This window comes from Melozone crissalis, unplaced genomic scaffold (genome assembly GCF_028551555.1).
Source record: "Melozone crissalis strain CALT ecotype California unplaced genomic scaffold, PUWL_Pcris_2 ptg000045l_1, whole genome shotgun sequence".
NCBI classification, from domain to species: domain Eukaryota; kingdom Metazoa; phylum Chordata; class Aves; order Passeriformes; family Passerellidae; genus Melozone; species Melozone crissalis.
Genome location: NW_026535823.1, coordinates 3,467,886 through 3,709,300, shown reverse-complemented (window position 1 = coordinate 3,709,300; position 241,415 = coordinate 3,467,886). Strand labels below are relative to the sequence as shown.

General features: G+C 43.3%; 3 protein-coding genes across 5 annotated transcripts; 2 read left to right on the top strand and 1 right to left on the bottom strand.

Annotated features, from left to right (window-relative positions):
• Positions 1-9,264: 9,264 nt before the first annotated feature.
• Positions 9,265-177,272, top strand: DNM3 (dynamin 3). 3 transcript variants are annotated; one of them, XM_054286142.1, is made up of 21 exons: positions 9,265-9,428; positions 25,539-25,612; positions 34,139-34,288; positions 35,614-35,817; positions 36,765-36,863; positions 37,708-37,868; positions 39,521-39,663; positions 41,404-41,539; positions 42,454-42,521; positions 43,340-43,478; positions 44,441-44,527; positions 46,389-46,459; positions 49,853-49,901; positions 52,795-52,812; positions 58,169-58,282; positions 112,806-112,915; positions 124,581-124,692; positions 154,948-155,112; positions 159,773-159,999; positions 162,047-162,280; positions 176,459-177,272. In XM_054286142.1, exons 1-21 carry the CDS (start codon positions 9,283-9,285, stop codon positions 176,526-176,528), a joined length of 2,577 nt encoding a protein of 858 aa, XP_054142117.1. In that variant the 5' UTR covers positions 9,265-9,282; the 3' UTR covers positions 176,529-177,272. The 3 variants fall into 3 exon arrangements, with proteins under 3 accessions (XP_054142117.1, XP_054142116.1, XP_054142118.1); XM_054286141.1 differs by lacking the exon at positions 52,795-52,812 and adding an exon at positions 51,574-51,603; XM_054286143.1 differs by lacking the exon at positions 52,795-52,812.
• A 9,924-nt stretch (positions 177,273-187,196) lies between these two features.
• Positions 187,197-188,206, bottom strand: PIGC (phosphatidylinositol glycan anchor biosynthesis class C). The gene has a single exon (XM_054286150.1). It carries the CDS (start codon positions 188,156-188,158, stop codon positions 187,280-187,282), a length of 879 nt encoding a protein of 292 aa, XP_054142125.1. The 5' UTR covers positions 188,159-188,206; the 3' UTR covers positions 187,197-187,279.
• Positions 188,207-197,227: 9,021 nt separating this feature from the next.
• SUCO (SUN domain containing ossification factor) lies at positions 197,228-235,935 on the top strand. The gene is made up of 24 exons (XM_054286157.1): positions 197,228-197,387; positions 208,583-208,691; positions 211,280-211,375; positions 212,696-212,841; positions 216,458-216,598; positions 216,771-216,921; positions 217,880-218,000; positions 218,224-218,348; positions 218,806-218,873; positions 219,490-219,597; positions 219,966-220,071; positions 221,965-221,985; positions 222,218-222,273; positions 223,201-223,292; positions 223,752-223,817; positions 226,021-226,095; positions 226,594-226,690; positions 227,615-228,769; positions 230,175-230,262; positions 231,438-231,542; positions 232,413-232,567; positions 232,904-232,995; positions 234,090-234,145; positions 234,673-235,935. The coding sequence occupies exons 1-24, from the start codon at positions 197,323-197,325 to the stop codon at positions 235,117-235,119; spliced, it is 3,741 nt and encodes a 1,246-aa protein (XP_054142132.1). The 5' UTR covers positions 197,228-197,322; the 3' UTR covers positions 235,120-235,935.
• The last annotated feature ends 5,480 nt before the right edge of the window (positions 235,936-241,415 follow it).

Here is a 241,415-nt window from a genome sequence, read left to right as displayed (position 1 = left end):
GGGCTGTGGGTTTGGGTCTGTCCTTGTTGTTTTCCCTCCTTGCTCTTCAGCACAGCTCCTCTTGTTCTGAGGGTGCCTCTCCCTGCGTCTCCAGCGTTCCTGGTGTCTCTGCGGAGCCCTGGGCCTGCTCCAATGCTGCTTGTGGGTGTGTGTGAGTGGGCTGCAAGCTGTGAGAATAAAGTGCTCAGGGGTGCTCTGAGGCCTGCAGTGTTTTGCTATTTCAGGCTTATTTCTGAAGCACACACACCCCTGGGAAAACTACGGTCATCACTGCACTTCAGAGGTGTGTCCTGGGAGCAGGCAGCTGCCCCTTGAACCCCACTGCCCCCTCACCACTCAGCCTCCCAGTACATTTCCCCTTCTGAATCTCCAGCCATCAGCACTGGACTGAAACCCCTGAGCTCAGAACCCTTCTGCCCCAGGGCCAGCAGGGACCCGGGCCTGGGCCACTCTCACCCAGCTGGTGCAGGTCAGCCTTCCTGCAGGATGAAATGACAGCCAGAAAACACCATTGGGGTGTTCCCACAGCACCCCAATCCTGCCAAGGCAGCTCAGTCAGGAGCTGGGCTGTATGATGCCTTGTGAGGGCTGAATAGAACAGAGACTAGACAGAGATAAAGAATAAAGTAGGGATTTATTAGGAGGCCTACATGGATCCACCTTGGGCAGCACAAGAGCCCAGCCAGGGCTACACCCAAAATGAACCAAAATGGTCACAAAATGCACGACTGCTCACAGGATCTCTCACTTTTATAGGTTCTGCTCCATTTGCATATTGGAGTTAATTGTCCAATTACAGCTCCAGCCCATGCAGTCCCATCCTGCTTGTTTTTCTCTCTCCAGCCCATGGTGTTTGTGCTCTTGGGCTGAGATTTGGATCATTTGTCCTTGGTGCCCAGCTGGAGCAGGAATTGTTTTGTCTCCCTGCTCTGTGCACAGAGCTCACCATGCCCTAATATGAAGCCCAGACCCACACACTAAAGCAGCACAGAACCTGAAAAATAGAAAAGCTCAGACCTGAGGCATCATGTGTGTCCTGGCTGGGTATGGACCTGCAGGTTCTCATTCATTCATCAGAAGCCATTTTGGGGTGGGGGCTTGTCTTTCTCCCCTGCAACAGCTGGTGCCAAAATGAGCCTGAGACAATGTACCAAAGTGACCAGCTTGCAGACAGCAAGGTGACAAACTGCTGCTCTGCCACTGATGCTGCACCTTCACTCCATGCTCCCTTCTGCCACTGGCAGCCTGAGAGAGGACACCTGTGAAGCTTCCTTTCTGAGAGCTGCTTCCCAAAGCAAACCCTCCCCAGCCACCTCTCCACAGCCCAGGGAGCCAACAGCACACCAGAATAGCTCCAGGAGGGATCTGTGTCTCAGCATCCCTGCTGGGGCCATCTCCCAGCCCTGCAGCTCACACCCCCGTCCCAGCAGGGCTTGGGCTGCCCCTTCCTTGCTTGGAAGGAGCCAGCTCTCCTCCATCTGTGGGAAAACCTCTGCCACTTCCAAAGCAGAGTAGGAGGCTGTGGGAGCTGAGAGTTTGCAGTTCCCCAGCTCATGGGGCCATGGAAAGCACACCCCAAAAGGCTCTTGTCAGATTTTACCCTTTTCTGACCCAGGGATGGGGTAACTGAGAGTTTAAAAAACTTTTATTCCATTTTCAGTCTCAAGTGAAGGGTGAGACAATACAGATGTTACAATTCATGCCATCACAATCAGAAACCAATTAATTCTTAATTACAATGCATTATAAGCATTTCTTGGCCTATCAGCTTTTCCCACACCATGCTGTCAATACCTTAAAGCCAATAATGTAAAATTACCCCTTGTGGGTCCTACTACAATGCATCTTTCATAGTTCTATGTTCATAGTTTCATAGTTTCTCCAAAGTATCCAATCTTTTTTGCAAGGCCATCTTTTGAAACTTGTTTCTCGTTTCATTCCTCTCTCAACAATATGTTTTATTCCATGGCATTTCTAAGTCAGCATTTCTTATCTCAAGGTTTGCATACAGATGCACACTATGTGAGCCTTGTGCCAGGCTTTGAGAATTCTCTCCAAATCCATTTCCCACAGGTTCTCACCCCCTGCAGCAGTGGGGACCATTTGGGCACTGCCCCAGAGCAGGCGATGGGGCTGTTGGTGCCCAGGCTCCCCATGGCAGCTGTGCTGCCAACAAGCAGCTCCCTCTGATCAGCACCTGGGGGTGTGTTTTCATTTCAATTTGCCAGCAGCTTCTGCTTTGAGAGCTGCTCTGCTCAGATCCCTTCTCTGATGCTCCCTCCCTTGTTCCCCTTCCCACAGAGGGACAGACGGGTGCCCTACTTTCTCCCTGGGCTAACCTGCAAGTACACAAAGGAGTAGATGCTGTTTTTAATAAGAGCTTTTGATGGTTCCCAGGCCCAGGAGAGCAGGGCTGGCCTGTTCCCTGCCTCAGATAAAGGCTGGCAGCCTGGCTGGGTGCCCTGTGTCACCACCCAGTCACTCCTCCAGTGATTCTCCTCCTTCTGTGCTGAGTTCAGCACAGCACGGGGGAGAAACAAGGCTGGAGCTGGAGTGTGCCTGCCCCCATGCAGCTTCTAAAGCTGCTCTGTGATGAGCACTGCTCTGAAAGATATCTATTATCCACCTACCTTAGCAATGGCAAATTTCTCAACTAGATCAGCAGTGCTGCCTTTACTCTATTTTTAACTTAGTTTGCAATTCTCCACATAATCTTAACCACGTAGGTTTGTGTGTGTGTGTGCCCTTTTTCTGTACCGAAACCATCTCCTTTCCTCCCCAGGAGCTCATACAAAGGCTGCCTTCATCCCTCCCTTGTCCAGTCCTGCCTTTCTGTTGTGCTTCCCAAATGCTGCATAACGCCACATCCTGGTGGAAAAACAAAAGCCATCTATTAGAAACAATGTAAGGATGAAATCTCCGTTCATTGCAGCTGTTCTTGCAGCTACTAGCAGCCTGGCAACTTTGGTCTGAAAATTAATTTCAGCTAGAAAATGGCAAATTCATGAGTGCTGCAAATCCTCCTCTGCAGGTAAAACGCTCCAAGGCTGGAGTAATTGACACATAGTAAATATTTCTCTGCTGGCAGCCAAAACACGCAGCTAATGTATATGTTTGGCAAGGGTGATTCTGTGAGAGTTTTGGCAATGTGCTCGTGTTTACATCCCTGACTCCTCACTTCCTTCCCTTGCAGCGTAGGCACGCTGTCAGTGCCGGGATAGAAACAAGCTCTGCCGTCACTTAGCAACCCCCACGGCATGGAGATGTTGACTTTTTCCTCTCTGGCTTTCCCAGCACAGAAAGAGCCAGGTGTGGAACTCACCCCACGGCTCAGGGGTGAGGCTGGAGCCAGCTGGGGATGCTTTGGGCTGGCCTGGTCCCTTCTCAGAGCATCACATCCATGTCCTGCTGCTCCAGGGGATGAGACACTGGGGGTTGGTGGGGCAGCCTGAGCTTCCTGAGCTTGGGTAGAAGGATGCAGAGAGGAATTTTGGCCCAGGGTGGCCGTGGGGACGGTGACACTTTGAGGCAGGCACTGATGGGGTGCCACATGTTCACCCCATATGGTGTCACAGCCCAGGTCCCTGTTCTGGAGAAGAGAGTGACACTCCAATTCTCTCAGGTGGATGAGGGCCGTGCTGTCATCAGCTCAAAGTACAGCAAGCAGCTGGGAGAGATTTTGCAGCAGCAAAAGCTGCAGGGGCTGAGCCCTGGGCTGATCCCCTTCAGGTGGGCAGAGCCTTGGCCCCACTGCTTGGGGATGCTGCATGGCATGGGCCAGCACAACAAGGGCTGCAGCAGCCACTCCCAGAGGCTGGAAGCACGTGGGAAGTGTTGTGTCCATGCAATCCTCCCTTGGGGAAGCGCTTGGCTTGTCTGGCTTTGTGGCCAAGGAAGCAGGCGTGCTGCCAGGCTGCAGGGAGGGAGTGCAGCTCTTCCCTAGGGTGCGGAGGGCTGCAGGGAAGCATCTCTGCAGGCTGCAATGCAGCACTGTGCCCTTTTCTACCCTGCAACGGGATGCACACGACTGAAGAATGCAGCTGGAGGTCACAGGGCAGCAGAGAGGAGAGATGGGCCGGGGACTGAGCTGTCCTGCCATCAGTGAGTCAGCATCACCCCGGGCTGTGGGGGAAGGCAGAAAGCACGTCCTCTTTACACGGAGAAATGCTGCAGCCACTACTCTAATCACAGCCCTGCAGCCACTCTGGCTTTCTTTCACGGGCTGGAGTTCCATTTTTGCAGGTTCAGGGGCTGAGCTCTGCTCCTGGCAGATGCACAGGGACGATGCTGACTGGCACCGCTGCAGAGCCGAGCGCTGCCCAGAACCTGGAGCTGCCCCCTGCCCACAGCTCCTCCTGCTCTGTGCCCATCCTCTGCCTGAAAAGCTCTGCCAAAACTCTTGTCTGAGGCAAGAAGGAGGTGAGGAAGGTTCCTGGAGAGATGAGGAGGTGGGCAGGAACTGTCTGTTCCTAGGGAGAGGAGCAGCCTGTGCTGTGCCCTGCTGCCCTGGGCAGGGCAGCGTGCCTGGCTCTTCACTGCAGCCATCTGCAAGTCCCCACACGGCTGCTTTTTACAGAACTCATTTCTCCTGGGGGGAATTGCACTGCTGTGTGCTTGGGAAGCAGCCTGGGGACCTGGTCCAAATGTCCTCAGTGCTAATGTCACTGCCTGGTTAGGGAGAGTGTCTGTGTGTGAGTTTGTGGGTTCAGCTGCACCCTGAAGCCAGGCTATTTTTGCCATATATTCCTCTGAACATCGTGGCAGGACAAGCTTGCTGTCTGGAGCCTTGATCTGAAATGCACTGGAGGCTGTGACTGAGGGCCCCAGGCAGGCTGTGCTGGAGCTGGTGACATGTGACATCAGACCACACTGTTGGAGTCACCTTGGGGATCAGGGCACCCACCCTTCCTGCTGTGCCAGGAAAGGTGCTTGGCAGAGGTTTTCTCTCCTTGCTGAGCCTGGCACACAGCAAAAAGAAATTATAAAGATTGTATTTTATTGTATTGTATTATTAGAGGCACAAGTGAGCACAGCAGGGTAAAACCAGATCGTGTTTAGCTGGTTAACCAGTGAGCAGCACAGCTCTCTGCTCCTGGGGGTTACCCCTACTGCTCCCCCAGAGAACAATTTCTTGCATGGCCCTCTGACACTGATTTGGGTCTTGTATTTCAGGGTTATTTGTTACAAGAAGGTTTGCAGTGGTCTAGTAGCACCCCTGTTTCCCTTAATTTAGCCACTCTGAATCTTGGCAAATTCAGAAAGCCAGGCTGGGCTCTGCACGGGGGTTTGGAACAAGCTGCCCAGAGAAGTCAGTCAGGAAAAGCAGAGACCTGAAGATATGCTCAGGTGCCTCTCCTCTCTCCTTGCCTGCTCTCTTGGAGGTGTTGGAAAAATGAGAAAAACCTCTCATGCTAACACAAGCATCCATCATGAAATTGTTTGTGCTTTTTCCAGAAGGTGGGGAATCTATACTTGGCTGCTTGTGGCTTTTTTTTTGGAGAGGGGAAAGTGGATTTTTGCAAGGGATAGAGTTGCAGGATGAATGTGGGCACTTAATGGCTTTAACTCTGCTTCAGCAGACAAAAAAATTGGTTTGGAAACTTCCCATACTTGGGGGAATAACTAAAATTTTTCCTAATCTTAGTTGTTTTCCTAATTTATTTTATTTTAATCGTGGAAGCAGACAAAGCTGTTATTTACAGCCCTCACAGAAAGGACATTTCCCTGGATGATCAGTTTGAGGGTGTGCATGGTGCTGCTCCCCAGTCATCGTGCCTTTCTCAATCTTCATTTGTCTCCTGTGGAGATGCAATCCTAGGGCCAGGCTGCTCTTCTGTGGATCTTAATTATTTCATGGGGGCAGCACAAAGTGCTCTGGACACTCATAATGCTCTTCCCAACTTGCAGCCTCCATAGAAACCCACGAGCTGGAGGAAGGCCAGGCAGCTACTCCAGTGCCTCCTGGCACAGCTCGCTCACCCAGGAGTGGGAAAGAAATAATCATGCTGCTAATTGGCATAATTATGTCAATAACTCCCAGGCTCCCAAGCAGACAGAAATGATGGCAAGGCTTTTCCCAGAGGCTGTGATCTGACTGCAGCAGTGAGGAGAAGCCGTCTCTGCCTCGTGCCGATTCAAATCCATCTGTGCTGATTCAAACCCCTCACTTGTTTCCAGAGTTACAGGTTTCTCCGCTGTAGAGTAATTTTTCACACTTATTGAGAGCTCTGGCCAAGAAGTTTTGATAATCCTCCAGATCGTTAGTCCCCGTCAGCCTGTGGGATGTTCCCAGCTCCCTTTGTTTTGCTTGTCCCGCTGAGCGGGGCCAGTGTCTGCTCCAATAGAGAGGGGAACTTTTATCCCTGCACGGCTCCAAAGCCTGCATTTGGATATTTTCATGATGTGCCTGCTGCCAGTAATCGCAGCTAAATCTCATCTCTGTTGTGTGCCTGAGCTTTTAGCTCAGCCTCAGCGTGCGCTGTGAATTGAACCCGCTGCAGTGACAGGCTGGCACCTCGATGTCCCTCCCCAAATGCCCCTGAGCATCACCTGCTGCCTGCCCTGCCGGCTCCAGCTCCTCCTCCCGAGCCTGGCAGAGCTCCTGCCTGTGCCTGGGCATGGCTCAGCCCTTCCCAGTGCTCAGCTGGGGCTCCCAGGGGAGTGGTGCTCTCATGGCCAGCACATAACTCGGGGTTTAGCTGCTCAGAGTGACCCCAAGATGTGTTAAATTCTCTTTTCCCAGCCTGGCAGTTGAAGAAGGAGTCAGAGCTCTTCATTTCTCAGTTTCAAGGTTGTTTATTGTTTCTTATCTATAAAATTCTTATCTATAAAATTCTTATCTACAAAATTCTTTCTCCTGTCCAGCCGAGGTCCACTCACCAAGACAGTCCAGGCACTCTGCCTCCCCCTGGGGTGGTGTTATATTTTTATACTAAAAACCACGTGTGCAATATCTACCATAACTTCCCAATACCTATCACCTATGTCAGACAGTGAGCTGCTACTCTAAACCAATCCAAAAGTGCCAACATCACAGCAGAAGATGGAGGCCAAGAAGAAGAAGGAGAAAGGCTGGACATGCCCAGATTGCTCCATGTTGCCTCCTGAACCCCCATTCTAAAAACCCCAAAAATGTATTTTTCACCTCGTGACACACTAATTATTATTCTACTTAGACTTTTGTGGCTTGCAGATCCTCATATAAAGTTGGTAATTTGCTCCATGGGTCATAATCAAAGGCACAGGGGTCTTGGGCTCTGTGCCAGGGTCTCTGAGCCCCCTGGCAGGGTCCTGGCAATCCAGGACAGCCAGAGGGATGTCCTGAGTTCCAACACACACAGACCTGGCTGAACCGTGCTCCTGGTGTCCAAGTGTCCCAGCACTGGGGTGGCCTTGTCCTCAGGCAGGAACATGTGATAAATGTTATACAATAATTTGTGCTAAAGGAAATTACAACCACAGCACCTTGTGCTGGACAAATAAAGAAGGGAGATTCAAACACCAGGAGGGCACTGTCTCCTGGGATGTATATTTCAGGGGATTTCTTTCCATCTCACAAGATCCCAGCAGGAGGCCTTTGATAGCCATCATCAGAAGTTTATGCCAGGAAGTTTTCACCTGACAGAGTTGTCACAGACATATTTTATGAAAAATCCTTTTGCTAGGATTTTTCTCCTGAGAAGCTGAGAAGCCTCAGAGGAAAAGAATAACAATGATTTTCTGCTGCTGTGGAATGCAACAGGTGCATCTTTGATTGGTCCATATTGGTTGTTTTTAATTAATGGCCAATCACAGCCCAGCTGGCTTGGACTCTCTGGTCAGTCACAAGATTTTATTATCATTCCATTCCTTTTCTATTCCTTTCAAGCCTTCTGATGAAATCCTTTCTTTTAGTATAGTTTTAATATAATATATATAATAAAATAATAAACCAGCCTTCTGAAACATGGAGTCAAGATTCTTGTCTCTTCCCTCATCCTGGGACCCCTGCAAACACAACCACACAGGATTTCAGGAATTATCCACTGGTTCCAGGAAACACAGCAGCAAGAGAGAAAAACTATGATAATAGGCTAAAATATGCTAAAGAAGGGCCCCCTTCCAGAGCCCAAAGAACTGTATAAAACAGACCCCTTAGAAATTACATTTTGGAGACCCACAGGGACTTTGGTGCAATAGAGACCAAATCCTGAATCTCCCCAACACTGAGTCGACACGCTTGTGGCTTTTCGTAAATTTATACTTTGATAATTTAATAAATTTCCTTCATTATGAAATTGGAGTATTCATTTATAACAAACAGAATCCCAGAATGGGTCAGGTTGTCAGGGAACACATCTGGTCCAATGTTCCAGCTCAAGCAGGGTCATCCCAGAGCACAGGCACAGGATTGTGTCCAGCTGGCTCTGGGATATCTCCAGTGAGAGAGACTCCACAGCCTCTCTGGGCAATCTGTGAGAAAGCAATCCCTAACAAGCAAGCTCTAAGTGATGTCCAGATGGTAGAAAGACAAATTAGATTGTAGAATTGCCTTGTTAAGGTTTAGGGCTTGACATGTTTCAGTGATCTCAGACCTAGGGGGAGGTTACCAAAGGGAAGAAGGGTGTACCACTCTTAGCTGACATAAAGAATGCAGAATTTAGGGGTACAGGCTGTTTGGCAGAACACCCAGGATAAGGAAGAAACTAATGAAAACAGCTGAGCAACTGTGCTGAAATCTGGCTGGGTAAGAGGTAATTCTGGCAGGGGCAAATTGTCACCACTGACTCACAGACCAAAACCCCACTAATTTAAGAGAAAGACTGAGCATGCAGACTAATTAGCACTGGAAGCAAGAGGATCATTAACCAACAGAAGACAGAACACTAAGTAATAAGCGAACTAGATAACTTGTAGCCAATAAACACCAACGCCTCGGTTTGTTAAAATCCACAAAAAGGGAAAACTTCTGCCAGTTGTCGCGCTGCCTTTGTGGAATTGCCACCCAGCCATTTTTCTTCGCAGAACTACAAACAAATCCAACCCCTTGACTCTGAGCGCGGATGGGCCTTTGGCACAACGGGGGGGAAGCAGATTTTGGGAGAATCGCGGGACAATCGTGGGACAATCGGGGACAATCCCGGGACAATCGCGGGACCGGCACCGGGACCCGCACCGGAGGGGGCGTGGCCGCCCCGCGGAGGCCCCGCCCCCGAGCCCGCGGAGGGAGTGGCGCATGCGCAGTGCGCCGGCCGTTACCTGTCAGCGGCGGCGGGCGGTGGAGGAGGCGGTGGCGGCGGCGGGATGGAGGGGCTCATCCCGCTCGTTAACCGGCTGCAGGATGCCTTCGCGGCGCTGGGCCAGAACTGCCTGCTCGACCTGCCGCAGATCGCGGTGGTGGGCGGGCAGAGCGCCGGCAAGAGCTCCGTGCTGGAGAACTGCGTCTCCAGGTGAGGGGCGGCGGGCACGACACCCCCGCGCTCTCCCCCCGCTCCCCCCGCACGGCCCGCGGCGCGCGCTGCTCCCAACGGCCGCGGCGCGCGCCCCCCTCAGAGCGGCCAGGGCGGGGGGGGCGATGTCGGGCGGGGATGGAGCAGGAGGCGTTTGGGGGACAGTTCGCGGCTCCGAGCCCACCGTGGGTGCTCGGTCCCCACCGAGGATGCTCGGTGTCCCTCCCCCCGCGGTGCCTCGGGGGTGGCGAGGCGGGCCCTGGCCCGGCAGAGCCCGTGATGCGATGTGCGCGATGCGGGGAAGCCGCCGCGGCTCCGCTGCGAGCGCGTTCGTGTGCCCGCTCCGTGTGTGCGTGTGTGTGTGTGGGGGTGACCGCTGCCTGAGAGGAACGAGGTGTTTAAAGCCCCAAATCCTAATTTCGGGGCGATGCTGCCTCTGGGCGCCTCATTCCTCCCATCCCACCGCGTATAAATTCGCCCCGTCCCGACGCGCCTGTGGGTATCCGAATCGCGCCGTCATTAAGGTTGGAAGAGCCCTCCAAGATCGTCAAGTGCAACATGCGCATCGTTTCTACCAAATCACTGACGGGAAAAGGGGGAGCCTGGCGATTCAGGCGGTGCTTTCTGACGGCCAGGCTGTGCCTCTGGAGCCATCCCGAGGTAAACATGGGCTTCACGTGCTGCTTGATGAAGTTCCTGCTGCGTTCGCCTCAAATAGCTGCGGGCTCCTGCAGGGAGGTGGTGCTCCCGCAGCCGAGCTGCGATCCTAGCCCGGATTATGGGGTCGAAATGCTGTTGTGTGTCGGTGATTGGGGGACTTCGATGCGTGGAGATCTTCACCGAAGGTAATATTAAATGCTGTGATACTCCACAACCTGGCCGTGTGCCAGGCTGCAATAGCTCTTGATACGCGATATAAAAATACTGTATAGTGGTTCTTCATCTCTCCTTCAGAACTGTGTTAAATGTCAGTTCTTCCTCTTCGTTCTCCTTGAAGACTGTAGTTAGCTATTGGTGTTGACAGTACTGGCAAGTCTCTCGAGTCCGGAAAACATAAATGAGATCCACAGAAAGCACAATTGCCTATCAAATTATTACTGTTTTCTTCAAACAAGTCCTTAAAAAGTATTTTGGTAACCTTTTGAGCTATGTGCCCACAAAGCTGTGCGAAGCACATGTGCTGAGGGGAAAAAGCACCTTCATTTTTCAATGGTCAATGAGGCTATTTTGGTGGCTGAGTGAGGTGGGCTGATGTCGGTCTCTGGATCCAGCTGTGCCGATGGAAGATCATGCTGCTCCCAGATGCTCGTCGCTGCTGGGCTGCCCGAGGGATGTGCTCCATCTGATCCGCAGGTGGAGCTGTTCTTTTGAGCCGCCTGTATGTGCCCGGTGGAGCAAAAGGTGAAAAGGAGCAGTTTGTGCTGCTCTGGTCTGTTTGGCCAGGAGGCTGCAATCAGCTGCACGAGTGAGCTGTGGGCACTTCTAGCAGGACTTAGGAAGGAGAGCTAAGGGCAGGAACTTTTTTACTCGTGTAGTTATTCACTGTGCAGCCTGCAGACACTTCAGTCTCTTCAGAGAAGAGATTACAGGCTGCTATGAAACACCTGAATGTCTCTGTCACATGGGATTTGGAATTGGGATTCTTTCAGCCTGGTTTCAGAGTTCCACATCATTGTTTTATGCAGTAACTTCTTGAGATTCAGCATGAACTGATCTGTAGTACCTCCCTACTTGCACCTTAGAGCCTGTTGCAAAAATGACATTAAACTGCATTGTTTTAAACCTATTCCACAGGACTTGAGTGAGGATATTTTGCTTGTGCCTTTCCTTCAGGCTAAGTACGTGTGGTCAGCAGATGTGCCCTGGCTAAGCTGTGAAAACTTGGTTTTGAACCCTCAGAACCAGATTAATAAATATCCATGAGCTCAGAAGAGGATTTTGCTTGTTAGATCAGCAGACAAATGGCCTGTGTCTCTTTTTAGTAAGCCATAGGATATTCCTGTTTTTATGGGATAATGCAGCTGCTCTCTGCACACAAGTTTGTTTCATCCACATCTGTCTTAATATGGCTTGTAGAGGCAGAAAATCTCCCTGTAGAGCCATGCTGCCCTCATTTCTCTTTGTTACTGTTATATTGCATGACCTGTGGCAACCACAGAGCCAACTTTAACTAATGGTAACACAGCTTTGAAATTGACATGAAAATAAAACAATCCTTGCAAACTTGCTCTGAAGTTTGACCATTAGGTTCTCATGCCTTTTGTTTAGTTTTTTTTTTTGATTTGGGTTGTTTTGTGGTTGTGGGGTTTTATTTGTTGTTTTTTTCTTTTTTCTTTTTTTTTTACCACATGAATCATTATCATGAGTAGATTTTGAACTCAGCCTTCAGAGAGATATTGAAGAGCTCTTTTCTTCAGGAGTAGCTGTAATTGGTGTGAGGAAGGCACAATATCCTCCATGGGTGTTGCTAGGTGGTTGTATTGTCAGTGGAGCTGTGGTGAGGTTGGCAAGGCAGTTTAAACTCTAGGATCAGGTTGTTATTCCCTGCTCTCTGTAGCCCTACAGCACTGTGGGGGTTTCAGATTCCACAAAACCCCTGGTTGTGCAAAGATGACTTTTTTTTTTTGCACTTGGACAGTAGAAACTATTTTCTGACTTGCAGGTGGTATCATGAGTTAGAGCTTCTTTAAGGCTCCTTGGGCTGTGCAGGGTTATCCTCTGCCTCGTTTATGCACTGCCAGCACTTTTCCAGAAGGGTTGTGAGGAATCTGGTGTGGCACAGGGGTGTGGGCTGGGTGCTGCAGAATGAATGACACACATCCATCGCTGCCTCAGGGCCTGCTCAGGTGCACACAGGATCCTTAATGACCAGCAGCAGGCAGGGAATGTGCTGGGATCAGCTCACATGTGTTCTGCATAGATGGTGGTGTCGAGTGAGGATGGATTCTGCAGGAATTGTGGGACACCCAGAACTACTTGTCTCCTTGTAGCCAAGCTGGAATCAATGTGTCAGATCTCCCCAAGTGTGCATTGTTGTTTGGATTAGCATCCCCTGAGGAATGTGGAGAGTTTCCTCTTTGAGTACTGCTCCTCTGTGTGTAGGGAGACAGTTTCCTGTGGTAGGCAGGGACTGTGTGTGAAGGTTTTTCTCCCAGGATTCTGGCTACATTTAGATGCAGAGATTCTGGAGAGCACCTGAGGACAGCAGTCATTTCCATTTATGGGTAAGCCCTTCATGTGTTCATAACTGGAGCTCATGGTGTGTGTTTGAGGAAATGAAGTTGTCTGAAGAGCAAATGTTCTTCCCACCTCCTTCTGCTTCTCTTTGTAACAGGAGTAAATGTGCCCAGGAAATGTTGAGGCAGCATTGAAGCAAAGGATCTAATGCAGCCTTGTGGAAGGGGATGGTTGGAGGGTGATTCAAAAGCACAAAGGAGAGTGAAACAACGAATGCCAGAGAATTGCCAGTGGGAAAAGGTACTCAGCCTCTCAGTGCTGTGCTCCTGAGCAGTGCAGGGCCAGGAGCCTGGATGCTGTTTGTGCTTTTCAAACAGGCTTTTGATAATAATTAGGTTATTTAAAAGAAAACTACTGGCAGGAAGCAATCCCTGTAAACTGTGTTTGGAGAGAAAGCACTTTCTATTATTTCATCTGTAGCCAAATGGGTTTTTCAGATAACTGAAGGCACAAACAGCAAGCTGCCTTGTCAGAGCCTCCTTCTTCAGAAATCAGAACCTTGTTTTACCCTTAAAAATAGCAAGGAATTAATAATTAGGTTTCCAGCTTGAAGGCTCTTCACTTCCCTTCCTGCCTAATATAATCCAAACTGCATGAGGCCAAATAATTGTTTTATAAGAGATGTGAACCCTTGATTGTAAGCCTGTCAGTCACCATCAAACAGGCACTTTCGTTTTAAGAGCCCCAGGTCTGATTGTGTAATTCAGCTTTACAGCTTTTTGATCTGAGATGCTTTTGACAATCTTAAGGCCACTGCATGTAAGTAGAGCTATTTATTATGACATATGTAGTGATTATTTCTTTTTGAAATTACTGTTCCTCGTGTGCTCAGCTCATTCTGTTCTGCTTGAGATGGAGGTTGTGAAAAGACTGTGTTGAGTCATTAGGAGAAGAGAAGGGACTTTAACTCTGGCTGCTAGAGCAGAAAATTTCTCTGAAGAATGTAGACACATATTTAGATTGATGCTTCCTGGGGGAGATGTATTAAGATTGGTGCAGGTATTTTATTCTTTTAGTTACTAGGCATTGACAGAAAAACTTTTTGACAGAAAATCTCCTCTTTTGTGAAGCAGGCAGGAAAAAGCTAAGCAGTCAAGCTGAATACAAACTGAGATGTGGTGCTGTGTACTCTTTTTTAATCTTAAGGATCTTCTGGAAATGAGAGTCAGCCACTCCTTTTCCTGACTAATTAAGACATAGTACAGCTTGGAGTACACTATTGAGTATATTAGCCTAGTTATCAAAATGGTGTGGTGCAATGAAAGCAGGGATGTTCTGGGTATTTAATTTATTAGAAACAGCAGCAAATGAGACAGTTCATTTGGGTTTCTTCTTGCATTTATACATTGAAAAACAAACTGGCTCTTTAGATGGGATACAGATGCCTTAAATGTAACTCCATGGTCGACTTAAAGTTCTTCTTTTTTTCCTTCAAGTCTTGAGAATTGATATATAGAAAGTAAAGGAAATGTGTATTAAAAAACAGACATGCAAAAAATATGCTGTTTTTTCAGCACCACCCCACATGTAATTTTTTTCCTCTAAAATTACTTTGAGGATTTGTCTCTTATTTTTTGGCATGTAAATTTTGCCAGTTAAGAAAAGCTGTACTCTGTCATGAGGCAGGCATAGTGTAGGGAGCTCTGCCCTTTACTGTGGCATTGAAGTTCAGCATATCAGGCAGTTCAGAGATGCTAAATCAATAAATAACGCTTCACTTTTGTAAAGTGCACCTGAGAGAATATCTTACTATAACTTCAGCATGCTGTGTACAACCAGGCTATTGTAGCATTTAGTGAACACAAGTGTAGTATTTGAAGTCTGTGCTCTAGACTTCAGAAAAACTTCAAAACCCTGCGAAAAGCAATGTTCAAAAACCCCAGTCTGGTCTCAAGTGCCTTGTGAGGAATCAGTGCTGCAGATTCAGTGGCAGTTGTTAGTGGGAGTTCAATCCGTCAAGGTACTGGAGGTGGCTGCACTCCTGTGATGGTTTTTAGAGGAGAGCAGACATCTCAGGAGAGGTGTGTGGGTTGGGCTTTTTCTTTTTTTCACACCATAGGTGTCACTGCAGGCTCCCAGCCAGGTAATAATTAGCATTGACTCCATGATTGCTGAAGGCTGATCAGTTGCTTTATTCTCTGTATCATATATTATAGTATACTTATTAAGAAGCCACTAACCCTTACAGTCTGATACAGCTCTGACCTAATTGATCAATCCATCCAAACACCATCCAGTGTCCAATTAAGAAATCACCCTTTGGTGAACAAATCTCCATAACACATTCCACGTGTGCACAACAACAGGTGCAGCAAGTGGAGATGAGAATTGTTTCTCTTTCTTTTCTCTGAGCTTCTCACTGCCTTTCCCAGGAAAATGTCTGGGAAAGTTTGTTCTTGCTCTCTGTGGCCAGAGAGCTGCTCCACACAGAGGAATCTACTTCACTTGATCCAGACTTCCCTAATTTTTAATACAGAGGCACTTGTGAAAGTTTCACAGATTGTCTGACTCTCTAGACTCTCGTATAATATTCTAAATCCTGTTACTCACTGCCTTCAGGAAGGAGCCCACACTTGGGATCTTGTAGTGTTGAAATCAACAAATAACCCACACCTTTGTTGTCTTGCTGTTTCTTGATGGGCATTGCTGCTGATGTTCCAAGCTTCTGTCACTTTCCTGTGTAGATGAAATAGCAGACAAGAATTTCCAGTTTAGATAAACAGATGTTAGCAATGGGATTGTTTGGACATTCACCAGTAAACACTGGGAGTGATGCTGCTGTGGATTGCAGCACAGACATGGAGGTGTGCACGCTGCTCTCTGCCACTCTTTGCTGTGTGACCTCAAGCAGCTTTTTAAATATTACCTGTATGTGTATCCACGCATGCCTTACCTGGATGTAAAATATAGATTTTTATTCCTTTATTTTTGCCTTGCTTCTAAAGGAAGATGGTAGCATATAATCTTAAAATCAGTGTGGGATAACTGTGATTGTTGTTATGCATTTCTCTTGTTTGAGTGATGGCTGGTTTGGATTTCTGTGTGGAACCAAAAGTGAGCTTTGGATTCTGCTTTGCACAGCTGAGATGTGCCAGTGTTTGCTCATCCCAAAAAGGCACCAGCAATAGCTTAGTCATTGAGAGAGAGATCGTGTTTGTGGTTTGCCTTCCCTCAGTTGATCACTGAGCAAATTGATGATGCTCCTCCAAGTATTTATGGGTTTCTCAACAGTGCCTAGATTGCAGGCTTGAGGGGAGAGACTTTTTGCTTTTTCTGGTTTGGTTTTCTCACTGTTTTAGAGGAGGGGTTAAATGTAATAAAGCCTTCCAGTAAATACAGAAATCTGTGAATTCCCCATTTGCTGTGCTCATATGTAGCAGGCTACTGAGAATCCCTTTAATGCTGTGTGTGTGCAGTGTAAACCTGCAGTGTAAATGTGCTGAGAACAGGAAATGAGCATTATTTAACTGTGACCTTGCATCCTTTTCTTTAGCAAGTTGCATGGAGATGAACAAGGCAGCATTATTGAACTAGAGAGGAGCAAAATCCCGTTTAACTGGGTGCTGGGCTTTGATGTGCTGCCAAGCACTGTTGGCTGTGATAGCCTCTGGGGTGTAAAGGAGACTGTAGCTGGAGATAAGAGAGGTTTTCAACCCAAGTGGCTGCTGATAATGTCAGCTTTTATCATTTGTGCGTGCAAGTTAGGCTTTTAATTCAGTGCCTGATTTCTTTGTTCAGGTGTGCAGGAGATGCACTCTGTGCTGTAATACAGATTTCAGCCCTCACAGATGAGATCACCAAAGCCAGAGAAACCTGGGCACCTGCTCCCTGGTTTACCCTGTGCACATGCACTCAGTGGTGCCCAGCTCTGGAGGATGCTCTGGAGCTGCCTGTGTGTAACTCACCTGCAGACAGCACACAGGGCTCTGCATGGCCAGGAGGAGAAACACTGGGACACATCTCTGCTCTCTGCATGTCAGGGGGAAGTGGGCTCTGTTCCAGCCCTGCTCATCAGCCAAGCCAGAAGCTGCTGAAGAAATTTTGGCATGATCCATCAGAGGCAGTGTTGTGCCCTTGTGTGCTCACCTGTTTATTTGTTCAGGTGCTAAACAAATGTTGGCAGAAGATCCTCGATGTCTGTCACATCTGGGAGAGAGGCTGAGAAGCTCAGCAATCTGCAGCCTAATGACTTTGGTAGTGTTCTGGGAAGTAACAGCACAAAACACTCTTTGAGTCAGGCTTCTAATATAAATCTTTCTTGGGGTAATAATTCAGCAGAGAGATGGGAGATGATGGCTGATATTAAATTGCACTGTTGAACTAAACAGACTTTACATTGTCCTGAACAATATATTAATTTGTACATACCACAGGTTCAGAGAAGGATAAATGGGCAGGTAGAAAAGGATAAAATGGCTGGAGAAGAGAAGCTGTTCGAGAAGCTTGGCTCACTTGTTTTGGAAACAATCTCCTTTCCCCCTTCCTTCTGTAGTTGTCTTCCTGTCCATAAATTGATGCTCTTTGTACTGCAGTTCTCACTGTGTATATATTCCAGAGGGAGTACAGAAATTGAATCCAGTTACATTCCAGCTCTGCAAAATGATCTGAAATGGCTTGTACTGTACCCAAAAATATATCAAAAATGTATCAAAAGCAGTAATTGTACAGTTTGACACCTTGTCTGCTACAAAAGAGAAATATATTTTCACAATGCTTCTGAAAAGTCCTTGAATTTTGTGTCACAGCTGACTCTGCACTGTGCTACTGTTTAAAAAGTCTGTATTGATGGATCCCAGCTCAGGACAGTGGGATTTGGGAGGAAGAGCAGCAGATTGTCAATTCCAAAAACCCAGAAAAAACAATATCTAAAAGATTTGTCCTGACAGAGTATCAAGAGGTGAATTATTTGCCAAATGCAATTATTTCTGTAGTAATTAGCTTCGTGTTGCTGATATCCCTGGTTTGTTGGGACATGTTGTTTTCTTTCTAATCCTTGCAGTCATATTTTTATCTCTGATTATATTATGGAGGAAAACTTCTTACTCAAATCTTTCTGAAGAAACATTGTTAATTGCATTTGGCAGGTGGAAGTGATTGAAAAAAACCCCAAACAGCCAAGGTCTATTTGGAGCAGTGACAACAATTTAAAGTGAGTGAAGAATTTTTGTTGTTTGTTTCTTGTGTTGAGATACAGCATCTTGCTGCATTAGTATTCATCCTGAGAATGGATGGGCTTTTATGCACCAACATCCTATGCAAATGAGTCCTTTCCTAAAAGCAAACATATCTGATTAGGGAGAATAAGTTGTTCTGCAAAGTCCCCTTTATTCTTTTTGACACCAAAATTCTGGGGATTGTTGGGCTTTCTTTGTGTTTTGTGCTTCCTTTCTCCCCCTTCCAGCGCCGCTTGGAATTGACAGAGAGCACCGTTGGGCAGGAAATAGCAGAAGCTTTTGTGAAATCTTAAAAGGGCCAGAGGAAAAAGGGCATTTTCACCCATGGAAGGAGGATGATGCAGCAGAGGGCTGGCTGCCTGCCAGGGAGGACAGATGCACTGTGCATGCCGTGCCTTGCCCACGAGCCTGCACATTGGCAGCTCCCCCTCTGCTCAGCCAGCACAGCTCAGCACAGCACAGAGCACTCTTCATCTCACACCCTGCCCTTTGCAAGTCTGCAGTCCTGTAAGCATTGATGAGATTTAAAAACTTTCTGTCATGTGAAAGACATTTTCTTGTGAGTGCATTTTCTTTCCTTGAGCCAGTGAACAGTCTTGCCTTTTTCTGTGTGGGGTACTGGCACTGCTGTCAAAATGCAGCCTTAGATTGCTCTGTGCCTTCCTAGGCTTGAGTTCAAATGTCCCCTACTTTGGAGAACCTGTTGATCCCAGTTTTGTTTAATGGAAAACTTCACCATTGGGACCAGAGTAATTTTTGGCACTGATTTTCTCATAGCCCTGATGTCTAATGGGGGATCTCCCCCATGATGTCTAATGGGGGAGATGTGATAACTTCTGTCATCTTGTTGGGCAGAAATGCTGCTGTACTTACAGGAAGCATCTTCCAGATCCAAGAGAATTACAATGGCAGGGATTTCTGAGCCTGCTCTCTCCCCAGTCTTCAGTATGAAGAGGAATCTCAAGCTTTGCTTTCTCACCTGAGTGCTGCCTATTGAGCATACTTGTTACGGAGCTCCCCAGTTAGTGTGACTGGAATCCCCTGCCAGTTTTTCAAGGACTTTTCAAAAATACCTTTTTTGTCACATTTAGAATCAACGCTCTCATATTCCCACAGCTGGGTCTTTTTGAGTAGACTTTTGTGTTTAACATTGCCTTCTGGGATTTTTATAGTTGGTCTCAATTCCAATAAAGGAGTGGAGGGAAAAGGGACCCAAAGAGACCTTTTAGGCTGCTAGCTGCAGTGCTGTGTAAGATTTTCAACACTTTATTTTTTATTTTTCTTTAATTCAACCTGTGTTCTTACTTGAAAGTGGTGGATAGGATAACTGGGGTGTCTCTGCTTTGCTGTTGAGGTCCAGTAGTTCAGCAGTGGTGGTGAAGGACATTGATGGGTTGGAAAATGGCTTCTCAAAACCAAGTTTATGTACCCTGCTTGAGAGGAGGAGGAGGAGCTGACAGCCCTAAGGTATCTGGATACTCTGTTTATTTGCCCCTAAAGCCCTGCACATACTGCATGGGCTGAAAGTGTGGTTACTGTGCTTGATTGAGCAGGTTAATTAAAATGATCCATCAGTAGAAGGAAGATTTACCTTGAAAGAATGGCTGCTGCAAACTGAGACCAAACATGAACTAAACACCAGCCATCTATGCTGTGTGGTTTCAAAAAAAACACTGGAAAGATCAGCACAGGGCTTCAGGAGCTGATACATCTGAGATCACTAAAAATCCACAGCCTCTAAAATGCATTTAGCATGCCTGGGAGGCCTAATTAAGATCAGTATCATGGTCTTCAATAAAGCAGATTAATTGTCTTGTACACCTTCCTGTTAGGCCATTGAACAAAGCTCTGGGAGACCCCTGACTGACAGACATTGTGCCGAACAAAAACCCATTTACTCTTCTGGAATTAATGAAAGGAGGTGAGGAATCAAGTGGTGACTGACAGTGAGAGCTGGTCCCTGCACTTGGAGCTGAGGAGGAACAGCCTACATGGCCAAATCTCAGTGTCCTGTGGAAACACTTCTGTGTTACTGAATTAAAAAGGCACGTGGTTGAGAACATCAAACACAACTGAGGCAGTGCCTTTGAGCCTTCTTGAGAACTTTGTACTGGCACTTGAAGGGGGATGTGTCTTGTGCTGGTGACGACAAATCTCATGGACTTAATTCCTAAGAAAGCCTCTGTGTAAATGCAAAGTACACTTCCCATCTCTTGGACATACCTTGCTTTGTAATGAATGGGAACTGAGTGAAGGATCTGCTGCTGGATCCTGGTGGGGCTGGTGAGCACAGGAGCAGGTGAGATAGAGTGAGCACATCTGCAGATGTAAATTTTTACCATTAAGACTTCTCCTGTTGCAGGTTACCTGGGTGGGGTTTATGGGGTTTAAAAACCCATAAAACCCCTGGGTGGGGTTTATGGGGTTTTTTAAAACCTGATGAAAGAAGTTAGAAATGTTTCATGCCTCCCATCCTCAGGCTTACACTGGACCGTGGTTTTTCCTGTTTGTGGAGCTTTTCAGCACTTTGCTCTGAGGCTGACTATGAGAAATGGAAGCAAAATGAAAGCTTTTTGAGTACCTCTGTGTGTTTTGCACAGCGCTTGGAGATGCTGTATGGACATGTGTCAGTGTTCTGTGAAACTGTGTGGTCTCTTGCACAAGGCATGGTCATTCAGCTGCTAATGTGGGCCACAAGTGCTCCTGGTGTGCCAGGCTGGAGTTGAGTAAAACAATAAACACTGCTGGAAAAAGGCCCAGGAAAACTTTTGACTTTGGACGCAATTGCTTCCTATTGCAATTAAAGCTGTGTTGCATTCCTTGGCAAAACTTGGGCATAAAAGCCTGTAGGGAGTGCTACCAATGCACTGTTGTTTTATTAGCTGCTGCTGGATCAGGGCCTTTCTGCATTTGGGGGTGGTCTGGGGCCTTGGGATGGACTTTGTGTTAGTGGCAGAGCTCTTGTGCCATTGCTGGTGTTGTCTGAAAGAGATGGGTCATTTCTGCTTCTTGTGAGGAACTCTGGTTTTTGTCCTGAGCCTGGCACCTTTCTGTGCTTTGTGAGAAATGTGGAGCCTTTTTCTTTGGAGACAATTCTGATTTTTTTAAACAATTCATCACTATCAATTAAATTGTTCATAGCTCTTTAATTAATGCAGTTACTGTGTAAACATTGACTTTTTTCTTGGTTATTTGATTTGCTGGATTCCCCCTATGTTTTGTAAGAATTAATTATGTTGGTATTGATGTAAATTAGTTTATCCTGTGTGATACTGGCCATGTAACTGATCTAAGCACTGAACATTTCTCAGCCCTATACTGGCAAAGAAAAGCAAATGTAAGTTATTCTTTTGAAACTACAATAAGTTTTAAACAGTGATGCATCATCACTTTTCACACAAACTGGGGATTTTTCTGTTTCATTTCATCTTTTCTTTTTTTTTAAACATAATAAATACTGTTAGTGTGCTGAAGATCTAAATGGAGACTCTCCATGGAAATCCCCTGAAACAAGTTATGTTTATTTGATATTTGAAACAAGTTGTGTTTTCCTGTGGAAGCTGCAGTCCTGCATTATGCTGAGACCACCTCTCCGAGGAGCCCCTGTCTAGTTTGCTTTTCAGCATTTCCCTACAGTTTCTGCCCTTCCTGAAATTTCCATCTCTTCCACGAGGCTCTTCAATGAATGAGTATTTAAATTACTTTTTCACCTTAAAGCCCAAACTGGCTTGTTGTTATAAACTGCTGAAGTGTTGCTGTGACCAACTTGTTTCACCATCCTGTGGCATAAGTTTGAGACCTGGCTTTTAGCAAGCCAAATTCAAGCCACTGTATGTTCCTTTATGCATTAAACAAACAATAGTCACCAAATTTAGTAGATACACTTGTCCACATCTCTGACACTGAAAATATGCAGTGCTAAAGAAGACAACACAGCTTATGTTATGCAGTAATATATAATATTAAATTAAATAAAGAATAAATAAAATTAAATTAATAAATATGAAGACATGAGTAATTTTATAGGATAAAAATTTTTTAGCCCTGCTCTTGAAAATATTTAGCAATATTCTAACAGCTGAGTGCAGTCTAAGATTGACAAGTTCCTGAAGTTCCTGGCAGATCTGGCTGTTTGCCTCCTCTCTGCATTTGAGAAGTTCAGCCCTGGCCAGGCCTTGCTGATGGGCTGTGCTGTCACTGCTGAGCTGCTACAGCTGCTGTCAGCTCAGTGCTTTGTGTGACAATGCTCTGAGGGTGAGGATGGAAAGGTAGCTGCAATCTTAATTCAGGATGAATGTCTCTTAAAGGAGCAGGGCTTTCATTCCCAATGAGTTTATTCTTTCCTGCACTCCTCATTGCTAGCTGGCCCTGCAGTTGTGCACAGAGCTGCTCTCAGGCTCACTGCCCCACCACAGACAACAGCCTTTTCTCCCCTTGTTGGTGCCTTTGAGCACCAATTCTCAGGCATGAATGTTTTCCTAGATGGATTTCTCTGCAGCTGCCTCAACTCTGATGTGAATTTTTTATCCCACCTTTCACTGAACAGATGTGTACATGCTAACCAAAAGGTGTGATAGCAGCTGTCTCAAATCTTAGAAGAATGTTAGGGTGTGCCATCAGGGCCTGGAGAGGCATTGTCCTTCTGGTCAGAAGGAGCCTCTGAGACTTGGCTCTGTTCATTCCTGTTGCATTTCTTGCTGCTGTTACTTGTACGAGTTGTGGGACCGTTTCTGATCCAGAGCTGTTTCCTTCAGCACCTCTTACAAACCCTTTAGAGAGCTGCCTCCTGTCCTGTGGATGTCAGAGTAGGCATTTCTGCAGGAGTTGTGCAGCATTTAACCTGATTTCCTGCTGTGTGCTACTAGGTTGTTTTTCCTAAAACATGCAAGCTGTGTTTCAGATTTGGCTTACATTTCTGTGCGTGTTTAAAAAATTGCCTTTTTTTCCTGTAAGTAGAGTTTATGTATTTATTTGTAACATCTGATTTGAGCTGTACAGAGAATGTACAGAACCTGCAGAGAACTGTACCGAACCTGTACACAGGTGCTGAAATTTCAAATGTTAAAAGAAATTCCCTATCCCTGTGGGCATATTGACGTCAGTGTCTCTTTCATAGAGGTAAAACACCCATTCAGTGGTTAAATGGTGGGGGAGAATTTTCTCCTGAGCTCTCCCTGTGAAGCCCATTACCCTCATTCTTTGACTTCTTCCCTTTTAAAATGTGCATTTGTAGCAGAAGTTTTATGTCCTGTTGTGTTGGTTATGTGATCAACACAGCTCTGCCTCTCACCAAGCAGGAACCTCTCTCTGCTGATGTTTGCTTGAACAGAAAACAGTTCAGCTCCCTGGACAGGGGCGGAGGATGCCATCACTTTTGGGCATATTAAGAGCATGTTCTGAAGGAGAATTGTTGTCTTAACCTTTCTTTGTAATTTTGCTGTTGGGGAAAGGTGAGCATTGTGTACACAGGGAGCTGCATTAACGCAGTGTTCTTTACTGCTGAATGTGCTTACTCTGAAGCACAAAATCAATAAATCTTTTCAGCCTTTGACTCCCCAAAGGATTTTCTTCTCTCTTGTGGTGCTGTAGAGGACGCTGGTTTAGGTGACCACTTTGTCCTGAGTGGCAATTCATTTTAGTTTCCTGATGGGAAAAAAAGAAAATATATATAAAAAAGATATTAAATGCTTGAAAACCAATGTATGAAACTGTAATCTTAATCTTAATTTGGTACCTCCTGGCTGCATTCATTTCAGTGCACACAGAAGTACGACCATGTTCCCATTACTATTTTCTGTTTCCCCATGAGAAAACAGCAGTAGGTGTTCATTGAGGGGCAGCTTTCTCTCCATTAGCAGATACTGAAATTATGACAGAGACCTATCTGAAGGCTTTTGGCATCTCTTTAAGCTAATTCCTCTCTGCTGTTGCTGTCTCAAATGTCATAAAGCATCACAGCAGATTGAAATCAGTACACCTGATGTTTTTGCAGTATTTTTGCTTTAGAGATTACTTGAATTCCTAATTAATTGTTCTTCTGCCTGCAGGTCTGAGTTTGGATAGGGAAGTTAATGAGTGAGTTTGTGTTTGAACAGCCTCCCTTTTATGGTGTGCTTTGGTTTGCAGAGTAATCCCACAGTAATCCCACATTAACAGGTACTGGGAAAGGGAAACACAATTTAGCTACAAATTAACACTGTTTCATTCAAAATGCTGGGGAGTTCTAAAGTGGTGTGGGGCACAGGACAGCTGGCCTTACCCCTCAGAGCCTCAGAACTGCTTGCTATGTTATTTTTATTTTTTTTATGTCTAGATGTTAGGAAGGAAACCTTCAGTACTCCTGTCACAAGTAGAGTTGCTGTGTTTCTTCTCTGCTGAAGCTTTGTCACTTTTTGGTGCTTTTGTGTTCCTGGGCCTGTCCTTGCCTGGGACTGCTCAGACCTGACATCCTCTGCTTTGCACAAATAATATCCTGGATGTTTGTGTGGTTTGTTTTTCATAGATGTACCCTCAAGCCCTGTTATAACCACCCAGGTTTGAGTGCAGCCTTTAAAGCAGCTGTGAAAGTCAGGCTTCCATTAAGCAGTGCAAGGTGAGTGTGGAGATCCTCAGTGGCTGTTCCAGGCAGGAGGTGATTGCCCAAGAGGCTGGGGCAGACCTGTGTGAGCAGCTGTGTCTAAAGGGCTGCCAGGGCTGTGCTTTGATCCTTTGGCTCTTTTCCCTCTCCCCATCCCTCCCAAAGACCCTGCACATTCCTGACCTCTGTACAGGCACTCAGGTGTAGAACAGCAGTCACCCACATCAGCTCTGCCCTTGGACTGAAAACTCCTGCCCTAAGCCTTCACTGCACTGCTTTTCTCCTGAGCCAGAGAGGTGAGCTAGCAGTGCTGCTAGGGCAGGCAGGAAAGGATACAGCATCCCTTGTGAGGCAGGAAAAATGAGGAGATTCTGATGAGCTTACACTGATTGTGAAACTGTTTACCCCTGGATTTTGTTCTTCTGAAGATGCTATTTGAAGGGAACACTTTTCAAAGCCTCTCACTGACCCTCATCTCATAGTTTTTAAATGTTTAATAGGTTTGGCAGCTGGGGAAGACACTGAGAAAAATGTGTTATGTTGCTTTGGGTTTCTTTCTTTCCAGTTGCACAAGGAGTCTCCCTGTCTTTAGAGGCATGGAAAGGCCCATGGGGATGCACAATGATATGGCAGAGCTGCTGGGTTTGTTTTCTTGCTTCCTTTCTGGTCCAAGGACACTCTTCCCTCTGTCCCACAGGACTTCTGGTGTTCTGCTTTCACTGAGAAACTTCTGGGCTGATGTGTTGGTGGAAAAGTTATTTGGAGATTTGAACTGGCAGAAATTGAGTGTGTGAAGGAGTAGTGCAGAGTGCTGCCAGTTTGGTTTGTCCAGAGCTCTGGTGTGTGTGTGTGTATTCCTACATCCAGATCCTCTTCAGATTAAATGTGCAGTGATGCCAGAATCATTTGGGTAAATTCAGCTTTAATACACATTTGTCTCCTATGTAATGACTGACTATTATCTTCAACCAAAATTAACAGCCCCACTTTATAGGAGTATTAGCTATAAATCTATGCACACCACCTTTCCATTTCCATGCAGAGGAGGTTCCAAATGAGTCCAACATTTTATGTAACTGCACATTACTTCTGGCTAGTAACTATTTTTTTTAATGTTTCTAGGGATTTTCTTCCACGAGGTTCTGGAATTGTGACAAGACGGCCATTGGTCCTGCAGCTCATCACTGCCAAAACAGGTAATCTCTTCCTCTTTTTGGGTCAATGCCTGGACAAAGGGCTGATGTACTTCAGCAGCAGAAAAACTTCTCTAAGAAGACATGGGCAATGTGAAGGGAGATGCCACCAGACTGTCTGGAACAAAGGGCTGCTGCTCCAAAATTGTATGTTCAGGACCAACTCATCCCATTTCCCATTGTGGGAAAGTGATAATATCTAAATCCTGGAGCACATGGTGAATTGAACCACATCATTACATGCAATATGCTTTGGAAATTAGCTTTGATTTATTCATTTCTTGGTGAGCTTTGCAGTTGTATTAGTTAACACACCAAAATTGCTGCACTTCTGCCTTTAGCTCTTGCTCCAGGGCCCACAGATTTGATTCCACTCAGGCTGTTTTCAGAACTTGTCTTTTTTGGTTGGGCTCACTGCACTAAGTAGAGCAGAAGGTGGATTGGGGGAAAACAAGGGTTCTGTGTATTTGTCTGGTCAAGATTAGAAATATTTTTGGTTGTACCACTAAGCTATGGGACATATTGAGGTCTTTCATGAGAATTCAGCACTCTGTACTCTTCCACAGGGCACTTGATCTGCTGGGGTGTAGCTCAGCTCCCTGGCATAGCTAAAAGCAGTTATGGTTCACCATCATTCCAGTTTCTGGTGTTGTTACTTCTAAACCAATGTAAGCAACAAAATTCTCTGGTTTGCTATTTACTTCTGCTCAAAACAGTAAAAGAAGAAACAAAATAACATCCAAACCAGCACTGAAACAAAAAAGTAGTCTTTGAATTATGTACCATGATGAAACTGGGGAAAAAACCAAAATTATAGCTGCCTGTAAAAGTTCAGTCTGTCCCTGTGTGTGAGATGTAATGAAGTTTTTGTGTGTGTTTCTTTCCTGAAGCTCTTCACAGTGTTCAACAGGGAGGTAGACTGCAGTCTGCTTGGGCTTCAGGGTGTTTTCTGAATTATTGCTTTTAAAATGCCATCATCATTTCGGTGCCCCTATAAAATTTTCCATGCTGTTTACATCGTGGAAGAGAAAGGAAAAACAGGGGAATTCAGGATTTCTGCTTGCTCAGCTTAGAAACTTTGCAATTGTCAAGTGTGTCATAGACTTATAGTGCTTTATATATGGTATATATTAACATTTGCATATATATCTATATTTATGTATATATAACATTTATATATATATATGTTAATATGTTGGAGGAATGAACTCTTGCCATTTCTGCAGCTCTGGCTTTTGGCCTCTGACAGATGATGCAGAAATGCCTGAATGAGGCTTAGCTGTGGAGAGTCTTCCTCTGACTTTTCCAGCACCATGCAAGAGCAGAAGAAACAAAAACTTTGAGCTTTTTGAATCCTTTCAAAAAGACTGAACTGAAGGGACCTGTCATATATTTGACCTCAAATGGTTAAATACTCATTCATTGACACCCATCCTAAACTTACCCTGACTGCTCTGTGTTGACCTTTTTATAAAATTCAGGAGAGCTGAGTTTCAGCCTAATTTTATGTTTCCTGGATGTCAAGGTTTATTTCTCCCTTTGGGAAATGCTGTGAAGTTCTTGTTAGGGATTAAATGCCAAGACCTTTAAAATGCAAGCTTTAATTATTTTGTTACTTTCTTTAAACTTTGTTCCACTGTTGTTGTTTTTGATGGTGAAATTCCAAGTAACTTTATCTTTTAAGTCACCTTTATCTTTGTGAACTAATTTTAAGAAAAGAAAATAAAGAAAACTGCTTAGAGAAGCACAGTGTTCTTTTACAGGAAGCAGATGCTGGGCTGATTTCTGTGAAGCCCATAATTATCCAAAATGTTACAGAATAATTAGAGGGCTGGATCAGCTTTTTGTTACTGTAGTAAACAAAACGAATTTTTAATCCTAGGTTTTTTCTTGAGGTTTAAAAGAAACTGGTTTTAATTTTGGAGTGTTCCTTGGGAGAGAGGGGGCACTTTCTATGCAGGCATGCACAGATGACTACAAGATACTTCAGCAACATTTTGGAAGTGGCTGATATTAATTTTGGAATGTGAATTTGATTGACAAAGGAGGTTAAAGCTTCATTTGAGCCACTGCACTAAGAGATGAAATCAAAGTCAGAGAAAGCTTTGCCCATCCATTATTGGGTCAGGCATGGCATGGAAGGGGGCAGCAGGAATTGGCTGGGAGGGGTTCCCAGGGATCCTCCAGCATCTGAGAGGTCTGGGTAAAGAGCTGGTACCCCTGCAGGGGTAACACTGAACAATTCCATAGTCAGAAATGCAGCTCATGAGAGATGTGGAATATATATATATATATATATATATTTTTTTTTTTTTTTTTTAAATTTTGTTGACCCATTTTAAAAGTTCTGTGTAGTTTATACAAAGCTATTTCTCAGTGACCTGTTGGCCTCCTTTAGTCACTGCCATGTTTTGGTGGTACCAGTACAATTCCTAAATGGCTTTATGGCATTTGCACTCCACCTTCATGCAAATTTGTACTCTGCTGAAATACTGAAGGCAAATGGCAAATACAAAGTTTTGAATTAAATATTGCAAGTAACAGGCCGGTCTTTAATAGTTTTGAGTATTTTTCTCTGAGTTTGATGTGAGAAATTGTCTTTAAGATGCAAGTGTTGGTGCACAGATGACCTGGGATGAGAATTTCAAGTGTGCTTCTGAGCTGGTGGGTTTTTCTTCCTTTGAGTTGGTGTTCCTTAATTTTTACATTAAAATTTATTTCTTCAACGTTCTAAGTTTTTGTTTCACCTTTGAGTATAGTTCTTAGCTTGGTGGTTTTTTATCTAACACAGCAGTAAGATAAAATAGTTTTTGTTGGAATTAAAGATATTTTAAGTGGTGCTGCTGAGTAAGCTTTAGAAGGTAATGACTTGGAATTTCTGAGATCTTGAGAGATGAGTTGGTGTTTTTGTTGGTTTTTTGTTTGTTGTGGGTTTTGTTTGTGGTTTATTTTTTTCTTTGTGCTGCCACACATTCTGTGTAACCTTAGGCAATCTGTTCTTCTTGCTGTGCTTTCTTCTGCCTCTGCAGGTGAGATCATGACTAGATTCTGAGAGATTAGCTAGTACATTGTTTTTGAACAGCAGTGCCAACAAAAAATATGTGAAACCTTTGTAGTAGGTCTTCTCTTTGTTAAAAACCCATTGCCTGCTGTATAAATCCTGGTATTTATTTACATCTGAAATATCCTGGCTCTAGGAGAGTTATTTTCCTTATTTTGATAACTGGTTTTGGAGCAATTTCAGATTTTCTTCTTGCTTCAGCAGATTAACAGATTTTGAAATTCTTTGCTGAGGTGGACATTTGTTAGAGAAATGAATCATATTTACAATACCCACATTTGAGTTCTGTTAATTAGAATACCAAGTGGAAATTAAATCATACATTTCAAAAGACATTCTGATTTTTTCTGAAGTCTTGCAGATGCTCTTTTCTGTTGAGGTTGTAGAGCTTTAATCCAAATTTCGTGTATTGCAAGATTACTCCTCACACATAACCATCTTCTGTTGCCATCTGGTGGCCAAACCAGTCCTTGAACAGAAAAAGAAAAATAAAAAGAATTTAGGCTGGTTATTTCAGCTAACACAAATGATCTTAGAGACTTCATCAGATGGCAGGCATTTGGAGGTCTTCTTCCTAAAACTGGGAAATGCCACAGTGCCAAGAGCAGGAAAGGAACAGACACTTTACAGGGAGGACAGGCAGACATTCCTGCATCCCACTCTCATTCAGATGATGAACAAGGATGCTGGGGAGATCAGTAAAATTACTGAGCTGTGTACCCCAAAAGCTAAAAAGTGCCACCAGCAGGAGGAAAAGATGGTAATGATGGGTGACCCCTTTTTGAGCTAAGGAAAGGCTCATCCCCCAAACAATAGTGACATCCTGGAAGAGAGACAGTGCTGCCGCTCTGAAATCTGAATTTAGGCTTGTGTAAGGTCAGAGAGACTGCAGATGTTCCTTGCACCTGCAAATCTCCCAGTTGTTGTTGTCTGTAGGGGAGATCTGAGATCTGAGGTCAGCCACTTTTCTATCAGGACCATGAAAATGGGATTTGAGCTTCAGCTCATGTTGAGACAAATTAATGGTACCCACAAATACTTGGTGGGTTTGCCTTGAAGCTTTTTTTTCCTTGATCCCAGCTTGGTGCTCAATGACATTAGGAAAGATGGAATCCCCTCATTAAGATTGAAAAATGGCTCTATATATGCCCATCTTCATAAAGATAATACAGGAAAGTAACAGAAGAATCAAAGATCACCCTTAAGAGAAAGAAATCTGTAAGTAGCTATTAATGAACAATCTGAAAGGTATTTGAGATGAACAGCAGCCAACACAAACTCATCAAGGGAAGGAACCTTGTCATATCAGTGCAATAAATGTTTTTTATTACAAGGTAGCAGGCTTGTAAATTGAGGTGAGGTGGTATCTTACCTTGGCTACAGTAAAGGTTTTGAAATTATCTTCCTTTTTTTGAAAATATCTTGGAAAACATGATTTAGCAAGGACTCCTGTGAGATGGATGCACAGCTGTTCAGAGTGGGACACCCCTCCAGGTCATGTTCAGTATTTTGTATTGCTGGTGGGATGACAGAATGGAGTGAGTTTATTAAGTTGGTGTTTGGCAAATAGAAGCAAGAATATGAAAGGTACTGCTGGGGAGACTTGGAATTCAAATTGCTTGCAAAAGAAGAGAAATATCCCCAAAGTAAGAAGCAATTCAGCTGGGATGTGGTTTTTTTCTGTACTGAAAGGCTGGTATTTGAGAAAAAGGTTGGGTTTCAGAAAAGGACCTGGTGCTCACAGTGAATCTCTGACAGAGCAAAACTCACTGATGTCATGCTGTTGTGAAATACAGAAGTAAACTTTGTACAAGATACCCCACAGAAATGCAGTCCTACAAGATTCTGCTTTTGCTCAGTCCTGGGAAGGAGAGAGCTCTGGTGGGAGCTCTACCTCTGTAAAATTAGGAAAAAATGCCTGGAGGAAGGCTGTGTGAGGGCTTGGAACTACAGAAAGCATCATCCATAGGAAATGGTTGAAAGAACAGAGGGAAATTCCTTCTACAAACAAAAACTTCCAAGGTTGTGGAAGATTATTTCATCCAAAAGAATGCTTTTCCTCCTCTGGTACAAGTGTCTGCCCTTCTAATGAACCATTTCACTGCCCCTAAGAGTGTGACCTGCTATCTTTGGTAGTTACTTTATCAAATATGCACTGTTTTCTATGTTTAATATCTTCTGCTATGATATTCTTGTCATTCTCTGCATTGCCAGGATTTTTTGTTTTAGCTTCAGGAAATGCCAGGGTACTTCTGTTTCTTAGGGCCTTTCTGCTTGAAGGTTAGCTGTGGAATAACTCAGTTTTGAGTATTTCATCTTCATCTTGTTAGAAAAGCTCCAGAAATGGCAAAGCAGAAGGGGGATTGTAGATTGGATAGGACAAGGGCTTTTGATACTTCCTCTCTTTTCAAGGAAGCACCATTGAATAAGATTTGCCATGGTCTAGATTCACTTAACTGCATTTACTTTGTTCAGAAAAAGCTGTCCATCATCAAAGAAAAGGTGAAGTACTTTGGCTGCTGATGTTTATTTGCAGGTTTTTAAAACACCCTCTTGAAATCACTCTTTTGGAAAGAGTTCTGAGGCTTTGGGAGATGCTTTATTGAAGGTAAAAAGTGTTGTTGCTTGAGTGATACCTCCCCAAGGGGCAGTAATAGCAGATACTCCTCCTGTGCTGCCTACATTTAAAATGCTTGCTACAGGCCTACAATTTAATGAACCACTTTTTGGAACACTTTCAGTCCCTTTTGAATACTCTGCACTGGATACTGCCACCAACTTGGAGCAGCTCTGCTTGAAATCAGTCTGGGAGCAGTTCTGAATCCAGGGCTCTGATCCTGGTGAATTCCTGACCTCTAATAACAGATTATTCTGTACAGAGTAAAATCTTTGGGCTTTGTAAGCTCTTGGGCTCAGCCTGATGTGGATCAAGGATGTTTTCCAAAACATCCCTGATGTACTCCTAAGGGCTGATCCTTGCCATTGGCTCTCTTTAGCTTAGAGACAAATTTATGAAATATCTCAAGTGTTTATAGAATTTAAATAGTTTGAGAATAGCAATGGCTGTTTAGTGCTCATAACAGTATATTATTGTGCTAGATTGAATCATAAAAGCTAACAGAGATATAACTGAGAAGAAAAAAGATTTTAAAAGATGAAATCACATTTTAAAGATATGATACCATACCACTAGTTTGGATGATTTGTCTAATTTAATCATAACTGAAGAAATAATTAATAACTTGTGGATGCACTGAAGGAACTATGCTCTGGTAGCCTTTTAATTTTATGTTATCCAAGGTGCTTTTAATGAGTCTGGGGAAAAAAAAAAGACTTATTTTGCATGCAAGGACTGTTTTAATTTTGTATCTAATTGTTCTTAATGTAACTTCAGTTTTATACCAAAAATCCATGTCTGAAACTAGATGTCAGTCAGGATCACTTTTTCTTGCCTAGCTTTATGTCCATTCCCACAAAACCATAAATAAACCATTTTCCCAGTGTTCTTCTGAGCACGAAAGCTGGAAAGTGAAGATTGCATTAAAGCATGTGCTTCTGCAGCCTGGCTGAAGGCATCACTGCCAAGGGCAGGCTGAGGGCTGAAAGGAGCAGAACAAAGCTCTGCTTGTCCCTTGGAATTCTTATTCCAGGTTAGGAACCACCCTGGAGTTCATTCCTTCAGCCCTGCTGGCACCACAGATGGCACCAGGGGCAAGGAGATTTGATGAACATGAACCCAGAAGAATATGTATGTTTTATGCTAGGAGCTGTGCATGAAGAGGTGGGATAAAATATGTACCACTTGCCAGCTCTTTTTTTTTCATTAGGTATCTATTTGCCAGCCTTGAGATGACAAATTTTACAAATGTAAATTCTCAACTGAGATATTTTCTTTTGTGCATCATGTTATTTTTATTTTTGAAATATTTGAATATTCCCTGCTTTGTTTCTTTAATAAATGGTGGATAATGAAACAAAACTACCATTCATTATAATTTTGCTGCTGGAGCTGAAAAAAGGATATAAAATAAGGTGCTTATTTTTAGGTACTGTCTTGTTTTTAAAAGAAATAATGTATTTTTACATTAGGGTGAGTTTCCCTGTTGCTCACACACTGAATCTGGAGGGATTATGATATTTTAGGACAGACAGGTGGGTATTTGATGTTTTCCCCTTCACTCTGTCCTTTTTTTCTGTCAGTTTGCTTTAACTATTTATTGTAGTTTTGACTATTGTTACTTTTTTAACAGCTCTGTCATTAATAATAACAAAGTGACTTCTGGGGAGCCAGCTTCAGTACTGACACATAAGATCCTCTTTTAATGCATATTCTCACATTTGGTGTTCTCAGCTGCTGTTCTTTGGGTACCAAGCAAGCTCTTTGCACTGGGTATCTGGGCTTGTTACCAAGGAACATTTTCTGGGGAAGAAACTTCTGAAGGGAGCTTTGGGATCAGGCCTCCATTGCAGGATGAAATGAACTGGAATGTGCACAAATCTTTTCAGCCTTTCCCCAGGCCTACAGCTCTGACTTGCTGGGGGCAGGACTTGAGCTGCCGTCTGGAATTGCTGTTTCTGTCATCATTTCTGATGGCAGCCTCACTATGTAGATAAACCTTTGTGTTCTGCTTTAAAGGAAGAAACTCCAGTTTTAAAATCCTGGGATGTGCTTTTGGTTATGCAGGCAACCAAAAAGGTTGCAATGATTTGTATCAGTATTTGGATTCAAAAGTCAAAACAGGGACTAAGTGTCAAGTGTGAATTTAACAAATTATCTGTCTCTGATTCCTGGTCAATGCTTTTCTAAGGTAAAACAGCAGCTTGTATAAAATTAAAGGCTTAGGAATTATTTGTGTTGTCCCACTTCAGCAAAATCACAGCTATTTCTATGGACATTTTTGCAAACTTGTAAACATGATTCATATTTAGACTACAGGACACTTTTAGGAAATTAGAAGCTGTGTTAAAAACATTACAGTATTTTTAAGTGATCTTATTTTCATTTGGAACTTGTAAAAATTTACAGAATTCCTTTACTAAATTCATATGTAAAATGGAATCAAAGTTTTTGAAGCAAATGCTAAAAATCTTTCCTGTTACAGAATTTGAATTACTTTTCCATTTAGGATGTATTACAGGCAAATGAGATCAGATGAAAACTCAGAATCTCATTCTTAATCTGTTCCCTATTCTATTACTGTAAATGGCAGCTAATTGAAAGATTCAGTTGTTCCAGAAGATGATGTGCTGAAGATGGGAGCAATAAATCATATCCAGTCAACTTGACTTTTAACTGAGCCTTTCTTGTTGAGGGCTGGTTTTCATCTGTGCAGTCATAATAATCTTCTCTGATAGCCATGATGACCAACTTTTGTGCCCACACATCTGAAGAACACTGGGGGCTTGAAAGTGGGTGTGCAAGTCAATGAGCCTGTGAAATACAGAGTTGTTGTTGGTATTCTTGACAGAGTATGCTGAATTTCTACACTGCAAAGGGAAGAAATTTACTGATTTTGATGAAGTTCGTCAGGAAATTGAAGTTGAAACAGATAGAGTAACAGGAATGAACAAAGGCATTTCTTCAGTTCCTATTAATTTAAGAATATATTCTCCACATGGTAGGTAAAATTATTCTACTTTACATTTATGTCATAAAAACATATTATGTAGCTCATCACCTTTTGTATCTGCTCTTATTGCCTGATCTGGGCTGGAAAAGGTTTGAGGCTGAGTTAGTAAAGACCAGTAATGGGACTTGTAATAAAACTTCTTTTTGGCACTCTCCAGAGGAATTCCCTGATCTAGAAAGTCTCTGTGTCTCCCTGCCTTACTGAAAATTTATTGTTTGCTGTCACTAAAAATATATTGAGACAATAACAGTGTTTGAAGTTGCTTTCTGGTGAAGACCCCCTGTATATATCAAAGTGGGTTCCTCTGGCTGCCATCTGCCCAGCTTAATGAAGACAATCTAGAGAAAATGTTTTCCATTGAAATTGTCTTTGATATAGGACAGAAGTGGTGTGTTTGACTGAAGCATGATTTTTCTAGCTGCAGAGAAGCCCAACTAAATCCCCTGCCTCAAAGCTTGTTTGTTGAACATGCTGACTCCAGGAGAAAGTGAAAATTTACTACCTCTTGCTTTGCTTTATTAGGATGAATCTTTTAGTTCAGCCATGGTTGTCTATATTAACCAGACTCCAACTACACTTCTGGTATTTCCTTCCTAGGAATTGCATTTTTGTCATTTAGCTAAAGGATGCCTGCTTACCCCAAGCCAGGATGCCCCTTGTTTGCACTGTGGCCCTTACTAGGGAAATCATATCAAAGCAAACCAGGTTTTCTTAATAGATCAATTTTTTAATCTTTCTGACTTTTCTGAAGATGTTACAGATTAAAAAAAAAACAACAAAAAAACCTCCCAAACCAGCAATATATCCCCAAGCCCCTTAATAACAGTTTTGCTGTCTAAGTTAGGCTAACTATTGATTGTTTTTTGGGAATTTCTTAATTAGAGACATGATTGAAAACATGGTCAGAGACACACTATATTTTAATAAATAATCCAAACAATAGTTTTGGTTTATTTGGAGGATGCAATGAGAGTGATCTGTTGCCTGTGCTCCTGTTGTTGGACTAAGCTCAGAAAACCATGTTAATTTGTCTTAGAGCCCTCAAGGATATTTGATATAAGTATCAATTTATACCAGTTGCAGTATTTTAAATATTAATATTAAATAGTACTAATAAATCCAGAAATGTAAGACCAGTGGGGAAACAAGTTTTTGCAGATTGTCAGGCATGTTGTCTGAACTGTTGACAACTGTTGACCTAGGTAGTTCTGTGGGGTTTTATGTGACCAAAACTTGTGTGCAGCCATGGCTGTGTTGTCCCCTTTGCCATGTGTGGTGTTCTAACCAGTTTATGATCCATCTTGTCCATGTAGTCTTAAGCCTGACCCTTATTGATTTGCCGGGAATCACTAAAGTGCCAGTGGGGGATCAGCCTCCAGACATTGAGCAGCAGATCAGAGACATGATAATGCAGTTCATCTCCAGAGAGAACTGCCTGATCCTGGCTGTGACTCCAGCTAACACTGACCTGGCCAACTCAGATGCTCTGAAGCTGGCAAAGGAGGTGGACCCTCAGGGTAAGCAGGATTGAATGTCATCACTTTTTGTTCTCAAGTGTAACAACATAGTTGAAAACAACAGACCAACTCTTGTAGGAAATTCTGTAATTTATAATATGTAATATAGATATCTGTTTACATTTTCACAATCTTCAGCATCACAATATCACAGTTAGCTCAGTATTGTTTAGGTAATGTTGCTGTAAATGAGTTTTAAAATATTGTCACTATCACTTATAAGCTAGTGGAGCAGTGCCTATCTGTGACTGTAATCACAGGGGTCTTAGGATGAGGGAAGAGACAGAGATCTGACTCCATATTTCAGAAGGCTTGATTTATTATTTTCTGATATATATTACATTAGAACTATACTAAAAGAATAGAAGAAAAGGTTTCATCTCGGAAGGCTAGCTAAGAATAGAATAGAATCAGAATGAATGATAACAAAGGTAGCTGTCCCAGACTCTCTGAGCCAGCTGACTGTGATTGGCCATTAATTACAAACATCCAAGATGGGCCAATCACAGATGCACCTGTTGCATTCCACAGCAGCAGATAATCAATGTTTACATTTTGTTCCTGAGACCTCTCAGCTTCTCAGGAGGAAAAATCCTAAGGAAAGGATTTTCCATAAAAGATGTCTGTGACACTTATCTATGAATTTTTGTAGTACTGGGCAAAATAGGGGATGGTGCTGATGGGATTTCTGGATACTGACAGCATAAATTTTGTACAGGCATATTGTAGGGATGCTGAGCCTTGTTAAAGAGTTTTGAGGAACACATTTCAGCACTGGCAATTATGTTCCCTGCTTTTCCAGACATATAACTTGGGTTGGAGCTGTTATTGTGTGATAGCTTTGAGAAGGGCACAGATATGTTGTAACATAATTGTAAGGTGTAATTGTTCTTCTGACTCTAAATAATTCTTCAATAACTTTTTCCTCCTGCTTCCACTCTGGTCAGGCCTTAGAACCATTGGTGTGATCACAAAATTGGATCTGATGGATGAAGGAACAGATGCAAGAGAAGTTCTAGAAAACAAACTCCTCCCTCTTCGTAGAGGTGAGAATGTTCACTTGCCTTTACTCTTTGCAGTCCAGAAAGTGCTTTGGAGAAGGATGGTGTTTGGGAGTCCTGGAGATAAATCAAAGGTTATGCTGGACTTGATGTGTTCCTTGTTTTGCAGTTATCTAGTCAGCAAACATAAAGGTGGCTGTGCTAAAAATGTCCTTTCTGGACCTGGAAAATCCTTGCTTCCTCTGGAATATGCAGTGTAATACCAGCACATCTCACTAGCCAATATTTTTCTTTTCTGCCAGGTTCCTTGTAACAAAAAAATGTTTTTTTTCTTTGTATATGACAGAAGAAAGCACCAGAGCTTGGTAATCTCACTGGAAACCAGTTTTGATCCTTGCCAGGAATTTTCCATGTTCTAGCAGCTACTGCCACATTTGCTCATTCTGTTAATAATATCAATAATTTTGATTCTAGTTATCATTTATTGATTATTTACTGTCTCCTCCCATGGAACAAGTTGGTCCAGCAAATGAGAAGAATTTTTTTTTTGTATTTTGTTAATGTCATATCATTTATCTGCATAGACCTCTGTGTGTATTTCAGTTTTATTTTGGATTTTTGTTTGTTTATTTTGGTTTCTTTAGGCTTCACCAGAATTTCAGATATTCTCTGTTTGAATTGGTGATCTAAAGGAAGTCTATCTGCTATAGGTAAACAGAATGAACAATTTAGGCAGTGTTAAGGTTACTATTTTACTTGTAGACATGATCTGAAATGCCTGAATTGGAAAGTTTTGTTTGAGCTGAGACAGTCTGGTTCTATTTAAGATGAATTCACTGGTTCAGGCAATAGCTGCATTGATTTACCTATTGGTTTTGTCTTGTTTTAGGTTATATTGGTGTTGTAAACAGAAGCCAGAAGGACATTGATGGGAAGAAGGACATAAAAGCAGCTCTTCTAGCAGAAAGGAAATTCTTTCTTTCCCACCCATCCTACAGGCACATGGCAGATCGGATGGGAACACCCTATCTCCAGAAAGTTCTAAACCAGGTAAGACCTGAAACCTTTGTTTCAGCTTTGAATGATAGGGCCAATATTAAAACTGTATTAAAATGAAGTTGGTCTCTCAACCTCACTCATACTTTCCTGCTTTCAGTGTTTTTAATTTGCACAAGATAAAAACAAAGCTGCATATTGCATGTAGATACAAAAGCTTGCTGTGAGTTGTAGTTTCTGACTTTTGCTGGCAGTTCTGCACTTCCCTGTTCTTTAGAATACTGAATATGAACATCAAAATCAAGATTTGCTTCCCTCCCTGGAAGTATACCATCCTATTCTTCAATTGTTACATTTAACTTGTCAGCTGCCCAGTATTTTTGGTATTCCTGCAAGTCAAACTTGATACTGTTTTTTGCAGCTCACTGTCAAATTGCAGCTTTTCCTCTGGAATAGACAAAGACCAGGTCAGCCTGGCTTTGTCCATATTGGACAGCAGCTGGAAACAGCTGGAATGTTCCTGGTTAAAGTAGAAAACTAAATGGCTGCTCTGATTAATTTTTTGCTGCAGTGACTTTGCAGCTGTAACTGCAAAACCAGGCTACGAAATGCTCTGAGCTTGCTCAAAAAGACTACAAATGCCATTTATTTGTGCTTCAGAGCCAAAATCTTCATCTTGATGCAAGAAATTCCTTGTACCATGAATTTCTTTCTGTGTTTAGAATTTTTGCCTTGTTTTACGTCTTGAAAGTTTAATCCATATGTCTCAGTTTTGAGACTGAAACACAAGCTGCACATACCTTTCAACTGTCTTGTGTGTCCTGACTCTTTCTATGCTGTTAACTTTTTTGAGAGCTGTTTTCAATATTTACCTACTTCAGTAGGAACTGTTGATCTTCTGTTGCTTTCACTGTGTGTAGAATGTTATATATGGGAAAATCTACATAAGTTCTGTCCTCAAGATATTGGGGAACTTTTGTGTTTCAGGTAATATTTCAGTTTCTTTGTATCCACAAGGTGGTGCTCCAGGGAAACTCCAGCTTTTGATTTTGTGCTTTGTCTGCTCAGCAAGTTCAAACATGAGTTTATATCTTTTGGTGTATGAAAGTTTAAATGTATAACTTGTCTGGCTGGGGTTGGGAGGGAGTTTGGGGAATAGTGGAAGAAGTCTGGTTTGCTTTTAATTGAGGAATGTGTACAATACCTGAGAAAATTACAGCACAGGTAAGTCATAGTGCTGTCCTAACATATTAAAACATATATATATGTGTGTAAAAACATGCTGTGAGTGCTCAGATTATCTTTCTTTCCCACTTTTCCTTGTGGCTGTAGCAGTTGTTGTGCTGAATAAATATGTAGGGAATTGTGAAACACCCTTAAGAAAAGCAGCAAAATGGGAGTGTGGCATCAGCACAGAGAGATGAGAGGTAATTTAAATTACCCATGTAGTATGTGTAACTTTTTCAGGTGTCAGTAAACAGGTGTGTAGTAACAGGGCTTAGTGAGTTAGAAGATGAAGGAATTTTGTGTGCACCAGGAATATTGAATTGTTCTTTAAAAGTCTCCATTGCATCAGAGATCAAAAGGAACAGCACTGGTAAACTGGCACAGGTCATGGCTGATATGGTTGGCAGTCAGAAGGAAATGATTGTGCTCCTGCTTTCATCTTTTTGACAGTATTAAAAAGATTTTTATTTGCTTTTTAGCAACTTACCAATCATATCCGGGATACCCTGCCAGCCTTCAGAAGCAAACTCCAGAGCCAGCTGCTTTCTATAGAACATGAAGTAGAGGTGTACAAAAACTTCAGACCAGAAGATCCCACCAGAAAAACAAAAGCCCTGTTGCAGTGAGTGTCTTTTGTCTGCTTTTCCACTTCAAATGGGTTTGTTTTGCCTTTTTGCCCCTTCTGTCTGATTGGTTTAAATTTAAACATTAGGATATTGTTAAAGATTCTTTAAACAAGATCCAAAGGTTTCTGTGTTTGATGCTCCAGAACACTTACACTTTATTTATTCTACAATTTCAACAGAATTTTTCCTAAATTAATTTTAGTAATCCTAGAAAAGGGAGAAAACAGAACAAGAAAAAAGCATGAAGATGGGCAACAGAGATGATCAAAGGTAAAAAACTGCTTCTGATTGTGTAGACATATTTTTCTGTCTGCCAAAAAGATGACCTCAACAGGAGAGAGACATTGTATTGGAAGTCTGTAAGATAAGGAGGCTGGAAGAAGAATAAAGAATGTTTCTTTTTCTAGTATAAAAGCCTGGCTGTCCAAAAGAACCTAGAGATGGCAAGATCAAAATTAATCAAAGATGGTCGTCCTTCATCTTTTGTGCACCCAAGACCCAGAGATCTTTGCTGCAGGAGTTGTCAGTAAAAGTTTCTTGTGCTTTCAGAAAACAGCAAGGCACATTCTTGGGGATTATCATCACCAATTCTGAACTGATTTTTCACTGTTGAAGTCACCGTCTGGTTTGGGTCTCATCCACAAAATAAGTCAGTCTGATGAGACTTTGATATCAGCCATGGAACAGAGATCTTTGTTCATCTGACTTGGAATCAAGTGCAGGTGGAATCCCAGCCCTGTCTTGATTGTGGATTTAGCACCAGGGAGAAAGGACAATGCTGATGTTATGGACTGAGCACCAGTTAGCAGCTGCTGCTTTGCTGCATCTGCTTCCTTCCTTCCTTGGCCTGTTTCCAGGGTGCTGCATACTCAGTACTGCCTATCTTTTCACCTGGAAGAGCTGCCATTTTGGCTCTCCTTTTTTTTTTTTTCTTCAGTTGCAGCCCTCTGTGTTTATATGCAAATAAAATTTACCTATTAGAGAGGGAGCATGTGAAGGAAGAAGTGTAAAATGTACTTAGCTCTTCTCTCTTATATGCTTGTTGTCACATTCCTGCTTTGACTGATTTCTGTGCTTTTCAGCATTTGAATTTCTCTGGGATAGATGGTAAGAACAGTGGATTGTGCTATGTGTATGTTTGGGGCTGGATTCATTCTCCAACTAAAACTTTGGAATTTGGAGGGAAAAGTAATCAGCTGAACTAGAGAGGCTTTCTTGAGCCAGATGAAGACTCTGATTTACTCCTTATTTTTGTAACAACTGTGCCCAAAAGAGTAGACAGTTCCTTGAGACTTTACTCCAGATGCAAAAACAGAGGGACATCACCTTTGACTTTTCCATGACTGGGAGAACTCTCCTGTGGGTTTCTCTGAATGCTGCAGAAGTCAAAGCAGAGCCAAGTAAGCTGGAGCTTGTGGTACTTGCACATCACCATGTTAGTACTGGTTCTTGGGCTTGCCTTTTGGCATGGGGAAAAGAAGTTCCTTCCCAATCTCTTCTGAATTTTGCAGCAGTGGATTCACATCATGCTATTAGACAAGGGATGCAGGGGGATGTGGGTAGATAGGGATTCTATGGATTGGCAACTTGGCTCAATCACTTGTACAGATACTTTTAGCAATTGTTAAATATGTTTGAATAGGCAGTACTGAAATAAGAGTTGGTAGTTAATATGCTTAAATTGTTCCAGGTTTTGTTTGTTCTTTTTTCCTTTCCTCCCCTCCTTTGCCATTTAGGATGGTACAGCAGTTTTCAGTGGACTTTGAAAAAAGAATTGAAGGATCAGGAGATCAAGTTGATACGCTGGAGCTTTCAGGAGGTGCCAAAATCAATCGTATTTTCCATGAACGTTTTCCCTTTGAACTTGTGAAGGTATTTATCCATCTTGCTGATGTGCTTTATTTTATTTATGTTTCTTTATGTTCATACTGATAGTAGTGTAGCCAAGCAAAGATCTGATTGAAAGAATATGCTTTTAACTGTGGAAGAAATTACATGAAGTTATAATTGAGACATTTGGCTTAATTTCTAGGATTGGACACTGAGACATGCTAAGAATTCTAAAATACAAGAAAGAGAAAATAATTATAATCCTATTTCATAGTATTTTCTGTGCTCTCCTATTGTTTTATCACAGATGGCATCTTTCTTTGGTTAAATTGGGCAGGCAGGCAGTTACAGTTGGTCAATTTGACTTGTGTTCAAGTAGCTGGTATCTATTAAAATGAGAGTAATGGAAAATAGCGCTTTAGGTCCCTTCCAACCTAAATCATTCTATGATGGTTTGACCTAGGTAATGACCCTTTGATTTGTGACAACACTGACTTCTCTTTCAGCCAGCTGCCTTCCAAGAAACTTGAAGAAAAGCTTTATAACTTCATAACTGGGACAACTCCTCTCTTAAATTTAGTTGAAAACTGTAGAATGGGAAGGGAAGGATAAACAGATCATAATCACAGAAGTTACACCACTTTGAGAAACCAGCTTAAAAAAAAAAGAGTAGAGTCTTCCAAATCCTGTTTCTGGCTTATTCTGTCAACTCTTCAAAATCATTCCAGCTGTTGATATATCTGGAATGGAAGAGTATGTGATTTTCAACAATATTTACTGCTGCCTGTTGCCTTAGTTCTAAAACATTTTAATGTTTATGCATTGTTTGGTGTAATTAGAAATTACTATTTTAACAGCTAAACTTGTTTGTGTTATGGTTGTAGAGGGAGAGGGGATATTTTCTGTTTTGTTGAAACCTTCCCCTGATGTGCTCTTGTGTGCTGCTGTTCCTCTAGATGGAATTCAATGAGAAGGAGCTGAGGAGAGAGATAAGTTATGCCATCAAGAACATACATGGCATCAGGCAAGTGCTCCCATGTTTTTTTGCCTGGTCTCATGGTACAGATGGAATATCTTCCCAAAGGATTGCTTACAAGCTTTGTTGTTCTCAGTTTTGGGAAATGTTTCTTGTGTTACTTGATGGGTAAATTCTCAGATGGTTGACAATGGTAGCTGTGGTGCAGGATTTGAACTTTCCTTGCTTGATTGCTGGAGAGGTCTTGCTTTATCAAAGTGAAATGATAATTTTGGATGTGCTTTTATAGTTTTGTTTTTTATATAATTTATCTGGCAAGGTAGACCTTGGAAAAGAGTGTTTAAAGATAAGCAAGGCCCATTTGTTTAGGGCTGGTTCTCTGGAGTAGCTGTTTATAGATTCATTTACTCTGCAGTGACCAACTGGAAATTCTCCACGTTGGACTCTTGAGTAACAAATCCTCGTTTTCTGGTGTGAGTGGAAAGTGCAGCCATAGGATTCTGATGGATTTGCTGTGCAAGGGATTGTGCATGGAGCGCTTGCAGCTGCCACTCATCCCTAAGGTTTGATGGCGCTTCTGCTGAGGCTTTACTGCACTATAGCAATACTCCTTAGTGTTCTTGCAGTCCTCTTGAAGGAGTTTCATCTTTCAAGCATGTTTCTACTTTTAGTCTTATATTCTGAGTATATTCTTACTCAGAATGATACTTCCTTTGAGAAAGAAGCAAATTTAGCTCTGTGGAAGCCTGTTTTTGTAGGGATTATTACTCAGCTCTGAAAGTGAAGATTTGAGTGATTTAGTAAAAAAAAAATCTTCCTTGCCTGATGTTTTTATTACTGTCTTACATATTCTTTTATGTCCACAGAACAGGTTTGTTCACTCCAGATATGGCGTTTGAAGCCATTGTTAAAAAACAGATCGTTAAGCTGAAAGGACCTTGCTTAAAAAGTGTGGATCTGGTGATGCAAGAGTTAATCAACACTGTCAAGAAGTGCACTAAAAAGGTAACTTGCACATAGATCTGGTAATGTAAGTAAAATGCAATGGAATAGTACATAATATAAAGGCAGAGTAGGACTTCCTCAGGTAATTAATTACAACTTCTGCAAAGTGCTCAGAATAACGTAATGATGGAAAAGTTAATTTTTTTGATTCCTTTGTTTTTATTCTTATGGTGAGAGGTGTTTTTGAGTCAAGAGGTGCCCTCAGTTTCCTCCTTAAAACCGTGTTTTCACTTCTTAGCTGACTGGCTGCTTTTGCACTCTCACCTGTCCATCTGCCTGTCCCACCATCCCAGTGCAGGGTGCCCCATAATAGCAAGCACAGGAGTGATTCTGGGATGTGAGCTCAGCTATGATGAGCTTGTTGAGAAATATCCTCTGGCATTTTTTCTGAAAAAAATCCCAATTTTTTATTTCAAAGGAAATATTTCTTAAAACCTGAAAGACAAAAAACATAGAGAAGCAGATTCTCTGGTATCTTTTCAGCAGAGTTTCCAGGTTTTTTTCACTTTTGTCAAAGTCTGGAATACATGTCACCTAAATTAACGGTGCAGATGCTCTTCCCAGTGGTATTTGCCAAATTTAGCACTGTATCTTGCTTTTTTCAATATTGTTATGTAAAGATGTTGCCACAAGGTGGAGCCTTTAAAAACAAGAAGTTTGGAAATCATTTAGAGCACCACTCTGGAATTGGGCCCAGTAGAAGAGAGAGAAACCTCACCCCAGATAGACTGTGTTTCATATGTCCAAAGTGTATTTTTCTCAGTATTCCCTGGAGGAAAGGAACAGCAACAATCCAAGGGTTTAGGTCTCTGCAGTCCCTGAACAACAGCAAGTAAGGCTTGCTTTGTTTGTAGTGTGCTTAACTTTGAGTCCCAAGCATTTATAATATTTGCTTTCTTCCCTGTTTGTATTCCACTGAAGCCTCTCTGCAGGTGTAAATTTCTATTAATTTTGTGTTTCAGTTGGCAACATATCCAAGGTTGTGTGAGGAAACAGAAAGAATTGTTGCTGGCTACATTCGTGAAAGAGAAGAGAAAACCAAGGACCAGGTGAGAATAAATAGGAGATGTGACAGTTTGGGGAAGAAGTGCTCTTACATCCAAAGTGCAGTAGGACAGTAAAGATTTCATTTTTTAAAAATAGGTTGCACATTTTAGAGAAGAAAAAATTTGCTTCTTTACCACTGAGCTTTGATAGGGACTAGAATTGTTACAGAAAGGTTAAATAGTGTTGGCTTGTTCCTGTGCCAGTGTGTCAACTTGTTAGCTGGGACACTAGAGCTGTTTGTGGGAAATCAATATTGATTAAACAGATGCACACTGGAATAGCTTATTTCTGCTTTGTTTCCAGGTGTTTTTAACATACCCATCCCATGCACCCACACCCTAATTACAGTGAGGCTCACAAGCAATTGTACTGGGACCCATGAGAGAGTGAGAAGCTTTCCTTCAAGTACAAAAAAAGCTAAAAACCAAATTAAAATTCAGAGAAATTTGGTTAAAGCATTCATCACTTAGCCAAACATTCCAAATCCAGGAAACTGCAAATCTGAGATTACATGTGAGAAAATCCAGTGGAAAGGATTTGGAATTATTGTCTGGAGAGTGCAGAGTGTGACAATAGAAATATTTTGGGAAGATGAGCTCAGCAGAATTCCTAAGCTGTTCTGGACTCCTGGCTCCCTAGGCCTGTCCCTGTGCAAGTTAGGGAGCTGTGCAGCACCTCCTGCTGCTTTAATCTGTGCTGCAAATGTAGTCATAAAATAATTCAACAAAAAATTATTAGCTGAGCTTGTACTTGCAGGGAGTTGTAGTCAGAACACTGTTATCTCAAGATTTTGGAGAAAATACAAGTTGTTTAAAATAATTGAGTTTTATTTTCCTGTTCTTCATTGTATGCACATATCTGATTATTTCTCAGAACAAAGAGCAAAATATGGGCTTTCTGTAAATGCCAAAAATTGACCAAATAGGTTATTGTCACATTCACATCATTATTTATGATGTTAGCAGTTATCCTTCAGAGGTAAGAGATGGAGCAAAAATATAGTGGGGATTAGAGTCTAAGTGGGGCATTTAATATCTTCTGGGAATTGTGAGGAATTTGGGAGTGATGCTGCATTTGAGGAACTGTGCAGAAATAAGGTTGAAGGGATGAAATGCCACCATTTGGTAACAATAGGTTCCTTCCTTGCTCCCTCTGGTAAATGGAAGTCTGAAAAGACAGGGGTGAAGTGCAGTCTCCTGCATATTCCAGAGCCTCTTGGAGGGTGGGAGGGAATTTTTTGCAGATATCTTAGCAAGTTCTTTGCTGAGTTAGATTGTCAGGGCAAATCAAATTCTCTGTGGGTTGCTGAAAGACTGACAAATGATAAGTACCCAAATCATTGTGTTGATAGCCCATCTCTTAATCCAGATATGCACATAGAATGGCTGGGCTGGACATTTTCTGGATCAGGACTGGATTATTTATCACTTCTTTGTGTGGCAAATAAAGTGGAAGTATATGGATTTTAGGTTTAAGGTTTAGGTTCCTTGCTGCTTGGCTGGAATGCTCCAGATAGGCAGAATTTGCTTAACTTGCAAAATGCAGAGCTTGAATCTATGTGTTCTCTCTGCCTGTGTATGATTGATCTTAATGGAATGGACAAGGGCCAAGAAGGTGAAAAATGAGGTCTGTTAGGAAAAAAGTAGGAAGAAGGAATAGAACTTCTGTAGTCTAACTTATTAAATAAGCACAGAAACAGAAGCAGTGGAATTTAGAAAATATTGCTTTTGGCTTGAACAATTATGAAAACAATATTCAGTAATGCAGAGACTCAAGAGTTCTGTTTTTTTTCTTCCTTCCTTTTCTTCAATCTCTTTCTTCCACCTTACCCATCCTGTTTTGCTCTCCTGTCTCCCATAATAGATGCTGCTGCTCATTGATATCCAGGTTTCTTATATCAACACCAACCATGAAGACTTCATTGGCTTTGCAAAGTAAGTACATGGAAAATTTGTTGTAAAAACACTGCCAGGCTTTTTTGTTTATTTGCTTGGCTTTTTTTTATGCTCAGAACACAATTCCTGAAGTATGTCAGTGAAGATCCAGGCTGCAGAGTCCCAGACATGCAGGACCATGCTCTTTCTCAATAGCCACAATGTTGAAGTCTGTCCCAGTTGCAGGGGAGTCTTCACCCAGTTCACAAGCCTGGTTTCACTGAAGCTGGAGCTTTATGTCTTAGTCTGGAGTTACACACGTTTCAGGACACAGAAATGGATATTGGTGGTCTTTCCACATTGTTATTGATGCATACTTTGGGAGCTGTGATTCTGTGTGAAACAGTTTTGCTCAGAATAATGGATGTCACTGAATTCTAAGTGTGCCTGCTGTTTGGCTGCAGAGAATAATAGTAGCAGAATGCCCTGCAGGGCCTGGTTTGACGTTCTCCTCGCTTAATTGAAAGGCTGTGAGAATATTTTCCAGAATGTTCCCCCTCAGTTTCCAGCAATTTGTGCCTCAGGGACTTCATACTAACATTTTGACACTAGTAAAAACATAGAAGATGTCTTCACTCTTTGAAGAATAAATGTTCCTTCAGACACATTCATGCTGTATTTGCCATAACAGTGATTGGAATCACAACAGGTTTGGACTGTGTGAGATGCTGGCAGCAAATTTGGGCACCACAGTAGTATTTGACTGTGGCCAATTGTAGTTAGCACTGTGAAGGAAGGTGCACATCTTTGGCAGTGTGCCTTGAAGGTTTAAAACATGGAGTTCAGTGAGCTGAAAGGGGAGAAAGCAAAGGCAGGCACTGTTTATGTGTTTGGTTTGAGCAACTTTCTCTAGAGTTGTTTGTGGGTCCTAGATATTGTTATCAGTTCTCTTGACAAATAACAGGATGTTGTAGGAATGGTGGCCTTCTAGAGGTCAAGATAACAACCTGCCTGCTATTTACTACTCTTCATCCTTTTCTGACAGGAAAAAGGCTGCTAAAAACACTCTATGTATATTCATGGTGTGTGTTGTGACCTTGGGAAGTCACATAGTCCCACCTCCTGCTCAGAGGAGGGTCCTGCTGAGTTCAGACCAGGTTTCTCAGGATTTTGTCCAATCAGATCTGGAGGATTCCCAAAATTGGACATTCTCCAGCCTTTCTATGCTAGCCTGTTCCAATGCTTGCCTCACCTCACTATGAAAAGACTTTTCCTTGTGTCGAGTTGAAACTTTCCATATTTTATAGTACTGGATTTTGGAGTTCCAGGTGTATCTGTACTTATTGCATGATGTTTCTCCCCTGGAAAAATTCCCCTCATGGTTGTTGCTCCTGCAGCCTCCATGGTCCTTGCTGCTGTGTCTTTACAATTCCCAAGTTCAATTTCTTGGGAAAGCTGCTTCCTCTTTTGCCAGCTGAGATCTGGAAATCCCAAGTGCTGTGTATGGGGCATAAGCAGATAACAAGTGACTCTTGGCTTGAGTTCACTGGTAAGTTTAAGCAAGGGTTTCTCTAGGTTGGAACAGATGGGAAGGAAAGTAACCTTGTTGACTTCTGCTCAATTAAAAGAGAAAGTTTGGATAGCAAAGAAGAATTTAAAATATATTCACTAATGAGACAAATGGAGGAAAATACTAATTTGAAACTATAAGTGTATTATTGTTACAGCAGTTGTGTTAGAACTGGGAAATGAAACAAGTTGTGTAGAACAGGGGCTTCTGCAGTATCCAAACATCCGGGACTACAGATTCCCCAGATTCCCTGGTGTTTCCTTTCCTCTGCTGAGCCTTCTAGCCCCTTGTCTCATGCAGCTGCAGTAACAGTGTAAGTCCTGTGAACCATAAGAATGAGAGCACAAAATATGACAAACTACTCTGCAGCACTGCAGGACCTGAGGCAGGTACAGTGCAATGTAAATTGTCTTGAGAGGAATTTAACAAGGCCAGTGTTTAGAACAAATTTGCATAGTTGTAAAATGGCGAAATCTTAGAATATTAATGTTTGTCTTGTTTGGCTGAACAAATGGCAAAATTCTGGGCTTGAGTTTGTTTGCAGTTGGTGTAATTCAAGAACAGCTACATGCATCAATCTGCATGAAGAGTAATTTGTGTTAGAACATTAAATAGAAGACCAATTGCTGGGCTATTTCTAAAAGGCATGGGTTTCTTAGTATGATGTTAATGGTATAATTAACTTTTCTAAGGTGATAAAATTAAGAAAAACAGAAAACTTAGATGTTGCACCAGGGACATGCAGTGTTGTTTGGTCAAAAGGATCAGGATTATCAAGCTAAACACAGTGAGCAGGCACAAGGAATAAATATCCTTGTGGATCTCCCAGACAGCATCTGGACTGGTGGTTTGATGGTGTGGTCCAAAGGGTAGGGTCAGAATTTGGACTAGGGCTGAGTTGGGTGTTTCATCCATTCTTTGGAGCAGCAGCTGGGCAGCAAACAGCAGGATTGGCCACAGGCTCTGATCCAAGCACACCTCTGTCTTTCTCTTTCACAGCAGCCTTTGGAGCTGCTGCCATATGGATGCTTCTGTCCTCAGTGAATCAGTGCCTGGTGAAATGGTATAATCTAATCCAAACAAAACTTCCTGTCACCAGTGAAGGGCTGGTGGCTGAGTAGCCAAAGCCTGCTCTTGGAATGCTTTTCTCCTTCTTTCCAGCAATATTTTAATTTTGTGGCCTAACACAAACTGCCACATAATGCAAATGCTTTTAGAATTAATGGCAACTTGTTTGGTTTTGAGACAGGAGTGTGTTTTGTTTCAGGAACTGGGATTACCAAAGTTCAAGAATTGAGCAAAATATTTTAAATATGGTTTAGTTTCAAATGTGCTCTATTCTTACAAGATTTCAACTTTGAACCAGCTTTATGAAGGCTTCATCCATTGGTTATATTTACACCCTCAAAGTGCATATAAATATTAGAATAATATCCAAAACAAACTGTCAAGACAAAGCTATTAAGGAGCCTCCAGCAGGGGAGGATTTTGTTGTACTGCTCTAAATAACAGAAATGGCTTGCTTTTTGTCTCTTCTGAATATTTATAGAGGCTAATGTTTCCAAAGTTACCCACATGAGCCATAATTTCTCTGTGCTTTTAGTAACCTTTACCAATGCAAGAAGGATGTTGTTGTGAAAGGGATGATTGGTAGGAGCTGTCTGCTGTGCATGTCCCTTCTGTCCCTAGCAGGCCAATATCATCAGGTAGAAAAGCAGTTGAAATATGCACATATATGCAATGATTTTCCTGTGTTTCTTTTGCTGTGTTAATCTAGCTTTCTCTGCTGGGATCAAAAGTAACTATTACTGCTAAAATTATTGCTCAGGAACTGGCTTAGTTCAAGTTTCCTCAGCATAACTCTTTTCCTCTGCTTCCCTCAGTGCCCAACAAAGAAGCAGTCAGGTTAACAAAAGTGCAGTGGGAAATCAGGTAGGCACCTAACAGAGAATGGATAATGGCATGTGCAAGTTAATCCAAGCTGTTTGGTTTTCTTGGCTGCATTTTCTGTTTTAAGTGTATCATTTACCTTTGTTTGCTTCAAACATACATAAATGTGTCCTCATTGCCTTGTTTTGCTGAACTTTTCAAAGCCACCTGACTTCCATTGTTATCATCATTTGCTGTTTAGCATTTCTGCTGCTGCTTGCACTGCTGGTGAGTGTCTTCCCTCCCATGCTGTTCAGTGCCTTGAATCCTCATGTTACACATCGGTGTTTTGTCATTAACTGCAAACTTGTGAATTTCAGAATCCCAAATGCTGGTGAGTACTTGCCTGTGTGTGCTTTGTGTGTTTTGCTACTCCTGATGTGTTCACAGCTCAACTGCAGTGAAAGGCAAGTCAGCAACCAACTGTGGATTTGCCTTTACCTCTTCTGAAACCTTTCAGCTGACACCACACAGTTGCTGACTATGTACCCTAGGCCTTTCTCAAAATAAACAAAGAATAAGTGGTTGATGCTCTCAGGTTAATTAGTATCTTCACTGAGATTCATTAATGAAATTGTTTGTTTCTTTTTGTCATGTAAGAATATGGGATTGATTCTGCAAGGTGCTTGGTGCTCCTGAGCCTGCCTTCCCTCTCTGCTTTTGTGTGGCTGAGGGATTCTCAGTACTTGGCAGGATCAGTCCTCTGCTTAACACGAGATGAAAAGAAGCAAAATGTTACAATTTGGAGAGTTTCTGCTCACTTTGAGGTTTTTGCAAAGTCTTAAACAGAAAAACAATTGTTATGGAACTAGTATATACTTGAGAATGAAATAAAAAATTTTCATAATAAAAATTACTAAAAATAAGACAATGAAATTTTCTTCAATTACCAGTATTGTATATCTTCCTGATGCTTTCACATGCAATTTGGTCAAACAATGCTCAGGAGGTTTCACCACCTGGTCAAAGATTTCAAATGTGGCAACTGAGTTTAGATCCAAGCGATAAACCTGAAATTTCACAAAGTCTCCTATTCTGCTGCTGCTGTAGACAAGAGTTCTTGGCAAGAGTTATAGTCATCTTTTTGGAGCTAGAAATTCAATCTCTTCCTCTCACCAAGAAATTGCTAGTTATTTTCAGGATATTTCTTAAAATAATCCAGCAACTTCTTGGATTTGATGGTTCCCCACAGCCTGACCAACATGAGTGGCATTTTTGATATAATATATGGTTTGGATTAAAATGAAAAAAAAAACAAAACACAAGCCCTGGAAGGTCCAAACACTGCAATAGCTTCAAAGAGCAGCCTCTCCCCTCTGAGGAGAGATTTCCTTCTTATCTAGCTGTGCTGGAACATGTGTCAAACACAAGGACTGTCATCACTTTGGAGTGTCCCATAAAAGGAAAAGCAACCAATTATCTGGCTCTTCAAAAATACACAAATAAAATGAATGATTTTTTAATTGAGTGAATGTTTTCTCTCTAAAGAAGTGAAGAAAAAGCTTGGCGTTTTAAATTCAATGTTGAAACTTGGTTACTTGTGGTATAAAGGACTTTGCTGAACCTTTTATTGTAGAGATAATAAACAGATGTTTGTAAGTTGATTGTTTGGAGTTGAAAAGAATGAGAGAATGTTTCTGAAATAAAACTTCATTTTTGCAATTTGCTATTTCAGGGAACCAATCTACCGCCTTCAAGGCAAATTGTACGAGCTAAGTTCTGTAAGCTTTATTGTTGCTTTTTCATTTAGCTTCTCAGAGGGCAAAATTTGTCTCTAACTCATTGGTTTGTCAAATACTTGCTGCTGAACTATTTAATGTTAAGCTGTCTTGTCTGTAACACTACCTCAACAAAGTGTAATTGCAGTTCATCACTTAACTGCTACTAACCTGCTGTTACCAGTCTGAACTAGTAGAACTTAAAATGTTGTAGAAGACTTTGCATCAAATTAATATTTTTGTAGTTTAACAAGTTTCTCAAACTAAAATGACTAATTGGTGTTTATTTTATTATATAACTGGAAAGCAGTTTTTATCTGATGTGAGTGCCTCTATTCATAGTAAACCTCTCTTTGTAAGGTGGGCAAATGAGTTTTGGTAACCAAAAGGAAACATTAGCTCTGGTGTAAATGAACATGCTGTTTATGGATACAGGTACTGTTCTTGGTGGTTTGCTTATGTCAAGGAATTACTTTGCATAGAAAAATGAGTTTTATGATTGAAAATATTTAAAGCCTTTTTAACATTCTCTTCATAGCACCAGGAGGATCAATATATCACGGACAGACTCTTTTCTAACCCTTCCACTTCATGAGTAAATAAATATGTGAATGTCTTTAATATTACTAATTAGAATTAATTGTCTAAACTGCAGTTAATTTTATAACATGTTACAATTGGTTCAGTGATGGTAAGGTGTAAGAAATAAATTTGTATTGTGTGTATTCTTTGGCAATATCTGTGATAAAAATGTACATTTTTTCAGTTTGTTGCCATAATCAAATTCTATTAGTTGTTGTTTTAAAGTAAATTTATGTTCAGTTATGGAAAAAGGCATCACTGACTTTAGCAGCAGTTGAATGGCACCCTGTGGGGAAATTAAGGTCACTGAATTTTCCCAAAATAGTGGGATGCTCATTTGCAATAATTTGCTTTTCTTTTTTAGTAGCTTGCTTTAGGCTGGAATGATGCAGATAACTATTAACTATTTCTGTCTATCTTGGAAATAAGACGAGCACAGCAACACCTTATTTTTGGACAATAATGGAAATTCCTCTTAGCATGTTTTTCTCCTTTTTCCTCTACTACTAATTTATCCTCTCACACTTAATCTTTGGCCTTTTTTTTGTTTGTCTTTTCTTTGCTACCGCCTGAGGTTTTGACCTGACTCCACAAAGTTTCTTTTTAAGCCACAGGTTAGTCTGTCTTCTCATTTGCTTGGAGTGCTCTGTGCAGTGCTTGGTTTTACACAGCACACTAGCAAGGCTTGGCTCCTAAAAGCTGACCCACTCTTAATTGTGTGTGCTGTGTGCTCAGATTTGTTTTGGTGGCTAAAATTCAATGTTTTAAACTCCCCTTCATGATAAAACTTAAGAGATGAAAGTGTCATTGCTCCATGAGCCCAATTGCTGTGTGTGAGAATGCAAGACACTGAAATTATAGAGGATTACATATCATTTATAGGAGATTCTGTCCTGTGGCAAAATCTGCTGCTGTGCTTGAAGTAGCCCTGTAACTGCAGAAGGGGCTTGATGTGAACTGTGAGTTTCAAGGCACTGTCCATGTGATGTGGAGGTTTAGGTCTGAGGGGTTTGTTTGACCTGCCTCTCCTGAGTGTTACACCAACAATCCGATTAATTTTCTGATTAATTTCCTGATTAATTTCTTCTGGACAAGTAGCATTCAGACCCTATCAGCTGGCTTGAGCTATAGTCCTAATAAGTAACTTTTCCCCTTGTAACCCCCTTTTAAAAAATTTTCTTTTAATCCTGCTTTGTAGCATACTTTGCTGTTTCTTTTCTTCAGATATACTTAAATCCTATCATCTTGCATGACCCAGGAAATAAATGCTTGTAGAATTTTTTTAATCAACCAGATGGAAATGGAGACTTGTGCCATGGTCAGTGAGGTGGTTATGAAAAATCATGGCAAAGCTGTTCTGTTAAGAAATGTCAATATTTCTATGAAAGAGGTGATGCCCATGAGCTAACACATTCAAAAAAATTTAAAATTCAGCAGCATGAAACCTGCTGGTTTTGAGTTTTCACTTTATCAAGTCTAGAGGAGTATTGCTGTTCTAAATGGCCTTTATTTATTTTTTAGGTTAATATCCTTTCATGTTTGACGTACCTCAATCTTTGTTTAACTATATTTGGAAGTATATTTCAGTTTTTTACCCCTGAGAGCTTTGCTCCATTAAAGACTAAATTTTTCTTTAAAGCAGACATTTTTTTGGGACTTCAGCCTCTGTCACAAGTTTTAAGTTATGTAATTCATTGTGCAGTGATTTGTAGGGAAGCAATGTCACAAGATCTTGTTGTGTTCAGTATCAGAGCAGATCTGATCAGTTTATGCTGGGACATTTGGCAAATTACATTGAAATACTGTAGTAGGTTTCCCCTCTAATATGTTCCAGCTTCTGTAGTGTGAGGATCTTCATGACTGAATCCAAAGAACCAACAGCTTCCAAGGATGCCACCCTGAGTAGTTTTTGTAATTTTTATTCTCTCAATGTGCTTACTGTTCAGTAGCACATGTTGTAATGGCAGTGGTTGGAAGATGGAGGGGTACTGGGAGTTGTGTTCTGTGCTCAAAATTATTTCAGTGGAGTTACACAACACAACTTTAATGGTGTTACATTTGCAATTACTGCTGCTTGTGTTCTTGTGGGAGTGTCCAGTCTCATGATTCTCACTCTTGTGTTTCTCTCTGCCCAATTTAATGTATTTCACCTATTTTGAAGTCATCCCTCAAATACTTCTTTAGAGAATCAGAAAGTGTCCCATTTCTTTCAATATATTTCTTTTACAAATGCCTTATTTGGTTTAATGCAATTAAAGTCATGCAGCAACACATAAATTGTGCTTATTGTGTCAAATCCTGCTTTCCTGTTTATCCATGAAGTGGTGAAGGGTAAGAACAACAAATATGATTTGGGTTTTGTGCAGCTGAACTATGAGAGTGATTTCCTTCTGGCTTGTTCGTGTGCATTCAGGGGCTCTGAGTTTCATTTTTCAGTCACCCAGATTAGGTATCAGGATCCTGAAGGAAGGAACTGTGTCATCTCTTGTTCATCCTGTGCATGGAGTCCAGCTGCCTCTCAGAATATTGTCTGCAGTAGCTTCTGGCTGTGCCCCTGTTTTTCACCTTCCTGAGGTTCATAACTTGTCACTAACATCCGCTCTGCCCAGAATGACATTTAGAAATAGGATAGGAAAGAGTGAAATGGATCTCTCTGATACAACCCAATGAGAAAAAGAACTATAATGAAACACAGTGCTTTCATTTTTCAAGCTGAAGTGCTATAAAAAATAGCTAACACAACAGTTTAGAAAACTCCAGAATAATAATTCTCCTTCAGAGTTTTTTGAACTTCAAAAATGTCTTTGAAAATCTTACCATGTTATTGCCTGTGGAAGAACACTTCTAAAATATGACTGTTTGTTTTTTTTGTTTGAGAATTTAGCCAGAGTCTAAGGTGTCATTCAACTTCTCTGGAAAGTGAAACTATGTTCCTTAATCTCACTTTTTCTTGCATTACACCTTGATCCAACATCTCCCTCCCCTTTATGTCCAACACTGATGCTGAGTCTTGTGTAAGTGTAGCTTTTTGGAGTTAACAGAATGTGCCTGGGAAATGGGCAAATTCAATGAAAAGGACATGAGGCTTAGCACACTAAGCTCATCTTCTCCCTCTTGGTGGCCCCTGGAACAGCTTCCTAGTATTTTAGATTGTTGTGACCTGTTGTAGAGTCCAGGATATTTTAGAGAACACAAAACTCTGTTTCCCCAGAGAGGTATAGATAAACAGGTCTAGAAATTTCACATGAAAAGCACACACCCAAATATTGCTGTAAGTTGGTGTCCTGCTCTTCTGCAGGGTTGTGGGGGAATGACAGCTGGATCTAATCCTCAGCACACAGGATTTTGGAGGAAACTACTGGCCAATTCCTTCCTTTATGAACCAGTGACCAGAGGTTGTCCTAGCAAGTCAGCTTGCTTCTGTCCACACCCCATGATGGTTGCACATTTGTAGGGAGATGTGTTGGATTGGAGCATGACACAATTCCTACCTTAGAAGTATTGAAACCTTCAGTTCTTCTTAAGTGCTTTGTATAGTTTAGTATTTAAAATGTTGGCTTGGTCTGTTCTGAGACCTCTACCACAAATGCCTTCTTGTGGAACTGAGAAAATGGGACTCTTATGAAGTTGTTACAGAGCCTGTGGTAATGGTGAGGGAGAGGATGGAATAAGCAGAGAGTGCTCCTCCCCTTCCCTTTGAAGTGCTCATCACCTGTAAGGTTCTTGAACCTGCTGCTTAGGTGTCCTGCCTGGTGTGCGTCTGGAAACCACCTCCTTATCTTCACTGCAATCTGTGTTCGAATCTTTTACCTTCCCTGAGATATTTCTCCAAAACATTTTTCTCCAAACCAGGTGCTGGTCAGTCTGCCTGGGCTTCCTGTGTGTGGATATGAGCTTTGCATGGAGCAACATGGTATTTTCAATTGCAGACAATGTGGTTCAACAGCATCCTCTTTCCCAGCCTTTTTATAGCATGGGAACATGTGCTGTGAAGGGTTTAGTCTGCTGCACAAATACAGCTCCCCTTGCTGCAGAACTCAGTTCGAGTGAATGCAGAACCTTAATTTTGTTGATTTTTCTCTAATATTTTTTCCTTATAGTTCAGCGCAGAAAGAAAAAATAGAATTAGTTGGGTTCCACAACTTGGCCTGTGGCAGCTGCCTGAAGGCCAGTACACTGGCTGTATATCCATGTTACTTGTTTCCTGTTAAAAACTTACTTCAATAAACATCACAAATAAAATGAGGATTTGATGGGTAACCAAGTTCTTATCAATGTTTCCCTTGCACTTAGGCAAGCATTCCATGTGTGTCTGCACTCACTGATGCCCCTCTCCACTTAGGTTCCCCCTTCAAAAACCACAAATATTAAAAGTCCTGACCCACTTTTGTAGAAACCTTTGTGGAACAGGTTATTCCATCTAATCTACTTGTGCCATACCCTTGAGTCTGTTTACAGGAATCATGTCCTGTTCTCTCATCCCTTACTGTGGCTTCAGAACCAAACCAATGCTCTCTTAAGTTTTGAGCCTGTAAGAAAATCTTTATATTTTGCATTGTCAGGACTTTTCTTACACTGCTGGCCTGGTTGGTAGTAAATGGGAAAACACATTTATCTTCCTTGAAATGAAACTGATACTCTTGGATTATGTGCATTTCCATACCATTTCCTGCTTTTCAGGTGCAACTTCTTTGGTTTAGTTATCAAATAGAATTCAGTCCCTCACCCTGTGCAGAATCAAAGCTGGTTTTTTTTAGGAGCTTGCATGAACATCCAGGCTAAATAGGAGTGAATTCTGGTTCTGAAACTTCTTTAGATGGGAAATAGATAGTGAGCCATGTTCTTCTTTGGTGAGTTGTTGGTATTGGAGTTACTGGTCTTGTGAAGCCCTGTGAGAGGAACGTTGGTCTCATAGATTTCTTTAAATACAGGAGGAAACTCATGTTTGATCACACAAGTAAATGCCTGTGGAGATTGTTGAGAGGATTCTGAAGGGCTTCTCTGAGCCCTTTTTTGTCTCAGTATTCCATTGGCAACTGAAGGGTGTTGCTGTGGGGAGAAAGAGAAGAGCTGAGGTTCCTTCATCTGTGATTAGGAGAGTTCTGTGGTCTTGTTCAGAGCATGATAGGAAGGAATGTTTGCTCTCTCATTTATATTGGAAAACAGTGGCTGTTCCAATAAAATGGAAAGTTTCCATCTCATCTGTAAATGAATTTTCATGGTTATTCTCTTCTGCTGGGGAGTTGTCTAATTTCTCTTTCTCTGTACATGCTGTAGCCTCCTGATCTTAGTATTTATAGGTATGTTCACATCTGTTCTTTCATCTTTGGCGTGTATCTATTTTCTAAAATTTTTCTTTACCTTTTCTACCTCCCAATTTTTGTTGTTGCTTAAGGTTTTTTCCCTTCTTTTCTTTTTCTCTTTTATCCTATGAGAAGAAAATGGCTCTCGCATGACTCTCCTTACAGCTTCCTGCCTTAAATTTAACTTGACTTTAGAACACCTCTCCCCTTTGTCACTCCATGCAACCACTTCTGAAAATCCCCAGTGTGTCAGAAGCCACTCACTTTACCAGAATTTAGGTGCTTTTCCTGGTATCCACCTTTAGGGATGACCTTAACAATTAGACCAGAACAGTGTAGTCAGAGATTAATTGTGTAGGCTTTCAGAATATGTTCATATACAGCAAATAAATATCTTCAAGCTTACCTGATCCTTATCACACTCGCTGAAGTACAACATTCTCATAGTTTGACTTCTCTCTTTCTCCAACCTTCAGACTGAAAATGTAGTACTCACTTCATTACTATTGTTGGAATGCTGCAAAAACTCTTGACTTTCTCAGAGACTGAAAAAATGCACCTGTTTGTGTTTCATTTAGCAAATCTTGATTTAAAAGAATGAATGCAGCAGCAGAACTCTGTCAAGTGAGAAATGAACTAAACTTGTACCTGACTGCACCTTGCATAGGTCATCCGGAAAGGCTGGCTCACCATCAACAACATTGGCATCATGAAAGGAGGCTCCAAGGAATACTGGTTTGTCCTGACTGCAGAGAGCTTGTCCTGGTATAAAGATGATGAGGTAAGGAATGAAGAACTTTTTTTTCTATTGGGGAAAACCCCAGTATTAATACAGTATTCTGATATCAACTTGAAAAATTTAATCAGTTTGTGTAAACTTGAATGGAGAGATTGTTTTAAGGTTTTAGTTGTGTTCTTTAAATTTCTGGTTTGATTCATAGAGAATGCTGACTGCCTAAGACTTCTGTTGAAATGCTGACAACAAACACAGGGTGTGGTGTGGAGTATTTTTGTTTGTTTTACTTTTTTCTTCTCTTCCTGTGATTTCCACACATTTTTTTAAAAAAGGAAAAAAAAAATCTCAGGATGTTTTGAAATACTCTGCTTATTGTCCTATCCTTGCTTTGGTTATTCTTGAACATCTACTGCAAGTTGATCATAAATTGTCTGGGTAAATTTACTTCTGAAAGTAACTACAGCAATTGATTTAATGAAAACAGCTGTTCTCTGGTCTTGTGTTCTGAGAGGATGCAAAGCCCATCTGCAGAGTTCTCTAGCTGGTTGGTGTGGACTTTCAAATTTGACAAAAAATGCACCTTCTTGGGTGATCAGTAAATCTGAGGTGAGTGATATGGAAATGAAGAAAAGGACATCCTCATTGCTCACTTTGCATATATATTGTTAGGCAGCTTGTCTGTTCTGTTTGATGACTTTTTCAACTGTGTGTGTAATGATACATTTTATCCAAGTCTCCAGCAGTATTTTGAAGGTTAAAACAGGAATATGTGTGCCATCAGATTTATGGTAAAGCCTTTGTGACTTTTTTAAGGTTTGTTTTGGTTTTTGTAGAAAAATGGGGCTACATTTTAAAAAACCTATTATTTCCTATTTGGGTTGTGCCCCAAAACAATTTGAAATGTTTTTAGTAAGAAATTATTGATTTTTAGGGTGAACCAGTTCAATGGATGGAAGAAGCACAGGTAAAGAGAAAGCTTTAAATGAGCTCCAAAGCATCACTCAATATTTTCATCTTATTCTAAGTAATAATCAAAACACTGGCTGATCCCAACAAAGCAGGTTGATGGGGACTGTGCACATTCATATTCTCTTTAAGCTACCATGGTATTTTACTGCAGTGGATTCTCTGGAAGCCCTGGGAAGAGGGCCTGCAGTGCATAAGGGAGAGTGCTGCAAATCCAGGATGTGGAACTCCATCAGTAATGCTGCTGGGGGTGGGAACTGTGCTCAGAAATAAATTTTTCCCCCATTCTGTAGCCATTTCAGGGTACACCTTAAGGCAGAGGGACAATTTAGGTTAATCTTGAGGATTTTGCCCCTTGCCCTTTTATTTAAGTTTTAAAGGGATTCAAATTTAGTGTAACAGGAAAACCAGTGCATGTCAGGCAGAGGGGAGGAGCCAAGGGACAGGTGTCAAGAGAGGAAATTTTACTCTCAGATTGCTGAAACAGAATTTGAAAAAACATGCAAAAGTGGCTTTATGATTTTGATAATTTGAAACTGTTGGTTTTTGTGATCTGCCTTGAAGTTACTCAAACCAGCTTTCTTAGGTAAGATACAAACAACTGTAACTAAAACAAGCAATGTGGCAAAATTAACACACTTGCTGTGTTTTGTCTCAGGCAGTTGGAGGTGCATCCAAGATGAGGTGGTTTTGGTGTTGTTTTTTTAAATCTGATTTTTGTTTAGTGGAAATATAAAAACTCCTGAAAATCCCAACAGTACATCTTGTGCTGTGCAACTTTAAAAATAAATAGTTTTGACAATCTGCTGGGGAGAGTCACCTGGGAAGCTCATGAAAGTACTCAGAAAGAAGTGGCCACTGTGTGATTTCCATATGCATATTTTAAGATAATGTCTCTTAATTGCCAAACAATTATGTTTTGAGAGTCATGGAAATGTCAGTAGTTAATTCAGGCCATGGGAGATCACTTAGGGATTTCTTAGAGTGGTAAGAAAATAATTGCATAGCATAATAGCAGAGTACTCTTCCATGCTCTGCTGGTGAAAGAAGTTGCTCCTTAAATGCAGCTTAGCTGTATAATTTCATTATTCTCTCTTGGAAAAGAGTTTATAAAGTTATGATTTTTTTTGTGTTTGTTTGTTTGCTTGGTTGGTTTTGTTTTGGTTTTTGGGGTTTTTTGTTGTTGTTTATTTTTTTTTTTGTATTGGATCTTCTCAGTAAGACTGAAAAATCAGTAAGGCTCCTCAGCTGCTGCCTGCAGTGGCTGTGTGGGGGTGTTTCCCCCAGTGAGATGTGCAGTCTGGTGATGTGAGAAGTGATCCTTGTGTTTGTGTGTCTGGCTGTGCCCTGCGAGGTCGTGGGGAGTTCAGAGCCCCAGCCCTGCTCAGGCTGCCTTTCCCTGGTTCAGAGCCCCAGCCCTGCTCAGGCTGCCTTTCCCTGGTTCAGAGCCCCCAGCCCTGGTTCAGGCTGCCTTTCCCTGGTTCAGAGCCCCCAGCCCTGGTTCAGGCTGCCTTTCCCTGGTTCAGGCTGCCTTTCCCTGGTTCAGAGCCCCCAGCCCTGGTTCAGGCTGCCTTTCCCTGGTTCAGGCTGCCTTTCCCTGGTTCAGAGCCCCAGTCCCTGCTCAGGCTGCCTTTCCCTGGTTCAGGCTGCCTTTCCCTGGTTCAGAGCCCCCAACCCCTGTTCAGGCTGCCTTTCCCTGGTTCAGGCTGCCTTTCCCTGGTTCAGAGCCCCAGTCCCTGCTCAGGCTGCCTTTCCCTGGTTCAGAGCCCCCAGCCCTGGTTCAGGCTGCCTTTCCCTGGTTCAGAGCCCCCAACCCCTGTTCAGGCTGCCTTTCCCTGGCCTGGAGCCTTTCCCTGGCAGCTGGGGAAGGTGCAGGGTCAGCTCTCACCTGGCCTCCCTTGCCATGCTCAGGAGTTTGTGCCCTCAGTGCCTGTAGCCAGTGCTGCAGCAGCTGTGTACCAGAGAGCTCTGACAATGTGCTTTACAAAGCTCCAGTGCCTGCTGGGGCCTCCAGGGCTGTGTACCCCCTCTAGTGTAAGCTGAGCCTGGTTTTTAGTCTGGAATTTGCTCTGAGAGCAAAATCACTAGTGGTGGCTTGCTAGTGCCGTTAGAAGGATGTAAATTCCTTTGTGAGGTGCAGCTTTATAAGTGATAAATCCACAGTACAATGTATTTAGAAGCGAGTTGCTATGGCAAAATATTTCAGATTTTCCTGTATGATATCAATATTAGAAAAGAAACTATTGGTTTATTCACACAGTTTTATTTGTCAAACATACACCAGGATTTTATTCCTGATGAGAGGGATTCCGTGCCTAAGAATGCATTTTTAGACTTGCAGTTCTGGAAATGCCAGGTTGGTGTTGATCAGTGTGCTTAGAGAAGTTACAGTATTGGTTCTGGGAGAACTGACATGGATTAGTTTCTGATCCTGCATGCAGTTGCTTCTGTTTGTAACTTTGCTGTGTGAGCAATACCCTGACTTTGAGCTTTTGTACTTAAAAACCAAGCAAGGAAAGTGCTGTGTACTGGCTTTGAGGCTGCTGTAAACAAGTGCAAGATCAGCACACTCTGTGACCTCACAAATACAGATTTATTTTGTAGCATATTCCATGTAATCCCAGTTGAAGCATTGTAAGGTATACCTATACACACAAATTATTAAATCTGAGCATTTTAGCTCTCTGTTGTTGCTGTATTGTTAAGTAGCAGTTACTAAGGTTCATTTGAGAGTCTACCTGCAAATCTGAAGTTTGTGAATTAGCCACTTCTGCATTAGGATGAAATGGACTTTGGGAATGTGGAATGTCATTCTAGCTTGTGAATAAAAAACCTCATCACTGTAAAGATATGGATGCCATTTGTGAAGTGGTGTAACATTGTTACAGTGCACGGTCATAGAATGTGATTTTATTATTCTTTCTAAAGCATCCAGAGATTTCACTGGCATTATCGCTGTGCAAAGGATGCCAAACTGGACAGTAGAATTAGAATTCCTAAAAATGTGAAATTTACATTGATGGGGAAAAAAATCTCCTGTAGTCTTACTTCCAAAGAAAATATTTCCATTCTGTTTCAATAGTAAATTATATTATTGTCAACATCCAGTGATGGATGCAGTTTGTATTATAATTTCACCGTTTGTTCCCAATTGTAAAATGATGTGAGATTCGAGAGCGAATTTATAAAAATCAGGGAGGAGGTGAGAGAGTGCAAAGGGGAGAAGTTCCTCTAAGGTCTGACATTGTGTGTGTTTACAGAATGAGCTTGCCACACAACAAGCTGCTCTTGGCCTCTGTCAGGGAGTTTTATCCAGCAGGAATCGAGCGATGCCTGGGAAGCAAACAGGAGGACAGAACATCTGGAGGTGCCGCAGGGCCGCGGGTAAATCCAACTTACTGTTAGAGAGCTCCTGAACACAGCTAGGAAAAGAGTACTATAGGAAGCACAGTAAGAATTTCAGCAGTGGGTTTTATTGTACTTGACAGGCAGTGCTGCTGTGACTCTGGGCTTGGTGACTGAGCGGCCGTGTGAGGTCCAGAGGACTCCTGGCTGGAGCTGGTGCTGCAGACGCTCTGGGCTCTCAGAGCAGGGTCCCACTGGTGGCTGTCCCTCAGGCTGGGTTGTCATGCGACTGCCTGTCTGTGCCTGCTGTACAGGTGAGAGGATGTTCTGCACAGCAAGTGTAGACAGGCAGACACATGACAACTCCGTCCAGCCAGTCCCTTGGAGCCATCGCCGCTGCTGTGCAACGCTTTGTGCCAGTCCACTTTGGGGGGCGTTTGGTGGGGGGAACACACATAACAGAATTCAACTTTAAAACATTGGCAGCTGCAGAACAAGAAGAGAACTCGATTTTATTCAGAAAAGAAGCTTGGTACATGAGTTATCATTGTGCTGACACATATCAGGGATGTGATTTCAACAGACTGCTCACGCTGAACATTTGGAAAAGCAGAAAGAACCGAAGCCGTGGTTTATTTTATATGCGATTTGTGCAGGGTTTTGCCTGCACACTGTACTCACACATAGTAATTTAACCAGATGTTTTTACTCTTCATGGAAGCACAGAAATACTGAAGTTCAAGATAAAGGATGTGTTTATACAGTGCATATTTTCTAGGAGCAGATAAGTACAATAATCTGAGATGTTAAAAATAAAAATCCTTCTGTATAAATGGTGGCTGCAACTTGCACATTAACCCCATTGTAAGGAATGTGCTGGAAAGAAAACTGATTGCATTTTTTTACTAATATGTGATAGCTGTACATGTATTATATTCCTTTTAGTATTTTGGTTTGCATGTTATCTAAATTTTGCTTTATCTCAAAACCTGTACTTTCTGACAAAATAAATTAACCTCATAAAACTTCAGCAAGTTTTTTTCAGTCAAATACAGACTATACTAGAGATCAAAAACATGCAAATAGCATCATTTCACATCACAAGATGTGCTGCTCTGCTGAATTTTCTCTATACCCTGTCCCTACACACAGTGACTGTAATCCAACTTTGCAGTGACATTTGCAACATTTCTGGCATATTGTTTCAGAAGGTATAAAACCCACTGGAACCTTAAAGGGGGAAAAGAATAATTGTATTAATTTTCTCTACAGATTAAATGTTTCTGATTTGTAATAGTGTTCTTGAATCTCTGTTGCTCGCTAGTGCCACCATAGGTAAGCAACAAAGCTGTGCTTTCAAACCCTTCTCAAACATACCCCATTCAGAATACAATTTTAAATCCAGCCTGAAAACTGATTATAAATTACCAGAGATTAAAGGTGGGGATAGTGCTGAAGTTTTATATTAAACTAATAATAAGTCAATATGTAATTATTCAGGTGTTCTGCCTCTAATAATTTTGCTGTAAAAAATAATACGCATTTCTGTTAATATACAAATTGACTATACAAGTTAAGTTTATCAATTACATGAATGAAATTTTCCTTGAACTTAACAAGGTGGAATAAGGTGTCTTAAATAAATGAATCAACCACAAAAATGGCTAACTAATTCAGAGATGAAAATTTAATTTCAATACATTAAATACTTTGTCTTTATAAAATGCTTACTTAAATTTTTATAGCTAAAAGTAAAATTGTAAGGGTATGCTTTAACTTGCCATTTCTTCCTACCTGCTTTACATTTTGAAGAAAAACAGAAGTGGAAAATTAGAAGTATTTTTAAAATAGATATAATACACTGATTGTTTCATAGATTTAATCAGATTTAATTACTGCATTTAGTTGCTAAAGAAGTGAAAAATCTTTCGTCTGGAAGAAAATTAGGTCTGACTTTCTGTTTTAGGGATGCTTCTTGAAATAACAGAATTGTACAGTCAAAATTGTTGGCAACCTATAGTACAGAACATTGGAACAGCAGAAGTATGGATTTTCTAAAATAGGTTTTCAGTTAACAACTGTCTGGGAGGTTGTGCTGGGAGGAAAATCGTAAGTGGAAACTTTGTGCCGTCTTTCTAATAACTGTACTCAAGGAGAATTCATCAAAGAATCAGCAAAAAACTTTACATCTCGACAGAGGCACGTTTGTTTTCCCTTCAGTTAATTCACTGGGTGCTGCTAGACATGACTAGATTAATATCTCCACTTGATTTTTAGTTAAAAACTGAAATTCCTTGAAATTGTAGTTAACTTGCTTAAAGGGCTTAACATTTTTGTGTGCTGTGTCTGGTTGACATACTACGTCAGTAAAAGACTATTTTAGAATATTCATAACAAAAAAGAATATTTTAGAATATTCATAACAAAAAAATAATCTCATGATTGCCAATATTATATTTACAAAAACTTATGTTAAAGACCTGACTTTAAATATTGGCACATTGGAAACTGAATTGAGAGATGAATTCCCTCCAGTAGTAATCAGGACTCTTTATTTAAGGGAAGGCTGTTATTTTTAGATACTGCTTTGCAATGCTGTGTAAAATGCAGTACAGAACTACAGTAGAATAATTCAGGAAAGTTTCATTCTTAACTCTGGCATTTCCTGTCTTTTTGTAGGTTTAAACCTGACCCTTAGTAGTATTTCAATTAAGATTATTTTTTCCCCCTAAATAAAGTACAGTTCAGGAAACAAAGCCTTTTACAAGTAAAAGTAAAGTTATGCTCTTGATTAAAATGTCTTATTTTAAAAACCCAATGCATTAAAGTTTAGGGCTTTTCATTTTCCAATCTGCTTAACAGATTTTGATTGAAAGTTTATAATGAGCATTCTATGTAGAAGCCTGGAATTTTTATGCAGGTATTTTGCTATTTTGGTTATAATATTTTCCATCTAGAAATGATACTTGGGTGGTCTGGAGGCACAGTGATAGTACAGGAAGGGGGGCAAGGAGCGTGGGGCGGGTGGCAGTGTCTTCATGCTCTGAAAATACAGATGCACTAAATAGCACTGGCAATGCTCATGCAGGAGGCAGCATGCAGCTTAATGACAAGGCAGAAAGATGGCAAATGACATGGGTTTTTAAAAAAGTAACTAGTTTTTTTCACATTTGGATGCTTATTTGATCTATATTTATTTCTGTAAAGTTAGCTGACTTTCCCCCACCCTTCTCTCTCTTTTCCTTTGATTTTTAACATAAAAGGAATAGTTAGAAAAGTCTGAAATATTTTCTTCCTCTTCCCTCTTTAATTTTTTTTTTTGAGTGCACTTAAATAAGATACACTCCCTAAAGATGAAAAAAAGATCTATTGTATTGAAACACTCACCTATTTTAAATGTTCCTACTGGCTTCAATGTGCATTTTATGGTAATATGTATCAGTTCATACAACAGGCTTAAGCATTGGTATTGTCCTGGCTTTAGAGAACTCTCACCACGATTAGTATGCATTGGGTCCTGCTAATTTCTTTTTTTATTCATTACAAAAAGTAATATTTGATGGTATTTTGTTTTTTTTTTTCTTTTGAAATATTTATATGCAGCCTGTTTGTGTTAGTTGGCATGCCTGTTTAAAGAATCTTGTTTTATAACTATTGAAATATCTTCTCTGTGACTATGATCAACTAGAAATTGTTTAAACTAAACCAGCAGTGTTTTAAGAACCACAGAATCATTTAATTCACTTTGAAAATGTTTTGATTACTGGGCTGAGGTCGATATACTTCCTTATTCATTGCTAACAATACAGCCTTTCTTTCCATATCTGCTGCTTTGCACTCTGCATTTCCCCCCCGCCTCCTTTCCAAGCCCCATGCCAAGGGGGCCTCCTCGATCTCAGCCTTACAGTCTAAAAATGTAACTTTGAAGAGTCATGGGTGTATGGGAGGGGAATCACTTCCTAAACCCAGAAAGGTCATTTAAAATAAAGATTAATGCAAATAGTGGACTAGAGATAAGAGAAACACTCGTTCCATATGTTTCCATCGTCCTTGCTTATTTAGCAAAAGTTAACACAGGCTATCTGCAACGCTATTTTCATGGAGAGCCTATTATTCCCTGGATAACAGTATTTCCTTCCTTAATTTCTAGATCAGAATTTTTAAAAAAAGTATCTTTGCAAGTAAGCATTAGAGAGAAAAAAAAAATTGCAAATGATCATATTCCCCTTGAAAGCAAAACTGAGCGAGTTTCTTAACAAGATTTGGAAACATTTTTCTACCGCTTAAGCAAAATCTTAGTCAGAAAAGGTTTTCCGGTTTGGTGATGCCTAAGACAGCAATCATATGTAAAGATTGAGAAATATTAATGCCAGTTTGACTCTAGTTCCATTCCTTTAATTTCTTCCTATTGCTTCAGATTTTCTCTTAATAACCACAACTATACGTGTGTTGTAACTCCACTTTAAAGCAGAATGAGAACAAAAATTCCCTCTACTCATACTATAATGGATTAAACCCCACTAAATTAATTCTAAAAATAATCTTCTGCAAAATAAATAGAAGAAAGGCTGAATAACTTAAAACTGTGTATATACATTTAAAAAAGAGGTTTTTGGTCAAAAGAAAAGTTTTGCTGGGAGGCAGAGGGAAATGACAGTGCTAGTCCTTCCTTTGTAAGCTTTAAGGCAGCCAGTCCAGGCACCATCACACTAACACTACACGACTAGTCCTCCCCAAAACCTCCTCTATTGATTATCAAAGGAGCAATGGAAAAGGTCAGCATAATATACAGATTTTTTTATTAAAGAAATCATAGCATGAAGGCTGTCTAAAATACAGCACACCTTCTGCAAAACCGGCTGGTTGCAATGCTAATGACTGCATATTTATGCTAATTCTTTTTACAGTACAGCTATTCCAAGCCTTCCTGGCAATAATGAGCACCATATAGGTGGGATTTTTTCCCGGTTGCAGTAGTTTGTTACTACTGTTAACTTTAGGGGAGCTGACTCTGGAGTTCGGCTGGTATCAAATTGCAGCCCAGACTTTTTGTATTATTTTGTCCGTGGGGATTTCATTCAGCCTCAGGGTTTTTTTCCCCTACCAGGACAGCTGGAAATTCACCAAAGCAAACTTCTGCATTGGTTTACAAATTCCATTTTTATCAGTGGGATTCAGGACAAAGTAACTTATCATTTGGAATGGTAGAAGAATTATCAGCGATTCAAAGTGCACATGAGAGCGGCAACAATCGATCGGTCCTGATCATTCCCATGCAATATCCAGCCAGGTATCGGGTTGGAAAGCTCTTTCTTCCCTTTTATTTATTGAGTGATTTATTTTCCATCACATCCTGAACTTTAAAGGGTAATTTTTCCTGACAATCAAAGATTTTATATTCTACAGGGCAGAAGTCTAGTATGGAGTAGTCAGTTTTTCTATGATTTCCCTCCCAGTTTTCATTAGCACATCTAGCATAAGTTACTTGCAAAGAAGTTTCAACTGCATATAAAAAGCTAAGTACAGTTTTCCCAGAGGTGATATAATATATTTTACAATAATATAAAATATTATTCATGCATTCTTTTCTAATATTTTATTACTTTAAGCAAAAATAATTTTTAAAAAATTGATCTTCAGATCATAGATCACAGGAGCTATTCAGAATACATACTTCTAGCAAGCCTAAGAAAAAAAATTATATACTTCTTAAATATTTATACTGAAAGCTTCAAATAAAAAAAAAATTAAATTTACCTTTTTAGTTTGTTGGGGAATAAAGCTTTATTTTAAATTAAAAAAAAATTAGTAAAAAAGAAATGACCGACTTTAGCTTTACTGCTGTACACTTCTCTAGGCAGTGTACCTCTAGGCAATATACCTCTCTCATTTCTTGCATGGCTTTTAGTGCACCATCAGAGCTCCATCTTTCTTGCAGTGATGACTGGAGGAAGGGGGGAGGGGAGTCACCTAGGTTCGCCAGGTCATAGGCCAGGTGTTCTTCCAAAGCAGGCCTTACCAGAATGTCTTCCCCGCTTTATTCTGCAGTCCTCCTTTTTCACAGTGTCCCTTAGCGTTTCTTATTCCCTAGTGTGCAAAACCTGTGAAGAAAAATACTGGATATGAGATCTGAAAGGAGCAATGAGTGTCTTCTCCTTGGCAAGAGCAACTTGCGTCCCCAATAGTCCACGCCGCCGCTTTGCCTTGCCCAGTCTAACCAATGTGCAGACTACTGTACAACAGCATTGTCCTGAACAGGTAGTCTGAACACTGGGGCGACGGAGCAGGATCTCCGGACGCGTCTATTTATTTATTTTAAATCCTCTTTTAGTCTCGGGGAAAAACTGCCTTCCTGCATCACGGGTTGTGCTCGGCTCTCGCTCACACTCTGCAGCACTCACTGAAACACACTGAAGTGCTGTGATTTCCAGTCTTGACGTGGCACATTTGCAGCAGACTGGGGATCTGGCAATGAATTTAGGACCAGGAAAAGGGGGAGGGCTGGGCCTGAGAGTCCATATATGGGATGATGTCACCCTGGGGAGGTTTGGGTATGCACTGTGCCGCTGGTGAGACCGCTAGAATTGCCTGCTCTCAGACATGGGTCTGTGTATAAAATGGTACCAGATGTTTTAGTGTAATGTTAAGCAGTCATTTCATCTTCAGGCCAGATTTTTTTCTTCAACTGGGCAGGAAGTGGGCCCCAGTATGGAAAAGCTGTAAAAAGTCAAGATGTACAGTTTCACTGCAGCCAACAGAGAGCGAGTTAATGTAGATGCAGAATTTGCTCTTTTGTGAAGGCTGAAAAACAGAATTTATAAAAAGGATTCTGCTCAGGAAGCTAGTGTAATAACCCCGTGCTTATTTTCTTTCTTTTTAATGACTCTAGTTGCGCTTTTCTATTTTGGCATTTCAGACCAAGAAAAGGGCAAATAGGTTCATTTTTTCTTGGAACTGTCAGCGGCATGCAGGCTGCCGAGACTTGAACAGTAATTAGAGTTACTTCCTGAAAGTGAAGCCCCCATGAAAAGTCTGGAGAAATGTTCTTTGTCATAGCCTCTACATGAGTAATTAGTTCCACATGTGGCCTTCCTATTTCCCTTCAGCTATTTTGGCTGGCTGGTTGAATACTTTGCTATAGCTCAAGACTTAAAGAAGCTTTAAAGTTTTCATTTCAAGCATCCACTGTGAAAATAGCTATTTCTGGTGTCATAATAAATTGCTTCTGGTAGATCAGTACTATTAGGCCTGGCATTGTTTTTCACTGGTAACCCTGCTGGTCCCATTTTTCTTTTAATGGTGCTTGGTGGAATTATTCTGCTGAATTTTATCTTTGATGTTTACCAGATCTATTGAATTTTGCCAACTATGACTTTACCGTAGATTTTAAGATATTCTCCCCACGGGCAACCAGCCTTGTTCTCCGGTAAATTTTTTTTCTTTGTTACTCATTCTGCTGAATCGAAGTGTTGTACTTAGATTGGTTTTGTTGTGTGGCTTTTTTTCTTTTTTTAATTTGCCTTAGCCCTTGGTCTAACACAACAGCTGACAGAACAAGTTAACTCTTCTCAAGTCAAACCTGAAGGTGATTGTATCTGGGTCTGGGTATGCACTGGATGCAGGTGGTGCCAGCAGTTCTTTTTCTGCCTGGAATCCTGAGACAAATATCAGTGTCCTGAGAGGTAGATCTCCACCAGCTTCCTGGACAAGAATGTGTGTAAATCTAAATGTGTTCTGTGAGCTCTAATGTCCTAAATAACTTCTGCAGGATTTGGTTCTTCCTAGGTGCTGGCAGATTATGAGAGCTGTAGCTCCTAGAGGTGTACACGGGGCAGGTTGCAGAGCTCTCACTTCAGGGAGAATGGAGGCAACAAATTTGGATTCTGAGGAATTGGAATTGGAGTCCAGTGAAAAGGAAAAATGACCTTCAGGCTGCTTTGTGGTGATGGCAGGCCAGGCACTGAGTGGCTGTTTCAGAAGGTGCATCCTCCAGCTCTCCTGTTTGGGTCACAGGGGGCTAACATGTGTCCAAGCAGTGCTGGGGTTTCTGTTTAATTAGCAGAGGTAAAGGTTTGGAGAGGTTTAATGTGATGTGTGCTTTGCTTTCTTATAACCAGCAACAAGTGTGTCAGAGAGAATGAGTTGGTGGGCAAGGGCTTTTGAAGATAAAACTGTAATAAGGGAGAAAGTAGAGCTACACACCATGGATAAACCAGAGGGCTCCTTGTCTGTTCATCAATTCATGTGTAGGGACTGGCTTTTTTATGGTATTCCCACTTGGCACTTGCCTTGTGGAAGAAGAATACAAGAATACATTTTGGGAAGACTGAGGAGTGATTTTTGTGAGTGGGACCCTCAGTAGAGCAGTCAGATTTTCCCCTGTGAGGAACTGTCAGAGATTAATTACTGCATGTGTCACCAAGAGCAAGAAATTACGTTGTCAAGGAAAGACAAGCATTCCAGGGGTCTTCTTTCCATACCAGCAGAAAGGGACGTAGGTTGAATAACACAGAAGGCAAAACACTAATGAACCAAGTAGGTTTAGGGCTGAGGGAAGTGAAGTTTGGAATCTTGCTGCCAAGTGCAGCAGCTTTAGTCTGTGAGTTTTTTCCGAGATGGTTAAATAGTACCAGAATAGCTGCCCACACGGCCTGGAAATTTGTTCCCTCTAAGTTTTGTTTCGTGGCAAAAGCAAAGCTTCAGAGGAATGAAGGAGAACAGGGGATTTGGGTTGTTCTGGGAGCCCAGGAAGATGCTAAAGCCTTGTTGGGGAGAACCTCTAATACAGTGCAAAGCCATTCAGACCTCTAATGCACTTTTCCCTCGCTTCCTAAGGGCTGCTCAGCTGCTTACCCGCATCTGTCTTAGGTGTTTAGACCAAATCCCTCCTTTTCCACTTGATTTCTGTTTGGAAAGGAATAGGCCCAAAAAGCAATTGACATTTCCATTCCTTCTGATACCAAGTTGAGACTAGACTTGAAATATTTGAAATCTTTCACTGAATAGCTCCCCATCTCTACAGTGGGATTTGAACTGCTTCCAGCCAGCTTCCGAGGCTGTCCTGTGCTTTCAGCCATCAGGGCAGCAGCGTGGCAGGCTCCACTCAGACAGTCAGTATCAATAATAAACTGTTTCCCATAGTTTATACTAAGTGCCTTCGAAAGATAGTGATAAACTTTCATTTTTCATGAGTTTATCATCATGCTGATGTTCTACTGTGCCTATGAACTCAGCCCCATGATTAAATTATTTTCCACAAGCTGACAATATTATTTGATTTTTAACTTGGAGGAAACTAAGGATTTTGAGAAGTCTGATTTCTTCATTAATGCTAATTTGGAAGACCACTATGAAAAAGAAAATAGCTATATTTCTGCTGGATTGTTTTCTTCTCCTGGCAGACAGCAATGTAGTGCCAGGCCTTTCTTCACACTGAATGGGATGGACATCTTAGAAATGCTCATGAAGTGTGTGGGTAGCACAGGAGCTGTGTGCTCCTTGTTTGTAAAACATCCCAGACTCCATTTCATGGTGAAGTGGCTGAACTGCCATTAGTGTGCGTTTTTTGCATTAAAGTTGCTGTAGAAAGTGTCTGGAGAATTGTAAATTTTGTATCTCTGCTTTGTAAAAGCACTAGATATGATCCAGGGAACTCCAGAAGAGTAAGTGGGTGTCTGCAGCTGATAAATGAGTTGAAATAATAGCAGGCAATTGTACATAGCTATTTTGGAAATTCTCAAAGAGAAAGTCGTCTGCCATGATTTGCTGTAGCTTTTTTTGCACATACAGCAGCAAAGGTTAACCCTTTTTGGTGCTCAATAAGCTAAATCATTATTTAAAAGGATTAAAAAGAGGTAGGCAACAATATGAGCAGGCTGTCATTGCCATCAGAGCACAAAACCCCTGCAAAATTACCTCCAGGGTCTGTTTTGGAGCTGAGTGAACAAAGTGAGTAGAGAATTAAATGCCAGTGAGAGTGAACAAATGCAACGAGTCCCAATTGTGTTCACTTTTATGCAGAGTGCTTGGGGTATGGATAAAAGAAGGAAGATGGGGATAAAGCAGGGACGGAAGAGGTGAGGGTGGAGGAAGCAGCAGCACATAAGGCAAGAGTATCAGATTTTTGTTTCTGTGGAGGTTGTGACCCTTCTGCTATTGAATATCACTTATGATTGGGCAAGGCCTAATGCAGTCCTGCAATCCTGTTGCTCTTGGTCTTCCACTGTAATCAGACTAATTTTTTTAATTTTAAATTTACAAAAAAGAAAAGTTGTCCCTAAGCAATATTGTTCCTTCTGGCCAATGCATGTAGGCATGACTGGTGCTTTTAAGTAGCTGTGCCCATTGTTATGAGAACATGCTATTGAAGTGTGGTGCTCATTTTCAGCTTGTCCCATCGTCCTCATGTGTTGTTCTTAGCATTATTTGTGGTGTCTGGAAAGATTGTGAGGCTGGCAGGAGTTTAACAGTGCTAACTGAAGCCCCCTTTGGTTGGGACTCCTCTGTGAAGGTTGTAGGACTGCCCAGAGCCACATCTATGTGCTGCACAGTTTTCCAGGCAGTCTGGTCTCAGTATTGCAGTCAGTGATTTGATCTTTTATAAATTAGTTTAGTACAGCTCTGGACAATGTTCCAGCCTAATGCCCCTCTGTTGTGTAGTTCCTGTAACACATAATGGACTGGTGAAAACCACAGTCTCTAAACACTGTGTTCCCTGTTCCCAGTCCTTTTTCCTTGCTCTATCCCTTGTCACTTGTCCCCCTGTCCTCTCCCTTCTCACCAGACATGTAGTTTGGATGCTTTAGGATATTTACTCTTTCACCTTTTCTCTGCTCAGTTCCACATTTCTGCTCTATGTGCTTTGTCTCAAACTTTGTTCAGGTTTATGGGAGAGGCACAAATGGGGAGAAGGCAGAGCTGGAAGGGCTCAGTCCAGCTATTTTGGATATCTGAGATGAAATTCATAACAACCACGTTCAGGAGCCTGTGTTTCCTTTACCTTTGGTGTGCAGGGGACAATTCAGCACCTCTGAGGTGGACACAGATGGAGAGCCACTGCTGATTTCTGTCCTCCCAGCTGTGAGGAACCCAACTGCAGGTTCAATATTGATGCCACTTCTTTTTGCCTTTTCAGCAGCCTGGTTATGTTCACCCTGGTTGTAATATGTGCATCACCTTCTAGTCTGTATTGTTCAATATTTTTTCTGCTTTTCTAGCCAGTGGTCAAAGTTTATCAATGAATAACCTGAAACACTGCAAAAGAACCTGTGTAGTACAGAGCAGGTATTTTCATGTACAGCTGACTTTGTGCTCACTGTGCATTTTTCAGCTTAAATTGTGGATATGCACTCATACTCATATCTAATATAGTATACATAAAAATCCATTATTATATATATTTTAATATCTAAACTGATATTTGGATAGTAAATTGATTTGAGGGAGCCGTGTGTGCTCAGCACAGTGGTAACAAGTGATCATAATGACTGGCAATGTTTAGATTCCATATAGGTTATTTCATTCCTGCTGAAAAAAAAAAGAATCTGCCTTGTTGAATTGTTGTGGCCTTAATGGGAGGTATTCTCTCTGCCCGTCATGTTTTTCTTCAGGAAAAGAACAGGATATGGAATAGCTTTGACATTTCCTTAGTCATTGCTTACTCATACACAACACACAATTTGTGGGGATGCAAAATTAGCTGAGCTAAGTTAATTTTCAGAGCAGTGAAGAGCACGATATGCCCTGGATTAACACTGTCCTCTTTCTTGACTGCTGCTGTGATCTCCTCAACTGTGTTTTAGCCCTGCAGCCTGTTAGTGTTAAGCTTTTGGACCCTTTATAAAACCCAGATGTGCAGCTGAATCGAGTGTTCCTTTTCCCCACTCAGGCTGAAAGGTTTCAGTCAGGTTACCACATCAGTGGAATAGCATTGCCTCTCTCACAGGAGATGTCACTTCTGCTGCAAGGTGATTGTAGCATTCAGTAAAGCAAAATAACTGCACAGTAAGGGGGTGCATTTGAGGGAATGTAGGAGCCTGTTGTTTACTGCTTAACCAAAGCCAGGATATATAATGGATAAACTTGTAGTGGTTTATGTTTCTTTTTCCATTCTGTTCTAGAAAAAAAATTTTCTTTGAAAAGAGAACTGCCTGGGTGACTGAAAAAAGTGTATACTTCTAGAAGTTTCTAGTTAAAAATCCTGTGTCTTGTTGGTTTAAACTGCTGGTTTTGTCTAATTAGACTTTGGGGTTTGATTTACCCCTCAGAAATATTTTTATGAACATTCTTTCTTCTGCCCAACTGAGAGACAGTTTGTTGTTACTTTTGTGGGTTTTTTTTTCTGGCAAAACTTTGTGTTGCAGCTATTTCTATGTTTCAGTAACATAATACACTCTGGGGGCAGATCTTGGAGATCTTTAACTCTAATGAATACCAGTCACGTGAGAGCAAATACATGATTTATTACATGAGTATATTTTCGATAGTAATGCCTGGAGATTTTTTTTAGTGGGGGGAAGGGAGATCACAAAAGAGAAGGATGCAGTGGAAAGAAATTAGTGGCAAAGTGATGTTAACTCTCACCTCAGTTCAAGCCTGTGGTTTGCAATTCCAACATTGTGAATGATCCCAAAACAAAAACATCCATCCTTTTCACATTTAGGAACAATCTTAAGGGAATTGTGTTGTAGAAGCAGATCTTAAAATGAACACCAGCAATATTGCTCAGGGCCTCTAAAACTGAAAGCCATTTTTTCTAGTATTTATTGTCTTTGGCAGAACTATTATCCTCTCTTTATATTAACTGCTGCATGAAGTGTCGTCTTTGTCTTGCCAAAACTTCTGTTCATAACATAATTTATTCATAGGTTTCTTGCTTTTGATAAAGACTTAACAATATGGAGCCAGGTTGTGGAATGTCAAACTGTGAGTTCCTTTCCTGAGGCTGGATGCAGCAATCTGTCATTTGTGCTGTGCAGAGGTGCAAACTCTGAGGAGAGGTGACTGTCAAAGCTGCATTGCTGCAGCTCCATGAAATCCATAACACAAGAACTCACTCTCTTTTATGAGATCTAATCTGGTTCCCAAAGATTATTAAGTGATATCCAAGGAGTAGTTATGTCTGATTTTTTCTATAGGTATGAAGATTTAATCACCTACTCTTGCTGTCTGAGTTAATTATGGAGCCATAAGCATTTAAATTAGAATTAAGGGCCAACTTAAAAGCTTTTTGATTGCTCAAAGATTTTGAGATCTGATTTCTGCAAAATTTTCATGTGAACTGGTGAATTATAGTGCTCTCAAGCATAGCTTACAACCTCCTTGAAACATTAAATATGTTTCCTGAAGATGTGGGAAACAAAGAGTTAACAGATCAACAAAATGTTACACTTTTTTGTTACATTGTCCCTAGTATTTATAGTTGATTTTTTAATCAATGTCCCCTCACAAGAGAGGTTTCCAACTTCCTCATTACCACTCTATGTACCTCTCAATTAAAAGAAACAGAAATTTTTGTCACTTTATCTCCTGGAGCCAAAACAGAGGTTGTGTCCTGCCTTCCTGGCAGTATGTGTTGGTTGTTAGCTAAGCAAAGGATGATTTATCAGTTTAAAATTCTGATAAAGCTAAGCTACTAACAGACTTTCTCTGTTATTTACTTCACCTGTCTGCTTTACAAATAAAGTTTTTGTGCTTAGCCTTAGCTGTAGCTTTACATGCAGTGCAGGAAGATGTGTGTTTATTGTGGCTTTACTAATGTTCTCTCAGTTGAGGCAAGATGTATTCTAAAAACCAGTGAGCCATCGCATTGGCCTGGTAGATATTTCCTACTGTTGACAATATCCAACTGCCTAAACTCACTGTAGCTACTAACCAGTAGTTTAGTAAAACAGAAGTTCAGTCTTGTTATGTTCATAGTCATTTCCTTTTCTCAAATTACTAAGCATGTTCAAATGCTTGTGTAAGTTCCAGAAAAATTAAGCAATTTACTGAAAGTTTGAGAGATGTGAGAGAGACTATGGAGAACTTTTGAAGAGTTGATTGAAGATCCTTTCCTTGTGGATCATGTTAGACACAGGGGATGCTTTAAAAGTGTTAGTCATGACCAACACCTCCATTGATGCCTCCAGAGTCACACTCTTCAGAGATCAGAAAGTTCTTCCCTCTCCCTATAATTGTTTGAAATCACAGCAATAACTTCACCTTTGCAGCACAGAACCCCAAAAGGAACAGTGTTCATTCTTTGAAGTCCCTGTTACTGCTTCAGTTTTTCTGGGAGATGGTTCATGAGTCTTCTCTCCTTTCATGTTGTTGCCATGCTGATCTGTGCTCTGTGCTCTCTCACTGACAGCAGCCATCTCTCCATATTGATCTGTTCCTTTCATGTCAGTCTCCACAGCTTCATCCCAGGCCTTCCTTTTGCTGATGGGATGGATTTTCCTTGGATGTACAGAATTACCCCCTCTGCTGTCCAACTGGGTACTTCAACCCAAGATAGCAAATATCCAAGTTTACCCAAGTCTTTTATGTGTAACACTTAACCTCCTGAGGATCTGGTGTGGATTGAAAAGCAGAACCTCCCAAACAGCCAACAACCCACCCAGAACCCTTTCTGGCACCTCCCATGGGTAACATCCAAGGTCAACTTGTCCCATCACTGCTCACATCTCACATCTCTGCGGTGGTTCCCTTTGTGATATGTCCATCTCAGTGTATTCTGAAGACTGCATAAAGTTTAGGGATGAAGTGGACAGCTCTGTTCTTGATTCCCTAAGGGATTTCTGTCATCTTTTACTCCAGCTGCAAGGGGTGTTTATTAAATGTGTCTTTTCCTAAAGCCTTACAAAAGGATTTTTTGGTTGAGCACTGCACCAAAACATTGCCTTGTGTTGGGTATCATGTGGGAAATGTGGAAAATACAAGAAGGAGCAGCAATTTTATGCATTTTAATGTTGCTTGGCAAATCATTCACAAGCACTGTCATGTAGAGTGAGACCTGAAAATGCAGTTAAAAGGGTAAAATCAAGAGAGAGCCAGGAAAATGATGGTTATATGCCTGAGATGCCTGAGTATGCCTCTGAAAGTCTGCAACCAAGCACGTTTCACAAGCCTGATGAAACTGAGCTTCTCTACAGCTAAAAGTTTACATATCTGGTGTATGTATTAAAAAAACCCAGAAGACTTTGTAGTACAATATTATTTCCCAGTACCTCTCTATGCTTTTTCTGGACTACTTCAACAAGTGTTCTAGTTGTTACTAGATATGTTAGTCTCTAATGCACAGAGGAGGAAGATTTCCAGATTTCATACCTTGTAGACCAGGACTGGCAGAAAACACCAGGGAGATGTCCTGGGTTATCCCACAGCTCCTCTCCACAGGTGGATCTGTATGGTTTTTAGCATTTAACAAAGAAAATATTTTACTGTAGACTTCATAGTAAAAATTAGTAAACTGAGAAGGGTTGCCAGGTACCTGAGAATCTTCTGAAAGTTATTTCAGAGTTTGGAATGGCGAAAACTTAGTAATGCTGGGAAAAAGTAATTAGAAATAACTGTATGGAAATGGGAAAAACCAACAGAAAGGTTTGTTCATGCAAGTTTGGCTTTGTTTGGACATGAATTTAATGGGAAGACTCTGGGATTAGAAGGTGTTGTTGTAAACCTTGAATACTCAGGTTTTTTCAACACCCTGACCTGGTTTTAGGGTCAGCACTCAAGGATGTGAAGGTCTGAAGTGCCAGGTGGAACTGAGCTAATGTGGGGATGCCAGTTCTGCTGCATGACTTTAGAACACATAGTGCTGTACAGATAGTTTTCCATGTTAATAGGTGTTAAAAAAAAGTATTTTCTTCTATATTCATATTTTTCATTTTTGTGTTAGTTTTCTACTGACTGTTTCTTTCCCTGGGTAACATTTTTCATTTTCATATGTGCAAATTTAAGGAGGCATAGAATCAGCAAAACTCCCTTTTCTTCTTTTAACATGTTAAAGAATTCTCAGCCCACAGTTCTCCATCAGAAACAGACCTACAAACCAGGTAACCTCTGTGCTCTGGATTTTTCTGAGCAGGCACATCATGTCTGTCAGGCAGGATGTGTTCATCCCATACTGCTGCACATTTTCTCCAAGGCAAGATACTGTCAGATATAATTTTGTTAAGTTTTACCAAGCTTGGTCTTTGCTTCCGTCTTGCAGCTAAGCAGAACTTTAGTGTCTTGTCTTTCCAGGGAGCAGTGCTGTGTGCTTCTGATGTGCTCACCAACTCATGCATTTGGGAACATTTTTCTACACAAACATCCCCTCCTACCTGGACTTTTACCTTAAGAAGGTACAAGAGAAGATGTTCCAGACTTTCTGTTTCATTTTTGCATCCCACTCATGCCCCACTTAACGCCAATCTTTAAAAGGGGTGAAATCCAAACAGTTGTTAACTCATAGAAACAACAAAGGCATCTGAGAAGCAGCAGCTCATCTTTCATTCTCATTCCCTGACATGGAAACCCCCAGAGAGTGGGAAAGAAGGAGCCTCCTGCTTTGTAAACCTCCTTTGGTGTCTGATAGAAACATGGCACGCTTGCCTTGGTGTTTGGATGTCACCACGAACTGCTGAGAATGCAAGAAGAAAAAAATAGTTCAGGCTATGAGGAATAAAAGGAAAAGATGAGTTTTATGTAAACAAAGTCAGAAAAACTTTGGAAATAATTACTTAAATCAGCTAGGAAAGCTGATGGAATGTCATAGTTATGGAGGCTTTTTGGCAGAAGTGGTATTTATTGGCTGGGTTTGGTTTAGCATGGAGAATGTCAACTAAGTATAAAGTTGTTAGTGCTGGAAAACCCTGCTGCAAAGAGGTGTAAAATGCAGCAAGCTGTGTGCTGCACACCAAACCTGGTATGCCTGAAACCAGCAGGTTCACACACACACAGCCACCATCTTTTGGGTGTGCATATTTTCTAAACACTGATTTATTACCTAGATCCAGTGGTACTTTCTAGGAATGATTTACCCTAACAAAATAGAGCACAGGCAGCTTGCAGCATTTTCATGCACAGAGTTGTCTCCTAACTCCTGTGCTGACAAGATACTGAAAGTGGACTTCAGATCTGGATTTGTGGGAGGGATTTCTTCGTTGACTCTCTATGAAACATTGCATGGAGGAAAATGGAAACCATATGCAATTCACTACACAGATCTGTTTTTCATTTAAATCTTTTCCTGTATTATATTTTCTGCTAGTAGAGGAGAGAGAAACAAACTGCTAGATGAATAGTATGGAGCTTAAAATGAAAGGAGTGTGGTTTCCTTTTTTTTTTTAAGTGAAGAAAAAATTTGATCAGCAGTATAATTTCATGTAGGATTCATATAGAAAGAAGATAATTTGTATAGAATATGTTGGAACATCTGTTAATTTAAGTCTTAGTGAATTGAATTGATATCAGAGATCTGTGAAGCTGCTGTGTTGATAGAGCTGTAGCACAGGAGAGGCACCACAATGTAAAAAGGTCTTGATGAACACTGCACACAGAACTGAAGTCTGCACTAGTGTCTGATACTGTTCAAAATAGTAAAAAATCTTTAAGGTGCTGTGGAGCTGTGGAAAATTTCACCATCTCTGAAAACAGTGCAGTAGATTTCCTCAGTCTCAGGGTTTAGATTTTTTCGCCTGGTTTTGAACAGGAGTTCAGTTTTTAAAAGTTCCCTGAGACTCCTCAGTGCTCAGGTAGTCCCTTGGTTTTTGCACAGAGTCTGGGAAAAGGAGCACCACAGGACAAATAAAACAGAGTACACTTTGAGCAGAGCTCAGCTTTTTCATGTATTGGATATGTTGTACTTCAACTTCAGGCCTGTGAGTGAAGGGCTTAACTTGCTTGAAAGGGAAATTTTGAAGATCTTCTCCCTCTTGGACTTTTTGGAAGCTGTAGAGAATGGAACTCTTCAGTGGTAATTACCAGGAGCTCAGCAATATGTGTATGCATGTGGGAAACACCCAGATTTGGCCAGTAATTTCAGACTGTGATATCCATCAGTGCAAACAGCATGGTAAGGAATTTTATTTGGTCAGGGAAGTAGTGAAAATTAACCAAAAGACATGAATACCTAGGTCCAGTTTTCTTAGATTTCCAAGGAGAATATCTTAATCTGAAATCTTGAAAAATAACACCACTATGTTAAAGGAGCATTGCAGACAGTCAGGAGTGTTTCTGCAGTTTCACCTTCACAGATTAACCAAGGCTGAAAGGACCAATTTCAGTTTCTAGATCTCTTTAAAGAGACTTGCAGTGTCTTCATCTAACTGTAACAAGAATGCTAAAGTTGCTTCTGAGCAGTAGAAGTGCCCAGATCAAGTGACAGTACACACTTGAAACAGTGAAGAACTGCACAAAGAGGCTCTGAGCTCACAAAAGCCATGGAGGCCCTTGGAGAGCTGACGATGCTGCTCTTGTGCAGTTGGCTGAAATCTGTCTTGATTCAATTAACAGCCAGGACCTGAAGGCACATAAGGGCCTAACCAAAAAGTCAGAAAAGCCAGGGAATGTTTCTGCTGTTCTGTCAGTGTCGCACAACTCAAACGTTCTTTCAGAGTATTTGAATTCTGAGCAGGAAAAAAAATGGAAATGTGATTCAGGGGAATGTAACTCTGAATTCCTACCTTCTGAACATCAAATACAGCAGAGAATTGTTTCTCCTCTCCTTCCTCTCAAAAAGGTGTTAATTATATATACCTGATTCCTGTATTGGCTCTTTTTTTAGAATGCACTTAGATTCCTGTCCTCTGAGAGAAACTACAGAGTGATTTGGGGTTGGTGTGGTATGAAAGGGGGGAAAAAAGGATACTTTAATTTGTGTAATAGTGAAGTGCTGAGTAGACAGGAGATATAATCATTGTATCCTTGTATCTTATTGACAAAGCATTTAAGATCTTATTTTGATTACTACAGTATAATATGTAAACATATCTCACTCATCAAAATCCCAAACGCTAACAAAATGATGTTAATTCTTATAAAATATGTTTACCTGGTATAGTTCATTCCCATTTAATATTTTCTGCTTGTGTCTTTAAACTGTAAGCACTTAAAAATATTGATTGCCTCTGTGTGCATCCAAATCTCCATATAAAAATGTGACCCTAAGTTACAGCATTTAGATATTGCTATAACAAAAATATTTACCATTGATGTTTGGCTTGCACATTGCTTCACAGAATCTCATTTTGTATTTAGTTTCTGTTGAGTCCCTTAATTTTGGAGGGATGGGAAATATTTTGTTTTTCAGGTTGGATAAATCAAAATCCTGTCTTTAGTCTGAAGTTTTCCAGTTAGCTAGGGAGAATCATATTTTTGTGTGGAAAATGTTGCTGTTTGAATGTATTTGTATTATCTGAAATTTTATTTATATGCTTTCCACCTGTTGAGAAATATTTGTGGTGTTTTTTTTAGCTTTCGTTCATAATTCAAGCTCCTGTTTAGAAACTTTGTTTTTGGCATACTCTGAGGTATTGACAGACTGTTGCCTTGACTAGGAAAAACAATCATGAGCACTTAAAAAAAATAATGTTGGTGCTGTCCTTCCCTTCTTGACTTTGAAGATCCACAAAGCATTATGTAAAGTCAATATGCTGCTCTTTTGGAGTCTCAGTTATGTTTAAATATACTGTGCATTCAATTCCAGAGCTGCTAGTGTTTTGTTCATTCTTAGAAGGGCTGATAGAAAATTTCCTGTACAAGAGGGCAAGTTTGCAAAAATCTCCATATAATGAGACTATTTCTCTTCATGGCCACAGTTCATTGTCTGTCTATTACACCAGCAGCTTTCTTTTTCTAAAAACTGCACAACTCTTGCATTTGGAATAGAATCATAACAAAGGAGTTGAAATGAGGTGATCAGTGACAGGAGACAGAGAGATAGTAGAGCATAAAGGCAATATTGAATTCCTTGAGAAGGGATTCACACAGCAGCCATGGATGGGATGGGTTACTCAGTCTGCTCATTAACTCCAGTGCCACTCAAACCAACCTGTTCCTATAGCAAGCTGCAGAATTAGTGAAGAACTTGCAGATACTCCATAGAGAGGCCTGTGTGAGGTCTGCACAAGTCCCTGCTCCTGAGCTGAGACTGCACCTGTGGATGTGCACAGTGCTTTGTACAATGAGCAAACAACTGGGGATTTGGTTTGGTTGTTTTTAACAAGAGGGTAATTTTTCATGACAGAATTGGAGACTTAGAGGCACAATGATGATGATTCCATCCACAGGAGGGGATGCTGAGAAAGCATTAACTCAGGGAAGAGAAGGCGGCAAGGGAGCTCCATAGTACATCAGTGCTGGAAACATTCTGAAGAATTAAATGTATTTATTGATAACATGGTGAGAATAAGCAGTATGATTGGAGTAAAGACTGAATTAAGATTTTTGCTCTTGTCTTTTCATATACCTCTATGACCTTGAGCAAATTATTTCTACTTTGGGTTCTTTCTCTTTTCTGTAAAGCCTTCAGAAGAAATTGTTGAAATGCAATTGAAAGTGTTTGTTTGGGGCTGTGATAAAATAGTAGCAAAAAACCAGGTAGTAGAGAATGTTTGAAGTTAGGCAAGACTCACTAGGGAATTATGCAAGGGAGGTGGTTTATGTGTAAAGATATGTTATGTAGGCTGTAAGATTGAATTCTGTCCCACAGAATCAGCCACAGTGTTCCCCTTTATGATAACTCTCAGAAATCCTGCATTTGAACAGCTACAGGGGAAAAAACTTTTTATGGAATGTATTGCCTCCATCTCAGGACAACAGGTTTACAGAGATCATGTTTGGATCCTGCCTGAGTAGAATATCATCTGCCAGCTTCTGGATCCTTAACACCTGTAAAATTTGCCTAAGCCTACATTGAACTTTAATGCACTGGATCAAGTTTGGACCTTGAGTGGAGTCTCCTTTGCCTTGTGGCCTGAAGGCTGTATTTTCCCATCTGTGTTTTCAAAACCACATCTCCTGTGTCCTCTTTCAGTTTCTTGAACTGGTGCTATCACCATTTATCAATCTCTGACTTAGGGGACCTTCAATTCCTTCCTCCAGTGACTTTCTCTCTTTCACAATTGTATCTACAAGCCATGATCTCCAAAAAATTGCCTCTGAAAGATTTAATATTGCAATTCTTTCTGCACCCAGTCCCTTTGCTCCCCAGAACCAGTCTAGTCCCAATTAATCCATTAATACTCTGATGGACAGCTGATTTTTATTTTTCCTTTTATTCTTCTGTTCTTTTGTTGCTTTGCACTCATTTGGTCATATAGAAGGAAAAACTGTTAGATTGTGACCAATCTTTCATAACCTGTGATCTTTCTATGCCACATGGAGTTGAGTTTGGAAAGAACATCCTCTGGAGAGGACCCTGTGGAAATCATGCCTGTGTTATTCACCTGCTGCAGTCTAAATCTCCCACAGAATTTTGCATAAAGGTTATATTTATCTTTACTACTGATCATAAATGTCAACATTTTAAAGTAATTACTAAATATGTCTATTAAATACCAAAAAACTAATTGTAAATTCCTTTTACATAGGGTATGTGCATATAATTAAAGAAAAACATCCTCTAGAGCTAGGAAGTCAGAAACGAGGCCTTACTTTACAGTATCAGAAAGTAACATCAGGTTAATAAATGTGAACCCAATTCAGTCTTCTGTGTAGAATCTGATATTTTACACCATGCTCCACTCCTGCTATTTATCCAAGTGTTGGTGATTCATTCTTTCAATGTAGCTCTGCTACTGTCAATGAATTTTGTTCTCTTGTGTTGTATATGAGAACATGCTTATCTGACTGAGTCTGTGTTAAATATTTTTGGTGAGATTGATCTTAATTCTTTTGCATAGGTGAATCATAACTCTTTTTCATTTGTTTACCCCTAATTAGCCTCTCCAAAATAATCTCTTACTTGGTTTGCAAAGATAGTGTTGTAGCTGATCTGAGGCAATTAAATTGTTCAGTATGTGTTGTGGGAGTAAATGTTACAGAAGTAGCCTCATCTTGTTAAGATTTGCTAAATCTTCAAGTTCTTATTTCTGTGAACCTTGGGATGTGTTTATGGAGAAAGTGGAGCCTATGTCAGTAAAGGAAAAATAGCAGGAAAGATGCTGAGCAAATGCTATCAGATGGAAGGATGGAGATGTGGGGAGGACAGCATAGGAAGGGAGAGCTGGGGAGGGAGCAGGCTCTGGGGTGGAGATTGTCTCCTGAACAGGTGGCACTACAAACCTTGTTAGAAAATCCATCAGGAGCCTCAATAATATTGGCAGCCTCCCAGCAATCTTCATGTGATGGTTGTAAGTTTAATGATAAGAATTCAACTTGGCAATAGCAGCTACATACTCCAAGGGTTTGTGGTGCAAGTGCAGGTGTCAGATGCCAAAAGAGCATTCAAAGGTGGGAGTAGGTGTGCTTGAAGACTTTGTACACTAGTTCAAAAATGAAGGTGTTGGTGTCTAGTTAACCCTTCAGTCACAGCTGGGTGGCTGCTCAGGAAGGAATGTTAGTTCTGTCTTCTGTTGTGTGGAAACACAGATCATTAAATTTGGCACTTTGTGTCTGTTGTACCTGAATATGTTCACCTTGAGCTGGTTTGAGCAGGTGAAGGACATTGAACACTCCCACATGGCAGTTAAGGCTTAGTCTTAGAGACTCTTTCTGTATATTCATTACTTGCTGTTCACAGAGCCTTGCTAATACTATTCTGAACAATATTAATTTTGAAACAAAGTTGTTTTTTCTCTAGTGTACACGTGGGGAAAAATACTGCTTTGCTGTCCTGTAATTATCTCTTATAACTTCTAAAAATGAATGACCCTGTTTGTACCTTGGTTTGTGCCATAATATCTACCCTGTGTAGACATAATGTATTGAGGGCATTGCTAGAGCATGGTTATGTGCATTAACAGGAACCTCTCCTTGCTTCCATGCAGCTTTTGTAATAAAGCCACATTTCACTGGAAAAGGCTGCAATCTGCTTTCCATCTCCATTAAGACTCACTGTAAGCCATGCTATGAAAATTCCTGAATGAATGGCAGAATTGGAGACCTTCCTACCTGTTTCCAGTAGAAATGAGAAACCCAATTTAGCTGAAGTATTTATTCCATCTAGTGAAAATCTTGAATTTGCTAAGGATATTGCCTTCAGACCTTTGTGCCAGTTTCTTCCCAATGCCAAAGGGAAAGTTTAAGAATTCTTTCAAGCCTTGGGCAGCATGGAAAGAAACCAGAAAAGGAGATGGATACTCAGGGAGATATCACACCTCTACTTGTAATCTTCTTAGTGATGAATATTTGGGGGCTAGATTTTAATTTTACTGCCTTGTGCTTTACACAGCTGTGAGAGAGTAAAGCACAAACAGTAGTTTGCAAAGTTCTGTTTGCTTCTCCTCAGTAAAAAATACCCCAGAGGTTAAAGGAGGTGAGTGAGCCAGATTTAGCCAAGTACCAGGAACTGCAGGATGTATGTGACTTTAGGAGGTGTGGCACAGAGCCCTGGCTGAGTTGGCGAGAAGTTTTCCTCCATGAGCTCTCAAAGTAAAACCAATGAGACCTGATTATATGGGACCCTTCAATAGTATTTTTATGGGTGTTTTTATTTAAACAGAACCAGCTTAATAAGCAGTGCTTTTGGACATCTGTCTAGGAGCTATGGAGTAAAAGTATCATGTGTGTATTTATCCAGTGCCACCTGCTGAGGCAGCAACTGCAGTGTGCACTGGGTCTCTTCCATCATAGCAGTTGATGCTCTGATAGTCTAACTCAGGTACAAAGGCTACTTTATACTGCCTTGGAAGACATGATTCCAGAAATTTGTATGAGCTACTTTCTGTTTTTCTTTCAACTTGTGCTGGGTAAGATTTGTGCCCTCGCCTGCAGCTCAGAGCTTCTGCTTTACTAAAACAGCTCCAAGGGCTTTAAAGGGAAAATGGGGCTTATTTTATGTGTTACTATTTTCCTTGTATTTTTTGCAAGAGTGCAATTAAAATGCTATTTACTATAGGTTGCCCTGCAACCCCCACCCCCACCCTTCTTAATTGTTTACTTGGAGCTCAGAGAGCACAGTTCATTGTTAAGAAGAAAGAGAATAATTCAGACAACTTGGTCAATCAGTCTGCAGCTTGTTTTAATTTTTACACTGCCTCTATTGTGTGGAAAATATGACTTTTATAAGCTTGATAGTGCAACCATGAAATGAGAGTTTTTGCAAATGTTACATCCATAAAAAGGATAGGTTTCAAAAATTGATTCTGTACTCTTAGACAAGACTGTCAATCAGGTTGCTGCAATGTTTTTAGGTGTAGGCTGTACAAGTATTACAACCAGAAATCTACATGAAAGGAACATTGTTTGCAAAGTCAAGTACTCAGAAGCTAGGAAATGGTAGATTTATGGTTGTTTGTACAAATGTAATTCTCTCCTCTTGTATGTGCTTTCTGCACAGTGAATGAGGCAGGAGTCCTGCAGAAATGCAGGGCACAATCACGGAATCAGAGAGTTAATCACAATGCCTGCACACACAGGGCAGAACAGGGCTCCTGTGTGCAGCCATAAATCTGACCTGCCCTGACTCTCAGGTGCTTGATGTTGAAAGAATTTCATTCAACATTGGTTGGTTTGGGGTATGATTTCCTAACTTTAAGAAGGAAGGAAGACTAAAAGAGTTTATTCAGATCTTGAGGTTGGATACAATTCTGTGGAGGGAGGTTTGGGGTGAGGGGCTGAGCTTCACAGCTGGTGCAGTTCTCAAGTGTCACAGTGTGAGCTGTGGGAGCACTGCAGTGCTGGGGAGATCAGCTCCGTTTGCCCCAGTAATAAACTTACTGCAACCACTCTCTCTGCCTTTTAGACCTTCACCCTCCTGCATTCCCAGAGGAGTTGTAGGGATTAGCAGTGGTAGCTGGCAGGACAAGAAAATTGTCTCAGTGCAGTGGCAATTCAGTGTCAGGTTCAGGTAATGTGGTCATGACAAATGCCCAGTGCAAGATGATTTCCTTCTGCATGAAGAAAAGTGAAGCAGAATTTCATGGGTTGGAGAAAAAATACTTGAAGAGTTGTTTTGGTTTTGTTTTTTGTCTTTCTTTCCTCTGCTGTGTCTTATCAAGAGCTCCAGATTTGAGAGATCTTCAAGGATTAATCCACAAGATGGATTAGCAATGAGAAACGTGAGGGAGTTAATTTTAGATTAGTATCATCTGCTGAATTTGAAATGGTGTTATACCCAGACTGACTCTTGCACAGTTCATCAAGATTTTTGGAAAAGACTAGATGGCTGTAAGAAGGTTCAGTTTATCTTCTGTAAAAATCCCATCAAATCTGATGGATAATTGTTCAAAAATACAACAACCATCTTGCACAAAACCAGCCAAACCAAAACAACCTATGGCTGTCCAGCTATTCCTAAGCTTCAGGAGCTGGGCACAGTTGGTGTCCCTTGTCACCCTGCCCTGGCTCCTACATCACAGCCTGGGATTGCCTGTGCTCTTGGACCCCAAATGGGATTTGTGCATCCAGCCCTGTATTTGGGTCACAAAGCTTGCAGTCAAGGGAGCAGATTCTTGGTCTTCAAGCCCTGGCTTTTTAATACCTCACCTCAGTTGTGTAGCTCTCATGCGGAACTGCACTGATCAGAAGTGTAACGTGAAACTGATTTTGCAAAACAATAAATTGCAGAGAACTTGAGGAAACAGCTGGTTTTGGTTAGTAAATTGCACATAAAATACAAAACATCAGTAAATGGAAGGCTTGGCCCCAGGAGAGGAGAAGCAGGGCTTAGCCCCCTTGCTTTCCCTGTGCTGGTGATTGGTTTGAGCTCAGTTGCTTTTGGCCCCAAAGGGGGCTGTTCCAGCAGCCTGGAATAGCCAGAGCATTGCAGAAGCTCGCTCACAACCTTTGTGTCTGCCTTTGCTGGAGATTGTAAATAGCAAGTTACAGCAGCAAGGACTGGGAGCTTCCCACAGGAAAGCCTCTGACAGGGGCATTTCCCAGGTTTCTGGATTTGCCAGCTCTGTAGACCCTGGTGGTGGCCAGAGTGGCAAAATCCTCTGGGTTAGCTGGAGCCCAGGTTTAAAATGCTTCTGTCCTTGCAATGGCTTGTGATTCACAAAGGCAAATGAAATCACACCAAGAAAAACTAAAAACTATAAAAAAAAATCCCCAACCAAACAAATCCTAAAAAAATAAATTAAAAAAATTCCTTCTTTTGCAGTTAACGCTGAGTAATTAAGTATTCATGAGGTTCACACTAACTATGGTAATAAAATGTAGTTGATATTGAATTAATCTTACCAATTTGATGCATGTGGTAAGGATGATGGCTGCTTCATTCCTTACTGTACCAGAGATGTATAAATGTAAATTGTGTTTTCTGAACTGGAGCTCTCTTTAATGTTGACTTCTAGCTGTGTTGCAGCTCAACCCGTGCCCAGATCCAAGACTGCAGACGCTCACACACAATTAATCTCACAAATTTATGAATGCCAGAGCATGGAGCAAAATGAAAACAACTGGAGGAATGTATAAGGGGAATAATTGGACTGTATCCAGATGTGCATGTGTAAAACATCACTGATTGACTCCTCCCCCATATCCTGCCTGAAGAAAGGAATTTTTTTCAAAAATAAACTGGGGTTATTTGAAAGAAGTTGTGGTGTCTGAATGAAATCTAATAGGCAGGATTAGTAGTAATTAGGTACATTCTTTGCTCATTGGTTTTTTGGTTTTGTTTTGGTTTTGTTTTGATTTTTTCCAACTCTTTAAGTATCACTGAATTTAGCAGATTCTTTGCAGTTTCAGTGTTACAGCTGGAGCTTTTGCCTCGCCGATTTGAGCTGCAGGATAGTAGACAATCACAAGGATTGCATGTGTGTTTGTGTGTTATGCATTGAAAATTTTATGAGTACTACCTGGCATTTTTAAATTCCGTATCAGGAGATTTTTGTGGTGAAGGTTGGTTCAGGGGCAGAAGGACATTTGAAAGTTTTTATACAGAGAGAATTTACTAAACAGAAAGGAGGAAAAAAAAAAGAAGTGGCCCTTCCTTGTGTTGTATCCGCAGATTGGAGTGGAAAGGAAGGTGGCAAACGTGCTGTTACCAGAACTGGTTAAATGTCAGGCTCAGGCAGGGCCAGCCTTGCTCCTCTGCCACCGCTGCTTGCTCTTACAACAGGCACGGGAAGGCAAGAAAAGGAAAGGAAAGAAAGGAAAAAAGCCTAGACTGGAGAAAAATCAACTTTTGCTTTGCTGTTTTGTTGATTTAAAAAGGAATAGATAAATATGGCATTTCCATAATTATTTTGCTGCCCTTTTTCTATTCTTCCTCTTCAACAAATCGCATTGCCTGCTTTTAAACTCTAGTGTGCTTTCTCAGCACAAGCTTTTCCTAGACATTTTGTAACACTTATTTTTCTCCCCAAACTAAAGTAGCAGAAACTTTGGCTGAGTTTCACAAAACACCCTCACCAGCTTGCTCTACTGTCTTATGTTTACTTTGGTTCTGTACCCAAGTAGGCTGAGAAAAAAAGAAAGAAATAGCACTGAATCTTCTTAAAAGCTGCAATCGATACTTACTGCGGGGAAGGCTCGTAATGTTCTGATTCTTTTTCTAGTCCTTGCTCACACACCACTGTCCCTGAAGCCAAGGACATGAAAATAAAAAAATTCTTTGGGGTTTGGACCACGAGACTGTAGCCACCTCCCTCCACTAAAGGCTTTATCACAGAAGGACTCTGTGCTGATTTCTTTGCACAGAATCTTGGACTCTTTTGGACTTCACCCTTTATTTTAGCTCTGCTTAAAATGGCGTTGAAGCAATATTACAGTTTGGCTCCTGTTGAAGGGATGGGTTAGAACTTAGGCTTTCTGTGCTTCAAGAAATTCAACTTTGTTCCCTCCTCTAATGGAAAAGGACATGCTAAACTGTCCAGGCAGGCTTGTGGTATTGCCAGGGATGTAAAATTCTTGCACTTAAACTGAACAAGCACAGAGGCACAATACTCTTTCTACACCGGGTATAAAAGTGCCTGGCACAAATCTGATTTAATAGAATATGTGAATATGCTTTTGAACTTAGTGTCACAGCGTTTCCACTAGAATACTGTGATGTATATTTTTGAAAAATAGTCATAGTCCTTGGATAAAGAGCTCCAGAAGTTCATCTGAAAATGCTTTATAGTTGGAAAGACTCTTTAGAAAAATGTAAATTTCAGAGTTGCCACAGCTTGTTGTGTTGCTTCGCTGAAATTGCAGCAGCTGTCGAGGTGAGATGGAGTTGCCTTGGCAACAGCACATATTGTATAACAGTACCACACCACCATCAAACCAGTGAGGTGAGAAGTAGTTTAAAAGCATTACTAAATTTTTATGGTACGTCTGCTACATTTTCAACCTTGTGGTTGGCTGAGTTTACTCAGTGTAGCCTTCCTGGAGCCCAGAAAGCTCAACTGCTGAATTCTGTTCAGTGAAGAAAAGGGAGGGGGGAATCCCCAATTTGTGTTAATTTTTTTTTTCTTAAAATGTTGAAGTTAAGCTCTCTCTATATAACTTTTTTTTTAAATTATGCTTATGCTCATAAGGCAGTTAATGTTTTACCTAAACTCACTTTTCTCTCCTTTTTATATCTTCTATTCCAAGCTTTTTTCTATGTTTTGAGTAATAAAAGCAGGAAATATTTAGAAGAATTATTAAAACTTAGCAGAGAAAGTCCCCAAAGATGAAATTGGCCTGGTTTTATGGTTGCATTACAAATACAGGCATTCAAATGGTGATGTCTTTTGTGATGACACACAGGTACTGTGCTTTCTTTCCAGTTTGTTGTTTTCCAGTCCTTCATGCTTCCCACAGCTGTTTAATTTAATAAAATATAAAATCACTTCCCACCTCACTATTCACAAGGAATATCTGTTGCATGCCCCTCCCTCTGTATTATGGATTCAACCTGAGAAAATTTATTATTTTATGAGACCAGTGGCCTACAAAAGAACTTTAAGCTCTTTCCTGAATTATTTACTAACGAAATATATCTTGGTGGAGAGATTGATCATGTAAATTTTTCACCTACCTTCACAATTATTGCACTTCTTGGTCAATTTTGACAAAGATTCAAATCTCCTTGTGTCTTTCTTGGGTGGTGGTATTTAATGGCATTAATTAGAAACCAGTCAAAAAATGGGGTATGTTATTTCATGCTTTTAAACTTAAATCTGAAAAGAAAACAAAAGACTCCTTTAAAAAACCATGGTATGAACCTTAAGCTGAGGGGAAAAAAGCAGCAAGAGGAGCAAGTGTTGTGAAAACCCTGCAAATCACAACCACCTGGTTAGAGTAGTGAGTCCCGTGTAAATTAAAGAAGAACTGATTTCGGTTGCAAGGTTCAAAAAACAAACCTACGAGACGCTGCCCAAAGCTCCAGTTAATAATTATTGCAAACAGCTTGGAGCCAGCCCAAATTTTTCCAGGACTGTTGGATCCTCTCAGGGGTTCATGCATACCACAGTGATTATTGCATGCTTTTCCAAGCTCCATTGTGTGCTCTTGCTCGTGGGATGTGGTGCCTCTAGTGCTGAGCTGAGGAACTCTGTGACTGAGCTGTCTCAGAGGGTGTGGTCACATTTCTGCTCCTTGTGATCTCTCAGTCCATGGCAGCTGGTTTGGAGTGTGCTGGACAGACCTGAGAAATGGTTTCTTGTGCCTGGGAGCTGATGGAGCTGTAGAATATATTGTACAAGTTACTCATAGTGTACCTAAGTGCTGTTGAATTTTCTGCTTCTGAGTTCTTCAGGATCAGAGGATATTCCAAAGCATCTCTCCTGCTCAGCTGTATTTCAGGCACCTGTGCTGATAACCTGATTAAAATTTAGAGCTCACTAAGCTGGGTGTAGCCCTTTGGAACCAGATTTGTCCTACTTCCAGTTCTTCATTCAGTTCAGAGTTGCCATGTGTAGAATGATACCCTGGTGACAAAGAGCAGTGTAGCAGGGCAGACTCAATTCCTGCCGAGTTCTCTGTCCTTAGCACAGGTGGGGCGGCTGTATCCACTCTGCCACTGTTGGTTGAAAAATGTCTAGCAAAGGATCTTTGAAATTTGTGGATTTTGATATTTTGTCCTTAGCACAGATGATGCTGGATTCACTCTGTCTGTGTTGGTCAGTCTAGCAAAGGATCTTTGATATTGGTGGATTTTGAAGACAAAGGAGAAGAATCTGGAGTAACAGTGATGAGGGGTGGAATCTGTCCTTTCAACAGCCTTTAAATCCTACTGAACTATCTAGTCTGAGCACTCCTTTGTTACTAGCCCATGCAGTTTGTTGTGCAGTTGCACAGCTTTACACTTCATATTTATTTTGAGTGAGGTTGTGTGGAGGCAAATCTTACCAAGTAGTTGTCAGTTTGTAAATAATTCTCATTTTCCTACCATGACATGGTTTTGCAGCCTTTGAAACAGGGTCTAGCTCCAACATCAGAGGAGAGTGTATGCTATTGGGACACTGCCAGATGGCCTCCAGACTTTTGCTCATGGTGACAAGGCTTGTCAGCCCTTGGGGCAGGAAATGTTACAAGTATTTTTACAGTGCCAGTCTGGAATATTCCTTAGATGTTCCCACAGTGCAGGTGATGGTACCAGTCCTGAGTTTAGCAGTAGGTTGACAGAATCTGCATTTCTCAGACCTGTCCACCTTTTTCTGCTCCCATTGCGTCATAGACCACACATTTGAATGTTTATTTATACCAGTAATCAGAATATGACTGGAGTTCTGCTGAGCCATCTCTCTTCATTAACCACAAGTAACCATAATAACTATAGCACGTTTTTGGCTGAAACATTTTGTTAATTGCTTATGTTAGTAGCTTGGATGAGTGAGCTGGCCTATTAAATATTCCAGTGGTTTTAAATAATGGTTTAATTTTCAAAAGGTATTTTCTGTTAGCTGAGGAAACCAAATTATTGTCTTGGCAGTACAACATATGTACTGGAGCAAAAACTAGGAGGAAAGGGATCACAAAACTGGGTAGTATGTCAGACTGGTAGTTGTCATGATCATTTCTGTGTCCTGTTCCAAAGATTTGGGGTTTTCTCCTGCACATATTTGAAGGTATTTAAAAAAAGGTATCACTATTTTTGATTTGCTGATAACATCCCACTGGGGAATTGTATGGTAGATGTGCTCTGTTTATTTTCTTCTTGAATCATTTGGGGGCTGTGTTGCTCATAGATCAGATCCTTAAGGGAATGGTATTTGAATTCATTCTGTGTCTCTTTAGAATGGCAAATGAGAGAGGCTGATATTTGAACACACTCACTTTGGAAGAGTTCCCATAGTCCTTTCTTTTACCTTAATGTCCTTTCTGTGCTAGTACTGTGGGGACAGACCAGCATCTGCTCATGCCATGGGTAGAGTTGTTGAATTTTGTCCTGAATTGTTGTTTGTATTTCAAGTCCTGCTGTCTGTCTGTGCCCATGGTTGCCATCACCACTGAAGGTGAAAAACATCCCCTGTTCCTGTGCAATATTACACTGAACAGCTCAGTGGAGTGTCCTGATGGTCACCTTGGTGTATCCAACTGGAGAGGAATGAGAATAGTCCTGTAGCCTCATGTCTCTGCAACTTGATGCCATTTGCAGCAGGAATAGCAAAAACCTCTGAATGTCCTCACTGAAGCTCCCAAAGGTGCCAGGCAGGTCATGAATGCCCAGTGGGTAACTCTGGTCCAACACTGAGCTCAGAGCACACGTGGGCTTGAAGCACTCTGTGCCCTGGGCATGGAGACTGCTGCAGCTGTGTCTGCAGAGAATTTCACTTGCCTACCTGCCTTCTGGGAATCTTGAGTAAGTGACCAAAGTCCTTCTTTTCTACTTAGGAAAGGTGGCCATGGGGTAAACAACTCTTTCAGGCAGTGTTGGCATTCACTGGAACACATCTATTCTACTGACTGCTGCAGTGTGGGGCCTCAGCAAAAGCAACACACTGAAACAGGCATAGGAAGAAATCATTTGAGTATCAGTTGATGTACCTTTGTGTTCTGTTAAAGTGAAATTTGTTATTTTTCCCATTCATTGAGTCACTTAAAAATGGGAGGGACTGGAGATGGTAAAAAAACATCAGTGTAAAAGATGGCAGTGACTCCAGTCTGAAAATAAGGAATGTTCTATTTAATTATGTGGAATTAATCACTGCAGATGGGACTGGCTACAGGACTGGGTACAGTATCTCTTCTGTTATTTTTTTGTAACTTCTAGTCAGTCTTAGGCTATTGATAAAGGCCATGAAAATGGACTGTAACTTTCATTGGTGTGTGTATCTTTTATGTGATCCATCATCTGTTACCAGAGACATCCCATGTGCTAATGCATATTTCTAAGCATATCTAATGTGCTATCTGTTTATCTAAGGTTTTTTTTTTTCATTTCCCACTTTTGCAATGCCCTTTTATTTTTATTGCCTGGCTAACAAGTGAGAAGTAAACTCAGGGTAGTGGTTTAAACATTTTGCAAGAAAGAATAGTCTTGTAACTAAAACATAAGTTGAAAAGTTAAAAGCTATGATTGGGTTTCTGATTCTACTGTTTATCTTGTTGTTATACTCACTGTAAAGAGATATTGTCAACATAAAATGAGACTTCAGTCTGCAATTTTCTTATCTCTTAGATGTAAACAAAACTTTACCATAATGAAAAAGCTAAGGAAAGAAAAAACTCCAGTTTTGACAGTGTATATGATAGCATTTTGAAAAGTAGCAATTCCTGTCCTGAATCAGATCAGTGTGTTTGTCAAAGCAGCAAATGCCAGATGCTCAAGAGGAGCCAAATCTAATAGAGTGCTGCAGCCCGCAGAGCAGGCAGCTGGGCAGCATTTGCCTCCCTCCCTGGCTTTGTGGAACTTTATTTTCCTTGCATGGGTTCCTTCTTCCTTTTCTAATGCAGCTGGGAACATCCATAGGAAAGGATTCCTTGAGTCACACTGAATTCTCAGTCTCAAGGATGCTTGGCAGAAGTGCAGATCATAGCTTAAGTATGTGCTTTGTTTAAAGAAACTTCTGTTTATCAGCTTTCACAGAGGAAATGCAACAGTCAGTGACTTGTTAGATTTCATCTTCTGTTTATATTGGAGAAAACAATATTCACAAACACAGAAAATTAATGTTCAAGCCACAGAATGGTAGGTGGGTGCTTAGAGGAACAGGTAGAACCTTACACTACTGAATACAGTATTGGGTTTTTTTGTTTTAGATTAAAACATCAAATAAATATCTCTTTGATTGCAAACTCACTGATAAAAATTTGTGCATCTTCCCTGTAAGACTTCCATTTAATAATTAATCTTTATAGAGAGTGCATAGCTGCATTACAAAATGCATAGAGTCAAAAACCAAATACTTCCTGAGCATTTAAATGCCAGTGGCCAACAGTGGGTTAAAAATCCTGCACATTTTTGGAAACCTTAGAAGCCCTGATGGGTGGAGTAGGCAATGGGCGTTGTAGTGTGGATGCTTTGCTAACCCTTTGCTGTGCAGCTGCAGGACAAACACACTGAAACCATGGCCAGCAGCAAAGTGAATTCTCAGGGAGCTCTCTTTCTAAAACCCTTTCTGAGCAGGAGAGATGGAGTGGTTTCTGCTGCAGGAAGAGCAAGGATTCGAACTGTTTTCTAATCACTGGCTTTTTCTGGTAAATACTGTAGAAAAAGCATTGCAAGAACAGCTTTAAAGAGTTAGGAAAGCTCGTTAGCAACCAGTTGCCAAAATATCTGTTTCTACATACTCTACACAAGTTAGAATAATCAAATTAAATGAAAGGTGGTTTTTGCATCTGGTTTTGGATCTGGAAATAAGTTGATACAGACATTCACTGGACAGTTTAATTGCTATAATAAATTTGCAGTAAACCTCGTGAAAATAATATTTTCCTTTTTCACTGTGAAGACAGATACATCTCTACATAAAGAGAAGTTTGCTTCCTCCTTTGTCTTATTGTCGACAACTGTAAATTTTCAGTTAGATTTTTGTAATGGACAACTAGACAGAAGAAATCCCATCTGTATGAAATACTATGGAAAGTGTAGGCATTCAGAGAGGTGTGCTGCCAACAGCAGAAAGTCTAGCAAGAAATGTCTTTTTATTGTGCTTTGGGAAAATAGCCTCTGAAGATTCCACACGGGTGCTTTGTGGGAGGGCATTCCACACTGTGGGAGCAGAACAAGTGCCTTTAGGCATCTGAGGTCAAAATGTGGACAAGGACTTCAGACATTTATAGTTACGTTTCTCCCTGCTTATAAAAAAAAAAACAACTCGACAGTTTAGGGACAGTTTGTATAGCAAGCTAAATTTGGGGATAAGCAACACTTTTTGGCACAAGTTATGTGAAACAAGGAATTCTAAGTTCTTCATTATTTCCATCATGATCTTCTTTGCTGTGTACAATGCACAAGTTCCTGTGGCCTTCATGTGAGATGTGAATTGGTGCTTTACTGTAAATTATTTGCCACTGAGGTGATGGACCAACACCCTACTCTACCAAATGGAAAAGATGAGTAGCTACTCCTGGGCTAGGCTGGTACCCAGCCAGGAGGGGATAAATTAAGGTGTGGTGCTTTATTTCCCAGGGCCTTGAGCCCTTTGCTTTTGGAGCAGACCCAGGTGTGGACCTCCTCAATGGAAGATGAAGGTGCCGCTATGGATGGAGTCTCCTGCCCAGCTGGATTCGTGCCTCCTCCCTGGGTTTGCTTTGAACTCCCAGTTTATTCCTCAGACTGGGGGTGAGCACAGGGTGCTGGTGCCTTTCAGCTCCACACAAACAAAAAGTTGCATCATTCCTGATAAATTGAGTTTGTTTAGTTCTATTGTTAGAGCCCATGTCTCATGTCCTGTCTCAGGCACCTCTGCCAAGCTGTGTCTAACACACACCCTGAGCACCTTCCTGAGGAGCATGGGATGGGAGCTGGGACTTGGAGAAGTTCTGGACAGAAGGAACTGGTGGATCCAGGCCTAGAGCATGGAAAATTGTCTGCAACAGGATGGAGCAGAGGGAAAAAGAGAATGTGCTTGAAATATAAAAGCATTTGAGACTCAGGCTTTCTTTTGGTGAAGTCTATGTGTGATCTTGAACAGCAGAGATGCTGCTTGCAGTGTAAATAGCAGAGTAAGAGCAGGGTGTAATTAAGGAGCTCTTGGGCATTTTAAGTCAGGTTTGCTGCTTTTTTCTCTCTCTGTAATTTAGATAAGAGGTTTATACATATCAGTTGCAGAGTTCTCTTATTACTTCAGGCTGTTAATTTAAAACTGGGCACTAGAGAGAGCGGAAGGAATGGGATGGGGGCTTAACTGAGCTTTGCAGTTTATAGTAGTGCTTCATTTTCTTTAACTTAATTTAATTTTCCTAATATCTAGCCATAATAATTTTTACTGCTTTATAGGCTTTTTAGTGAGGAGTAATGTAAAAGAAGGATTGAACACTGGAGCTTTCTCAATATTGGCTATTAATGGGTTTCCCCCTCTACCAAGCAGTAGGTCAGCTTTTTCCGTGGCGTGTCTGTTTTAGTTAAAATACCTCATTGAGATCTGTAGGGTGATCACTGAAAGTCCTGGTGATGGTGAAGCACATGTCCTTTGTTGTTTTATTGCCTTTGGGAATGTTCTCTGTTGTGCCACACCAATCTGTGTGCTTTTGATGTGGAAGATGATGCTTTTCCAATGATTTTCTGTTCAGCTCTCTAAACAAGAATATAAAGATATGTTGTCTTTCCAGATTAATTATTCCACTGGATCTCTGCTAGATCAGTTAAGTAGAAATTTTGGTTCTGTATTAAAAATTTCTAGCTTTTCCTGTTTGTGTGCCATTACTAAGTCAGTCTACAGATATTTTAAATAACTGTGCCGCAGATTCTTCCATAACCCGTTCCTAACCTTTTTCCCACCTCTTCAGCCACTTCTCCAGGTCACCATGTGTTGTAGCTATCAACAGGTCTTTTTACCTTCTCATTTTCATCTTTGAGGTACTCTGAACTGCTTTTTTTAGCTCCTTTCTAGCTTCTGCTCCTTTCCAGCCCCACCTCCCCTTTAGGACATGAACAGCAGAGAAAGGAGTGTGTGATTCTGTAGTTAACAATTCTTTTTGAACAAGTGCAGAGGAGGCCATTGAGATGCTCAGGAGGCTGGAGAACCTTTCCCATGAGGGCAGGCTGAGGGAGTTAGGGCTCTTCAGCCTGGAGAAGAGAAGGCTCCAGGGGACCTTAGAGCAGCTAAAGTGTAACTTAAAGGAACTCCAGGAGAGCTGGAGAGAGACTTTTGACAAGGGCTTGGAGTGGTAGGACAAGGGGTGATGGCTTTAAATTGATTTAGAGTGGGTTTGGATCAATTATCAGAAAGAAATCCTCCTCTGAGGGAGTGGTGAGGCCCTGGCACAGGGTGCCCAGAGGAGCTGTGGCTGCTCCATCGCTGGAAGTGTCAAGGCTGGGCTGGACAGGGCTTGGAGCAGTCTGGGATAGTGGAAGGTGTCCCTGCCCATGGAAGGGGGTGGGATGAGATGAGCTTTCACTCCCTTCCATCCCAAACCATTCTATGGTAGGATTTTTTCCTTTTGAAGCAGTGCTGTGTCTGTGTGGATGTTTGTGTGAGGGCAGTGAGGACTTTTTAAACTGCAGAGTAAGCTGAGAATTTGCAGCCTCTAATTCAAATCAATCAGCAATGTTTTCTTACGGAACTCAGCGCCTGACACCAGTCAACTTCTGCACTAAATGATCCAAATCATGAAATCATGAAGATTTTTTGGCTGCGTTGTTTATGCTGAGAGAACTTGGTATCCAATGGTAATTAGAGTATAATTATTTTAGATTGAGGGGCATGCATCTGTTATGGTATATAAAATTTTCCTCCTTTTCAGTGGGCAGAAGAAAGACTCCATAATGTGCTTTTCATCAAAGTGACCTTGTGTCTTAGTGTTCTGAAAAGGTCTGGGATTTTGTTTATGCCTGCAGAAAATATCAGAGGTCACTGATACCAGAGTTTCCCATTTTCACTTCCCTTTTAGGAGTAGGTATTGTCAGTTTTGTAAGAGTGCAGTGTACAGTTCCAGTGGCTTTACAAACAGTGCCCTTCTCTGCAGAAAGCACCTACAAGTGGTGGTCTTTGTCCACACACAAACTGGCCAGGGTTGTCTTTGCATTTCTGTACTTCCTAACTTGAAAACCATTTCTTGCACAACGTCTTTTGCAGGAGATGTGGGAGGTGAATGGAAAAAGGAAGTGAGTGCTAGAAAAACAAAGGGACTCAGGAGTCACCTGTTAAGGCTCTGTGCAGCCGCCAAGTGAATTTGGTTTTAAAGTTTTGTCTTCTTAGACTAAACTGTATTTTTCCCCTTCTGAATTAAGTTTTTCCCATCTGCATTTCCAAAGTGTAATTTCAGGGCAGATTGAAATGTATTTTGAGGTCTTCTGTTTTCATTAGGGAATGTGATTTTCTTTTAAATGTAAATTTTCAAGGCTTATAACACTTGGTTTGGGGAAGATTTTTTTTTTTTTTGAGTAATGGTAATTAGTTCTGTAATGCATTTATGTAAATATACATGCATTTAGCCTTGTCTGTTGTCATGTATTTTTTCCTGGGAATTACTAGTAATTATGTTTTGGTAATGTATTAGTATAAACCCCTCATTATTTCAAGCTATTTCAGTATAATGTATTATTAGACATTTAAAACAAATCTAAACTGCTAGACAATCTAGTTTTGTAAGCTTGGGAATATCCTTAAAAGAGCACAGAATGTTATTTCAGCAAAAGTAAAGAATTGAGACAATAATTAAAATATACATTTAGTTTGAGTAATATAAATTCAGAGAATGGATCACAGAAAATCAAATTGCTGAATAGGATGTTAAAATAGCACTTGGGCAGACATAGAACACTTTTAATGAACTTTTCATTTCAGTACTTTATTTCAATACTTTTGAGGCTTTTGAAGGCCAGAGGGGAACTAGCTGAATTGTTTTATTTGTTTCATATTGTATTTTTAAAATTTCATTGCATGGACAAGTTTGCAATAAGCTGTCCTTCCTTCTTTGTATCTTTTAGTGTCCTGAAAACAAAATGCTTGTTCTAAATGTTCTTTACTGCTTTAGAACATGTTTAAGGATGATCTCTGATAATAAAATTAACTGTGTGTGAAAGGAGCTCATTGACAGCTAATAAGATGGTTTACACAAGTAAGGCTTAGTTGTATGAATTCAGTTTTCAGAACCAACTTCCTTGTGAAAAATTACAGACTTGGGAGTTTGATAGTTTCACTATTCTAGATCCCTTACTGAAATTTGATTGTGTACCAATATTTGTAAGTTAGCTATCTTGTTTTCGCTTGTATTTTTGTTGTGACCACGCTGCTTTCCCATGGAAACACTCCCAAAATGGCTTTTGAAGATGGATTTTTCCAGCAGCAGTTCCTTGTTGGTTGCTGTATCTGTAAAAGCTAACGACATTAAGGAGTAATGGAGTATATCTTTCAAAGCACTAGTAACGAGTAATAGGGGTGTTTTGACATAGTGTTTAAAGAAAAAAAAAGCACCCATGGAATTTGGTTTCCTGCCCAGAACTTTGACTGACTGTCTGGGAATTCAGTGCTGTATGTCAGCGTTGTGTAGGATTGCTGTATGTACACTGCAGTGATTCTTTACAATTGTTACAGTGTCCTGCAAGTTTAGGGCCAGGGAACTGATAGTCTCCAATATTTTGAGTCAGCATTGATAAGGACTTGCACTGTTGAGGAAGTGCTGCACAGTAAATAATTCCCTTTCTTCCAGAGAGGCAGTGATGTTCATCTTCCTCATCCACGTATGGTAAAAATTCACCATTTTTACAGGTGTGTTTCAACTTTTGTATTTCAATGCACCTTTTTTGTTGCCTTCTGTGTTTGCAGTAATGTCATTACCTCTTGCATTACCGTTGTTTGTGTGGAGTTCTCAAGCTCCTGGAGGCTTCCAAAGCCATTGTACCTTTCATGGATTCTTTGAAACAGCTGAGGTTTAAGCACCTGTAGCCAGTGCTGCTGAAGCAACCTTTACACTTTGTTTATTGAATCTTTTAAAATCTTATTTTCACAATATCATTTCACCAACAATAACTATCCAAGCTGCATGTTACAAATTTTTAGAGCATGATGAAGATAGTTCTTACAGCTAATGTGATCATTGGTTAGAGGTTTTTTCCTTAGGAAAGAGCTCTTTTCTAATTGTGCTCTTGGGGAAGCCAACTGACAGTATCTTAATAGAGATGATTAAGTAAATGCAGGTGTTTGTCATCTTAACACCACTTTCAGTCTACACAATGGTGCATTCAATCTGTATTTCCCTCCCTAAGCAAAAAGCATGGAATAAAAGAGGGTGTTAGGTATGAATCAGAGTAGTAGTTGATTGCAGGAATCCAGACATGGGAGAACTGGAATTCTTTAAAGATGATGTTATTTCATACAGAAGAGAAATGACATATTTTTAAATGTCACTGCAAGAAAAGACAAGGTTTGGCTTTAGTCTGGATTGGAAGAGATATGGAGAAAAGTAGAAAAACAATTAAAAATACTTTTGAATTATTAGTAAGGTTTTTCTTTTGGGATAGCCAAAGAATATGACTGTAAGATTCTAAAATCTGGCGGTTACTGGAGACTTCATCCCCCATGCAAAAGCAAGGGAAATGCCTCCTCCCAGGTGCTGATACTCTTGAGAGATTCTCTCCTTGCCCAGCTTTTCGTGCTTGTCGCTCACAGCGATGACGATGGAGTCTCTGCCTGGCTGAGTTTGTTGCTGCTGTGCTAAGAATGAATCTGGCAGCCAGAGGCATCACAGATGTTGTGTCCTGACTTCAGCACCCCACTTCCCCTGTGCCCCTCGCAGTGCTCAGTGGCAGTCCTGCTTTGTTCCCAGCTCTTGGCTGTGACAGTGCATGATCTCCTCAGCACAAACCTCTGCATGTTCCCTCTGACATGGAGAAACTGATCCCACATGGCTGAGGATGTGCTGCTGATGCCTTGGAGGGGCTGGCTAGGCAGTTAGAAAATAAAGTAGGTATTTATGGAAAGGTTTTCAATAGACACACCTTGGGCAATGCAAGAGGCTTGCAGGGGCTACACCCAGGATGGACGATGGTCACATCGTTTTTCAGTTTTTCAGACAGATATGAGTTTGGTTTATTGGTATATCAGAGGTTAATTGTCCAATTATAGCTTCAGGTAATGCAGTAATTTACTCAAAGTTTTCCTCCCCAGTTTGCTGTTGTTTACATTTTTCAGGGCCTGAGACAGTAAAGTGTCCTTGAGTTTCAAGCCTAGAGAGAACTTTTTTGTCTGATTAAAATGGGACAACAGTAGCTGACAAACTATGAAATTTTAGAGTTATGCACTACTGATCTGAGAAATATAAAAGCTAAAATTTAAGGCATTACTGTGAGTTTGTGCTTGCAGTGTTTGTTTGCCTGTTTCTGCTCGAGCTGGCTGCAAAGGTGCCTTTGGATGATCTGTCCTGGACATGGCACAGCCTGCTCTGGGCCTGCAGGGGTGCCAAGGATGGCCAGGCTCTAAGGCTTTGCTGTTAGGGGTGTTATCCTTCACTGTGATTCAGCAAGGGCACCAGCCTGGGCTTGGATGAAGCTGACAAAGGTGATCTGTCAATAAATAACCCAAGGTCTGCCTCCCCATGAAAGGCACTGACAACACTTGAACAGTCTGTGGTTATTTCAGTGTGAGGATGTCTCTGTCCTTCCAGAGGTGTTGCTGCGTGCTTCCCCAGAGTGTGCTGCCTCCTGCTGAGCTATCTGCCTGAGTTCAGCACTTCAAGGGAGCACTCCAGGGCAGTGGAGTTTGTCCCTATTTCAGGTGTGTGCTTTTAAGGTGTGCTGTAGGGTTAACATACTTTCCCTTGGGGTGATGCTGCAACAGGCCCTCTGTTTTCTGTATTATGCTGCAAGGGAACAGCTGATCAGCACAATCAAAATGATTTGCAATGTCATGATTTGCAATTGGAATTATTTGCAGTGTCCTTCATGGAACACACTTCTGCCTGTGTGACAAACATACAGTTATCAGGGAGGAGTAACACTGGACATTTGCATTTAATCTGCAGCATCTGCAGATTGACAACCATCATATTTGGCAGCTCTCCTACACACACTTCCCTCTGCACACACTCCTGGTGGAGGGGTCAGGAGGAGACCAGCACTGCCTGGCACCTTGCAGTCACTTTTTTTGATGGCAGTAACTTTGCTGGAGCCAGTCCAGAGAAGGGCAACAAAGCTGGGGCAGGAGCACAAGTCATAAGAGGAGAGGCTGGGGGATCTGGGGTGGCTCAGCCTGCAGAAAAGGAGGCTCAGAGATGACCTCAGTGCTCTCTGTAACTCTGTGGAAGGAGGCTTAGGCACATGGGGTCAGTCTCTTCTTCCAGACAACCAGCAAGACAAGGAAATGGACTCAAGTTGAACCAGAGGACTCTGACAGTGGATGTTTGAAAATGTTCTAACCTTTTTTCCCACATTCCTGTGCTCCTGTTTGTCAGATTCCTTTTTTGAGCTGAGTCAATCCCCACTCTCATTCCAGTACTTACTGGGACAGGTGATGGACATTCAGAGGTGACTTCTGGCCGAGGACAGAGGAAACTTAAGGTCAGTTTGAGGAGCAGCTTTGGCGCTGAGCTTCAGGAGAGCTTCAGTCTGGGACAGCTTCATGGGAACATTCCTGATGAATATTTCTTAGGAGACTTCAATCTAATATTGGTTTCCAAGGACAGCAGGTTTTGCTACACATCACTGCAATTATTTTAGGATATCTTTTGTCAAATTCTGAGACACATCTCAAAACCTTCCCTTGAAGATTTGATAGTTATTTGGTGACTTACCATTTGAAGGTAATGTTTTTGCTGTGAAGTAGAAATTGTGCTTGGTGGTTATGATGGTCTCAGTTATCTTTGTTTATTAGCTATAGGAACATCCCCAGGGCTACTTAGTTTACAAAAAACCCCCAATCAAATAAATATGTTGTTGAGATATGACAGTCAGGTGATTTTTATCACTAGTGTTATAATTCAACAGTTTTTCTTTGACAAAATTGATAAGCTATAGTATATTTATACATATGATGTGGAGCAAAGAAGGAGATAGCTTCAGACAGTTGTCTCAGAAGTTAATGTTTTCCATGACCCAAGTATCTTGGCTCTATTTAAAAAAAAAGAGAAAAAGAAAAAAAGGAAAATGCTGAAATGTACCTTTCAAAAAGTGCTGCTATTAAAAAAAAGAACAACTGAAGAGGAGGGGTGCTGAGGGAGAAGTCTTGACACCAGAAGCTGTGTCACAGCAAAGTTTCTCTGGGATGTCTGGAAAAAGTCTTATACTTCTGGGATGCTTTCCAAAATATTTTCAATGACCATTGCCACAGGCGTGAACTTCTTAATGCATTTTGCAGTAATCTCCACCACAGTGAAATTGATTGCTGTCTGAAAGCTTTTAATGATAACAAGCAAGTGGAGCAGCTAAGTGCCATGAGCTAATTTGTGTGTGTGTGCATTATGTTGCATGTTTAGGAGTCCTGCAGAGACAGATGCATCACCTCAGGAAAATCCTGCTTAATGTTTTTTACAGAATTATGTAATTGCAGATTTATCATTTTACATTTTGCAGGAAAGATCTTTTTTCTGCATACACAAAGGATGTGGGGTCTCTGGAGATATTTCTGTTGGTGCCCAGGGAAAGGTCTCTGGTGGCTTCCTGAGTTTGAGCTTTTCTAGGGCTCACTTTAGAGAAGCTGAAATAGATAAAAAGCAAGAAAAATTTTAGGAAATGCCTTTCCAGCAGACAAAAAAGTACCTTATCAAAGGTGCATCTTCTTCATGTGCTTACCAAGGAATTTCAGGAGGCTTATAAACGAAAGATTCTCTTTCTATCTTCAAGTTAAGGGTATTGAGGAAGCTGAAAATACAGTGCAAATTCCTGGGGTTTTTTCCATATTGTCTTAGTATTCCTAAGGCAAGAGACCACTAGAACTAGAGAGGTTCATTCACCCAGACCATCACCTTTCCAAGACTGAAATCTGAGCTGCACTTCAATTTCAAGAGAAGAGGTTTCAAGAATGATGTTTTTTTCTGTAAATAAAAAAAATCCTACCATCAAAACACGTATATACACATAAATATATATTAAAACCACAGTATTTTTATACACACACATATGTGTGTGTGATAATGCAAATTTTCAATGCAGATTGCCAGCTGAGAAGCCTGATGTCACAGACCCTGGTGTGTCACTGTCCCTCTGTGCCAGCACAGACATGCTGCTCCTTCATCCTGCACTGCTGCTCCCACAAACCACTGTGCTTGTTGGATGGTCTGCAGAGGTGAGGAGTGAAAAACAAAAACTTGAGCACCAGCAGAGAAAAACAAGCTGTCCTAAGCAGGCTTCCTAGCAAGGATAGAAAGGTCAGAGGATACATTTATCCCCTGTACCTTGGAGCAGCCGCCTGGCGCATCCAGCAGAATTTTTCCAGACTGTCACTGGCTCATCAGCCGGGGCTTTCTCTCAGTTTTAAATGCCAACATCACTTCAGTTCAGAGGAATCGCTGGCTTCTTTCCCAGACAAGATTTCCCAAATTCAAAATGACCTTTCAAGATCCTAACTAATAGGAGCTAAACAGAGATTTCCTCTTCATCAGGCCCTTTCTGAGATTGATCCTTTTACTGACAGCACAGAGCAGTGAAAGACCAGCCCTTCACTTGTGATAATAAACACCTCTTCTGGAGAGGGGCAAACTTAGCATTGAATTTGTTATGTACTCCAGAAACTATTGCCCTTGTGTTTGATGCACTGATTCTGTAAAGGCAGGGGGGGCTACCAGTGGAATTACTAGATTTCCTTTTTTTTTTTTTTTTTTGTTTAATTTTTTTTTTTATTTAATACAGCCATTCAGACTGTGCAATGGGATGCCTAGACAGCCCCCTCATAGGTTTGTCAGCTCCCACCTCAAGGCCAGCTTGGCTGCTCAACTCAGCTCTCTCTGTGGATTCTGTGCCCATCCTCAGTCCCAGGCAAGGAGAAGGAGGAATCTGGGGCTGCCTAGGGGGGTTGTGAGGTTCTGCTCTGGGGTATGCTATAGGAATTCAAACTGCAGCTTCAGCTCCCTGGAAACCCTTTCCTGCAGAATAGAGATGTAGAGGCAGCCTATCCTCATGTCCTTCTGGGAGGTCTTGAAATGTGGCAGCATAGAAAACTGCTTTCAAGGGAGAGCCAGTGGCCATTTCTTGTTGAAGTATTTTGAATGCTGAGTTGTGAACTCTCATTTTTCTATACCTAAAAAAATTGGGCAACAAAAAGGTGCAGAAACAAATATAATGCTGGGTCTTACGAGAGAAAACCACTGTGGGAAGTGAGTGACACTCTGTAAAATTAAGAACAAGGCCAGACTAAGGACTTGATTTACCATTAGCATCAGGTTTAGTCCCATAACTGAATTCTGAATGAACAGCAGAGATATAACAAGGCTCTTAAATTTTTTTAATTACATGTTGTGGAAAAAGATACCAAAAGATTGGGAAAAAAATTTGCAATTTTTAGAAGTATGCATAATTGCCTGAAAAAATAGTACAAATGCAAAATAAAGAAAGATAATAACTGAAACCTGAAATAGCTTGGTTCTATAATGAGATCTTTCTTTCAGCTACGGTTTCAGGTTTGGCATTTTCAGCTTTGATTTATATAAGAAACTCAATATTTTGAGCATGGCAAAAGATAAGAGTTGTAAGACTGAAAGAATATAAGATTTGATGTTTGTGCTCTGTTCTTTTAACAGCCCAGCTTATCAGCCTGAGCCATTGTCACATTTTTGTCATGAGATTTTCAATTTGGAGTTGACTCTAGAATACTGGAGGGGAGAAGTGCATAGATGGAAGAAATATGTTCTCATCTGCAACTTATTAAGTATTCTTTTGCAGTGCTTTTCATAAACATGTTAGAATATTTAGGTATGCTTTTTGTCTGGTAAAGCAGCTCTTTCTTCATTTTATAGACGCGTTAGAATTATGTTTTCTACATCTGTATCCAGGAGCATGCTCAGGCCTGAATCCCACACTGCTAAGCAGTCTGTAATAAAATAACTTGCTTCATTTTTCTTCAGAATGTTGCAGTAGTGTCTGAGAATCTCATGCTTCATTTTTCAAAGTATGCTTGAAAGCCAAGTGTGGTGAAGCAGAGACCATTGTGAAGTTGTTGTGTGGCTTTGTCCACTGAGAGAGGAATATAAACTGAAACAGAAACACAGGAAAATTCTCTTGGGTAAATTTAAAGTCAGAATATGGTAAATTATTGGATATTGATTTGAATACTGTAAAGGTTTCTATGAGGCATCTTAATAGTTTTCACTTTCATCAAATGCCACAGTGTAGGCTGTTGGCACTGGTAGCCAGAGCTCTGAGGTGTAAACAAGGCTGAGCCTTTCCTTTTTGGGAGTAAACAGGCACAGACCACCAGCAGTTCCTTACACTTCTATTATTTCTCTTCTCCTTTCTTCAATAGGGATCACTCTGGCTCAGCAGGTTCACAAGCCACTGCTTCTTGTGTGTCTGTCTGGCCAAATAAAATAGCACAGCACTGTACAATGGCTTTGCTTTGGGACTGTTTTCTGCCTCTGGTGCTTAACTGCTTTGCCAAGTGGTTGCTGGCTTGGGTGTTCCACCTAAACATTTTAGGTGGAATTGCAGGATATTTCATGATGCCCTGCCATCCCTGGCTCTGGCAGAAACAAGGTTGAGCACGATGCCTGAGTCAGGTAAGCATTATCCCTGAGTATGAATGCAGAAACAAATCCAGAGAGCAGCAGTGTTGGTCTGGAATCCTAGTCCAGAGGCAGAAATGCTAAGTTTTTAATCTGCTGTTCCCCAGTTTTATTTCAAAGCTGTTCTTCCTCAGTTTATGATTTTAAAGCAGTTCACTCTTTCGCCTAATCAATGCCTAATACTTGTTAATGCCTCATAGTAATGGCAGAGGAATTTTGTGGATATCTGCATTTGCTCTCAGTGCACAGTAAATACTCCTGAGATCTGTGCTCTCAGCTGATGCAGAGAATGAATCCTGCTGCAAACCAGCCTTTGTTCCAGCCTTTCCAGTGTGGCCTCTGCTTCCAGCTGAGAGCTTGATTTCTTTGAACTTGGGGTCCCCACATAGACAGGTTTTGGTTGGTGTCATGACTCTCCATGTCAAAACTGATATTCTATGAGGCATAGAGAAATGGTGAACAAACCAGCTCAATTCTCTTGATGTAGCTGAAAGTGCAATTGGGCCAATGCTTGGCTCAGTCCTGCATTTCAGAACCTGAGCATGGTGTGCTTGAGGTGTGCTGCATAAAATTGAATTCTGTTCTCTTGTGGAAAAGAACATCTGCTGCTGCTGTGCCTTAGCCAGCCTGAAGTGACAGAAGAACCACCTTTGATAGCTGGAGGAAGCTGAAGTCATTAAACCATCTCTATCTTTGAAGCAAGGGAGTTCTGTTCTCTTATCATCCGTTTTGCTGATGTTGTGTCCAAGGTTTTTTTTGCTGTTTTGACTGAGCTGAAAGTTCCAAAAGCACAGAACCCTTTCTGAAGCAGTTCCTGCCCCTGGCTGAAAATGCAGTGGAGTTCATTAGCCTGGAAGTGCTGGCTGAGACCCTGCTAGGGGAAGGGGAGGTGCTGTTGTATTTTTTGTATCCCTTGTGCCATTTTGGACTTGAGCAGTATTTATTTTTAGTACATTTAAACAGTGCAGAAGGAAGGGGCAGTTGTAATATGGCATATTTACATCATGCTGTCAGTTCCTGGCAGCTCCCTTGCCTGTCAGAGAACAGAACTGGTCCATTAAGGATGTGAGTGCTACTTATGCCCACGAGTGGTGAAACATCGTCTCCAGGGTGGGAAGGCCTCCCCAGGCCAGCAGGTTCATTTGTTTTTCTAAGGTGGAGTATGGGGAATTTTTTTTCATGTCACAGGGACAGGAATGGGCCTTTCTACCTCCCACTTTTTCCTCCTTCTCCTCTGCTCTGGAAAAAGAGAGGCAAAGTCTCTACGTGAGCTCAGCATGTGCTGGTTTTTCCCCTCATGTCACGCTAAAGTTCTCTGCCCCTTTATAAAAATAAAAATCTATAAATAAAAAAGAACAAATGCTGAGGGGGACAAACTGGACCTACAGTTATGTGCATGTAGTCACTCGTCGAAGGGTGCCTAGCCCCATTCCTCCCAGGCTTCATGCATTCCCTGTTTCTTGTGCTGTCAGCTTCTCAGCATGGGAAACGTGCACAAACAGTCCTGGCTGCTGCTTTTTTAGCCCTACCAAAACATAATATTGATTGAGCTTAGGCTGAAATGTTGGGCTCATCTGCTGTTGAATTAGCTTGCTCTCTATTTCTGTATGTTCTCTCTCACTTTGGAGGGAAAATAAAATTGCCATGAGTTTTGCTGCCACACTTTAATGTCACAGTAATAACTTTCTCCTGGAATTAAGCAGTATTTAGCTCTGATCTCTCCTGTGTGACTCTGTTTGCTTCAAGCACAGGCACTCTGTGATTTCCCTTTCTTGGAAACTGCCCTGTCTCAGCATGTGGGTAGGAGGCCATGTAAATAAATACCAACCACTTCTTAGCCTTCAGTAGGCATTTCCTTTTTCCTGGTGGTGCAGAAGAAACACTTTCTCACAGTTTGGCATCAAACATTTATACAACTTTCCCTCTTGTGGAATTTTTGTTTAGACAATCAGATTCTTGGTATAGTTTTTTCATCAGTTTCTATTTTTATTCATCTGTGGTTGCTTGGTTTGTCAGTAAATAGTGTCTGTCAGAAGAAACACCTCATCAGAAACTTCTTAAATTTTCAGCAATTGAATAGTAAATCATGGTAAGTCTATTCTGTAATAGTGAAAGATTAGTTTTACAGAAAAGATTAAACTTGTCTTGGAGTTTTTTCCTTAGCTATGATGGAATATATCTGCCCAAATAGAATATTTCTGCCCAAAAGATTTTTTTATATATAACCTGGCTTAAGTTTTTGAAATATAATACAAAGTATCTTATATGGCCTTGCAGTCCTGCTTTCAGCTGAAAAAGATATTTGCTTTTGATACAAGGTTTAATATATGCTACAATATTTTTCCAGTGTGTGTCCCTTTGTTATTGTTACTTTCATTTGCTATACTAGGTAGGACATAATTTTATAATAGCAAAAGAGATCATATCAATACAAATCAGTATTAGAAGACAGATACTTCCAATTTGCATGTATAAATATTTATTAGATCTTCATTTAGTGTTGTTTACAAATATTTTATTGATATGAATATTAATTAATATGAATATTAATTAAATTATGAATTTACATGGCTTAGTTTTGTCTGTCTCAGTGGTAATTCTCAGTGAGTGGGTGGTACTACACAGTCCCTGCTGGGAGAGCCCCAGGGCTTCAGACCATGCAGATTCCCTGGGAGCAGAATTTAGATCTGAGCTGTGATAAACAGCTACAGAGTGGCACTGAGCTAGACTCCTTCATGGGAGCAGATATTAGGTGAGGGAGTGAAGAATCCACCTATGTATGTTCTTTTGTGAGGGATGATTTCTAGGGTGGTTAAGATAGAGGCAGTTTCAAAATCCATCAGATGCTTTTTGTATAATACACAGAATTTGATAACATTTGTATTCAACAGCAAGAGAAATTGTGCTTTTCCAGAAGGGTTTTTGAAATCTGCTTTTTCCTCTCCTGAGGCCTGCTAGGAGGCTGTCTAGGAAAGTGAGCCTTTGTTGGCCATGTCATGGTATTTTTATAGTTTCACTCTTAGGGCCTTTCTCATCCAGCTGAGCTTTGCAATCTGCTGAAGCTCTGCCAAGATGAATTGCATCTGCCCTCACAGAACACACGTTCAGCCCAGCCAGGAGATCTTCCAGCTCTGTGCACTGAGAGCTGCTCGGTGTATTCTGGGAAACACTCACAGAGTAGGCTGAGTCCTAGGTTAGTTTGTCCCTTTGTCCTGTTTCCTGGCATACAATAAACTGTTGTCCCATGCATATTTCCTCCTGAGCCAACCCCCATGAAGTTCAGAAAGTGCTGCTGGACTTCAGAGCTGGCTCTGCTGGTGGCTGGGCAGAGACCAGTCAGCCTTGCTGCCTGATAAGGGACTGTGAAGGAATCTGAGCTCTCTGACTTTGGTAATTTATTGAAGTTCTGTAGGCTCACTGGGTAGCCAGAGTCATGAAAACCCCATTTATATCCACTGGGAGAATTCCAGGGCATAAAGCCTCTCTGCATCCATTGCTGCCATAGTGGCACCAGCTTTAGCAGTACCTTGATGGCTTTTAGAATCTGTTAAACTGTGCTGTGTTAATAACCCTGTGAGAGTTATCATGATGGGCAGGCCCAGAATGAGGGCTTTGAGGGTGGCCACTTGTGTTTGGATCCTTTTATTGAACATCAGGTGTGTTTGCAAAGCAAACTGGAAAGGTCAGCTTCAGTTTATCCATCACTTAAAGAAGTTTAACACAATGGAAGCAGCTAATTATCTCAGGGTTCTTTTTATTCTGACATAATAAATGACCTTGGGAGTATTGCTAATTCTTAATAGGAAGTGGAGGAAGAAACCTGGAAAAGGTGAAATTACAGTGATTGTGCTGTAAATGAGGGTTGTGGTGAAATTGCAAAGGAGTTGGCTACAGCAAGGGGGAATAACTCATTCCTCCTTAGAGAAATAAACTGGTTAGATTAGAGTCTGATTTTGTTTGTACATAGTATTATTTTGATTGATTTGTATGGATTTTGTATTTTTCACTGGCAGAATGAACATTTATGTGTGAGTTTATTGAATGCCATGCTTAAATAATTAATAATAGCAAAAGTAGAGATGAATTTATGCCACCAATTACTTCTCTTGCTGTGCAGACTTAGAAGAGTTCTTTTTTGATCAGACACTTTTATTTTAGTGAAGTCTGACCCTTGCCTTTTTAGAATTCAGAGGAATGAAAAATAACAAATGTAGATGTTTATGTGTTTGAGGTGAACTTTTTTTATTAGGAAATGTTTTAAAAGGGTCAGTGAATAACAGAACTGAAACTTAGGTTTCATTTCTCTTGCAGGTAGGTCTATGAAAGACAAGCAGACATTTAAATTTGGGTATTTCCTTATGATAATAAATGCTCCAAGGTCATTACCAACTCAACAGATCTTGCTGACATCAGGCTTCTTCTCACACAGTGTTGTTTTAATCCTTTTTTTTTCTAGGAAAAAGAGAAGAAGTACATGCTGCCTTTGGACAACTTGAAAGTGCGAGATGTGGAAAAGAGCTTCATGTCCAGCAAACACATCTTTGCATTGTTTAACACAGAGCAGAGGTGAGAAAATGTGCTGTTCTGCAGATACTTCTACCAGATAATATCTAGCTGAGCATTTGAATAACTGTGAGTGCACTTCTGCTGTTTCCACCATGTTGAGTACACAAGGTCTTGATATTCTTGATTTATCTGCTTGCTTTGCTGTTGCATAACCATGGGATGAGAGGTTGGTGTCCTCTGAGCCACTCGTGGGGTGAAACAGCTCCATGATGAGTCAGCCAGTCCTTCCTTATGGCTGAATAATCATCTCCTGATCCTATTTTTGTTTTATTTGGCAGTCACCTAGGCTTACCAAAACATTCATGACTTCTGTACCTTGTGACCAGACTCAACTGGTGTAAATCACAAAAGCATCATTGCTTTTCACTTTCTCCAGTGGAAAATCTTGCCTGTCACTAATCTTGGGACTCATTTGATTGTTTGTTTGGGTTTAGACACTGCTGAATGGAGAAAAATTAGATTCCTCTACTTCTTTAATTAATAAAATCTTTGCCTTTTAGTTTTTGCCCCACACTTTTCATCTCAGACTCTTCTCTGCTTTAAGTGTTAGGGCCACTCTATGGAAGCCACTCTTGATGCACAGCCAGCTCAGTTTCCTTAAATGTTACAAAAGACATAAAAGTGATGTGTAATTTTTATTTTTTTTAACTGGAGAGGAGAGTTGCATTTGTAGCTGTCTCGGGGGAATTGCATTTTAGCAGATAAGAGGCAATTTCTGTAAGCTTTTTTCAGGCAAACGTAGCATGGATAGATATCCTTGTTCCCCTCTTCTGCTAGATTCCTTCACACCTGATTCTCCCTCACATCACTAAAGCTTGGCATTGCCTTCAGATATTCAAGATGATGAGGGCTGGATGTGGCTCTCTGCAGAGGCAGCTGTCTTTGCTCCTAGTCTGGCCAGACATAGTGGCCAGAATTTCAGAAGCAAGGAGTGCCCCTCCCCTCTGCAAGGCAAAAGCAAATAATGGGATTTCTGGGCTGTCAGGTTTGTGCTGACCCCAGGAATGTGAGGCCACAATGTCAGGCTCAGTCTGAACCAGCCCAGGAAGGCTCTGCCTGTGTCTCAGCCAGCCTGCCAGGAGATGCCCTTTGAAAGATGTCACACACACACTGGCTGGGAATAACATTTCAAATGCTTGACCACTTGTGTTTCTGGAGCACAGAAAAAAGCTTTGAAAAGCTTGTCATGTTCTTAAAAGCTGAAATGATCTTTGGATGCTGGAAATGAATGTAATTCTGATGGTTCTGGCTGTGGATATGTGTAGATCCATCAAGAAAGGTAACTTTGTTCTGGTGGCTTGATAGCAGCTGGACATATTAGGTTACTTCCATGAGAAATTTGTTCATTTAACTCATTGTTTCTCCTTTGGTTCAACTAATGGCTTTGGATATTATTATCATCATAAATATTAATCATTGAACTGCTGTGAAAATCCAAGAGAAGCATTTCCATTGGGAAGTTTAGGATTTATTTAGGTGGTATATAGCTGGACATTCACATTTTTGCTTGATCTTCATCCATAGTAGATATCAAGGATTTCAAAATCAGATGTCTAAAATGTTTGCCATGTCTGTAATAGCTCTGCCTCTTTGGGCTCTGGGAAGACCCTGCAGCCTCAGCAAGCTGCTCTAAAAACATCCTTACATCCACATGGGCATGTTAAGACATGACAGCACAGCAGTAAGACCACAAAATACCTTTGCCTTGGGAGAGGCAGATCATGGAGTCAGTCTTGCAGCTTTAAGGGAGGCAGAAGTTGTTTTTGAAGAAATATTTATTGAATTCTAATTAAAACAGCAGTTTCTCTATTACTGTAAAACAGCTGATTTTTGATATTTCTAAAAATCTGCCTCCTGGCACAAATTGGTCAAAACAAGATTAGTATCACTTTCCTCTGAATCCTGAATTGATAGATGTGTCAGCAAAAATAGGAATATTGGATCTCAAGTAGAGTGATCTGGCTGGGGACTGTCCCCTATCCCACATTCTTAAGGAAACTGAAAGAGGGAATTGATAAAGATACATTGAAATAATAGTTTTTACTGTTGTTTTACTTTGTGGTAATCTGTTGAATCTTGGTTTCTGATCTCTGTGTGTGTGAGTATGGCTTGCTTTTCAAAGATCATGTAAAAATTAACTTAGTTGGTTTTTTTGGGGTTTTTTTTTGTTTGTTTTTTTTTTTTTTTTTTGTTGGGGGTGGTGGAGTGGTTCCTTTTTTTAATTAAAAGAAATCAGCTTTCAAAGTCTGCCCACTGAGGGTTCTGGTTATGGAACCATTTTGCTATTTAAGATGTAGATCAGTAAAGAACAAAGGCAAAATCATCTGTTCCAGCTTCCATGATAGCATGGAGATTATTCTGTATCTCTTTTTCCCTCCCCCATAATCTGCAGCATGTTTTCCTTGACTACGAAATCTTTCTTAATGTTCAATTAAATTATTTTAATTTTCAAGCAAAAACCCTTCAGGAGAAGAATTTTAATAAGCTTGTTCTCTTTTTCATTCCCAGCCCCTCACTGCATAGGTATTTGCTCCAGCCATATGTTTCTGATACTGTACATTTCAATAGTTTCCTGGATTATGCACTGCATTTTTTCCATTTATGAAAACCTTTCCAGCTCTGAAATGTAGTTACCAGGAAAATACTCATTTCACTGCATAGAAGGAAAAACCATCTTGAGTTAGCTGAGACTGGGGGTAGATGGAGAAGGAAACTAACAGTATCTGTCATTTTGATTTACTGCAGAAGTCAACAGTTCTCTGACAGGAATCAAATGTGACTTGGTAATGTAGAGTAAATGGAGACTGTGACGATTGATTTCACAGTGAAGATAAATTCTCATGAAATGAACATAATTGTGTGTTTATGAAAAGGCTCTGCTGTGAAATAATTAAATTATTTTCCTGTTACTTTCTAATTAAATCTTTAAAAAAACAAAAAAAAAAAAGGTGAGGGTGGGAAAAGGAAAACTTTGCCTGAAATAGTTACAGTATTACTTAACTGGGAGGTTAGGTTTGTTTTTCTGCAAAGTAAGTCATACATTTAAAGTTTTTGAATGGGCATCTACTTAATTTATAGACACTATGGAAGGCTTTTGCTATGGAGTCCTCCAGTTTCCTTACCTTAGGAGAAGTAGATATTAAACCAAAGCAAATTTGAGTGAGTGCCCTGTGATTCCTGGATCTTTTTGGCTGCATCCATCTGCACCAGCCTGCCTTTAGTAACTGCAGTTGAGCTGTGGTTTCAAGCAGTGTGTGTCTAACCTAAAGCTGTGAGTGAGTGAGTGCTATTCTGTGTTAACCATCTTCTCCACAGGAAACTCGTGGCAAGTCTGGCTTTTTTTAGACTGGAAAAAGAGATCAAATATATTGAGTATTTTAAAATAATTGCGCTATAGGAAAAGAAAGAATGTTTGCAGTACTGCTGTAGAGCTTACTGTGAAGTTGTGTAGATGTAGCCACTGACTTTCTAGGCAGAGCTGAAAATGGACAAGACAGGATTTTTCAGCATCTCAGCTCACATTCAGTAGATTAACCTGTTATGTTCTCATTGCTGAGTGGGCAAGACTTTTATTCAGAGCTCCAGAACAAAGAAAACAAATTCTGTCCATCCCAGAAAGTTTACTGTCCATACAGGATTTAATTCCAAATACTTGATCTATTCTCCATGTATTTCTTGTAAAAATTATTCACTTCTTGGTGCTTTTTCTGCTACCCAAGTACTGTAGGTTGGAACAAAAACTGTAGTCTTAAATATGTCTCCCTTAAGGATGTGTGCAAGTCCTACCTCTCCATCTCCCCTGAGAAGGGCAAGCAGTCACTGATCTTTCCCTTTTGATCCACATGGTACTATTTCGACAGATTGTCTGTTGTTCTAAAGTAATCTCTTGCCTTTGCAGTAGCCTCATTACACTTTTTTCCTGATTTACTGGTCAATGAATTGTTGTATTACTGTATTACACCTCTATATACTGCTTCCCTTTTAATTGAAGAAATTATGCTGAGTTTAAAAACCTGCCTTCATTTGCTAGAAGCAGAAAAAATGCTTCTTTCCACCTCTTCTCCAACTCTGGAGAGATGAATTCTCTTTTGGAGGAGTAGGGATTCTACTAGGTACAGGTTTTGGGGGTTATAAATGGGAGCAGGCTGAAGTGTTTGTTAATTTGGTGACTTTTCAAGCCTTCTGTACCAATAGTGGGAGCAGCAACCACAGAGTGAGGAAGGGTTACCTGGTGGAGAGTCCCTGGTCTGCAGCCTTCCTCTGCTCCTCTTCAGACTCACTCCTGTCCTTGGAGCCAGAGGAGCAGAACCAATGTGGGAAATTCTGCTTTCCTTTCAGAGGAAGATGCCACCAGTTCTCGTGTCTTTTCCTTTCCTGCCCAACCAGCGATGCCTTGTGCAGGCTGAGCTAGAACAGAGACTGGACAGAGCTAAAGAATAAAGCAGGGATTTATTAAAGGCTTCAATGGATCCACCTTGGGCAGCACAAGAGCCCAGCCAGGGCTACACCCAAGATGAACCAAAATGGTCACAAAATGGACCACTGGTCATGGGGTCTCTCACTTTTATAAGTTCTGCTCCATTTGCATATTGGAATTAATTGTCCAATTCCAGCTCCAGCCCATGCAGTCCCATCCTGCTTGTTTTTCTCTCTCCAGCCCACGGTGTTTGTGCTCTTGGGCTGAGATTTGGATCATTTGTCCTTGGTGCCCAGCTGGAGCAGGAATTGTTTTGTCTCCCTACTGTGTGCAGAGAGCTCACCATCCCCTCATATGAAGCCCAGACCCACACACTAAAGCAGCACAGAATGTGAAAAATAAAAGCTAAAACCTGAAAAATCACCAGGTGAAAAATCACTCAGATGAAACTCAGTAATGGTGTTGCTTTCCTCACTTCTGTGCTTCTGTGGGATAGAGGGGTGTGAGGAGCAGTGCAGAGCACAGAACTGTTCCCTTTGCTTCACAAGAGTGGGTTCCTGAGAGCAAAGTGCCCCTCAGGAATCATGAAGCAGTGGGACAGAATCTGCCATCCCTGCTCCAGAGCTGCCTGTCTGTACAAACAGCTCTTTAATCTGACAGACAGATGAATGTCCAGAGGAGAGTGAGCAAAAGGCCATTTTGAGGGCACACAATAGGACTGAAAATAGAACTGCCAGATGAGGAATTGTAGCTCCTGACTCCTGAGTACACTCTGTCTGTCAGGAATCATATTGCACAGGGTGCTGGTGTCTGGTAGGACCCAGGAAATGACTCTGTGTCTGCTCAGTGAGAGGCATCACTGCATGTTTTGGGTAAAAGTTGTTGGTTCTGGGTTGCTGCAGAAGGGGTTGGAGCACAAGTTGTTTCTGGGACTCCAAATGTACCAGAGCTGTAAGTACTGAATTTCTGGCCATGGGCAGCAACTGGTTAACTGCTATCCATATATAAGGGAAATTGGGCAGGAGCCAAAATAAAGGGAACTAGTGAAAGGAGACCGGGTCAGAGGAGGTGTTGGATAGAAGCCAGGCTAAAGGAGAAAGCCTAAAATGAGATGTATGTTTAGTTACTGTTTTTGAATTACTCAGAAAGCTAAGCCCCGGGAAGAGCTGGACTGTAAGCTATTCAGAGCCCTCTCTGTTCAAAATGGAAGAGAGAGAATCTGTTTAATTAAAAAAGCCCTACAAATTTAATTCAGAAAAAAAACTGCTAACATTTCTAAACAAACTGCTAAAATGCTGGAGAGTACAATATTTAAGAACAGGAAAAATATACAAACCCAAGGAATAGCTAGCCTTTATTGCCAACAGCTTTCCCTTATTAAAAAAAAGAAAAGAAAAAAAAAGAAAAAGGTTGGGGTTTTTTTTGGAATATATTCTGTTTTATCATTATTGACAAGTATTTTTTACATGACAAATAAGAGAGAGGATGGTGCAGGTATTGACAGCTGGGGGCAGCTTTTGTGTCTGTGTGGCCCCAAGGCAGATTCCAGGCCAGGCTTCCATCCCTCACCACCAAAGGCATGAAACCTTCTCCTCCAGGGACTGCTGGAATATTTTAGTGGCAGTCCCTGTTACCACTGTGGATTTTGGCCTGTGTGGTGTTAGTTTTGGCTGCATTTCTCTTCTGCGTTACATATAGGACTCGAGATACTTCATTGCCAAGGCTGGCCTATGTTCTGAGCAGCACATCTTCTGTTCATTTGCACCTGAAAGTTGGGGGGATTTCTGTGTGTTTTGGGTGTGTGTGCTTGAAAAGATTCATATGCTTTTGGGGGAGCACTCACATGACACAGATGGCAAAATCCTTAAGTGTAATTATTTCATGACATTGTCTCAGAGATTGTCTCCTTGGCTTTTCTGGATATTAAGAAAAAAAAGAATCTTCAGAGTCATGTGTAATTAATTTTAATTAGCATTCACACTGGAGTGATCTGAAATGGTATGCCTTGATAGAAAATGTTAGTCACTGCTGTTAACTCAGAGCAGATGGCCATTTTTGTTTCTTCAAAATATATGATTTGCAGAGCTTCTGGTAGAGCTTTTCTATTTGAAAAAAAAAAAAAAGTAGGCGCATATGCTCAAACCAGCCATTGTGCAATTACAGGTGTCCAAAATCACAGACTAAGAGTAAATTTGAATAAGCAGATTATGCACAGTGGAGTTGCAGGTTGAATAGATAGAAAATGGACAATTTCATCCAAAATTACCTTTCCCAGTAGCTGGAGTGTCTGAATTCTGTTATTTTCTCCCCTTTTCATTTTAGGTGACTATTCATTAAACCCATATTCTATGTGTTTTCAATTTCAATCAAGTGAGAAATACCTAAGAATTCAATCTTTGGTGTTTTTCATGGAATAAAATGGGACCAATTTGCATTTAGTTCTAGATTTCTAATGTTTAGTTCTGTTTCCATCCAAATAGAGATGAGATGTTTACCAAAAAATCACTTTGAAATCCCTGTAAAAGAAGATATTCCTGTATCTTTCAGTCTGTGAGTAGTTTCCCTTGTGCCAGTGTGCCTGCTGAAGCTAAATATGGGTTTGTGTTCTTTGGAGGATTTAAGTAGTTTATAGGCCCAGTTCTAAAAAATGTCACTATTCTTGCTGTGTAATGATTGTTCTGTCTCCTCCCACACTGGCAAGAATAAATGCATTTTTAATTAATTTTGGTTTGTATTTTCTCTGTATGAAAAGAAATTTTTTGCATATCTAGTACAACTTTGGCTAGTGAAATCCAGATCCAACTATACCTAAAAGCTCTCCATGCACATGCTTATATGTGAGTATGCATTAATATATAATCACACATGTTAACTGGGCTTGGAATGAGGTTGCCCTTCCAAATTCTCTAGGCTTGCTGGAGATAAATATTTAACCTTATCTTACTATTAAGAAATTGCAAGAGGTACAGTCCCTCTTGATGTGCAGCAGGGGATGTGCTCAGCACATTCTGATGTGCAGCCACCATGGAGGGACCCCACTGGGTGGTTTCCAGGTGTGTTGTTCACTCCCTGCCCCTGGACTGCAGAAATTTGGTTTATAGGTAGTCAGGCCTTCCCTAGGCAGTGCTGACAGCCCAGGCTTTAGGGTGGCTGGGAGGGAAATCTCAGTAACTCACAGCTGGGTCAGTCTTCAAACTTATCTGGCATTTCTCACTTTCCTCTTGGGCACTTTCAAATACCTTAATCCAGTCCTGTTAGGATTTTTTCTTGATGGGAGGAGTTCAGGAAACATCTATGGACATTTCTGTGTTAGACCCTGAAATATACAGGGGAAAGGAAACAAGAAATCAAGGTGAAAATAAAGTGAAAAAGCTGTAGGCTAAGCAAAGTCACAGTTGGGTGGCTGCTGGACTTTGAGGTGATGGCCCTGGCTTAGAAAAGGCATGTCCTCAGTGTGGAACCTTCCAGAACTGGAAATGATTCTTTTAGTCCAATTGTCAGTTCATCCTCATGAGTAATTATGTATTGCAATGTTGTGATGGCCCTGTGAAGGGGAGAGAATGATGTATCTGACTCCATGGATATTAGAAGGTTAATTAATTACTTTATTATACTAAATTATTCTATACATTTAAAACTGAATCTGCCAAGCACTCACTCTGCACACAACTGCACACACTGCACACTGAATCTTGTGACTGTCACCCAACAGTCCCCACACACACACACACACCTGACCCCGACGGGCCAAGGAAACAAAACACCATCACTCTGGGTAAACAATCTCCATATTGCATTCTACTTTGGCACAAGCACAGGCACAGCAAATGATAAGAACTGTGTTTTCTTTCTCTGATGTTCAGAGAATGTGAAACCCAGAAATATTCTTGGGAAGATGTGCCTTACATTTCTCTGTGAAGAGAAATGTGGGGCTACAATTTTAATGGAAATGCAGTTCCATGTTGAGGTTTATTTATCTAGAGTACAATAAAATCTGCAAATAACAAATGGTAGCCTTTTGTATTTTTCACTCTGGGAAAGAAAGGCACTATTACCAGTATTATGTTGATTTCCAGATATGCCACAACAGTGATATTTTCATGTATTATGCATGATATTTAAATTACAGTGATGAGACTCCAGGAGGAAGTGGAGTTGGTAGATTGGTAGATGCACACAGCTTTGCTGTTTCCTCAATTATGTGTTCACATTTAAGAATTGTTAAATATTCAAGGGAAATACTACTTGCAGATGGTACTTCTAGGCATGTTCCCATTTTCTGTATCTTGTTTCTGTAGTCCCTTAGATTTACAGATACCTGAATATCAACAAGATTGGTATTGTTGAGAGTTCGTCTTTCCTGCTTTCCTTTATTCTGTCATAGTCTTTGATGTCCAACATCCCATTTAGCTGCTCTAGAGGTGAGAGTGAGAACATGACTTCACAGCATTCCATATGGAGAACCTAGGTGAGGCTTGACTAGTAACTGGTGCTGTGCTGATGGCTTCAGCAATTTTAAGAAGTGGAAGAGAGAAGAAAACAGAAAATCTGAATTGTTTTCAAGAAGGTTTTTACAGCTTTCCATGAGACGCCAGTGCATTCCTAATGAGTAAAACATGTTAATGTGTTTTTGTAAGATTCCACTGGTAACAGGAAGAGGACATACTCTTTTCAGAAGTTACTGAAAGAAGTTACTTTGGCTTTTTTTTCCCTTTGAAAAGTTCTATGCTTGTCAGCCTTTCTGGGAGAAAGACAGGCAGGGGCAGTCTAGCAGCAAGGAATCCAGCTGGGAGACAAGCATCCCTCACCTGCCCTGCTGGGACAATGCTGGGAGCACTCAGGGTGTGCATCCTTCAGTCCCTCACACCTGCTGGGTCTTTGGCAGTGGTGGTGGAATAGAATCAGCTGCACAAAAAAGAGTTCTGAGATCCTACAGGGAGATAGGAGGACCTGGGAGGTGTGGGGACATCAGCTGCTGGCCATGAGGTGTCCCCAGCGCCAGGAGAATCCTGGCACAGGGACAGAATGCAGGACTGTCAGCTCCCACGTGTTCAGAGTGCCTGGCTGAAATCCCTGCTCACACAGCCACGCTGCTTGCAGTAAGCCACAAAATGCCAAAAAGTGTAATATATAGCATGATAGGCCTGAAAAAATGTTTTCACAAGCTGGTGTCATGTTGTTTTGCTCTTGCAGATAAGTGTTTTTGGAACTTCCCTATCACTATGTTTTACAGCCTTTATTTGCTGTATTGTTATTTTTAGTCATCTTTGCTGAGAGTATCCTTTTACCATTTCAGCTTCCTAGTTCTTCAAAGTTATAGCTGCTTCATTATCTTAGCCAGAGAAGCTTATCTCAGTAAAAGTTTCTCCTAACAATAAATTAAAACATTTTTTCCTCTGGCAATTTCATTATGCTTCTTTTTTATTCCTTTTTTTTTAAATTGACTTCTTTTTTTTTTTGTTCAGTAAATGCTGACTTGGAGTTCCACAATATTGCAAATTGAATAAAATGCAGGTATTTGCTCAATTTAAGGTAACAGCATCTGATAAGGTTATCCAGGCTATTATTTGCTTTAAGACAGGATTAGTATTTTTGGAGTCGGGGGAGAAAAAGGATTAATTTTAAATTTCTCCATCAATAAAAGAATCCACAGAGCTTTCAGTTATTCATCCTGTCAGTGGCTTTGGCTAAACTGTAGGATCAGGCCCATTAGTGCCTCTTTGTGACCTCTGGGGCTGGTTTCTGTGGGAAGGAAATGCCCTGGTGGCACCTCCAGCCTGGCTTTTTGCACCAGTGCAAGCCTGGTGCTCAGATTTACCCTTTGAATTTGGTGAGAATTGAATCACCAATGTAAGGAAATAATTCTGAGTATGTTCTTTATTCTTTGCAGTTTTGAATTCAACCTATGAGCCTGCTAAAAAATACCACATTTTGCTCTCTTCAGAGTGGGTGTGCTCTGGTTGCTGTGCTGTGGTTTCATAGGTGATGATTTAATGATTTGGTGTCATGGCTGCTTCTTGCTCAGGTTCGATTCCACTTTTTTTACCTTTTTTTAACCTGTTTCCTGCCCCTAAAAAGCAAGGCTGTGAGGTGCCATTGCTGGTTAAGAGAGAATCACTGCTGTGAGTGGGAATCACATCAAGTCAGTTGTGTTCCAGCAGTGTGGCAGTGAAATCCCACCAGTCCCTGAATGCTAAAGAAGTTTGTCTAGGCAGTGACAATAATAGCTTTATTTCCTTGTTCTGCAGTGAATTCTGTTTTTTTCCCTCTCAGAATATGTGGGAGAAATGAAACCAAAGGCCCCTCGTCATTGAGAGTGAAGCAATCTCCATCAATCCCTCTCCTGCTCAGCTTGCTGAGGGAAAACAACAGTCTGGTTGGGATGGAAGATTGATCCTTGTGCAACTGTTAAGATCTAGCAAAATGTGGTTTCCTAACCCTTTTCAGCTGAGCTTGTGGCCTTTCCTAAAAAGACTGTTGGCTGACAAATTTACAGTGATCTGCTCTGTGTATAGAATTGGAATTCAGAAACTAATGGCTAAACCGTGAGGGGAAAATCTGTTCTGTGTACTGAAGAATTTACAAGCACCACCTTCCTACAGATGTATTTTCCCTCCTTTCTCTTTTCTTCCATTAAGTGATTCTCTGTATTTATCTCATTATGTGAACTACCTCTAAGAGATTTGATTTAAACATGTCCCAGTTTTCTTACTATGATGAGAGACATCTGAGGTTTGTTTTGTTTGTTTAAAAATATCTTGATTATCATTGCTGGTTTTTTCCTCTTTTACTGATGATGTCTAAAACCTGGAAAGGGTATAAACTGGACTGAAAGGACTTCACATGGGAAGAAGTTGCATCAGTGATGATTTTGGTATTTATTGGTTACAGCAGCAATCCGTCACAAGCTGTGCTGTTATGTTGGCATGTCTTACGTGTTTGTCGTCTTCATCACAACACTCTTTTCTCCCCTAAAAGTGCTCTGTTTTAGCAAAAGCAGGAAAATTTATTTTAAGTAGTTTCACAGTGCTTTTAGGTGATTATTATTTCCAGAGCTGTGCTGTCACATTCAAAGATATTTTTAAGTACTCCATGTAATTATCAAACAAGCACCTGTCCCATAAAATCTGTTGTGCGCAACAATTACAGAGTAATTCCTGATCCCAAATGATTTTTAATTTTAAATGCTGTGTGCATGATAGAGAGCAGTAAAATGTTAGTTTTACAATGTGGTGCTCTTTGTTCTAGGAATGTTTACAAGGATTACCGTTTCCTTGAGCTAGCCTGTGACTCCCAAGAGGAGGTGGATAGCTGGAAGGCATCTCTGCTACGAGCCGGTGTCTATCCTGATAAATCCTCAGTAAGTTAAAGCTCACTGCTTTGCCAGTAGCTGCTCTCTTTGAGTCCAAAAACACAACTGTATCATCTGGGAAAACACAGTGTGTGATGCAGATATCTCAACAAAGAGAAGCTTTTTCATTGTACTGTGGTAATTCTAAAATATTCATAATGAAATATTTTAGGACCAATTTGTGCGTCAAACCTCAGTGTAGAAAACCCAAGCGACCACAAACCAAAGCTTCCAACGTGTTTTTCATTGGATCTGTGTAGTAAAAGCATTGAGCAATTTGGGGTTTCCTGAGCTTCATTGTTTCTATTAATGTTTTCTAAGGTAAAGATGTGCTTTGAAGAGTTTATTCCCTCAAGCTCTGGATTACAGAACTGACAGAAGCATTCCAGGCAATCATGTATATTTATTTTACTTATTCACTGCATCATTTTTTGTGTATGAAACACATGCTAAACCTTTCCAAAGGCAATTTTACTCAGCTAATCATCATGTGGAGCAAATTGAACAGGATACAATAAAAAAGCCTCTATTCATTTACTAGAAATGACAGAAAGTTGGGAAACAGAATATGTCCAGCTACTATTTAATATTTTTTGGACCTGGATATCTTGGTGTTTTACTTCAAGTGAAGGTTTGAGATGTATCCAAAGAGAAGGCTGACTAGCAGAAATACCTGGCACTTGAGCCTTTAAAGTTTCTGTAATTCACAGCTCACCTTTCTGCAGTGAGTGCTGGATGCCTTTGGCAGAAGATCTGCTCTGAGGAATGATGCTTTGATTCAGATGAATTTGCTCTTCTTCCTGATTGTTTGCCATGGGAAGGCCAGGTTCCTTGAGTCCAGGGTCTTGTGCTGTCTTCTCTCTTCATCTTTTTCTTCCTCTGGTTGTGATGCCTGCATGGCCTCCAGTACAATTCTGTCTGCATCTCCTCCAGGATTTGTTCATGCAGAGTTTCAAGACTGCCATAAAAAGATAAATAAGAAATTCTTATACTAGTGGATTCTCCAGTTATTATAGAAATAAACAGTGATGATGGTAGTGATGTTTTTTTAGAGAATAGTGAAAATATGCATTTAACAGGAGACCTATCAGGTATCTGAGACTTTACTTTTAGAAAGTAAAACAGTGTTGGTGACTTTTCATATGTTGCCTGTTCCAGTAGATCTGTTCCTACCTAAGAATATCAGAAGCTATGTAACAAGGATTTGTTATGAGAGGTTACCTAATTAGTAACTTGGACCAATATTCTGTGTTGCTTTGGTTTTTTCTTGCTTAGGTTTTAATGATGATTTCACAAAAACCTCTTGCTACCTCTGGTTTAATCTCGTGTTCTGTGATGTTTTTAACATATTGGTATACCTGGTGCTTTATCCTTAAACAAGACAGACTAGTTGGATTTCTGAACTTCTCTTCTGTCTTCCTGTCTCTCCCTTCTCCCTAAAAATACTTGGTATTCAAAATATGTTTATAAAGAATTCTTGGTTTTGTTTAAAGTTGGTCTGTCAAAAGAGTCTTAGATGCAAGATGAGAGACTTCCTTGAAAGAAATAGAAGGGAGTCAAAATACAGTTCTCCTTTGAGCTGGAATTATCTTTACATTATAAAAGAGTAAATATTATTGTTCCAAATGCCTGTAGTTTGAAATTTGCCCAGTAGTTTATGAAGCTGTTCAGCAAAGATGCTCTGTGCTACTCTAGGCCTCCAAAACTTTATTCCTTAGGAGGTTCAAATGTGCACTGTGAGTCTGCTGTTCAGAGTTTTGAATTTTGCAAAACAAAATCTCCAAAGTTCCAGGTACCTTAGAAGATCCAGTGAACCCTAAATAAAAATGAACAGCATTTCATGAAAATCCTGTGCATGCTCCTCAGTTTCACACCTTCCTCTGACAATATAAAATTGTTTTAGAGACACCCCCCAGTCTTTTATTCTCCTTCAAAGATTCAGAGACCATGTTTTTAGGTAGGAGGGACTGCCAGGAAATGGCAGCAACTCGAGTTTTACTTCAGTGCTTCCCCCCAACTTCACGATCCCAGAGTTGAAAAGGCAAAGAGGTGCCCAGGCCCCTTCCCAGAGTGAACTTCTCTCTCTTTTACCTGTGAGGCACATCTGGGAACTCTGAGTGTTCAGGGCTTTGGCACCAGAAGCAGAATTGCTGCTTGGAAATGAAAACTAAAGGAGAAGTAGGAATCTGGCACTGATTAAAGAGCTGTGTTCTGAGTTCTCACCAAGGACAAATCTCTCAACTAAGAATCTAAGAATATTCATTTTCTGCTGATTTTTTTTTAGTAGTGCTACATACAGTTGTTTGATTACAGTGGTGATGGGGTTCAGTACTTGCTGCCACTAATATGGATTCTCTGCTGTTCATTTAATCCTGTAAGCTAAAGTCCAAGGTTCCAGATTTATAATCTTTCTTTTTTGCCTAAACAAATCTCATTAATATTTTAAAGGCCATATATCACCCCCTTCCTCCATTTCCTTGCTTCATTGTGCTTGTTTTCCCTGTCCCTCTGTCCATGGGGAGGCACAGTGACTGTGTTCCCATATTCACTGTCCCATGAATTACCTCTGCTCAGCCCTCAGTGTTGCTCTGAATTCTCTGCAGTTTCCAAGTCCCCTCCTTCCCAATCCATTTGCCTTTGTGAGGCTGTGGGCTTTGACAGCCACCCAGATAGCAATGAATCAGTGTTTTTATTTTTCCAACCCATATGCAAGTCAGCTTGCTTGATATAAATCATCCTGTGGCCAATTCACTTTGAAATGGGATATCCATTTACCAGCTGACTTTGCTGCTGGCTTTCTGGAGCAATGCATCCAAAACCCTCCTTTTTTTGTTAAAAAATGACTACAACATTGTGACTAACCTTTCCAGACTGTATTTCTCAACTGGTGTAGGCTGGTGTTTATTTTGGCTGCCTTCCCACTGTATAATATACACTGTTCATGCCAGCTCATGGCAAAACTCACAATTAAACCAAAATAATAGCCCAGATGTTTGTCGTAACTGCTGTGCACACTTTACCTTGTTAGCACCGCCCATTCCTTCTCCCCCCGTGCCCCCCATTGCCATCTCCTCCTTATTTTTATTACTAACCTAAAAATTCAACATTTGCTTTTTAAAATGCTTTGAATCTTGAAACTTTCCATTAGCTGGCAAGTTGTGGGGAATGGCTGTCGTGGAAGGCTCAGCCCAGCTGGTTGCTTTGAGTACTGGAAGTTCAGTGTTAGCAACACATGAAAATCCCTCTGGCTGCCATCCCATCCCATCCCATCCCATCCCATCCCATCCCATCCCATCCCATCCCATCCCATCCCATCCCATCCCATCCCATCCATCACTCCAGGCCTTCTTTTCTTCTCCCTTGTATTTGTGTCGAGTGACTTCCCAGGAGCTGCTCCAGGTTTGCACTGAGTCAGAATGTTTGTGCAGTGAGGAAAACAGCTCTGCTGAACATTTAAGTCCTTTGTGAATGTCCTGTGTTCCCCTGGAAGCTGTCTGACTGCAGGATTCAGTGAATGTTCCCTGAGTCAGTTCCTCATTTGGTTTGAGCCATTTCCAGAACTGTACAAGTTAGGCTGAATGCATGTAAAATAAATATAACTAATATTTCTTTTTTCCCCCTCTTTCTTCTGTGCTGCATCCTGCAAAGGGGAGCAACAAAGTAAGTTGTTTGTCCTTTTACAAAATCCTTTTGTATCCTGTCTGAAGGACTTTGTAGTGAAAATTAGTTTGTCTTTCAGTTCACACAGCTATTGCCTGCATGCTCTTAACAGCAAAATGTGATTAAAATATGGGTGCAAAAGTGTCTTCAAGAAAAACTATAACTGGCTCTTTGTTTTAATTTTGGGGAAAGAGTGTTAAGTGTTGCTGAGCTGGTTTTAAGGAGGTTCAGTAAGTATGCTTCTATAAAAGTATTGGGCCCAAAGATTATGAAGGTATAGTAATAAAGACCTTCTGAGGAAAGGTTACTACAGTCTGATGAAACTCATTACAGCTGGCTTTTTTGACCATACATCAAAGCTTGTATTAATGGGCAGTTATAAAAACCCAGCACTAAAGTCTTAAATAACAGATTTGCTGGCGTTGTTGGCTAAGCTGAACTAGATCAGTGTACTGGCTTTGAAGGTGCCTTAAAATGGATGGAGGAGGGTGGGGTCAACATTTGACTTGGCTTCTAGACCCTTGATGTGTTCCAGCTGGACAGCAGCAGAAGGGTGTGGGGTGTGGAGAGGGAGAACTGAAATATGCGGGGTAGGGGTTTTTTTTGAAAGTAAGCAGCACATAAAAAGACAGTTTTGCTGATGTTGATCTGATAAACGAATAATCATGCAGTTCCCAGGGTTAGGACTTTTTAATGCCATTTTTACTGAGCTTAAGAATGGAAGTTGCACATCTCACACTTTGGAATAGGATGCAGAGAGAGTTTGTCATACCTCAGAAAGGAGTTATACAGCTTTTGTGACTTTTTTCCCCCCCTCCTTCCTGTTTTGGTATATTAACCCTTAGGAAGGTGAATCTGGAGCATCAAAAGATGCTCCAGAGCAAATGTTGAAAGCAGCCTTTGAATATTGCCTGTAGCATCTCTTTATGAGCTGGAAGCTTTCTGGGATATTTGGGAAACACCCAGGTGGGTTTTAAAGATTTTGACGGTTGGGGAAATTTTGTCTGCTTCTAATTTTTGTATTTTTAACCAGTTTTGGACCACAGTGGGTCAAAAACTGATTAAACTGGTTTTAACTGGTTTTCTCTCTCCACAGTGGCTGGGCTCAGAAGCACCAAAAATACTCTGTTTTTTGGCCTGCCTGAGAAAAGGTGCTCTTAGTGTTGGGTGCGGAGGGGTTAAGAGAATTAGGGAATTGATGGCATGGAGAGAGGGACTTTACATAGGAGGTGGTGTGAAATGTAAATGTTAACTGTGTACACTAAAATGTCAAGGTAGTGTTTATAATGTTTCTTTACAACATGCTGGCTTAGGGCTTTGCTGCTGCAGGGGATGCTGCTGTGAAGGGAAATGGGGAGGGATGGGACACGCTGAGCTCTTGGGGCTGGCCCAGACTGAGTCTGGAGGGCAGGAGCTGCATGGGCCTGCTCTGTTCTGCAGAGCTGTGAGCTGTGGGGCACCCCAGGGAGCTCAGCACCAGAAGCAGCTGACAGATTCCAGCAGGACACCCATGAGCAGGGAGAGGAGAAGCCTGTGAGATGTGAGGATTTGGGAGCTCTTAGCTCTTCCTTTACTCTGAGCCAAGGGCAGTTCTTGCTGTATGTTCAGAAACTCCATCTGGCCTGGGTTGTCATCTAGAACTCCAAAAGAAATCTCCAGGAAACCATCCTAGTCTTTCTCTTTGACCCAGTTCCTTGTAAGGATTTGTGTCTCATCATCTTCTCCTCCACACAGATCATTCCTGATCCCAGCTGGACAGATAGAACCAACCTGCAGCTGCCTGCAGAGACTCAAACCCCACAATATTGAGATTTCTGTACCTAGTGGAGTTGGGAATTGACATGGATAAACCTGAGAGGTGACCAGAGATTTTCTGAGAAGAGGTCAGGGGGGAGAGGAAAGGCAGATTGACAATGGCAGTGTCTTAAAGCTTCTAATGCAACTTTATGGTGAAAAGCTGCAGGATCCTTCCTTCCTGTCCTGGCACAGCTTTCCTGGGTTGCTCCCAGAGCTGGAACCCTCCTCCAGAGCTGCCCAGTGTGCTGTTCCTGCACTGGATCCTGCCCTGTGTTCACATGTCACAATCCGGGACTCACCCATCCCTTCAGACTGTGGCCCCTTTTATACCTCTGCCTTTAGCTTTGCACTCTTGGACTTACAAAAGTAAAAATAAACATTGGAGTAATGAGTCTGTAAGAAAAAGGGGGAGGAAGGGAAGTGAAGATGGTTTATAATCGTCAGCGGACTACTAATCATTTTTATTTTTACTTTTTATTGTTGCACAATCATTACTGTAAGTGAGATTTCTCACATGGTTAAAGATAAATATATCTTCAGAAGCTTTGTTGGATAAAATCTGTAAAAGGGTCGTGTGGAATGAGGTAATGGAGACCTACCTCATTCAGCTAGCACATGTTGGCAAGCTGCATTTTGCTAATATTAACACTGAGCTCCACAGCCTAGCATGGGGAATGAGTGCAGAATTGTCCAGGGTTGTGCAGAGCACTGTGCTTCAGCCCAGCTGCTGAACACAGAGGAGCTGAGAGCTTCAGACTGTCCTAACCCACCACCGGAGATTTGCTGCTTACCCTGTGCACCTTCTTTACCCCCATTTAAAAACCAAATCCCCTCAAAACAGCCCTCCAGCTGCTGCTGTTTGAAAACAATACCAAAACCTGAACCATTCTCCCAGAGTCCACCTCCATGGGCTTCTAACACTGTTAGGTTAAAGAGTAGATAGATGCTGGGACCTTAGGAAATTTTGATTCTGAATCTCTTGGCAGTCAAGCAATAAAACAGAAGCAACAGAAAAGTCTCAAAAGCTTAAAGTACCACTTTTTAATATAAAAAGTCGCCTTTTCTTTGTCATCATTCAGCCCCGAGTTAGCCAATAATTTCTACTTGATTCAAAGTACCAAACACTTAAATGCTGATCTCAGACTTGAGAAACTTTGACTTGGAAAACCAAAATCTCTTTAAATTCCTTTTTACATATAGTGACTATAAATTTCTTGCCTTCTAATTATTTTGCATTGCTGTTCTTGCTGATACTCTTTACAGAATGTGTAGAACTAAAGTCTATGAACTCCATATTCACATCTCAGTGAAGTTGTCACTGTGCAGATAATGCTGAGCCTGCAAATGGTCACTGAGTATAAAATCAGTGTAATTTAGCTGGCATTTTCTCTTTGGGAAAAGCAGAGTCCCCCTGAAAAGAGAAGGAAAATACTCTTCCTGTCAGGTCAGTTTGCCTGTTGGTCCTTCAAATACTTTTTGGTGACATATTAATGGCTTAAATTAAAGACTTTCTTTTCTCTCCCCATTTTTCAAAAACTTTTTATTTTATTTAAAGGGGAGTTAGTGTTACTAACCCCAAATTCCAGATCAGCTACTTCATTAAGGAGTCCAGATGTCCTCCTGTCTCTTGAGACAGTCCTGGAAAATGGGAACATAGTGAAGTCAGGATCCTCATTCTCCCTTCATGTATGACAGCAGTGCTCTCAGTTCATGTGTTTGGTGCTTGGCTCTGCCCTGTAAATGCAGGGGCAGTGCCAGAAGCTGGAGGTGTCTCACACTGGAATAAAGCTCTGGTGCTTTCTTTTCAAGTCTGGCCATGTCTCTGAAAGGGCTTCAGTTCCCTCCCAGACATAACTGTGTTCCTGGCTGTGGTGATGCTCTGCCAGTGCCCTGGCCAGATCCAGTGGTTCTGCTCTGGCATTGCTCAACTCCCTGAAGCAGAAAAAGTAAAGACTTGTTTGGGTTTGTTGAAAAGCAAACTGCTGATATGTCAGAGGGCAAAACAGTGTAGTCAGAAGTGTAAACTCTGCATTTACTGAGTTTACTTTTTTTAAACTAGTCTATTTTAGAAAAGGAAGGCATTGAATTCTAGGAAAAGAAGAATTCATTTCACTTGTGACTAAAGGTGGCTTCAAGCCAAGTAGGTTTAAAAATAACTTTTAAATGAAGTGTTATTTTTTTTTTCCCAAGTGGAAAAGTGCCATAATTTTATAGACAGTGTTTCAGTCATTGCTTTGAACAGATGAGTTGGGTTTTACAAGGAAGTGCTGGTGTAAAGGAGCAGCCCCAGGGGTGAGGGTGCATGCGCACACGCTGGGTCAGAGGCAGCCCAAAGGCAGGCAGGCAAGGAAATGGCAGCCTGTTTTCCAGTCCCCTTCTCCCTGCCTGCTGCTCCAAGCATGTGCAAACATGTTTCAGATGAAAGCTATCTTCTGCTTCTCCTAAATATTTACTCCTTCAAACAAAAGCTGAAAAGATGAAACCTTGCTCCCCAAATGTTGCCAAAGAAATAGAGCAGCCCTGCTTCATATTCCTGTAAGAGTAAAAGAATTTCTGTCCTGAGAGAGTTAAAAATGGCCAGGGGAGAAGAGATTCATAGGATTGCATCAGTGGCAGGGAGTGTAACAAGATGCAGGCTGATGTTGTGAGTGGTTCCAAAGGCAGTCTGAGCAAAGCTGCTGCTGGGGTCGGGGGTTCAATGGCTGTCACAGGGTTTTATGTTCCTGCTCTTAGCTGAGCCTGCTGACATTAAGCAAACTCCAGGAAATTTAGAAATGAGCAAACATTTTTTATTTCTCTTCTGTATTCACGGTGGGCTCTTTACCGTGCTTTTGGCAAGACGTCTGCATACTGAAAATATTTTTAAATTCTTCATTTTTTATGGGGCAGCTAGTTTTTATACCACTTCTACTCCAATGAGGGATTTTGATGAAACTCTGCAGAAAGGTGAAAGCTGTCTGGCTGTGAAGTTTCAGGAATGTTAGCCCCATTCTGGATATTCAGTGAGGTTTGCCCTGGGGAAGGCAGTGAGCATGGCCAAACTCTCAGGGTGCTTTCCCAGAGCTGGTCAATGCGCACTGAAAGTTGGCTGGAGGAGAGGAAGGTGTTTCTGGGCTGTGCTGTATTAATCTCAGCCACAAAGGTGCTTTGGAGCCCAGGCTGATACCTGCAGCTTGAGTCCCTGTGGCTCCAGCTCTTGGAATAGCTGTGGTCAGGAAGGGCATGTGGGATCACCCCTGAGGGGGACTGAACAGAGGAGGAAACACACAACTATCACACACAACTATCACAAGGGTTTGGGACAATCCTAAAAGACCTTCCTTGTCTTCTAAGTCAGTAATTGCACAAAAGCTGAATAGAAATTAGGAGTAAATAAAAATTGGATTTTTTTTTTTCCTGCCAAAAATGTCACCAGGCTCACTCTTCCATAGCATTTACAGTGTAACAGGAAATGTCATCATTGGACAGGAGGGTGGAGGGCAGCTGGTGAACAGCCAGATACTCCTTTTTCTCATCTAGAAGGGAAAACAAGATGATGAGCAGAAGCTGAATGTTGCTTTCCCTGACTGTATTTTGGACTAAAATGAAGATATGCAACGCCTACTCTGACATAGTTCGTCCTGGATTTCTCTAACCTTCTCTACCTACCTTTTTTGTGGAGACAGGTTTAGGATTACCTTCCCTGTGCTGAGTCAGAATCAAGGCCCATATTTAGGGTGTAAACCCCTCCATTTTGGAGCTGCATTCTTCCATAGCTCTCCTTCCAGGATGTCATGTGTTCTGTTCTGTGGTCACTCCTCAGCTCCATTGTGGCCTTTGACTGATGTGTCTTCCCTGTTCTTCTGTGTTTGGTGTGCGACACTGATATCTCAGGAGTGCCAGTTTGGAGAATGGTGATTTCCCACTAGGAAGAGCTGTCTGTGGACATGTTCAGGTGTCTGATCAATGCAGTTTTTGGGTGACTTTCACACCTTTGTTCCTGAAGCCTCTGCTCCTGCAGCAGAGAAACAAGTGATCTCATTCTGTTTCCTTTATATTCTTCTCTTTGAAACTCAACCTCTGCTCTTCCTCTTCTATGAGCAAGTTATTTATAATTAAAGTAGAGAATTATTTACCATTGTATGTGCTCCTGAGTTCAGGTAACAGGTCACATTGTTGAGTTAGGTAGAAGCTCATTGGTGGATGGGTACAAAATTACCAAGAGCAGTAACACGCAGTGTCAGGCCCCCCTCAGATCCCTTAGCAGCAGATACTCAAACTTTCTGGTTCCATTTGCTGCACAATATTATCTTGACCTGTTCAACAGCTGGGGTTTCTAAACTGGGTGGCAGCAAACCTAAGGGCATTTATGGAAATCAAGTAAAGAAATTAACCCAGAGAATGGAAGATAAAGTCCATGACAAAAATCAGTCCTGTGCAGTGTGATTTCATGTTCAGTTGTAGTTTGGTTTAATACTGCTTGATTTTCAGTTCTAGATACTCTTCCAGTAGAAGCAGGAACCTTCTTGTGGTGAACAGAAGCCTTTGCAGTCACAGGCCAGCTGTCCCTGGCTGTGTTGGGCTGGCACTGTGTACAAATATGGAGCTGTTCATGATCATGGCCTGGAAATAACTGCTGTACCAGATTTCTAAATTATAGTTATTAAAGGTTATCTGGCTGATTCAGACAGCAAAGTCTCAGTAGTAGCGTGAGACTGTGCTTAGCTCTCCTAAGGACTGACCTTAGCTCTTTTTAGCTTAACTTTTATCCACTTTTGCAGCTGCATACAGGGCAGGCATCCCCAAAAAGCTCAGCTTCTCTTTCAGATCACCTGTGCCTCTAGGTGTGGCTGCAAACACTCCAGATATGTGCTCATGTCAGCTCTGTGCACCAAGGAGCTCTGTGGGCAGAGTTTCCTGCTGTTCTCCACTGAGGGCTTTGACACACGTGGTGGTCTCTCTGCTGAGACCAAAATGCAGCATTGTCTGCAGTCCTTAACACCACCTGGGTTGCCCTTGGTGTGGTGCAAATCAAGGCTCTTGCTTTAGGAAACCTCACCTTCAGTTGTCTTTTTAGTTTGAAAATATCAGTTCCCTCTTAGTTATACGCTGCTCTGCAGAAAATACCTCTTAATGTGGTGGGTGAATGTGTGGGCTCAGAAATGGTTTCATTTCAGCCAGGCTGGGCCATGGTCAGGCTGGAAGATGAGCATGGGGAAGTGAATGGCATCACTTCCAGAGAGTGAGAATTCCACCTGTTGTGAGTGGGACTGTTGTCCTTAGTGTTGCATAACTTTGGGGACTGTTTGGGTTTTTCCAGTGATTTTTGCATCTGATTAGAGTTCTGCTAAAATAAAGTTCTCCTTTCGTAGAACCAATCCTGTCTTTGTCTCACTGGGGCTGTGATTTCTGCCCCATGTCCCATTTATTTTCTTGAGCTCCCTCTTCTTTGTGCAGTTTCTTTTGTAAGCCTCAGCATGATGCCTTTCCAGCAGCTGGTTTTAATATTGGGAATAGATACTATTTGTCTAGAAGTTGCAGTTGCAGATCAGGATCCCATTTTACAAACTGAGAGTAAGAACATTGTTCCTGGCAGTCCAAGAATGGCATGAGAGAATCAATGAATTATTGCAGGACAGTGTTGTTTGTTAAAGGTTTGTCACTAGCACTAGAGTGCTTCAGAAACAGGGGTTTGGGGCGCACTACCTGTTTGGCACTGGTCTGCCTAGCAAAGGACATTTGTTCTTTAAAAATACCTCACTCCAACATCTTCTGAGTATGCAGGGATTTCTTTCTTCTTGTCTTTTAAATATAAAGGGGATTAATCCTCCTGTTGTGATTATTTCTCAGACACTCTTCAATTCTTCTCTGAAATTTGACACTTGTTGATTCGAGTGTCCATCCTTACATGGTGGAACCACTCAGCTTAGAGTATGAAAAGGGCTCAAAAGCATGTGTTGGGTCAGTTGTTCAAGTGATAAAACACCAATAATCCTTGTGAAGTATCCTAGATGTGGGCATGCAATGAAGTTCTCCCTCCTTCTATGTACCCAAGACTGAGTGTCTGTCTATTTTTCAAGACCCTGGTTAATGTCTTTGTTCAGGCACACTGGATGGGCTTCGTTTAGTGTATGGAACCATCAACATCTTCCCATCAGAATTCTGCTCTTTTCTGATGGGTTCCTACTGGGGAATTGCATTTTTGGGAGTTTGTGTTTAGAATAATCATTGATTATTCCTTCCAAGTCTGGATCTCTGACTGTGAACTGCTTTACTCTCTCTTCATTGCCAGTGGATCCCTGGAAGTGCCAGGTTCTCAGGTAATTGTCTTTGAGCAGCAAAGCAAAGGAACTCAGATCTCCAATGGAATACTTAAATACACGTCTTTTCTCTAGTGAGGCTCTCAGTGTGACCTGTTCCTCTCCCATGCATTGCTTGGGGTTTTTTCAGGCAAAGTCTTCCTGTCTATGCTCCTTTTAGTTGAATCTTCCATTTGAGATGTTGGAATGATTTACTTGACCTAAAAGATGCTCCCTTTTTAAAGAGTTCTTTATTTCTTATTTGCAGCTGCTCATGCTTCTTCAGTATTGGTGGCCTGTAGAATGATGGTTCATAGCTTTTTATAAAACATGTTTCATCATAAGGAGAAGAATATTAAGCTATGGTCACAAATACCTGAAAATTGTCACAAATGCCCCATTCCTTCCAAATTCAACCTCCAACTCACAATGGAAAATTACATTCAAATATTGGTGATGCTGCTGCTTTTGTTGCTGAGCATTTGGGTAAAAACACTCTTTTCTATGGTAACTTCTCAGCCCCTTGGGAATGACTATTCAATGCTTTCAACCTTCTATTATTTTCTTGACAATTTTCTGGCTATATCCTGGAAAGTTTCTGGAGTCTGCTATGGCTCTACAGCAGCTGAGAATAAACTAAAACATGCTCTTTTCTAGTTGTAAAGGTATAACTTTGGGCAGGGGAGCTTTCCAGTACAAAATAACATGTCCACATTCACATGGAGACTAAAAACTCATCAGAGAGTGAGATAAAATGTCCAAGGAGTTGCTCCCAGGTTCCCACTCAGTCCTCTTGGATATCTTCAAGCACTAAGTATTTTGCTACAGAACATAATCTCTGCTTGACACAGAATGTTTCTGTTAATATTCCTACCTGGAATTTCCCACTCAGTCCAAGTTCAGACATCACAGTGTTCAGATCTGGTCATTTGTTGGGAAACCACTGTGATTTCTCATATTTTTACAAATTTATTGAGTTTAAAGTCTCTTGCTGGAAGATGTGCTTAAAAATGCATTCTTCCAAAATGTTGTGCTAATTAAAAAAAATAAAAGAGAGAGAGAAGAAAGAAAATAAAAGTAAAAAATATCTTCATAGCCAAAGTAGTTCTACATTGCAAAGTATACAAAGTTTATCCATCCCTTCTTTGGTCTATTCTTTGCCCAGCCTGCTGTATGTCTCATAAGATGCTCCAGAGAGAGATGCAGTGACCTTTCCACTCTGTGTCTTTGGACGTGCTGTGGCAGGATATTTGAACCCATAACATTTAGTTTGAAACCTGCAGAATGCATTGAAATCCAGGCATTTATGTATCTTGAGAGTGCACCTGCATGTAGTCAACAGAGGAGCTGTTACAAAAAGCCTTTTTGCCCCCACTTTCCCCCAGTTTGGATTAGACATGTCACACAAGAGCTGGAATATGAGGCAGCCTTAGCAAGCAGCCACAGCAGTTCTTGCTGGGTTTTGGGTTTCCCAAAAGGATCTGTGCTCAGTAGGTTGTTCTTCTGCCAAAGGTTTTATCATGTGGACTGAATATTGTAACAGAACAGACAGCACCATCTTCATGTGTTTTTAGACATGTTATTTACTGGGGTTTCCCTGAAGAAAGCTTGGGGATTCTTTCCTTATGAGTCACTAACGAAGTGATTGTTTTTATATAAACTTTCCTTCAGCTGGTTAGAGTTGGAACACAGTGTCTTGTCCTCTTTCTGGGGTCTGACTTTCCTCTTAATTTTTTTTAATAGTTGTCCCTGCAGCCAGCAGGATGGTTTGAACCTCCTGGCTTCCCCTCACACTCCCTCTGAGTTCCATAGTGTTGAAAATCACTGTTCTGGCTGGCCAACATGCTGGTGGGATCACTCTGTGTGTGTGTGATTCCACTTCTCAGCTTTCTGCCTTGTGCTGCTTTTTCAACTCTGCACCTTCCTTGTGGTTTAAGGGAGAATGTGCTGTTGACATTACCCAAACTGGAGTTTGCATTTCATGTGCTGAAATGAAAACAAAATTGTAAAGAACGTTGATAGTTGACTTCAGCGGCATAAAGGTTAAAAGCTGTAAAGTGCTGTGTTTCCATAATGGAAATCACCAGAGCTGGAGAGACACATCCCTTCCCTTGCATATGCCTGAATCCTTTCCCAGCCTCTTTCAGTGGTGCAGAATCACTTTTAATGACCTCCCTCCACAGCTTTTGAGTTCAAGCCCAACTGATGGCGCCAGGGCTGAACCACAAGGAGATCTCTGGGCAAGCCGTGCCTGTGTCAGCCTTCCCTGCAGGCAGATGCTGTGCAGCCCACTGCACTTCCTTGTGGGGCTTTTTTATTACATTTTACATTTTTGAGCCTGAGACAGGAGCTGTGTTAAATCTGCTAAGCCAGTAATGTGCCCATAGGTGTGAAATTCTAGGCTATGCTTACCAGCTTCTCTTTCTGACCTCACCTCAGTATTTAAACTCTGGGTGTACATGTGTGTAATCATATGGGTGTCTGACTTCACAGGTAATACTCTGCATTTACAGATCTGTTAAGATGCAGGGAATTATTTTAACCCAAGAAATATGCAGAATTCAACAAGTCTTTTTCATAACCCAAGATTGGATTTCTTTATTTTTACAGGAACAGGAATGGTTTAGCTGGAATGAAAATGTTCATTCCACTGCATCATTAGCTACAGGCAATCTTCAGCTGAAGCCTAGCCCATTTTTCATGCTAAAGCTCTAGTAGTTTGATCATTAATCAACATGTAGGATGAATTTCTGGGGCTGAGAAAGCTTGTCTGTATGCCTGTAATTTAAGATGAATTCTTTTTTGTTTTTTTCTTATGAAAGGTAGTCAAAAAACAAATTATATTTTAAGGAATTCACCTCTCTCTCACCCCTTTCTACTATTCCCCTTCTGATAAACACCCCAAAACTTTTCATGAGATGGATATGGAGTTTTAGCTGGAGTAGCAGATTCTCAAGTGTGTCATTTGATCCTCCAATAAATCTAAAGCAATCTTCTGTTAGATGAGATCAGTCTCTGACATGGTCACTGTCTCAAGTGTCCTTAATACTGATAGTCCAATCCGACTTGCTTTCATCACTTTAAATGTCAATTTTAGGGTCTTGGATCAAGTTTTTCCTTCCCTCCTCCATTACATGGAAACTGTAACCAGCAGCCCATGGGAGCATCAAGGTCTGTAGTCACCTCTTCACCTGCCTTTTCACCTGCCTGCTCTTCTCCCAAAAGGTGAAAACTCAGAGGACTGATCCTCCAGTTTGGAGACAGCAATGGGAAAATCCTGCTTCAAAAGGCAGGAGTTGTTTTACTGCTGTTTCACTCTGGTCTGACCAGGCTCCACATTGCTCTGCACACACCTGTGGAACATGCACTGCTTCTCCAGCCACATGAAGAAAGTGCTCAAACAACAATCTCCTTGCCCAATAGCCTAAGAGAAGTCTTCTCCAAAGGCCACTCAGCAGCAGAAACAGCTTTGGGTGATCAGTGAGTGCATGGGGGGTTTTGGAGAGCACTCTCAAACCCCTTCCCTCTCTCCTCCCTTAGGTGCTCCCCAGTTTATCCTGAGAGCTGCTGCAGAAGGCAGGGGAGTATGGTTTGGGACATGGCCAAGGATCTCCTGGGGGAGGAAGGGAGAGGGCCAGATAGTTCATAAAAGATGCAGAGATGTTCCAGTTGAACTGTCCAGGGCTCTCAGAGGCTGCACTGCTCTGCCCAGGGGAGCCTGAAAAGCAATTTCAATGCAATGAAAATAAAATACTCTTGTTCTCAACATGCAGCTTCATTTGGCTCCTAAGGAAATAGTGCAGCAGCCCTGGGAGCAGGAGAAGTGTCATCTGTCACCTGGAATCTCGTGGCTTTCTCCATCAGTGCCCAGTCCTTACAAAACAGTGTTACTCCTACAACACTGCTCAGAACAGAGACCACCAGCACGTGTGCTCCTTCATGGCACATCAAAGCAGTGTCTTGGAATCATCTGATGCTCACTTGGCTGTGCCTGGGCTCTCCCTTCCATTTTCATTGCCAGCTGCTGAGCTCCCTGTCCCGTGCAGCAGCTGTCATTGGTCTGTCAGCATACAGCTATGATTTGATCCTGTTTCTGTTTTCCCAATCCTTGAAGTTATCCTTGTCTTCCAGGACACTGTTCAGTCTCCCATTGTGTTGACACTACCTCACAATCCTGTCTAATGGGCAGAATCAAATTTAACTGGCAAGTTTATGCTATTTTATTTCAGTAAGACCCATCCATTCAACCCTTTGATGATTAAATCCTTCAAGGCTGCTCGTTCTTCTTTCCACATTAAACAAATCCTTCAAGGCTGCTAGTTTTTCTTTCCACATTATAACTTATTTATCTGTTACAGAGTTGTTGTACTACACTATTCTTTCATTAATAATCATCTTTATAAGCTTGTTTGCCAGTCTCCTAAGGGTATCCCATTGCTGAACCAAAGATCTGTCAAGTTTTCTTTAGTCAGCAAAATCAGTTAACTTACTGAATTTGGCATGCTCTGCCATTTTTATTTTTCTTTTTTTAAAATTTTATTTAAGGTCTAAGCTCTTTAGAAGTATGTTTAAAAGCCTTGAATATAGTCATGGCTTCACTAACAAGCCTGTACTTGCATCAATTTTCTTCTCATTTTGTTGAGTACCATGCTGATAACTTCATGCTGTGATCCTGCACCCAATCCATGGCAGCAGCAGGAGCTGCTGCCTTACTGGGAGCTGATGGCTGAGGTTTCTTGTTTGGTTTGGGATTTTTTGGAGTGTTTTTTTGGGTTTTTTGGGGCAGGGATTGGTTGTGTTGTTTTTTTGGGTTTTTGAGGTTTTGGCGGTGGTGGTTTTTTGGTGTGGGTTTTAGTTTGTTTTTGGTTTTTTTTTTCTGAAGGTAGCAATTTATTCCTTCACTGTTTCCATTCACATCTCCTGCCCTGGTTAGGAGAGAATGATGATTTTGCAGTAAGGTTTCTTTCACCTGAGAAAGCTGGTGCAAGAATTTTGTCTGTGACAGTGTGGTCTGAGGAGCCCAATGAAAATCATCCTCTCAGCTAGGAAGCTTCAAGGCAGATGGCTCAGGCTTTCCCCTGCCTTGCTCTGGGTGACAGAAAGCTGCCTGTGAGTGCCAGTAATTCACACTCCTGTGCCACAGCATTTTCTCCTTTGCCATATCAGTGAACTGCACCCTGAAACACAGCCTGTGATTTCAGACCATGGTCTTTCTCCTGTGCTTCCTTTGCTGCTTCTCTGGCCACTGAGTAGTTTTTGTTTTCAGATTCTTTCATTTTCCTCTGGTTCAGTTCCCATTCCTCTTCCACATTCCCTCAGGCAAGTTGATCTCAGTGCCTGTTTCCATAAGCCCTCCCTTCCTCCAGCAGTGCTTCCTGTGAACCTTGGATCACATCCTCTCCATTTTCTTGCCACTACCCCGTGCCCTTGCACTCCCACATCCTATCTGTGTGTGGGGGAAAGAGGGACATGCTTTTGTAGGCACCTGAATTGAAGGTGTGCTAGTTCATGCTGAGGTAGGTGTCTGTCTCATTCTAGACAGCATTAGGCACAAATAAGAATTGTTTCATGTGGAATACGTAATTATTAGTTGGAAAATCTGCACGTTCTCAGATGCCTTGTCAACACTCCACGCCTCAAAATGTGCAGTATCCAGCAGCTGTGGTGTTAACCTTTGCTAGGCCATGCTGAACATGGGAAAAATCAGTAATTTTTGTGTTTGCATGGGATCTTTGTTTGCTGTGATTAATGGTCCACTAACAGTGTCCAGTGCAAGTTCAGTGCAATGTACAAAGTGTCTTTGATGCCAGACATTCTACAGTGCTGTGCAGAAACCAAAGTTAATAGTTGTAAGCCTGAGAAGACTGGAATGTTTTCAATTTACTTTTAAACAAATGACTTTATTGTGCCATTCTCACATGGGAGTAAATTCCACAGCCTTAGTGCCACATTAGACAAAACTTTTTTACCTGCTGGTTTCTGTTTATATTTGGAGAAAATAAATTAACCTCAGTTAGGAGTTGGGGGAATAGGACAGAACTATTAAACTCAGTGGGAATTCTGGCAGGGGTTTTGTTGGGAGCAGAGTGGGATGCAGGAGTGCAGGATGGAGCTGGAGGATGATTTGTGCTGCAGTGAGGAGTTAAGGAATTCTTTGTGCCTGAAAATCAAACTTGTGAAGGACACCTGTAGGAAAAGCATTCAAATTGGTTTTGCCACTCCACAAATGTAAGGACTCAGTTGTAATCCTAAGTAAACCCAGTGGGTACTGGGAAGGAGATTGTTGGAGACTGTGGCTGGGGATGGATCAGGCCCAATTCCTGAAAGGAGCAATTTTGGAAGTAAAGGGGTTGCATCCATCCAGAAATGACAGCTCGTGACCCCAAGGAGGGAAAGTGTCCCTGAACTCACCCACATTCTCCTGTAATGGTAGAGATTTCAGACTGACACAGGGAAGTTGTGAAGGAATTCGACTTTAATACTTACAGGATGGACTAATACCATGAATTTGCAAAAATATTAAATGTGTGCAGAATGTCCAGGTAGGAACATGGATCCATCCAGCATTGCTCCAAGTGGGAGACCCTCTCATGATAATAATTGTGATCTTCTGGTGGATGAAATGCACAACCCATTCCAGTGACTCCTTTGGACTGAAACATGAGTGTCCATTAATTCCTAACAGAACCAACAACACTGGATGGTTTTTTCAGCTCACTTGGCTTTTTTTGTACTGAACCTTTTTTTACAAGGCTTTTGTTTTGTGCTTGTTCCATGGTTTTATGGCTTTATAAATCCATATGCAATCAATAAAAGGATTTGAGTTTTGTTTTGACTAGGTTTTGCTTTTACTTGGGCCATCTACAGTTCTTTAGTATTTTATGTTGTGCATCACTGCGTTGAAATCCAAATGGAACAAAATTACAGGTTTAAATGATGCTCAGGTAAATGCAACTGCAAAATTGGACAAACAAATCCCCTCACCTGAAAACAGCATTAGAGTTTGTTGTGAAGACAACAAACTCTATGTTTCTAACCTACATCTGGTCTTTTCCAAAGTAGCAGCTCCTCTCTGTGCAGTGGCTTCCCATAAATCCTCACCTCAGTTAGAAAATGACCAATGCAAATGGTGCCAGTAATTTTGCAGTGTCCTCAGAGCCCTAAAGCCTTTGCTGCTACTTGTTTGGCCTCTAGAGTAAGATACACCTAAAGGTAATGCAGAATGTGCATGGGGAAAAGGGGCTGAGAGTTATTCCCACTTCAATTTATGAGGCAGGGAAAGTCTTTCAGCTGGGTTTCTTCTCACTGTGTGGCCTTTTCCCTATGAAAAAGAAATTGTGTATATTGATCATTGCTGAAAGAAACCAAAGTGTGTACAGCAGGTGACAGCTTTTACTGATGGGGACAGAGGCAGGGCCAGTCCTTCCCAGGTGATGCCTGTGCATGGTTTATTCCCACAAACACAACAATGATTTTGGTACAACTCTGGATTTTCCAAACACTCAAAAATGTATTTTAGGACTTGTTCTGGTCCCTTTTCCTGTGCTGGGGAAGAAGCTGTGTAGGAGAGGACAGGATGGCTGCTGCTAAACCTGAGTGTTCCTGGGCAGCAGCAGGTGCCCAGCTGCCCTCTTCAGATGGGAAACACAACTGTGCTGAGCAAACAGCAGCAGGCTGGGGCTGGTTTGGGTTTCCAGACTGGGCAGAGTAAGGAGCAATTATGTGTTTTTGCCTGAGATTCCTGCAGCCCTCTGTAAGCCACTCACTTCCTGGCCATCTGGAAAGGCAAGGCTCTCACTTGCAATGTCTTGGGAAAAAGGAGGAGGAGGGAATGTGCTGGGCTGGAAGTGTCTCATCCCCTTTATGTCCCCAAAGCCTGCCTACAGCAGGGAAATAACCTGTGCTCCAAGGGGGCTCCCCAGGCCCCCCAGCTTGGCAGAGAGGGAGGGAACACAGGGCTCTGAAGGCAGAGGTGTCTCAAATGAAATGATACTCCAGTCCTGCCACAAAAGTCTTAATGGTCCATGACTTTTAATACAGCCATAAGGCTATAAATTCAGGGATTTTGACCTCAAAGTCTTTGAGCATGTTTAAAAATAGCTCACCCATCCTCATTTTATCACTTCATCTACTCTAACACAATTTTGGAACCTGCCTCCATCCCATCTAGCAGGGGAACACTATAATTAAGAAGCAGTTTTGAAAGGCTGTTCTCTCTTAGCTTAAGGCAGAATAAGGCTTTATGTATTTTGCAGGAGATTATAAACAATTCATTGGCTAAAATTAGCAGTAAAAAGGGAGCCCCAGCTCTTTCCTGCCCTGTGGTTTGTACCACAAAGACTTAGTGTTTTCAAATCATGACAGAGCTCTCTAAAACCTTGAAAGCATATTATGTATGTGTCACTTTGGCTCAGTTAGGAATAGTCTCACCTCCAAGCCAGAAGGCCATGGGATAAATTACATGCCTGCCCCTGGATATTGCTGTCTCCCTGTAATTTCATTGCAGAAAACCTTTAGAAGCATAGGGGAAGAAGAGGGAAATTTCCTGTCTGGAGCTCCAGTGTGAGACATTCAGTGCTTGGGATGATCCATTAAACCAGGGCTCTTCCCCCCAGCTTTACTCACCAGGCACAAACCCTGGAGCAGGGAGGGAGAGCCCTAATGGGAGGGGAAGTTTTTTCTTTTCTTGACAAAAGCAGTTGTAATCCTCAGGATTGTGTGTGAGAGCTGCTGCTCCTCATTGTGCTGCCACCAGGACAGGGTTTCCTTGAGTCTTGATTTGACCTTTTGCTGCTGATCAGTGACAAAAAGGGGAAAACCAATAAATCCTTTTGAACTGAAAACACCAGAATAGATAATTTAACTTTTTAAAAGTTAAATTGCAGAAATAACCAACTGAAGTGCCAAGTTAGGGTTGTTTGTGGCAACAGCAAAGCCAGGTAATTTTAACTGCAAAGGTAAACTCCATATGGTCACAGTCCTAATCACTGATGTCCTTTTCCTTCCCCACAGAGAGGAGGTCAGAGTGGTTTAAGCTTTAAACTTTATAGTTTCATTGTGGTTTGTGCCAAAGGGAATGTGGGCTTATAACATGAAGTGTTTATGTTTGTTGTTTACAGACATGTGCGTTAACTTACCAAAATCTCACCTTCTCTTAAATAAAATTTATTTTTAGGAGGAAAAAGAAATTCTTTCATTTTCTACTGCTTTTATAGAATACATAGAAGGGGTTTGTCATAGTTATACAAAATGGAAGCCATGTCATTAATGTATGTACAGCATAGTTGCTCACAACTCATTTCTTTCCCTGAAAACAATTTTACCCAAGAATGTTCAATGTCTGTTTTTGTGGCATGAATCCAAAATGCTCCTCCATAGATGATTTTCTTTTGTTTAGAAGTATTTCTTACATTTCAGTTAAGTGCTCAGTGTTTTCAAATTCCTCCTCTGCTCTGTTTTGAGGCTTTTTTGCTACAGCAATGCTGCAGGTCCCATTTTTGTTTGCAGCTTTAAAGGGGAACTTAAATGGAGACTATGGACATGGTGATCATTGATGCTCTGCTGAGGTAGGAGTTCCTGCCAGGATTTGTAGCCCACTGTCACTCTGCCTGACTGAGAGCTTATGGAACACTCACTGATGTGGATGAGAGCTTTGAATCTTAGGACCTGAATTATCCAATGAAATGTTTTGATGAGGACTCTGGCCAAGCTATGCTTGAGATATGATTCACATCTGGGAAAGGCAGATTTGTCAACACAAGATGCTGCTGGTTCTTGTGTGTCCACTTAATAAATTAGATGAAATACATTCCTTTTTCTTACTATTTTTTTTTTTTTTCAGATAGTCATTTTCTGTGGGTACTGCAGAGACTCTGAGAATTGGGCCAAGAGCTGGAGAGATAATCCATCTTGTCCTGGCAGGAATGTTGGCCCATACAGTCACATCTGGGGTGTGGGTGGGGGGGTCCCTGCAAGGCTTGAGTTGGTAATGGGCTGTCAAAATTGGGGGTAAAAGGTGGGCCAGGGGGTTGTCCACAAGACAGATTTCTGCACTGTGATGTGGTCCATGCTGGGAAAACAAGGTTGAGAACCCTTCCCATGGAGGCTGGCTGAGCAGTGCTGGCTGAAAGTGAGGCAAAGGGAAAGGAAATGGTGCTGCTGCAGAGCACAGAGATCCAACTGTGTGAAAGCAGTGAGGGTGCTATTAAAATGCCATCTTCCTCTCCCTTCCCCTTTCCTTCCTCCCTTGCTCCCCCTCTGCTGTCAGCCTGGCCGAGGAAAAGTCAAATAACGTACGACTGTGTTCCTTGGCATCACAACTGCAATTTCCCTTCAGGGGCTTCAAACTTAAGAATGGGAGGTTTTAAATCTTGCTGATTCGTGCTATTCCAGCAAGCATATGTGTGAGGAAAAAGAACAATGCCAGCTCAAAAGAGAAATCACAAGTGAGAAATCATTGCTGCTAAATCAGGTGTTGCAGAGGCCAGTGGAAAATTCAGACACTAAGAGAAGTAGGAAATTGCTTTGTTTAGAGCTGGGAAGGTTAATGAGAATGAATTAGAAAGTGCTCTCTGTGTATTCAGCCCCTAAGGATTTGAGCAAAGTTAGAGGGATTTATTTACTGATTATCCAGACTATACAACTGGCAATAAGATTAAGTGAGGAATTTTGGAACATGCTGACATTTCTTATTTGCATCATTTACTATGGAGATCATTTGTCGGTGCTGCACTGAGCTTGTGGTGAGCCAGGGCTTAGTCTGGCCCAGCAGAGACAGATCTGGTACTTCTCATGGCTCCAGGGATGTGGGGGTGAAAACAGCTTAACCTCCTCTTTTGTGTCTCAGAGAGGAAACATCGAGTTTGTCTAGGTGCTTATCAGGGCAGAATTTCAGAATATTTTCCTAGAAACCATTAATTATGGAAAAGAGCAGAGTTACAGGGGACACATTGCATTAGATCAAGTAAAAGTAAAAGACAAGGCTGGAATTTATAGAGCCCAGCACTGGATGCTGTACAGAGCTCCCCCACTGCAAGGCCCCTCTGAGCCCATCCCTCTCAGCATGCACAGGGATCTGCTGCCCTCCTCCCCTCCTCCTCCTCCTCTTCCTCCTCCTTCTTCTCTTCCTCCTCCTCCTCTAGTCACACTTACTTCAACCAGGCTGCTGAGTACCCAGAAGTTACCACCTCAACTGGAACAAATGAGGAGGGACCACAGAATAGGAGTTCAGTAAGGGATTAATTTCAATCAGAATTATGATTTTAATTAATTATTCTGGGTACCTACCACTGAAATGATCAAATTTGGTGAAAAAAGTGCAGCCCTTAGACACAGACACGTGAAGTTGTAAGCTGCACTTTAAACTTGTCATCTCAGCCAAGGTATTTCACTCAGTCCCCGTCTGTGCACTGAGCACTTACTTGCCCCATTTTAACCTTGAGAATAAGAAAATTCCCTGTTCCTAAAGGAATCCTTCAGCTGAGCCTTGTTGCTGGAATAAGGAGAATTCTGTTAGTGACCCTCTCTTGCATGGTTACTGCTAAGGGAGGTAAATACCAGAGAAGAGAGGCAAGGTGTGATTTCAGTCTTCCTGTTAATACTTCCCTGATCAGCCTCGTGGATGACCAATTTTCTTGCTTTCTGTTTTCATCCTCTTTGGTAGAAACTCTGGGATTTGTGTTTGTTTTGGTTCTTAGGGGACTGCATTCCACAGCCAGTAGCTTTAATCCTTTAATCCTGCCATGTCCGGCTGATGCCTCCACCCACTGATTGCCTCCTTCCACAGCACATGATCCTGTTCCCCTCACTAATGGCCACTGCTGGATCAGGCTGCTGGCTCTGGGAATGTGTTTCATGCATTTGGTAACAAATCCACAATAAATTTCAGCCTGAACATCATCTGGGCCAATCGTTGCACTTTGAGTCATCCTCATCATGATGAATTCCAGAGTAACTCACCATGTTTGTGACTTCCCAATACCCACTGACATCCTTCTACACTGAAATAATAGCAAACACCCTGCCAATAGTACCTCATATCCTAGATTTTTTTTCTAATGTGCTCTTATAAATATGGGGCACTTCATGTGTTGTTATGACAAGGAAATTCTTTGACTGAAAAGTTTGCAAATTCCACAGTAGTATTTGTTTTATAAACAAAGGTGCTGTTTTCCTTATGCCAGCCTCTTTCTGCTTTTGCTTGTCCAGCAGTCTGTTCTGAAAGGCATGAGGCAGCTGTTGGCCCCCAGTCAAAACTTGCAGTGGAGGGAGGGTTATGTAAAAGTCCTTTGTGTGAGAGACGTACATGGCAGCAAATGGTGAAATTGGAGTGCAGATTTTTGAGGAGAGAAAGCAATTCACAGCAAGGTTTTATTTTTTACTTGATTTTTGCATAGAACAAAAAGTAGGAGATACTGTAATTTAATTTTTTTTTTTTGCCTTTTCAGAAATCCCTTTTCTTGTTGCAGTGTTGTGGGTAATTTCACACCTCTTTGCACCCAGTAGCACCTGCTGGATAGAAGGGATGTGAGAGGTTGCCTAAAGTCTCTCTATCTAGGTCTTTTCTGAGAGATGCTACTCCAATCCTTGGAAGAGATTTGCAACTCTCCTAATCCATCTATTTCTGTGCTTCACTGTTCTTACCATAAAACACTTTCCAAATATTTGTTTGACATCTTTTGCTGGCTGCAAAGATGCTCATCTCGACCTTTCCCCAAGGGATTTCTTTTAAACTCATCAGTCCCAATTTAATCTTACCTTTTCCCTTCAGGTAATACTTTACAGAGCCCTGAACCATCTTCAATGGCTTCATGTGAACACTCTCAAAATGTTCCTTAAATTTCTGGTGGTGTGATAAGCAGCACTGGATGCACAATTCTTGTCATGATTTTATAGCAGCAAGATGTTATTGACTCGTGCTGTGTTTCTGTTGCACTGTGGACACAGCTCCTTTTCTGCTGAACTGCTCCTTTCTCACATCTAAATGATTTATTCCTGCCTAAGGAACCCCATGGTGGGGTTCTTGGGGTGTCCTGTGCAGGGCCAGGAGTTGGATGATCCTTGTGGGTCCCTTCCAACTCAGGAGAATCTGTGAAATCAAATACTTTCTATCCAGAATGAACTCATCTAGATTTTGAACCTGTTTCTCTAGGTGATTGTGAACTCCAGTCCTGTCATCCAACTTGTTCACATTCCCTTCCAGTTTCTTCTCATCTGTACCTGTAACAAACCCAGGCTATGACCCATCATCCTGAGCATTTAATAAGCACATTATAAACCACACTCCATAGAAAGTCCCCTTGGTACAGTTCTCCACTTTGCCAGTGAGCCATTGATGGCTTTTCTATGGCAATGAGTATCCAAGTATGAACTGCAGGGAGAGCACACTTCCAGTAATGAAAATGTCACTTGAGATTGTGGCAGAAAGATTGTGTGTGATATCTGTGTCAATACCTGTAAGATCTGAATCCCTGCTCCAAAAGGAGGTTGGATTGGTTTGCCACAGTTATTAACCTGTGAGATGAAAGTAAATCCAGATTTCTTGGAGTTCAGGTAATACAACATTTCTCCCAGTGTCACAGTTCCAAATCAGCTTCTCCTCTCCAGGGAGAGAGCCTGCCAGATTGGGAATGTTTGGGATGGTTGAAGCCATGGAGATACTGGGGAGCAGTGTGTGCATTCAGCAGGAGGATTTAGCTCATGGTCTGTCCTGGGCAATGTCTGTAGCCACAGACAACAACAGGAATAAATGATTATTTAAGCTAATCCAGGGAGTGAAACACTTGTGAAGCAAGCTGCAGTAGGGTGTATCATTCTTGTGGAGGTTATGAAGTGAGAGAGATGCTGTGTGTGAGGGAAAGCCAGATCACAACCTCTGCTCAGAGCAGCTCCAGGCTGCTAATGAAGGCATAGCAGCTGAAAGGGGCAGCCTGTGGGTGGCTCAGTAAAGGGAACAGCAGTACAAAGTCAGGACATGCTGAAAGCATGGAAGAGAGTGGCAGAGTCACCCTCTGTGAAGGAAAAGGACAGCTTCCAAGCTGCCTGGGAAGTGTTCTTTTTCTGCTGCTTGCTTTGTTGTAAATACACAAAAGTAATGTATTGTCATTTACTTGTGGTTCCTTCCAGTAAGAAAACCTCACTGTGTGAAGCCATCATGTGGTTTCAGCAGTCCTCTGGCAAAAGGCACACTATGTACAGCTGAGAGGATCTTAGCTAAATTATATATCCAGCATCTAACTGCAATGAAGAGAGAATCAATTGTAAAGATTTAGGGAAAAGAAGGGGGGGGTTAGAACAACTGCAGTGTGCTGAGTGTTGGTGCATTAAAGAAAAAACTTACTTGGACAGGGATATATAAAATGGATTTTATATGTATTTTCAGCAGCTGTGAATTAAAACATAAATGCAATCTGGCTGGAATAATTAATTCTCAGGTGGTTGTTGCTGTTGTGAACTTGGAACTGTAAATGAAAGAGCTGGAAGCAGCTTTGAAATGAGCAATTTCTTACTGCAGCCATGGACATATTTTGTACTGCACAGAGCATTGCTTTGCTGCTGCTCTGATTTTTACCCTTGAGTCAGTCACCTTCCAGTCTGCTTCCTCCTGGTCACTGTTAATAGAATGCCTTTTTGATTACAGAAAATTGGTTGATACACTTCTCTAATGAAAATGCCAGACAAATGCTCCTTCTTGGAACTGACATCAGGAATGTTATACAAGACATTCTTAAATATGCTGGCAGCTGCACTGAATGTAATGAAATCATGGAAATTAGAAGTATTGCTCTCTCTGTGTGGCCAGCTCAGGACTGTTTTCAGTGTGTTACCCACTTTTGCTGTGAATTTCAAAAGGAATCACTTTTCATTAAGTTTCCTTGGGACGTTCTTGAACTTGCTTATAATTTCTACAATCAGAAAAATTACCCTAATATCCTAAGGTATTACTCCTTTGTTTTGGATTGCACAGCACCCCCAGTACCACACTAAATCATTCCTCTTGCAGCAGAGAGCACACAATCTTCAGAAGATCGATAACTTCTCTGGTAGAAATTATGAAATCCTCTTCCCACTGCAGCCAGCAGTATAATTCCCACAAACTTCAGTGGTTTGGATTTCACAGGCAGTTTTTGGTCTGCTCTTGTAGGGCACATGAGTTAATCCTTAGCACATTCCCAGTACAGAAGGTGTGTGATGCAGGGAGGTTGGAGAGCAGCAGAGCTGGACCTTGGGTTTCAGTAGCACCTTCTCCTGCAGGGATCACAGAGCAGCTTCACACAGGTGAGACCACAGCAGGGTGCAAGGGATCAATATTTCAGTCTAAAGTGCAGTGAGCAGAAGGAAAGGATGTCTGGGGGGTGTGTGGAAGGGTACATGGAAACACCCCCTGGCTCCCACCTTACCTTCTCCTCATCTGTGGTTTTTTCACCTGTTGCTTCTTTGTAGCCTTGGTGTGTTTCCATCACATACTCTGCTTTAGAGTTTTCCCAGATGAATTCATTTCCTTTACCTGTTTTTTAGCACTCTAGCTTCTTCCTTAGCTTTCTTTGTTGGAGGTTTGCAGAACTCCCTAAAATAATTGTGCTTGCATTCCTTTGAAGTAGCAATATTCCATTCCTGTCAACAATTAATAGCAGCATTAAGCAAGAGTCAACTGACTAAAAACCTAGTCCAGATTCATGTGCTGTCACTTAACACTTGCTGTTGGAACTCTGGCTGTGAGCTCTGGCTTGGGGATGAGGAGCTGAAAGGACTGGGCTGCCTTGGCTGGGAAAGGAGGCATGGAACGCTGTTTGCACCTTGTTTGTTCTCCCTTCCTGCTCAGCCTGGTGGCAGTGGGGCAGTGGGCAGAGACTGGCAGGGTTTGTTCTGTGCTCTGCTTTGGGTTTATTCCCTGAGCAGGCTTTCCCTGCAGGAGCCATGCTGTAAGAAACAGGGACAGGGGCTGAGGGGTGCCCTGCACTGAAGGTGGGGTCACTGTGAGGCTCACAGAGACAAGAGCTGCTGTGAAACAACGGCCTGGGGGTGGCATCTCTGTCACCTGGGATGCCCAGCCTTGCCAGGCACCCTCATTTCTGGCTGCTGCTGTTGGCACAGAGCTGAGGCAGCTGAGCAGAGAAAGGTTTCTAATGCTTGGAGGGGTCCTGGAGGGCACAGAGACCTGCTGGAAGCAGATTTCCATCTGCATGATGCCATGCAAACAAGATGGTTTCTGGCATGAAAAGCCTTCAGTTGAGACATCAAATCATTAGGAATACTATGGCCAGAAGCTTTCATAATAAATTACTGTAAAGTCATGAAAGATTGATCTTTTTTGATTTCAGAGAAAATAAATCAACAGTATGAAGTCAGCTCTGTTACAGTTTCAAACAAGAGACTATTACCCTTTGCCTGAAAGATCAGAGACAAATTACTATTTTTACTTTACATTCTCTTGATGAGGATAATGATAAACATCTGTCACTTTGCTGCTTAGCCAGTTAGGAATCTTATTGCAATCTGTAATTTAAAGAGTAAAAAAAATAAAAGGAAAAAAAATACATGAACAAACTGCACTTTATATAGACAGCAAAGAAGAAAAGAAAGAGAATAGATGCCAAATATAGGGAAACAGGGAAGGGGGCATTTTGGTCTGTAGTTACTTGGCTAAAATGTGCAGATATATGAGAGATGTATGATTTTTTTATTTCTTTGGTATTTCACAGGGAACATTACCTTTAGTTTTTCTTTAGACACAGAGGCTAAGGAAAATAGTCTTTGCATTGTGACTTTTGGCTACATGCAGTTTATTAACAAAAAGATTAAGGTTTTTAAGGTGGTGTCTACCAATGTTACAGCATTGAAAACCGTGTTTTCATCAAGAGCCCTTTCAGTGTCCTCCACAGTCACAGCATTTTTAGGAAGCACAGCTAATTGTTTTCAAAGATCAGCTGCTTTTCCAGTAATTCACCCACACTTTTGAAAGTTCTTTTGCAAACACTCAGTTTTGTTTCTAAATGGTACATTGGGTCTTATTTCTTAACAAAACTAGAACGTAACACATCACAAACATTCCATTTCATTTAGCCTGGACTGACCAAGCTGTAGCTGAAAAGGTTCCAAGTGCTCTACCTGGCAATGCTGTGTGAGCAGAAGCAGAGCCTGCACCAGGACATGAAACCAGGAATCCCTTCTTGGCCCAGTTTCCTGCAGGGAGAAGCCTCTTTGGTGACATGTTTGCATTTTTAGCACTAATGGCCTTTCACTGGTGGGTTTGATACTGATCTCAGCTGCTCCAGAAATGTTTAAAGCACCAGCCATGTGCCAGTTTTAGCTAAAAGCTCTGTTGTAAATGGAGCTGTGCTGGCAGGGCTCTGGCTGATACACAGCTCATTCTCCTGGTTGGCTTCTTCAGTTTTTGCAAGTGCTTTCCGTTCCTTTGTGTTCCTGATGTCCAAGGCCAGGCTGGATGGGGCACTGCTGTGGTGGGAGGTGTCCCTGCCTGCAAGGGGGCTTGGAACAACATGAGCTGCAAGGCTGGAGCACTTTGGCTGAAGTCAAAACCAAAAGCACTTTGTGCTTCTATGATTTTATGCTTCTGGGTACCCACAGAAGCATACTCAGGTACTCAGGTACTCAGATTTAGATTTTACAGTTTGTGCTATTCATGCTCTGGCAATTGTTTTCAGGGAGAAGTTTGATATCAGAGTTTGGGGAGTGTTGTTCTTTGTACTCTCTGGGTAGAAATTCCATTCTTTTGGCAACTGCAAGCCTCAGACAGCAGTTTGATTTTCACCAAAAGGTTACTATTTTTCTTTTAGGTTTTCCTATATTTATACAGGCCAGACTGAGGCAAAGTGTAGGCCTTTTAGCTTCCAGTTAAAGTTGCTGGTATTTAATTAGGTCAGTTGTTTGCATACAAAGAAGGTTTTTTTTCTATCCAGTGAAAAAGAGACTACAAATATATAACCCAGCCTTGAGCACTGGAAGCAATGATGCTTTTGCTGTTATCTTTTATAATCCCTCTGTCTATATAGGTGCTATTCACATCTAACAAGTTGGAGACTCAACTGCAAAATTTGTCACAAATAAGTCAGCTTCAAATAGCAAAGGTGGGTTTTACCCACAGAAGGGTAAAATTAAAAATCCAGACTTATGGTGCTGCTTTCTTGCATGGGTCCAGCTGCCTGAATGTGAATGGTAAAAGATTTGATAATAAGTATTGCAGTAAGTGATCTGAAATAATTTCTTGGTGTGTCATTTACCACTGTGTATCTTTGTCCAAAAACTTTCTTTAACATAAAACTACAAATTTGTGTGGAAATACATACATGTGCTTTGTGCAAAAGGTCTCATTTGGCATTAAACTTTAAAGGTCCAAATTTCCTGATGCTGAACACTAATGTTAAACAAGCCAAGACTTCATATTTTAACCTGTGGATAGTCTTTGTATGAGTTATGTTGCTGGATTATACAGTGTAAGTCCAGGGGTTTTTCCCCCAATATGTTTCAAGTTTACTTCAATCTGAAAGACTTTTTTTTTTCTCCTTTTTAGACTGAAACTGAAGAAAATGGCCAAGCAGATAATTTTTCAATGGATCCCCAGCTGGAAAGACAGGTGGAGACAATTCGAAATCTTGTGGACTCCTACATGTCCATTATTAACAAATGTATCCGAGATCTGATCCCGAAAACAATCATGCACCTCATGATCAATAATGTAAGTAGCAACCAGAGTTCTAAATCAGCTCAATGTGTCTGTCAGATCTCTCACTCTCAAACACCCCTCTGGAACACAGCAGCTACTAAAGAGAAGAATTAATGTTACACTCATGGACAAAATATTCCAATATTCCATAGTACTTGAAGTTCTGCAGCCTTCTCAAAGGGTGGCACGCTGCCTTGAGTGCTTATCCCAAAATCCTAAAGAATTCATTTACATCTTAACCAGAACATTAGTTATTATTTAAAGGTAAATCAAGGTGGGGATGCTTTTGTTTTGGTTTTTATTAGATGTCTTGCTTTTGATATAACAGGAAGAGGAACTGGGAGCTTGGTGTGGGCAGCCTGTGAGAGCAGTAGAGCAGAGTTGTCCTTCCTTGATTTTCCATCTGCTGGCCTTTGTCAGGGTTCATAAAGCACTTCTTATTTTGTTTGGGTTTCTTTATATTTTCAGGTTACCATTTCCAAGGAATAAATCTGGCAGCTTTGGACACTGTTGTTTAGATAAGCAGATGTGGTTGGTTGATTTATTGTGTGTGTCTTTCTTAGATCTGAAGATTATTTGGTTAAAACCAGCTTTGAGATACCATTGTTTTTCCACTGCAGTGGGAGCTCAGCCTTCACATCCTGGCAGAGTTCTGAATGGACCTTGTTGAAAACTGAGCTTTAATATTAGTGCCACTGCTGCCATACAAATTACTGATGGGACCCAGAGCCCCTGCTAGCTCTGAGAGCTCATCAAACCAGTCAGCCTTTAGCAGTGCAATATGCTGGGAGGCAAATGTGATTAGAAGGTAGCATTTACTCTTGACTCAGAGCCACCTCTAGCCTTCATCTGATGGATTTCATTAGCCCTGTGGAATTCGTGTTGCACTTAAGAGTTAGGTGGTTGGACAGGAAATTTCAGTGGGATTTCCTTGTACATTTAATACAAACAGAATTTTTGCATGAGGGAAGAGATTTTTCATTAAACTTCTTCAGGTTTAGGGGAGTCAGAATGTAAGTAATGCTCTAGTCATGGGTGAGTTTTTACAAAAAAACATGGGAACAATGGAACAGCCTTTTTGTTCTGGAAATCAGCCCTGCTCTAGACTTCAGAAGTTGAGTGTGTGTCCTCACTGCTCTTTCCAGATCACTGCTAGCAGCTCACTGCTTTGATTTAGCCTATCTCCAGTGCCCTTGGAAAGGCTGGGGTTTAGCTTTCATTTCATAAACAGCAGAGCTCAGTGAGCAGTTGCTTTTGAAAGCTTACATTAAATTTTCTGCCACTCACCTCCTCATCTGGAATTGTTTAGGGGTCTCTGAAGTGTGTGCTTCTCTCTCAGAAGTAGATTGCTGTGAGATTTTGTGCTTTCAGTCTCATCAGCTGTTGGTGACACTGATAAAGCCTGCCAGGCTGGCACACAGAAACCACACACTTAAAATATCACCAAGCTTTCAGCTGACCTCATCATCCCAAGCTGCTTTTGGGCTTCCTAGTGAGCTGAGGCTTACACCTCCATCCTAGGGTTTAAATTTGTGGCAAAGAATCCAAACATTTTAAAGAACTGTGAAAAGTGACATAGAAGCATTAATGAATTTCTTTCTGTACAGCATAGGCAGTAAAATACCATATTGAAAACAATAGGTAAAATAGCAATTTTTAAAAATCAGGGCTATTGAAAAGAGAAAGTGGTTGAATCAAGAGTGCTGAGCCCTGCCAAAAGATTGTGCAAAGATCTGGAAAGGAGTGGAGCTGTGATTGAAGGTGGATCCTGTGAAGTTGTGTGTGTTCCTTGGAGTATTCAGAAGTCCAACCCATCCACCAGGAGTTAAGTGAAAACACTTTCCCTCCCCCTTAATCAACATATTCTGTATTTTCTGCTGCCCCCATCATGTTGCCTCCAAAACTCTGGAAACAAATCGATCCCAAGGAATTTGTTTCCATGACAATTGCAACCTCCCAAGTTTTCTTAGAACTTCCTTTCCACTTTGTGGGCCCATAAACAAGTACTTAGAATTCAAGGAAAGTATCAGATTCAAACTCAGTGTACAGAAAATAATTACATGCTGTCCCTGAGCATATTTTGGGGCCTAAGCCTACATTGTTGTGTTCCAAGTGCATCCCTTGTTCTTCCCCTAGGGTGGATGTTGATTACCTTAAAAGAAAATACATTTACCACACAGAACTGCATTGAGTTACCATTACCAATTCAAACACGCCCAAACAAAAAACACATACACAAGTTTGTATTTCATGGTGCCTTGGTATCCTGGATTATACAAGAGGGGTGGTCTTAAGAGTAGTCAGTATATGCTCCATAAACAGTGCTGATACTGATGTCAGCTGAGGAGGAAAACTCCAGAGGACTTGGTGCTGCTAAACTGCTCAAGGAATGGGTTGTGTTTGCATTTGAGGCAGTGCCATGTGTTGTCTTCCCCCTGAGGAGGTTCCAAGCCCACCTTGCCCCATTTCAGGGTGCCAGGGCAGATTTGGGGCACTGGCATTTGGAGGCTTGCTATGGTTCAGCTTTGACTGCAGGTCTGTGAAGGAAAATGTTTTAAACCATTCCTGTGAGTCTGCTTTCCAGAAAGGAGCAAACATGAGTAAGCATCACTTTCCCCTCCATTTCCAAGCTGGAGAAAGTGGCTCTGGTGGGAGATCTTCCTCTGTCTAGCACAGCACAGGAGGGCAGGAGGCTGGTCCAAGATCCATCCATTCCCTTTCCAGAGGAGGGAGTTCCTCAAATCCTCTGCCAGTGACAGACAAGGACCTCTCATGATAATTGTCACAGGCTGATTTTTTTCAAACAGATATTTGTGGTTTAACAATGCCTTTACAATCAGCTCTGGCCTTAATCTAATTTTAGGACTTCTTTTTTTGAAGTGATGCCATTAAAATGCTCATTGCATCGAGCAGAATGTGATGCTGTTTAACTGTGATATCTGTTTTTAATGTGGAGTTTTTGGCAATCACAAGGAAAGTAGTGTACTCTGGCTCTTGATCAGTACCATCTACTGGAAAACAGCATGAAACTCATGGAAAAATGTTGCAGGCTTTGCTAAGAATTTGTGCATCTCCTGTCATACGTGAATGGGAAATGACAGCCAAGCCCAGGCACTGTGATTTTGTTTCCCACTGAGCTCTGTCCTGGCTGCCTGCTCATTGCTGGTGACCAGAAAGGGTCTCTTGGCTGTGCTGGCTCACTGCTCTCACTGACCTTGTCTAAACACAAACATTCTTAGTCTCACTGTCAGCCTTTCAATCACAAAAGTAGCACAAACCCATGAGCAAATGGAGCTCAGGTTTATGCAATCAGAATCCTGGGAATGTACTATCATCACTATCTCCAGCTCAAAAAAGCTTTATGGAGCAAAGCACCAGATGAGAAATAGATCAGAAGAGCAACAAGTCTCAAATGCAAGGATTTAGTAGGTCAGCAGTTGGTCTATTTACCACAGTCTTATTTAATCAGAGTACCTCTAGCTTTTTATGTCTCTTAATGTGGCCCAGGTTTCCATAACCAGGGCAGGCATAGCAGGAAATCAATACAGTAAATTAGATTACTTGGAGACTTCTCCCTTCAGTTTGAATGTGTGTGGATGGGTTATTCAGAATCTGACAGACTTGCTGGAAATGAAAGATGCTGTCTACAATAGGGTAAATTGTTGCTAAGAAAGTAATTAACAGGTATGTCATAAAGCCTGAAAATTCCCATTCCCAGGGGAATTTATATCTGAAGGTACTGCCATTTACTTCCCAGTCAGCCCTTTAGAAATGGTCCAAAATGGCCCAAAATGGCAGCTGGCTCCTGGGAGCTGTTAGGAAATGAAGGGTAAGCAGAGGTGTCACCTCAGAGATGCAGAATTGCAGCAGAGCTGGTGTAAGGTAATAAGAGAAACTGATTCAATCTCCTGCTTCCAGTGATCTCCCCTGTATTTGTTCAGCATTGTATTTTCCATAGAGACTTTTGTTTATTTCTTTGGTGGTTTGGATTATTTTCTTTTCTGTCTGATTGTGAAAAACGCCAATCACTTGTTTTTAAAATTTTAAAAGTTTAATAGTAATAAAATGGTTATAAAAATAGTAATACAATTTGAGTAATAAAAATTTGGACAATTTGGATTAGGACAATATGAGACAACAGAAACAAAGAGTTACAGACAGTCCAGGTAGCCCTTTCTGGGCAAAATAAGCCCGAAAAAGGACCCACGTTAACAGAGGATTAAAAAAAAGCAACAGCCTGTTGCATATTCATACACCTCATCCATGATGCATAAATTCCATTTAAACACAGGATTCTGTCTGGGCAGTGTCAGCTTCTTCCTCTGAATCCTGACGGCATCAGGATTCAGAGGAGGAATCCCCATCCTTCAGGGCTGAGCCAGGCAGGAAGAAGTTCATTCATTTCTTCTGATAATGGAGCAATAAATTCTCTTTCTCTGAAAGATTCAGTTGTCCTGTGGCTGCTATCTCAGTGCAAGTCCTTTCTTTAAAAAAAGTATCTTACATAGCATAGTTTCTATTTTAACCTTATGTTATAACCTAAAAATATATTTAACACACTACTTAAGAAAATTAATACAGCATAACTTTCTAACACAACACATATAATATTCATTTGAATATTTGCCAAAAGCCAATCATAAAATACGCATTTTTCCCACTGATGAAACAGGTAAAAGAATTTATCAACGCAGAGCTGCTGGCTCACCTGTATTCGTCTGAGGACCAGAACACTCTGATGGAGGAGTCGGCGGAGCAGGCGCAGCGGCGGGACGAGACCCTGCGCATGTACCAGGCGCTGCAGGAGGCGCTGGCCATCATCGGGGACATCAGCACCAGCACCGTGTCCACCCCTGCTCCCCCGCCTGTGGATGACTCCTGGCTCCAGCAGGCACGCAGGTGAGCAGCCCCACAGCCTCCCAGCTGCACTGCCATGGCACCCAGCACAGGCACTGTGCTCTGTTCCATTCTCTCTCTGCCCTGCTGAGCTCTGTCCAGCAGGTCGGGTTGTGGCACAGTCCCTGCCCTTGGGGTGGTGTTGGCTTTTTATACTAAGAACTACGTGTACTTTATTTACAATAATTTTCCAATACCTATCACCTATGTTAGACACTCTGTCTCTACTCTAAACCAATCCAGAAGTGTCACCATCACAGCAGAAGATCGAGGGCAAGAAGGACAGGACATGCCCAGATTCCTCCATCTTGCCTCTTGAACCCCCATTCTAAATCCCCAAAATTCTGCTTTTTCACCTTGTGACAAATTGACTGTCATTCTACTCAAACTCTTGTGGCTTGTAAATCCTCACACAAAGTTGGTAATCGTTTCCATGGGCTAAAATCAAAGGCACAGGTGTTTGTGACTCTGTGCCAAGGTCTCTGAGCCCCTGCCAGGGTCTGGAATCACCCAGGGCAGCCAGAGGAATGTCCTGGGTTCTGACACTATACTATACTAAAAAATACAGAAAAAATCCTTACTAAATGCTAAAAAAAAAATAATAAAAACTTCTGACTCTTTTCAGAGTCCCGACACAGCTTGGCCCTAATTGGCCAATGAGTCAAAACAATTCACACCAGAGTCCAATCAAGCAATCACCTTAAATACACAATCTCCAAACACATTCTGCATAAGCACAACACAAAAAACCCCAAATGAGCTAAGAATTGTTTTTCTTTTCTCTGAAGCCTCTCACTACCTTTCAGCTTCCCAGGAGAAAAACCCTAGGTGAAAAAATCATGTTCAAAAAATGTAAATGCCACAGTGGCCAGCCTGATTGTCTAGGGCACTGCCACTGTCTTTGTTTTTTTGTTTTTTTTTTGTTTTTTTTTTTTTTATTTAGGGTTGGGATTAAATGTGTGAGATGGTATTTTATGTTTGGATGTTTATTAGTTTTTATCTCCATCACAGTTTTATAAACTGGGAGTTCTACAGCGCTTCACTCTAACTAACTTAAAACGGAGTGGTATTTCTTTTTCTACAAGGCTTTTTAAGGGTAAACTGTCTAATTAAGAAGGTACACTTAAATTATTTTTACTTTTAACTTAATAACTAACTAGTCATGGCCTGTAATGTGGATTTTTAAATTTAATTTTACAATACTATTCAAACTTATGAAGAAGGACTAGATTCTGTCTTTAAACTTCTATCTTGTCTTATATATATTACTATATTTTAAAACTTTAAACTCTAAGTTTTCCACCGTGTGATATTGCACACTTCTATTCAAACTCCACACCCACAATCCCAGTTCTGTCATTCCATTTTGGAAGCTTCTCCACAGCCTCAGGTCAATGCAGTGTTCTCCTGGGGGTCAGTGTCTGTCAGCACAGAAAGTCTCAAATTCTCAGTAACCAGAGTTCCAACAAGATCAGGAGCTCCCTCCCTGCCTGTCTTTTTGGGAAGATGCTCCTCCAGGTGTTAATGACATCTGTGAGGAAAATCAAAACATTTTCCAATATATAATATGGGAATATGTTTATATATATAAACATACCCACCTATTCTGTGGGTATGTTTATGTGGGCACCAGACAGGATATTTGCCTTGCAGAAGACCATCCAGTGGACTTAACAGCTTCTCTGATGCTTCAAATAGCAGCTGCTTCTGTCACCCCAGTTTTGTATCCACTTGGCCTCCTTTTGCAAGCTGTTATAATAATTCAGCATGTCAGGCTCCATGTCCTAGAAATTCCACTTAACAAAACATTATTAGGACTTGAATAATAAAATCCATTTTATTCACCTCTTTGCTTGTATGCTGTCAGTGGGAAACACATGAGTCTTAATTGTATGTGATCCTCTGACACCGACAGCAAAGGAAAATGCCAATAAATACCTTCTGTCATAAGTTTTAACTTTTGTTTAAAGCAAAATACAATACATCAAAGAAAACCCAAAACGTGCACCCCCACCTTACTGAACTTTTAAAATCTCTGATATTTCTCCAGATCACCTCCTCCAAGTCCTTCAACTCCGAGGAGACCTACCCTGAACAATCCCCCCAGCAGAGCCTTATCTGGCCGAGGACCCGCTCCCGCCATCCCCTCTCCGGGCCCGCAGTCGGGGGCGCCCCCGGTGCCGTTCCGCCCGGCAGCTCTGCCTCCGTTCCCCAGCGCCGAGGGCCACGGAGGGCCCCCCCAGGTTCCCTCTCGGCCCAGCCGGGCTCCTCCCAGCGTGCCAAGGTAAGAGCTTGGTGTGCCTGGGGGTGTGCCGTGGTTCTCTCCCCTGGCACCGCACAGACACACCCTGCGCTGCTCCCTGGGTGGGACACAGCGCTGCTGCTGCTTGTAGCAAAGCACAACTGGGCATTCCCTGCAGTCTGAGGGGGTTGATGGAAGCACTTCTTAGCACATAGCCTGTTTGAAAAGATAGGAAGATTTTTTCATTTTAAAAAATTCTGGTCAGTCAGTTGGAAGACCCTGATTTGTTTGCATTAAGGACCCCGGTTCTGGTTGTGTTGTACCTCATAAGGGACCAGAGAGAGAGAGGGAGGTCACCTACCCCCAGGAGGAGAGGGGCAGGGGTACAGCTCCTCACTTGTGCCCTTCTGAACCCTCACCAGAGGAAGCAGGGGCTCTCCTGGGAGAGAGAGCAAGAGCAGTTCTTGTAGAACCAGTGGAACAAACTGGTAGGAGTCTGATTCTTGTCCTGCAAAGCCAGCAATTTCCAGCCAGTTGGAAACAGTCCCTGGTTGTCTTACAGGGTACATCATATAGTACCAAGAAGTTAGTTAAAGAACAAGATTATCTTCAATGCATTATTTCCTTTCCTTCTCAGAGCTTTGCATTTATCAGGACCTTTAAAAGTAGCTTTGCATATTGTATAATTTTCTATGGCATTGACTGCTTTTTTTATTTGTTATATGAATAGAATGCCCTTAATGTTTATTTTCACAATGATGTAATACACTTAATCACTTATATATATATATATATTAAAACCTCTGATTCTGAGGGATTCATTAACTTTCTAAATTATGAGAGGCGTGGGCAGATAAGGCACTGTTGCAACAAAGGGGTTTCTCCATTTTTGATAAATTAGCTGTTACATTAAAAGTACTCACAGTTTGGAAAAAAAAGAGCCAGCTAAATAGGAACCAAAATAAAATGTGCACATTTTCAATTTTAAAAACGGTAATTGAGAAGAGAAGCTTTGGAGAAGAATTTTCTTTTAAATAGGTGAGATCTGTCATAGTTGTCAGTAACTTAAATTTGAGGCTCAGTGTTTCTAATATAATTACCCTTTATAATAGAAAGCATAAATAAATGAGGTATATCAAAGGGATGAAGTATTTTTATACATTTGCTATGAAAAGGGCGTTGTTGCATCGATGCCCAGCCATGAAACACTTTCACCTCAGTGCATATCCTGTAGGGGTAGAAAGGGGGGGGAGAAATCTGGAATTGCCTTTCAAAACTGGAAGGGAAGAACCCAAGGACCATCCCCTTGCTGGGAGAGCCTGGGGCTGAGCCAAAGGGTGCTGGCCCTGCTGCTTGCTCTGTGCCATCAGAGGCCAGCTCAGAGGGATGCAGGGCTGAGGTGCAGCTGTGCCAGCTGTGCCACCCGAGAGAAGCATGGCTCCCATCCCCTGCCCTGCACGGCAGCACGTCTCCCTCCCCTGCCTGCCCTGGCTGTGCATGGATGCTGCTTTCCCAGGGTGCCTTGCCAAGAGCATGTCTGCTGATCTTGTCCTTCATGCCAGAGGGCTAGGTGGGATGGAGACCAGGAAGGAATTTTCTAGCACGCAAAAGACACTTGGGTAAGCAGCCTGGGAACGCCTCCGCTCGGGACCGCCACTGGTGGCATGAAAAGCAGTGGTGGATAAAGGAGGTCAGTGATTTTCAAATTGTAGCTGGATACAGAACTGAATGTGAGACTGCCTGACATTTTTGTGGAAAAAAATAATCTGCAATACACATCTTCTGGACTAGATCCTAGTTCTGTCTTTTAGAGCTATGAAAGCCTCAGACAGAAAAAACAATCTCAAGTGCTAAAGAATGAAGGAAGGGTTTGCTATTCTGCTGAAACTTCAGGTTTCTTCTGCTGACCAAAGTGTGAGGGAGGAAATCCCAGGGAAGGGGCTGCAGGGAAATCACCTGAGGGGAACAGTGTGGCCAGCTCCTGCGCCTATTCAATGTTTCTTTGGAGCCCTGGAATTTCAGCTACGCTTGGTCTGGTTTTAATAACAGCCTTTGCAGGATCATAGGAAATTGACTCAGAAAATCGGTCTGAGATATTAAAAGGGGGAAAAAAGAGTTTTGAGGAAGAGTTCTTGTGGAAACTTGAGCTTTTTCTGTGACTTATTTTTGAACTGGGGCACTGTGCTCTGACTGTTCCACCACCATTTTCTGCAGGGATTCCTTGAAGTGTTGGGATCTCTCTTATCTAGGGAAATAGTTTAACTTCCTGAGAAGAAAGTAGTATTTTTAAAGTTTATCTCCCTTTCCAAAGGAGCTTTCTGTTGCAGCCCCTGTCCCTGAGACATGGAGCTGAAAATCTGACATACTGAAGAAATACAGAGTTTCCATTTTCTCCTGTTCTGCCTTAAGATAAAAAGATCATTTTCAGGGGTGAGACTTGGACTGTCCTTGTCCAATGAGCAGATCAGCAGCACACATTTGATGTGGAAAATTTGGCACCTTACCATGAGATACAGCCCATCTTTGAAAACACTATTTTTTTTCTTCTACTTTATTTGGATTTATCAAAGGAAATGCACAGAAATGGTGAGCTCTCAGCATTCTCTCACTGTTCCTCCCTTAATGTACAGGGAAAGGAAAAGAGTTAGGAGAGCAGGAAATCATTTTCTTCCCTGCTTCGCTCTGATTCTAAAGCTGGTTTGGGTTATGTGCTCTGAATATTTCTGTAAGGAAAGAGAAACTATTTGCATGATACATGCCTCTTTTAATTAATCCCACTTGAGGTGGGTGGATCTCTCCCAGCAAAGCCTGTGAGTAAAGGCCCCTGGCTTTAAGGGCTTGATGCCAAAGCATATATGATTTGTGAAATATTCCCCACTGCCAGAATCTGGGTTATTCCCCCTCTCTCTTAAAAGGCTGCAGTAGTATTTTGAAAGAAAATGCAGCTGTGTGCTTGGTTTGGTAGGACAGCTTTAGGCAGGCACTAGAAGCACTCCAGCTCACCCTGATGTGTGTTTGCCTGCCTGTGTGGAAAGCCTGATCTTGACCAATTTAAGTTCTACTGTGGATGCCTGATTTTTAGCTTTTAAATATCCTGAATGGGAATCTCAGCTTTGCCACAAGGAAAACAATTGAATTGGAAATGTTTTCTTCTTTTGGCAGCAGAGCCCGTGGCGTTTGTGGGGGTGGAAGGGTGCTGCCCTTTTCTCCCTGTGTGCTGCTACTGTGGATTCACCAGGGCTTTCCCAACAAAGCCTGCTCTGGAACCAGGGGATGGTTCCTGACTTTGTCACTGAGACAAAGGTGACCCCACAGGAGGTGAAACCCTGGAGCACATGTGTCACCCTCAGGCAGGCTGGGGCTGGTCTGTACATGTGAGGCAAGTGGTGGGGAGAAAATTCACAATTGTGCTGCTCACACACTGTCCCTGCAATTTACTTCCACCCTCAGGCAGCCAGCAGGGAAGGGCTGGTGGCAGCTCTGCAGCTCCCCTTTGTTATGCCACCAAGGCTAATTCCATCAGCTGCTGGGTTGGTAGCTAATCTACCTTGTAAGCCACCATTCTATATTTCTGCCAAACTGGCAGGAAAGGGTACTTTTACCTGACAGTAATTGCAGCTAGAAATTTTCAAAGTCAGGAGCAGTGCAGAAAGCATTACTGCCTGACATCTCCCAGCCCACAGGCTCCCACTCAACTCTTTGGTTACCAAATATCAACCATTCACAAAGTTTTCTCTGATGGATTTTTATGGATTAGAGTTCTTTGAAAAGATTTAATGAAATGTCTAACCCTGTGCATTGAATGATAAAGAGATTTTGTGCAAAAAATTGGACATGATCCTCTGAATAAAATCTGTCAGAGTGCATAGGCATATAAGGCCAGAAGGGTTATCCTGCCTGAGCCTGGGAATCTTCTTTCTCCTGAAAGTTTGACCTTGCAGCTTTAAAAGCTTACTACTGTATTTTTTAATGGAATATAAATTGTAATCAAATAGTCATTGCACCAAATTCTTCTGGCAGGATGAGTGAGAGCCCACCTTAGAGTGTTTGCATGCTGACTTGGATGATCTTAATCTGAACAGCCAAGTAGGAGAGCACAGCTCTGTGTCCTCTTTGAATGGATCTTTGGCAGAAGTTCTATTCAAAAAGTATAGTCTGCAATTAGGATTGTTTCATGCAAGCAAAGAGACAAAAGTGTTACATGGACAGAATTCAAATTCCTGCTGAACCTCAGGAGAAAAGAAAGCCAAAGAATAATTTAATTCTGCATCTCATGTCAAGAATATACAGCTCCATGGGCAAAGCCAGAGCCCCTCCCAGGGGGGACACTGCCCTTCTGTAGCCAGTATGTTTCCTGTCCAAGGACCCCAAAATCACAAGACTTAGGAGAATATCAGTTATTATTTCTGTGATTTCTGCCCAGGGGGAAGACAGCCCTGTGTAATTTGTTACCAGTCTAATGTCCATTTCTTGTTGAAGTGCACACCCAGTAATATGTTACTTCTGCTGCTGGCTGCTTTGAGCAGCAGCAGACTACATTTATTTTCTCTTATCTCTTAGAAAGAAGCTCTGCATTTCCCCCTCCTCCACTGGGTCCTTTTTCACTATTTTCCCTTTTTTTTCCTCTGCCTTTCCCTCTCTGTCCCTTTCTTGACCATCCTGTTTGCTTCCTCTTTCACCTCCTCCTTTCACTTGGTTTCCTGCCTGGTACATTTGTCTCTTTCCCCCATGTACTCCTTACTTTCCTTCTCATCATCTTGTCCTGGTTTCCTTCCAAATTATCCCTTCCCTGCCACCTTTGTAAATCTGTCACCTTGCATTTCTGACTTTTAGAGTTTTTTCAGACAGTTTTCAAGACATAGAATGCAGTATTTGGCAATCTTTCTTAGCAGCAGCCTGGTGGCAGTGGCTGTGACACCCATGAGGAACACAGACTCCACTGCCAGGTGTAAACCTGGGCTCATCTTGCCACTCTGGTCATGGGAGAGAATCAAAGAATAGAATCACAGAATCCTTTGCTTTGAAAGGGACCTTTAAAGGTCATCTAGCCCAACCCCCCCGCAATGAAGAGACACAACAGAAGCACTGAAAGAAGGAGCACTCTGCATGAGGATAAGTATTGCAGGGCTTGGCCAGAAAGCAGGTCCCAGCAGGTTGTAAAAACATGTAAAATGTCACAATCCAGCAAGTCTGGCAGTTTCATTGTAATTCTGCAGTGCTGATCTTATGAGAGATTTGGAATGGCATTTGCACAGAACTGATTCTTCAGCTGCCTGAGTTGTAATGCCATGAGAGATACAGGAGAGTCTTCACTTCTGCTCCAGGAGCTTCAGTGATTGCTGCCCCTAAAAGGATGGCTCTCTTTTAGACTGGCAGTAGGATTTTGTTACTGCCTTCCTTTATATTCCTCTCCCCCAGATGAGTCTCCTGAAGACTGAGGAAAACAAAGTTCGTGGGATGCCAGACATTTCAGCCTGGGGACCAGATCTGCTGCCACTGACTCTTAACCTCTCTCAGCATCCCCCTCCATCAGCCAGAGACAGGCTGATCGTATCTTCAGTGGCCCAGGAATTTTCTGATGGGCTGTGGCAATTAACAAAAGTATCTGAAGAATCACTTGTTCTGCATAGGGTTGAGGTTTGATCTATCTACTGCACCTCAGGTAGCTGTAATCATCTTGAGCATTGTTCCTGAGCTACTTGCTCCTACCTTATTCAAGAAAAAAATGTTTTAAAACAAAGTGACATTCAACTGGGACTGCTGCAAGTCACTTTAAAAGTTCAGCAAAGAGGATCTGGCAGTGAAATGGCTTTTCATTACTCTTAGTGTAGACCAGAGCTATGTGATGGGGAAGGGTAAGTAAAAGAAATGCAAGAGAGGGGAAGAAAAACAAGGAACCTGAAAAGCATCAGAATTCCAGAAGTGGTTCTGGAATAAAGATTATGTTGCAAGTGCAGTCCTCATAGTAGGAGTGTCATAGTAGGTTTGGGTTCAGTTCTTTTTTTTCTTCTTAGCATTTTCTCTCTCAAGATACTGTTAGTAGAAGGAAATGGTTTTATTCTTAACATCTCTCTACTTGAAGAAAGAAAGTAGAGTCAAGCAACAGCAGTTGTTTGACAGAAATACAGGAACCTGAAGATGTTATTTGTGCCAAGAACTGATTTAATTTCATAATGGAGTGGTTTAATAACAGTTGCCATGAAGACATTGCAGGATTAGAGCAATGGCATTGAGCAGGGAATTCCTGCCTTGTCAGAGAGTGGGTGAATAGCAGTGCATTTCTAGGCTGCCTTGTGCTAGAAGAGAAAACATGAGAGTAAACAGAGAGAAACAGGGATGATTTGAACTTCCTGCACCTGCAGGCATCTTGAAAGGCTGTCTTGAAACTCTGCTGTCCCCTGTGAGCTGTGTTGGATCAGTAGTGATGAGGGCACTCCATGGCTCCACTAACAACTGTGGTAATCCCATTAGTTGGCATCAAGAAGAGGAGCAACTCCAGCTGCAGGTGACAACCAGGACATTTGCTCCCCTTCTTGCACCAAGGTAAGTAAAGAGGAGAGAGGCAACAAGGCAGAGGAAGGTCAAAGCTGAGTAGGAAGGAAGAGCAGAGATGTGTTCAAAAGTGGGGTCCATGGTTCACACTGACGGCAAACAGCAGCTCACACAGAGCAGTGCACAGGTCCTGAGCTGCTGTGAAGAGATCAGATGTTCTTCCTGCTGATTTTTGGGCCCTTCTGTTGTCATCTTCCATGCCTAGAACAGCATTCTGAATGTTCCCACTCAGCACTCCTAACTTTCTCTTCCTCATGGCCAGCTGTGACCCTCTGGACCATCCCAACCTAAGGTTTCTGAAAGGCTGGGACAGAATTCCTCAGATGCACTGCACACTTGCTTACTTGACATGTTCTCTGCTGAAAGGCAAACAAGAACACACAGTTTCTTAAGAATAATACTCTGTCTCGGTCACTCTGTTGAATTAATTTTGTGTTTATTCAAGCTGAGCTTTTCATATGACACATTAATTCCCTGAAATGACTAATTTGAAAATGCAGTGTTCACATAAACATACAATACATGTGTATGTGTGTGTGATGGACATTGATTTATTATGGTCATATAGAAAACATAGCTTGAGTTGTAGATAATAAATTATTCTGCTGGAACATCATATTTTGGACCACATTGCCTCTGAAAGGAGGTATTAAGTTAAATCACACACAGTGGAACCTCACTAACCCCAGTGCTTTCAAACAGTGTAAGCCTTTGAATTCATGGAGATTTATACTGCTGCAGTGTAGTGGTGGCCAGTGCAAGGACACATTCTTCCTTTCACTCTTTTTTTGTTAGTTTGTTTCTTTCAGCTATCTGATAAAACAGCATAATCTAATAACCTTAACTTGCTTATACTGAACAAAAAAAAAACTTCCACTGAGAGAGCACTGTGCAGAGGGGTCATTTGCAGTTTTGGGGGTTCAGCTGAAGGGACAGCTGAGGCAGTCCCTGGCAGTACAGTCTGAGCACGCCCTCTGTGCTTTGTGGAGCTTGAGTTCAGCTGGAGAATGCTTCAGAACTAGGAGCTACCCTCTAAAGCTGTGCTCTGTGCCTGAGGGCTTCCCTTCTGACCTGCGTGACCATACTGATCCTCTGGGCAACAGTTACAGACATTTTGTGTTTAGCAAAACGACATTTTCCAGTGCAGAAACAAATCTGAGCAATTCTCACTCTCTTGGACCATTCCACTGGGCTGAGGGACCATCTCAGGCAGATATTCCCCAGCTCCTTTCACCTTCCATCACCACTCTGTGCAGTTTCTCATTTCCCCTGCAATCACCATCTCCTCCTGATCCCTCTCTGTGATTCCTGTTTTACTCCTCCTCATGTCATCATCCTTTTTCTGCTTTTCCTGCTTTGTTGTGACCTGTGTCACCAGGACCAAGTGCCTTTCTTCCCTGTTTTCCCCCTGGCTTTCTCACTTGCACTCCTGAGCTGATATTTGGGAGACTCTACAGCAGCCGTGCTGCATCTGCTGTAGGACCGAGTTTAAGCCTGCGCCTATTAGACTGAAGACTAATTAGGTCTAGAAACTGTCTTGTCTCTGTTTTTGAAGCATGATGGATACAGTGCTTCCACTTCTGGATTGTCCTCCAAATCCTGAGGCTGATGAAGGTCAAAAGATGCTATATAAAAGTTAGGTTGATACAAGAACCAGTAATAGAGGATGTGGGTCTCTCAGGATCTCACTGAAACAGAGAAAACCAGAGAAACAGTACAAAAATAAAATCAGCCAAAGCATTATAACTTTCTCAGGACCAAGCTACTTAGTTCTGTAAATAATCACCCAAACAGGAAACCAGATTTATTCCTCACCTGCAGTAAGTCACTGCACTCTGACCATATGCCTCACATTCCAGGTTTGTTCTGTCACCTAAAACAAATTTGCCTGCAGTCAGTCTTAAAGCTGCTTAGAGATTTGAAGTATTTTCTTGTTAAATTCTACAAAGACAATGTCACGTATTGGGGTACTCCAAGAGGGCTGCGTTATAGGGAAACCAAGATGATGGAAAAGGGAGAGAATAATGGGCTTCTGTTCACAGCTTCAGATCTATAGGATGTATCATAAAATAGAGTTCTGTGCATGCCTTCCACAAGCGTTCTCTGGTGGTCACAAGCAAGCAAGAACGTCAAATCTAAGTGGAAATGAAAGCCTTTTATTTCGAAGTCCTCTGGCTGTGCTGTGAGAAGCCATCTTCAAGCGGGGCCTCCCATGGTAATTACAGCCATGCTTTACTGAAAGCATATTTTGTGCACTCCGTGTGGGGAGCGATAGGGCTTCTCAAAAGGCAAAGGCTCGAAGAACTCCCATATGTTTCTGATCTAATTTTAAGTCTAGACTTGCTTTATTTAGTTTCTTTTGCTCGGCATTTGCCTAGCTAAAGCTTTTAGGAGTTCTTTTAAAACTAGAAACATGGGGGGGGGGGGGGAGGGGGGTGCTGCTAAGGTTAAAAATAAATGTAAAAACTTTTCCTTTTTTAAAAAGTTTTTGCACGGGGGTAAGAGCTCCCCTCCATTCAAAACCCCACTGAGCTCTTCAAAGGAGAAGTCTCTGCAGCAACATCAGGGAGTTATTAAATACATACTTAGTCCACAATTTTCATTGGTAAATTCTTTATGTCTGCTTAATGTGTGCTAGTTAGAACTGATTCTTTTTGCAGACTCGTTTACTCAACCCCGGGGGGACCGACGATCTCCTGCCCCTTTAGCACTAACTTTAACAAACAGTTTAAAAAAAAATAAAAAAAGGGCAGCAAAATAACAACAACCCCAAAGACAAGAGAGTGAGTTAGGCGGGACACGGCTCGAAAAGGCAGCTGAAATGTTGGCGGCAACAGCCGAAAGGGTATCCCGCAGCAGCGCCGCTTCCCTCGGAGCTTTCTCCGGGGCCGGAGCCGCTGCCCGGCTGCGATAACCGGGACAGACCCGGCCCGCGCCGTCTGCGCCGCTATCACCCGCTGGCCTCAGACTAAACATTGAAGCGGCCTTAGTCACTTATTTACTCACTGGGATGGCAGCAGGGCTGCGGGGGAGGCTGTTTGTGCCCGCTGTCCCCGGCCGGGCCGCGGGCAGGCTGCAGCTCCCCCTGCCGCCCTGCAGGCCCCGCTCCTCCCCGGCCTGCCCGGGGGCCGCGGCTCCGTGAGGGGCCTGGGCTCGCGGGCCATGGGGCCGGGCCCGCGCTCGGCTGCCTCAGGGCTGTGCTCGGCAGAGCTGCCCCGGAGTTGTTGCCGGCTCTGTTGTCTCTATGTGGACCAGGATCCTGTACCACTCCCGGGGCTCCCAGCCACTGCTCCGGCCGGGAAGGAGCCAGGGAGAGACGAGAGACACAGCCTCGCCTCTTGTTTTTGGGGTTGAGATTCTTGTTAGGGAGTGAAAAAGGTCTGAGTGCTACTCCCAGTGTAGAAATGGTCACAGAATGATTTGTCACCTTGACAGGGAAGTCTAGGACAGGCAACTTCAGGGCTTGTACTTTCCTTCACTCACACTCGAGCTCCAGCTGATGCTGAGTGCCAGTGGCAAAGGAAGGAGGGGAAAAGGAACAAAACCCCAGGCTGAGCCCCTGTGCTCTGCCCAGGGCCTCGGGGGCACGGTGCCCCTTCCTGCACTGCTGCAGGTACCCCAGGAGCCTGTCAGCGGCAGGGCTGCAGGGACATGCTGCTGCTGCTGCAGCTCTTTTCCCCAGCCCTGCCTTTCCCAAACATTGCCCTCCTCTAGGAGGCTCTGCAGGTCCTGCTGCCCCAGTTTGTGTGGGGGGTTAAGGAGCTTGAGGTGCACGGCAGCACCCTTGAGGGGCTGGAGCTGAGGAGGGCTCTGCCCGCTCCTCACGGATGTGCTGCCCATGCCCAGCGGGAGGACACACGGGTGTTTGTGTCACAGCATCCCAGACACATGTGGGACCATCCACAGGTTGGACAGAGCATCCACAGACAGGACAGAGCATCCACAGATGGGTCTGAGCACCCAGAGAGAGGTCAGAGCACCCACAGACAGGACAGAGCACCCACAGAAAGGTCAAAGCACCCACAGACGGGTCAGAGCTCCCCAGGTCAGAGCACCCACAGACAGGTCAGAGCACCCACAGACGGGTCAGAGCACCCACAGATGGGTCAGAGCATCCACAGACAGGTCAGAGCATTCACAGACGGGACAGAGCACCCACAGACAGGACAGAGCCCCCACAGACGGGTCAGAGCACACACAGGTGGGTCAGAGCATCCACAGGTGGGTCAGAGCATCCACAGGTGGGACAGAGCATCTACAGATGGGACAGAGCATCTACAGAGAGGTCAGAGCACCCACAGACGGGACAGAGCACCCACAGACGGGTCAGAGCACCCACAGACGGGTCAGAGCACCCACAGACAGGACAGAGCACCCACAGACGGGTCAGAGCACCCACGGGTGGGTCAGAGCACCCACAGACAGGACAGAGCACCCACAGACGGGTCAGAGCACCCACGGGTGGGTCAGAGCACCCACAGACAGGACAGAGCACCCACAGACGGGTCAGAGCACCCACGGGTGGGTCAGAGCACCCACAGACAGGACAGAGCACCCACAGACGGGTCAGAGCACCCACAGACGGGTCAGAGCACCCACGGGTGGGTCAGAGCACCCACAGACAGGACAGAGCACCCACAGACGGGACAGAGCACCCACAGACGGGTCAGAGCACCCACAGACAGGACAGAGCACCCACAGACGGGACAGAGCACCCACGGGTGGGTCAGAGCTCCCCGGGTCAGAGCTCCCTGCTCTGAGCACTCCTGTCTGTAGGGCAGTGCCACGGGGACAAGGATGGGTGGCTCAGCAGCAGCTCCTCATCAGAGCATCCCCTTGGCGGAATCAGCTTCTCCCAAAGCATTTGGCATTCTGCAGTGGGGAAGAGCTAATGGGGAGTTCTTCCCTTCAGTGCTGCAGTGGGTTTGAGTGGAAATTCAAACTAGGCCAGGGTGCAGTGACAGCGCTGGTTCAAGGGGAAAATGGGGCCTGATTGTGGCTCAGGTTTGGTTTGACTGATTGCATCCAGGAAATCCTCCCACTGTGCTCTCCGGTTTCTGATCCTGCTGTGTTAAATGGCTATTTGGCTAAATTGCATTATTTGAATCCAGTGGGCTTCATTTAACCTGGTATTAAAATGCATATTTGGGCTTTTAAATTTGATATGAAGACAGCTGTATGCATTTTCCCTTGTTTGTCAATTGCATACATATGATACAATGTTTTCAGTAAGCGCTAAACAATGCAATGTGAGGCATTTCAACAAAGGAATAATTTAATGCAACCCAGCAGAAATGCAGAGCCTTAGAAGTGGTTCTTTATGAAACTACAAATTTTGGAAATGAGTCCAGAAGACCTACACTGGAGCAACACAAGAAACAATAGTTAACACAGTAACATTTTTCCTGTAAGAAAAATACACCATGAAGAAATTATATTTTGCCTATTTTATTTTAGTTTGTTGATTTACTTGAATGCTTTAGTTGGCATATTTTCTTTTGGTTGCATGGTAGGGATTAAAATTCTCGTTTCTTCACCAAAAGAGAATATTGTCACACAAGATGCACTTTGAGCCAAACGAGATTTTTTTTTTTGGTCAAGTATAAATTTGTCTCACATATTTTGTTCCAGTTCAAAGAAAATTAACACACTGTTACATTCTTTTCATCTTCAGTTTAGCTTTAGCAGAATAAGACACATTTCCTTCCTAATCTTCTTCAGAGTCACAACTTGCAGGGGCACAAAGTCCCTACTTGCACAGGTGGAGGATGGGTTAGGAAGGGCTGCACATTTGTTGGGGCAAATTATTAATTTTTTGTTATTATTTAAAAATTATTAATGAGCTCTGCTGGAGCTGATGGGAGCCTCAGCTCCCACCTTGCTCAGAGCCTGGGTGAGCCATGGGCTCTCGTGGTGATCTGGGCTGGGTTAAGGAATAGAGAGAGAGTGAGTAGCTGGTACTTCCTGCTAAAGAAAGGGAGCAATACTATGTGTAGGAGATGCACTGGGATAAATGCATCAGAGCAGCAACAAAATACTCTTTGTAACTGAGCTGAGGGAATGACCTCCACACAGCCCTGAGGGGGACCTTCCTGCACACAAACAGGTAAAATGTTACACAGCTACCAGGGGGACTCTGTCTACAGCTCCAGCAGAGCTGGGTGTTATCCTTGGGGAAGGGAGAGAGGGATAAATGGCATCCTGGACTGCAGGTAGGATGTGCTTGGAGATCACTGCTGCTCACTCTTGCTCTGGGGTCTCTTATCAGAGGATGACACAAATTAAAATGCAGGGGTTTTCAGTACACAGGAAAATTGAATGAAGGCACCTAAGTCTTCCCAAAAAAATCTGTGACTATGTAGCACTTCCTGAAGTTGATAGAGAAATGCATTCATGGTAAATTAATGAATCCAGCAGCCCTGGCCATAATTGGCATTTTCAAGACTTTTGATTTAAAGCCTCAAAATGTGTCTCAGATTCAGCCCCATTGATAGGGCTACAGTTTGCCCAGGTATGCAAGAAGCTGCAGATTTTCCTGCTCCTGTAAGGCAGACCTGAAGCTGCTGCAGGCTGGGACTGAGCCCTGAAACCAGGAATAACCACCTTGCCCTGCTGGTTTGTGGCTCCCGAAGGCAGCAGTGTGTGCAGAGCCCCCAGGCTGTGCACAGCGATGGGTGAGAGGGTAAAGCATGGCAGAAATGGCAAAACCCATTTCCTCCTTCCTTCCTGTGCATGCTCAGGGCTGTCTGGCTTCGGGGTGCATGGCAGTAGGATTGTTGTGTGTACGAGCACGTGCTTGCCCATGTCACAACAGCCAGAGGTGTGGGTTTGTGCTCAGGGTCTGTGCTCAGTGTTTATGGTCAGTGTTTGTGCTCAGGGTTTATGCTCAGTGTTTGTGCTCAGGATCTGTGCTCAGTGTCTGTGCTCAGTGTTTGTGCTCAGGATCTGTGCTCAGTGTCTGTGCTCAGTGTTTGTGCTCAGGATCTGTGCTCAGTGTCTGTGCTCAGTGTTTGTGCTCAGGATCTGTGCTCAGTGTCTGTGCTCAGTGTTTGTGCTCAGGATCTGTGCTCAGTGTCTGTGCTCATTGTTTATGCTCAGGATCTGTGCTCAGGGTCTGTGCTCAGTGTTTATGGTCAGTATTTGTGCTCAGGGTTTATGCTCAGTGTTTGTGCTCAGGGTCTGTGCTCAGTGTTTGTGCTCAGGGTCTGTGCTCAGTGTCTGTGCTCAGTGTCTGTGCTCAGTGTTTGTGCTCAGGGTCTGTGCTCAGTGTCTGTGCTCAGTGTCTGTGCTCAGTGTTTGTGCTCAGGGTCTGTGCTCAGGATCTGTGCTCAGTGTTTGTGCTCAGGATGTGTGCTCAATGTTTGTGCTCAGGATCTGTGCTCAGTGTTTGTGCTCAGGATCTGTGCTCAGTGTTTGTGCTCAGGATGTGTGCTCAATGTTTGTGCTCAGTGTTTGTGCTCAGTGTTTATGGTCAGTGTTTGTGCTCAGGATGTGTGCTCAGTGTTTGTGCTCAGGATCTGTGCTCAATGTTTGTGCTCAGTGTTTGTGCTCAGGGTTTGTGCTCAGGATCTGTGCTCAATGTTTGTGCTCAGTGTTTGTGCTCAGGGTCTGTGCTCAGGATCTGTGCTCAGTGTTTGTGCTCATTGTTTCTTCTCTCTCTCTCTCCAGTCGAAGACCGCCCCCTTCACCTACTCGGCCCACTGTAATCCGTCCGTTAGACTCCTCCCTGTTAGACTAAAAGGAGTTTCTGGCATGTCACTCGTTGTTAACCAAATATGTGGAAACAAATTGCTTGGTAACTGTCACAATAACCAGTGTATAGTCGCATGTATGGACATCTCTAGGCAAGTAACCAATTTTACTGATATTCTCTGTCCATTCTGCATTGTTTATGAGGTCTTCAATGTTTGGGGAAGGTCTGTGCTGCCTTGACTTTTCCTTCTGCAATAACTGATGTTATCTAACTTACTGACACATATCTCCACCCAGACAACTGTGCTCACAGTCCTCCACAGCAGCTGGAGGGCTTGACTCTGTGTGTCTTTGTGCATGTGTTGATTTATCTGCTGCTTTTTTTCTCCCTTACCTGACAGGAATCTTGCTTTTATTTATACCTTCTAGGTTTTCTATTTTCTCTTGTAATGGCTAAACTGGGCAAAGAAAAGCCATGTGCTTTCTTACCAAGCTCTTCTGAAGGTCCCACACTTGCAGGTCTCTCTTGTAAGAGACTTGCTTCTCCTGTAAACTGTCCTTATCCAAATTTTAGTTTTAAGGAATGTTGTTAAACAAGCAGAGTGTGTATGGGACAAGGCACATTTTGCTGTATGCCCATCCTGGCAGCTGCCACGCCAGGTTGGTTGGGTTGGTGAGGAGCAGGCTGGGGTGCCCCAGCTCACAGGGAGCTGTCCCACCCCACAGCCAGGAGGGGACAGGGTGGTTGGGAGGGCTGGGGCGTGACACAGCAGCTCCCTCTGTCCCTGCTCCCACTCCTGCTCCGACTGTGCTCCTGGGAAGCACTGCAGGGGAGTGAGTGCATGGAGATGGGCTGTGGGCAGGACCCAGGGAACTGAGCACTGCTTTTGGTCCCTTTGTGACCCAGAAGGACACAGAGACACACACACATGCACAGCTGGGCTGGGTCCCCCTCCTGTGCCCACCGTGGGGGCTCCAGCCTGGACTGGCAGCTGAGCTTCCCAAGGCTTTGGATGTGAGACATTTGTGATATTTTCACATGCCAGTCAATAAAGTCTCCCTGTGTCCCCCGTGTAAAGATTTTCTTTTTGCATTACATGGTCCTTGCACACACCTTGGTTTACTGTTGCTTTATCCAGCTAAGTTCTGGGAAGTGCTCAGCTGTGCATCCTGGATTATTTTAGCAGCTGCTCACTTGCAGAGGTGCCCTCTGCCTCTTGTTTTGCACGTTATAAATTAATGCATTATAAAAACCTTTTGTCTTAACTGCATTACTTCACTTTAAACACTTAGGGTCAGTGTCACCCTTAAAGCTTAGAACTTACCGAGTTAACATAATGAAACTAGAGAGGAATTTGGCCTTGTTCCTTTAGAAAATATGAATTGCTGCTATTAAAATTATGCTTACAGATCCCTTGGCAAAGCAATTGGTGGTTTCAAAGGCCCCCAGTACAATCAGTCTAATAAATGTATTTATTGAGACTGCTTGTAGGGCTCCAGTATGCTGTAGCCCCATGGTTAGGAAGAAGAGAGACGAGCTTGGGACAGCATCATGATTTGTGTATTAGTTTAACTTCCATTTCCTGCCAACCCCATACTGGTGCCACACTCCTGGGGAGTCTGGAGGTCACATGTGAGGCACGGTGGAGATGGAGTTTGTCAAGCCCTGGCATCCTGGTGATCTCAGCAGATGCTGCTGTTTGTTTGGGGAACAGGTCCACATCTCCAGTGCCAATGCACAGAATCAGCTTTCAAGGTTGAAAACACAACCACCCACAGTCATACTAATTTTTACTACAAAAAAGAAAACATATTTTGATGATTCTTGTCCTCTACACAGCTTTCCACTGCTCAGTGCTCTCTGCTGTAGGCTGTGCTGCATCTGTTGGATACATTTTTGTGAATAGCCACAGTAGCCCATATTGTTGCCTTGCCAGCACTCCTGTATTTCCAAACAGTTGAACAGAACTCTGCTACTGACTGGCAGCTGCCTGCTGATGGGAAGCCATGTTAAATGCCTGAGCCACAGAGATCACTGATATCACTTCTGATAGCAGAATATCAAATTTTGATACATGGTGATAGAAGACCAGGATGGATGGGTCTTTCAGCAGCCTGGTCCAGTGGAAGGTGTCTCTGCTCATGGCACCATCCATGAGCAGGGACCAACCCAACCCACTCCAGGACACTGCAAGGCCACGGTCTGGGTTTGTCCCACCACAGCCCAAGGACTCAGCTTAGCTGTCCTTTGTCCTTTGATGACCATGGAGGGGATTCAGGCCAGGGTGGCTGCAGGGGACACGAGGCAATGCTGGTAATTCAGGAGCCTCAATTACGTGGCACAGCTCCTGGCCTAAAATTGTGCTTTTAAATGCTCCTTTCTTGAGACTCCCTGATTTACTTTAATGACTCTTTCTGCCAAGCATAAGGAAAGAGGTGGCACAACTGAGCACTGTCCTTTTCTCTGCCCCCAGGGAACTATTTCTCAGAAGTACTCCTGAATTGTAAATAAAGTTCTCAAGGGTGGATTTACCCGAAAGAGCAGGAGGAGGCAGTGAGGCATCAGCACCATCTGGTCCTGTACTTGATGCTGAGGGTGCAGGACACACCTGCACAGCCCTCCTTCCTCTGCATCCTCATTGAGATCTCATCTACATCTGGCCCTGGGCCCTAAATGCAACACTTTTAGGTGTGCAGGTTAATAAAAAACCATAAGCACAAATCCAGGGGTTGATGATTTCACCTCTTCTTGCGTATGTGCTTGTGAGAATAAACCACAGAAACTTTTTTCTAGGAAAACCACTTGAATGCTTCCCAAGAAATTGCCACATCCAGTTGAGTAAGTTCTGTCCTGCAGCCTTGGCCCACTTCCTTCTGCTCTAGAGTGCCTGGAATGGGTTTGTTTGTCCACTTGCTCCTGATGCTGGCTGTCCCATCCATCCTATCCTTTGTTCTTGGAGGAGCAGCCTTGGCAGCAACTGACTCCATGCCCAAAGGAAAACAGGACAAGCTCCCTGTGGGTCTGCCAGAGGGACTGGGCACCTCTGCAGAGCACTCAGGTGGGATGAGCCAGGCCTGAGCTCCGTGTCTGTGGGGCACAGGTTGCTCTGCCCCTCTCTGCTTCCCTCTGGCACAGCTCTGCTTGCCAGGGCACAGTGGAGCAATAATGAAGCAACACCAGAGTTTCTGCCCTTAGGTGAGGTGCACAAAGATCTGGGTGGTGTAGTTGCTAAGTTTCAGGAGGGTGCTCATCTAACACTGCATTTAGGCTGAGCCTGGATCTCTGCCCAGGGAACATTTCCACCTCACCCCACTGTGGCTGACCAAAAGAGCTTGTGTGTGCTGTGAACAGCTCTGGGCCTGGGATCTCAAGGGATCTTGTGCCAGGGTTAAAAAGATTGTATGTTCAACAAAAAGGCTTATGTACATAGTTAATGTGTGTTTATTTTATTGCTGATCTTGTTGCACTTTCTGAGTAAGTCTCCTAGAAGTAGATTATTTATTATATTAAAGAAGATACATTATAGGTTATGGCATTTCATGTTCAAGTATAACATAGAAAATATTATCCTCCCTGTTCCAGAGAGCTCCACTAACCATGATGTGTACAGCATATTGACATTCCTGACTAGTTCTGTCCTTCTGTCTTAAAATAGCCCAAGCCTCCCGACCTGAGAGCAGCCCTGCTTTGTGCCTGTGCCAGCAGGGAGCCTACCAGTGCCCTCCTGGCACAGCTGCTCCTGCTGTGGCCCTGCCGCCGCTCCCAGGCTGCTGCAGAGCAGCTCCCTTGTGTAAATGAATGTTACTCTGCCTGTCTTTCCTCTTGCTTTGTCTGCAGGCGAGCTGATGCCGACGGCTCCTCCTCCCGTCCCGACAGCCCTCCACTCTTGCTTGATCTATGATTTGTCCCGCCTTGCCGGCCGTTTGCTTTACTGCTGTCTCTTTACTTTTCCAGGACAGGCTAAACGATGACTTCTTTTTTGTAAGAAGCAAACGCTTAATTTCTTTCTGAATTTTTTTCTTTTTTTTTGCTCTGTATGTTGATGCCCTACTTGATGTGAGCCAAAACATCTGCCTTTGGTTTCGTAATCTGTAAATGGTTCCTGGTGTTGACCTTTGAGCACAGCGAGTGGATTCCCGAAACCGTGGTCATCACTGAGCATCACATACACCTGCTGTAAAAATGTTATGCTGCATTTCTGAACCTGAAATAAACTCTCATTCTCGATGGGCTTTTATTATTACTTTCTGCATGTGTGTGAGTGGTGTCTTCTGTCTCTTGCACCACCATCTCAGCATTCCACAGTGCCTCGGTGGGGACCGCAGGGAGGATTTATTGGAGGTACTGCTGTGCTGAGATCACTGGAGATGTCATTAAACGGGAGGGGAACCCCTTGGGAAGCATCCAGCCTGCTCCCCTGCAAGGGCCTTGGAGTGCTGCGGAGATGTTGTGCTGGGAAATGGATGAATGTTTTACAAGCAGTACCTGAGGTTCACTGCATTGCTGGGGAAAGCACGTTCAGAGGAGTTTCAGAGCTGAGCAGAAGACCTGACTCAGTCCTCCAAAGCAGGAGCTGGACTTAAAATATGCCTGAAAGGGATTTCCCCCTAAAGATTGTGTACAAATGTGCAGATGTCCTGATCACTCAGTTCCTCCTGCAGATCAGGACGAGCCAAGTGTCTGCAATCAGTGCTTGGAGATGGTCTGGAGGGCACAAAGAGCGCAGCAGCTTTCTCTGGGAACCCCACAGTGGGGGTTTTGGGAAAGAAGGGAGCAAAAGGTGGGATGAGCACAGCAGGAACATCCCTGCTGTTTCCTGTAATATTTGGAGATTTCTTTATTGGTCATTAATGTGGCTGAGGCAGTTTGTGCCCTCCCTCTGAGGGAATAGCAGTGTCCCACGTGTCCCCTCTGGCTGGAGCCCCTCGGGTCCCCCTGGTGAGCCTGGAGCCAGGAATGTTGGTCAGGGCAGCTCAGTGCCCTGTGCTGGGTACCAGGGCAGCTCAGTGCCCTGTGCTGGGTTCCAGGGCAGCTCAGTGCTGGGTACCAGGGCAGCTCAGTGCTCAGTGCTGGGTGCCAGGGCAGCTCAGTGCTGGGTACCAGGGCAGCTCAGTGCTCAGTGCTGGGTGCCAGGGCAGCTCAGTGCCCTGTGCTGGGTACCAGGGCAGCTCAGTGCTGGGTGCCAGGGCAGCTCAGTGCTCAGTGCTGGGTGCCAGGGCAGCTCAGTGCCCTGTGCTGGGTACCAGGGCAGCTCAGTGCTGGGTGCCAGGGCAGCTCAGTGCCCTGTGCTGGGTACCAGGGCAGCTCAGTGCCCTGTGCTGGGTGCCAGGGCAGCTCAGTGCTGGGTGCCAGGGCAGCTCAGTGCCCTGTGCTGGGTACCAGGGCAGCTCAGTGCTCAGTGCTGGGTGCCAGGGCAGCTCAGTGCTGGGTACCAGGGCAGCTCAGTGCTCAGTGCTGGGTACCAGGGCAGCTCAGTGCCCTGTGCTGGGTGCCAGGGCAGCTCAGTGCTGGGTACCAGGGCAGCTCAGTGCCCTGTGCTGGGTGCCAGGGCAGCTCAGTGCTGGGTGCCAGGGCAGCTCAGTGCTCAGTGCTGGGTGCCAGGGCAGCTCAGTGCTGGGTACCAGGGCAGCTCAGTGCTCAGTGCTGGGTACCAGGGCAGCTCAGTGCCCTGTGCTGGGTGCCAGGGCAGCTCAGTGCTGGGTACCAGGGCAGCTCAGTGCCCTGTGCTGGGTAGCAGGGGCAGCAGCTGCTCTGTGCCCTCACTGCCCCAGGGCTCTCCAGCCTTGTTCTGTCCTTTCCCAGCAATGTCACCTCCTGTCACCCCAGGGCCATCCTGTTTGGTCATTCCTCATATCATCAGAGCCTCAAGAACAGTGTTTGAAGCAGATAATGGTGAGGATTTTAAGGCTGCCTGGGGAAAAGCTCTTGCAGAGGGTAGAATTTGCTGCAAGAAAATTAGAAAGGCTGTGAGCAGTGACCTCCACACCTGGGATAGGATTGTTCTGCTTCTCTGGCACTGGCAGGTCAGAAGGGAGGGGTGAGGATGAAAGCCAGGCTGTGCTGAGAGCCAGCTGATTCTAATCTTGCTCTTGCTCTTTTCCTTAATATGCATGTTCTGTGCCTTTTTCTCTTACCCCATTTTATTAAGATAATTTTGTGTATGAGTCATTTTATTGTATCTTGGCCTTTTGTTTTAGATCTCCCCCTCTCCCTGTGATTTTTGGGTTATTTTTTGGTTTTTTCCTAGGCGACCTCCACCAGCTGTTCCAGGAAGATCATCCTAACACACACATTTCTTTTGTGTTACATGCAGTGTCTTTTTTATTTTTTTTAATCCAAAATTACCTTTAATTTGCACTAGCCTATTTGTAAATGAAAGATTTTATTTTCAGATATCAGTGATAAGCCTGGATGTAAAGAAAATAAAATTCTGACTACAAAAGGAGTGTGTCCTGTGTTTCTATTGAAGAGTTTACTCCCTCTTCTCACACAGAGACATTCTTACCCTGTGGGAGAAATTACCTGGGCTCTGTGGAGCCTCCCACCCTCCAAGGCTGTGGAGGGAGGGAGGGATGGACATTCTGCTGGAGTTCCAGCTCTTGTGAATGCATTCAGCACCAGGATTGCTCCATACAAATGGCTTTGGCTTAGCATGAGCAGGAAGAAGAGCCAGCAGAGCTCCAAACATGTCCAGTGCAGCAGCAGCAGCACCTGGCTGAGCGGAAACTCGAAGGAGAAGATTGCAGCAGTCTCCAGACAGTCCCTAGACTGATTAATCTGCACGATTATAAATAAATTGCAGCTGTTCTGACCATTTTCTTCAAGCTAAGCCTCTGAGTTCCTTGCAAGCCGACCTCACTGGAGCATCTGAGCTCAAGCAGCTGGAAGGAGCTACCTCTGGGATTCCAAATGTGTCCGTCCCTGTGGGAAGGAGAAAATCTGGGATTTAGATGATGTGCTTGTTTTGGGTGCCAGAGAAGTCTGTGAAGGGGCCGTCTGAGAAGGGGGGAACCGATGGGTTTAAGTGGCTGTTTTCCCTCAGCATGGGATCACTCTGTGTGTGCAGAAGGTGACAGCCAGCCTCAGCTTGTTTTCCAGCCTGGTCTGATGCAGCTTTCCTGAATCTGGGCAGTTCCTCTTGTTGCAGCTGATTGAGGTCCTGCTGACCTCCAAAACATCCAGGGAGCGGCTGAAGCACCTGCATGAGCTGGTAAACAGCAAGCACTGAGTTTGCTCAAAATACAAGCCCAGAAAACTGTGGACTTACAAACATTTTTCCTTCTTCTCACTTAGACTTGGTCTTTTGGTAGAGCAGAACAGAGAAGCAGCAATGGTGTAGTAAAAAGTGTGGGAAACCCTAGACCCTGCTCAATACCTTTGGAACTGCATGTGCTAAACTGGGAATTGCTGGGACTGGGGCAGGTGCTTCCCAGTACCCTGAGACAGGGAGAAAGGGAGACCTAGAGCTGCAGGAAAACAACTGGAAAACAGCTGGATCAGCAGTTCCAGCAAAACAACTGTCCCAAGAATGGAGGAGCTGAGGGTGGCTGCAGCTCTCCCCTGTGCTGAGGCAGAAACCCCTCAGCAGAGTTCAGGAATTGTGCATTGCAGAAGCAACAGTGTTTGTACTGGGGAGCTCTTGAGGAGCTTCTGCCCATGCCTCAGGTAAAAGGGAAGGAGGATGGACTGAACTTTACAAGCTGCTTTTTCTCCAGGTTGTTCAAAAACTCTGTTCTGTGCTGGGGGAAGCTCTCCCTGCAGTCCCTCTGAGCTACAGCATGGTACCAACAGCAGATTAAAGGTGGATGATATTTTATCTCAATGGCCTGGCCACAGCACCCAGCCAGGAGCTGCTGCTGAGCTCCCAGCTGCTGCTGGAAGGCACAGACTGGTTTCTTGGGGCATTTTATGGTGGGAAATCCTCCACACAAATCTTTACCTTCTTAAGAAATATTTAGTAAAAAATATTGTTGAAAATTGGACTCCAGATTCCACGGGTTTATGGCAGCCAGTTCTAAAATCTCTTTAGTAGAAATGCACAGGAGCTGGGAAACCCTGGCACAGTGGAAACAGGCACAGTGATCTGGGAAACCCTGGCACATTCTTCAACATGAGCTCCCAGGGTGGCTCTCTGAAGAAGCTGTTTCACCTCACTGTGCTGTCTGCAGCTGCCCTGGTGCTGTGCCAGGGGTAGAAGGACAAGGGTGACATTACAGGGCAGTGGGTGGGTTAGGACCAAAATCCTGGTTTGGTTTCCTGATCAAAGAGCCCAGCTTTGTTCTTCACAGGCTTCCCAGCCCCCTGAGAGCACGGTGTGGGTGGCTGCCCTGGCCTTTCCCTGCAGCAAAGCTGGAATGGATGGATGGAGGTTCCAGCTGGCACGTGTCAGCAGCTCCCCCAGGAGCAAGGCTGATCCCCAGCCACTTCACAGCCACTCACACTTGGCCAGCTTCAAATCAAAAGAAAAAGTCCCATGGAAGGGCTGATCTCAGTGGAGTGAACCTTTAGAGAAAGAAACTTGGAATGCAAAAGAACATTTAACCCCTCAGGGTTGGTTGATGAAGTGTTTGTGGCATCAACAGCCAGGAGCCACTTCTTGGGTCTCAGGGGGGCTTTGCTCAGGGAGAAAATGCTTTACTGGGTCAGTGTAGAGTTATGGCCAAACCCTGCTCTGCAGAGGATGTTGTGACCTCAGGCATGCAGACATACCAATAATGGCCAATACCAACACAGCAGCTTAAATAGCAGCAGCCCTGCAGAGCACGTGTCCTCAGGAGAAGGTCAGGGAAGTCCCAGGGAAACCCTGCCCGCCCTTTGTGTCTCCTCCTCTCCTCTCCCTGGCTCTCTTCTGCATTCCTCCTCCCTTCAGGTCCCTTTGTGCATCCAGGCTGGGGATTTGGTTTCCATTTCCCAGGGTAGGGTGGGCAGGGTGGCTCTGTGGGCAGCTGAGCCTTTCCCCAGGGGCAAGGACTGAGGCTGTTCTAATCCAATCCTAGAATTCTGTGGCTGGTTCTAAGGAGGTGAAGGGAAGGATGGGGCAGAGCAGAGAGGTCTGGGGCTGGGTGGGACACATTCTGCATCCCCTGGAGCTGGGGATGGAGCTTGGATCTGCACAGGTCCCTGGTTAGGCTGAGGGCAGGGGGGCAGCCTGTGCCCATCTCCACCACCTGAAATATCTGAGTGGTCAATGCCTGCAGTTTTCCTAACCCACAGCTGCTTCTGACAGTGTGAATTTGGGAAAGGTGCTTTGTGGGGAAGGATTTCCCCCTGGAGGAGTGGGTGAACAGAAACTCTGCTTTCCTGCAGCCTCTCTGTGATGGCCAGGGACCAAGCAGATGAGATTTGGTTTAGTTCTGATTTACATTCCAGCCTTGCCCCTGTTTGGGATGGCAGCATTACACTGGCATTAACCCAGTGTCAGATGGGACATTGGGGTCACCGAGCAGCTTTCTGGGAACCCCCCTGTGAAAAAGAGCTAAAAATGTCATGGTGACTCTGAGCATCTGGCCAGCTGTGCTCCCCGCGAGACCTGAGCACGGCCTCCAGACTCCTCCAGGTTTTAATTAAAAGCAAAATGAGATGTGGTCGTTACCACGACGACAGCAGCAACATTTAACACTTGGCAGGAGCAGTAACAAAGCGCTGGAGGTGTTGGGGACTCCACCGGGGCTTGCTCATTTCCGAGAAAGGAGCGCCTGAAAAGCTCCGGCTCGCTGGGATGGGGGAAATCGAGCAGGAGCTGCACTCTGCAGCTTTTCCCAAAGAGAAATTCCAAAAACCCCGGGGCGGGGCCACATGTAGCTTTGGGAGATGGGGCTGGGGCTGGTGTGGGCATCCCTTGGCTCCGGGGACGGGGACAGGGACGGGGACAGGGATGGGGACGGACGGGGCTGCACATCCCGGCCCGGCCTCCAGCGGGACTCGTTTGCCAGGAGCGCCCTCTGTTGTGGTGGGAGCGCTGCCGGACAGACGGACACCGGACAGACGGACACCGGACAGACGGACACCGGGCAGACGGACACCGGACAGGCGGGGGCGGGCAGGAGCTCCCGGCCCTGGCATCCCCCCAGGAGCTGGGTGTGTGCGCCCATGGGGGCTGCGCTGAGCTCCATCCCTGTGCCTCGGGGTCAGGCCCTGCAGCAAGGCCGGATCTGCCTCTGCAAAGGGGTTGGAGGTGAGAGGAAGGAGTGATGCCCTCTCATACCCCCTCTCCTAAGGGATTTAGGGTAGTGTGGTGTCTGGCGGTGATGGCAGGCTATTCTGGCACTCACAAGGGCCAGGGGGCAGCTGAGGAGGGCTCTGCCCTGTTCGTGCTTGGCCCTGCAGCTCCAGCGACCTCAGCAGGCCCTGCCCTGCAGCCCTCCCGGGCAGTGCCCAGTCCCCCTGAGGGTCCTGGGGCTGACACTGCATGGGACACATCCCCTGTACCCCAGTGTGGGGCTGACACTGCATGGGACACATCCCCTGTACCCCAGTGTGGGGCTGACACTCCATGGGACACATCCCCTGTACCCCAGTGTGGGGCTGACACTGCATGGGACACATCCCCTGTACCCCAGTGTGGGGCTGACACTGCATGGGACACATCCCCTGTATTCTGGGGCTGCATGGCCAGAGCCAACCCCTCCCCTGCCTGCACCCTTGCATGGCCCAGCTCCTTCCTGGCAAGCCAGGGCTGGAAGCGGATCCTGGGGAACACAAGAGTGGCTGGTCCTTGTTGCCATGTGAGACTTTATTGGCTCAGGTGTCCTCCCCCACAGGGCTGTCCCCCAGCCAGGACCTTCCACTGCTCATGGCTACATGAGGAACCTGGAGAGATCCTCCTTGATCTCAGCCTCATCCCAGGGCCCGTGGATGTTGTCCTTGAGCAGCTGCAGGCGGATGAGGCAGTAGGGGCACAGGCAGGAGATGGCGAGCAGCAGGGAGGCGAAGAGCACGGCGCCCACGCTGGACACGGTGGCCAGCGCCGCCAGCGCCGCCAGCGCAAAGAGCACCGTGACGGCCACGTAGCAGCGCGGCGTCCGCGCCTTCAGCTTCTTCTGCAGCATGGGCCACAGGGCGAACATCTGCATGGCGAAGGTCACCATGACGAAGGCGTGCAGGGCGCGCGGCAGGCGCGACGCCAGGCACACCGAGGCGAAGATGGCCATGTTGAGGGACAGCGTGCTGGACACGATGGCGGCGTTGGCGCCGTAGTCGAAGAAGATGAGGTGCCCCAGGAGCATGAGGGCCGACATGGCGTAGATGGTGTCCGTGCTGATGGACTCGGTGAGCGTCTTGAGCACGGGCGAGAAGCCGTAGGTGAAGGCGGCGAACACCAGCGTGCTCTTGAGGTCGGCCCAGCGCGTCCGCCCGCTCGCCCAGCGCCCGGCCCCGCCGTCCACGGCGTCGAACAGGACATAACCGAGCAGGGAGGACACAAGCGCCGCTGCGAAAAGGCCCTGCGGGCTCAGCAGCCCCGCGTCCATGTACCACCAGGTGAGCACGAAGACGCAGACGCTGCACAGCTGCTGCACCACCGCTCCCGACTGGAACACCACGGCCTGGTACCGGTACTGCCGGGCGTGCACGTTCTTACGCAGCTCCTCCAGGAACCGCTGGTCCACGTAGTTATCGGGGAAAGGCTGCCGCTCGTACAGCACCTTCTGCCACCGCCGCCCGGGCACCGGCTCCATGGCCCCGGCACGGCGGGGGCTCCGCGGGTCCGAGCCCGGCCCCGGTCCCGCCGCTGCCGGGGATGGCGCAAGGGACGCCGGGGCGCTCACGGCCGCCACCTGCCGGCCGGAACCGAGGGACACGGGCCGGAATCCCGGGACACGGGCCGGAGCCGCGGGCGGAACCGGGAGCCGGGGCCGGTACCAGGGCCGGGCACCGCCCCGCCTCAGAGGGGTCACCTGCCCCCGGCCGCGCTCCCCGCTCCGTGTGAGCTTCAGCAGCCCCTGGGCTGGGTTCAGGGCGCAGCGCAGCTCCGTGCTGGGATCTGCTCATCCCGAGGGCCGCAAGTCCCTGTCCCGCTGTAGCTGCTGCCGGTGCGTGCTGGGGCTGTCTCGCTCCTGCCTGGCCCCGCAAGAGAGATGGGGTTGGAGGAATGCTCCTGCCCTGCTCCCACACCCTGGCGAAGGGCTGAATCCCTGCAGCCCCCGAGGAGGGCCCAGCCGCCGATGGGATTCAGCCAGGGCCTCTCTGTGCTTGGACATCCCGGTGCGTGCCCGGCCGTGCTGCTGGCAGCGTGACCCCAGCCCATGCTGCAGGCCCCACTCCCCGTCCCGGTCCAGCCAGACACCTGCTTTTCTGGCCAAACCAGGCTCAGCAGGCAGCTCAGGAATGTGGGTGTGATGCTGAAGGGCGCCCTTCCCCTGCAGCTCGTGCCTGCTCACAGCTCAGCCCGAGAGAGGAGCAGGAGAGCAGGGCTGGAGAGAGGCAGCTCCGCAGGCACATCCATCTCCTGTGCTGCCGAAGGGACTCAGCGTGTGCAGCAAGGGGACAGAGGCACATTAAGGGAGGTTTCACAGTGTTTTCCCTACGTCTGTGTTTGCTTGTGCTCAGGTCTGAGCCTTGCCAGCCCCAGAGAGGTGCTTGCTCCTGAGGGGCTGCTTCGTTTGGCCTCACCCGAGAGGCCTCACCCAGGGCAAGGCAGCCGCGAACAGGGCCTGGTTTGTGCTGTGGGAAGGGCCCTCATGGCCCCATGGTTGTTTTCACCCAGAGCCTGGACAGGAGACTCCCCAAACAGATCCCAGCTCCTCAGACACGTGCAGAGCAGCAGGAAACACCCACACTGCTGCTGTGCCTTTGGGGGGGCCTCAGGCTGAGCCAGGCCACAGTGACACCTCCAAAGTGCCACCTCCCAGCCCCGTGTCACTGCACTTGCTGGGCAGGGCAGAAGCAGCTGCTCACCCTGGGCAGGTGCCCCCTGCCAAGGGGCAATGCCAGCAGGCTCCCAGCCAGGATGGGGCTGGACTGGGTTCTAGCTGCCCTGCCTGAAAGCCCCCAGCCCCAGCTTTGCACAGAGCCATGCACGTGCCTCCATGGGCACAAGGCAGCGCCCACAGGGACAGGGAGTGCTGCCAGCTCCTGGGATTGCTGGCATTGCCTCGGTGCCCAGCGCCTGGGAACTTGAGATTTTGAACGAAATGTCCTTCTCCCAAAGTCATAGAGTAAAGCTGGGGCATGCAGGAGGAAAGCTGGGAGGGCAGAAAGCCGTTCCTGCTGCTCTGAAAAGTGCCACGACCACCACAGAAGAGGAATGCCACCTCCTGTGCTCTCACTGGGGGTGGTGGCAGCAGGTTTGCTGTCACCTGGCCCTGGCTCTCTGCACATCTGTGATGCTCTGGGGACCAAGAAGAGCATGGGGCTGGAGCATGAGGCTGCTTCCACATGGTCAGGTCCACTTGGAAATCCCAGTGGAGAGAACAGAGGTGATGGGTCTGACAGTGTTCACAGGGGTATGAGGGTGAGGGAAGAGATGAGGATCTGACTCCATGTTTCAGAAGGCTTGATTGATTATTTTATGATATATATTATATTAAAACTATACTAAAAGAATAGAAGAAAGGATTTCATCAGAAGACTAGCTAAGAATAGAAAAAGAAAGAATGATAACAAAGGTTTGTGGCTCGGATCTCTGTCCGAGCCAGCTGACTGTGTTTGGCCATTAATTAGAAACAACCACATGAGACCAATCACAGATGCACCTGTTGCATTCCACAGCAGCAGATAATCAATGTTCACATTTTGTTCCTGAGGTCTCTCAGCTTCTCAGGAGGAAAAATCCTAAGGAAAGGATTTTTCATAAAAGATGTCTGTGACAGATGGGTACTCTGTGTGCCCTTTCAGGTCTCTGCTGTGGGGCAGCAGAGTGCCTTTGGAGGCAGGGAGAGGGGGAGGCTGGGGCTGGTCAGTGACTCAGGGCGCTCTGAGCCACGCTGGGTGATGCCAGCAAAGTGCCACCAAACCCTTGGCGACATCCAGCACAGCAGCTGGAGCCCCCCACAGGTGCCCACCCAGACAAGGCTCTGCAGCCCTGGCAATGCCAGCCCAGGGCTGAGACCCGCAGGGCCTGGCACCCACCTGGTGCTCGGGGGACCCCAGTGACGAAGCAGCTGCCAGTGACGAAGTGCTGGCCCTGTGTCCCTGGGAGGGGACAGCGTGTGACTGCCACGTGTGGTGGCACCGCCCACGGTGCAAAGGACAGCTCAGCGCTGCCCAGGTGGCCCAGACTTTGCCGCAGGGCAGTGACTGTCAGGGACAGTGAGTGTCCTGCCTGCACAGCTGTCCTGGCAGGTCCTGCCACGGGACCCGCCACATCACTGTCACCAGCCAGCCCTGCTGCTCAGAGGGGACCTTGTGCCATGGAGTCATCCCCCAGCCCTCCTGGGAGCTCTCCCGGCAGGATAAGCAGTAGCTAAGGTCAAGAATACAAAAGTCCTTTGTGAGCATCGAAATTCCCACTGTGGGTTCTGTGCCACAGGACCTCCCTCCCCTCACAGTTCGGTGTCCCCAAGTGCCTCTGGAGAGGCTGTGGGGTGGCTCTGAGCCCCTCTGCTGAGAGGCAGGGATGAGGAGCTGGGTGCCATGGCCCTACAAACTCTGAGTGTGCTGGGGCTTGGCAAAGGGACCCCGCTGCAGACTTGTTCAGAGTCTGCTCCTCTGAGTGTTGGGATTCACTGCTGAGGTTGTCTGGAGGGAAGGTGGGAAAGGTGACAGGCTGGGACTGAAATAGCTGGGATTGATGTGAACCTCCACTGGAGATGTTTAAATATCAAAGTATGGCAGGCACTGCTCAGGGCTGCCTCAGGGTGTGTGTTCCCCTCAGGACAGGACCATCACCTGTGCTGCAGAAAGAGGATTCCAAATAACTGGGCAGCACACTCTGCTGAGGGGCTGAGCCTGCATGGATGAGGATGGGTCCTGTGCCTCTCCCTATGCCCCAGACAGGGCTCTTCCCCTGTGTCACCCCCAGGAGTGACAGAGCACAGCTATGGATCCCTGGGCCTGGTTTCTCTGCCAAGCCATCCCCCAGCCTTCCCTCTGGCCCTGGAGCCAAACCCTCCCTGCACAGGAATGTTGCTCAGGGAGGGGGGAGGTTGGCACAGCTCCAGCTGCTGCATTTTTCCATGCCCAGAGATGTCTCCTGCCTTACAAGGCCCCATGGCACAGGCTGTGCCTGCTCTCCTGCAGTCCCCTATGTAAGGATTGTTTGGATTCAGGGACTGGGCTGAGCCCTGGGGGGATACTGGGGCAGGCAGGGCTGGGATTGCCTGCCCATGGTGCTGCTCCCTTTCCTGGGTGCAGGTCACATTTCCTGAGCTGAGCTGAGCTGAGGAGGTACCGAGGCTGCTGGAGAAACCTGCTCAGGGCTGGCACAGCAGTCCAGGAAAATGGGATTGGGTATGAGAAGCCCACAATGGACTGACAGATAGCAGGGCAAGGTTTGGGATTTGCTGAGCCTGTTGCGGGGGGAGAAGGATGGGAAGGCTGAGGATGTGGGGCAGGAGAGATGAGCTGTGGAAAGCCACGTGCTGCAGGGATGTGACCTCTGGAACGCACAGCACAGCACGTGGGGGGCTGTGAAACTGAGCTGCCTCACTCCTGGCATTCCCTGCCGGTCAGCACAGATCCCTCTGGCAAAACAGCCTCCCCAGCACCCACTGAGGGCTCTGCAGAAGGGACAAGGCAGCCCAGCCCAGCCCAGGGCCTGCCAGCTCCAGGGCAGTGGGGCAGCTGGGCCTGTTTTGCAGGGAAACTCCATCAGCTGCCACCTAGTAAAGATGTTTTTGATTTTAAATCTGATTTAGAAAAAGAAAACCCGTAGGAAACTACAGCCAAAAATGACACCAGCAATGAGCTCTGGCAGTTGCAGGGTGCTCCAGGGTGGGATGAGTCCAAACTTCAGCTGCTCAGGTAAGCTCAGCTCAACTTTTAGCTGTTGGCTAAAAGTTTAGATGTGGCACATGTCCAACACAGAGATGCAGGGAGGAAAACAGACCTTGGAGATAAAATAATAAAACTGTCCATGGAACCTGAGCATGGGTTGTCATGGAAGCTGGAAGGTGAAAACTGAGATTTGGGAACAAGGAGGGTCCTATGGTGCATGTGGGTTTCTCCAAGATCTGGCACAGCAGGGCTGGGGCTCCGAAACAAAGCTTTGCCCAGTGGTTTCTCACTCTGTTCCCCTGGTTTAGCCCTGAATGTGCAGTGCAGGGATGGATGTGAACTGCTGAGCCAGCTCTTCCACAGCTGCATCACGAGCTGCAGGTGGCAGAACACTGCAAAACCCAAGTGCCCAGAGGGAAAGAGCACTGTCCCCTCAGGAGTGGTGGCTCCCCCAGAGCATCTCCCCAGCCCCAGCTCTGCCCACCCTGAGCCTCCTGCAGCAGCCACTTCCCTCCCCTTGCAGCTCTGGGACACAGAGTGTGAAGGGACACGGAGTTTCTAACAAGGTTTGTAGTGTCTGACACGGAGATATTTTTGTTCTGTAAATGGGGAGGGGGATATTGGATGAAACCGTGTATGCAAACACTGCTGGTTTTTCTAGGAAGTGGGGAAAAACTTGGTGTGCACAGGTCAAAAAGAGGTGGCAACTCCATTCCAGCCTGGTGTGCTGCGAGAGGATCCTCCCCTATGCTCCCCTTCCCATTTGCCTAGTAAAGAAGTAAAGAAGCTTTTGTTCAAGCACAGCATGGCCTCAGCCTGGAAACAGAGATTTCCCAGGAGATCTCCACACCAGGAGCCCTCCCTGCCCTTTTCCCTGGAGCTCCAGGCAGGAGCCATGTGCTGAGTAAGGGCTGAGGAGTGTTTCACCCCTGCAGTGCTTCTCCCTGCCCCAAACCACAGGGAGGGGTGCCTGGGGTGCCTGTTCCATGCAGCACGAGTCCCTGAGCAGTGACACTCCTGCTGCCACCACCCCCTACCCCTCTGTCTGTTTTTAAATACCTGGCAGGGAGGGGATGGAGCCAGGTGGGAATTCAGTTCATTTTAGCAGTGGGCAGAAAGGGGAAGGGAGGCAGCTGAGCCTGTGGGGCTCCCTGTGTGTGCCTGGTGAGCCCTTTGGGATGAGGATCCCCAGCACTGGGATCCAGCAGAGGTGCTGGAGCTCCTGGGTGGGCTGTGCCACCCTGCCATGCTCCTGGCACTGCTGCCCAGGGCTCTGAGCCCCCTCCAGCCCAGGATGTGTGTCTCAGGTCTGGGTTTGTGCTGAGGAAGCCACGGAAGCCCTGCCCTGCCCTGCCCTGCTGGAGCACTGCTGGACATCCCCCATAGAGGAACCCAGCCCTGGGCTGCCCCGGGTGCTTCCCCAGCCCTTCCTCCCACCCCAGGGCAGAGTGAGGAGAGGGAAGGGGAAGCTTCAGCCCACGCTGTCCTCCCAGACATGAAGGCTAAAAGAGCTTCACACTTTCATTGTGAAGTTTGGCCGTTTCTCGGTTTCTGCAGTGAATCTGATTTTTCTTTTCCCAGGGGGCTCAGACAGCAGGTGCTGACACCCACCATGGTGGGTTCACACACCCCACACCACCTTTCCATCACGAGAGCAAGAATTCATTTGGATTCTCTGTGTCCCAGCTGTCAGCAGCCTTTGGAGCTTCCCCATTCCACCAGCCCCCCCAGATGGCAAGAGAGGCTCCCCAGTGGCTGAGCTCGTTTGTGCTCTCCAGCTCCAGGGCTCTGCACTGGGGTCACAGCATTGCCAGGGTGCTGCTCAGGTTGTGCCTGGAACACCTCCCGGCATTTCAGCCAGTGTGGGATTGGAATCAAAGCCCTGTCCCCTTCTGGGAGCCCAGAGGCACAGCCCGTGTGTCACAGGAGTTTGCTGAGTGGTGAAAGAGCAATCACCTGCTCAGCTGGAGCGGGAGCTGCTCCTGTTGGATTTTCCAAAGAAAATTATTCCAACCTTTATTTTTTGCACAGCCTTCCTTTTGGCGCAAATCGCCTGTGAGAAACGCCAATCACTTGTTTTGAAAATTTTGAAAGTTTAATAGTAATAAAATGTAATAAAATGTTTATAAAAATAGTAATACAATCAGAGTAATAATAAATTGGACAATTTGAATTAGGATAATATGAGACAATAGAAACAAAGAGTTACAGACATCCAGGTACCTTTTTCTGGGCAGCATGAACCCGAAAAAGGACCCACGTTAACAGAGGATTAACCCTCAAAAGCAACAGCCTGTTGCATATTCATTCACCTCATCCATGATGCATAAATTCCATTCAGACACAGGATTCTGTCTGGGCAGCGTCAGCTTCTTGCTCTGAATCCTGACAGCGCCTTTGAGGCAGGAAGAAGTTCATTTCTTCTGATAATGGAGCAATAAATTCTCTTTCTCTGCAAGATTCAGGTGTCCTGTGGCTGCTATCTCACTGTGAGTCCTTTCTTTAGAAAAGTATCCTACATAGCATAGTTTCTATTTTAACAATTTTTATAACCTAAAACAATATTTAAGACAGTACTTAAGAGAATTAATACAGCATTACTTTCTAACCCAACACATATAATATTCATCTGAATATTTGCCAAAAGCCAATCATAAAACACACGCATTTTTCACACTGCCGAAGATATAAAAGAAATTGAGGGTTTTAAAAAAAGTTTTGTGCTGTTTTGCTGGATTCTCTCCTGCAAGTGGTTAACAGTTCATGTGAAGTCAGAGGAAGGTCTCTGGAGCAATGTTGCAATTTACAGCTTTTCCTTGACCAAGTAAGAAACAGTCAGGAAATTAAACAGGAAATTGTGTCTGGAAGGAACAAAAGTTGTGTTGTCAGAACCTGCTTATGAAAGATTTCGTTTATTTTAACCAGTAAGGGGCCAAGATCAATAGTCAGAAGAGGAAGGAGTTTGTGTGAATTAAATCACACGTGAAAAAAAAAAAAAAAAAAGAGAGAAAAAAAGAGGCAACACGTGGGAAAACAAGCAGCCTTTGTAAAGGGCAGATAGGGATGAATGGCAGAGAAGGCTTTGCCACTGCAGAGGTGGGGACATCAGGACCCTGCCTGGCTGATCCAGGCTCTTCTTGGGGACTGCTTCAAAGGGGCTTTTCCTCCAGGATCCCAGCTCTGCAAAGCTTCCCCTGAAATGATGTGTCAGCTCTTAGGCTGTGTTTGGTCTAAGCTGTGCTCACTCCTAACGGGATCACAGCACTGGGAGCTGTGCCAGGAGGGAGCAGCCCCATGGGCTGAGCCAGCGTGCCTTCAGAGCCTTCTCCAGGTCGGGGAGGCTGCAGGAATTCCCGTCCCTGGAATGGAGACAGGCCCAGCCTTACCCCATGGCAACACTGAGGCCAAGAGCTGGCCGTGCTCAGCAATGGGTTAATGAATGTTTACCAGCGCTTCCAGCAGCCACATCAGCAGGTGTTTGAATTTCCAGCGCTTCACGGATGGATGCTCTGCTCCTGGCCGTGCCCAACAGGTACTTTGTGGCCAGGGCTGTGTGTTGGGACGGGCAAACGGCCCGAGGCACCCCCAGCCCGGCGGGGAGAGGCGCTCCCGGACCCGGCTCCAACAGCAGCGGGAACTTCAGAGGTGTTATCGAAGGCACCAAGTTACAGGGTGAAAAATCAGGGCAAGAACAGACACAAAGACTTTACAAAGGTTGCCACTGCTGGCTGACTCCATTCACGGCATCCCCAAGCGCGTTAATGAACCCTGAGCAGGCTCCGTGCACAGAGCGCTCAGGTGACCCGGCCTGCGGGAATGTCCTGCATGGAACACGTCCGGGGCCAGACCATGAGGCTGGAGCTGCCTCATGGCAGCTGCTGCTGCTGCTGCCGTGATTCACCCCTCGCTGCGGGCTGAGCTGGCTCTCCCCGGTCAGAGTCCGGCCATGTGCGCGTTTCCAGCGTGGCTCACTCCTGCCTCACCCCCCGCTCCCCGCACGGCTCCCGGGCTGTGCTGCTCCCCCTGCTCGTCCCACGGAGAGCCCCAGTCCTGAGGGTGGTTTTGGCCGGAGTGAGCCGCAGGGAAGGTTCTCCTGCCTCGGTGTGGAGGGGCAGCTTTGGGCCGGGTTACCCACAGAACAGCCGGGGTGCTCTGCTACCGGCGCGGTGCCGGGGAGGCTCCTCGCTACTGTCCCACATCCCACCCGGCCTGTTCTCCCTGGGCGCCTCCCACGATGGATATAAATGTGTGCTGACACATCTCGGGCGCGCCCACGAGCCGGGGCTGTACCGGGCCCCGCTGCCCCTCACGGACCCCGCTGCCCCTCAGGGGCCCCTCAAAGCGACGGAAGATGGCGGCCGTAGACCCGCGCGTCAACCCTATCCAGCCCGGAACTACAACTCCCGGCAGCCCCCGCGCGGCTATCCCGCTGCAGGCCTCAGCGCTCGGCAGCCTGCAGGGAAGCCTGATCAAAATAAAAACTAAATAATTAAGTGATGTCACGTGGGCGCGCCGGTGCTTGAAATGCCCCTGGAAACGGAGGCAGAGGAGCGCATCAGGCGCCTCGCGGGCGGTGGTTTGGCCGCCAGCCGTCGTTTATCACTATGGCGATTTCCCTTTAACGGCTTGTTTGCCGCAGCCTCCTCCCAGAGCGGGGTCCTTGGAGGGGCGGGGAGAGACGAGCCCACTGGCCAATCGGCGGGGCGGGGAGGCGGGGCCAGTCGGCGGAGCACTCATCCCATTGGCTGGCGGCGCGCAGCGGGTGACGCGCATCCTTCCAGCTCAGCGCGTGAGGCGGTGGAAGGGGCGGGGCGGGGGACCCGGCCCGGCGGGCAGTAACGGCCGCGCGCGCGGGGAGGGGCCGTGCGCAACAACGGCCGATCTCCCTCAGCGCCTCCGCCGCCGCCGCCCGCGGGAGGAGGATGCGCCGCCTCGGCCCGGCCGCGCCAGCCACACCGGCCAGACCATGAGGGAGCCGCCCCGCCGGCCCCTGGCGCTGGGCTCCTGCCTCCTGCTCTGCGCCCTGCTCTGGTGAGTGCCGGCCTCTCCGCCGCGCTGGGAGCGCTCCCTGGGCGGGCTGCGGGCAGCCGGGGGTGCGGCAGTCGGAGGGGAGCTGTGGAGAGGCTCCGGTGCAGCCCCAGCCCGGGCAGGGACACACCTGGGGCGGGTGACACGGGAGCGCGCCCGGGTGCGTTCTGAGAGGAACCTTAGAGTCCTCCCGTTCCAGCGGGAGGAACCCCGCGGCCTGCCCGGCATGGTGAGCGGTGCCCGGGCTGGGTTCCCTGGCAGTGACACCCTGGGATAGTGAGCGGTGCCGGGCTGGGTTCCTGTGCAGTGACACCCTGGGATGGTGAGCGGTGCCGGGCTGGGTTCCTGTGCAGTGACACCCTGGGATGGTGAGCGGTGCCCGGGCTGGGTTCTGGGGCAGTGACACCCTGGGAAGGTGAGCGGTGACCGGATGGGTTCCCTGGCAGTGACACCCTGGGATAGTGAGCGGTGCCGGGCTGGGTTCCCCTGGCAGTGACACCCTGGGATGGTGAGCGGTGCCGGGCTGGGTTCCCCTGGCAGTGACACCCTGGGATGGTGAGCGGTGCCGGGCTGGGTTCCTGTGCAGTGACACCCTGGGATAGTGAGCGGTGCCGGGCTGGGTTCCTGTGCAGTGACACCCTGGGATGGTGAGCGGTGCCCGGGCTGGGTTCCCCTGGCAGTGACACCCTGGGATGGTGAGCGGTGCCGGGCTGGGTTCCTGTGCAGTGACACCCTGGGATAGTGAGCGGTGCCGGGCTGGGTTCCTGTGCAGTGACACCCTGGGATGGTGAGCGGTGCCCGGGCTGGGTTCCCCTGGCAGTGACACCCTGGGATGGGGACAGCCCTCGGGAGGGCCATTCCCGAAGGTGCCAGCCCTCGGGAGGGCCATTCCCGCTGCCAGGAGCGGCAGTGGCAGGTGAGGGCTGACCCCGCACACCGAGGGTCAGAGTTAGGTGTGTGTTGTTGTCTCTGTGCTTTCACCGGAGGCATCCTTGCATTTTCAGTTTCAGGCTGAGCTTTTACACTCTCGTGTGGAACATCGTGGTGCTTTATTCTTGGAACCCTTTCTCTGAGTCTGTTAAGTTAAACCAAATGAACTCTCTTATTTTTGCATTGATTCTGCCTTTGACAGCGTTTTTACAGTGATTACCTGAACTGTACTTTGTTCCAGCATCCCCTGTTAAGTTAAACCAAATGAACTCTCTTATTTTTGCATTGATTCTGCCTTTGACAGCGTTTTTACAGTGATTACCTGAACTGTACTTTGTTCCAGCATCCCCTGTTTGCTTTCTTTTCAAACTTCCTTTAAGAGATGGCATCCAACAGAACACAAATATTAGTAGAATGTATTTCTGTATGGTAAGTTCCAACCTTCTTAAACTTTGGCCCTCTTTGAACTTGGTGAGTCACTGTTTGAGAACTGATAGCCAGCTTGAACAGCAAACTGCAAATGTTGCCAATGGAGCAGCCACACTCCGGTGTATTACTACAGCAGATTGTTCAGATACTCTGGTTAAATAAAGAAATCATCCTGAGGGTCTGGCTTGTCTCAGAGCTGGGTGAAGAGTGGGAGCCCAGGCACCTCTGTTTTACACAATCAGTTACAAACCTGCTGCTGGTGCTTGTGTTTCTGTGTTTGGACAGTCCTGAAGCAGCTTTGGTTCGTGTCATCACATTCTGGGCTTTGGAGACAAAAGCACATCTTGAAAATTTGGTTGCTGTGTTTACACTTAGCAAAATTTAAAACAAAACAAAAAAAAAACTTCTGGCCATGTGGGTTTGATCAGGTGAGCTGTGAGCCTCAGGAACTGTCTCCAGACAGCTTTGCTTTGCTTTTGCTCCTTGGGCAGTGAAGTTCTGGCAGGAGATTGGAGTTGTACAGCTAGGATTCCTATTAGGAAAGCAGTTTGGAGTGCCTTGAGGGCTGACAATCTGTTCCTGCCTCCAGGTAATTTATAAGTGGAAGGGGATTTTAGCCTAATGATCAATAGGTGGGCAGGTTGATTTTTTTGTTGCTGTGTTCTTAGTCTGCTGTTTCACCAGGACTTGATTTAGTGAAAAACTCAGCTTTTCTTCAGGATAATTCCCTATTAAAGAAGGAATGTCACGTTCAGCTGTCTTGTTGGAGTAATGTTCTGGAAATCTCTGACAACCTCTGTGTTGTCCTTTGGTGTGGTTAGGAGGAGGATGGAGCTGCTCTTTTTGCTGCCCTTCAAAGGGGATTGCTCTTTCAGGCAGTGCCTGAGCTGATCTCAGAGCTTGCAGTGGAGTGCCCAATGCAAAACTCTAAAAGAGAGTTGAGAAAAGCAGCCTGCTCACTGGCTGCCTTGGGTTAGGGCCCCTGGATTCATTTAAAGTGTTCTAGTCTGCTGTTCAAGCATGGATTCACATTGGAGAGTTTGAGAGTTGGCTTTGGCACTGCTTTAATTTCAGCAGCCATGTCAGAGTTGTGACTAGAAAATCTTTAAGTCTCTTGGTTCATGCATTGTTGGTGGACTACAGAAGTTGATAAGTTGTGATTTATTTAATGTTTTACTGTAAAGAAAATCAGCACCTTTGTTCACTTCAGCAGTTAAGAAATTTCAAATAGCAAATGGAAGGATTTTGTTATAAATGTTGGCTTTTTAAATTTAGTTGTTTTGAGACATAATTTTCAAAGGACTTTGTGCTAGTAAGAAAGAAATTTTTTTCCTTATAGGTGTCAACAGATGAACCCCAAAATCAGGGAAAAACCCATGAGACAAAACAGCTGCTCAAAGAACACTTGGGGCTGTTTGGACTTCTTGCCCTTTTTTTTTATTCTGGGCTTTATTTTCTTTCTGAGTAGCTGTTGCTTCCTCCCTTGAACCTAAGCTTAAAATGGGAATTTTCAAAATCTCTCCTGATGCATTTTCAAGCTCACCTAAGAAAGTTGGTTCAGTGGGGAAATACTGATTAGTAAAGATCAAGTGGAGGGAAAAAAAACTGATTTGAACTTGAAGATATCATCCTGAGCATTGGAAGTGTGGCAGTGTTTTAGGAGATGCACAGAGAAGCAGAGGAGTGAGTAGGGGGTTGTTTGCCAAATTATGCCTTTTCAGTGAAGGGGATGTGATGCTCTCTGGGTCACTTATCAGCATTTGAGGTTTTCTGAAGCTCTGGCAGCCCTGAGCCAACAGGATTGTTCCAAGTGCCTTTTCAATAAAGGGGATCTGTTGCTCTCTGGGTCACTTATCAGCATCTGAGGCTTTCTGAAGCTGGGCCAGCCACAGCTCTGGCAGCCCTGAGCCAACAGGATTGTTCCAAGTGTCCAAGGAGCAGGATGGCTTTGGGGAAATCCTCCTGCTGCAGCAATGTAGTGCTCCAAAAATAATGGGCATCTGTGCAGTTTGGGGCCTCCTCTGTGCCTGACAAATGTCTGCTGTGGTCCTGAATTCCTTAATGCTCCACTTAATCCCTTTGTGTGCATGATCATAATGTAAAAAATACATTTCAGACTTGCAGGGCTTTGGAGCTTGCCTCTATCCAGAGCTGAGTGAGTGGAGGGGGTTTAGAAGCTTGTGGGATACCAGGACTGTGTGAGGTGAGAGCAGCTGTGGTGGCTGTTGGAAGAGTGACCTGTATAAATTATTCTGACATCAGCTTTTGCCTGCATAAGCTGCACTTCCAAAGTTTAATTGGGAGTTTAATAAAGAAATTATGCATCCAGTAATTTCTCTTTCTATCCCAGAAAGTTCATTGCCATATCCTGACCTACTTAGCTTTTATTAACTCTGCTGCTTGGGTTTACAGCTGTGAGTAAAAGGAGGATGGGGGTCAGGATCCTTCAGCTGTTACTCTGTGAGTATCCTGCACCAGGAAATGCCTTGTGCCAAAGTGATTTAGGAGCAAGATGTGCTGGTTTTGATGGCAAAGCCTGGCCTAGGAGCTCTGAGTGAAATCCACCATGAGAGTGTACCCTGAACACTGGAAAGGTGGGATTGGAGTGAAGCCAGGAGTGAAACCTGGGTTACCAAGTACAGGGACACTGGTTTTTATTCACACCTGTTAATTATGAGTGGGTTTTAGTGGCAGATATTTCTAGTTTGGCTTTGCATTTACTGAGAACCCCAGTGCTGGACTGGGCTGTGGCAGCACCACCAGGTTCAGTGTGTGCTGCTGCTGCTCACAGGTGAGAGCTGTGCAAACCACACCAGGGCTCTCACAGTGGGGCTTTTGCTGATTGAACCTTTATTTGCCTCATTCCTGACTTGTGGCTCACACCTCGAGCTCTCCTCTGTTAACTGCAGGAAGGTGTGAGTGAGAGGTTTGTGTTCCAGTGTGCCTCATTCATGTGCCCCTTATCACTGAAATCCTCTTTTTTTCATGAGTGCCCTCATGATCTGGATAGTAACTTGTGCAGAAGTTCAGAATTTTATCTGCTGGTTCTCCTCTTGAGTACTTAAATCTTCTCAAAAGGCTGATGCTAAAATAAAAACTGAGCGTGTGCATTTTATAGCAGGAAGAAATGAAATTATCTGAGCACTGATACAATCAGAACTGTTGTTCCAGGCATCTGATTTCAGAGTGGAAAGTGTGTTCCTAGGTATGGAGTATCCTGTTGGGAAGGGTCTTTGCTCTGTGGTTAAGGTTGGGACAAAAGCTGCCCCGGAACTCTTGGACTCCTACAAATGAAAATCAAATGTGCCCAGTGAAGGTTGTACATGCCAGCAGGGGCCCAAGTGCTTGGCTCAATCAATTATTGAATATTTTGCCTTCTAAAATGATTTGGAAATCAGTGAACTGCTTTCGTGCAGTATCTTCTAAAAGATTTGTCCTAGAAACTTCAAGTTAGTTTGTTTGTTATGCAAATGGTGTACTGAAGTGGCCTCTGCCATCACGAGGTGTCTGTGTTGGGGTAGGAGACCTTGCCTGTTGCAGTGAAATGTCTCCCTTGAGCACTTCATTTGAACTCTTCCTGCAATGTCTTTCTCTAAGCTGCTATTAATTCTTTTTCACTTTGATGTTTTTGCTGTGTCTTGTACAGAGATGTTTTTCTTGTCTTTAGTTTTCATTAGTGATCCAGCTTCTGGGGAGTTTTGTGCCTGTTTCAAGGAGAGGACATGCAGTGTCTTTTAAAGTTCACTCTGGAGGTGCTGCAGCCTGGAGAGGATGTGCATGAAAATTTTAGCCAAGAACAGGTTAACCTAGAACTGTAAATCTGAAAACTTCTTAATTCTTGCTGGAAATAACTGGTGTAACAGACTGGTCCCACGGCTTGGGTGAGTGAAACACTGATGTGAATGGCAAACTGGATTGGAATATTAGCACAAGGTTCTGACAGTTCAAAAATCAGCTCAGGTGCACAAAGGAATGGCAATGACTTGGCTTGGCTGGGTGTTGAAATGGCAATCAAGATAATGCTGAAATCCCTTACAGATAAGAAGCCCATTAAAAATACATCATACATGTCTGGGAGTGAGGTGATAGCAGCTTTACACTGCTGTGGGCTGGAATTCCCATTTCTGCACTTCATACCACCCCCCTCCTTGGCATTGCTGAGCTGGGCTGCACTGAGGGTGGGTTTAGCAGAGCTGGGGCAGAGCAGCTGCCTCTGACACTGCTGTTGCTGTGCTGTGAATTTCAGCAATGAGGGAAGTCTTGAGAAGTGTGTAAGGGATACATTTCTGCAGCCTCCAAAAGCCTCAGAGTTTACTGACAGTGCATGGCTGTGCTGTTTCCCTGTTGCCTTTGTGGTTCCAACAGGTTTTTTTGTGTAGTTTGCTTTTTTTGTTTTGTTTTTCTGGAGTGGGTGCTCTTCCCCAAACTCTTGCATCACAGAAAATAACTAGAGTTTGAGAATGCAGGGAGCTTCTGTAATCCTCCTTCAGTATTGCAGAAATGTGTTCCAGAGAAACACCAGGAACTGCCTGTTCCTTTGGGTGCTTCCAGAGGGGGTTGTGACATCTGCCCTGCTTTCAGTGCCTCAAGTAGGGCACCTGGATACTCCTTTTGAGGAAGAGGAGCTTTGTGTTGGGTTCAGTGTTACATTGGAACAGAATCCTGTGAAGGTGCTGTTATCCCTTCCAGGAGAGAATGGGAGTAACCCTTGGAGCAAGGAATGAAGTTGGCTTCTGTTGTTTAACCTGGGAGAAGAGTGGACAGTCAAAAGCAAATATTGTGTTGCACTGTGTCTTCTTGGGTTGGCTATCTGAGCATTCCTTGGCTCAGAGCTGACTTTGTTCCCCCCTCAGGACTTACTGGAATGTCTCCATAATCTCCAGATCAGAGCAGAGGGTGCAGATTCCTGTGTGGCTCAAGGGGGGATGCAGTAAATCAGTTCAGTCTGATAAAGGATCTGCTGCTCCTGGAACCTCCTTTTGCAAGCTGTGCATGCTGATGTTTTAAATGCTTTCAGTATTTAAAATGCTGAAAGCCCTATTTGAAACCAAAGGTTGGAATCTCATTGTGTGCAGCTGTGAAATTCAGTGTGGTCAGAAGAATCTTTCTGCTCAGCTCCTCTGAATAAGTGAAATAACTGTATGGAGAGCACATTCTTTGCAAAGTGTGGGCAAGCTATTAAAAACTTAATTGCAAAATACCACAGATTGGTAAAGGATTTGCAAAAAAAGCTCCAAATTCAGCTATTTTGGGCTTGGTTTTTTTTTTTTTTGAGCACGTGAATCTAGTTAGTGGTAGGAAATGAGGTGATACCAGTGATGCTTAGTCTAGATCTGTACTTTTAGTTTTCAGCTTTTTCCTCCCTTAAAGGTCCATCCTAACTTTCAAAATTATCTTAGTAACACATGCTGCTCTTCTGTGGTAATAAATGGCTTCTAAATGAATGGTGGTGTTTTCTTTGTTGGGGTTTTCTTATTTGTATTGAAGATTAATGGTTCTTCTTTGCATTTATCAAGCTGTATTTCCACTTCACCTGCAGAAATGAGTGTTGTGTCTGGGGAGGTTCAGTGCCTTGCAAGTGGCTTTTCTCCTGTGGATGCTTGAAATAATGTCCTGCTCTTCATTTTCCATGACATTTCCTTTGTTCTGCAGGCTCTCAAATCCAAGTGCCCCTGGCTGAAGTGTTGGGAGGGAACGATTGATCCCATGCAGCTGCTGGGGAGAGAGGAGGGTTCCCTGTTTTCCCTGTGCTGCCAGGCAGGTTGCTGCTGACTGCAGAGCTTGGTTGTGGATGTGCTGAGCTCCTCATTCCTGCAGAGCCTTTTCCCTCTGGCAGTGAGCTGGTGCAAGCAGTCCCAGACCTGCAGGACTTGCTCACAGCTAAAGGTGTTTGGTTTTGCTGCTTTCCTTTCCTTTCACAGCTTTTATCGTTTCAGGTTTGTTAATCTGAACTCACTCACTCTGTAATGAAGATGATGTTCAGCAAACACAGCCTGCTCTGCTGGCTCCAACCCCTCCTCTTGCACAGGCCTCTCTGAAATGATCTGTGAGTGTTTTGAGTAGGGAATTGTCCCCTGGCAGGGACAGTGACATCTTCTTTCCCCTCTGAGCTGCTGGCCACTGGCACAGCTGCACTGTGGCATCTGTCACAGGGAGGGCTTGGAATTGCTGCACTGCTGATAAATTCCTTTTCTTTTCCCTTTGCTTCAGATTCCTCTGTCTTGCAGGTGCCAAATGTAAACTGTTCTGAACTGCTTCACTCTGCAGTGTCCAGAAATAGGTCTTGTTTTGGGAGAATCTATGAAATTAATAATTTTGGGGACAGATGTGTTTGAACTGAAGCTGTGCATCAGTGTTGTATGAAGTCTTTGGAAAGGAAAGCTTAAGCTCTTTCTCTCTGATCAAATAGTGGAAAAACTCTTCTTACCTTCATATTTTGAATTTTTTTTTAGCTGTGAGTTGTGTGATTAATTTTTCTTACCAGTTAGTTATTTTCTACTTGATTTTTATGCCTGTCAGAACAGTTATCCATAGCTTCACCATCTCTGGTAGTTTTCTGCACAATTACTTGAAGAGTTTCAGCCAAATCAGAAGTGCATGGTCTTTCACATGAAACTACACTGCAATTTCGAAAACCACCTGCACTTTTGAATTTCAGTGTGTTCCTTTTCAAAGGCAGAACGTTCACCAGCAGGGCATGGGCAATTTGTGCAGCAGTGAGTGTAGTGAACCATCCAGATAGGGCTGAGCAGCATTTCTGCTTCAGTGGGCAACCACAGTGTGAGCCTGCCCTGAGCAGAGTAAAGATTCCCCCACCCACCCCTGCTGCTTTGTCTGAGCTTGCAGCCTTTCTTTTGGCTTTGTGCACATTAAGCTGGAAAGTTGGTGGTGCTATTAGAGAAAATAGCTTTTAAACTGCATTAATGATAGGACAAAGAGTCATGCTTAAGCTCCTTTGTTCTTGATGAGGTTTAATAGCAGGTGGTGTTTTGAGTCATGCTTACAAAAATGGAACTATTGAAAACTTCAGTATCCACGTAAGTCAGCAGCTGTGGGTTAAGTGTTTGGAACAATGTCTTCATCTGAAGATCTACCTTGTACCTGAGGCAGTGTTTGGATCTCAGGTATCTCAGGATCTGATCTCACTGGGGCATTAGGTCTGCTCAGTTCTGAGTCAGCACTCAAATCCCACTCCTGGGTCCCAAGGCAGGGACAGACAGATTATTGTGTGCACAAACTGCTCTACTTCCACTGCAAGTCACTTCAGCTCAAAGGGAATTTTGCTCTCTGTAAATTACCACTTGGTTTCCTTGTTGGATTTTTTTCATGGTTACTTTTATTGTGAGCTCTATCCTTTCAGCTAAAGAAGCCTGTTGAATTAATATGCAAAATGTTAGAGGGAAAAACCTACTGCTGGTGGTGTTGATAAGGTTGCTAACTTGACTTCTCCCAGTGTGGCTGGTGTCTCATGATTGTGTGTTGTGAGTGCTCTGTCTGATGAGTGATGCATCCTGTGAGCTGCATGCTGTGCTGCAGGAGGGATCAGGCTTTCCTGTGGGTGCTTGCACACATGAACAAAATGAGCTCTCAGTCCCCTCCCTAGCTTGGAGGGCTTTTGGGAGGCTTGAGGCATCTTGTTGGAGTTGGGGAGTAGACCAAGAAGAATTTTGGAAAAGAAGTCAGACAGACATTGGACACAGATCATGTCAGAGTAACTTAAATCTGAGCTGCCAGCCTGCATTCTTCTAAAATCCATGTTTGTGACCTGGTAAAGCCTGATTTCTTGCATGGAATCTCTCAGTAGATGAAGGTAAGAAATACATACCTTCTGTGCTTTTTGTGCATTTGTGAGGGTAGACCTTGTGTTTTAAAATGCCAATTCACAGCCTTTGAAATGTTTCCTTTTCTGCCCCTGCTGTTCTGTGCAGCTCCTCCAAGGTGCCCCCCAGAGTGGAAGTGAAATGGGGAGCAAATGCCTGTGCCTGAGTAATGGAGGAGTGGGATGATGCTCTGTAATATTTCATGTTTTGGTGTATTTTTGTGAAGTACCAGGGAGTCCTTATATCACTAAAGAGATGTACTGGAGTTAAGAGCTTGGGAGTTTCACCATGAAATGATTGAAATCCCTTTTCAGAAATACAAATGACTCAAAGTATGTGCATAACTAATTTTTCCAAGTGAGAGCTAGGTAATAAAGCCATAGAAATCTGGTAACATTTCATTCATGCTCTGAAATGAGCCTCCTGTGCATAGGGTAGGACAGAGGTTTGATGGAAAACTCAATACTAACATGGTGGGATGGGAATTTGAGTGAGAAGCTTATGCCTAATTCTCAACTGAGATGTGAGACTTTGTACCTGCTACAATATGTGGTTATTACTATTTTCATACCTTCCATTCAGTTCTTTATTTTCCACTAACTGCAGCTGCTTCTGCCTGACTTGAAGGCTTTCATTTAGTATAGAGGAAAGATGCTACCTCAAAAAGAAAAATTACTGAGGTGCTTTGGGGCTGAGACTGAGGTGGAGCACTTTTATTGCTCATCTCCATGATATGTCAGATCCCACAAGTTCCTTGTTCACTGTGGAGAGAGACACTGAAAAAATACACATATTTATATTTATTTTATATATGTATATGCATGAAACTTAAAATTTTAATACTTGTCTGTAGTCTGTTGTTTCATGGGTTCCTTCTTAGTGGAGTCTACACTGCACAGACCTCCTAATAAAGTTGAAATTCAAGTTTGAAGAAAGCTGGTAATTGAAATTCCAAGCAGTAGTGATCCCGGTTGTGTAAGTGAATAATGACCTACTAATAATCTTACTGTTGTGATTAATGTTAAGGCTGTTTCGTGTCTCAAAACCATTGTCACAAAGTTGCTGCATTCAGATTTTTCTGTGCCATAGCCCTGTCTCTCCTGTGAGGAGAAGATGGCTCTTGTTTTCAGGGTGCAGGGTGATGTTTGTGTTTGTTCACAGGAGGTCATTGCAATCACCTGATTGTTGTGTAAACAGCATTTCCTGGATGGAAAATGTTTGTGTTTAAAGTGGTGGCTGGCTGGTGTTCCAGCATTGTTGTAGACTCCATAAAAGCTCAGTTTGCTCCGTGTTCTGCTGGCCTTGGTTGGAATCAGGATGAAAACCTTTGGGCCTCCAGGCCTGCTGGTTCACTGTGCAGATGCTCCCTAGGGCGTGAAGGGACCATGTGTGATGAGAAAGAAAAGCTGCCTTCTAGTGCAAGTGCTTGTAGGGGGGATGGCTGCTTTTCTGCAGAAATAAATCCATTTCTGGTGACAGCTAAAGCCATTGGGAAAAAGTACCAAACAAATATCATGGGAGGTTTTGCCTGGGGCTTTGTTTTAGTGTACTTATTTTCTCTAATTTTCTTCAATGTGCTTGGTGATGTTGACTGTATGAAACCTTCTCAGGTAGACTCTGATTAAGGAGATTTTGCTTTTTAGTCTGTGACTGAAGTTTTTGCTTAGTAATAATGATTGCTAAAAATATCTCATTGCTTTGTGACAAAGGATGTTGATTCATGTTGTTCCTAACTTGCTGTAACTTGGCTAATTTGTGCCAGCTTTCACTTTGTGATGTGGTGACACTCCAGGATCTGGTTTGTGATACTTTTTTCTTTTGGAAGCAGTAAATTTGTGGTGTTTTCTGTTGCTAACTACTTCTAGTGAATCCTCAAATGCATTTTATGAATGAGTATCCATGAACTGTACATCTATTTTTTAGATGCCTCATGGGAACAGCTGAAGAAGATTGAGGAAGACAATGCTGAGGGAATTTTAAAATTTCATTTGAAATAAAGCTTTTCCACTTTTTTTTTAGGCTTCCTGTTTGGAATGTCTTTTGTAAAGACACTCTTTCATCAGCAGTGCAGTATGCTTCAGGTGATGCTTGTGCCCTGGCCAGCGAGGATGAAAATGTCCAGGAAAAGGTATGCTGGGTACATCATGCTAATTACTCACTCTGAATAAATATTAAATTGTAAAATAGCATCCTTCATAGGATCTTCAAGGCCAGAATGTTTAATGTACTCAGTTGTTTGAGCAGTGATATCTTCCCATGTTTTTATTCTCCTTTACTTCATTTCTTGCAATCATGCAACAATTCAGGTGGATAGTTTGGGACAAGAGAAGGAATGAATAGTAAACCCACTGAAAAAAAATGAATTTTTTTTTCTAATTTGGTGGCCAGATATTAGAAGTGGGCACTGGGAAAGTGTGGGGCTCTATAGAACCACAATAGGCATGGATGGACTGGGTAAGTCCAGGCCACTTCCATCTGTTGTATTAAAACCAGTGTACAAATGATAGTTATCCTAAAGAGAAGATTGAAAATTAATTGGTTCAAGTCAGTATTTATCACTTTGCATTAAAACTTAAGAAGGCTAAAACATGTTTCTGAAAAGTATAATAAATAAGCTGTGGTCCCTTTCATTTTTACTTTACTCAGCACTTCAGGTTAATTGAGTGTAATTGTCCCACCCTGATTAACTCATGGCAAGTTTCTGCATCTTGCATTGCATAGTGAATTCCCAAGCTGTTGAGTCAGAAAATCATGATAATTTCATTTATTTATTTATTTATTTATTTACAGAATCAGTCCTATTCTAAACATGGGTAATATTGATATGTTGGTTTTCCTATTTCCTCTAGCAATCTGTAATAGTGTTAATCACAGTCCTCATTCCAAAAAAGCTTTTCTTTGCCACAGTAAACTCAGAAAATGTGTGTGGAGCAGTCTAGCTGGCTCAAGTGGAGAGCTCCCTGACCATAAAAAATCCCTTTAAATATTGTAAGTTTCTTAAGCATTGCACCAACTAGGGGAGCTCTTTTTTTTTTTTTGTCAGCTTGTGCAGCCAAATAGCATTCCTGTTCCTCAGGCTGCCTAAAAAGTAGTTCTGCTTGAATTTAATGTCTGATGCAATAATACTGGGAAGATTAAGTAAGCTTTGAGACTGGAAAACCACTGGTAAATGATTTCCTACTCTGCAACATTCTTCCTTTCATTCTGTTAATGTGGATGCATAGGTAAGCAGATTTCTGAACTTGAACCCAAGGATGTGAAAACTAATGTTAGACTGTTAGACTCATTAAAGATCTCTTGGGTGGATGAGAAATGTTAAACAAGTGTCTGTTTCTCCTAATGAGGCTGCTGGAGCTGCCCTGCTCCAGAGGAGCAGCTCTGCAGCCTTGATCAGCTTGCCTTAGATCAGCTGTCTCTTCAGCCATTGATGCTGTTTCATCTTAGGGACAGGGATGGGAGCTAATAGTTATTTAGGGGAAAATATTGCTCAGTTGTCTCTGAGGTTTGTCAGCTCAGATTTGTAGCTCCTGCACTTCAGTGGATGCTTAATTCTCTCAAATGAATATCATGTAGTGTTGTACAGCACAGCAGCCCATTTTGGGTCTGAACACTGGCACCTGCAGTATTTGGCCACGGGGTTTTGGATAGCCCTTAGAAAACAAAATGGGTGTAAATTCTACCACATTTCTTGCTGTATTTTAAAGTATTGCTCAAAACCAGCTTGCATATTTTGTAGTCATAGCTTAAAGTTTGAAGGCAAGTGTAAATTCTTGCTAGTTTTAGTCTGGTGGGTTTAAAACTTTTTTCTCCTCAGGTGCTGATACTTTTTATTTTGTGAATTCACTGCTCTTGATGGTGAATTTTTAGCTGTAGGAGAAAAGGTTGCTTTACAAGGTTCTGGCAGATTTGTGTAATTACTGTAGCTCTGCTGATAAGGCTGCTACAACTGAAATGTGCCACGTGTTATTTTCTGGTGGCTGTCTGATGCAAGTCAGCTTAGAGTTTTCTTTTTCTCCTCTTTTGGGCAGCAGGGAGATGGGGGAAGGTTTGTCAACAAATTGTGGGAAATTGTGATGGTGTTTGCAAGAGTCCAAGGAGGAGGGGAGAAATGAGGATCTGCCTCCATGCTTCAGAAGGCCGATTTATTATTTTATGATATATATTATATTGAAACTATTCTAAAAGAGTAGAAGAAAGGATTTTATCAGAAGGCTGGCTAAGAATAGAATAGGAATGATAACAAAAGCCAGCTGGGCTGTGATTGGCTGTTAATTAGAAACAACCACATGAGACCAATCACAGGTGCACCTGTTGCATTCCACAGCAGCAGATAACCATTGTTTACATTTTGTTCCTGAGGCCTCTCAGCTTCCCAGGAGGAAAAACCCTAAGGAAAGGATTTTTTATAAAATGTGTCTGTGACAGGAAGTCATAGAAGAACGAGGAACTCTCCTTAGCAAACAAACTGAATTAAGACAGTGCTAAAATGGTCTTTTCAGGGAAGATTGAATTGAATCATTTTAACTTGCTGTAGTCTTTGTGCAGATGAGATTTGAAACACGGGTGGGCAGTGGTTCTGAAGATTAATGCAGCCTAGTTTTGGATGTTTTGCTGCTGAAAGAAGTGCTGCTGTTGAGTGTCCCAGAGGAAGCTGCTGTGGCTGAGCATGGAGGCTGTGCCTGCAGAATCACTGATGTTTCACCCTCACTCTCCCAGGGGGAAGAGGCTGCTCCCAGCCTGGAGCCTGAGGACTCCAGCACACGCAGTTACTCCATGGAAGGGCTGCTCAATGACTTGACAAAACCTGACCAGGCAAGGCTTTTGTTTCATTCACTGTCTTCATACAGTCTTCAAATGCTTCTTGGATTTCAGTCTTTCATTTTGGTTATCTAAAGTTCATAGGAACCATCTCTCACGTTTCACCTGTACACTGGGTTGCTGTCAGACTCATGTTTCCAGTTAAAGAGAAAATGTGTGAGCTAACAGACCTTGCATTTCCCATGTGCATAAATAAGAGTAATTTAGTGTTTGGAGGTACTGACTAAAAACTTTCCAAGATAAATTAAAATTGGATGTTGTAGGTATGGATGTCTATAAATAAAACATCAAGTCTTTTCTCTGAGGTCTTTTATGTAGATCAGGCTTGGTGATTATAGCAGTCCATTTTAGCTTTGATCCTTCATGGCTTCTGTCATTTTAATTTCCTTTGTTAAAATAGGAAAAGGGTTGTATCTCAGCTCTGTGCCATTGATACTGTAAAGTCAGTGCTTGATGTTAAATGTTACAAACCAACTGTTAAAGATTATTTATTTGATGACATATTTTTGTTTCGTTTACAAGATATCTGAACTATGAACAAGATATCTAAACTATTAGTTTACAAATATTCTGAACTATGTCCTGTGTATGTAGTTTACAAGATATCATACACAGGACATACTTCAGAATATTTATTTCATTGTTTGGGTGTTTAAATGTGTTAAAACTTCCTGACCCCTTCATGTTTAGTGAGATGATATAGAGTAATGTACCTATTGGCAGGAGATTTTTGTACAATAATATTTCCTTTTGCTGCTGGAGTTAATCTGACCTGTTCCAGTGGTTGCATGCTCTTTCAGAGTTACAAAACCTTATTTTGAGTGTGCTTATGAAAACTGAAAACTTAGAATAAATAAGACTAAAGACTACTAAGCACTCAAAAGTGAAAAGTGATTTATCTCTTTGTTCACTTACAGGGAATGGCTTTAAATAATTTGGACCTCCATTGGAGTGATGAAATTAAAAGCCTTCTCTAAAGTTTAGGACGAAAACAGTAAATTTGATTGTAATGGAGCATGCAAACAGAACTGTTCCTTTTGGTTGCTGCACTATTCAAACTGCTTTTCTCATGGCAGGCCCTATAGGAATGCATCATTGAGGAAGCTGTTGCACAGGCCTGCTCCAGTTGATATTTTTACATGATTATTGCAGCTATCCCAGAGTAGCACAGAATGCCCCCTAGGTCTAGGAAGAAAGAAAATGAATTTCTGACAGAAATCCACACTGTTAGAACTCCATGTTAGATGTTACTGTGTGAATGCTTTTCTTACTCAGGTGTTGAAAAATGTAAATTCACCTGGAATGTTTTTACAGACAACAGAAATAAGTGAAACAAGCCAGCCTGAAGTTGTGAGTCCACCTTCAGTAGATGTACATGAAGCTTCCTCCAGCATAGTCCCAAGCACTGAAAACACTTCCAGTTCACCTACCTCAGAAATACCTCCAGTCTCACAGCCTGAGTAAGCTTTGTTCTTTGAGAGAATCTCACTTCAATTTTGTTCTTTTGATCTTTGAGAGAATCTCACTTCAATTTTGTTCTTTTGGTCTTTGAGAGAATCTCACTTATTCTGCCCTTGTTAAGATGTGCAGTAGGGATAAGGTGGGATTGCTCCCCACAGTTGTTTTGCTGGTTTGTGGTGTCAGTGTGGGGGTGTTTGTGGGTCCCCAGGATGAGGGAAGAGATGAGAATCTTGACTCCATGTTTCAGAAGGCTCATTTATTATTTTATTATATTAAAAAAAAGATATACTAAAACTAAAGAAAGAGAAAGGAGGGATACATCAGAAAGCTAGAAAGGAATGATAATATAATCTTGTGACAGACTCAGTCTGACACAGCTGGCTATGATTGACCATTAATTAAAAACAATTCACATGTTGGGTAAACAGTTCCCAAATGACATTCCAAAGCAGCAAAACATGGAGAAGCTGAAGCTTCCCAGCTTCTCAGGAGAAAAGAACCTGGCAAAGGGATTTTTCATAAAATATGTCAGGGACATGTCAGTGCTGATGGAGTGTGCCAGCAGTTCCTCAGTGTGTGGATGAAGAGTTGTGCACTTGCATGAGGTGGATACTATTGCCATGAGCAGTTTCTAAGCCTCTGCTCTGAAAAAAGCCAACATGCTTAGATAATCTGTGCTATAAAAGCCCTCAGGGCTTTACCATTAGGATTTCTGCCCTTCACAAATGTGCTTTCACATCTGTGTCAACAAGCACTGAGGCTGCTTCAGCAATGGCCTCTGCCTGCAGTTAGGGAGGAACTCTGCAGAATTTTATCTTGGGGCTTAAAAACAGAGAGTTTCAAGTTCTGATAATAAAGAGACTTGACAAAATAGCAAGTTCTCCTATAAATGCAGTCAAGGCAGTTTAGTTCCAGTGCTCAGTGGTGTATTGCAGAGCTGCCTGTGCTGCAGGCACCTTTCTGGAGTCCATGCTCTTGGTTTTGTTTCCCTTTTCTTATGGGATGTTGTGCTGTCAGATGTGAACTGTAGTATGGAAATTCATTTGTGATCTTCCAAGGATTTTCACAAAGTCCTGTTGGGCTTTTGGGTGTGTGCTAAGGGAAGTAATCTTGTTCTGACTGCTGATAAAGATGAAGTATTTTGCTGGATAAAAATTGAACACAGTGCAAATGAAGTAGACTTGTCTTTGGTGTTTTGGGTTTTTTGACATTTCAGTTTTTCTGCTTTACCAAATTTTGTTTCTTTATCATAGAAAAGGTATGGAAATTTTGTTTGCTGGCTGATCTTGCCTACTTTGTCAGAGCTAACACTTAAACACATTTTGGTATTTCATCAGTGTCTTTAATTGGAACCCTTCCAAAATGTGCAGTTTTTATAAGGCAAAACTGGAATGTAGCTTCAGCCTGTTCTTTTTATAGCTTTTTTTTGACTACTCCACTGATTTATTTGTGTAATGTGTTGTAAGCTCTGCTGTTGTCAGGTCCTAGAAGGAGACAGGATGTTATTTTCTTTGAAACATTCAGCTTGGTGTCTGGTAATTGTTGGAAATTGTCTGCCTGTCACAGCTGGGGAATACTGGAGTGCTGCACTCCAAAGACTTGAGTTTTGAAACAAATGAAAATAGAAACTTGGTTTTGGAGCACCTGATGGATGAGTTCATGCTGGGCAGTGGAGTTGTGACACCAGTGCCATTTACAGGAAGAAAGGGCAGACCTGGTGTAGCAGAGAAGCTAAAAAATAAAGTTCATCTGTTATTTCAGACTGCACTTCAGCTCTCAGAACTCACAGGTGGTCTCTTACTGAACAGATGAATATCCAAACCAGCTGTGGTCCAGCTCTACACTTAAACAAAGTCCTTAAAAAGACACAGTTGTATTTGTTATCTTCAGACAGTTTTTACCTTTTTGCTGGTTTAAATGTGATTCCTGACAGTGTAACCAAGTCCAGCTCTCTCAGGTGTTACTGGTCTAATATTTCAGCAGAACCTCTTAGTCAAAATATTTTGAAAGGAATCTTATCCCAAACAAGTTTTACTTTGTAGTGAATCTTTTTTTTAGAACAGCACTGAGTGTAACTTTTCTTCCTAAGTCTAATCTGAGGAAAAATTACTGAAAAATAATCTGAGCTCTTTTTGTCTGGAAGTAAGGAACATGCTGTGCAAAATGAGCTTGATAATTCATTTTAAAAATTAAGGAAAAAGAAGATACTCAAAGGAGAGGGAGCACTACAGCTTTTAGACTCACTTTCTGCCAAAATTAGTTACTTGAGGCCAGTCAGGTACACCCTGAGAGCAAGGAATTTTCAAGTTCATTCTTGTCCCATATTTTATTCAGTTGATAATTATTCATAGTGTCACCTACCCACTGAAATGGAGAATATGTGCAGCTTTTCAGTTTTGTGTAGTGGTCAGCATTATTTAGTCAGTAAAAAGTTGCATGCAGAACCAAACACTGTGTATCTCAGATGGAGGCATTTTGGGGCTTACAGGGTAAATACTCTTTGTTTATAGCTAATAAATTCTTGTATTCATGATGTTTGTTAGATTTTTCTACATAGCAAAAAGTCTTGGAATACCTAGGAGTTTTTTGTTTTATACCACAGGAAACTTATCATATGAAAGGAACTAAAATTGTCTCCCTGGGTTGGTTGCAGCTGCTTCTGTTGATAATTGTAGCAGTCAGGGAAGCAAAAAGATTCCCTTTTAAGTTGCTGACGTGTTGTTTGTGTTTTGGCAGCTCTGTCATGATACTGGATTAACCTAGTTTGCTGCTTCCATTAAAGAAAGCTTATGTGGAAATTTAGAAGGCAGAGTAAAGCCTTTCCTTAGACCTGGCTGTATCTGATCAGCATGGGAGTCCTCCCTGTGCTGGAGGGGAGAGGACAGTCAGAAGTTCTCACCTGAAAGTCACTCTTTGCCCATCCCCACCCATTGCATCATTCCTGAAGGGCAGGGGAGAGGTTTGCTGTTGGGTTTGTGTCTCAGCATTTGTCTGAGGTGTGCTCAGCCTTTCTGGGAGCCAGGAGGTGAAGCAGTGACAGATGAGCTGGTTTGGGCTGTTGGTACAGCTGGGATCCTGGTCTGCTGGGCTACCTGATTTTTGTTACACCAGCAAAGAAAAGAAATACCTTAGTAGAAAGGCTGGCTCTGCTTTTCTCCCCCCTGTTCTCCTCTAGTTTTAGCCAAGTTCTGTTCTCACTGCTGCCTCTTGACTTGGGAACATGAGGAGCTTTTAGTGAGGGAACTCAGTCTCTTGTTTGTTTCCTTTGTTGAAAGGGAAAAGAAAAGTGCTGGCAGCCAGGTAACTGTGAAGATGTTGTTAGCTTGTAGTGATGCTGGGAGAATTATGCATTGCAGTGTTTGGTAGGATGTTGGATGTGAGTTCTGGGAGATGAGAAGCCTGTTTTGAGTTCCTTTCTGGAGAAGGAAATTCTGTTCTTTCATGGGTACAGCTGAGAATGCACTTCCACAAGTACAGCATGCTTCGTTCTTCTTTTCTTAATTATTTCTGTGAGACTGTTGCTTTATTAAACCTTTCAGTTATCTTTGTGGTTGATTGTCAGGGTTCCTTGTATGATCAGAAGGCTAAAAAAGGCTGTTGTTTGTTTCCCTTCAGTGCAATAGAGAATTCCCGTGCTGATACCCCTGTAGTCAGCTCTAGTGAAGCTGAGCAGTCAGAACCTGACTGTGATATTGGTGGGACACTTGAGGCTGACCCTCAGAGTGAGCCTTCCTCTTTTGTCAGTCCACCAGAGAGGTGAGTATCCAAGCAGGTTGTGTGTGCCTCTGAACACTTCAAAGGGAGTTGTTCTCTTCTGTGCTGGCTTTGCAACAAACATTTGCATGTGCTTGCTTATCTGTGTATTGTGTGTGTGTGGTACTGCCTCTGGTGACCATGTTACCCATCCTGATACCCTTCAAACCTCCAGCCTTGCAGGCCAGCACATAGAGAACATATCATCTTCACATGGCAAGGGAAAGAAGACAAAATCAGAGTTTGAGTCCAAAGTTTCAGCAGCTGAAAAGGGGGCAGATGAGCAAAAATCTGCTCTTAATGCTTCAGAGAACCTAAAAAGGGAGGTAAGTTGGTATCTCTCTCTCCTCAGTACACACGGGAGTAATTGTTTATTTTTATCAGCCTCTGGTTTTATTACCACTGGTAAAAAATGTGGTGTGCTTTTATTCTGTCCCAGAAGTATCACTTGGCCCTTGCTACAATGGAATATGTAGCTGGCCAGGCCTTCTGTGCTTAACTGTGACTTTTTTCATGCTGTGGTTGTGAAGTACTTCCTAAAGCTTGTGTTTTTTAATAAGACTCTTTTTAAAATCAGAATGACTAAGATTGGCAATACCATTTTTTGCTGCTTTAGGATCATGTTTAAACTGTCACTTGGCAACTCCCTCTAAAATATTGTCCACAAAATACCTCTACACTTGAAATGTCTACCAAAAACTGTTCACTCATCTGGTGGTGTGCTGAATATGTTTGTACAAAGGAGAAATGAAAACTTGAAATGGAGTAATGTACATTTTAATTGTCAGGGTTTTTGCTTTGTCAGGCAAGTCCAAAACATTATTTCTGAGATAATTAAAATGGTTCCTTTAATGTTTAATCATTCTGCTGTTTCTGAGATGTTCAGAAATCCCAGAGAACCTCTGGAATTCTGTCATGACAAGCGCTGATGTTTAAAGATTTTTGCTACAGGGAAAGCTTTCTTCATTAGGAAGAGGAAAAGCAAAAATTGGGAAGAAAATGCAAGTGTTGGAGAAGAAGGCTTACATTTTATTTAAAATTTATTAGCTTAGCCACAAAAATTGTCAGTATTTCAGTGAAATAATCTGTCATTCTGAGAGAAAATCATCACTTGTTTTTTCTGGCTTATAATCTTGCTTACATTGGCTCTAAGTTGTTAACATGGGTGCAAATGATGTGTCTGCCCTTGACTTGATCAGAGCATGCTTTGTTTTTTCAAGTTCATCTTTGTTTTCATTGTTGGTCCTGAAAAATATTCACAATCAGTGCTTCTTTCTTTTGCAGAAAGACTTTAAGAAGACAGGAGAAATTGACCCTACATCAGTAATAACTCCAAAGGACCCTGGAGACATTCCAACATTTGATGAATGGAAGAAGAAAGTCATGGAGGTGGAGAAAGAAAAGAGTAAGTTCAGGATTCATTAGTTTGGTCTAAATACAGAGCACTGTCATCTCCTGAATAGCAGGACTGTCTCCATTTGGAATGCAGCCTGGAACTTCATTTTTCTGCTAGAACTACCTAATTAATAGCCTTCATTATAGAAAAGCAGTGAGCAGAAGTTCCCTGACAGTGCAAATACTGCTTGTTTGTGTGGTTTGTTATAGTAGCAATATTTTCTTGTTCCTAGGTCAGTCAATGCACCCTTCTGCTGTTGGTGGGCAGCATTCCACTAAAAAGGTCCAGAAAAACAGGAATAACTATGCCTCTGTAGAGTGTGGTGCCAAAATTCTGGCAGCAAATCCAGAGGCAAAGGTAAGCATTTATTAACTATTAGTGTTCAGTTTTTGGTGTAGTGTTATGCAACAAAGTACACTTAAAACTGAGCACCGGTTTGTGAAGTTGTTGTTCTGTGTCTGGATTTATTGGGATTTTGATTAATAAAAATAGGATGTAAACAGTGATCAGTGCTTTTTTTAAGAGGGATTGTTATAGAACTTGATATCTTTTTAAGTGAATTCAGAAAATGGGAGCAGAGTCTACTTCCTACAGAAACTGAACAGAGTTATATTAAAGAGCTCACCACAGTAAATAATCCATGATTGCCCCAAAGTATGGGATACTGTGTCCTGGATAATTGTCTTGCTCAGAGTGTTGTTGATGCTTGTCTACAAACCTAATTTCCAATTTATTGCTGGAAAGAGGGGGAAAATCCTTGATGCTGTTGGTGTCTACCATGCAAATTAAAATGCAATTTTTTTTCTTTCTACAGAGCACTTCAGCTATTTTGATGGAAAACATGGACCTTTATATGCTCAATCCTTGCAGTACTAAAATCTGGTAGGTTCCTGAGGTTCATAATTGTTTCAGGAGTGATTATAGCTTTCCATTGCTGTGGGACTGACTTGACCTTGATGTTTGCTCCTTGGAATGGGTGTGTGAGGAACTCTGGCAGAATTAGCACAAGATAATTTATGATAGCTTCCATAGAAATCTAGCTCTGGTATTGACAAGTAATATTAAGGTGATATTTTTATTTATCTTAATATGTGTAAGTTTTGCATAATTATCTTATGGCAGAGAAAGCACTTGAGCATTCAAATAAAGACTCTTGGTTTCTTTCCCTGACTGTCAAATAATTGTAGGACAGGTGAACAGAATTTACCATACATTAATTGGTACTTCAGGTGTGATTTAAATTGTTTGCTGTCCTTAGTTTTTAATTCTGTGATTGATGACAGATAGATAGATGAAGCTTTTGTAGCTGCAGATGCTGCCTGGAATTATTAAAGTAGATGTTGAGAGAAACACCACCAGTGTTTCTAATGGTACAGCATTTTTATAGTGTCCTCCTTACACCCACTGAAGGATGTGAGGATGAGGGAAAGGGCTGAAGATTGTAACTGCAGAAGGAAAAGTCTTTTCTTAAAAAAATATTTATTTTTTTGTCTTTAAGGTTTGTTGTTGAGCTCTGTGAACCAGTGCAAGTAAAGCAGTTTGACATTGCAAATCATGAATTATTCTCTTCCACTCCTAAAGACTTTCTGGTGTCAATTAGTGACAGGTATGTTACCTAAACTCATCCTTCTGAATGAAAAAATGAAATAATTATTTAGATGCAAGGCTTTATGAAGTATGATCTCTGTATGTTTGTTATGCAAAGTGCAATGTAATGTGAAGTCACATGGTTTTTCTTTGTGTATTTTGTCAGTTGCTAGAAGGTTTTTTCCTTTGCCACCTCAAAAATTAAAAGGAAAAATGACATTGCTGTCATTGTGTGAGGGTCCTGCTGAGGTTCTGGGTTGGAAACTTTGCTGCTGCCTTGCAGCTGGAGAGAACAAAATGTATTTCTGCTCTGGAGAAACTTCTGTAAATACCTGTAAACAGAAAGTTCCTGCATTTCATTACGTGCCTCCATTGTTTCCTTTCTAGGTATCCAACAAACAAATGGATTAAATTAGGTACTTTCCATGCCAGAGATGAGAGGAATGTCCAGAGCTTTCCTCTGGATGAACAGATGTATGCAAAATATGTGAAGGTAACTCAATACTGCAGAAGCATCCATGCTCCTCAGGGAAGGATGGGTTTGCTGGGTTTCCTCTGTATAACAGCATCCCAAGAAATGTGTTATCAAAGCCTGCCTTACCATTAAATGCCTTTGGTTAATTAGTGGCCCCAGCTGGGCTTGTCTGGGTGCTAAATCCTTGTCACAGTTGTGACCTTATTACCTTGCTCACTTTGATAATTGGGAAGATCTTGGGAAGCCCCTTGGGTCCAAGTACATACTTAGCTGATACCTGAATTAAGAAAAATGTAGACAAAGTTCTGTTCTGACTTACCCAACTATCCCCTGAAGGTAAGAGCAGAAGAATCCTGACCTATTTTGTTTCTTGGCTGTACCTGCTTTACATATACACACATATATCTATACCCATTTAGATTTATTTGTGTATATGCACACCCTGCCCACTCAGTCCCTGGAGCACAGATCACAATATGCCTATTTCTTGATATTTTTGTGCCATGTTGGGCTGTACAGTTTAGTGAATCTGAAAGTGTGCAGGGTTGCATCTTGGTTCTCATTAAGAGACTCCAAGTGCAGTTTTCCAGTTATTCAACCATAACTCTGACTCAGGCAAATTATTTATGCTCACTGCTACTGGAGCATTGCCACGATACCTCCACCTTCAAAATGGTTTGCATTGAGCTATCTTTACTCAGGAGACTCAAAGGGAATAAAACTCCATAAATAATTAATGTGCTACTTGAACTTGGATAAAAGCTTCTGTGAAAATATTGGGTTGTAGTGAAGGTTTAAATTCAAATAAATACAGACCTTTTAGGTCCTCTTCAGTGATCTTTTATCTTCCAATTATTATATGGCCAAATAAAACATAAATATTAGTTTGTGCTCCTTAATTATGCTTTGTGCTTTTATGAAAAAGTAGCTGTGAATGATAATTGTCTAACTTCTTTACCTAGAAATTCTGCATGAGTCACAGAACAGAGATTTCATTTATTTTTAATTCTGTTTTCTGGCTGAATTAATTAATGCCTGAAGGTAGCTGCCATTGTCACTGAAGTGGCAGAATTCCTGTAGATGCTGCAGCACTTAATCCCTTGGTGCTCTGCTTTGAATAGTACAGCATGGTAACATATCCAGAGGTTGTTTCACTTCATAGTGCAAAAAATAAGCAAGTTCTAAGTATATCTGGTCTACAGAATGACTCCAAAATATTTTCAAATGTTAAATTTGTTGAAGTGGCTTACTGAACTTGGATCAGAAACAATAGGATTTTTGTGGGATTGTCTTGATCTCACTTGCAGATTATTCCAGGCCTTCAGTGATAGTGTCTTCATAGTGGTTTAATAAATGCTTGCAAATTAATTCAGGTTAAATAAATACCAGGGTGTAGTCAAGAAATACACAGATGTCTGAGCTCCCAGGTCTGTGATCAGCTGCTCTGTTTGTTGCAGTTGTGCTTCTGTAAATGGAAGTATTTTATAGTAAGTTGAAGCAGCAGCAGTACATAGAGAGTGCATGCTACGTGGGTTTGTTTTTCCTTTTGAGTCCCTTTCTGTAGTCTGTGTTCTTTAAGGGTAAAAAAAATACACTCAGTACATTTAACACACTTCAGTATTCTATCTGCAGTCATGCTGCCCTGAAAAATGGAATAACTTCAATGGCCTAATAAAACACTTGTTGCATGATACCTTCAATCTGCAAGGTACAAGGGCTACATGAAATCTTGCTACCCAAGGCAGATGAAGTTGTGTTACACCTTAATCCTTCCCAGCTTGTCCTGTTAGGCATTTTTAGTACTGAATTAAACCCAGCAGGACTCTAGTTGCCTGTGGCATGTGTTCAGCCTTTGTACTGACATCTACTTTTTGTTTTTTGTTTTTTCTCCTTTCCTCTCTCTCGCTTCAGATGTTCATCAAGTACATAAAGGTTAGCAACCCTTCTTGTGGAGTGATGGATGCATGGGGCTGGGGGTGTTCTCTGCCACGGCTCAGCTCTTTATTGCATGGCAAGAATAAATCTGGCCTTTTCTGCTCTGGGCAATCTGCAACTCACTGGAGTGAACAAAACTTGCAATTTCAAGATTGAGTGTTTATGTTTAACGGAGTTTTTGGCTCTGTGGGTCTTTGGAGTTTTATTTTAAGTACCTTTTATTCTTTAGGTGGAGTTGATATCACACTTTGGATCAGAACATTTTTGTCCTTTAAGTCTTATAAGGTAATATTTTGTGTTTTGCTTAGTCTTTCTACCTCCTTGCAGTGAGGACTAGTCTGCTTTTAGAATAGTTGGGCAACAATTCCAATTTTCAGTTCCAGTTACTTGTAGGTATTATGGATTGAAGAAGTTGCCTGACCTGCCTGCTGTGTAGTGTCTTTCATATCTGTGTGAAGAAGTTTTGAATCTCTTTATTTGCTTCTCCAGTATGTCAGGAATAGTTTATATTTGCAGGGGGAGGGGAGGAGGAAACAGGAGCCTTGAGCAGCTTTAGAGCAGGACATGAGCATTTCAAGGCTGACCAAGCAAAACAGGGAACAAGTAGTGAGCTAAAAAGAGCAGGTGTGGTGAGTGCTTTTGGGAAGCTGCTGGGTTGTTTGGCACCACAGTGCCTGCAGTCAGAAATGTTTGCAATAGCTGAGTAGAAACACCTGTGAATTTTTAATTCACAGAACCATCAGCCTCTGTACTGCTCCTAAAAAAACAGGTTTGGAACCTGGGAGGTCTCTAGTGTTAGAAGTCAAACCATATTTTTAGTCCACAAGGCTGCTTTACATTGGATTGATTTAATTTTGGCCGAAGAGGTCAAAGAGAACGTGGCATGCAAAGGGGGGTAGTTCTGAACAGATATTCCTAAAGCAAGTCAAAGGAGAAACAGAAGAGGAGGTGTAGGAGCTCATGGACAGACAGAGAAGTCTAGGTGTGAGTTTAAAAGGAAAAAAAGACTTTGGAATTAGAATGAGAAACAGGATCTTGTTTAGATTCCTTGTAGATACAACTTAGAGAAAATAAACATCCTTGCTGCTTGATCTTGCTTAAATGACTGCAACTACTGTATCTCATTTACTTGTTACATAAAGGTAATACTGCTTATCAATTATGTCACATGATTCCTAATATGAGGTTTTTATTTTAAAACTTTGATCATAGAGTATTTGGTACTAGCATGGTTGAAGAGTATGAAGAAATAGCTGATTCTCAGTATCAGTCTGAAAGACAAGAACTGTTTGATGAAGATTATGGTAAGCAAATATTCTGTGCATTTTCAGCCATTCAGACAGCTCTTGTGCTGTTGGTGGCTCATCACTTCCTGCATATGATGAAAGATTTGACTGTAAATTTACTTGTTGACAGTGTTTCAGCATTTCTGGGCTTTTCCAGCAATCCTTTGAAGCTTTAAACAATGTGTTTAAATGTAGCTTTAAAATTATAGTATAGTCTCTGTTTCACTTGGCAGAATAGACAATTTCTTCATGTGCTGACAGTAGGAAAAGGATTACTAAAATAAAGCAGCTCACATAGAAAGTTCTATTCTTAGTGTCCATTTCAGTTCATAATATCTGACCTTAAGCTTTCTGTAGTTTTATTTCCACACTGTCAAGGTGGCATCATTGAATGTCATGTTAAATCTTGAGGTTCATGTTCTTTGCCCATGACAGATGAAATTCTAATAGTCACAAATTGTTCTTCTTTATACATAGATTATCTGTTGGATTATAACACAGGGGAAGAAAAATCTTCAAAAAATCTTCTTGGCTCTGCTACAAGTGAGTATGATTCATTAGAAAAAGTTATTCCTGTGCTTAAAACAAGATGTGTTAATTGAAAGTGGAATGACAATTTGTTGTGCAACATCTACAGCTTTTATATTCTGCTGAAGCAATTTGTGATTCTTCTTTAGTTTCATAGGAATAATTAAATTTGGAGTTGGGGGATTGTTCTTAGTGTTCTAAAAATGAATTTTCAATTTGTAAAGATATCTATTTTGTGGAAACTTTTTTGTACTTAAGGATTCTAAATACTGAAGATCATGTAAAAGTTGCACAGGGCTGTAAATGGCCAGCACTAAAGTGTTGTAGAACTGTAATTATTTGGAAGTTGAAAATCTGTGTTTAATTAAAATGCTTACCTACTGGAGGCAATATAAAGATTTACTTTGCACAACTTTAGGGGCAGAGAAGGATGGAGAATACTACAAGTTCTGAGAAGGCTTTATGTAAATACTGTAATTCATGTTCTTCATAAGGGCTGTGTATTTTTTTGAGAGAACTAAAGGTTCTTGACTGTCTTTTCTCATTGGAAAACCTCCATGTGTAGGATTAGTTCTCATGAGAATCCTGGAATATTCAATTTTAATGGTAGTCTTCACTGCTGAATTATTCAGGATGGTTTCACCTCCACACACCATTTCCTAAGGAGCTCTTGCACTGTACCACTCTTCCTTCTGTCCCAGCTAATGAGGATTTGTTATTCCAGTGTAGATCTGCACTCAGTTAATGCTGTTTGGAGTCAGCCTTTGCTTTCATCCTCTAGTGGATCAGAGCCACAGAAATCTTTCATGTTTTTTCCTAGAACATTGTTTTCTCCTGAGAATAAGGTCATGACTAGGAATATTCACAGTTTAGAAGAGTTTTCAAAAGGCAGATAGGAAGTGGAAAAGGCAATTTATTTCTACATGTGTGCCTCTCACAGATGAGATAAAGCAATAAATTCTTCCCTGACACTGCTTATCTCTTCTTTGTGACTTCTAAACTTGCTATCTTGGTGATGCATATTCATTCACATGATCTGTCTGCAAGGGCAGTATTACAAGTTTATATTCACTGTCTGGAAAAGGCAGTGACTTTCCATTTAATATTTTAGTCTGCTGAAGCTAAGATGAAAAGATTTGAAGCACCTGTTGCTGATGGTGCTCAGCTGTCTCTCTAGTGCACTGAAATGTTGCAGTGACCTGTATTTAGTTGTGGCTGGGGGGTTTTGTTACTGAGAGTTTCCTCTCTGTCAGGGTGGTCAGTGCTCCTCTTTTGGAAGGAGTAGAGTTTGTGGGTATTGTTTTTTGGTGGGGTTTTTTATATGCATGTAGACAAATGTGCATCTTAAATGTAGAGTGAGCAAGAGGGTCCTCTGAGGAGGAGGTGGAGGGTTCTCAGACATTTAATCTCACAAGAAGCATTCTGCAGTCTTGTTTTCTGTCCTGCCATTCTCCCACATTGTAAAGCATCTATACAAACTCTGTATTCTCCCTTATTTTCTCATTTTGCTAAGATACCATCCACAGCTGAAGTTCAGCATCTTTTGACTGTTGTGACTTTTCTCATTATACAAACCCAGATAAATTAACATAAATCAGGAATGCAGCTTCTGGCAGCAGCTTCTGCAGCTTCCTTTCCTGCAGGAAAGGCAGAACCAAAGTTTTGAACAGAACTTCCTGGAGCCCAAGGAATTTGTCATTGCTTCTAAAATGCCTCTCTAACATGAGGACCTTGGCCATGTGACACACACTGCCGTATGTTGGTGGGTGGGGGAGAAATGGGCAAAATCCACCCAGCTTGTGTGGGTTTACAATATAGTGCTCTTTACCTGTTCCTCAGCTTCTAAATAATCCTGGCCATTATGTTTGTTGTCAATATCAAGCCAAAGAGGAGTTGTATTTAATTCCTGTGCTGATGTAGAGCAGCACTTCTTGGAATTTACTTCTGTGAATTCAGAGGGGAGAGGAACTGTCCTACTTAACAGCTCCTTAAAATAAATAGATGTGTAAGCCAGATCTGTGGGTGTTATGGTGCAGGTTTCCAAATACAGGTTTCTAACTTACACATTTACCTTTAAAAGAAACAGCTGCCTCCAGGGTAATGGAATGACCAGATATTATGTCCTTACACTGTGATTAATTTCAAGCAAGTACTGTAAAATAGCGAAATTTTGGTGCTGCTGAGAGTGCCCTTGTTGAGGAGTTGTTGTCTCTTTTAGATGCTATCCTGAGCATGGTGAACATTGCTGCCAATATGCTTGGAGCCAAAACTGAGGAGTCATCTGAAGCTGAAGGTACTGTAGTTTTTCAGATGAAAAGCTGTGGAAAGTTTGCATTTCTTTAAGTTTTTTTTTTTTTTTTGTGAGGAGTTGGATGTTCTGTCATGGTTTAAATGACTTTTTTCACCTTTTGTGACACATCTGATTAGTGTCATAGAACCTAGTGACTGTGAAAAGTGGAACAAAGATGCTGAATTTGCTGAGAAGAAAACCCATACAAAGATGACACATGTGCTTATTCAGCTTTATTGGAGATCTTTACTCTCTTGTTATCCAGCTCCTAACTTGCTGCTTCTTCTCTGAAGTATTTTGGGACTGTCCACAACACCATACTCAAAAACTGTCAGTAGCATTTCATTCAGATAACTTTGGGTGACATCTGCAGTTAATTTGGTAGCACAGTTAATCATAAAAAAAATACAAACCCACCAATAATAAACCCAGACCTCAGAGTTTGTTGAAAACAAAGATGGTTCTTGAGTTTCCCTATTGACATTTTCTTCCTTCCTGCAGCTGGGAACAAAAGTGTGTCTGAAAATGTCACTGCCACCCCTGCAACTTCAACAGCTGCACCAAGACTGCCTGAACCAACACCTGTTCCCTCACCAGAGTAAGTGATTGCTCTTGGTGTATTTGTAATGTGCTCCCAGCAGAGACAAACATGGGCCAGTCTGCAGTGCTTGGTGGTAGGATGCTCAGGTATGGCATGCAGACTTAAACAAGGGAAAAAACAAGTGTTTAGTAAAATCTGTACCATGGTAATGGCATTAACCAGAGACATTTAGTGTTTTTGTTGCTGTCTATTATAGCTATTTCCATTAGGGTGTGTTTTGTTTTGACACAGAAGCTGGTTTTATATTGGTGCAGGTTTTGTGGTCTCCTGCAAGGGAGACTGATTAGGAATGTAAATTGTATTTGCATACAATTCAGTTAAATTGTAGTGACAAACTTCTGGTTTAGAAGCTTGTACTTTGGTAGACTTCCCTTATTGAAAACATGTATGCAAATGTTCAGAGTGAGCTTGAGAAGTTCTGTACAGAGTCTGTTGTTTTTCAGTAATGACATTTGCTGATAATTAAGCTGCTTAAGGCCAAGACCTTGCCTCTTTAATATTAAGACATGACTTGTGCTATTCTTAGTGGCTTTACAGTTTTCTGTCACTTGCTGTGAAGACCCAGGAAGGTCAGTGGGCATGTTGTGATTCTTGCATTTGAGGATTGCATCAGCAGAGTAAGATGCTTGCTGTGGAAAAAAGAGGATTTGAACGGGTGACTTTTTTCAGGGGTGAGGGAAGAGGCAATATCTAACTGAGAAGGCTTGCTGTTTAAGAGGCAGGATTTGAAATAATTTGTTCGCCTATTGGGACTGAAAATCACCAGAGAAAATATTACCTTGCATAATTTCTGTCTCAAAACTGGCCTTTGGTCACTGGACTAAGCCTTGCTAATTTTCTAAAAGACTTATTTTCACATTCTTCTAGAGCAGAGATGTAAAACTGTTGAATTAACACCTTGTCTTTTTAACTCTGTTGTAGACTTGTTACTACAGATACTCCACAGCTAGAGAAAGAGCAAATAATGGTGGATTTGACAAAAGAAAGCCCAATTGTTCAGCTAGTGCAGGAGTATGAGGAAGATACAAGCCAGTCCACAGTAACTTTGCTGCCCAGTGATGAGCAGGAGGAGGAGGCAGCAGCGTGGTTTGAGCTGGAGACAGAGAGGTACTGCAGTGACATGGCAGCAGTGTGCTGCATCTCCACCCTCTCCGAGTACCTGCTGAGGTGCTGCTCGGTGGCAGCAGCCATGCAGCGGCAGCACAGTGAGCCTGGAGGGGAGGAGAGGCCTCCTCACCCTGTGGGTGTGCAGCAGCCACAGCCAGCTCTGCCTGAGTCTGCCCACACAGCAGCACAGCAGCCTCTGCCTGAGCAAGTGGACAGCAAAGCTGAGAAACCCCCTGGGTCTGCTGTTGGAGTTGACTTCAGTGCAGTCCATGAGGAGATCAGCAATGAGACCACAGAGACCATTGAGCTGGAGCCAAGCCATCCTCAAACTGTCTCCCAGTCCCTCCTGCTGGAAGTTACTTCTGAAGTGAAGCCATCCCCCACAACAGACACGGTGCTGGAGCCTCCTAAAGAAGACTCAGGCCAGGTGGCACCAAGGGTGACTCCCCAGGTGGATGTCCCAGAGCTCAGCACTGAAATGGAAAAGGCTGAGAGCTCAGCTGTGGAAGAAAGCCCCGAGCCCACTGTGGCCATTGAGGTAAAGGAGATGAGCACAAGAGAGCCTGTTGCTACCCCTGTGATTCCAAAGCCTACAGAGACTCTTGTACAGCCTGAAAGCACGGTGGATGTGGTAGCCAGTGATGCTGTGGAAGGGAAGGAGAGCACCCCAGAAGTGCAGAAACCTGCTGTGCCTCCTGCTGAGCCTCCCGTGCCTGCTGAGACAAAGGAGGACGAGCAGGCGGCCGAGGAGGCTCTGCTGGCACTCCCGGCCTCAGGGGGGCCCCAGAGAACAGCCACAGATTTCTATGCTGAGCTGCAGAACTCCACAGAGCTGGGCTACACCAACGGCAACCTGGTTCATGGATCCAACCAGAAGGAATCCGTCTTCATGCGCCTCAACAACCGCATCAAGGCCCTGGAGGTCAACATGTCCCTCAGCAGCCGCTACCTGGAGGAGCTCAGTCAGAGGTGAGGGCTGGGAGGAGCCAGGCTGTGAGGTACAGGGCAGTTTGGGCACGGAGTACATTGTAAGGGCTGGGAGGAGCCCAGGCTGTGAGGGACAGGGCACCTTGGGCAGAGGGGAAATTGTAAGGGCTGGGAGGAGCCCAGGCTGTGAGGGACAGGGCACCTTGGGCAGAGGGGAAATTGTAAGGGCTGGGAGGAGCCCAGGCTGTGAGGGACAGGGTGCATTGTGAGGGCTGGGAGGAGCCCAGGCTGTGAGGGACAGGGTGCATTGTGAGGGCTGAGCTCTCAGGGCCCTTGGAGTCTGATCCAGCCAGCTTTGGACCCTCAGCCCCTCACAGCCTTACAAGCACAAAAGTAAAAGACTCAAGGAGCTCTTTTCTCTCAGGACCAGAGCCCCACTTTAGTCCTGGATAGGAGCCTCTGTCCCTGAGGGGAAAGAGACCAAAGAGACTGGAGGGTCTGGTCCCAGGAGATTTTGGGGACAGAGGAGAGGGGCCACAGCCAATAATGGGATAGAGGTGATGGGAGGGACTGACCCAGGACAAGACCACCTCCACTGGGGCTTAGGGGAGAGGGTGTGTGTGGAACAAAATGTGTGAACTGTTCAGTGCCAAATAACACCCAGTGTAAAACAATAACTAAAGAAACCACCTAGTGCCATACAGCAGTAAATCACAGCTTAAAGCTTTATAGAAAGCTGAGGAGAGGACCCAAGCCTAGGTGGCTGTTGGAGTTACCCTGTGTGAATCAGGGCTTCTTCCCTCTTTGTGTTTCAGATAAAATCCTGTTTGTTTTATTTTGAGGAGGATTGCTGTGGGTTTTTTAAAAGGATGAAGTGTTGTCAGAATGTAGGCACTAATCCTGTCCGTAATTCTGTCCACAGAAGGGCACATCCTTCTGTTACTGTTGAACTAAATGTCACACGCCTACAATGCCTTTTTTATTAAATTATTTCCACTTAAACGACCCTGTTATCTGTAACTCTGGTTGAGTAAGTGGCTGTGGAGAGGGAACCAGGAGTTTCCTGTGAAGGATATCTCTGTGTATTGGTGTTTATCTGTGGTGTTCCTTGGCTACAGGAGAGTGGGGAGATGTACCCATTTCAGAATTGGTTCCAAGGAAGGGGCTCGCAGTTATAATTATTGTGCAGAGTGAATTCTGTAAATTGGCACTGAGCTTGAAGGTGTTGAAATAGATTGGACCATAACCTTGGGTGAAAAAACCGAAACAAAAGAGACATCTATTTTATTTGTGGAACTTAAAAGCAGGTACCACTTGATGTTTAAATAAAGCTCTTTAGGCAAAGAGAAGGTTTTTACTGGCATAATCATGTTTTAGATTTAAAGACAAGTCCAAGCTGAGGAGTTTTGTGCACTAATATTTCAGCCTTAAACACCTTTTGTTTTAGGTACCGAAAACAAATGGAAGAAATGCAGAAGGCTTTCAATAAAACAATAATAAAACTTCAGAACACCTCAAGAATAGCAGAAGAGCAGGTATGATTTGTTTGGAGTCTTAAGGTGTTTTCCTAGTTAGAAGGGCTTGCTTTTAATGAAGAGTTGCACAGAGGTACAGAAATCTTCTTTCACCTGAGCATTTTAAGAGCATCCATTCCATGCTTCCCTGTTTTTCTCCATTATAAGATTTTTAGGCATGTTTTGAGTTGTTTCAGAATAAAGCCATTTTCAGCTCTGTTTTCTGATTTTGTACTTAAAGAAAAGATCAGTTGTCAGCTGGTAATGGCTACAACTCTTCAATGTCTTTGTCAATGAGAAAGTTACCTAGGTCAGTTCCAACCCTTGTTTCTTGGTTGTAACTTCACTCAAAACAATTTTTTAAATTTGGTTCATTTTTCATATCTGATTTAAAGTATTGATAGACAATTTCCCTGCTGCTGAAGAGACTGAGCCTATGGAAAGACAGAGGGGTACAGTAATGGCTTAGGCTAAAGCTAATCTGTATCAAAAACTTTACTTCATTCTTTAAAATGTGGGTTTTCCCTGCTCTGCCATCTTGGCTTTCCTGAGCAGCTGTGAAATAGAGCAGTAACTGCTGTGCTAACATTCACCAAAGCAGCTGTGCACATGGCATAGAAGACTTGATCCCAGACTGTCTGAAAGCTTCTGAAGTGCAGCCCCAGCCTGGAGTTTATTCATCCATGAACAGTGATGGAAACGGCAGCTTGCATGTGTTGCCTTTTTTGGGTTGGGTTTGGGGTTTTTTGGAAGAGTATCAGTGCTGGTCAGTCTGAGGTTAGTCTCTTCCTTAATTTCTCATGGAATTGAGTCCTGTTAGGGCTCTTGCAGGCAGCAGCTGTTAGCTGGGAGGGAGCCATTCCTGGCTGGTGTGGGCTCCTGTGCTGTGCACCAGCCTTGGGCTGGAGCTGTGCCTGGCAGCTGTGTGTGTGTCCTGTGGCCTCCTGGCAGTGACTGCGTGGAGCTGCCTGCTCTCTGTGCCCGTGGTGAGGACAGCACAAGTGTCTCTGATGGGATGCACTTGGCATGGTGTTAGGAAGTGTTGACAAACAGAGATGGTATGTGAGCACTGTGGTGGGAACAGTGCTGGGTGCCTTGCTGTGTCACACAGACTGAACACTAACGCTGTGGCCATGAGGGCAGGTGACAGTGGAACCTGGCCACTGACAGCATGCCCGTGACTCTGTTCTCCACAGGACCAGCGTCAGACAGAGGCAATCCAGCTGCTGCAAGCACAGCTCACCAACATGACCCAGCTGGCCTCCAACCTGTCAGCCACCGTGGCAGAGCTGAAACGTGAGGTAATCACAGTCCAGAGGAAATGGATGCATCAGCCCATCTCTATTTGGAGAGACCAGTCTTCAAATGGAGTTTGAAATTGTCTGCTGTGTTTATTTCAGCCTACTCTATCTGAAACTTCTCGCTGCAAATTAGAGTAACATGAGCTGTCTTGGTCATAGTTACTGCAGCCCCCCATGCCCCATGACTGTAGTCTGAGCCAAGGCACCTTCTCCTTTCCCTACTGGCTGTTGTCATCTTTAGAGATGAGGGAAATCTTGGCAACAATGTTAGGAACATTTTCTCTCCAATGTTTATGTTCTGCCTGCCTGACATTTCAAGCAGTACCATAAACATGATCTTTTATATTTTGTGGGTATTGCCAAAACCTTCTTTGAGCTAACACTTGGTGAGGCTTCTCCTTTGATGCCTGGCTGGCTGAGCTCCTGTTTGAGTGCTGTGGTCAGTGAAATCACATTGAATCAAGTGATTATCATGGTATTTTGTGAAGTACTGCAGTGTCAGCTGATAAAAAGTACAGTTTAGATTTGCCATAGTGTTGCATCCATGTCAGCTGTGAACCAGAAAAGTTACTTTCTGAGCCCTGTTTCTTATGGGAAGTGTATTGCTTTCAGGGAGGTTGGGATGCTCTTTGCAGGGGGTGGCAGCTTCTGTAGTTGTGCTGATATTGGAGGCAGGAGGATCTTGTCCTGTTATCAGCCCTCACTCCTGAATGCTGCACAGCCAGCAGACTGCATCAAACCTGTGAAGAATTACTGAAATGTGAACAGGTGTTTAGTGAAACTAAAGAAAAGTGAGTTGAAAACACAGCTTTTGTCTTTTAGAACATAAGAATGGCAATGTCATGGAGCTGTTGTGTCCAATCCCTGCAGGTTTCTGACCGCCAGACTTACCTGGTGATTTCTCTGGTTCTCTGCCTCATCCTGGGCTTGGTGCTTTTTGTGCAGCGCTGCAGGAGCCCTTCTCAGTTCTGTGAAGATTACCTCTCAAAAATTCCCAAAAGCAATCACTACCCTAGCCCCAAAAGGTAATGTATTTATATTTGAAACTTAATTGTTCTTGCAGCTTTCATTAATGTTTCCTAAGTCTGTTGGTACTGGCACATCTGCTTTAATTCTGAGTTTTCTTCCTGCACACTCAGAATTGATAGCAGAGGGCTCTGTATGATAGCACTCTCCTAGGAGCATTTTGGGGCTCCTGTACTTGAAAAACATGCCTTGATAACTTGTAGCAAACACAGCACTGTGTCTGACAGCCAGGCTTTGTTGGGCACTTCAGCGGACAGTTCTTTCTGCCAAGAATTATTTTAATGAAGAAATGTACTGAGAAAAATGTGTTAAAAAAGCTTTCTGGAATTTCCTAGGTGTTTCTCCTCCTATGATGATATGAATTTGAAAAGAAGAACTTCCCTTCCACTGGTCAGATCCCAGTCTTTTCAGCTAGCTGGTAAAGAAGGTATTATTCATATCATACATCTGGTCTGTGCTGTTGCTCTGAGTGCTGCACAGTGTGTGTGTGTTCATGTATGTGTTCTGTCACATAAGGTGGTTTGTGAACAAGGTACCAGATACTCACAGAACTCTGCTGAATTATGCTAAAACCTTACATGCAGTTTTTGCTACAGATCATTCTGCTCTGCAGATGGTTTTTTAGGGTTAGGAGCAATCAGTGCAGGCACTCAGGTCTGCAGAGCTGTGAAGCTTGCAGAAAGTAGCTTTTCTTTTCCCTTGGAAATGCCAGACGTGGGAAGCCTGAGTGTCCTACTTTCCTGAAGTCCTGATAGCCTATGTTTGAAACTTGGCAGGTATTTAGGATTCAAATTTAGCAACTTCAGGAAGAAAACTTAGACCATTTATCTTGGCTTGGGTATGAGGAATGATCTGATCTTTGCAGTATTCATGGTAGGTTTGGGACAGCTGAATTTTGATTTCTTAGGCCATGAGTGCCGTGCAAAAGCAAGTGTTGCAGATCATAGTAACTAGCGAGTGTGCTGCTGACACAGCTCTTCTGGGTGCAGCAAACTGGCCTCACAGGTTTGTTCTGTCAATAAAACTCCATTAAAACTCTGGAGCTGGCAGTGTGATGCCATGAACACTAACTAAGGTCTAGACTATTTTTTCTTTCAAAACAACACTTGTCCCAAATTCTCCCTGCTGGTGTCAGGTCAGTGTGAACATCTGCCTTGTTGGTGTTCTGAGTGTGTCAGGCTACACATGGCACACTCTTACACTGGGAGCAGTTTGTTTGCCTAGACTGCAACACTCTCTGACTCCTCCTGTCCCCCAAAGGATGTTGTCTGCACCTCTCCCATGGCCATAACTGTGAGAAGGCCAGGGCTTTTCAGGTGTGTGTCACTGACAGCTGCCACAACAGCACAGGGGAATTTCTCTGTGTGCTGACTTTACTTACAGTGCTTGTGCTGTGCCCCCTCAACTTACAAAGGGAGTGTGCCTGCTCAGGGGAATATTTGTCATGCTGTGTTTAGTTGGGACTGTGTTGCTCTAGAGCTGGCAAAGTCAGCAGTGCTGAGTGTCTGTTCTCTCTTGCAGTGGATCCAGAGGATCTGTACATTGTGGAGCCCCTGAAGTTTTCCCCAGAGAAGAAGGTACAGTCTCACCCTGTGGGGAGGGAGCTGCTGGGGTGTGGAATTAGGGAAGACATGAGAATCTTGACTCCATGTTTCAGAAGGCTGATTTATTATTTTATGATATATTAAAAATGCTACACTACAGAATAGAGAGATGATACAGACAGAAGGCTGGACAAGAATAGAATGATAACAAAAGCTTGTGACTGCTCACAGCCTTGACACAGCTGGCTGTCTTTGGTCATTAAGTAAAACCAATTCACATGAGACCAGTCATAGATGCACTTGTTGGTAAACCATCTCCAGACCACATTCCACAGCCATCAGATAGAAAATAAATGTGAACAATAACTGAGGCATTTCAGCAGAAAATCCTAACGAAAGGATTTTCATAAAACATCACAGTGGCACTGGGGCTGAGGTGTTTGTGCTGGCAGGTGCTGCCTGTCTCAGCTGCTCTCCCTGCTGGTTCCTAGGCTTGCCTTGCATGCTCTGCTTGCCTCCCAGAACCTCACCATTAATTTTGTTTTCACTTGCGGTTTCAGAAAAAGCGTTGCAAGTACAAAAGCGAAAAACCAGAGACTATTAAGCCAACAACAGAGCCCCTGCAGCCCATAGCCAACGGGGAGATCAAAGGAAGGAAGCCCTTCACGAACCAGAGGGACTTCTCTAACATTGGGGAGGTTTATCACTCTTCCTACAAGGGCCCTCCCTCGGAAGGGAGCTCCGAGACGTCGTCGCAGTCGGACGAGTCCTATTTCTGTGGCATCTCAGCCTGCACCAGCCTGTGCAACGGGCAGACCCAAAAGGCAAAGACTGAGAAGAGAGCTGTCAAGAGGAGGCGGTCGAAAGTTTCAGACCAAGGGAAGCTCATAAAAACTCTGATACAGACTAAGTCAGGGTCGATGCCAAGCCTGCACGACATAATCAAAGGAAACAAAGATATAACAGTGGGAACACTCGGTGTCACGACGGTCTCTGGACACATCTAGACCTAGCTGAGCTTCTCAAACAGGAGAGTGTTTGTTCGTTTGAGAACAGTCCGTGGTATCCTGGGGGAGGATAGTGGGAGACGAAGAGCTCGACTCATTGGAAAGGATTCAGAAATTTGGTTTCTGCCTTTTTAAATAGATGGGATTGTGTCAATCTTGGCTGTAAGCTGCAGCTTTACAAGGCTGATAATTTCCTATGAGAACAGCGTGGGGGGAGGGAGGGCAGGGTTCATTTTATAAAGGTTTTTTTTCACAGTTCCTGGGGCAGAAATTTTTTGAAACCCAGTTTGTTGGGTGGAATAGGGATAAAAGCCTAATCCTCTTCCTTTAGCTTTGTTCCTATTTCTTGCACCTTCCCATATTTATGTGCCTTTTGTCTATTTATAATGCCACTGGAAGAGGGGAGATACAATTGTTTGTCATTTGATTTATTTTGTAATTTCTCTAGCTTTTTTTGAAGATGCAACACTACAGTGCTGTAAAGGGACATGTTGGCCTTCAGCTGGACTCAGTAATGTGGACTGGATACTGTAAAAATACCAAGAGATGGACTTGCCTGACTAGATTCTTGTTTTGCAAACTCTGTTGAGGAAAATCTCTCACCAGGGATGGCAGTTGTGTTTACTTGCACCTTCAGTCGCAATTGGAGCTCACTCTGATGTGCAGAATCAGCGACGGTGGCTCTTGAGGATTTCCTGCTGGTGATGGAGGCTGAGGAATGCATTTGTCACCTGAATGGCCTGCTGCAGCTCTCTGGAGGAGGTGGATGAGGAATGCTCACTGCTGTTGTGCTGAGGAATGTGAGGGTGCATTCTGTCTGCAGTCTGAGCCTTGGGGCTGGCTCACAGCAGGTGTTTCATAACGTTTGCTTTTGTATTGGCTAACAAATGTGCAGTGTTGGTATGGCTGGTGTTTCATACTGTTTTTTATTTTGACTGTGACTGTGTACTTGGATACTATAGGATGTGTGGTTGCTGAGCTGTTGAGTGTGGTTCTGAGTGAGTGGAACAAAAGGTTTTTCCTTTTGGCAGGTGTTACAGGTTCACGTTGTACAAAATAAGTTAATTTATTGAGCACTTTTAGTGGTACCCTTTTTAACAGATCTGATGCCTTTCCTAGGTATTGTATGTAATGTGACTTATTTAAAGCCTTTGTTTTTTTGCTGCTTTCTTGTTAGTTTATGAGTACTTTAAAGTGATGTACTTTCAGAGTGATCTGCACAATTAGCCAGTCAGAGCACATGAACCAGACGTGTTGAACATGAATTCAGAAGGATGTCAAACCTGGATGAAGAAAATTCATACCACCAGAGTGCAGCATCCAATGTTGTGGAGCAAGAGTATGTAACTACAGAGCTGTAGTGCCATTAGAAACTGTGAATTTCCAAATAAATCTGAACACTTTGTCTTTCATTTGCTGGCATTTTTTCCTTTGAGAATGAAACTTGTGGCTTACGTTCTTAGAGAAGGACTGGTCTTAAAATTTCAGTCCAGGACCAGGACATGGGATCCTTTGGGCTGTAGTAAGGAGTTCATAACCTTTTCAGCCTAGATGTGTTTTTCTGTTTCAATAAAGAAAAGTGTGGGGAGTGGATTCTGAGGGCTGAGTGGTGCTTTGTCTGAAGGGTCAGGAATTGTGGCCCTGTGAAACTGCTGGAGAGGTTTCACACCTTGCCCTGGGGGATCCCTGCCTGTGGTGGCTTTCTGTGAGAAGAACTGCATGAAATGCCCTCTTGCTACTCAGAGCTAAGCCTTGTGAAGGAAGGATGGTACAAAAGGCCCTGAAAGGAAAGTTAGAGAGTCATTATCCCAAACCAGAGTTTTCAGCTTGAAGTTTGCCCCTTGGTGGTTGCTCCCCCTCTGACTTATATCTGCCAAGCCCAGCAGAACTTGGGCAGCCAAATGCCAAGTTCACAGAGACCTCCCCAGCACTGAGTTTCCACTGCAGTGTGTGTCTCAGGACTCTGCTTCATCACAGAACTATGATTTAAAAATAAAACTGAGTGTGGAGTTTGCTGAGAGAGGAGACTGCTGGGTGGTTTGTGGGGGGAAGTGTGGGTTCCTTTTATTTACTCCTTCCTCTTATGTCACTTGTTAGAAGCATGTGTACCTTTATTGCCCAGACAGCCACTGGGTTTTCCAGAAGAATCACCTGAAGCTGGATGTGACTGAATTCTGAAAACAGGCACTGGCTGTGAACCAAAGGACTCCCAGCTCTGTCCTGTGCTGATAAATGAGGCTGCATGTTGAAATCCCAAGCACACATTCAGATTTCCAAGTTAACAGTTGCAGATGTAAAACCAAATGTGTTCTAAGATGCTCCCCTAATACTGGGCCTGACTTAGGTCTGAGGAGTTGATGCATTTGTGGGAAAATGCCAGTGATAAAGCCTGTCCTGTAATGAGCACATGGGAAGTGTGCCATGGGAATAAAGCATCTGAAGGAACCTACAGGGCCAATTATGGTTTTGCAGACTTGAGAGTGTGTTCTGCTAAGAGACTGGAGACTGAACCACAGCTTCCACCTGCTGCTGACACCCTGCTTTTAGTTATCTGTAACCACTGCTAAAAAAATAATTCTCTTACCATCAGGTTATTATTGCCTAATGTTTTCCTTTCATGTGGGCTCTTGAGTAATTTTTTACTTTCAATTTTATTGATGTCATGCAATGTAGCTTTCAAAATTTGGTTCTTTGGAATCAAGTCTCTTAAATTGGTTATAGACTTTATGTAGGGATAATGGTTTCTAATGAAAAGAGTTTTTACATCTCAAATTCCTGTGTGACAGTCTCATGGTATTGCAAGCTCAGGTTGGACAGCTGTTGGTGTAAGGATGGTGTCCCTCAGTCCTTGGGCACGTTCTGAGCTCAAGGTCAAAAAAATCTTTAATGTGAAGGTTTCCATGTGAGGGTGGATGGGTGCAAACACACCTTGTGTAAGTGCATGCTGTGTTTGCCAAGGTGTTGAGGTTCTATACATTAGCTATCAGTGGAAATCAGGCTTTTTTAAAGCTGCTCACTCTGCCAGCTGTGTGGTGATGTAAGCAGAAAACTCAGCTCTAAGGTGATGTGTGGCTTCTGCTTTTGCCCAGTTACAGCATGAGGTGGAACAGCTTAGCAGGTTTTGCCTGATGAGGTACAAACATGTTCCACTTCTTTGGAACAGAGAAGTGGAGAGCCCTGCCCACGGAGTGCTGCGGGCTGTCTCATCTCCTGGAAACCCTGAGTGTCCCTCTGCAGCTGCTGCTGGCCTTTGTGACAGCCCACAGGTCAAAGTGCTGAAACTCACCTTGCCCTTCTCTAGTTTAAGCAGGAAGGATTTGGAAGAAGCTTCCAAGGAGCTGCTGCTGCCTCGCTGCTGTCTGACCCTGCCACAGCTGGCCCTGGCTGTGCTGCTTTCCATCGAGTCACAGAGCTCTTGGGAGGCAATGCAGAGGAGCTGAGCTCTGCCCCTGGTGGACCTAGAGATGCAAAGGAGGCGTTTGCCACCTCGGGGCCTGTTTTTCTGCCCTGTTTTTCTGCCCCGTCAGATGTGGTTGGAGCCTCGTCCAGCCGCGGTGCCCCCGGTGAGCTCACAGCAAACAGCAGTCCCTGGCTGCTGTTTCTCTTTTCCCAGAAAAATAACAGAAAGCAGCAAGCTACTGGAGCTTCTGTGAGTTGTGATGACACAGTTACAGTTGGTTTGCCTTGAGTGGGCTGAGACTGGCTGCTCCCAAGAAGAAATTAAACTGTCAAGCACTGAGCAGGCCCCTGGCCAGCAGAGCCAGGGCTGGGGCTGCCTTTGTGCCCAGAGGCTGGGGCAGGGCACAGACCCTGCAGAAGGGCTTGGAAATGAGACCCTTGGGAATTCTCATTCCCTCATTCCCTTGGGAATAGCCTGTTCTCCCTTCTGGGGGGACAGGAACCCAACACCTGCATGTTCTCTTGGTCTTCCTCACAGCTGGCCCCAGCACCTTGTTGTGTTTTGTCCTGTGGCACCATGGAATGACCCTGCTGCTCTGTTCTCAGAATAGATCCCTTCATCTCACAGCCACCCCACCTCATTTCCCTGCCCTTACCACAGGCACAAAAGAAATGAAAGCAGCAGAGTAATGTTTTAGTTACTCTTTTTCTCATCTGCTTTGGCTCCTTGGGTTCTCTCTCAGCTCAGAGCCCTCTTCTGCTGAATCCAGGGCTGCTGGCTTTTTGTTGGAATCAAGGGGAAGGAGAGGACAGAGCACCTTGCTCCCTGGAAGAGAGATGTATTAAGCACTGTAATGCCAGGCCAGGGCTGTTAAAAGTGGACTTTAAAATCTGTTTTTGTGTGTGAACATCTGAATGTCCTTGCCATGGCTTACATGTGCAACAAATGCTCCCAGCAAGGAGAGCGGTTGTGGAGGAAATGTGAGAAACCAAACTGTTGATAAATACGTAATAGAGAAAGCAACATGAAGATGTTGGTGCTAGCTGCAAAGGCTGGGTGGGTTCTGGTGCCTTCCACACCCCTCTGAGGCTTCAGCAGGGGGAGGCCCACTCCCTTTGGAGGCAGCTCTCACAAGCATCCATAGCAGTGTTCACTCAAAAATCCATTTTTTTGTTCAAACTCCTTCAGATTTGGCTCACAACGAGTGGCTCCTTGGGAGGCTTTTTATGCTGTGAGATTTAAGAGCTCTCTGCTGCTGGAAATCATCCCTCTCTTCACAGGTTTTCCACACACTGTCCATCCCTCCCTGCCAATCTGCTCTTGAACAGACAGATTTGAACCTCCTGTCTGTCCAACTTTCTTCCAGAGCCTCTCTGGAGTTGAGCAGAGCCTTGTGGAGAGTTCCAGGAGTGTCTGCCCTATAGATCCCCTGTGCCCCATGGATCCTGTCTGCCCCATAGGTTCCTGGGGATCTCTAGGGCAGGATCCATGCCCAGAGCTGTGTGAGCTCTCATTGCAGCCTGTGGGCTTTCCCTGCTGGAAGATCATGTCCAGCTGAGGAGCCTCTCAGCTTCAGACTTGTTTTCTTTCTAGCACATTGTTTTCTACCCAAAGAGCTTGATCTGCAGCCTCTGTTTCTTGCCTTGTTTTATTCTGATTCAATTCCCTGTGCTCATGATGTTGAATCCTCATTGTGTTCTTGAATGTGAATGATTCTCAGCTTTCTCAGTTGCTCTTGGGTGTAATTCCTGCAGCCCTGTTGGCTTTCAAGAGCTGCTTTTTAACATTTCCACTAGTCATTAGTGTAATAGGAAATATTTGTTAATTGCTTCCAGAGAGACTCTGTCCAAAACATGGTGAGAGCCTCTCCTACACAGAGGTTCACACTTCAGTTTTTGTTTTGAGTTTCAGGGTTTATTTTCTGTCAAGTATTAGATCTGGATCATTGTTCAAGTCCTGCTCGCTTTGGATTGTTTCAGGCAGGTCCCTAAGTCTTGCTGATACAAACTCTTGGATGATTCTCTGCCATCAACTTTAACATAATTATCTGTCTTGTTAATAAGAGCTCTCACCTCTCTGTGAGTGAACTGGGGAAGGAGAGTGTTCTTCTGAGCAAATCCTCTTTTGCAGCCTGTGTAAAATTTTTTTTGGTTTGGTAAAGGGGAAGAATTCTCTGCTGAGGGCTGTGGAAGGTGTTTCCATTGGAAAATATTCCTTCCTGATCAAATGACATAACAGGGCTGCTGGAAACGGTGTGCAGACTGTTCAAGAGGGGGTTAGGGTGGTGGAGGCAAATCTGACACCCCTTCTGTCCTTCTCATGCCCTGCTTTCCTGCCCAGCTGTCCTAGTTAGGAGGCCTCAGCCTTGTGTAAATTCTGGTTCTAGGCCTTGTAGCAAAATCCACCTGGCTGAAGTGCCCACCTGCAGCAAATTGATGTGCCATGTTTTCAGCAGTCCTGTTCCTATCCTGTGTCGTTTGAGCACAGGGAGCCAGCAGAACACAGGGCCTGCAGGCACCACTACCTGCTTTGGTTTGGACTGGAGGATCTCCAGGGTTCCCTTGCAGCCCCAGGCTCTGTGATCCTGGTGTGCTGTGCAGACACAGCCCTGCCTGGCACCATCTCCCAGTCAGTGCCTGGCATCTTGTGGTGTCTGAAGGGGGTGGCAGGAAAGCAGAGGGTGACAGCAGGAGAGCAGAGGGAGAGGTCCCTGGAAGCATGCTGTGCACTGAGCATTTCAGATGGTAAAATGGCCCCAACTTTTGGTTTGCCTCCACGCAGGGCACCCAAAAAAGCAGGTGCAGCTGAGATGGCTTCAGTTGGTTCCCTTGCCTCTCCCTCTCTGCCACCCTTTAAAAAGCATCTTTGTGAAAGTGGGAAGCAGTGGGTGTGGAGT

Bases quoted from the DNA above. Each gene is read 5' to 3' on its own strand.
- PIGC (XM_054286150.1), bottom strand. From the start codon at position 188,158: ATGGAGCCGGTGCCCGGGCGGCGGTGGCAGAAGGTGCTGTACGAGCGG.
- SUCO (XM_054286157.1), top strand. From the start codon at position 197,323: ATGAGGGAGCCGCCCCGCCGGCCCCTGGCGCTGGGCTCCTGCCTCCTG. The intron at 216,922-217,879 runs GTAAGTTGGTAT...TTTCTTTTGCAG, and splicing joins CAGAGAACCTAAAAAGGGAG to AAAGACTTTAAGAAGACAGG. The intron at 232,568-232,903 runs GTAATGTATTTA...GGAATTTCCTAG, and splicing joins CACTACCCTAGCCCCAAAAG to GTGTTTCTCCTCCTATGATG.
- DNM3 (XM_054286141.1), top strand. From the start codon at position 9,283: ATGGAGGGGCTCATCCCGCTCGTTAACCGGCTGCAGGATGCCTTCGCG. The intron at 39,664-41,403 runs GTGAGTGTCTTT...TTTGCCATTTAG, and splicing joins AAAACAAAAGCCCTGTTGCA to GATGGTACAGCAGTTTTCAG. The intron at 46,460-49,852 runs GTAAGTACATGG...TGCTTCCCTCAG, and splicing joins GACTTCATTGGCTTTGCAAA to TGCCCAACAAAGAAGCAGTC.